This window comes from Hemibagrus wyckioides, linkage group LG04 (assembly GCF_019097595.1).
Source record: "Hemibagrus wyckioides isolate EC202008001 linkage group LG04, SWU_Hwy_1.0, whole genome shotgun sequence".
Taxonomy (NCBI): Eukaryota; Metazoa; Chordata; class Actinopteri; order Siluriformes; family Bagridae; genus Hemibagrus; species Hemibagrus wyckioides.
Genome location: NC_080713.1, coordinates 7775090 through 8017962, shown reverse-complemented (window position 1 = coordinate 8017962; position 242873 = coordinate 7775090). Strand labels below are relative to the sequence as shown.

The following is a 242873-nucleotide window of genomic DNA, read 5'->3' as shown; positions in this document are numbered from 1 at the left end:
TGACGAAGCTTCTCTGATATTATAACCGAAAACTCCTTGTTTGGGGAAGCTAGTTATTGTGTGCTTTAAAGAATAAAGGCTAAAGCTTCAGAAATGGTCATTAACTAGGGTTTTAAGCCTCAGGTTTTCTTATTAAGGAAATGATTCGTTATTTGACAATACAGCTCTATTTATGATATGCGATCAACTTTGTTCAGAATCTGGGAAACTATCGACCACTTATTTGCAAACTTTATGAAATTTTAAGAAGGACTTTTTTTAAAAAAAAAAAAAAAGATCAGCGTTATGGGCATATCACCTTGCTAGCTTAAGTTATTTACATGTCAGATTAAAACTCAACTTCATAATTGCTTCAATGATTCATTTCAATCTGGGCCTTTTAAATCAACGTATCAATCCAAATGATCTAGTAAGTAGTAATGTGACTATTTATAGGCACATTGTGACCCTAAGCCATTATCAAAGGCAATTTTTCTATAAAATACCTACTTAACATGTATGCGCTACAAGTGAAAGGTTTTTAAACACCCTGGATGTAAAAATGAGTGTAAGTTAAATACTGCAGAAATAGAAAATCTCTGTAAGAAACAGGTTTAAATGAAGTCATATATGTTTTGTGATTGTGTTTGTGTGTGTGTGTGTGTGTGTAGGTTGAGAGTAAGTATTAAGCTTTATAGTCCAAAAAATTACCTCTCCTTTAATAAAACGCTCATTTAGAGTTTAACTAGAAGCAGAGAGCAATGCAAGTCCTTTGTTAATTGACGGAAATAAAAATATTTAAATATTCAAAGAACCACTTCATTTATTTCCTTTTTAATTGTAATAAAAAATATAATAAACTATAATTAAACTACACAAAGCTTCCTAGTGCATTGATCCTTAAATGGTGTTTTCATTTTCTCATATTTGTTATCAATATAGGTTGAAATTAGAATTCTTCCATTTTTATCTCGGTGAGATTTGTTTAAATCATGCTTTTATAATTTATGAACGTTAAAGCCCTTCATCATCAAGGCTTTATTTCTTCTTGGAGTTGATTAGAGCTGGTGAACTAAACAGCCTTCCGGAAAAAAAAAAGCTATACAATGTAATGCTCTTTCAAGAAATACACGTTATATAAAATAATCTTTAATAATTAGTTGCTAGTGCAACACAGTTTTTTAATGACCAGGATCTAAATTAGGCATTCTGGGAAGTTTTTGTTTTTTTTTTGCTTCTGAGCAATTAGTGTAACGTGACAGGCTTGAAGAAAGTGTGTATACTCTTATTTCTTATTTGGGTGAATAGACTCATCATAATTAGAGACCATAACACGGGTGAAAATGCAGGCAGGCAAAGATAATAGGAATTAATAGGAATAAATCCTAATTAAGGTCAAAAAATATGACACAAAACTTGAAACAAGGCTTGAACTTGTCATTAATTGCAGGAGAAGCGTGAACAAGAATGTATGAAAAACTAATCAATCGCTAAGGGCTAAAGAACAGGTGAATACAATCAGGTAACAAACCAATGACCAGACAGAGGCCCAGTGACAGGATTAGAACATCGTTATCATGGGAGCAGGGATGCTGTGGAGGATACCATGGCAATCGTGAACCTTTAAAAAGCATTTTTTTTTTTTGTAAAAAAAAAAAACTGGATTTATTCTGAAGCTAAAAAGTTCCTAGAACTGCAGCCCTGAAAATGTTGCTGCACTGGGACTAACCTGTCCATCGATCAAGACAGGCTCTGTATAGTTGTTACTGAAACTACCGTAGCTACTTGTTTTGCATTTAATGTAAGATTTCCCTCTGCCTAAGTAAAAAGGTGAACAAATCCCTTTAACCTCTCTGTCAGCTGAAGAAGCAATGAAGCAGAGGGTGAGAAGAGGGAAGAGACGGTCCATATGGGCCTGTCATTGCACTATGCAGGAGAGGAGCAACTCTCTGACATTGTGTGTGTGTGTGTGTGAGAGAGAGAGAGAGAGAGAGAGAGAGAGACAGTGACTTACTATACTAAAGGTATAGTTCTCCCTTCTCCTTGAGTTACACCTTGTCCTTCTCTTCTTTCACTCCTCCTTTTTTCTCTTCTGTCTTCTCTCTTTCCTTTCTTCTCCTGTCTCTTTTTATCCTCCTGTCTTCACATCCTCGTATCTAGTATTTCTTCACTGTGCTCCACTTCCTTCTTTCTCCTCTTCTCTGTTATCTCTGTTCTCAATTACCTCCCATGTCACCTTGCCATTCATTCACCTCTCCTCCTCTCTCCTTGATCTATCCCCCTTTCCTCCTCAGTCATCACTTAACTATTGCTGTCTTACTCTTCTCCCTTGCTCATCCCCATGTCCCCCTCTCGTTTTGCCTTTGCTAAACTCCCTTCTGCCTATCGTCCTTCCCCTTCTTCTCAGCCTTTCGTTTCTGTTCTTCTCTCCAGTCTGCACCTCCTTAATCCATTTCAAACTTTCCTCATCCCATTGCTCTTTTCCTCTTCTCATCTCCTTCCCCTCCCTTTATCCTCTTCCCTTCTTTCACCTCCATCGACCCTCCTTTTCTGGTATCTATCCATCCTTCTTTCCTTCTCGTTCCTCTCCTCACTTTTTCTCATCCATCTTTCCTCCCCTTCTGTTCAGCTCCTCCCCTCTGTCTATCCTGTCCTCTTACACCACCTTGAGATCTTTAGTCATCCATCCTTTCCTCCTCTCCTCTCTGTCTCTCCTCCTTTACTCCTACATCTCCCCTTATCCTTAGTTCCTCTCCATCCATCTTTTCTCATCTGCCTTTTCCACCGTCCTTTTCTCTTCATCCCTTACTCCTCATCATGTTTGTGTGTTTTCCAGCAGCAGTCAGACTGCATTATTCTCAGTGGCACGTTCAGATGTCGGTCATTGCACCAAAACACTTTACGCTCCAGAAAACTCAGTCTTGCCCCTGAATGCTACAAAGGCCAGGTCAAATGCAGATGCCCTACACACACACACACACACACACACACACACAATCCCATCGTTTGTGAGCTGTGAAACGAGTCTATTTGTTGACAACTGTTTGCCATGCTGGAGTGTATCGATTATCTGTTTCAGGGCTGCACAGGACTGTCTTCTGTCTTCCTCTCCGCATTCTTCCCTTTCCTCTCATCTCTTGCCTGTCATTCTCTCGCTCGGTGAAGACACCCACCTCCTCTCGACGAGTTCTGAATTTTTCATGCATCCCCAGTGGCACTGCAAAAGACTGTTAACAGCCATCTTTAACACACGACCCTGAGATCAAAGACCTGTCACTCAAATCCAGACATGTAGTTCCAATAATGTACTAAACAACAATGCTAATGCTTACACACAAATGTGTGAACGCTGCAATTAGTGCATAATTAGTACAGGGCTGTAATAATACTCTGAATAATAACAATAACTTTTATCTTTGATTATTCTTTCATTTTTAGTTCTCAGATTGTCATGCATAACCATCAGCAGTGTTATTGTTGGAGTCTATACACACGCCTATTGATTAACCTGCTCGCCCTCGCGCTCCCCAGCCCCAACATGCATATTCATGACGCAGCGTCTCTGTAAAGACTCTATTTAAATTGGAAATGTCCCTTTCATGTGCACGTCAGACCGTCAGAAGGTGCTGTGTAAGCACACAGTTGGATGAGGACACAGCTGCTGTGTTCGTTGTCGAGAAGGTGTAATGTTGACTAAAACAGGAGATGGATAGTTTCAGATCCAAAAAGTTAAACAAGGGGCGGCCAAGTGTGTAACCAAATGTGACCATATCCTTCTTTTAGCAGTCAGTGCACCGATTTCAGATAGAGAGAGAGAGAGAGAGAGAGAGAGAGCAGTAGATATAGAGCACATGAGATAGAGGACACATGCTGTAGCTCCACTCTGACAAATGTGAATTGGTTAAACTTGGAACAGTGTGAAGATGCAGAAAACCAACACTGAGTCACCTAAAATATTCATGATGCCAGGCAAAATTTAGAAATTCTCTCTCTCTCTCTCTCTCTCTCTCTCTCTCTCTCTCTCGGGTTTTCTCTATCGCTGTCAAGATGTGTCCTAACCAAACAGGAATAATTAGACCACATGAAAAAGCAGACACACTCTAGCACTCAAGTATATAAATAATAAATTCATTTCAACTGTAATTAGTGACAACTTGCACATTTATAACTTTCACACGAATAAATTAGTACAAAATAATGCAAAGGTTAAGGCTGGAGTCAGGGATGGGGTTAGTGGCTTTTCCTCTTGCACTTGCACAATTTAATTTATATTAATTGCAAGCAGAACACCCACGCTCTTTTAAAGTCATTAAAAAAATTAAGATGTATGACGAATAAATGAAAAAAAAAAATTAGCAGATGAAGTTAAAATGTAGAGAAATTTGATTAATATAACTGGTAAGCAACAATATAGATTCAGTAATAATTACTGACAGTGTTGATGATCGATATTAAATGATCGTAATTATAAATGCATTTATTATTCATTCCAAGCTTGTAGAATTTCCTCTTCTTCTTCTTCTTCTTCTTCTTCTTGTTCTTCTTCTTCTTCTTCTTCTTCTTCTTGCAGCCCAAAATGTAACTTTGAAAACAAGTACACTGTGCCCAAATTTAGGTTCTGGGTTCAATGGTGTTGTTATAGTTCATAGGCTTCCATTTTGGTCTGTATCTCATGAATCATGAACTCTTCCATTCATTCTTTTTGTTCTCTCAAACAGAAAAGCCCCAAGAACCATTTAGCTCATCCACTTAGATTTGTGCTTCATTTGCAAAACATGTAGAACCTACTTTGCAAACTACTTTGTCCAAGTATTTTTAGTCTGGCTTCACAAATTTGATGTCAAACTACTCAGGAGATCACAAATCTTAACGTTGTTGTTGTTCTTTCTGTTCAGGGTCACCAAAGCAGATCATTTGGTCCACATGTTTTTATTCGGCACAGGTTTCACGCCGGATAACAAAACCCTACCATTTAATCCAGGCTTGGGACCGGCACTGAGAGTTAACTCTTTAGTGGCTGGGTTAGCTCCCTGTATGGGAATCGAACCCTGGCCACAACAGTGAGAGCACAGGATCCTGACAGAAGGCTAGATCACAAATCTTAATAATGATGGCTGCCACATGTCAATTAATTCTAATGAATCAGAAACTAATTTATTCATCTAATATATTAACATTAGTAAATCATAATCCCTTGCAAGGATTCATACAAAACATTATCGGCGCACACAAAACAACATTCTGTGAGTTTGGGGCATGGTCATACGTACATAGTGGAGCTATGAACAGGAACTGCAAGGCCAGTCAAGCTGAAATGTGGTATAATCTGTTAATGGAATTACCAGATTAAAAAAAAAACATTACAGAGAGTTAAGCTAGTAAAAACAATTACTAGTGAGCTACTATTAAGCTAGTATACCTAGCTTAATAGTAGCTCACTAGTAATTGTTTTTACTAGCTTAACTCTTTACCTCAAACTACAGCATTTAGCTTTACCCATTCAAATTGGTGAGAATTTGCATATGTGAAACCGACTTTTGCAAACTAATCCTAGAAATTGTTGCTATAATTTTCACAGTATTCCTTTCAAACTAGTTAGAAAAGTGTGAACCTTAATAATTATCAAAACATGTTGATGGCAAACAATGACTAATGAGGCAGAGCTGGTTTAGTTAATTCGTTGTAATTCATAATTAGGGACGTACAAGCTTGAAAGAGATATTCAGTATAAAGTTCTGAAGATTTCTGCAAAGGTTGGGGCCTGGACATTGACAGTGAATGAAGTTGGGTCCAAAAACGTCAGATATCTTGGTCAAAATTTCACTAAAATTTCATGTGAAAAGTTCATCCAGGCCTCCACACAAATATGAAAGCGTTCTTACTGGACAAAAGAAATCAGTGCCATTTACAGGCTCCTCCAAATGGATTGGAACAGCGTAGCGAATTCTTTTGTTTTTGCTACACACCTCATTTTTCAAGTGATCAGAAATATTGGAATGTGTAACTGACGGGTGTTTTTTGTTGTGTGCCCAGTTATATCAAATGCTAAACCAATTAATCGCTCTGAATGTATGTCTACTCTTTGTTTTCACACATTGTGTTAAAAAGGATAAACCAACACGAAGACCAGAGAGCTGTCTATAAGGAAAAGTAAGCAATTTTAAAGCTGGGATAAAATAGATATCAATCAAGACCTTTGCACAAACACTGCTCATTTGTCATAGCCAATACAACAATGTTGAATGCCTCAAAAAATAGAAAGTAACCACTGGGGTACTAAAAAACAATCGATAGCTGGTTGATGACAGAAGCATTGTAAGAACCGTGAATAAAAAACAGTGTTTCTGTCATCAACCAACAGTCGGTGACATCATCAACAACCTCCACAAGGCAAGCGTGAAGGTATCACAATTCAAAGACGACTTCAAGAACAGAAATATAGAGGCTATACCACGATATGCAAGCTACCCCTTAGCAGTAAGAATCAGAAGGCCAGATTTGAATTCACAAAGAAGTACAGAGAGGAACCAAAACAAATGTCGCTGGTCAAGCGCAGTGGAGGTAGTGTAATGGCTTGGGCTTGCATGGCTGCTTCTGGAACATTACTAATCTTTATTGGTGATAACTCATGATGGTAGCAGCACAATGAGCTCAGAAGTTTACAGAAACATTTTGTCTGCCAATTTAAAGGAGAAATACTTACGATCTAATTGGAAGGAACTTCATCATGCAGCAAGACGATGCACCAAAACACACTGCTGACTCCACAAATAACTTCATCAGGGGGGAAAGTGGAAGGATTGACCGAGTCAATCACCAGAATTAAACCAAACTGAGCCGCATTTTACCTCCTGATGAAAGGAAAGACTGAACTGAACTGAAACTGAACCTGAAAGAAGCTGCTCAACAACGGAGGGATCTATATACATGTGTTGAAAATGACAGATTCTGTTAGCCAGATAACTAGAACCTTATCATAGATCATTCATTTAAGAAAGTCATGCATGTGAACTTCACATAAGTTGGAAAATCCTGTGTTCCTTCATAGCTGATCCTTATAAGCGTTCATTGTCACAGATGAAAACACAGTTCTTCCATGAGGGAATAGCTTATTTTACTGGTAATGCTAAGATGACCTAGTCAGTATATGGCTTAAGTAACAGGATTTTCATATTTAATAGTATCTTTATTAACGCTAAGACTAAATAGCAATCAAATATAAGATGTCTAGTTCTGAGAAGATTTTCAGGGCATGTTCGTTAACTTTTGCAATCTTTACTGCAATGCTAGCTGTCTGGCTAACATGAGTTAAGGTGACAGGATTTCAGTAAGTCATGGTATCTTCACTGCTTGAAATCTTGTCTGCTAGCATTAGCATATCTGAGAAATGTTTACCTCTTTGAGTGCGATCATAAAACCACCTTTGAAGGCTGGGCACATACTCAGACATGTTTGAAGGTAATGAATCGTCTGTCTGAGTTCATATAAGGCTGCAAGTGTGGAAGATAAGGAAGAGGCAAGGGATGGAGACTGGTCAACGTTGAGAAAGGTCACAAGGAAAAGGAAGTGTCTACACGCATAAGAAGAGACAAGGGCAGGAGTTGTGTCTACGATGCGTATTTTGTGTCAGGCTATGTCAAATGAGCAGTGTGGTGTCATTTCCCAGGCAGGGGCAGAGATAAGAAAGAGGGCTTTGCATATGGGCAAAGGTAGGTTTGAGGGCACAACACCAAGCAAGGTTTGCAGTGGTCAGGACATCACACAGCTCAATTAGCATAGCCTGAGACTCTCTTGAAACTGACAGCACAGTATGTGGCCCAAGGACATCTAAAAAGTTGCACTCTCTTTCAACCTTTCAGCATGTTTGCATTTTAGTACAAAAAGGACAGAGCTCTGGCATTGTAGTCAGTCCCAGTGAAAACTTGTAGTGCATTTATAAACATAAGTGCCTAAATATATGTAACATACATATATTCTATTAGGACATACCAATAGTGTTGGTTTCAAACCAAAAGAATGCGTTTTATACTTGGCACTACCTTAGCTAGAACATTTTTGATAGATTAATATATAGATTTTAATCACGAGGACACCCAGAGTCTTGGCGGACAAGCAGTAATATAAGTTTGAGAGGTGGGTGTAAGTTTCTTGGCGTGCACCACCTGGGAGAGATGTTTTGGAGCGCTGCAGAGGGAGGCAGATGGCTATTCATATTCCTGAATCTCATTACCATCTCGCCAAGTTTCATATGATCACAATAAAAACCCCAAACAGATGTATGAGGCCATCAGTGTACAGTCCATTCAGACAGGCAAAGGCTTTTTACTGACCAAGAAGGACACTCTCTCACACACAGACATGTTCATTTAGCTACGCACATAGTACACTTATCTTTATCTATACAAACAAGGGGGTATTTAACATGCATACAGGTATGCACTAAGTACTAAACAGTTTAGTTCTGTTTTTATTCAGACACATTATACATGGATGGATGGATGGATGGATGGATTGATGGATATGTGTCTACAATATATGACTGAATGAATCTTGAATGAAAGAATGGATGGACAAACAAGTAACTTAAAGAATGGATGGATGGATGGATGGATAGATGGATGTGTGGACAAATAGATGTATATATGGTCAAATGAATATGTGATTAAAAAACCAGTTATTTGATGGATGGATGGGTGAGTGGGTGGATGAGTGGATGGATGGATGGATGGATAAATGGTTTGATAAATGGATAGATGGTTTGATGGAAGGATGGGTTAGGGTCTACAATATATGACTGAATGAATCTTGAATGAAAGAATGGATGGACAAACAAATAACTTGATGGATGGATGGATGGATGGATGGATGGATGGATGGATGGATAGATAGATAGATAGATAGATAGATAGATAGATAGATAGATAGATAGATAGATAGATAGATAGATAGATAGATAGATAGATAGATAAAATAATCCTTATTTTGACTGCAGCAAACTTGAGTCACTGAAATCCATATACCATTGCAATAAAAGACAAGAAATGCAATAAAAGAAAAGAAATGTAAAGAGTTATAATTAAAAAAAAAATAATTGAAGGGTCATTGCAATAAAATAAAAGCACAAATAAAATTTTATGAGAACTATATCAATAGGACTGACCACTAGAAATGGACATATAATTACCAGAGCAAAACAGCTTTCATTAAATACATAAATACATGTACACAGAAAGGGCTTCATTCCCTCAGGTCTGTGCTGGTAAACTATGCGTATTATAGTCTTAAAGGATAATTAAGGCCTTAATGTATTTATTTATTATGCCTTAACTATTTTTTTGCTATTGCAGATGGGATGACATGATTTTGGTTTCACTGCAGGCTACACGAAAGCTCTAATTTCCCAATGAGAGAGTCTGATATATGCAATTAATCAGTCTTTTAGAATAAACTGGTGACAGGTAAATCAATGCGTTCAGCTAAACAGTGACAGGTAAATTGCATAACTGCATAAGTGAAAACAGGCTACTGATGTCTGGTGCTAAAGGTCATAAAGGTTGTAATATTAGATAGAATCTAATATCTATAAATAGTTTGACTGTAAAAAAATATTAGTATAGAGTCTCAGTGATGGCTAGTGACGATAAGAATGTGGGGCAAACTATTACACACTCACACACACACACACACAGGTTTCATTGTGTGTTTCATCCAAATGCCACAAGGAAAACCCGAAAAGTCATTAACCCTTTGTCAGCTGTTGTGTCATTTTTCTTTGCCTGGAAAAAGTATGCATAGTCTATCTGCTTATAGATTATGCTACTGTATTTCAAATGTACTTTCTCAATCACTACTGGTGATGTGTTACAGATGAATCAGCAATACAGACTCAAATCTAACTCTGTGGAATAACCTGATATGACTGGCACTAATAGACTACCGTCTGACTGCAGGCTAGAAATGAATCAGCCCCAGACTCACATCTTCAGCCCATTTGTGACTCACTTCACCATGTGACCATGGGTGGTTCTACTTCCACAAATGTCCAAAATAATCCACTTTATGGCATTTGATAATAGAAAATCTGATATAGATGCCAAAAAATGAAACCTTCACAGCAATTTCACAAATCTATGGGTTGCATTTCATTTGAAGGTTATAACATTTCCATAATGCCAAAGAACACTTATAGAGAAGTGCACAAGATAGAAAAAACTTTATATAAAGTATTATGGACAATGTCATGAACAACAAGTGAGTATATGCTTATGATTTATTTTTATGTGATTCAAAACTTATGAGACAAGCACTTGTTATTCCATGCAAATACCTGTGTTATAAAGCATATATACAGTGTACCTGCTTTCTTCCAACACTACTGTGACATAAAAATCCATCTACTGCCTGCTCCATAACTATAAAAAACTATAGTGTACTAATATCAAAACAACAGGCATTAAACAATCCCTCCATTTTCCTCCTTGTTTTATAAAGCAGAGATTTAGAGGGCTGTTTTTGTGCTTGTGGCTATGAATGTACCTCAAGCTTCATTTGATGTGTGGAGGCCATTTTGTGTTTACCGCATTTATGATCTCGCCATTTTTGGAGCGCACTGGGGAAATAAAAATAATGCACTGTTTCTTTTTTACAAACTGTTAGGTTGCAGTCCTTTTTTTTCCCACAGGGTCATTATGTAGCATCTGGATTCAGCTTGGATTCAACTCTTTGCTCAAGAGTACTGAGGTGAAATCAGACCAAAGAGGATAACAGTGGGGTATGGGAAGCATAGCCAGGGGGGCTTTAATTTAGTTTATTTTTTTCTGTTAATTTTGTCACAGTTTTGGAAACAACAACCTAAAAAATAAAGCTGGTCTTAAGATTACAAGTCTATTTGATTGAGTATTTAAATGGAATATGTTTCATTTAGACCTCAGTGATGCAAAAGCAACTCGGACGTAATGAGTTCTGTCAGTGGAACTTTCCATATCTACGATATCTAGAATATTATTTTTCACATTTACTTAATAAACTTAATGCAAATAATGTACACATTTAGATCCAGAAGAAAATACTTCATCATTTTTCAGTCCACGCTAAAACTGGTTCTCCTTCCTCAATTCATCTTTTAGCTCTTCCCAAACAAATACTACAAATTAAAACAATAAAAATAAATAGAATCATATTGGCCACTGTTCAGAAATCAGAATCCCTTGCTGTACTCAAAACTCAATTCTTTTTATTATTTTCTCTCTAACCCAATTATAGTAAGACATTTCAGATGGTTAAGCCTAGAAACAGTTCACTTGCTGCCTTAAAAATGCCTCAGCCTGAAGAACCTTTCCTGAAGTACTCAAGATAATGGATTGCTTCATGTTTCATTATACTTAAATTCAATATCTAAAAAACCTGTCCTGATGATAGTAGTTAAAGAGAATTAATAAGATTGCATAAACTTAATGGGCTATCATGTTTTACATTGCATTTAAAGACTGAAAAACCTTTTCATGACTCATTATGCTCATCAGTTCAGTACCAGAATGTTTTTATGGGCAATCATTATGAAAAACATCATTTATAATCATTTTGGACACACCTTTAAGCAAACACAGATCAAACACAGAGGCCAGTCAAGAGACACGTTTTATCTCAAAGCCTCACATAAATTTGAGCTAGTTAGAAGTGTATTTAAGGGGAAAGAATGAGCATATGATAATAATCCTTTTCCAGTGTCACACAATGTGTTTGCACTTGTCACAAAGAGTCAGGTTAATGAGCTGTGCTCTGTTTTGCACCTCAAAAAATATTGCTCGAGTTTTTGTTTCTCTGTGCGTGTAACCATGAGATGCTAGCAGAAGAGTTATGACAACTTTGTGCTGTATTGTAATTATTATTACATCAACTTTGTCAGTCTTATTATTCAATTGTTCCTGCTTCTGAAAAATTTGCTCGTCCGAGCTAATTAATCCACCTACTAGTTTGTTATCTCCAAACTGTTGTCCTCCGGGTAACTATGAATAAAAACGAATAGCCTGGACTGAAAATCTGCTTGTGCTAGTCATTTGTCCACCCCTTTGGGAGCAGACACAGGAGCGGCTCACATTTACCAAATACCCACATGGCTCTAGCAGTTCGTCTTGATTAATTAACCCCAACCTTAAATAACCCTGTATACACATGACAAATTATCATATATAACAAACCCGTCAACTTTCCTCCCACCAGTCCGTGATCTGATTAACTGATGCAGCAAAGTGTCCAGTTGTTCTATTAATATAAGAACCCTACCGTTGTTCTAGCACTGCACTGGGACGCTGGATTGTAGAAGCTACATGTCAAGATCTCTTTCAACTTTATTTCACACCATTACGTCAAGTTGATAAAAGATTTCTTGAGATGGAACAAATTACCATTTGAAGAAATCAAGATTTGGAAAAATTAATTATGATTATTCAATCCACCCTTAAATTGGTTTTCCTCCCTTAATTCAACCTTTTAGCTCTTACAAAACAAATATTACAAATTAAAACAATAAAAATAAACAATCAAATTGGCCCCTGTTCAGAAATCAGAATCCCTTGCTGCACTCAAAACTCCAAATTTTTATTACTGTTTTCTTGCTAACCAATTACAGTACATTCAATTGTGGAAAAAAAAAACAATACAAATTTTTTACATGGTTAGACAAAGAGCAAATAATAACCCATGATTTGCTTTTGAAAGGCTTATTATTTATAGATTACTCTATTAAAACCCAATTGTGTTTCAAAAGCAACACTGACCACATGACTGACCGAAAGCTAATAAAATACTGAGCAGTAATCACTCACCTTCCATTCTGACTGCACTATGAAACAAGCCATAATATTTCGGCTAAGTAAAGAGAGACCAGTTTGTGGCATCTATTCAGTGTCATCTTGCTCACTCACAGCCTTCGAACCAGCTACAGGAGAAATATAACAAACGTCACCACTGTTCAATAACAGAAAGAAAGAAATATCTCATATCTCTTTCATTATAAACTATCACAGATATACAGCATTTACTCTTATTAAACCATGACAACAGTATATCTTTTCCAAATTGACAACATACTTATAAAGATTTATTGGCAAATCATGCCCAAAAATATATTCTCAGTGTCCTGTAAAACTAACACCAAATTAAAACCAAATAAGATTTTTATCTCACCATATATAAAATATATCACATGGGTTTGAACAGATCTAAACACTGCCAGGATTACATAGATGATTACTTTTATTTTCTATGGTCATGTTCATACAGCTATTCTTTCTGTTTGGAGGACTTGAGCAGGCGTTCTGAGATCCTCAGCACCAGCATCTTGCTCTGTCCCTTCATCTCAATATTCAGTGTATCATCTATCATCACTTCAAATACCTTGACAGCTCCGATCAGTCATACACACAGCACTAATAATAGTCAGAATGTCATATTAGTAAACTGGAAGTAGCTAAAATGCACTGGGTTAAAAGAAGAGTCAGCATTAGGAAAACTCACAGCAGCTATTAGATAGATAGATAGATAGATAGATAGATAGATAGATAGATAGATAGATAGATAGATAGATAGATAGATAGATAGATAGATAGATAGATAGATAGATAGATAGATAGAAACAAACAATATACTAATGATTGGGTTCCTTTGATTTTATCCTAATAATGAAGCAGTAGCTCAATGGTTAAGATCCCATAATGGCTGCGGTCTAGTTCAATTACATAAATATGAAGCATCACAGGGCTGATGTAATTCTTTTATTACATACCCTACATACCCTAATGCCTAAAGCCAAGGGCAATGGTAGCTTAGTAGTTAAGGTGTTGGACTAATGATCAGAAAGTTGTGGGATCCCAGGTCCTTAACCCTCAGTTGTATAATAGCCACTCTGGATAAGGGTGTCTGCCAAATGCCAGAAATGTAAATCTAAAAACAGTGACCTCAGAAATAATTTAATGCACTTAGGAACTTAGAAGCAACTAATATCCTTCCCTTGGTCTGTGTAACTAACCATAGTGGTCTCATTATTAAAAACTGGTTGAGAAGAATTCAATTTGTAATCATGGTAAAACTCAAGGGGATTTCAACAGTCTCAGAGAGATCATTATTGAGCAACACTCTAATGCAAGCGTTAGTAAAGTCTTTAGCCGTTTCTGTTCAATAATATGTAGGTGGAAAGCTCACAGAACCACAACATCTTCCTTGGATAAATCCGCCATGCACGATTTCACAATGTGCTCTCACACTGATGATAAGGAAGGTAAGAAAGTAGCCATCAGTCACAGGAAAAGAGTCACAGGAAGCAGCAGGAACAAAATACAGAGAATACGAAGCAAAGAACTGCACCACAATCTCCATGTTACCATTCCCATATTCCTACACACAAAACTTTTCTGCTAAAAAAGAAGCACAGAGACATACATCTAAAAATACTTTGACAAATCAGAACAATATGCTCTGGTTTCATGGCAATAATTCATCTCTTCATCAGCGTTTCTCTGCAAAGTATACTGGGGCAACATACATCATCAAAACATGAGTGAACCAATGTACCAGGACTTATTAGAGGAACAAGTAATTTCAACAGCCAAGAAACTGACTCTGGTTAGTTGACGGACGTTTCAAAACTTTAAAGTTTGAAGACACAAAGCCCAAGCTTACAGATGAAAATAACTCAAAAAGGCCTTGCAGGGCCTAGACAAAAAATTTTTTTGAAGGGTTTTGAGATTGCAGGTCTGTGAGATGGACCCTAGTAACCTTGGGGAATAGAAGAAGGGGGAATTTAAAAAAAGGCCCAAATTATGAAATAAATGTAAAAGTTAAAATACATGTGCAAATTTGAAGTGTTCCCATTATAAATAAATAAATAAATAAATTGAACATAATTCACAAGAACAACAACAATTATTATTATTATTATTATTATTATTATTATTATTATTATTATTATTATTATTATTATTATTATTATTATTATTATTATGTACAGTTTTCATAGCTGTGCTAGTTTGTTGTACTAACTCTTCTCCAACAGGGTTTTAAGCCTGAGAGTATTTTTATACCCTGACCTATTCGTACTAGCCTGAGATTATTTTGGAAAGAAACCATCTAGCACTTCGGTTAGTCACTCTGAATAATGCTATAAGTAATGTAAGGGATGTTGGCAGGCACTTTAATAAACCTTTAAATCTTTTGTGGCAAAGATATCAGGCCTTGCATTCATAGCACTCCTTCTCCAGTGTTCTACCGTGAGCCATCTGCATGATGGGAGCTCAGCGGGAGGCAGCGGCTCACAGCGAGCATGAGAGCAAGCTGCTCTGCGCATTTAAAGCAGAAAGCAGTAAGAGATTCCTGCTGTGAGAGGGAGAAAAAAGGAGACGCCCACCACAGGCATGCTGTACATTTCACTCATAATTGCACACTCATAGCCAAGCACTTGGGATTATAAATTAAAACACATAACGATTTGTACAGCAGAAAAAAAAAAATCTCTCCTTGTGTTCTCCTCTTAGCACCTATTTATTCGGATGTTTTAAGAGTCCGGAGAGTGTTTTAACATATCATGAAATTATCCAAATGCAAATAAATTGATCAAAGCACTTATATAATCTAATAATGGCGGAAAAACTTCTACACAAAACAATCAGTAAAATTATTTTTCTTCATTCTGCATCTGTACACTCACCCTGAACCCCACCAACAGGGCACTGTCCAAATAAAAGTGCACTTTTCTTTTTATTTAGCCTTTTAGTGCACACAATTCCATTAAGGAAACTTTCTCAATCATCTACGAGGACAATATTCGTTCCATAACAAAAATTCAACAAAACAGAGCATTCTGTTAAAGTAAAATAGTCCGAGAACGTTTTTTTTTTTTTTTATGATAACACTACAGCCTGAATTTTTTGTAATGAAGTAAACAATGATAGATCATGGATTTTCTCAATTCACAGTTATGGTAAACGCTGTGAAAGGGCCGCCCAACAAGTTATTAGACATTCATGTTATAGCAGCTATAAATAGTCATTCTCTCAACTGCCTGTCTCTTTCCTCTCTTGTGAAGTTAATAAGACAATAATATGTTGGAAAACTTTGTTTTCCCACTGGGCACCCTTGCTGGAGTCTGAATCCGAGTGCGATCGTTCCCTGTGCCCCCGCAGCATTGCTATGGTTTCATACTCACTTGATTCAATTGAACCCTGTCATCACAAATGCACATGGGGAACACAACATGACCATATATTTTGGATTTTTTATTATACGCAGTAAGGCAGCTCATCTCTTCTGTGTCTCACAACGTTCCCCTGCTACTCATGAAACACATGCGTTGTGAAAAACTAATGATGTCGTTATTGGCTAAAACAAACACTTCCATGGTTTCTTTGCGTCCTGAACATATGCAGACCCGAGTACGAGCCGCGTTCAAGTCCGCAGAAATCGTGGCACAGTTCCAGTGAATCTGAACTCACACCACCTCCTACAGGTAGTCTCAGGATCAATACCTTAGTGAGCTTTCTGGTCCAAATGACAGCTTTCACATTTCCAATTTATCGTGTGCTCTGTTTTAGACTAAATCGTCAGTGTGAAAGCCTCTTTAAAGTTACACCTGAACATATGCACACCTTACATATGTTGTTGCTGTTCTGTTGGCTGCTCCCTGTTCAGGATCACTACAGTGGATTATTTGGTCCACATTCTTTGACTTGGGTTAACTTTTCAGTGGTTGGGTTAGCTCCTTGCCTGGGAATCAAAACCTGGGCCACAGCAATGACCTGTCGCTGGACCATCAGGAGTCTGTCCAAAAAATGCTAAATTTAAATCTGTCTCGTCATAGAAAACTTCACTATATCAGTGATTTTTAATACGATTATATGGAGCATCTGCCATGGCAGTCCCCATGTAAGTCCTGGTGAAATGATGCATAAGATTGATCACATTAATATAACCCTGTGATCTGCCTTGCAGCCGTTACTGCTCTTAAACCTGCTGTGATTGAAAAATCGCCCAGATTCTCACTTTAAATCAGCTTAGTTAAACCCTGTGACATGCAATCAACCACTAATGAAACCTGTACCAATACTGAGGAATGTGAAACATTGCTATTTCCATGCTACAAATCTAGCCATTTGCCTAATCCTCCATCAACAGCAAGTCAAGAAGCAAATCCGGCATCGTTTCTTAATTCTATTTTAATGGCTGTAAATCAAAGCCAAATAACAGTCACACCACCACACGTGTTGGCAGGCAGTCTGTCTGTTAGGATTTTCTTGTTAACAGCGGTGGCACCTCTTCTGTTAGATGATTCCCTATTGTAATAAACTCACTGAAGTAGTTTCCAGGCAGAGATACATCCAGGATGGGAGAGCAGTACGCTGAAGAGCATCATCCACACACACATTACACACTCATTCACACCTAAGGGCAATTTAGAGTAGCCAATCTGCCTACCAGCAGGTGGGAAAAAAGCTGTACAAGCCATATGAGCACAAAAACACCACACAAACAATTACCCAGACTCAGGATTCAACTGGGGACCCTGGAACTTCACCCAAGAGGCTTTTCTTAAGTTCCTTAATAGGCAGAGCTCCTCATTACTTTTCCTGGGTTCTAAATGAAGAATACTTGTTTGCAGAGCCAGTTTAATTTCAAGTAAAAACTACTAGCTTTAAGTAAAACTACTAATGGGTTTTTTTTTAAATTCTAAATAAACTGATACCTGGGCATTAACCTTATTAGTCCAATGTGTCTCAGGAACATATTTGAACCTTTTTCAATTAAAAAAAAGGTTGTTTTCCACAGATCCCATTATGGCTGAGGTCTAGTTCAATTACATAAATATGAAGCATCACAGTTGTGATGTAATTCTTTTACCGCGTACCCTACATACCCTAGACCCCATACCCTAGGTCAGTGACTGCTCAGTGTTTAAGGAGTTGGCCTACTGATAAGAAGGTTGTGAGTTTAAATCCCAGGACCACCAATTTGTCACTGCTGGGCCCCTGTGCAATGCCCATAACCCTCAATTACTCAGGTATATAAAATGGATAAGAAAGTCTGACAAATGTTGTAAATGCAATACCTGTTGTAACTTATTAGGATCGAAAACCCTTTTTTAGCAACCAGTTTCAAGTAATAAATTGTATCCACAGTGGTCGTTAATGTCTCATATGAAAGTAGACACTCAGGGATTTAACTACTTGTAGTAAGTAGTTTATAAGTATTTCTGTTTTATCTAGCCTACTAGGGGCAATATATTTCTAAAGAAAACAAAAATGTTCCAAAGTAAATGATGATATCAAACTCATTTCTGCTCTCTGAGACGCCCCAAGTGCTTGTTCATAATCATCTAAAATGTAAAGCTGTTATCTTCAACTTCGAAAATTCTGTGTAAGGTGATCCAACAAAGGGGAAAAACAAACATCTCGCACTGAAAGCCAACATGAGTCCTGACTCATTTTTATATCAGACTTGCAGCCATAAAATAATTCTGCCCCGTAATTCGATTTCAGCCACTGTCCTGGTAAAATGGGTCAAGATCATTCTCATCATTGTGATTGAATCATTTCAAACCCACTAGATTGATGAAGTCAATTAGGCTCTATAAGAACTCTAATAACCCATAACTAAATAAACTCACTAGTTAACTAGCCTGTCATCACATCATAATAAAATAATCAACAAGCAGACAGAGGCACTTTTGCAGGATATTCCTGCTTTTATCTTTATCTTTATCTTTATTTGTCATTAAACTGGTATGACCTGTGCTGTCTTGTTCACCATTCTAACATTATTCATCTTTTAGATCTTTCTCACATATTTGGATTTTCTATAATTTTCTATAGCAGTTCGGACAGTAGATCCCACCTTTATTAATGTGCATGTTTATATTGATGCACTTACTCTAATACATTATTGTTTCTATAATAACAGCAGTGGCAGATGCTCCACATAAAAGAATAAAAAAAAAAAAAGGAAAATCAAAAAACTAAAAAATGTTTGAAGGAGTCTCCAATGTCAGCACTTTAACAGCAAAACAACAACAAAAAATACGTACAGTGATTATGCTGTCATGGTTGTGCTGACTAGGTCCTTGAACTATGGTACCCATCAGCCCTTGCACTTTTCCTCACTTGTGTCCTGTTTCACCCTGATGAGCTCCTCTTGTTCTTCTGTTGATTTTATGTGCTTGCTGCATTGCATTGCTCATCGTCCGTGTGTTTCGTTGTTTTGGTTCATACTCTCAGTTTTCATAATCTCATTAGCACCTTTAAAATACAAATCTGCACTTGTATCCACTGCCTCTGTGTTTCTATGACATATGCAAGTCATATGTGATTCCAAAATGATGCCCAGAAATTACACATAAACATATAACCATATATAAGATAGATAGATAGATAGATAGATAGATAGATAGATAGATAGATAGATAGATAGATAGATAGATAGATAGATAGATAGAGTACAGGTACATAGCAACAAAATGCTGTAAAGCATCTACCAGAAGTGCAAATAGTAGAAATTGTGTAAATGAACATGTGCCGAAAAATAATTAAAATAGGTACATCAACAAATAAGGCTATGTCAGGTAGTATGTGCATAGAAAAGTATATATATACATATATAATTATATATTCCTGCATAACTTTCACCTGTGAAGTTCATGTGACTTTTCCAGCACAGGAAGGCTTTCAGGACAGAAGTTTTTGTGCGATAATTAGAACAAATTTCTTTACTGGACATTAAATGGAACTATACATGGATAAAAACGTCAAAAAATGTTCTTTAAAAATTGCAAGTACAAAAATAGGAAAAAAGGAAATATCTGGTCAGTCAGATTTAAGAAAAAAATGTTCCATGGCTTAGTGGTTAGCACGTTCGTCTCCGGCGTCCTGGGTTCGAGTCTTGTTCCTGCTCACTGTGTGTGTTTAGTTTGCATGGTCTCCCCGTGCTTGGTGGGTTTCCTCCCACAGTCCAAAGCCATGCTACTAGGCTGACTGGAGTCTCTAAATTGCCTATGAGTGTGTGTGTGCCCTGCACTGGGTTGGCACTCCGTCCAGGGTGCATCCTGCCATGACGCCCGAGATAGGCACAGGCTCCCCGAGGATAGATTGGATAAGCGGTACAGACAACGAAAAAATGTTACGAATAATTTCCATAAAATTATTACGTCTCTCAGCAAAATGTAATTTGATTTGCATTTCTTTGCTTCTATACTAACGGTTTCGTGAAATCTCAGAAGGATTTTGTGAGCTAAAAGATCCATGGTAGTAAGGTGTAGTGGTAATGTGACTGTTGCAGAACACCAGAGAAGTGGCTCTGATTCTCAGCTCAGGTTGCGAGCTTGGTGTTTAATTTTATTCAGGGTTTGAAAACACACACACAAAAAGCTTTTTTTTTCCCAGTGTATCAGTGGAATAAACATGTTGTTATTGGAAAATAATTCAATTTCTAGTGGCAACAGTGACTCCACTGCATCAGGCTGCGTCACACCACTACACTAATTATTTTACTATTACAGCTTTTCCCATATATTCCAAATCAAATGATATTGTATTCTTTATTCTCATTCTTTCCTCTTTATTCTTTCTTTCTTTCTTTCTTTCTTTCTTTCTTTCTTTCTTTCTTTCTTTCTTTCTTTCTTTCTTTCTTTCTTCCTTCTGACCTTCTTTCTTTCTTTCCTCTCCCTCTAAAGTCCTCTGTGCCATCCTCATGCTTATAATTTCTTTCTTTCTTTCTTTCTTTCTTTCTTTCTTTCTTTCTTTCTTTCTTTCTTTCTTTCTTTCTTTCTTTCTTTCTTTCTTTCCTCTCCCTCTAAAGTCCTCTGTGCCATCCTCATGCTTATAATTTCTTTCTTTCTTTCTTTCTTTCTTTCTTTCTTTCTTTCTTTCTTTCTTTCTTTCTTTCCTCTCCCTCTAAAGTCCTCTGTGCCATCCTCATGCTTATAATTTCTTTCTTTCTTTCTTTCTTTCTTTCTTTCTTTCTTTCTTTCTTTCTTTCTTTCTTTCTTTCTTTCTTTCTTCCTTCTGACCTTCTTTCTTTCTTTTTGCTCTCCCTCTAAAGTCCTCTGTGCCATCCTCATGCTTATAATTTCTTTCTTTCTTTCTTTTTTTCTTTCTTTCTTTCTTTCTTTCTTTCTTTCTTTCTTTCTTTCTTTCTTTCTTTCTTTCTTTCTTTCTTTCTTTCTTTCTTCCTTCTGACCTTCTTTCTTTCATTCCTCTCCCTCTAAAGTCCTCTGTGCCATCCTCATGCTTATAATTTCTTTCTTTCTTTCTTTTTTTCTTTCTTTCTTTCTTTCTTTCTTTCTTTCTTTCTTTCTTTCTTTCTTTCTTTCTTCCTTCTGACCTTCTTTCTTTCATTCCTCTCCCTCTAAAGTCCTCTGTGCCATCCTCTTGCTTTCCTGTCTGTCTTGCGCTCTCTCTCTGTCTCTATGTCCCTCATTAATCTCTCTGAACGTCCCCTCGATCTTTTTGCCTGCAGATCCTCCGTTGTTGTTGTTATTCCCGGACCGGATTCACTCCACTGGTCCTGATCGTTCTAGAGAACATTTTCCTCTAAATGGAGAGGGATTACAGTCCTGCTAATCACGCTCCAGGAGTTCAGCCTGCATGACTGACAGAGAATTTGTTAATCTCCTCTTTTGCTTTTGTGCTCCTGGCCTTTCATGAAGAACCCAATTATATTTAGGAAGCTCAAACAAGTGGAAGCTTTTTTTTTTATCCGAAGCTTGGTAAAAAAAATATATAATCAATCAGCTTCATGAGCAGCCTGGTTAGCAAGCTGTGTGAAGCTGAAGGTGCTCATCAATTCCGGAGTCGAACCGAACACTGCTGTTAGTTTTAGAGACTGTATAAGTCTTTAGAGCACCAGATTATAAATTATAAATAAATAAATATAATAAATACAAAGGCAAACTCTCCACTCAAACCTAACCACATCTACGGGTGTAAGGCTGAATGCTGCCGGCGCATGCCAAATATTTCATTATTCATCTGCTGATCATGGTGATGCTCTTGATACATTAATTAACATGCAAATGGTAAAACCAAAACCCATAATTTTCTGCAAAGCATCTGATATCTGTGATTAGCAATGTTTTTCAACGAGCAGAATAAATTATCGTTCATTTAATTAGAAATATGTGATACTTTCTTTAATAAACTTTTTCTTGGTCGCTTTGATGCATCTAATATCTCATCTGGAATGATGAACAGGATATGGAGAGCTATCAAATCATAATGAGTTTAATCTTTAATTACTTTCCCTTTGTGCTAATAGAAGCCTTGACCTCTGCATGAGTGTGTGTGTGTGTGTGTGTGTGTGTGTATGCTTGTCAGACTAATGGCAAAACAGATGAACAACAATCTAAAGCAGTGTCTCTTTAAGCCCAGAAGAAAACTGCTGAGATTTCCAAAATACTGGATTATCAGTCCCATACACAGTACCACAATATCTCCATGTCAAAAATGAGGCTACAAATTCCCATGTCTTTAATGACTATGCTTAAAAAGCAACTGGAAGAGTAACTGGATGGTAAGCGAACATTTTCTCTCATGGTTATGGTTGTAATCATCTAAACGTAACACTGCAACCAGTCTAATCAATGCACATATCAATACAATTAAACCCACATATATACAACCAATTTCATGCTTCATAGCTTTCAAATGTAAAAGTCTATAGCTGTACAGAGAAAGCAGAGCTAAGCAGACCAACCGTAATACCTGTGTGTCCCAGACACTGATGTCTGTTCAATCAATCTTGCTGTAATAAGGAAAACAGGAAACGCTTGCACAGAGGAACTTCCAGTGCCCTCTATTTGTTTTCTTGTTTTATTTTTACATAATTTAGCCAAAATCAGCTTAAAAGTCAGGGGAAAAAATGAAAAGAAATCAAGTATGAAATGCATCAGTGGTATCTTCAAGGGAAGGATTTTTGTTAATGAGAGAACAGATAATTCAGACTCTGGAGCTCAATGGTTCTATGCGGATTTTGTGCCAAAACATTGTTAATATTATGAAGGTAGTTTACATGACATAGTATATACTTTAAAAAAAAAAAAGTTTAGACCACAAAAAGTAGATTTAATCGGTTAGAGTATGCATCCGTTTTTCCCTTTAAGCTATCATTAAAAATTCTTGTGGACAGGAGATTAGACAGATCAATGGATGGATGGATGGATGGGTTGATAGATAGGAAGCTAGATATGCAGAATGAAATAAATGTTAATGACACTGGAGATATAACAAAGTCATTATTTATAACAGACATTATTGTGCCTTACCTGTCCTTACCCAGCCTTTACTCTTTGCTTGTCTCTCTTTTTTTGTATATTTTCTTTACTGGTTTTCTCAACTTACTCCTCTCTGCTCTACTCCAAGCTGGTTGTTGATCGCTTAACCCGTACCTGTTGTTTTTGACCTTGGGTTCTTAATTATTTATTGATTTAAATCCTCTGCCTTTGTGTTAATAAAACTGCTTTACTGCAACCGCAGCTGCATGTGTCTGAGCCACTCGCTCGTGACTCTCTGTATCTTCAATTTTTCTAGTTAAAGTCCTACTGCTTTTACAGAAGCCGATCGTATTTGTGCAGTAAACGCCTATTAGTAAATATTATGTTTATTTTTAATGAAGCAACGTGATCTCATGAAAATGAATACGAATTCAAATAGTCGTATTATTGGTTTTGTTTATATTTTATAACCACTGTGCAGTTGAGAGCATCCTAACCAGCTGTATCTCAGTCTGGTACGGGCGAAAACCGCCTAACGCATTATTGGGACCCTACTTCCTGCTATTGAAGACGTTCAGAGTAAGCGGTGTTTGTGTCAAGGACACCTCCTGAGAAGAGGTTCAGGAGCCTGTGGTCCAAGACTAGCAGGCTAAGGAACAGCTTTTACCCCACAGCGGTCTCCTTACTGAACTCTTCAACCCACTAACCCCCCACTGATGGTAATATCCCCTCTTTCGCACTGATAAACCCCTCAAAACTGCAGTATATAACTGTATATATCCTCTGTGTATTCATATGCTAGTCGCATTTCGTTGCTTTGCACCCATGTGCAATGACAATAAAGGTCAATCAAATCTAATTTAATCTAATCTAATCTTATCTAATCAAATTTAATTACTTATGAACTTTAACACTGCACCTGACCTTTGTAACATTTCATATGATCTAAGTCATGCACATAATTAAAGCCATTTATGATTTAATGTGAAATATTTCTAGGCTTTGGGCAGTGGTAGCTCAGTGTTTAAGATGACCGGACGGTCATGAGCACTGCCAAGCTGCCACCGCTGGGCCCTTGATCAAGGCCTTTAACCCACAACTGCTCATTTATATAAAGGAGGTAAATGCAAGTCACTCTGGATAAAGGTGTAGCTTGTAGCTACTTGTAGTTACTTTATTTGAAACAATACCAGTTCTTTCACTTGTGTAGAATATGTCTTTAAGAAAATGACACATTCTTTGTCTGGCATAGTCACAGATTCTGTGAGATGATCTGCAGAAGGCTCTAATGAAATTTACAAAGCATCATCTTTATGCTGACTTGATGTCATCTTAGGATCAATTCATGCACAGCTGTGATTTTGAAGGCTTGTATTTGTCAAAGGAGGAATATTATGCTGCCTTATTGCCTCACCTCAGTTCTCAGTATTTCAAATGCACCAGTGACAATAATAAGACAATAATAAAACCAGTAAAAAGGCAATAATTCAGAAAGCAAACGTTACCTCACCAGCCTGTATACATAATTGAAAAGGACATTTTTAAACTGGAGAGAGTCATTTTTTCCATTTTCAATCATACTTGCAAATTTGGATGCCACTTTGGATGCTAAATTGCGCCGTATTTGTTTGAATCATTTGGTAAAACCTGAATTCAAATAGACTTACAAATGGTGATTTAAATACAAGGAGAGAGAGCTGAGCATTTAAGGGTTCAACAGTCCAGGGATTTGAACTCACAACCTTTACTTCTCAACACAGACCAATAACCACTGCAGCTCCCACTCCTGCACTGTACTGATAACATTGCGAATAGAACGATCCATCAGGTCAGGTTCAGTTCAGTACCAGCAAAAATATCTGGTATCATGTCTTTCGCTGCCTCTTCAATATTAACTCACATTAATCTTCCTACACCAGTCATAATATCTACTACACATGGTATCAAACTCATTGACATGCACCTTTATAAGGATCTGATACCACATGATACTGCTGTTTATATGACGTAGGTCTGGTATACATTGGAAATGACAGCATCTGGATATGTTCAGCAAACTGTGCGCTGTGAAAATATCTGGAGAAAATACTACAGCATCAATACAAGTAATCAGATAAAACCTCTTATAGTGAAAACAGTATCTTTACTATAGAGCGCAAAGGAAGTCCATTCGAATGCAGCGAAATATCAGTGATCCTGGATGTCATAAATGAGAGTGAGTGTCGTGAAGAATTGTGTGAAAATTCACATCTGCAAGCACTGAGTACTGACACTTCAGCGGATCTACAGTTTATTTCCAAACAAGGTTCAAGCCATTGCACCTTTTGTTTGTTTTAAGTGACGTCGATCGCTAATAATGTTCTATGCACTCATGTCAGCTGCCCTTGCTCTCTCTCTCTTTTTTATCAGTATCGATAACAGTATCAACAAGCACCATGTACTCGTCCATTTACTCGGTCTGAATTAAATGCCACTGATCCAACTCTAGTAATAAATCAGCCACATGTCATTTGACTCAAATATTATGTCCTTTTAGTAGTCTTAATGACAGTGGATGCCTGTCGGAGTAAGCCTTTCTGTAAATTTACGCCAGATATCGTAAAAGGTTTATGTAGATGTCATGCAGCCTGACATATACCACCCTTAAGTAAAGTGTCGTGCGAACATTCTGGGTGTTATCAGTGTCTTTGGTGCATTCTCCATGCCTCTCTGTCTGTCCTGAGGGTGAACTAGAATAGTCCTAACAGCTTTCATGTTTGTTATGTTTGTTTAATTACCTATGAGGAAGCACTATGGCAGATGCTGCTACCTCCAGCTCCAGTGTGACAGAGTTACACAGAAATCATTTCCGATAAAAGAAAGGCTGGTTAGCGAAGCAAAGCACTCAAAGCCCACAGGAACTGAAGTCTGGCACACAGATGAAGTAAAGCACTTGTGTAAATCACAGTGATTAGAAGTAGTTTCCGCTTCCTTTTAATCCTGAATTTGAGTTAATGGTTGTTTAGAAAGACCACAGATTTCATAGTGTCAGTGATTCAGCCAATTTGGCTCCAAATGTTGTACGTGGGATTAAGATGAAAGGTCCTCTGAGTGTCATTCATGATATGAAAAGGATACTTGAAATTCCTCTTTCTTGTTTTTTTTTTTCATATGATTGCTCCTGTGATAGTACAAATATCCTCCTGTCAGTTTTGTTAATTATACGGTTCTGTATAATTCATTACTTATGCTTAATCCAAAAAAAAAAAAAACCCAAGAACTGATGTTTACAAAGTTCAAGTTATGGTAAGTTCAGGGACTGCTGAAAGTTTAACTATCCCTTAATCCATTATCTCTTCAAGCTCCAAATTAATGCTGCACAACCTCTTTCAAAATGACTCCATTAAAGCAATGATAGGGTGTGTAGGTCTCGCCTGCGGGTGATCACTCGTCCGAATTTCTTGGCAGGTCATGTCTCACAGACCGCTCACTAATACTGAGCAGAGTGGAGTAACTTCTAAGATATCAACTTGCTCAATGCCTTAAACAGTTACACATCCACATAATTCCTGGCAATAGAGCCAGGATGCTTAGGATCTCATGAGTGATTACAGATCAAGGGGCTCAGCGTTCCTCCAGATACACTTTAGTACTTAGTAGTATTTATTTAGGCATAACATTATGAGCACTGAGAGGTGAAGTGAATAAGACTGATGATCTCCTCATCATGGCACCTGTTAGTGGGTGGGATATATTAGGCAGCAAGTGAACATTTCATCCACAAAGTTGATGTGTTAGAAGCAGGAAAAGTGGGAAGGCATAAGGATTTGAGCGAGTTTGATGAAGGGCCAAATTGTGATGGCTAGACGACTGGATCAGAGCATCTCCAAAACTGCAGCTCTTGTGGGGTGTTTCCAGTCTGCAGTGGTCAGTATCTATCAAAAGTGGTCCAAGGAAGGAACAGTGGTGAACCGGCGACAGGGTCATGGGCGGCCAAGGCTCACTGATGCACGTGGGAAGCGAAGGCTGGCCCGTGTGATCCGGTAATGCTGGTTCTGATAGAAATGTGTCAGAATACACCGTGCATGATGGGCTGTTTTGACAGCAAAAGGGGGACAGACACAATATAAGGCAGGTGGTCATAATGTTATGCCTGACCGGTGTATACTTTGTTGTTGTCCTTTATCTGCTCCCTGTTCGGGGTCACCACAATGGATCATCCAATCCATATATTTGATTTTGGCACAGGTTTTACACCGGACACCCTTGACATAACACTATCATTTTATTCGAGCTTGGGGCCGGCACTGGGAGTTAACCACTCACCAGCTGGGTTGGTTCGCTGCCTGTGGGATCCTGCCACTCGACTACCAGAAATAATTATTTATACTGGAATATTTATACACAAATTTTACATTATGGAAATTCTGAGACATTTAAAAAATGGGTTTTTTAAACATGTCAGGATTCAGCAGACAAGACAGATGCAACCAAACAAATCATACAAGGCAAAAACAAAGAACATGAGCAAGGCTGTGGCACACACAACCAACACAACAAGAAAAGACTGACAAAGAAATCTCACCTAAATATGAGAGCATTTTGGACATCTTATTCCAAAACCATAGGCTTTAACATGGATTTCCCCTCGCATTTGCTGAATTGTAGTGAACCATTGTTAGAGTTTTACTACAATTAATTGAGCCACTCAGCTCTAACAGGGTAAAATCCCAAGACTGGTGGTAAAGGTCTGTCAATTAACTGTCATAATAAAACAGACATATGTAAAATAAACAAAAATAAAAATAATAATAAATAAATAAATAAAACATTTTTAAAAAATCACTTGGGCAAACCTGTCAGATGCAAATGAATTCTAGCAAACAGCCAAAAATTAAATGTCAATTAAATATGTATTTTATGTCATTACCTATGTAATCTACCAGCACAGATATCTTTAGGAAAACTAGTTTATTGTATAAATATTTAGTCTACTTAAAGATATTTGGATTGCTTGTTAAGTTGATCAAGTTGTACCACTTCTTATGTATCACAGCGAAACTGACAGTTTTCCTAATTTGATTCAGTTTTGTAAAAAAATGTCTAAACACCAGCTGTGAATTTATCCATGATTTACCTGCGTCTTTGACTTGAGTCGTGGCTCGAGTGGTTAAGGCTCTGGGTTGTTGATTGGAGGATCTGGGTTCAAGATCCACGTTTGGGCAATTGAGCAAGGCCCTTAACCCTCTCTGCTCCAGGGGTGCTGTATCATAGCTGCCCCTGTGCTCTGACCCCAACTTCCTCAGCTGGGATATGGGAAGAAAAGAATTCCACTGTGCTGTAATGTATGTGTGGCAATAATAAAGGCTTCATGCTCTCACTGTAGAATGTTAATCACAGACAAAAGAAAGTCGCTAATTATTTCAGCACCACGTATGACCGAAAAGTGATCAGTCAAGTCAAGAGTGCTGATAAGGCTTTTGTTTATCTGAGTGACTTTTACCTCAGGAAATGAGAATGCAGAAACTCATGTAGCTAATACTTATGATCAGAGTGATTAATTGTTATCCACTATAAGTTTATAATCTTTGATAAAGTGACACTGTTTTTTTCCATAAAGAGAGTATGTTACAAATGTAGAGGTTGGCAGGAAAACTGAGATGACAACTAATTATTGTTAACCTCAAATTTAGGTTATTTTTGAAGACATGCATCCCTTTATATTCACTTCCTGGTAACTTCCTGGATTTAGAGTATATAAATGTTTTATCAAACGTGATGCCATTCAGGGCAGTGTTGGGTTAAACAGTTAAGGCTCTGCGCTCTTGATTGGAAGATTGAAGGTTCCATCCCCACCACATCCAAGCTGCCACTATTGGGCCCTTGAGCAGGGCCCTTAACACTAGCTGCTCTGGAGGCACTGTATCATAGTGCTTTGACCCCAACAACCTAAGCTGAGATGTGCTGTGAAGCATTTTTATTTGAGAAATAAAAGCCTCTTCTTCTTCATTCTCTTCATATGAGTAAGTTTGTTGTTTTTTTTTTGTTTTTTTTGTAATGATCTTATCATATGTAGAGAGAAATTTCCATTTGGATTTGATTTGATTATTCTAATTATGACATATCATGGTTTTGCCTACCTAAACATTCTGGATAATGTTATTACTGTTTTCTATAATCCAAAAAAATAGTGAATAATGAAGGTTTTAAAAATAAAGGATATTGACAGAATTATTCATGAATGGGCCATGGTTTCTGTAGAATAAGAACATTTAGAGTAATAATAAATAATATTAATATATTACTTTTATAGCCACGTTATTCACTGGGGAAGAAATGTGATAAAACCACCATATCACCTGGAAGATTAAACACATTTACTGATTGACTCAAAGAGACGTTTAATTGGCTCACAGCAGTGATTCAGTAAGTGCTGATAAGTGATGTGGAGAGGCCTGGCTCAGGTTTTCACACACGTTTGGAAAGTGTCTCCTTTTCATTTCCAGTGTCTTTCCCAATCTCTACTTGAAGTAATAGAATTATTGCGGTAGAATACTGTATACATGGAAGTAAATGGATTTGAGAAAAGTTATGTCATATGAATTGTGTGGATTTTTTAATAGATATTACAAGCAATCTTTGACAGTTGACTTGTGTATTCTTGTATTCATTGTGTTCTTGACTTTTTTAAAGAGTTTTAAAAGATTTATTTAGTGTTTAATTTAAAAATATATCTATACGAATCCTCATAAAAAAATTTATGTGATGTAATTTTTCATTATAAAACCTAATATAAATCTGGGGAAATTCCTCTGTAATATCCTTCTAATTAAAAACATATTACAGCCATAACTGGAGACAGGCTTTTCGTTCTGAGTTTGAGTTTTGAGAAGTTTTTTAAACAAAAATTGTAAAAGTCTAGTGTGTAAGGTTTCTGAAGTCTCAATAATTGTCTCAAATGTAATAATTAAAATAAACAAATCAAATCCAAATGGAAATCTCTACCTACATATGATAAGATTATTACAAAAAAAAAAAAACAACGAACTTACTCATATGAAGAGAATGAAGAAGAAATAAAAATGCTTCACAGCACATCTCAGCTTAGGTTGTTGGGGTCAAAGCACTATGATACAGTGCCTCCAGAGCAGCTAGTGTTAAGGGCCCTGCTCAAGGGCCCAATAGTGGCAGCTTGGATGTGGTGGGGATGGAACCTTTAACCTTCCAATCAAGAGCGCAGAGCCTTAACTGTTTAACCCAACACTGCCCTGAATGGCATCACGTTTGATAAAACATTTATATACTCTAAATCCAGGAAGTTACCAGAAAGTGAATATAAAGGGATGCATGTCTTCAAAAATAACCTAAATTTGAGGTTAACAATAATTAGTTGTCATCTCAGTTTTCCTGCCAACCTCTACATTTGTAACATACTCTCTTTATGGAAAAAAACAGTGTCACTTTATCAAAGATTATAAACTTATAGTGGATAACAATTAATCACTCTGATCATAAGTATTAGCTACATGAGTTTCTGCATTCTCATTTCCTGAGGTAAAAGTCACTCAGATAAACAAAAGCCTTATCAGCACTCTTGACTTGACTGATCACTTTTCAGTCATACGTGGTGCTGAAATAATTAGCGACTTTCTTTTGTCTGTGATTAACATTCTACAGTGAGGGCATGAAGCCTTTATTATTGCCACACATACATTACAGCACAGTGGAATTCTTTTCTTCACGTATCCCAGCTGAGGAAGTTGGGGTCAGAGCACAGGGGCAGCTATGATACAGCACCCCTGGAGCAGAGAGGGTTAAGGGCCTTGCTCAACTGCCCAAAATTGGAGCTTGAACCCAAGATCCTCTGATCAATAACCCAGAGCCTTAACCACTCGAGCCACGACTCAAGTCAAAGACGCAGGTAAATCATGGATAAATTCACAGCTGGTGTTTACAAACTGAATCAAATTAGGAAAACTGTCAGTTTCGCTGTGATACATAAGATGTGGTACAACTTGATCAACTTAACAAGCAATCCAAATATCTTTAAGTAGACTAAATATTTATACAATAAACTAGCTACTTGTTTTCCTAAAGAGATCTGTGCTGGTAGATTGGTAATGAGACATAAAATACACATTTAATTGACATTTAATTTTTGTCTGTTTGCTAGAATTCATTGACATCTGACAGGTTTGCCCAAGTGATTTTATTAAATGTTTTATTTATTTATTTTTTCATTTTACATATTCTGTTTTATTATGACAGTTAATTGACAGACCTTTACCACCAGTCTTGGGATTTTACCCTGTTAGAGCTGAGTGGCTCAATTAATTGTAGTAAAACTCTAACAATGGTTCACTACAATTCAGCAAATGCGAGGGGAAATCCATGTTAAAGCCTATGGTTTTGGAATAAGATGTCCAAAATGCTCTCATATTTAGGTGAGATTTCTTTGTCAGTCTTTTCTTGTTGTGTTGGTTGTGTGTGCCACAGCCTTGCTCATATTCTTTATTTTTGCCTTGTATGATTTGTTTGGTTGCATCTGTCTTGTCAGCTGAATCCTGACATGTTTAAAAAACCCATTTTTTAAATGTCTCAGAATTTCCATAATGTAAAATTTGTGTATAAATATTCTGGTATGAATGAATATTCCTGGTGCTCCTGTATAGTGGCAAGCCACTAAACAGCAAAAGCACAAAACTGTCAACTCCCATTAAAATAAATATTAATGACTAGGTTAATGATGCAGCAAAAATGTAAAGACTTCTTATGGATCAGTATAGTCTCAATGGAGAGTGAGTACCAACTTGTTTAACCTCTCATTGAATCCTTTAATGGTTTTTGAACAGTCCTGTTTGACGCCATCAGGCACTTCAAACACAGGACTGAATCGATATTTCTCTTTTATGACATACAAAGTGAAGAAACCGAGGCTGACTTGTCATTGTTATTTTGTGTTTCATCACATCTTTACATCTTTTATGTGACTCTGATTTCGATCTGTGGGGAAACGGGAGCTTTGCTCGGCGGGAGCCTTCAAACGGCGAGGCTGATTTTCACGCCTCAAACCAGCTTGATCTGTCTAGGTTTTGAACTGTTTATTAAAGTGATATTTCTTTTTCAGAACGATTTCAGACAATGCCGCTGTGGCAAACATCATCCGAAGGCGTCTGGTCATATTTCAGTTCAGCTGAGTTTAGGAATTCGCTCCCGCTCGTACCCTTCTTTCTTTTTAAAGAAAGAAACCAAAGTCAATATCCAGATGGCTAAAGGGAAGAGAAAAAGGCTTAGCTGAATGCAGACAGATACAGTAGAACTGGAGTAACCGGAGAAACTGCTGACTTTCTAATATAATAAAGAAAGTGAGCAATCCTTTACACTGCCTGTTGAAGTCTAATAATATCAGAGCCCTGGAGGAGAAGAGAAAGAGGATAGGGAATATTTTTAAACCAAATCTATGTCTCTGTCACTCCACTACTGATTTTAATGCAAGCAATCTACATATCAAATTCACCTTTCTTTAATTTTCAGCTTCCCTTAGTCATTTCGTTTGGTGTGTGTGTGTTGTTTGCGTCTTTAGTCTTGCACTTTAACTTGCGAAATGCATATGACGTCAAAAGATATAGTCCAAAAACCTGTAATGGTTTCACAGTGTGGCTGAAAAGTAATGTTCAATTTACCGTAGCTCATCGTGCAAACGGCGCCGAGTGACCACCTAATAAATCACACACCAGAGAAATGCAAAAAAAAGTTCAGGATTAAAGAGGAAATGCGAGTCCAGTAATAATAATGTGTTAGTAAATTAAGTTGCTCGTGTCAGAGCAAGTAAACAGTGTGGGCTGCATTAATTACACCAGATATTTAATGCACAGAAGTGGGCAATAAAAATATTACTTATTTTTTCTTGTAGTCGTTTGCAGATTCTATAACAGTTCTTGTTTAATGTGTTGAATTTGGTGTGTTAGGAAATGAATGCATGTGATCGGGACTACACCGCATCCATATGTGCTTGTTAAACTTGTTGACTTTAATATGGAGTTGATTCCCTCCTTGCTGCTGGAATATCCTACACTCTTCTGGAAAGGTTTTCGGATTGTGGCTGTGGGGATATGTGCTCATTTAGCCACAAGGGCACTAGTGAGGTCTGGCACTGAGGCCTAGGGTGTAGTCAGAATCTTATGTCATTACAAATATGGGGTTTGAGATCAGGGTTCTGTTCAGAAGATCTTCTACTCTAAACTTGACACACCATATCTTCGTTGATTTGTGCACAGGGGCATTGTCATGCTGGAACAGGTTCGGGATTCCTACTTCCAGCAAAATGCTTAAACAAAGGCAATTCTGTCTTTGTGGCATTAGGTTTGAGAAGGGTGTGATGGTCAGGTGTCCACATACCTTTGGTCATATAGCAGCTTCCAGCTTCCAGGACTGGTGGAAGGATTTAGTGCTAAGTCAGAAACGACACTGACCTATTAGCTCCTCAAGAGATCTGCTGTTGTAGAACGGACATTTACATCATATACTGTCCAGTGTCACCCAAATGAAGACGAGGTTTCCTTCTGAGCCTGGTTCCTCTCGAGGTTTCCTTCTCATATCATCTCAGGGAGTTTTTATGTTAGGGATAAATAGTAACTATAAACTTTTATTTATTTCTATACTTCTGTAAAGCTGTTTTGAGACAATGTCCATTGTTAAAAGTGCTATACAAAATGAATTGAATGGCATATAGTGTTGGGCAGCAAGGTGGTAGAGTGGGTAGCATTGCTGCCTCACAGCTCTGGGGTCCCTGGTTTGATCCTGTGCTTGAGTTAATGTCTATGCATGATTTCCTCATGTCTGCATGGGTTACAACATACATAGTAACACTACTGATCTGAGCATTTTAAAAGGGCATTACATTTAAAGTGTTTTAAGGAGTCTTTATCAATGAATACATGCTCATACTGGTCTATTATGACATGGACTAAAAATACTCTCAGTAACTCTGTTTGGAGGTAATAATAGAGGTATGTCTGGAAGAGATAGGTCTTTAGACATCGTTTGAAAATTACCAATGACTCAGACGTCTCACCTCCTCTGTGCCACAACAGAGAAAAGTCTTATTGCATACCATCCTTGTACCCTGAGAGATGGTGAGACCAGTCAAGCAGTAACCTCAAACAAAACATGTACTCCCATATCTCATATCCCATATCTTTTTCTTTTTTTTTGCATGATTCCCCCTTCAAATGCATACTGTATATATGATGTGGAGCAGCTCACTTTGTTTCACCTCATGCACAGTGCTTAAAGTTTGTATTTTGGCTCATCACCAGTTTCACACAGAGTTTTTTCATGCAGACTGCAGCCTTATTGTGCCTGAAAATAGGCGCAAGGAGCTTAATACATCACGTCTCGTGTGTGCTGTGAATTGAAACAATCCCGCCTTTAGTCATTTTGTCAGAATGCTAACAAATCATGGTGAATTTAAAAGCCATTTGCTTCCAGGATGTGTCAAATATGGCTGTCACTGTGGCTCTGAAAGAAAACACACACAGACTATTATGAAAGTATACCTTTGGAATTCTAGTTTTTTTTTTCCCCCCCTTTTATACAGAGGTGTGTATGGAAGTAAAGGAAGATGAATTATTGGAGTCCTTCTGCATTCGTTAAAAATTCGTAAGAATTTGTTTTCATAAAAAATGGACCATGCACAAAAAGTGCAATTTGTAGCCGTGATGGCGATATCACTGAAGCAAGCTCATTTCATTTTAATGGACTTTTTTTTTTTTCAGGGAAATTGTATAATCTGATATATTTTCAGACGTGCTTTTAGATCTGCCGCATCCATTCAGAAGCAAAAGGTTTTTCTCAGCGCATTAAAAAAGGGAAGAATAGAAAAGGGTTTGTGAAGTCTTTGAAATGTAAATGGAAAAAGATGGGGGGAAAAAAAAAACACTCTTGGTGATGTTAAGACTAAAACAATCGAGGAAAAAGACTGCAGGCTTATTATGTAATTCTGAAAACACTAGTTATTATCCAGGGAGGGAAAAGACGTTCAGATTAATTCATCATGGAGCACAGAGACTCTTTTTTTTTTTTTTTTATCTGTGCGTCTGCAGTGAACAGAACAGAGAGCGATGAGGCTCAGTGGTGAGGAAACTTTAATCAAGAAGGTACGTGTGATTGAGATGAGATATTGCTGCGCAAGGAAATTAAATTGAAACATGGCACTTTTCGAATTGGGTACAGTTTATAAAAAAGTCATATTGTAGTTAGTTTTAAAGTGAACTGTGGTTTGTACGCTTTTAGTGTTTCACACTGTTGCCGTTATGATTTAGAGTCGTTGGGCTCATGTCAACATGTACAAGGGGAAAGTTAAATATATACAGAGATGCATTATACGCCAGCATAGGTGAGTTTTCTGGGTTGCATATTTAGATCACATCTCCGAGAATACCAGATTATTTATGACTAGTGCCTTTTAAGACAGTTTAATTAAAATCTAATAATGTCTGGCCCACCAGCTCCAGCCAGAACAAAAAGGAATAGAAAATATAGACTGGGAAAGGAAATACTTTTTTCTGTGGGTTATGAAATGGAATATACACAATACAAAGTAAAAATCACTTTTCACAATTAAAAACCAAAAAGACTCATACAGTGGTGTCCAATCCCAGCCAGTAAGGGTCGGTGTGAGTGCAGATTATTATTCCGTCAAGCAGAAGCCACACCAGAGTCTACTGAAAACCAAAAAGTGGTCAACTGATTTAAAAAGGTGGAATCACGTGTGGCTCCTGCTTTATTGGAGTGAAAACCTGCACCCATGTCGGCTCAAGTCTAGACACCCTTGGACACCCTTAATATGATGCTGAACAAAATATACATCTAACAGGCATTGTGTTATGAGAGTTGCAGTTTACTGCTTTATGAATAGTCTTATAGCATTATATTATTCAGCATTTTCTTATTTTTTTTATCTCCTTTCAAAGGAACTGTGCCCAAGGTTTGATGGATAAGCTAGCTGAGCACTCTTCTACTACACTTGCAGCTCACTTAAAGTAAGTGTACTTAATAATTGTCCAGTCTGCTGATTCAGAGAACTCCAATTCCCAACATGCACCACAGCCTACAAACATGGCCACACTGGACTTCACTCACCAGAACACTCATACATTTACAACTTCTGATGAGAGAGAGAGAGAGAGAGAGAGAGAGTTTATAAGAACTCTTTCTCTGTCATTCAGTTCATTGTGATGTATATATCCTCAGTCACACTCTTCCACTGTGTTTGATTGTCCAGTTTGTTGACTTTGCCTAGTTCTCTGATTCCTGTGTTTGCCCAGCCTCACTGTTACTGTTTGCTAATCTTTCCTGACTTTTACCATTGCCTGACATTTTGAATTGTTTGCCATTTCTTCATTAAAATTGACTTACTTTCATTTGCATAGTTCAGCTTCTCATTTTCTGAATAAAATTATCCATGAAAATTCGCTCCTTGAGGTAAATAGTGACTCTGATTAACAAATTCCAATGTCCACAGTGCAACAAAACTTGATTTTAAAGGAATTATACTTATTTATGTATTAATATTGGGCACACGAGTAAATTTAAGTATATTTACAGCCATAAATATGAAATTCAGAATGACATCAAACTGTCAGACAGTGGTGCTAATACCCACGGTCAGAACTCATACATAATTTCTAAATCTCACTTAATCTTCTATTCGCTTAACCCATTTCTGAATGTGGCCCTATATTTGTAAATTTTTTCTTATACCAGCAGTTCCTTCTATCCATTCATACACAACACAATGGTCTTTACCAGGAAAAGATTATAAAGAAACTGTGTCAAAGTTTCTCAAAGGTGTCCTCTCTCTGCTCTTCACAGCCATCTAATGAAGCGCTTCATCTTGAGCCGATTCAACTTCAATAAAATGTGATTAGTTTCATTTCCAACCCATCTGGATGGGATCAACAGTCTCATAATTGCAAATTGCAAATAAATGGCATGTGATAACTCAAAGGAAAAGTACCACATGTTACATATAAGGTGAGGAGCAGAGATAGAGTGAAATGCCCCTTAGGTTTGATCTTCATTTGGGCTGATATTACTCAGTCAGCTTTAAGTGAGTTTTAGGAGAGTGTGTGTGAAATACAATCACCGGTAATAATAAACCTCGAATGAGGTGGACTATCTACTTCAGCATCCCTTTTCAACCAAAAATGTATTTGGAGCTGAAGCTAAAAATATTTGGATTAAGCAAACCTTGAAAGCACAAATTACACAAAAAGAGAGACAACAGGACTATTTTGCGGATTTTGTTGTTGTTTTGGGAGGTTTTATGTTTTTGTTGTTTTGTTTTTTGCTATAATTGGAAGGGTTACGACTTTTCTGTGTACAAGGTTTAATGGCCAGAGGAAATAAGACTCAACAAAGTGCTGAAGACTTGAATCTGTTTTGGAAAAAAAGGGTAAAATTGACAGTAAACAACTGTAAAAGATTTACAGCATTAGGCAGAAGCAGTTAGCCATAGCAGCTTACATTCATCTCTATTATACAGCTGAGCAGTTGAGGGTTAAGGGCCTTGCTCAAAAGCCTAACAGAGGCAGCTTGGTGGCCCTTGGACTTTTGTTTAGCAGCCCTTCATCTTAACCATTGAGGCTACCACAAACCATCATATATAGACATTTGTAAAAGTAAAGTAAATGATTATATTAACTCACATAGTAGAAAATAGCACAAAATCCAATACATTTTTCTGATGCTGAAAAACGCAGCTTACAATTGTTGCGGGATTACAAGGTTGGTTAAGCTGAAGGTTAAGAGTCTTGCTCAAGGACCCAAACATATTACACCACCAGTCATAATGAACAGGTGTTCCTAATAAAGTGGCTTGTGAAGGCCATTCCCGTTGTTAATCAGTAACATTTAAAGGTTTTTCATTTTAATGGCATTTTAATGACATTTTAATGAGGAAAAATCGAAATGACCCAAAACTCTGTAATGTCTCTTTGATATAAATGCGATTCTTCAGCCTCATTAATGAAACTCAACCATTTTCTTTTCTCATATTTTTCATATTGTTACACTTTTAGAAGAAACTCTAATTTGGTCGCGTTGACCGGAAAAGAACAGAAAGATTACAAAAGCCAGGCCCAGTCTCCTATTTGCTACATGTCAGATCTACACCACCTCATCATTACCCAAACCCTAGAAACCATGTGTGTGATGGTGCGTCATGAGCCACAAGGGGACCCATATGTTGAACAAATAAGTCTAAAGGTCAGCTCTGTCACTCCCGCAGACCACACAAAGCCGGAGTGCGCGCTGAGATGGAGAAGGAATAAAAAGCCATGGATTCGGCTCAGCTTGTCCAGCTGTGTGACTTCGATCCAAATCAGCGCCTTTTCCTTAGGCTGTGTTTCCGCTGCGATCGATTGAATAGAGAGCATTTTTCTCATTTCCCAAACGAAGAAGCTCCTGAATGTCAGAGAAACAATCCCATATTGCATCATACAGTCTGAATATCAGTAGGGGCATCCTGTGAAGCCACTCACATCTATCACCAGAACTCAATACTGCACAACAGAGCGAAGACCTGGAGCTGTTGTTCATCTGACTAACTAGATTCTGATAAAAATGGTCAGAAATGTTACCCTTATAAAAAAAAATCCACGATAATTTAATATGTTGTATGAAACCTTACAACTGTACTGTATATCCTGATCAGCTTCCAACAGCTTTCTAGAGTTTTCATGTCACGTCGACATGACACTGGAGAGAAGTGGCATGTTTGTGTTGACATAAGCTTGTGTTGTGACACTTTCCAGCATGACTTGTGTTTAAATGTCAGACCTACTTGACTTCCGGTATGTCAGGGTCAGATAAGAATAACAATGTGGAATTGCTTGACAGGGTGGCTTAGTGGTTAGCTCCTTTTCCTTGGGTTGGGAGATTTGCCTCATTTCCTTCTGACCTGTATGCATGCTCTTCCTATGCTTTTGGTGTTTTCTCTGGTTTCCATTCCCTTAGTTCAAAGACACGTGTCAGAGGTTGATTAGTGTCTCTAAATTGTCTGTAGTGTATGTATGAGGGTTTGAATGCATGTGGTGGGCCTTGTGCCTTGAGTCCCCTGGTATCAATCCCTGTGACTTTGAGAAGGACAATCAGTACAGAAAATGGATGGATGAATGGTATTGCTTGACATACAAGGTTATTTTAAATATAGACCAAAGGTGACCGCTTTCAAAGGATGCTCTGTTTTATGTCCTGAGCCAAGCATTTGGTTTTAACATTGGAATTAAACTCAGCACTATCAGCTTGGTTCTGATCTGAAACAGAGGTCAGTGAGGGACAGAATGTTTATAGCTGCTATAACATAAGTCATAACTCACAGGAATTTGTTTTGCAGATGTTCCACAACATTAAATGTAACTTTAAAAGGATAACAAGTATACGAAGAATTTAATAAACGAAGAATATCTGTGTAATTGAAATGAACCATAAAATCCAGATTGGATCAACTTCACACGAGTTAATGGACATGCCGCAGGGCAAATCCCAAATCACCTCCAATGGCCAAACAGTGTATTACATCCCCAAGAGAAGACATTATGTTTTGCCCTACGTAGTGCATGTTTCAGGGAGCATGGGTTTTGTGTTAATGGAGCTGAAGACTATAATTGGTTATGCTATATTGGTCTGATTTTAACAGAGATTTCAAAACGTGTGTTTGAAATGTCTTCTTTTTCACTGTTTTATGTTTATGTGTCTCTTGCTGTGTATGCAGGTAGAAACTGCCTGGGAGTTTTGCCAAGATGGCTGCCAACTGCACTGACTTTACTTAAAACGGACTTTGGGTATATCATGGTTTGCAAACAATTCCTCATTTAAGAAGTTGGATACAAACAGGATTTTTATAAATTGCTCACAGGAGAGTAAAATTTGATGTTCAAGAAAATCATATAAAATCTTGCTTCTATATTACTAGTTGTTTTGAATTTCTTCATAAGAACTGTAACTAATGTAACTCATCAGCTTTAAATCATATCAGTATTATAAATTACAGCACTTTTATAGACAAGTTTAAATCACTTATGTACTCCATTTACTACATGCTGAAGGTTCTGGGTTGTTGATCAGAAGGTTGCTGGTTCCACTGCCAAGCTGCCACTGTTGGGTTCTTAACCCTCTCTGCTCCAGTGGTGCTGTATCATGGCTGACCCTGTGCTCTGACCCCAACTTCGATACAACGAAGATTGGATATTCGAAGAAAATCATTTCACTGTGCTGTAATGTATATGTAAATAATAGATAAATGTTCCTTCTTCATTCATTAAAGACGAAATAAATGTCGCCATATAAAAGGATGATGTGCTGGTCTGTGGATAGTCCTAAACAGACCAGCATACCTCAGTTGATGGTAGATTTAGTGGACACTGCACCGTTATGTAGAAACTGGTGTGTTTTTGTGGCAGAGAAAGAAAACTGGCTTCTTCTATGAATGCAGCACTTTTGTACATAACAATTTTAGACCCTGCACTAAGTTGCCAGGCAAATGACTTGTGCCATTCCTCTGCATGTTTATCATGCTTTTATCTTGTTAAAGACACGTTCCAGAGAGAGTTAAGTGTCTGATTGCAGCGCAAGTGGCTGAAAATCATGTTAATGTGACAGACTTCACGCAGTATAAACATAGCAGTTTCCCTGTGTGATGTGTTTGTGTCTAAGATCACCTGGGTACAGTGGAGTTCCACCTTCGTCGTCATGTCAAACCATCTTCTTTTCAGCTCGCTTTTTCACTTCACACCTAATTCGGCTATTCTGTCATTTTTCCCCCCACAATTTTTGCAGTTTTCAGGTGCTGTTGCCACAATCTGTTTTGAGTTCAAGTCTCCGATATTGAACTTCAACTAGAAGGAATTCAGCAATTATGCTGATGCTCATACTCATAAATCTTTCAAACGCTCCTGGCTACAGAATTGTACTTGACTCTAGTGTACAGTTAAATAAGGTAAATTATTTTATAATCACACTGTCGTCCAGATGAGGATGGCTTACCTCTCAAGGTTTCTTCCTAAAATGGACTCAGGGAGTTTTTCCTCTCCACCATCACCTCTGGCTTGCTCATTAGTGCTAATGAAGTTAAATTTTTAATTTATATTTTGTATATTTATATTTCTTTCTGCCTCCTGGTGGTCCAGCGGCAGGGTCCCATGCTCTCATTGCCACGGCCCGGGTTCGATTCCCAGGCACGTCGACTTACCCAGCCACTGAAGAGCTAACTATCAGTGCCGGTCCCAAGCTCAGATAAAATGGGAGGGTTGTGTCAGGAAGGGCATCCGGTGCAAAACCTGTGCCAAGTCAAAACATGTGGACCAAATGATCTGTTGTGGCGACCCCGAACGGGGAGCAGCTGAAAGAACAACATATTTATATTCCTTTCAAGCTGCTATGCTGCTATGGCCTTTGTTAAAAGCATTATACAAATGACATTGAATTGAATTTTTATTCCTCTTTTTAATATTAATATTAATTTTTTAATATTTTATACAGATGTAGGCAGAAGTCAAAGTAACTTCTACTTTTGAATTTTCTTTCTCTGTTTCAAGTTTTCTGTCTTTCTGTTCACTTTCCTTTTTATGGGCATCACGTAACATAATGAGCTGTGACAGGAAGATGCTTTGCGCTTTATAGATGATTGGATTTCACATGAAGAAAATCAGCATTTCCAGATCTCTTGTTAGTTTAGTTTGTTTTGTCATACACAAACATTTACTGCATATGTAACGTTACTAAAAGCTCGATAAAAGAGGCTTGTGTTTGGGAAGAACATGTAAGCCACAGGTCAGGCTTGAACAGTTACAATGTAAAGCAAGTGAAAATATCAAATAAAGCTTTTTGTTTGTTTCTTGATTTTTTTCTGTTTCTTCCGCCAAGCTTGTAATAGTTTTGCTAAATTAGATCATGTTGAATTTTATGCATTTATATCTAGAAGTATAATGAGCTTGGAATGATAGATGATATTTTAAAACCAATCTGAATAATCTTTTATTTTATTTAAAATAATCTCATAATAAGAAATACTTTGCTCATTTTTGCTTACTCCACCACCATGCCAACTATAACCACTTATCTTTAGTCAACTTTTTATTGGCAACTCCGTGAGGTATATTTACTTTTTATCTTCTGTATTTGTAACCATCAGCAATCAGACCCACTGATGCATGCGTGCAATTTTGACAGTCTAAATCTCAGCATCTCCTTTAATCTTCTCAAACACTCTTCTCTCCAATGATTCATTTCTCTCCACGTTTCCTAATTAACCACTTTCTCTCTACAACCTTTTCAGCCCACTCCTAACTCTCGCAATAATCTGGAGTTACAGTTTATCTGGAGGTCTTGTGCCCTCAGGGACCTTTCCATTTTAAAGACCTTTATATAAAAGACTCTCATAAGCATGCTGTTTTCTTCCCCACTGTCCATTTCATTCAGCTGCATGCTGCCGGTAGAGTGGATTAAAATCATCGGACATACCCTTCACCTTCTTTAATCTGGTCTATACACACATGGCTAACAGGCAGTGAAGTGTTTTCTAGGGGGGTTTGGAATTAAGGAAGGGTCAGAGCGGTCAAGAGACACTCAAGCGAGTCCTAACACAGGAAGTAATACTCACTCAGTTAGAAAACGACACAGGGCTGTCATGGACGATTTTTACTACCTAAAGTGAATAATACAGCAATGCAGCATGATCAGGATGCAAAACATGCTCTGTAGAAGAAACATCTGTGGCCCCAAACACTCGATATATGTGATCGGGTTTGTTTTGTCTAATGATTATATGAACCACAAGAACAGCAGGTTAAGCACCCTCTCTTCATCAGAGAATCTTAATCATGTGACCTCTGACATCTGTTTGTTTTTGTCTGTGTGTTTCAGCTCTCCGAAAGTAACGTGGCAGGAATTAAAAGTGCAGTGTATGAAAATGAGGACATAATTATATATGGCTGATGTGGCATACCCAATGGCATTTTTGGTGTATTTAGAAGACCACAATAAGGAAAGAATGTGTTTTTAGGCACCACAAAGGTTACCAAGCTTTATAAAATGAGCAATTCTCTTGGAATTGTGTGTTGAGTTGGCCCCACATTGAAAAAGACCAGTATGTAATACAGGTCTTAACAACCCTAGCCATCCTTAAACTCCATCATGGCAGCATTGTGTAGTGGGTGGTATAATTAAACTGACATGTTGGTACCTCACAGTTCCTTGTATGGTGAGTAAAGAACCTAGCGTCAAAGCACAACTTGCAGCATTGTCTGCTTTTCCATATGTAATTAGAGCTGCATTTATGTTGCAATAGAAGCAATTAGTCAGAATTCCAAGCCCTGTATTGAGCAGATGGATGATGCTGCAAGGACACGGTCTCTCGTGCACACTCAAAATAGACTGGCCTGCTTAAAGGGTAACAGTGTTGTATGAATGCTTCAAGTGGGAGACTTCTCCAGGTGGGACACTGCTTCAGGTGAGAGATTACTCCAGGTGGGACACTGCTCCAGAAGGGACACTGTTTCAGATGGGATACTGCTTCAGGCGGAAGATTTCTCCAGGTCCACCAGGTTGGACACTGCTCCAGGTGGGAGATTACTCCAAGTGGGACACTGCACCGGGTGGCACACTGCTTCAGATGGAACACTGCCTCAAGAGAGAGACTGCTCCAGGTGGGACACTGCTTCAGGTGGGACACTGCTCCAGATGGGACACTGCTTCATGAGAGAGACTACTGCAAGTGGAACACTGCTCCAGATGGGACACTGCTTAAAGAGAGAGACTGCTCCAGGTGGGACACTGCTCCAGATGGGACACTGCTTCAAGAGAGAAACTAGTCCAAGTGGGACACTGTTCCAAATGGGACACTGCTTCAAGAGTGAGACTGCTCCAGGTGGGATACTGCTCCAGATGGGACACTGCTTCAAGAGGGAGACTGCTCCAGGTGGGACAGTGCTCCAGATGGGACACTGCTTCAAGAGGGACACTGCTCCAGGTGGGACAGTGCTTCAGGTGTGACACTGCTCCACGTGGGACACTGCTTCAGGTGTGACACTGCTCCATGTGGGACACTGCTTCAGGTGTGAGATTTATCCAGGGGACACTGCTCCAGATGGGACACTGCTTCAAGAGGGAGACTGCTCCAGGTGGGACAGTGCTTCAGGTGTGAGACTACTCCAGGTGGAACACTGCTTGAGGCAGGAGATTTCTCCAGGTGAGACATTGCTTCATTCAGGAGACATCTCCAGGTGGGACATTGCTACACCAAGCAGAAAAAGTCTGCCAGATTGTCAGAGCATGTGTTGTGCTCCACAACATGGCACAGAAGAATGAACTCCCTGGTCTTCTTCTCCCCTAACCAACAACCTCATTAACTGATTCACATCTCTACCCACCAGACGAGTGTAAGCTTCATGCTGTGGGTCTGTCTGAGGACATCATGCAGCGATTGCGAATAGCTAGGATTAGTGCAAAGGTCTATTTTTGCTAAGCTATTTTTTTAATGCCATTGATATTTCAAATACAGTGCCTTTTATTTCTTAACTTTTAAATAGAGGTAATTGTGTCCTATTGTCTCAAACTCTGGCACGATTTCCTGTTCGCATTCCCCACAGATCCTCTTTTTTTTAACTCAAAAAAATCTGTTCAATTTCTGTGACGCTAAATAGGCAAAACCTGCTTTTATAAACAAGATCAAACGCATATGCGACTGAATAACTGAAAGGCGCATAGTGAAACATGGCAAATGCAAATCAAATTTCCCCCATTACCAGATCCGTGCAATGGGATTTCATTTAGATGCTAATGTGATTATGTTCTAAAAAGCGTCTCATGCATCAATCACTGGCCTCAATCAAACCTATTCACGCTACTTCTGAAATATTAAAAAAATATGCAATATGTGTCTTAAGATTACAAAATGCAAATGTCAAGATTGCTTAGCTATTTCATTGCCTCTGCCTATAATGTAAGAAAATAGCCTAAAACTTATATAGTATACTAGATTGAGTACATATTTAAGTATATATACATCACATATAGTTTGAGTTTTCGCTTTGTAAACTCAGTCATGGCCCTCATCGACGCCTAAAGGTGTTGTCTTTGGTGCTAACAGGATATGTGTCGTGACAGCAAGGAATTCCCTGAGATGGGCTGAGGATCAGTCATGCACAGATATAAGTCGTGTGTATCTGTATCTGTACCATTATACACACTTGCATGATTTTTGCCACAGCACTAGATTCAACTTTCACGACTCAATTCTAAAATATATATTTCAGCAGCTTCTCAAATACAGCATATGTTATGAAAGGAATAAATCATGATGGATCATGCTGGGGTGGTGACGTGACCCAATGTGTTGTGTTAATGTTGTTGTCACCCTTATATTGTATTCATTTCCTGTAACAGCACACCATGAAGTCATTTATTCCTTTTATACTGTACCGTAGCATGTTATAACAGCTGTCCTAACCAACCTCTATTTTCTCTTCCTCTTGATATTGTTGAAAGCTTGTCCTGTACAGAGAAATCTTAAAGGTCTAGCATTACCTGATAAATGTGATGCTGGACCCTTCTTCCATTAACGATTCCTTCAAATCTTCTAAATTTGACCATATAAATGATTTTTTGGTTTCTTTGGTTTTTTAAATAAGAACATTTGCATCTACTGAGCACTTCATTAGAAACACTGATACACCTACTCATTCATGCAATCAGTCAGTCTGGTGTTTTTCTGTCCAGTTTTAGTCCTCTTGTGCTCACTGCAGCCTCAGCTTCCAGTCCGTGGCTGGAGGAGTGGAACTTGATGTGGTCTTCAGTTGTTATAGCCCATCCAATTCAAGATTTGATGTTTTGTTTGTTCCACAGTTGTAAAAAGTGATTATTTGTGTTACTATATCCTTCCTGTTGGATTGAATCAATCTGGTCATTTCCCTCTTTTTTGCTTTATGCACCATTCTGTATGAACTTTAGAGACTGTTGTGTATGAAAGTTCCAGGAGATCAGTAATTTGAGCATCACTGAGATCACGTTTTTCTCCGTCCTCATGTTTGATGTGAACATTTCATGAAGCTCTTGATCTGTATCGGCAAGACGCTATACATTGTGCTCCTGCCACATGATTGTCTGATTAGAGGGAGTAGGTGTATAGGCAGGAGTTCCTAATGAAGTGTTCAAAGAGGCTATAATTAGGCTGAGATTGTGTGGAGGATCAGCCAGATTAATCTGTTGCTGTAAAAGAACAAGCACATTGTCAGGACTGCTCTTATAGAAAATTAATCAACACCTTTATGACAATCAGATTAGAGAATTAAAGCTACTAGGTATACTTCATAGATGTTCTGGAAGAGATTTTTTGATTAAGTCATAGAAATGTAATCATAGCTTTTATCAGCTCAGTAACTGGGCATGTGTGAGGGTGTAGTGAAGGCAGAGAAAATGTGCTGGAAATCAGAGTGGGGAAAAAAAATCACGTGAGCTCACTTGTATGAAATGGACAAATTGGTAAAAGACCACTCCTAAACTGAAATGAACATATGTTTATTAATCTATAGTAAGTGATTACTCCTAGTCAGGAAAAGTCAGGGTTGCAATGGATCGCAGAAACACTTGGGGTGAGATGAGAATATGTCACATACTGTAATCACACTCTCATTCATACCTATTTAGCATAGCCAATTCACCTTCCGAATCCACTGGCAAAGAAGCAAAGAGAGGATCCTGGACCTTTGAATGTGTTTTACTGTAAATGAGCAAAAAATCTCATCTTGTACTGTTTTTGGTGCTTCAACTCATTGTAATAACTCAGTAACTTCAGAAACACTTAGGCCTCAGGAAATGAGAAAGGACATGAGACAAGAGACATAAGTGCAATGCAAGTGAAAATCTGAGGTGAGCTTAGTGGCTACGGACTGGGACGGTTGAGTAACTAGATAGCGTCCAGAAAGAACTGTAAAGGTGGCATGAGATTTTATCTTTTATCTTAAACTGTCACGTACAAGCATGAGGATATGTTTTTGACAGACTATAATGCACTGGATAAAGTCGTTCTGGATAAAGAGCCAAATCAAATAGTTTAATCATCAAATTAATTTATAAACCGATCTCTGAGGGGGAAAAAAAAGAACAAAACATTTCTTAAAAACACCGACAAGAACACTGTTTACACCATCAGCCATAAAGCACCTAACCTTCTACATTCAGTAATCACTGTGTACTTCTTGAACTTCTGAAGTTCTTACATTTACAGTGTAAAGTTTATACTGAATCATTTGAATCACTGAATTCCCATTAAGTGAGTCATCCAGTGAGCAACTATGAAAGACTCTTTTTCTGTCTTTATCGAGTATTGATGGAGTGTAGCTCCATTGTGAGCCAAAGCTTTCAAAGAGCTGAACATTTTGGAGCGCTTGATTAACACTGGGTGACACCGCTGTGCCATTTTGACTGACAAATTTTTTGACGTCTTCAGGACTAGCCCTAAAAACAAGGCACTTCTCATATTTAACCAAACACCATTTTGCTTATCACACTCACAGAAAGAAAATCCGTCTGTGCCGGTATTTCAGATCTCTATCATGATTATTTGTACTATTTTAGGATCAATTTTCTCTTTTACACTGAAAATGCAATAAACGTGTGTGTTACTCGACATATAAACCGTTTATGGCATAGACGAATCTAACACTATATAGTGCACTCTTGGCTGCCCTCTCCATCCTTGGGACCGAGTACACACAGTGTTCCCATGACAACCAGTGATAAAACAAGGCCAGTTTGTGTAAACAGCGATGTTTTAGAGAGGGGTAAGGCTTTATGGACAGGCACAGAGGAATCATTTCAGACCAGGCGCAAATATAACACGCTTTCCAGGAGCTTCCGAGCCATCTGTTTAGGAGGCTACTGTGAGGAATACTGTCATACAGACACACACATACACACATACACACACCCTGTACTACCCCCAAAAGCCAAGCCATTCTCCGCCTATAATTACTACATCAGATGGATAAAAGGATCATGTTTTGAAGAGAATAACACCAGGTTTTTGTTTCATCCTGTGAAGCCTTGGCTTTTCTCACTCTATCCATTTTGAGGTAAATATAGTAGCTTTCCAGATGTGTCTATGATGAGCTCAGAGTGACTGTGCAGTCTATAAATATATGTATGTATGTAGAGTAAGGGAAATAAAGTATGATTTTTTTATTTATTACACCTCCAGGACATATATCCACTTCAGTTTCCTGTGTAAAATGTTGTATCCATAAGCATAAGGAAAATAGATAGACAGTCAAACAGACAGACAGACAGACAGACAGACAGACAGACAGACAGACAGACAGACAGATAGATAGATAGATAGATAGATAGATAGATAGATAGATAGATAGATAGATAGATAGATAGATAGATAGACAGACAGATATGGGAAAAGGAAGCAGAGTGTTTATTTTTCTCTTAGGACTTTCTAAAAGTTTAGACGTTCACCTGGATGATTATTGTGTCGCTTTTTAGTGCTTGACTTTCATTACCTTAAGACTTCTGTCCAACATTTAGGTACCATTTTAATCCAAGATCAAATCTTAGTCAACTTAAGAAATACACTGAACAACCAATTAACAGAAAGGAAGTAATGAATTTTGACCTCTATTTCTCTGCGTAGTTATGTTTCCCTGTTGGACAATTTTCATAGCAGTTTTTCTTTTTTTTTAATGGAGATATCACACCAATCTAATTATGACCAAAGTGCAAAGTTTAAAAAAAAAATGATATGAATGAAATGAAAGTTTATATCATTTCCTGGAGACTTCAGGAGCACTATGTCGACCTCTAATATTGAAAAGTACACTGTTTTGTTCTGCATTCTGTGTTCATATCCATGTAAACAAACCCAAAAAAGGCTAGTCACAATCAATAATCAGTTAGCATGAGTGATTCATGTTCACAGTTCACAGTATTACACTAGCTAGCTAGCATATCAGTAGGTTGAGCATGTTTGGGCAGGTCGAACACTATTTAAAATATTTCACTAAATATTAAAAAATATCTTCTCAGGAAACTTTGTGGAACAAAAATGAAGCTCAAAGCCACAAACATATCAAATGTTATTCATCTGATTGTATTAGCAAAGGCAATGCTTGCACACACTCACGAAATACCATACTATAAAGTCAACAACAAGATTTAAAGGAATACTTTATTGATTTTCCACTGCCTCTGTAGAAATATCTGATTATCACTCATGAGCTTTTCACCACCATTTCCCACAGAAACTAAAAATCATTTTTATTCACTGAAGCTACAGTGAAAGTTGAAGGGCGCTTGGGAAAAAATTCATTAATTCTTTAGTCAAATATATTTGTAAAATGAGCTCTAAATCAGGAATTCATTTTCTATAAGGAAGGACATATAAACCCATAGTCTATATAGCATAGTCTACATAGCTCAGAGTAAACACTGCAGTTTTTTTTTCTTTGGGAAGTTTGATAAAATTCATAACGGTTTTGAATTAACATATTTTCTTCTCAGTAGAAGGAAATTCATGTGAGCAACAATCAGTACACTGCAGATACAGTACTAGAGATCAGATTGAAAAAAATGCCAAAGTGTTCCTTTAATAATAAGCAGTAGCTAGGCAGTAAAAGAGCTGTCTATAAACAGAGCTGAAGCAAATGGACCCTTTCTCATCTAGTCTGGTGTATATCATACTTTATTGGTAGCCCCAGATAGTCTAGACTGTTCTACACATTATATATCACATGGAGCCTGGGAAGCTTAAAACATGAGATCGTATTCTGTTGCAGTCCTCTTGTACAGTAATAAGAGCTTGTTTATTTTAGGGTCTAAGCTGGGGAACACTTTGGAGCAGTGTGTGAGACATGTAAGTGAGAAGAGAGGGATGTCCTGTGCTCTTCAGATCCAGGTTTCAGTGTGTCACATATTCAGCATTTATGTTGGTACAAGCAGTAATACTATTAGTAGAACTATGTTTCCTTGTAGTCAGTTATGGCACCTAGAGATAGCACAGATCTGACACAGAGTATTGGGCCAATGGAAAACAAATCAGATATCAGATCCTGCAACTAATGGCAAAGACTGGATTTGGATTTTTAAAAGAAATTGATTTTTGTAACTGAAATTATTTGCATATAAAGACACTTGACTGAGTTTTCTTTTGCTAAGATTGATTTTGCTTTAATCTTTATTCTTTTAATCAGATTGAACACATTGTAATAGTTATTATTATACTGCAAGTGGTTTTTGTATGAGAGTTTAATTGAAAAGATCTGTAGTCTTTTTCTTTTCAGTACTGTTGAGTTAGTTCAGTACTGATTATCTTACACAGGGTTACAGGAAGCTGGAGTCTATTCCAGGAGATTTGACGCACATAACAAGGGACTCCCCTGGACAAGGTGCCAACCCATTGCAGGGCACAATCACCCACAAACCCATACTCATTCATATGCTTCGGACAATTTAGTAAAGCCAGTCATCTTACAGCACATGCTATTAGACTGGGGAAGGAAACTGGAGTACCCAGAGGACACCCTCGAAGCACAGTAAAAAAGTTCTCACACGGAGGTGGCAGGAATGAAACCCCTTAACCTCTAACGAGGTGTGAGGCAAAGAAATAACAAAAAATTATATATATAGCAATTCTTGTTTTAAATACTTTTATTAAAAGATTTGGTTTCCGTAGCATATTTGTTCTGCAAATCTCTGTGAATTAGCTTCTACTCTATAAAATATTACAATGAGTACATTAATATTATTCTGTTATCTTCTTTACACTATTGTCAGAGATGCTGGTCAACACCTGACCAGCTCAGATTAGAGAATTCAACAGTGCTATGGTATAAACTATTTCATCAACCAAGTAGAGGTGTAGCATTGATACATGGTACACGGTTTAATTTCTCAAGCGTACACAATATATTTTAATCCATTAAGTTACAGTAAATACATTATACTGTCTAGGTTCGACATTACAAATGAAACTGAGCTCTTTAACTTTGACCTGAGGAACAAATAACCCGGTTTCTTAGTATGCAATGTGTTTAGGTGGCCTTTGATTATTCCGAATTATCTGTTTAATGTGAGCCACTCGTGTTTTCTCAGTAAAAAACATACACACACATTATGTATAATAATTAGATAAAGAACATTTATAACATTATGCCTGAGTAAAGTTGTTCTTTGAAGTGATGTTTTTCAGGGCTGATTTTAACTCCAGGTACAATTATTACTAATGGAGAATGGAAAGATGGTGAGCCTGCAGGAAAAACAGGCCACATAATTATCAGCTGTTTTTTTGTGATATAATTTTATTAGCAGAAGTCATGGAGGTAAAAGAAAAAAAATCAACGTGGTTAAGCTACTTTAAAATATAACGTGTCTGTAGCTTTAAAGCTCTTATGTCTGGGTTGCTTTTTTTTCCTAATTCATTATCATTTTTATTATAAAATTCTTAATATTTCTTAAAAAATATACACTTTACTGATGGTTTTAATATCTGTTCAGAGTTCATTTATACCCTACCATTCATCTAGAAGTCTGTAAGTGTTTTGAATTCATTTGGCGGTGTTTATGAAAAGCATTATTATCCTGGACCGTTAAAGGATCACAAGGGAACATAATATACACCTGGTCCTATAAAATGGCCTCATATTCCGTAGCTATTATACAGCCATGCAGAGCAAGCATTGAACCTAATGACTCCCACAAGGAGGCTGTCCATAGCATTATGAGTCCACCACTATGTTTAACAGCAAACCACGAAGTCTGTAGGTTAGAGGAGTCTTATTAACTTGTTCCGAATTGTACAGAATTTAAGCTCTTTACTCCAGTTTATGCATTTTTGGGATCTGCATAAGTGCACAAGGAAAAGCTGAGGAATTAAATATTAAATGAAATCATATTTAGTCGCTTTGTATGGTTTTTGGTAATCCTTTCTCCATCTTTTTTTTACCTTTTTAATGTAATTTGGCTGTGTGTGTGTGACCCTTTGATTGTTCTAATATTTACTTGTCTTTTTAACAATCTCCCTCTCTCTCTCTCTCTCTCTCTCTCTCTCTCTCTCTCTCTCGCTCTCTCTCTCTCTCTCTTAGCCCAAATTGTGATGGCTAGACAACTGGGACAGATCATCTCCAAAACAGCAGGTCTTGTTGGGATGTTCCCAGCATGCAGTGGTTAGTACCTACCACATACAGGACACAAGGAAGGACAATCGTCCAGCTGGAGACAGGATCATGTGCACCCAAGGTGCATGTGGGAAGCGTAGGCTAGCCTGTGTGGTAGCCTAGCTACTGTGGCAAAAAAGTGAATGCTAGCCATGATAGAAAGTGCTAGAACTCACAATACATCACACCATTCTATAAAAAACCCACAGTGCCTACACTGACCCCTGTCCACTGTCAAAAGCTTCTGAACTATGATCTGATTAATCATGTTTAATTACCAGGGCAAGAGATGGCACCAGGATGCACTGAGGGAAGAAGGCAAGCCAGCAGAGCCAGTGTGATGCTCTGGGCAATGTTCTGATGGGGAACCTTGGGTCCTGGCATTCATGTGAAATTACTTTCACAGCTACCTAAACATTGTTGCAGACTATGTTGCACTTCTTCATGTTAGCGGTATCCCTAAAATAAGTGGCCACTATCAGCAGGATAATGTATTCAGCCACAATGCAAAACTTGTTCAAGCACTGAGTGTTCACTTGCTGCTGAGTATATCCCAACCCTTGACAGGTCCCAGTGTAATGAGATAAGCAATGTTGTTCACTTCACCTGTCAGCAGTTTACATTTTATAGCTGATGTAGTTTGTTAGGGGTTTATTTAGTCTAATATCTGCCATTTTTAAAATAATCCTAGCAGTTTGTCTTATTCAGAGATGATTTTATTCTATACCCTGCTCTCTATGGCAGCTATGAGGAAGAATCATTTGCATAGTTGACAGCCATGTTAATAAGCTACCCAAATCTATCCAGATTCTATCCAAATTACCCAAAATACATCCAAGTATGCTCTAATTATTTGTATAACAAATTGAATTGTAGGAATGAGGAAACTTTTAAGTGTGTTTCTTTATATAGACAGCAATATCCTGCTGGGAAATGACACTCGCAGATGATTCTCGCCTTCTATGATTACAGCCATGGCCCTGAATACGGCTTAGAGCTGCGATTTGGCGCTGATTGCAGGCATGAAGGTGAAATGCGACGCAACAGGGAATTACAGCTCGGACCATTTTAAAAAAAACAATCCCCTTGCTGATAGTTTTGCAGATTAGTCAACATACAAACAATGCAATTAGGGCTTTGCGTTTCAGTGTGGAACGTTTTCCGTATGTCGCTAATGAAAAGCAGTACAGTTTGTGTATCGTATTCGACATAAATTGAATCTCACCTTAGTGCAGTGCAGTGGTGTGGATTGCTAAATGGTGGATAATATTGTAAATAATTTCTGACAGTGTTTCTTTGAATAAAATCCCCTGATGATTGCTATGTACTGGAAAAAAGACATAAGAGCAATGTAAGGAAGGTTTTCCTGTTCAGTGGGTCGCGTTGTGCCACAAATGAAAAGCAATAACAGTTGTGTATTCCATTTCATGTTTTCCTCCCACAGAAACCTCTCCTTATTTATGGTCTACTTATACCTCCAGCTAGTTATCCGGGACTGTTTCCTGCCATGTTTGAACACATGTAAATGTTTCTGAATTAGAATTTGCCTTCAGCAACTGATAATCTATCATGAGATTTCACACTCACACACACACACACTGAACCATGGTCCAAAGCAAGAGGTAGCTGATATCAGCTTTCCTCTTGTTCATTTATAATAATCCATGCTGCAATTACTATATTAAACTGCTACACAGCCCCAAACAAAACACACAGAGACACATACACACACTCTTCAAATGTGTGCAGAGTAAAATGTTAAATATCAGGAAAAATAACTTATAATATCTTCAGTTATGTTCATTTCAAGATCACCATCTTGCTTCAACCCAACCAAGTCACCTAAAGAGAAATGATATCAGTTATCAAACCAGTGTGCCAGTCTTTCATTTCAAGCATTTCATTCCTCTCATCTGTAAAAAAAGGCTTCATTAAATTTGATGAAATAAAAACAAAAATGCAATGCAAAAAAAAAAATACCCCAGTAACATCCAACAAAGACATCACTCTATCACTTTGAAGCTGGCATAAGGTCAAGCTCTGACTCACAAACAGCTCTCTCTCTCTGGATGTCCATTCACACCTGTTTACCTTGTGCGGAGGAGATCAAAAAATCTCACTTAACATGATTTTAGAGCGATTTATACAAATGTCGATAAGGGAGATAAACAGCGGCATGCTTTCCAACACAGCAAACACGGGGACGTTCACAAAGAGTGTGAAAGTTCACAGTGCATGAAAACAAATCGCTAGAGTACGACGTATAAGTCATAAAGCAAAATTATTCATTTCTGTGAAAAGGTCTTAGTGTGCCAGAGGGTAGAACCCATCTGTCTGTAAACCGTACCATCTCTGACCAACTCCAGTACCTCAGAGGAATCAGAGCAATATCTGTATCTTTAATGTACTGCTGAATTCTCAAACTGGTCAGAAGGTGTTGATTAATATTATATAAGATCAGCTCAGACAGTAGCGCTCACACAGGTTTATATTAATGCACTTGTTCTAATACATTAGCAACGGATACTTCACAGAGATTTGTATTGCAGATATTATTTAATAAGAAAAAAATATATCATTGCTGTGGTGAAGCTTTCTGTAAAGAAATGTATTTCTAGACTTCAGGACAGAGGAACTTGGTCTTTTGGGTTATCATACAGTGTGACGTGACTCTATCCTCTATGTTGACTCAGAACTTTCTTATGCATCCTATGTGATTCTGTTTCATCTACAATTTCTTGGAAAAAAAAAAGTTCCTCTAGGGTTCTTGTAAAGGTTAATGGTTCTAGCTTCCTAAAGAGTTTCACTTTATCCAAAAGAAAGCCTCTTTTGCAGGATTCTTTAATACGAAGCTTTAAGGATTCCCCCAAGAAGGACAACTGAAAAGTGTCTATGGCTTAGAGTTCCTTTTTTTCACTACTTTTAATTCAATGTTTTTTTGTTTAGGGATGTATTTTCTACATTCTAGAACAATACTGGAGATTTCAAAACTATGAAATAACACACATGGACTTAAGTAATCCATATGTAATGACAACAAACAACAGTCAGTTGTTATTTTAAGACACAAAGGTCAGGTGTTCTGGAATAGTTCTTGTGAGAACAGTATTGTCAAGTGCATTTGCAAAACCCATCAAGCAGCATGATGAAACTGGCTCACATGAAGACCATCCCAGGAAAGCAAGACCAAAACTGACCTCTGCTGCAGAGGAGAAGTTCATTTAGAGTTACCAGCCTCAGAAATCACCAATTAACAGCACCTCAGATTAGAGCCGTTATGAAGGCTTTACAGAGCATCAGTAGCAGACATATCTCAATATCAACTGTTCAAAGGACATTATTGTGTATTTCGGCCGCCTTCAGCATTGTTTTACAATGTAGAAAGAAATAAACATCAGGAAAGACCATGGAATTAGAAGATGTGTCCAAACTTTTGACTGGTAGTGTAACTTTTAATTCAGTGTATAATAAAGCAGTAAATATAATACATGCGTGTTTTTTAATTACAAATGAATTTCTCATTAATTATATATTTTTTAAAACATGCAGTTGTTTAGTCATACTAAAGTACTACTTTGGGCTACATGATTAAAGATAAAAATGACTAAAGCAATGCGTGCGAAATAATAAATCAGTGTATAAAGTGTTTACGATGCCGAAGTAGAGCTCAGAAGTCCATGAGTTTAAATCCCAAGCTGCCACTGCTGGGCCCTTGAGCAAGACCCTTCACCCTTTACTGCTCAGTTGTATGATGTGAAAAATTGAAGTCGCTCTGGATAAAGTCGTCTGGGAAATGTCATAAATGTGCATGCATCACGCAGATATGAAGCTTTGCAGGACAAAGGAAAAGCCAGTCAGCCAAACTGATTAACATGGGAGCTTGTTTAGACACGGTGCTGCATGTCACTTCAATTGGGATTCATTCATTTTATTTATTTAGGCCTTCTTCACACCTGGTTTTAACATGTCTCCTGGCTGCTTGTTAGTGGACACTACTGAATGTATCATCATGATCTGATCTCTCAAGTGACCTTTGGAGGTAGCCTAGGACATACATAACCGTATAACATTTGTAATGTGAACTCAAAAGAGTCCCAAGCAGCAATGAAGGTCCACCTGATCAACTGCGTCATTTCCCTAGCCGGAAAGTTCTTAATCTTTGTGAAATCATGTTGAACAGTAGAGTTTTCGCTAAGCTGCTACAGATTATATCCATGGCTGGGACACGGCTTAATCTTATCTCATAATCATTTAGGAGTTTTGTTAGCAGAGCATGTGATCAAACAGCCCATACAGCTATATCAGCTACAACAGAAGACTGATATGATAAATATGTGCAACACCCAGCAGAAAGTAATATATGAAATCACTTGTTCATTTTTACTAACTGCTTTATCTTAGTTGTTTATCTTTTTCACACTTTATGTGACAATATTGTGGTTGGTTACATGTGTTGTATCTATTAACATGATGTTATCATGTGCATCTACCACATACAATGTCTGAAGAAGGCTCACAAAGTTACAATTCATCTCAGTCACCCAGCACACAGCGTGTTTAACAAACTACCATCAGACAGGCAGTACCAGAGTATCCAATCCAACAGTTTCTACCTGCAGGCTATAAGAATCCTCAATGAACTGTAATACAGACTCACAACTGTAAAAGACTTTATACTTAACATATTGTTGCATTTCTTATTGTATTTCTTAACATACTGGGACTGCACAATTGATATTTGCACCTTAATTACACACGTCCATACCCCGATCAGCCATAACATTATACCCATTGACAGGTGAAATGAATAAGACTGATTATCTCATCATGGCACCTGTTAGTGGGTGGGATATATTAGGCAGCAAGTGAACATTTTGTCCTCAAAGTTGATGTGTTAGAAGCAGGAAGAATGGACAAGCGTAAGGATTTGAGCGAGTTTGACAAAGGAGCAAACTGTGATGGCTAGACGACTGGATCAGGGCATCTCCAAAACTGCAGCTCTTGTGGGGTGTTCCCGGTCTGCAGTGGTCAGTATCTATCAAAAGTGGTCCAAGGAAGGAACAGTGGTGAACCGGCGACAGGGTCATGGGCGGCTAAGTCTCATTGACGGACATGGGGAGTGAAGGCTGGCCCGTGTGATCCGATCCAACAGACGAGCTACTGTTGATCAAATTGCTGAAGAAGAAGAAGAAGTAAATGCTGGTTCTGATAGAAAGGTAACAGAATACAAAGTGCATAATGGGTTAGGGGTGTTTTGGCAGCAAACGGGCAACCAAGAAAATATTAGGCAGGTGGTCATAATGTTATGCCTGATCGGTATACTGTATATAATATTACAATTTTTTTAACTTTAGGTTTTGGCTTAAATTATTGCTGTAGTTTGCCTGAGCTTCACCTAAGCATTTCACTGTACAATGACAAATACATACATATGACAAATAATCTTGAAACTTGATATAAAAGGGATAGTTCTGCTAAAACACAAAAATCAAATAACAATAATACCTTTTCAGTTTGTCAGGAAGTATTTAACAAAGTACACTAAGCTGCTTTCTTTACTATTCTTTACTGTGTGATATTTCTACATCATCCTACCATGACCAGGGACTGTAGGTAAAACACAGGCAGCAGAAACCCACTGCGGATATATATGCCTGAGCTGAATGTGTGTAACAATATCTCATGGGTGAGCAATGCCTGTATGCACTTAAGGCTAAAGGAAAAAGGTACTATTTGGAAACATTCGCTTGACAGAGCTGTCTGTCATGTTTAACAAAGTGTGAAAGCCCACAATGTAGTTTGTCAATCAAACAGAATATTTCTGTATAGTGTAAATATATAAACCTTATGCTTTGGCGGAGATTCATATGTACGATGTACCTTGGCAATAAAAAAAAACTATTTCTTTTTTTAAACATTGTACACTGTGTAATGGTTGCTTGATTTGAATAAATTATTATATATAAATTAAATTATTATTAAATATTAATGAGCTCACGTTTGAGGATATAGTCTCAATATTGTCTCTTCAATATCCAGTGCTATTCACCTTCAGTCAATTTCCTTCCTTAGAAAAACACGACTGAATGCCGACAGCAATTATCTTAATGCTTTAGTCATTAGCTAATAGATTTAAATAGACTGATAAACATCAATTTGGAGTGATTGTTTTGTTTCACGCTGGTGCTTCAGGTAACCACAGACTCTAAATAGACTAAACATTTGTTTTTAATATTCTGAGAATAAATGCGTTTCTCTGCAAAAATTCTGTTCCCACCATCTGTTTTTTTGGGGTGTTGCCTATGAGGGTAAATGAAAATCTTAAAAATCTTTGAAAGTCTATTAAAACTTGATTATTGATAAAGTGGACAAACACAGATATGATGTGAATGATATCAGTGCATTTAATTGGCCACAAAGGGTCTGCTAAAAAGTTCTAAAAATGTAGTTCATGGGTGAAATATTAGAAGTTTCATCTGCTACAGTATGTTTTTTGAGCACCCAGTTAAAATCTGCTGAAATAGCCCACATTCAGACTGATTATCGACCCCTGGTCTAAACCAATGGATTTCAAATCCACTGTAGACATCACTGTTCCTGTGAACATTTCTAGTATTTTCCCCACTTATAAACCTGCATCTGCTCATACAGCATCTGGTTACTGATTACTGTGTAAAGTCTGTTGTGTTAGAGCAGAAAGTCTTAAAAGATGCATGGCTCAGTGAATAGAATCAGTCAATGCCACGATCCATCTCTTTATCTTCTGTTCATCATCATGACATTGTCAGATATTGCTGTCTCTTGAATCAGGACATGTCCTGGTTTATCTGTCTGTGTGAATTTGTTACGGATGACCTCACAAACTTCCAAAGTCATGAACGCAAAGCTAAAGTCTGCAATTTTGTGAAAACACAATTTAATGGGGCTGCTCCAATTGGTGATTTCTGTAGATTTTTTGTTCTGTATTCAAGTCACTCTTTGGAAGCAAGCAACTGTTTGAAAACCTACTTGATGTGATGCTTCTTCTCGTAGCAGGACAACAAGCAACACCAGTATATTTTAGGATATTTTCACAATTAAAAACATTATCCTGTCCTGTGTATGGGTGGTGTGTTTGGGTCACAGACTTCACACAAAAGCATCTTAGTGATTTGAAATGGGTGAAGTTTATATACTTAGTTTTTTTTAGAACAAAAGAATCAGTATTTAAATGTGACTAATAATATCATGTAAACATTTTACACTGTAACACATTTCCAGGTGGTTATTAGAAACAAAATTTCACCTGCTGCCTTAAGAACTTGAAGATAAGTTTTGCTTCAACTCACAAGAACAAGAAGTAATCAAGACAAGGGTTTAAGTTAAGTTTAATTTTTTTGGAAAACTTGAGTTTGATATCCAAAACTTTTTAATTGAGCTATTGTGTTTTACAGTGTAATAATGATCTGGAAAGAACCAAAAAATAAAAAAAAAATTTGATAAACTGTATAAATAGAAAATAACACACATTTGTAACACACATATAAAACTGCATAATTGTATACAACAAGACAATAAAAGTGGAGATGAAAAGCAATAAAATCAATTCAGTGATATTCAGTTTTGGTTATCCATATTATCACGGATGTCTTATGAAAAACATATATTTTTTTCAAATATAAAGACTTAGAAATAACAGGATATAGACATATTTAAGCTTAGGAACGAAGTAGATTTTATGAGGTCATGGGAGCACCCCAAAGTGCACTAAACTACATTTCCCATCATTCCCCAGCATGTCACGTTCCAAAACACTAGCACCTGTGGCTGGTTTCACTCTGATTTAGCCGCCCCCTTTAAGTTCTAGCCTGTCTAGCTTTTGTTGTGGTCTTGTTCATACACCGATCAGCCATAACATTATAACCACTGAGAGGTGACGTGAATAAGACTGATTATCTCCTCATCATGGCACCTGTTAGTGGGTGGGATATATTAGGCAGCAAGTGAACATTTTGTCCTCAAAGTTGATGTGTTAGAAGCAGGACAAATGGGCAAGCGTAAGGATTTGAGCAAATTTGACAAAGGACAAATCGTGATGGCTAGACGACTGGATCAGAGCGTCTCCAAAACTGCAGCTCTTGTGGGGTGTTCCCGGTTTGCAGTGGTCAGTATCTATCAAAAGTGGTCCAAGGAAGGAACAGTGGTCAGCCGGCAACAGGGTCATGGGCAGCCAAGTCTCATTGATGGACATGGGGAGCGAAGGCTGGTCAGTGTGGTCCAATCCAACAGACGAGCTAAAAGTGGTCCAAGGAAGGAACAGTGAATGCCGACATACTCATGGGCAGCTCACTGATGCACGTAGGGAGTGAAGGCTGGCCGGCGTGATCCGATCCAACAGACGAGCTACTGCTGCTGAAATTGCTGAAGAAGTTAATGCTGGTTCTGATAGAAAGGTGTCAGAATACACAGTGCAGGACGGGTCAGGGCTGTTTTGGCAGCAAAAGGGGGACCAACATGTTATAAGGCAGGTGGTCATAATGTTATGCCTGGACAGAGTATGTTATGAGTTGTTCTATTCTTGCTCATAACCTGCTTGTTCTGCCTCATGTCTCTGATTCAGGTTTCTGGTTCTTGTTTTCACTATTTTGTTCTTTATTTGCACCGTTCATCGATAAATCCACCATCACCACCGGCATCGACTACTCGTTCATGACAGACATCACCGGTGTACAAATTATACAGTAAATAGGCTTACATGGATTCTAAGCAAACAAACAAACCCCTCTTTATTTTAAAGAACATAAAACCAGCATCCAGGTATATTAAGGGGTCTAAAAAAGCAAACAGCTTAACTTTGCTTGATGGTTTGTGACCATCCATCTTCCTCTTGATGACATTCCAGAGGTTTTCAATAGGGTTCAAATCTGGAGATTGAGCAGTGGTCTCTTATATTTTTTTCCAGAGCTGTATGTCTTTTAATTCATTAAGCAATTAGTTTTTCTTTACAGAGAGAGCTGTACAAGCCTGAGCTGTGTGACTACACACAGTGAACAAAAAACACACAGCACATTAGCAATTAACTTCTCTGACAACCCGAGACACAGTTATGCAAACAAACCAGGGCTATATAAGATGACGACAAAAATGTACTCAAGTGAAAATAAAAGAAAAAGTTTAAATGTACTCGTGCGTTACAAAAGGAAAAAGCAAAAACACCAGATGATGAACTAGCACCATTCCTAATAGCACAGTTCCTGATAGATTGTTTATATTTTGATGAATTATGATAAATAAAAAAGGAACATAAAAAGTAGATAATTTTAATAAGTAATAAGTCATTGAGGAGATGAGAGAGGAAGAGACCATCAAGTACTTTGAAGGTCTAAATAAATATAAATCTAAATTTTTCAATAAAAATGTATTTTAAGAACAGCGTGCATCTGTAGATAAGTCTGCATCCAGTGGACATGCTTTAAAATATATATATATTATATATGCATATGTATTATATGTATATATATATGTATATACCTATAGGCAGAAGATGAGATGTAAAGAGGAGTGTTTATATAATATATGTAAATACTATAAATAAAGTTATATATAAAGTTTATATTTCAAATGGTGGAGATACAGAACATGCTTTCCATAAGTGCTAGGTCAATAACTGGTCAAGTTCACAATTACAAATTAAATACTAGAGCCAGAGTAACAATAAATCTATGCCAAAATCTATGCCATTATAATAAAAAACAAAATCCCACACGAACCAAGCTAGTCAAAATAGAAGGTTTAAGGAAGTGTTTAAATATTAATGAGTCACAATATGCCACAAAACTATTACATGCCTTAAGAAAATTGAATAAAATTCAATTATATCATTTCTAATCAAGCTAGAAAAGGCTAAATTACTTCTTGTGAATTTTAAATAGAAATAGTGTGGCTAGTAGTAGCAAGTGTGGCACATGACTGGAGACTGGGTCTTACCTCCCCGGGCAATGCAATAACTCTTCCCAAGTTCAACACATGTACTGACAATATAATGCAGAGGAAAAGATATAAATACCAAGCAGCTGCTTGCTGATTACTTATAGACTGATCATTTGCTGCCCCAAGAAAATCTGACCCTAGTATTGCAACCAAAGCACAGAGCTGTTACAGTGTGACTGCAGACAGACAGCACGGTCACTTTCTATAGATAGACGACGAGAGCGCAAATGAATCGTCTTATCTTCTTCATGGCATACAGTGTGTGCTGCAAGATCAGGAGAGATAAATATAGAAGGATGTGAATGCCTTTTATTTCTGGATGCCCTTTGTGAGCTACCCTGTTTGGCGTAAATAAAGTGTTAGCTCAGATTCCTCAACACAACAGCTGACATCTTTTTCTTTTAAATTTCCTTTAAAAAAATGCAAATGACGCCACTCTAAGAAAAAAGGGAACTAAAATCTAGGTACTAAATCGTAGTATACAATTTAGTCCTTGTCTCTGGCATGGTATCCTTGAGGGTACATCATTTCTACCTTTAGTAATTATCTATTCAATTTATTTGAATGCAGCATACATATTATAAGTTACTAATTGGACCGCTCATGTATCTTTAAATAGCTTATAGTGCAGGGATTCCCAAACGAAGGCTCATGACCCCATGCGCGGTCACTTTATTTACAAATAGGGTTGTGGGAAAAACTAAAACTCTCCTCATTTGTTATACAAATAAATATTAAGAATATAAAATGGGACTAGGAGTTACATTCAAGCAGCACTGATACACTGTAGTAATGTAGAAATAAAACCTTCATCCACCTACCTCCACTAGTTAGTTCAACTACACTGAGTGATTCGGAAGTCAAGAACACAACATAAAAAATGGCAAATCACTTACTGAATACGGATTTACGATTGTGATGATAAATAACAAGGAGAAACCAAAATGCCAAGGTTTAGGGGTCACAGAAAATCCATTATTTCCATTTGGGATTGTTTGCATAAAATGTTTGAGATTAGTTTTAAAGCGTTTTAAACCTACACTTCTGTACATATAGCTTTCCAGGTAAAAGATAAACACTATAGGGACCACCCCCATGACATGGAAAGGTACTCTTTTTCCTAGAGTGCATCTCCTCATTAATGATGAATGAAGAACCAATAAGCTGCTCATGCTAACGACAAACAGTCCTTATAAACCCACTACTTATCATTACGCAGTATACTTTTTCTCACTGGCAAATTCTACATTTCCAGCATTTGAAGAAACCAGCTCAAAATGCATTTCACACACTTACACATGCCATCAGTCGAAGACCTTGTAAGAGGATCCTGTAAAGTGGAGTCAGGCTAGAAGACATGTACGTATCCTCTCTGAAGAATTATAAACTCCAACTGCTTCAACTCAGTTCTCAGCAATCCATGTGATATAATCATGTCTTGTTGCTTATTTTGGATCCTTCCCAGAGTGACCAGTATAAGTGACTGGCCTTTGATGGGATTTGTGGCTGCTGTATTCATGGGTCTCTGGCTAGAGAAGGCTGAAAATAGATAGTGACCTGCCATGCTACAATTAGCCTACCATGGTTTCACATCCTTTAAATAATAACAAGGACTTTTACTACTGTGGACCTCGATCCCTCACAGACTCTTATAACACTAGTGTCAAGTTTCATGCAGTAAGATGATATACTGTACCTATCGGTATTTTAAGTCTGTGATATCATTTCCGTTCTGTGCATTTTAAAAGGAGAATGAAGACAATCAGGTTAGATTACGTAGTCCAGTCTCCCTTTCTTCACGCTGGCTCCAATCTTGGGCAATAAAAAGTAACCATGCCTTGAATATTTAACTGCAGTTTTCTCCTTTTTCAGCACATAAGCAGACAAGTGTTAGAATTTACCTGTGGTTGAGAGACGTGCAAAAGAGAAACAGTCTCTAATACACATATAGTAGAAAATGGCAATATTTCACCATGTGCATGGTTTTTCAAGGCTGCCAAATGTGCATTATCCATCCATCTGTCCATCCGTCCACCCATCCATCCATCCATCCATCCATTTATCCATCCATCCATCCATCATCCACCTGTCAGTCCATCTATCTGTCTATCCATCCATCCATCCATCAATATTCTCAGCTGCTTATCCTACACAGGGTCATGTGGAACCTGTGTTCTATCCCAGAAGGCAAATGATACAAGACAGGGGATACTCTGGACCGTGTGCCAACCCATCAGGGTACCAGGGCATAATCACACACACACACACACACACACACACACATACACACACACACATTCATTCACAACCACCAATCAACTTGCAGCTGATGTCTTTGGACTAGGGGAAGAAACTGGATGACCCAGAGAAAACCCTAAAGCACAGAGAAAACATGCAAACTTAAAATGTGCAGTGTAAAACAAAATAGAACTGAACAAAAAAAAACAAAAACAAAGGTTAAGTGCAGCCTGTTTTAGCCTCATGAACAGGTACTGAGGTGTGTTAAAGCATGAAAGCAGCAAGATATGCAACTAAGTTTAAATCAACACTTCTGTGACTAGAGAACTATGTGTTTAAGTAAAGGCATGGAAGCTTAAATAGCTTTTAATATATAGGAATGTAGATATAATGAAATCCTGCTTACAAAAGTTTCAATAACGGTGTGACTTCATCATGGCTGTGGGTTTCAGATTGTCCAAATAACGGATGATCTATGATCCCAGACTTACAGGGAATGTACTCTACTGCTGTTTCATTAATCACATATTCAACAAAATCACCATGTTTCCTATACACACACACACACACTCCTCTATACTCGTCCACACACATGCACATAAAGGCCCAAACTAAAACATACCCAGGAAGAAGATGAGATCAGTTGTTCAGAGCCCTCTGTGTGATTTAGGGTCTCTCACCAATCAGCACCCTCCATTTTCCACTTTCTCTGTTCTTCATCACCTTTCTATTCATCCTCCTGTGTATGGGGTTAGGGTTCCTTACCAATCATCTCTGTATATTCCTTCTTTCCTCTTCTTTCCTCTCCACTCAAATCATCATCCCTTTTCCCAACTCAAACTTGATTATATATCTACACTCACTGTCCACTTTAATAGGAACACCAGTACACCTGCTCATTTATGCAGTTTCCTAATCAGCCAATCAGGTGTTGCCAGCAATCATTCAAATACAGTTCAAGAATTACACTAAACATCAGAATGGTGATACAGTGTGATCTCTGTGACTGCGGCATGGTTCTTGGTACCAAATGGGCCGGTTTTCAGAAGCTGCTAGTTTCCACACACAGCAGAGTAAAATGTACAAATAATAGTGTAAAAAAACAAACACACCCTGTGTGCAGAGGTTCTGCAGACTGAAACCACTTGGTGATGAGAGAGATCAGGGGAGAATGACCAGACAGGAAATCTATAGTAACTTAAATAAGCACTCAATACAACCACAGTGAGCAGAAAAGCATCTCAGAATGCACAGCACATCAAACCTTGAAAAAGACTAGGCGATTTTTTCTCTCATATAGCTGTACAGTAGCTCATCCAATTCATATGTTTTGTGTTTTGTGCATGATGAGATGCTTTTTTGCTCATATTTGTTGTAAAGAGTGATTATGTTACCTATATATTGATATGTAACAATATCCTTCCTGGCAGCTCGTATATATATTTGGCAGACGCTCTTATTGAGCAACGTACAAGAGTCTCTATCAATGAATAAATTAACACTGGTTCAATAGGTCACAGACCTAAAAACATCAGCCCATCAGCCTAAAAACAAGTCACGGAGCTGCATTTCGGATCATTTGCAGAGGACAAATTGCATTCAGAGGTAGACCTACCAGCAGAGAGTTGCAGTAGTCCAGTCTTGAAATGACAAGAGATTGAACAAGCACCTGAGCATACTGTGTGGATAAAAATTCTTCTGATGTTGTACAGAAGAAACTGACATAAGAGTGTCACATTAGCAACATGGGAGGACAAGGACAGTTGATTGTCCATGGTTACCCTGAGGTTGCATGCTATGGACAAAGGGGAAATCAGAGAGTTGTTCAGGGATATCGCAAGATTTTAGACTTTTGTGCTGAACACTACAGAAAATGTCCCACGATCTGCGCTGACAGAATTTCATCCACTCACCCACCCACCCACAGACACTTTCTTGTATACTAAGGAAAACAATAAGAACCAGGAAGCACCAGCAGGGAACACTGACACACACACACATACTTTTGCAAGCATCCCTAAAGCACATACTCAATGCCACGTCATGACAGACATCATCAAGACTCAAAGAATCAAATGGGTCTTCATTTTGACCACCAGTGACACTAAGCGCTGAGTGTTCAAGCCCTGATTCTGATACAACCCACTGATTCTTGATTGCTGAGGGACAATTCGAGATCCTCGACAACAGAAACTTTCCACTTTTGCATTCTCTCCACATTTCAGACTGTTCTCAAGAGCTGGGATTGTCCTAGAGCCCTGGAGCTCAGCTTTCTTAAAACGCTCTCACATGTAATCCCCCACACAAGCAGTGTTTATGCATGACTGTGACAGATGAACAGATGGGACAGATTTGTTCAGAAACAAGCAGGCAGAAAGAAATCTGAACCACATACTGTACCTTGATACTTATATTCTTTGCTAAGAAAGTTTACACACTTATCATAGAGATAAACTGGAAGAGCTTCCTTATCCTAGTGCATCATTTATTCAGTATAGTATGGTTATTAATATAAATCCAGAACTATCAGCATCTTTGTTGAATACCTGTATCCGATTTCCATTTCCATTTAATAATGTATGGGCTTCCAGGTCTGAAAAAGTGTTTATAATTTGTCCTTGGGTTTGGACATATGTGCAAAAACTATATAACAGATTTCACTTATAAATCATCTTATCTCATCAATCACCTGTTCTCTGTGCATGCTAACATTGGTGAGGAAATGACTGCTGATTAATTCTGTCAGCTCTGTTATATTACCTAAGGTTTGTGTTCCTAATGGCGTTTTAATAGGTTTTAAGACTTTGTTTACTGTCACCTGTACAGAGTGTGTAAGTACTCTTCTCTGTTTTAAGCCTAAAGATATGTTTCTCAGTACAAAAGACAATTGATTAGGATTTCAGGATGACATCCATTTCAACATGTTGTTTACGTATCCAAAAAACTTTCATGAAAAAATATACACTAGCCTTAAGGTAGAAAAGTTTTAGATATATTTCAGCAAACTGCAAGTAGTTGCTTATTCTGGCTCTTTAAACTCCTCGTGATGTTTGCAAGCAGATGCCAAAGCAAGGTTATGAGGGAAGCCTTGGGGAACATTTGGGGAAAATATAGTTTAGATTTTACAGTATATATTTCATTTTTATAATGTAGAAATATCAAAGTATTTACTTCCAAACAAAATTTGGTCAGCAATTTTTGGTCTTTTTGATTTGTTCTAATTTTTCCTGGGCCATCACATATATATTTTTACAGTTTTCCTTGTGAATATATTTTGTGGCAGTGTCACAAAGATGGACGCACAGACAGACAGACAGACAGATAGATAGATAGATAGATAGATAGATAGATAGATAGATAGATAGATAGATAGATAGATAGATAGATAGATAGATAGATAGATGGACAGACGGAAGGATGGACGCACAGACAGACAGACAGACAGACAGATAGATAGATAAATAGATAGATAGATAGATAGATAGATAGATAGATAGATAGATAGATAGATAGATAGATAGATAGAGGGGCGGACGGACAGAGGGACGGATGGACAGACAGACAGACAGACAGACAGATAGATAGCATTTTATGGCTGTTTATATATGTTTATGTCAGGTGTCATGAAGGATATGTACTGTAGATATCATGTAGTATTATGAACTCCTTCTTTAGGCTAAGTATTAGCAAGTACAACAAAAAGGTAGTCATCATATTTTCATGATAGAAGTTTTAGAAGCAAAATAAAAATAAATAAATAAATGTATTCCCACTCTGACAATGTCTATCCTAGCCAACTTTTTTTACAGCTTAGATTAGAGAAAGTGTGATTTTAACAGTGGCAGCAAAGCTCCTTCTTAAATGCTACACCTGAGATCCATTTGCAGGTTTTAGAGCATTACACACATTCACTTTCCATCCAAGTGAAGGGCAGCATGGGATTTATGCCATTATTTCTGAGACCTGCTAAGCTTATTACATTTTAATTCTATATCTTTTACTTTTCAGCAGGTTGAGGACAGCCCTGGAGAGCAGCTCTGTGAAAATGAGGCTCTTCAGTGACCTTAGGTAACATCTTGAAGGATTATGCACCTGAAAGAAAAAGCACTGAGCGGGAAAGGTAGACATATTGTTAATGGGGTGGTGTAATTACTGGAGCGAGGCGACAGTGTGTGCGGATTTGATTGGATAGGGTTTGCTCATCAGGGGGAGGTTTTAAACCCATGGCCCAGGCAAGTGTGGCGGTGCTCTAAGGGTCAGAGAGAGACTCTATATCAAATCAATGGTGACAGCGTAATCTACTCATTAGGCTATAATGAGTACCAGTGGTATTTTAAGTGTTGTGGTGGCTTTATAGGAGATCTGACTCACTCTTTTTTTTTTACTCTCTCTTTTATTGGCATTGCTATTGTGCTATTGTCAAAGCCTGAGTTACAGAGTAAAGAATATTAAAATGTAAAATGAGCATTTTTAATAATTATTCTCTTGCATTCTCTTTCTTTTTTCAAGCTTTTTACTGTGAATAATAGGTACAGAGGCCACACCTCCATCATTGAGACTGACAAGCACAGAGGCCACCCCTCTTTCACTGAGAGTGACAGAAACAGAGGCCACACCTGCTTCACTGGTACAGAGGCCACACCTCCTTCACTGAGTATTACAGTCACAGAAGCCACACCTCCTTCACTGAGTATTACAGTCACAAAAGCCACGTCTCCTTCACTAAGTATGACAGGCACAGAGGCCACACCTCCTTCACTGTGAGTGACAGGTACAGAGGCCACACCTCCTTCACTGAGAATTACAGTCACAAAAGCCACGTCTCCTTCACTAAGTATGACAGGCACAGAGGACACATCTCCTTCACTAAGTATGACAGGTACAGAGGCCACACCTCCTTTACTAAGTATGGCAGACACAGAGGCCATACCGCCTTCACTAAATATGACAGACACAGAGGCCACACCTCCTTCACTAAATATGACAGACACAGAGGAAACACCAATTTCACTAAATATGACAGACACAGAGGAAACACCTTCTTCACTAAATATGACAGACACAGAGGCCACACCTCCTTTACTAAATATGACAGACACAGAAACCACACCTCCTTCACTGAGACTGACAGAGACAGAAAGCCACAACTTCACTAAGTATGACAGACACAGAGGACACACCTCCTACACTGCCCCTAAAACTCTTCCAGCTTTTGTTAAATATGTGATTGATGGTGCAGCCACATCAAACATTAAAACCAGATTATATTTCAACACCACAATATTGTAGAGTCAAAAGGAAGAAGCATGACCAGGACGCATTGTAAAACAACATACTTGATCTTTTATTGGCAAACACACACTTAAAGCACACAGTATGTTTGGCTGGAAAACACTCAGAACTGGCTAGGGAACAGGAGAAGACCAGCAGGGTTGAACAAAATCCACTAGCCTCCTGCTGGACTTCTGGACCGATATCTTGTGGTTGGTTATACTTACTGTCCAGAGGGAGTCTGGACAATCCATAAACACAATTCTCATAACAGCAAACACTTATTCTAATAAAAAAATTTAAAAAATATTACTACTTAAATAGCAGCATATGAGCACTTATAATAATACACACCACAGCACAGGTGAATTCTTGAATCTAGTCAGGGCATGCATTATTTTTTATTTTTCTTTAACAGCACAGTTTGGACAGTAAATCTGGCTTTTATAATCAAAACTAATGTGCTTGTCTTAATACATTAACCTTTCAAAACAACATTTTCTCAGCTCAAAGAGAGGGACTTAATTAATAATATTAATCAAATATTTTAATCAAATATGTGTTAACACAAAAAAAGAACTTTGATGTGGTAAAGCGTTTTTCTAGGAGAAATTTATTTAACATTTCTAGAAGGAGCCTCAGGTGTCAGTGCTTCGTAACAGTTTATAACAGTTCTGCTGCTTTGCAAAGATTCCCAGCACTGGAAAGTCTTTAGGACAGAGAAGGTTACACTTTCTCTTTTCAGGGGACAAAAAAATGACAAGCTGTGTTTTCTGAAAGAGAGAGAGAGAGAGAGAGAGAGAGAGAGAGAGAGAGAGAGAGATGGAGTCTATAATGTACATTGATCAGCCATAACATTATGACCACTGACAGGTGACAAGAATAAAACTGATTCTCCTCATCATGGCACCTGTTAGTGGGTGGGATATATTAGGCAGCAAGTGAACATTTTGTCCTCAAAGTTGATGTGTTAGAAGCAGAAAAAATGGGCAAGCGTAAGGATTTGAGCAAGTTTGATGAAGGGCCAAATTTTGATGGCTGCTGGATCAGAGCATCTCCAAAACTGCAGCTCTCGTGGGGTGTTCCCGGTCTGCAGTGCTCAATTCTGTAGCAATAAGGCAAGTTGGCAGAGGCAATGTCATGCTTTGGGCAATGTTTTGTCTATGTGTTGATGTGCAGGTGGTCATAATGTTATGGATGATCAGTGTAAGTGATAACAGGAACTTCTCACATTCCACAGTATAACTCTAACTATAAAATCTTAAAATGTGGGGCATGCCATTTCATTAATAAATTAACGGTTGTGGTCGTTGGCAAATAGCTGTGGTTTATGTGGAACAGCACACTCAAGACCATGCAGTTTTATGCAGTCATGGGGCCTTAGTTTTAGGCCCAAATGATCCATCTTGGTCTTGTTAATGTTACTATGTTTTTAGTAATCCATGTCCATTAGATAAACAGAAACAAAAGCGCCTTCAGAAAAGTTTTGTGTCAGAAAGTAAGAAAAACATTTTATTACTGTATCAATGTTGCTTATTTAAAATGAATCAAGGATGGTGTTGTCTTGATTTTATGGTATTACCATAAGTTGTTCAAAATTGAGCAAAAGTGATTCATAGTTTTATTCTGGATGTTAGAAATGATGAATAGTCATGTCAGTAACATTAAAGAGCAAGTATGGCTGTCTGTAGCGTCTACTTCTTTCCTGGAAGTGGCAGATTTTCTCATAACGGGTGCTCCTTAGCCGACACGGCCCTTCCACCTGTTCCTGCTGTGATGTTTACAGATTTCAGAACAGGAAGTGCGGCTATCCGAGCTGAAGTCTGCAGCACACGCCATCAATAAGCAACTGCTGGGTGCTTCTCGTTTCCCCTCCTGCCAGCTTTTCTGTTTCTCCTTATAAAAATGTCCCCCCTGAGAGGCTGGCCTGGATACGATTCATTTAGTTAACAAATCGGCGTGATTACGGACCCAGATTGGTGCTGAGCTAGGTCCTTCGTCATCAGAGACCACTCAGAGTGCAACGTGAGCGCTGCAAACAACCCACCCTCCATGCTTCTCTCTCTCTCACTCTCCCTCGCTCTCTCTTTCTCTCTCTTTCTTTCCCTGTTTTCTAAAGTCCAGCCTACAGTCTCCTGCTTTTAGCTGACAGCACATAACACTTTAATTAGTGTGCTGATTGAGAAATATCACCTCCTCCTCACTGCCCAGAAGGGAATTCCAGTCATTTCCCATATGGGGCAAAAAAAAACTAGACAAAAGAGCTGAACTGAGTTTTTCTGAGAATGATGGTCGTGAGATATATATATATATATATATATATATATATATATATATATATATATATATATATATATATATATATATATATATATATGTGTATCTACCTATCTTTCACTTACCTTCACTAGATGTTTTATCAGGTCACCTACGAATCACCGTACAGCACAGCACCTTTTTATGGGGTTCTTAAACACTCTGTATACTAAATGGCCAATTTATTCAACATACCCACCTTGTTAGTGTGGGGAAATACAGCTAACAAGGACACAGAATGTATTTATTGTTCATTGCCCTTAATCAGAGTCAGAACACAGAACTGCTATTAGCTGAGCAATGAGTCAGGGACTTGTATGACTCATGTTTTGCCCTTAAACTGGAATAAATGTTGAAAATGGAAAAAAAGTATAATTATCTATGATGTGGACATCTTTCCTACCTCTGTAGAATCTCCAATCTCAGGGTGTGATCCTGAGCCAAAAGACAAAACTAAAAAACTAATCTCATGGCTAATGGTTTAGCAAATATTTTAAAACCTAGTGCCCATATATGACAACAACATGGCTCTCATGGCTTTCTGCTTTGTATTGGCTATGCTTTCCACATTATATGGTATGTAAGGAATGGCATGTGACAGATTATTGTGGCGGCACGGTGGTTTAGTGGTTAGCACGTTCGCCTCACACCTCCTGCTCACTGTGTGTGTGGAGTTTGCATGTTCTTCCCATGCTTGGTGGGTTTCCTCCGGGTGCTCCGGTTTCCTTCCACAGTCCAAAGACATGCTTCTAGGCTGACTGGAGTCTCTAAATTGCCCGTAGTGACTGAATGACTGTGTGTGTGCCCTGCGATGGGTTGGCACTCCGTCTAGGGTGTATCCTACCTTGATGCCCGATGACGTCTGAGATAGGCACAGGCTCCCCGTGACCAGAGAATAGATCGGATAAGTGGTACAGACAATGGAAAAAAAAGATGCGTATTGTTCATATTGAGATATACAGTATGCTTGGGAGTGCATACATGCTTGGGAATCTTTCAAGTGCTATTTAACCTGTTATTTTTCTTATGCCACATTTATAACAACTGCAATGTATACTTTGTTAATGCATCAAACACTGTATATTATAACGGTTAACAGTTATAACACACAACGTATAGTATAGTATAGTATAGTATAGTATAGTATAGTATAGTATAGTATAGTATAGTATAGTATGTTATAGTTGCAGTAAACCTTCACCAACATTCCTTCACCATCTTCTCTGTTTTTTTCACTTTCTCTCTCTTTTTCTTTCACTCTCTCACCAAAAAATTCACCGGGAACTCCTCTGTGCCTGGAAGAGTGTCAAATAACACTTATGACCAAGACTCCTTCCATAAATGTTAATTAAAGGTCTAATTAAAAAAAATGTCAGCACATCAATCGAACTATCTACCATTATTAAGCACCATATTTTAAATCTGTTGATCATTAGTCTAAGATTATGTTGAGTGTCTAAGTCCCTGTGCATGATCTGTTGCTATAAAAACATAAAACGTATTAAAAGTGTAAGCGTATTCATATTAATATCTGATCTGTGCATACCTACTGACCAATAAGATTTGAGCTTTCACCTGCACTGTGCTATAGAGCTCTTTGTACCACAGAGATGTGGAATTCTCAGATCGAATTCTTCATTAAAAAAAACTATTTTCTAACAGAATCGGTTCAAGGAAATCAACCCAGAGGGGCGAGGCAAACGTGCTAACCACTGTGCCCCCCCTCCATCAGCACCCATCCTAATCGAATATATATTTCAGAGGTCCCAGTGGTCTCAGAGGCTTGAAGACAGCCTTACACAACATAACAAATTCATGAGAAAACCACACAAGCATTCATCATAACAGCCTATTAACCGCTAATGAACTGCTACACATTCAGTTGTACATCAACAAATTCCATGCCATTAGAGAAAACATGTCTAAGCATACAATGCTTGTAGTTGCAGAAACACAAGTGTTAACATGTTATGTAGTCATTCATAAGAGCCATATAACTCCAGATATCCAAACAGTGCCCAATACAGCATGCACACACACTATACTAACAATAATAAGGCAGAAAAAAAATGCTATTTTACATGACAACAACTGCAATTCAACAATTTCCATTGTCTACATCAAGCATTCATTTATTACATATATCTAGAACATACTGAAGCACTATAGAACATACATATCCATAATGGATAAGCTATATAACCACATCATCCCTGTTTATTAAAATGCTCATGAATTCACATGACCTTAAGTTTGCTAACAGGTTAGAATTAGAGTTTCAGGCAAGATAAAATAGTCAATATTTTATCAAGCTAGCTGGAAGAAGACATCCTGAGTTGAACAAACAGCCTGAAGAAAAGCTAAAACATTTCATGCATTCCACTAAGGAAACCTAAACTCTTAAAAATGTACACAGATTCTAAAAAGGTACTAAATTCTAAAAAAAAACGTACAATCGCTAATCTTATGTCAACATAATCTTACTCATGAATACAATATAATCTAGGACATAAGATTCACATTTGATATAAATCCTGAAAGGCAATTATTTTGATTAGTGTTTTTAGTGTCATATAAATGATTTTAAATCATTTATAGCATGGAGGCTAATTGGATTTTTTAAAAATCGAAATGCAAAGTGCAAATTATTGCAATAAAAAACATGCACATTAAAAAAAGACCCCACACACACACTAAAAATGACAGATATTTGCACTTTATGATAATAAAAATGATAAACAGAAACACCCCATTCCTCCCCATTCCTCCCCTCTCACATTATCACATAATCTCATCGATCTCTTCATTGTTTTCTCACTTTTTTGAGTTCATGAACATAAAATTAAAATGTATGAATGCATGATTGACTCGGGTGACTTTTTACAGATATGTAATTAACATCAGTCAACTGTATTTATTAAAATAGAATTATGAATTATGTTGAATATTAAAAAGAATTCAACATTTATGGCTTAAAATACTCAAATATGGCACTTTTTCAGGTAAAAAAGGCATTTTTAGATGTGACAGAGAGGGGAAAATATTTTAATAGTAAAATTTTTTGACCTGTATTTGCATGATTTTATACATTGCACTGCTGCCATCTGATTGACTAATTGGATAACTGCATGCATGTGCAGATGTACAGGTGTTCCTAATAAAGTGGACAATGAGTGAGTGAGTGTCATCTTTCGTCTCTCAATCCAATCCAAAGACATGCATTGTCTGTATTGTGTGTGTGTGTGTGTGTGTTGTGCCCTGCAATGGGTTGCCCACAATCCTGTGCAGATTAAGCAGTACAGAAAATGGATAGATGAATTACAAGCTGCACACTATTTCAACAAAAATGAAATAAAAAAATTAAGAGACAAGACAGGACCGATGTATGCATGCTCTATGAATAAAGGTGAATGTCAACATGCCTAGAGGTCTATAAATAATTTCCATTATTCTAAGCATTTGATGTATGTCTCAGTTTCAGTCCAATAAATCTTATGACAACTCTTGAGCTGTTCATCATTTCCAGAGACTCTACTGTACTTCCTTCTTCTTCTGAGATATTCTCAAATTGCATGCTATTAGTAAAGCCGTAAATGAGCAGGCCACCATTAAAACTAGACTAATACCATCATTTCACGCTTCACGATTAAGCCCCAGGCCATGGATGTTACTGGTAGATTCCTTGAGCATCTCTACAGGGAAACTAGTCTTACTGTTCACTCTACAGCATATAAACACCATCTGTTGAAGTATCGGGCTGCCCTTAATGCCGCCCGCTACTCCTACTTCTCTTCTGCTATTAGAATTAGAATCCAACTGCACGCCTAAAACACTCTTTGCAACCATAAATAAACTTCCCCAACCTCCAAGATGCGAATGTAGCTCCTGCATCTGATTAGTTACTACCTTTTTGTTACCAGCAATCCGAGCGTTTCTATCCTGTTTGCTCTACTCTTACCAACCCATCTTCTGTTATCTCATAAATAATCATGAGCTCCAACTCATCATTTTGTCAGCTGCATCCTGCACCCATCTCACTCCTAAAAAAAACTGCTGTCTGATATCTTTGGTCCTATTTCCCACCTCATTAAATGTTCAATTGCCTCTGCCACAGTTCTGTTGGACAGAAAGAAGGCAGTTGTTACTTCTATTCGTGAAAAGCTACACCAAGATCCCACCGTGTTCAACAGCTACAGCCCCTTATCTACACTCCCATTTGACATAGGTCATGGAAAGTGTTATTGCTTTCAAGCTGCTTGTCTACCTTGTCTCCAATCATCTCTGTGATCCTTTCGATCTGGTTTTCACCCATTCTGGTGCTCATATTGTTCTTATTTCCCTTGACTTGACAGCTTGACCTTTGACACAGGCTGTTCTGATATACCCCTCAGACGTCTCTCTGCTATTGGCACCACCGATTTGGTTCCCTCTTGGTTTAATTCTTACAGACGGAGAATATTTCATCTCATTGCAGAAACACATATCCTCCTCCAGTTCCCTCACTCACGGTGTACTCCAGGGATCTATTTGTGGCCCGCTTTACGAGCTTTATCACAATTACTTTATCCTGACATACAGCAGCTATATTGTGGTAATACTTTATATCTATACTGTGGGAATATTTATAATCAGTCACCAGCAATTTGCATCAAATATTGTGGAAAATATTGTATCAGAAATAATAAGCAAAAACCACAGGGTATTTTTTTTTAAAGAAAAAGAAAACTACATTATATTAAATATATCATAAAAACCATGAACAAAAACACTTCTGTAACGGCATATCTGTCCAAGACACAACGACAAACACAAAGACAAACCCAAAATCCAGTGACTGCCTTGGAAAACAAATGGAGTATTTACAGATGGAGTGATATTTCTAAGAAACAAATATATTGGATATATCAGCAAACAATGCAAGGTGTGGGAAAGCTAAACATAATCATAAATTCCAGCTTTGGAGTCAAATACCATGAAGTCAATCTCAAATATACTGTAAAAAGAATCCCTGTAAAAAAAATAATAAGTAATAATAAAAGTTCTGTAAACATACATGTACATGAGGAACAGACATGTACATGTCTGAGACATGATTGAAGCAGGATTCTGTATAAAAGGTGTTATAATTATAATGAAGGGCCTAGAGACTCTGAACATTATTATCTCTACAGAGATAAGTGTAAACAAATTTTAACCTTTATTTCTTTTATTTAGCAAAAAAGGAATCAATCTTGCTCGTTCGTTTGTGGGGGGGTTTTTTGGAAACACAAGAAGAGGTGCGGCACTCATATATGCATGTATCAAAGTCGCAGTTGCATTCCTGCATTTACAGAAATGTGCATTTGTCACGATTGTTACCATGTTAGAGCTCTCCTCTCAGCACCTCACCAAGCACCACAGGAGCACCAGACTCCAGTGTTAATCAGAATTAATCAACGTTAATCAGCCCTCCCGCCCACACGAGTGTAGAAAAAATCACAGATAAAAACGGACATTGTTCAGTCCTCTCTCACTCTCGCTGCTGCTGTTCATCATCTGACCATTTTCTCTCACCTATGTGCAATATGTTTTCATAATAATAATACGTTTTTATAATCATTTATAGTTTTGAAATATCTGTGAATTTGTAAGGAAAGGAAATTGTAAATATTTTATTATTATTATTATTATTATTATTATTATTATTATTATTATTATTATTATTATTATTAGTTAATTTGTATTATTTATCTTGTTTTTTTGTTGCTCATATTCATTTCACTTCAGGTTCATTTTTCTTCTTATATTTCTTCATTTTTTCTTCATTTTTCTTATATGGTCTTCTTATCCTGTTAAAGATTACTGTGTCCTCCTTCTATTTTCCCTGCATGCTGGAAGCCGTCTAAACTAAAGTGTTCAGCACCCTTGTTAGAGGTCACTGACTGAGAACTGTTGACTGTATGTCTTTCATCAGCCCGACACTGTAATCAAGGATAATTGAGGCAAGAGGAGGGTGAGAAAACTCTCACTAATTGCTTAGTCAAGTATACTTTGGTACAAGTTTTTCTTCTATTTATTCACTATGCAACACTTCTATCATTTTAATAAGTTGTTTGGCTGAGGGACATGCATACAGTGGGAATATTTGGTATTATGCTGTGGGAAGTACAGGGCACAGTTAATCATTTAGCAACATTCGCCTGAGCTGCTGTGCCAGGCAGAGCGAAGTCAGTGATATCTGACTAAGCAGTTATGAACTTATGCACATTTTCCACCTACACACATTTTCAGTGGGCTTTAAAACAGAGCAGCTTGTTAAAATTGTGCTGTTCACACAGCCCCCTGGCAATGCCTCTTTCTGTTATCTGCAGTCCAAAACAGATCGGCCTAATAGTGTTTAATGAACTTACAAACCAATGACTTCTGATGTAATTAGTGCACATTTGCTGTTGGATTGTATGCCTGCCCACAAAATGGCAACTTAATTGGCAGTAAATGTACAAACTCCAGCATACTAAAACTGTAATCATCACCGCATCACACACAATCCACAAAATAGAATCTATATCTGCTTCAACCTTTAATATTTCAGGCTTTTGTTTTAAATCGACCGTGTTAGCGGTGATGAATTCAGGTATCATAGGCATCAATGAATGCATGCAAGTAAATGCATTTTGTGTCTTGCTAATGATTCAAGCGACATAGTATATTGCGCTTTGCCACACCACCGTCTGTATTAAAAGCTTCGATCCTGTCTCATTAGGGTGAGCGAAAATGCTTGTCTCTGCATTTCCTACCAGCGCTGTCTCGGGTGAAGCATTATCAGGAGTCATAGGATGTAGTGCATGCAAATCTTGACACTGACTGATAAACACATCAGAAATTCCGATTCAAGAATGGCTTAAAGGGCTCCAATTAACCGGCGATTGCAAAAAAAAAGAGAAAAGAAACAACACTAGTCTGCACAGTGCAAAAAAGAGCGAGTGAGAGAAAGAGAGAATAGCATTAGGACATTAATGCAGTAAGCAGCAAAGGCCGAGGCAGACTGAAATGTTGTCAGGCTCTTTGGTAATGGCCCTTAATTGGAACTGGAGTCCTGCATTAGACAGACAACCTGAGAGCAGCAGGAAATAAATATATACACCATGCATCAGCACTCACATCCTGAGCACAGTCTGGCAAAGCATAGTGGTTTTTTTTTGACTATTCTAGACCTCTAGTGGAAAAAAACAATATGTATGCAAGACAAGACCAAGCAATGTTGGTCCTCTCTTCAGAATATAGCATTTGCACTGGTTAATATGTTTACAATGTCGTCATCAGTACATTTGTGAAGCAGGCATGTCCAAGTAACTGTCCAAAGCATTACAGATTATTGTTGCATCAATAACATGATATAACAATAATGGCAGAGCCATGGCGACTCATGTTCACGTAGTCATGAGTGCAAATAAAGCTCTGATCTGAAACAGTTGGTGTCTGTGCACTTTTCCCAACTAACTGCACTAGTGACAAAATTATCAAATCTTCAGGACAAGCCTTCACACATGTTTCATGTAATAATGTGTTTTATGTTTTGTTTTTTGTACAGGTCTGTGTGTATCACGTGAGAAGATACATTATTTCACGTTTTGTCCTAAAACTGCATATGCGTAAATTAAAGAAATCATGAAAAAATGTCTGAAAACCGTATATATGTAAAACATTCACATTCATTTTGTTAAGTAGCCATTATTTGTCACATATACATTTCTGCACAGTGAAATTCTTTCTTTGCATATCCCATCCTTGGAGGGTTGCGGTCAGAGCACAGGGGCCTTGCTCAAGGACCCAACGGTGGCATCTTGATGGTGCTGGGGCTTGAACTCTGATCTTCTGATCAACAACCCAGGGCATTAACAACTTCACCAACCATGTTTAATATGTCTATACAACAGATTTTATACAGACGTTTCTGTAAGGAAAGGTTACACACCAGAGATTATTTGCTCCTGAGATGCAGAGCTCATCAGCTAGTTCATGTTGAGAAGGTGAAAAAGGTCAGATTGCTGTTATGCAATAAAAAAAAAGTGATGTAAAAGCAAAATTGTCTATGTGGGAGGAATGGCATACTCTGTCTCCCCTGTCAATCAAACTGACAATAGCTAATCATGGGCATCTCTGAGCTCATGTATGTGGGACAGGGCTGACTAGTGTGGCACGCTAGTCTGTGATGCAGCATTAACAGCAGTTAATATGATATGGATATGTCTCTGAGAATGTATGTGTTTGTCCCGCCCTCCCCAGTTGAGTTAGGTAGCGTTTAGAAACTGATAAAATGACCAAACTGGAAAAGTAATAATGAATTACGCAAAATGTGAATACATTCAAGTATTTTTGTCACTTACGGTTGAATATTGGCTTCAGATGCTGGCGAAACGCCCACTTCAGATATTCCTCTTTATAAGAAACAAACACCTCTTCTATTCATCTGAGGCATGACCAGAGCTCAACACAAGGCAAGTCTGACTGCCTGTGTAAATACATTGGAGAGAAAAACTGATTTTCCCATTATTACGAGTGCGGCCCCTGAGACGGCTTCCCATTGATCTTTCACAGCTACTGTCACAATCACAACCACAACAGTTTGTTCCAGGCAAAATCCAACATACTCCAAAATCTGTTGTTCGATAAAGCATTAAGTCAGAGGGAATAAAACCTGGGTATGCCTCCCATCTGCTCTGGACAGCATTATTACCATTTCTGGTCCTCTATACTCCAAGCGTAATTGTTTGTGTGGGGTTTTGTGATGGGTGACTAGTTGCTGCGGTAGGCTCGTTTGTTTTAGAGGTAGTCCACTCCAGTCAGTTCATTAAGCATGTGTGTCTCTTCCGCTGATCTATTAGATCAGCCCTGAGATCAGTTTTGCACCCATCAAAGCAGTTGGACTTTATCATTGTGTTTTTAAAAACTTGCCGAATTAGTTGCCTTCTATGGACTATCAAAAGTACTGCAAAGGCCAAACAAATCATTACTGAAGTCATTTGTTCGTGTGCTGCTGTAGTACTAGACTTCAGTAGACTGGAGGTATATGAATTTGAAGCTTGTATGTCTTAATAATACTGGAAGGACTGTTCTGTGGGAAATTGGTCACTGGTTGTTAGTCTGTAATCTGTAGATTTTCATGAATTTATATAGAAAGTCAAAAGCGGGATCAAATGAACCAACCCACTGTATGTACATAGAGAAAGATCATCAAAACACACAAAGTAATAGCGTTTAAATGAATGGAAAAATCCAAAATGTGTTTTATTTTTCCCCCAGCTGCATCTCAAACAGATTGGACTGATCCTAAGATTAAGCTTATGCCCAGATTAGTGCTTTTTTGAGGTGCAATAAGTAAATGCTTTAGTACAAATATCAGCTGAGGAAAAAGGTAGATTAATGTTTAAGCAAGACTAGACTGCTTTTTTTGTCTTTACAGTGGTAGTCTTTTTATAGACATGCCCTAACACCCTTCATTCCATTTACAACTTTGTCTAGGATCTTGTTCTTCTCAAAAAATTTCAGTCTGAACTGCAATCAGAGTCTTCTCCGCCGGTTTATCAGATTAGGAAGTTGTGTGTGTGTGTGTGTGTGTGTGTATAAATGCATTAGAGCAGCATGTGAGTGCTGGAGCACTGACGGAAAGTAAGTCTCCAGTCCCTAACTCCCTGTGGTGGACATTAACGCTTCTATAATGCTATTTATGAATCGATTACTATTTGCTGGAATCTATACACTCATGCCCATCATTCTGTTTCAAGAAAGAGACAGAGAGACAGATGAAGTCAGAGCAAGGAAGAAGATAGAGGCAGTAAGGGTGGGGTGAGTGAGGGTAAATTTAACATGTCAGCACACTCTGCTGTCTCGTACCACTACACCGTCCCTCCCTCAGGATCACATGCCACTCCAGATATTATGCTTATAAACAGTTTAAAACACACACAGGCTTTACCTCACAGCAGCGTTTCAATTTCATTTAGAGGACCACACTTCTGATGAAAAGCAGACCAGCACATGGACTCCTGAGAATTTCAAGGTCAAACTGTAGTACTGTACCTTTAATAATAAGTAGATGATCAGATAGAATGCCAAAATGTCCAGCTAAAAAAATATATCCAACAATATTTTAACCAGCAAACAAAATCATAGCCAGCAGATGATCAAATGTTCCTCATTGCAAAGCTTATTCTTACTCCATCCTCACATGCAGCCTTTATTTGCTGCAGGTTTTTCTCCCCTTTTTTATCCTTTCATGTTTTAATCATGATTTATTTCATTATTTCCTACACTAATTACAGGGATGAGATGGGAAGGCTAAAATCTACTCTCTCTGAATAACTCTACAGAGAAACTAGGGTTGAGCAATGTATTGTATGACAAGGTCGATGACAATAAGAATGAAAAGAAAAAAACACACACACAGAGATGCAGTCATATTTTCTAATACTTTTAAAAGATTCATGTATATCATGTAGCTTTAGTTTGTCCTCTAAAGCCAAAAAAATATGATAAATTAAACGGTAAATTATCTACAAATAATAATAATAATAATAATTATAATAATAATAATTATTATTATTATTATTATTATTATTATTATTATCAATAATAATAATAATAATAATAATAATAATAATAATAATAATAATAATACCACCAACAAAAAAATATTTTTGTCTTTTATTTTTATTGTTACAACTACAAAATTTACATATGATCACACACTGTACACATAAACCTTCCATTTTTATCCTCACATCCGCCACCTCTCCAGTCCCCATGTAACAGAATAAGGGCTTTATCACTGAGTAATCATACACTTCAAACGCTCTCTACAGCCCTGAGATAGAGAAGGGTGGGGGCGAGTGTGTGGATTCATCAGCTCTGGGTTTCCTGGAAGTAATCCGTTTTTCTTCAGCCTCTCTGCATCCCTTCTTCTCTGAGCTCAAGCAATATTTTATAAGCTAACAATAGTTCTCTTTTTGTTCAGGGAGAGAAAAATAACAACGTACAGCATTCGCTCATTCCAGAAGAGCTCTGAGCCCGAAGGAGAACCAACCCTACATCTGTGGTGGCAGCTGAGCAGCTACGGTTCTGATCACAATTTTGTAAGTGCAAAGCCCAGGACTTAACCCTTAACCCTTTTAATTGCTCTTGGAAAATTTACACCTGTTAATTATGGTGATGAGTAGTGTTGCTGGCTAATGTTGTACTCATCGACAGGAGACAGAGTAATGCCATCCTTCCCTACAAAGAGCAGGACGAATTATGCTCTCCTGCAACATATGTTCATAAAATTCGGACTCGCAATCTCCCCAACAAAAGCTTTTCTCAGGAGCCCATCCCTTCTATATTAAATTTTACATTAGTTGCAAATCACATCAATCAAAGTATTGCCTGAATAAATAAACATAAATATTGTCAGTATGCTAGAAATTTATAGTCGAGACTGGGTCTTTTTTTTTTTTTTAATATAATGAACTGATGACTTATAAAGAGCTCTTGGTAGGAGACTCTGGGACCCGACTGTACATTAGTAGTCAGGCTGCATTAATGTTCAAGGACTAACAGAAGCAACGGAACAATAAATGTCAGAGTGCCATGTGCTCCGTCATATCCATACAACACCGTCACCTGTTATAAATGAAACAATATGACTCAATAACCCTCAATATCGATATCTGATAACCTTGATATGGAAGGAATGATAGCAGGAAATTTCATTTAAAGTCTGTGAAAAGCAACTCAATTAAAAGTTGGTCATATTCGCTCAGGATGTCTGCGCGAAGAAGGTGGAAAGATAAAGTAGGACGCGGGAAAGAAAAACGTCCTTGCATCATTTTATTACTTGTACGGTAATGACTACTGTAATTCATTGGCTTTTACAGTAAGTCAGGGAGTCCCTGTAAAAAAGAAAAGAATGAAATTTTTTATACACTATTAGAATTTACAGACATCCTTTTGACCAGAGCACTTATGTATTACTTTCATATTATGCAAATAATCACCGTTAGATTTTAAATTGGTTAATCACTTTTAAAGCACGTTGTAATTACAGTTAAAGTCAAGATATGGTCTTTAATATTTAAAAGACAAACCTCTGGACCACACTCTCAGAACCAGAACTCTTATTATTTACAACAACTATCTAACTATCTCTTACACACACACACACACACTCCAACACAATGATTCATTCCTCATGAGTTAAAACCAAAAATGAGTGTGAAGCTCCTAATTACTGCCTCTCCCAACCATTTCAATGCTTTTCCCTCAAGGGAAAAAACGATTATTGTCCCTATAACGATTTTCATTCCCACGAGGTTGCGGTATAAACACAATGAAAAGACAAATACAAAAAGCTTGCAGTACCTGAAATAAGAATTCACCAAAACACAGGGGGGAAAAATGTACATTTAAAAAGACTATAGAGAAAATATTCAGTGACAGCTGCTGCGAAAACTCTCCAGCACCATCACAGCACAAACGCTGGACATGTGACAGAATCGTTTTAGTACACACGTGGCACACTGCAGAGAGAAAATCACGGATAATGCTGCAGGTTTTTGACCTGGTAGGTTGAGGCAGCTGTCAGTGCTTTATTTTTTTTTTTCCTAAAGTAAATGCGTGTTTCGTTTTGTTCAGGTAAACAGCCGGTCAATGTACAAGAGGGCACAGAGTGGGCATCACAGATTGGGTTCCCACCAACAAAGCCATGTTGACATTCTCACACACATGTACACACATTGCCACCTCACAGCTTCACGGCCCCTGGTTTGATCCTGACCTTTCACTACATTCCACTTCCCAAGAACATGTTTATTGGCTATGCTAAATCACCCCTAGGTGTGAACGAGTGTGTGAATGTGTGACTTGTGACCAGTGATAGACTAGCGTCCCATTCAGGGTGTATTCCCACCCACGCTAAGTGTTCCTGGGACAGGCTAGAGATCCCGCCTGCTATTATCGAACAACAACAATAATAACAATAAGAAGAAGAAGGAGAAGAAGGAGAAGAAGAAGTGGGGGCACATTATCTTAGTGTTTAGTCTGTCTGCCTCACACCCCAAGGTTGGGGGTTTGTTTCATTCTCCCCATGCTTCAGGGTTTCCTCTGGGTACTCTGGTTTCCTCCCCAGTCCAAAGACATGCATTGTAGGCTGACTGGCATCTCAAAATTGCCTGTGGTGTGTGTGCATGATTGTGTCTAACATATTTATGTCCTTTTTTTGTACATTATTACAACAACAGTATTGCGAACTGCCCGGTGGTCCAGCAGCAGGATCCTGTGCTCTCATTGCCGTGGCCCGTGTTCGATTCCCGGGCAGGGCGCTAACCCAGCCACTGTAGAGCTAACTCTCAGTGCCGGTTCCAAGCCCGGATAATATGGGAGGGTTGTGTCAGGAAGGGTATCCAGTGTAAAACCTGTGCCAAATCAAAGCATGATCTGCTGTGGCGACCCCGAACAGGGAGCAGCCAAAAGTAGAAGAATTTTAGCTTTCTTTGCTTTTTTTCCAGCCTGGAAATAAGCTCCACCGCCAAAGCATGGTTCAGTTCCCTGACCCAGATTATACAGTCATACGGACAAGTTTGTTTAAAGAAAATGCTTGTAATATCTTTTTATGCGATCGCAATTCACCTCACAGGCAACAAAGAGCTCTAACAACGGCACACTGTTCCTTTATTACTACACTATACTGCCTTGAAAACAATGCTTATGTAACAAACCAGACTCAGGCAGATGGTTATAGAATCCATTCACTGTCCAAACACTGTCCAAAAAATGAGCAGGCAATTGTCTGGCATGACATGTCACAACCAGTAGTCTGGTATACACTCAAAGTGTCAAGCACATTCAACCCTGCACGGATAAACAACTTACACAACACGAAGATTGGCAAGACTTCATAATGAGTAGAAGTCCACTGTGGAATAAGGAACTGGAACTTGTCTGAGGTCCTGCTAGTCCTCGGGAGAACACAGCCTCTGTTGGCAGGGAAAGGTAATGCTATGGGGTTTTTTTGGTGCATAATACAAAGATTCAGTTTATACTAGTGTTTTAATCAGCTATGAGAAGTTAAAAACATTCCCAAGAAGCTCACAATTAAATTAAATTGAGTTGTACTGGTTTTATTCTACTTAACATCAACTAGGCAACAAAGGGAACAGTCTTTTATTGTATACAACTATTACTTTAAATTTCAGACTGACTACTTAGACTCACACACACACACACACAGCCGAAGTATGCAAATCCTTCTTACACATTTCTAAATGTCCATGAAAATGTGTCATTCAAAGAGCGATAAAGAGCATGTGAGTGGAAGTGGCATGGACGTGTGAACATGTGTGTATGTGTGTGCACACTTGATGTATGCAGCTGTGTTTGCATCGATGAAGAGCGCTTCAAATGCTAATCACTGTGTAGCACACAGAGCTCTCTGGAGAACGTAAACAGAGAGCACGAGTGAAGGAAGTGGAGAAACTGCCTCATATGGTTCAGCGTTAATTACTTCTAGGGCACATCATACACAGCTCTCTACACAGACGGAAATAGCTGCAACAAAAGCACACATGTACAGTACATAAATGTACACACACTGACACAGATCAAACACAAGAGCGTACACACGCAAAAGCGTCCACAAATGTACTAGTAATTAAACGAATCAGTGCTTTTATTACTTATTTCTTTTAGTACAAGCACACTCTGTAACACACACACACACCAGCATAAGGAACAAAGAGGTTTCTATAATCTGCATTAACACACATCTTCTAATGAATCCTATTATATCTGGCACTTTATTCACATCCAGTGAGTTAATTTTGCTCTTTAACAATATATATATATATATATATATATATATATATATATATATCACATTCTATGTTCCTATTCATATGCATTACTGCAACATACGCAGATCCAATCACTCGATTCAGATCCTATTTTTTACTTTATTACTTAATTCGGTACCTTAGTGTTAACTGGCTATTTTTATATCACAGGCAGTTGTAAAAAGCATTTCACTACACGTCATATTGTGTATGATTGAATGAACTTAGATTTGAATTTTTCATTATACTACATGTCGAATTCTCAAATCCGATTGATCAGAAGAGGCTGATCTGATAACGCTCCCACCTGCGAGGTTTATATTAATGCGCTTATTCTCACATGCTATCATTAGTTATCGTTATCTGTACTAACATCTCACACACACTATTTGTACGGTGGATGATCCACATAACCAGATGAAGAAATGAGTGTTATTGTAGAGATGTGGAAGGTTATATTGAGTTTATTTAGAGTCTCTAGTGTCGGGGTTTTATAACAGTTAGAGGTAAAGATGGAGCTAAGTTTTCTGACACTGAAAAGGCTTGGCTTTTGACAACCTGACAAAAATGTCATGCTTTTAGAAAGAGAATTTAAGCGAATAAAAGAAAAGCTTGCGAGGGAATAACTGTTTATAGCTGCTCTATCATCATAGATGATAGCAGGAACTAACTTTAAACATAACTATATAGGAAATAAATATGTTTCAATATATAAAATAGAGTCGTTAATTAATATAGAATTGATGAAAGTTCTGTGGAATAAGAGAAATAGAACACTTCAGGACATGCTGTTATAGGAAAATATTTAAGTACTTTTTCACATGCATCTTAATCGTTACTTGAAAACATTGTTTTTGTTGTTTTTCGTAACAAATTGTGCATACAAATTAGAAATATACAAATAAATTAGAGCAGCACAGCATCACAGCAACATGGAGAAAGGTTAAAAAGATTTTGATGTACGTCTATCTACAGTTCTGTTCGGTTTTACATAATTATTTTTAATTAATTTTATAAAGAATTAATTTATTATTATTATTATTATTATTATTATTATTATTATTATTCATTATTATTAATTAAATAATTAATAATCATTATTTATTTTCTATTTATTAACCTGAAGTTTTCCACTTAGTAACTTGTTTATTTTTGCCATGCCATAATAGGAAATAGGAAATAGAAAAATCTGTTATGTACTGGATTTATTTTGAAAGAATAACAACTATCCAGCAAACATTATGGACATTTGGACAACACTACAAAATGGCTGACACCAAAAAATTTGTTGTGTGGTAAATAGGAAATAATTTCAGACATGTTTATAAAAATATGTAATATGTTCATTTGATCATTTGTTTGTTTGTCTGTCTGTCTCTGTTTGTTTGTTTGTTTGTTTGTTTGTTTGAGCAGTGCAACAGAACAGGTTTCAGGAAATTCTACTTTAATGTTTAAGTGACTCGATCATGGCCTTGACTGGGTTTCTTAACCGCTGACAAATCCAAACATCCTTTTCTTTCTATCATATGAGTTTTATTTATTTTTTTTATCTCTGGTGACCTTTCACCTTCAGTCCACTGCTTGCTGAACACAAAGACAACATGAGGCTGCATAGTTTAGATCAAATCCTCCAGATGGTCTGATCGTACTGTGTGTGTGTGTGTGTGTTTCTTGGTTCATGACCGTACATCATATTAGATAGAAAAGGATTGTGACATAACCCCTACAGCTTACCCAGCATCCTCTGCTGCAGGGATCAGAGTCACTGAATGCTGGATGATGTTATACCAATCCTTACACGTTATAATAATCCTAAATGGGCAGCAGTGCAGCGCAGTTATCTCTGGTATTATTAAAATAATTCAACGAGAGACACTTGAGCACTGTAAATGTCCATTTAGTCCACCTGCGTCGTCAATTTGAGGTTAGTGAAAAAGAATACCCTAAAGAAATACATCAAGCAGTAAATAATAAAGATTAAAAAAATCAATCAATCTGAAAACACAAGAATCACCTTTTTTTAATGTACAGTTGTAGGCATGAGTTTATTTGTTGTTGTTGTTTATCTGCATGTTAAGTGTTACTGATGTACTGAATAGGTGGTTTTGAGTTTTGTAATTGAAGCTTTTATTGACCATTTGCTAGTGCGTGAATGCCCAATTTTCTGGTTTTAGCATGCAAACCTGGCAGCTCTGGACATTGCTGCAACAGCAAGAGCATTTTCCTAATTAAAATTTGAAGAGATTGCTTCAGTCAGTGGGACATCCAAAAACATGAGTGTTCATTTAAATAAAAAATATAATGTTATTTCCACAGTCACTCCTCAAGCAGACTAGAGGCTCTTACCCAAGGCCATTTGCAGAGATTAGTGCCACATAAACCTGAGTGCTTATTCCAAATGTTCCCTCCTGCCTGGAAATAAGCCTTAGCCAAGTGTTAATGATGCTGAGATGCTCCATTATAAAGGCCCAAAGTACTAATGACCTGACAACACTACAAGTTAGTCGAGTCTGCTTAAATGTAACACACCACACAGGATACTTAAAGACCTTCCTTTCATTGAAGGATGTTTATTTGATTCACTTTCATTTTTTTCTCTCTCCCTGTCCTCGTTTATTCCAGTGTCTCTTCAACACTTCAAGAGTCCTTACAGGAAAATAAAGGTGCTTGAGTACAAACACGAAGGAAAGGATAAACCCCTGAAGAAACTTTATTTGTTCTTCAAACTTTCTCCATCATTCATCACCATGTTGACAGCTGATTAAAGCGGGTTGGTCCCGTGTGTTTACCGAAGACATTGGGGTCCTTTGGATTGACTGCTGGGTGAAACACTCTCAGCATAGATGCTGATAGGCACTGGCACTGCCAAGGGCTGGCTGATGTTTTAATTCAACCAGGACAAGGATGTCTTAAGTGCTATGGAAGGCAATTAAAGCATTCGGGGAAAATCTGGTTGCTTAAATGAATGCTAAAGATAAGGAAAAAACTACTACATTTAATTAAAAGATGGAACAAGAATAACAAATGCCAGAAGTGCACAGGACCTAGCTTACTGCAGCACATGACTAGTAAAATGGTGCCATTTTTCCCCTTGGCAAGTAAACAGACACAAACAATAACAAAACTATAACATATTTATACAAATAAACAGTTATTAATAGCAACCTGAGTTTACTAATGCAAACTTTTCCATTTTTTAATGATATATGTCTGAACTTTGACAGGATTGTGGGCTAAGCAGGTTCTTTACTACACAACAATATGAAGTAGCAGAAATATCGTTTCACAAATATGTTTTGCGCCACCATTATGAAAATAATGAAGAAATAACGAAGATAATCCCATGATCTGAGCCAACACACACTAATACACTACCACACGAACAAACACACTAAAACCGGGCATTGTTTCACAAGCTGGACATGAATAAATATATTCATAAATTGTGCTTTTTATTTCTTTTATGAATGGTATTCATAAAGAGCCAATTAATTCTGAACTACAGTGTGTTTGAATACTAAAGGAGCTCCTGAGTTTCTGTATAAAAAGTCCCACTATTGTGAAACGTATTAAATAATTATTATTATTAATAAGTAGCTAAAGTCGCATAATTAAAATATAGTGACATTTATGTGAAATTGTTAGATCTTATTAATTACTTGAAAGAAAGAAAGCCAAAACAAATCCACAAATGAAGACTGAGTATGAGATTAGGACAAATGGCACCCTATAAGAAGTTGGTGCTGGTGTATGTCTATGATAGAAGACTCTTTGGAATTGATTTACTCGAAGGTTTAGGGCATGCACTCTTTTATTATTTCGTTTCATTCTTTCATTGACATTTTGTTTAGTTTTTATTTTTTTTTATAGATGTGGTATTATCATATCCAAGTACAGTATATTGTCTAAATCTGGTTGGACTTTTTTGTTCTGTTTGGCCAATGACATTTTAAATTACACATTAAACATACTAGCACAGCTTCCCAAATGAAAACGATATCAGTATAAGGTTTAATAAACTGTTGGCATACAAATAAGTTTATTTACTATTAACAAACATCTTCGGGCGAACATCACCACCAGTCACAGAGTCAAACAAGCCCTAGGTTTTAGCCTTATATTTTTCAGAGAGCTTTACTGACTCATTAACATGTCATCAGTAGCGATTAAAGAGAGGCATGTGAAATCCTAATTTTCTCCAAAATGCCTTTGGGGACAAGAGACTAAAATTAGATATAGTGAGCAAGTATGAATTACACAGACAGTGTTTTTTGTTGTTGTTTTTTTGTTTTTTACTTTTCTTGGTAACATGTTTAGTATCAGGGGAGAAGCCCAATTACACAACCTTACTTCTTTCAGCTTTTCCCTTCAGGGGTCGCCACAGCGAATCATCTCTCTCCACCTATCCCTATCTTCTGCATCCTCAACACTTACACCCACTAGCTTCATATCCTCATTTATTACATCCATATACCTCCTCTTTGCCTCCTGCCTGGCAGCTCCATGTCCAACATTCTCCTACCAATATACTCACTCTCCCTCCTCTGGACATGTCCAAACCATCTTAACCTGTCCTCCCTAACTTCGTCCCCCAAACGTCCAACACGAGCCGTCCCTCTGATGTACTCGTTCCTAATCCTGTCCAACCGTGTCCCTCCCAAAGAGAACCTCAACATCTTCAGCTCTGCTACGTCCAGCTCTGACTCCTGTCTCTTCCTCAGTGACACTGTCTCTAAACCATACAGCATGGCCGGTCTCACCACTGTCTTGTACACAAGACACAACCTTACTCAAAGAGCAAAAAAGTGAAAATCAATGCTCGCATTCTCACTAAAGACAAAAAACATACTTATAAAAGACAAACCACTAATGATTTTACATAAATGTTCTAATTTCATGCTCACATCAATAATAGTAACTATATATAATAACACAGGCTCGCATACACAAACCTGCGGCAACCGTTTTAAAGGCATGACATCGACAGCTGGTTTTAATTTCTAGTCTAAATGTTTGTGTGGAAACATACCAGCTTTCTCTGCATTTCACTTCATAAAATCTAATAAAGTTCTATAAGATTTTTTAATCATTTAGGAATTCATAAGGTGACTTGTTTGCAAGACGGATTAATTTGTTTATTAATTGATGGAGAACAACAACAGATTGGTGAATGATTGTAATCAGCTGATTTTCTGTGTAATAGGCACACACACAGACACACACACACACACACAAATGAAACTGGTAACAGAATTCTGATCTAATCTGAATATGTGTCTTTGGTTATCTTTATTTTGTGTTGATCTAGCCAATTTGTGACATGTCATGACAGCTAGGTATTAGCATTATTGGCATATTGAAAACACACCCACCACACACACACACGCTCAAATTAAACAAGCTCATTTATCTAAGTGACCTAATGTTAATAGACTTGCTAGATCCTTGGTGTGTGCAGCATACAGTGATTTTTCCAGAACACTGTCTTTCAATACTGTTTTACTTTTTTTGTATTAATTTATTAAACAGCAGTCTGTGTTCCTCCACAGGAAGTCTAATTCCTTCTCATTAGATTTATTCTGACGCCAATTCTGAACCGTTCGTATTGTATTGTGACTTTGGATTCTACAGTTCTGGTTACTGCTGTTAAACATTTCCTGGATTGGGTTTTTATCTGCTTTGCATTGATGACTAAACCACTACAAATAGATCTTCAACCACTTGTGGAGTTCACCTGAATACACACTTCCAGTAACCCCAGCCTAAACGAGTGCTGGTTCTGATTCACGTCTATATTCAACAATATAAATGTTTTCAGGCAGATAAGTTACACTAGTATGACAACAAGCTTTAACTATTTCCCAAAACAGTATATTACAGTAACATGGAAACAGTAGTAATCTCTGCCATCATGGCTGTATGAATTATGAGAGATTTAAGATTTGAGAGGATAGAGATATGTTAAGTCGCGTTTATGTGTCACATATAAATTACTGCACAGTAAAATTCTTTCTTTGTATATCCCATCCTTGGGGGTTGGGGTCAGAGCGCAGGGTCAGCCATGATGCAGCTCCCCTGGAGTAGGGTGAGTTAGGGGTTCTTGCTCAAGGGGGTCCAATGGTGGCAGCTTGATGGTGCTAGGGCTTGAACCCCAATCTTCCAATCAACAACCACTCGAGCTACCACCCCCCCTCCATATGTTGTGGTTTATAGAAGTAACAAATCCAAAATGTTTTCCAGACTAAAAAGTGGTGACTGGTATTAAACATACTTTCAAAATTAAAATGATATCAGTATAAGGGTTAATAAATTCTTGCCTTGACTTTTTTGTTCTGTTTGGCCAATGACAACATTTTAAATTACACATTAAAACATACTAGCACAGTTTTCAAAATGAAAACGATATCAGTATAAGGTTTAATAAACTGTTGGCATACAAATAAGTTTATTTACTATTAACAAACTTCTTCAGGCCAACATCACCACCAGTCACAGATTGAATCAACCCCTAGGTTTTAGCCTATTTTTCAGAGAGCTTTACTGACTCATTAACATGTCATCAGTAGCGATAAAAGAGAAGCATGTGAAATCCTAATTTTCCCCATAATGCCATTGGGGACAAGAAACTAAAATTAGATATAGTGAGCAAATTACACAGACAAATTACACTTTTCTTTTTTACTTTTCTTGGTAACATGTTTAGTACAGAGGTACTGAGAGGTACAGTCGCTTAAAGTTTTGCACATTTGCCTCGCACATCCAGGGTTGAGGGTTTGATTCCTGTCTGATCTGCCCTGTGTCTCTGGTGTTTGCATGTTCTCTTCGTGCTTTGGGGGTTCCCTGTGCCTACTCAGGGTTCCTCCCACACTCCAAATATATGTGCTATAAGCTGATTGTTATCTCTACATGGTCCATAGTGTCTGACTAACTGTGTGTGAGTCGGCACTACATCCAGGGTGTCCCCTGCCTCATGCCCCAAGTCCCCTAGGATAGTCTCCAGGTTCACTGTGACCATATAGAAATGGTTGGATGGATGTTTGGTATTCTGTAAATCCTTAATATGAATCGGGAACAAGAAGCTGTCTCAGAGAGCGATTCGTTCATTGTGTATTGACCGCGACATACTATAGGTTCTGTACAGGAAACATGATTACTTCATCTTCCGAGTTGCTTGTTCGTTCATCGTGGGCTTTGGCGATGCAGTGATGATTAGTTCATCTCCTGACTCTTTGGGTCAGAGTCATTCATTCGTTCATCACGTGATCACTTCCTGGATCGATTTTACAGTCAATAATACTAATGTAATGTTGTGTAATATTTAGGAAACATTAAAAAAAAACATGTGCAATGAACATTTTCTGAAAAATAAAAAAGTGTTGATCTTCTTCCTGTCAGTCTCATTTCGGCCTTGATTTATAGTTTTGTCTTATTGTAAATGTGATCAACGTTTGAGTAAGTAGATGTGTCGAGGTAATTGGCTATTAACACGTAAGACTGTAATTATATTCTGCTGAACTGAACGAAATGACTAGGAAAAAAAAAAGATTAGTTCATATTGCTGACCGAGATTCAAAGATCCGAGTCAGTAAAATGATCTGAACTTCCCATCACTAGTATTCTGAGGGATTAGGCCATTATGCCATTATTGCGCTGCACACTAGAAACAAAATGTAACAACACAAATGCTACTGCCTATCCTATTTAATGCATCATTTAAAATCTCATTGCACTGATGATACTTTGTGATAAAATGCCTCCTTCAACCCTTATAGTGTCATTGTTACAAGCTACTGACAGATGTTAGATTTTATTATTAGATTTAATTTATTATAATATTTCTCATCTAATGTCATGACCAGCTGTCACTGAAAATAGATGAGGAGAAGATATAGAGGGCAAAGGTTAAGCAAGAAGATTGCGCATTCTCCAAGAAGCAGCAATGTTGTTGACCTCCTGTCAAGAAGGACAACAAACTGGAGCAATCAAACAGGCCCAAAAGTGCAGCAATTTAGTCCGATCCATTTGTTAGGGTCAAGGAAACTCCCATGAGCAAGACTAATCCTAGTCAATCCACATGGGAAGCCAATATTAGGGCACTAGCAGGGGAACAGGAACAAATCAATTCCTCTTCTCATTAATACCTTTCAGAAACTGGTGTAAGACGAGTCAGGTGGAAAAGAAGAAAAGGGAAGCAGCGGCACCAAACATCAAAACAGTCAGGAAAGGAGCCAATTTCAGGTAATTTCACCAAATGAGATGAGAGAGAAAGGAGGAGATTTGGTCTGACACATGCAGACATGTTGAACAGAGCAGATGGAGGTTAATATGGGGGTGGTTAATAAAAGGCAGACAAGGACGAGGAAGAGGACAAAACAATTTGTAGATTGTCAGTCCTGTTAGACTGAAATGCACAGGGTTTTTTTTCTGTCTATATCCTGAAAAAACTACAGCCTGGTTTGCAAGACTGATAAATTAGAGAAGAGGCTGTTTCTAAAATGTCACAGTCCATATAGGACTTCTTGCTCATTTGCTTAGACTTGAAGGAAAATATTAAAAGTTTGACTGTCTAGATTAACACGCACAAGGTCAATCCGTTTCACCGTTCACAGAGCATTAGAGAAGAATAAGACTGAAATTCCTGCAGGCATAATAAGTGTCCTTACATGTAAGCATCAAGCCAGGAACACTGAAGTATTTGAGGTATGATTGCCATAGTTGGAACATTCGCTTTGACTGTATCCTAAATCTGTTCAATCTTCAACCCACTTGCCCTCACCATTTTTCCCCTTTGGAAGACTCCCCCTTGCCCAATTAGGCTGCTTTTTTACTTGGCATTTATCCCTCAACTGTCAGCACACATCTTACATGTATTCCTATGAGAAGGAGGGCAGAATGCAGATGTTTTTAAAAACAGATAATGGCCTTTTTGATCATTGCAAAGCACTTCCTAGTGAAGGTCAAGGAATCAGGAAGGAGCCTGGGCACTAGTGAGAAAAATGAAGAAGAAACAGGACAGCAATAAAAATTGTCTTGTCAGTGATTTCAAAATTGCAACGTTTTATTCTACACCATGATACCAGGACAATTCGTGAATTATGTCCAATTAAATGTTGTCATATTTTTTCTATGTAAAAAAATAAACCATGATACACTCATTGACTCATCCAGTCAAAAGAAAGCCAATTGTCCTGTGTGCATTTATCTTTGCACCTTTTAAAATGTTATATATTTCATACAATCATACTGTAGTCCATTCATAGCCACTGCACCGACTCATCCTGTATTTGCTTTTCTTAATGTTGTCACTACGCTGGACGTCTAGTCACTATCATTTGCTATCGCTCATGTTGGCAGAATTTGGCAGATCCCATTGAAATGAATGCTTTCTGCTCGTTTTGCAGCTGCGAGTCACTGTATGTGTGAACAGAGCATTAGACAATATATTTATATATTTTACAATCACACCTGTGTAACCATGCTAGGTATTCCAAAACAACAGCAGATGATTTCAATGTAAAATTTAAAACAAACGAACGGAACAACAGAAGGAGGGTTAACCAAAAAATTACCCCCGATTTGTCTGTCCATCACCATAATAATCTGTTGAGGATTTCCCCTTCAGTGGATGATGATGTGATGATATTCAGCTGCATCTGTGCAAATTGTCGTAGCACACAATCTGTCTTTTCCTCAGTTGAGTGGCTCAGCATCAGCACTAACGAGGCGTCGGTGTCTCAGGTTTTCTTCCTTGCATCTCAAACTCGCAAGATAGAAAGCCCAAAATAGCGTATAAATAGTGTGGCTAGCAGCACATTTAGGGTTAACATTCCATGGGTCTTACCATTGTCCCACGACTTTTTCTGCACTCTAACATCTGGAGGATCTGGAGGAGTCTTTTCTGCTAATGAGGTATTCAGACACTAATTGGGATCCTGCAGGATGGCTAGACAGGAGAGTGAGAAACTGAAAATTCTGTACAGTGATGTCTGGGATTTGATACTAATCAAGAATTTGGTCACATTTTTGCAACCAAATGTTTCATTTCAATCTGTTCTATCAATTTTCTAGTTTTCTTCTTGTCCTTGTTTTTACTTCTCGTGATTATACATTTGTAAGATTCCATTAGGAATGAACAAAAAAGAATTAAGGTTAAGATGAAGGGTTTTTGTACAATGTACTGTATGGAATATTCTGTAATATATTTTGATCATATTCCACAGTCTTATAGGAAATCCAGATTAATCCATCTCTGGGATTTGGGATTATGGGCAAGTGTCTTCCTAGTCTCTGTTTAATTTCTTTCCTTTGTGCAGAGATTCTGCTTATTTTAGCCTGCCACACCCTCTCCTTGTTTCACTGTCAGGAGTCAAAATATTTTGCACTTCATCGATTTGCCCTCTATTCCCTAAGCGGGTTCTTTGCTGAGGGCCAAGTGCTGAGGGGAATTCCCTATGCTTGCCTAGAGGCAGCTGACAGATGGGAGGCACTAAATTTGACAGAGCAGACTCGAGGCAGAGCATTGGATTGGGCTCGAGTCCTCTGGGTTCCTTCCAGATGCCGCTGAAGAATTCCGAGTATTAGATTTTCAGACGTCGCCTCAGAGACATGCAGCTTGACTCTGCCTGCAGCTCTTTTTCTTATCTCTTGCAAAGGCACGGTCAAAGCCAAGAAACTGCGATCAAAGACATTTCAGTGGCTTGTCCAGGATGTTGTAGCTGAATCCCAGTTATGTATTTCATCAGAAAGCCACTAGGATATTTCACAATTCCTGAGTATTTACAACCCAGTGCCTGGGCTGAGCTTTATAGCTTCTGTAATACACTCATACTGATTCATGAACACACAGGCCATAAGAGGCGTATTACCCAATTACAGCAGCAGCATTCTCATCGATCTCTGCTCTCTTCTGGGTGAATTAGAAAAAGAGAGCAGCTTTGGTATTTTATGTGACAAAGCAGGGTGACACCAGCCAGGATTGCTCTGAACCCAAAGATTGTTCAGGACTTGTAAGCCAGTGTATATGATACGGTTTTACACAGTAATGGTGTCATTTTATTTTTTTAAAAAAAACCCTACTTTTTCATTAAATTAGAGGTTACTATAAAGTACAACATTACTATGTAGATTAAAGTATAACGGCAGCCTTCATATACTGTACAGTGCTTCGTACTTCCTATAGTGGAGCACAAAATCAGGCAATTACACTGAGCCGTTTTAAATATTTAATCGTAAGCCTAGTCAGATTTGATTGTAAATGTCTAACTTAATATTTTTATATTCTTGATGTATTATTTCTGCCTTTAATGGACCTGCCTCCAATGTCAGGTTGATGGAGGGCAGAGAACATAATTACAGAGATTGTCTTGCCTTGATGTGACAGGTTAAAAACGGAATAAAATGAATTTACTTTAAAAAAAAAAAAAAAAGTAAGGGCAAAATTAAACATAAAAGCCAAACTGGAGGACGAGTAAACAAAACGGAATATTTTATGTAGTTTATATAGATTAATTAAAAGTAGTAACAGCGAAAAAATACAGGATAATAGGACTCAAAAAATTCATTAGTGTCAAGCGCAATTATTTTTGCTTCTTCTAGGTGTTAGTACTGAGAGGTGACCTTGATTGTAGGTTCCTCCTACAGTTCCTCTTGTTATAGATCTTCCAGTAGCTAATGTGCACAATGCGACATTCAAGGTGATTTTTAAGATTTAAAATACACCAAGTTGGCACAGTGGTGCAGCAGGAAGTGTTGTTGCTTTACAGCTCCACAAATTTGAGGTTGCAGACTAGAGGTCCTGAATAGACATGGTCGTAAGAAACCTGCTTCTTTTTCTTAGATATTTCTTTAAACCAGTGTTTAAATCGTATATTTATTAGATGCGTCACGTGAATTCAATAGAATTAATTCAAAAACAAATAAGTCTATGAATAATGCCAGCTTGGAATTATTGTATTGTGTCACTGGAAAATTCAGGAATAAAAAGCTCCAAAAAAAAAAAAAAAAGGGCAGAATTTTATTGTACACTTGTGTAACACCAGACAACTTACTTTAATAAACATTTAATTTAATGACCCTATTAACTTTATGGCTATTTACAGTGGCTTCAGGAAATATTCAGACCCCATCAGATTTTACACATTTTATTGTATTGTAGATTTAATTTCAAATAAATGGAGTTTTTTTTGGTCATCAACCTACATACAATAAGCCATAATGCTGAAGCAAAAAATGAGTTTTTCCCTATTATAACAACTTCAAAACAAAAAATCTGCTAGACTCCATCGCTCTAGGCCTGGAGTTGAGGATCCGAGGCTTCGAAGATTGTTTCTTGTTTCCCAGTTGCACAGATTGACAATGTCTATTTATGATATGAACCCTGCTAAGGCCCTTTACTATGATTTATGGATAAGCCATTATTATAGAGCTCTAGAGGTTATGCACTTGAATCCCACTGCTTCTGGCTCCCAATTGTTTTAGAAATGTTCCGATTTTTCTTTTAACTGGACACCTTTCTTAAAGGTTGTGCTTTTGTTTTATTTTGTAAAAATCCATTTCTATTAATGACATATACCTACTATAGCAAAAAAAAATACGTTGTTCCACCAATGTTGTGATGGGTACTTGGATGTGAAGACACCTTATATGTGTAAATTAATGCAGCCAAGTTTGGAAGTTTGGAGACGTAAATAAATTTGTATAGGTTTGTATAGGTAGAAAGATAGATGAGTATTTTGCTTCATGTATACTGCAAAATATAGAAGGAGAGATATGTGCTGCTTTGACCATCAGCAGCTTCTACAGTGGGCTCATTTGAGTCATTTCTCTTGCCATTACAGAAATCAAAGCTGTGCTCCGAACTTTGATATGAGCACAATAGCCTGTAATAGCACTTTTGTTTACCAGAGAGATAAGACAGCATCTGACCAATTTCCTGATGATTCTCTTGGCCTCAGAAATCGAAGAGGAAAGCAGCACTATGTTTGAAGGAACAGCAACAAGACGATTTCCTGTCACATACAGAAGCTTCGAAGACTGAGACAGCAGGATCCGATCTGGAAAAAGAGGCAAGTGAGCACCTGAAGACTTTTGCAAAAGTGCAGTCCTCAGGGGAGCGTATTGTTTACTTGCTTGTGCCAACGTGATGGAACTGGAGTTTAGTTTTGATCGAAAGAATACTGTCACCTTATCTTCCACCAAACAGTCCAAAAATAATTGACAATGAAGCTGGCATGAAGGTGAACCAGAAGACAGATTCCAATCCCCCAAGAAGAGAATTCTAATATAGCAGCTAAATAAAAATGCTTCACACGTAAGCTACTCCAGCAATGCGTATCCCCATCAATCCTTTTTTCAACATGTCACTGAGTGTATGCATAAAACACACACCTTCATCTGCTGTTCCTTTGCATACTGTTCCTCTTCTGATTACCTCTCTTGGAGAAAGGCTCTGAGAAAATTGGCTGTGCTAATACCTTAATCTCCCTCAGTGCACAGAACATGGGAAAGTGAGAGTGGTTTATCCTGAACACCAGAACATTTAAATGGACATTAATCCATTTACCATTTAGACAGCTTGTGGACTAGAGAGGGGTCACTGAGTGTAGGAAAGAAAAGATGGTTCAGGATTTCTTTCATTCAAAGAGAGATGGAATAAGCTTCCTGTTCGCTTGGTACCCAGGCTTACAGAGTAAAACTCGGTATGTTAACAAGCTACAGCAATATGGTGAGTTTCAGGTTGCTATCCCTGCAGCTAACCATATCCTTATCTATATGGAACATTAACAATAGCCCACTAATAACACCTTTATCTGACTGAAAAATTAATCTAGCTGTATCTCAAACTAGATGAGACCATGGAAACACTAAACATGGTGTATGAATATGATGGCAGGATTCATGTATATAATCACACGCACACACTTTCACCAATAGGAGCACACAACAAATGAATATGGTTGCTCCAAAAGTTGAAATTAAACTTTTAAAAAGCTAACAATGACCTTTTAGCCAACAATACCAACTCCATTGTCCTGACAAGATGATCTCTGATGACCCTGACATGTTCTAAAAACCAACATATTTGGCCTGGAATATAGAATATGCTTACGATATCCTTTCCCACAAGTTTGTGTGAATTGTTAGAATTGTGTGCCCTCATCATAAAAAGTTGCCTTGTCATTTGGAAACTACTCTTCATTGTTTCATCCCTCATAAACTGCCAGCCTCGTCAGCACCATTCTCTTGCTTAGTGTTACTCACAGTGTTACTCATTTCACAGTTTTTATACAGACACTAAACAATCCAAGTATGCAGCAGAGGCATCCTGGGATTTGAACGTATAGCCTCTAACCTTCTATGATTGAACCTTAAGCACCACAGATTGAGGAACATATTACAAAAAGCACTGTAGGTAAAAGTGGTTACAGTAAAATAGTAGCCAAGCACTTCTCTCTTTTTCCGGTTACAGCACACATGCCAGCTCTCATCTAGAGCAGTTAATTATCCAAAGAGTAATAATGTTATCAAGCATGTGTGAGTGCTACTCGTCAAGGTGATTTATATACCCTACCTTTCTCTCTCTCTCTCTCTCTCTCTCGCTCGTTCTCTTTTAAAAGCTACACACAATTCCTTTCACGAAGTAGCTTTTACAGACCCTGCCCTGCCAGACACATAAATTCATCAAATGGTTGGCTTTTTTGTTCAGAGACTGTTCATCTTCCCAACACTGCGGTTATTCTGAAGTATCAGGAGATGAGATTGCTGAGTGTATCACAGTGCAGCTAAATTCTCTGCATTAATGCACATCATATAACATGGCTGTAATTCTGAACAAATTAGATTCGGACTTTAGCGTTTTGTAAACCTAATGTCCAAATCATCATAAAATCATGTAAAAATAGCTGAAAGGTCACTGTTTTGGTGTCACCGTGGGTTAAAGGAGGTGTGAAAATGTCTGACAGAAGTGTTAAAAGTAAAGACAGGTAATGTGGTCCAAATTTTGCATCTGTCCTGGGCGGTAAGTTATATTAGGGGCAAGGGGGAAATTGTTAAATGACCAGTTTATTCTCTTAAATAGTGTCAAAGCAGTTTCCACCATCAACCTTTACAATATTAGGGTAAATAAGCAGACTATTTGACAGTTAGTCTGCTTATTACACAATAAACTGTATGCACACACACACACACACACATATCTATATCTATATTTGTATATTGTGACATATTTAGCAGCGATAGCCGTCAAGTGTTTGCATTCATGTGGTGCCTCTGCTAAAAATATTTCCTTGTTTCTCATCATCTCATAGCACCCCACTGACTAGGAGTTGTTCACAATAAAAAGGAAAGTGAATCACTTTCTGCAGTCCGTGCTTTTTATAGTAACCAGAAACTCTTACCCTTTAATTTGTGGGCAGCCAGGGCACACCCATTGGCTCTGCATGTTGTCTATGTGACTGTGTAGGTTTACTCCATGTTCAAATCCCTTCCCACCTCCAAAAAACTTGCCAGGACCTGAAATGGCTGTGTACTGGGTTGCTCCTGTGTCTGAATGTGTGTAGGTGGTTGGGGATGGGGACTGGATCCAGTTCTGCAATGGACTGGAATCCCATCCAGAGTGTATTCCTATATTTTGTCCAGAGACACTTAACTCTATATCACTAACCAGGATAAAATATTGCTGCTGAAGGAGTATGTATGAAGAGTTTATTCAGCTATGCTTGTTCGACTTTGCTGTGTGTCAGACGCTTTATCAGTCTCAGAACAAAACAACGGAGAAAAGTTTTTTAAACTTACTTTTTTTAAATGGACAGTATCCATGTAAATCCACCTAATTCTATCCTGCATGTATTCCTTGGTGTTTTTCATTTTAGCTTTTGATATACTTCACCCCACTACAGGATATTCGCTTCTGAGAATTTCTCAAATATCATACAGTGCAATGAGTTTTCCACTCAATTTTACATCATTTCTGATTTGCATTAAAAACTGTTCATGTTTAATGATCCTGAGGCACAACATTCAATAATTATAGATGTCTCTGACTTTCTGAGATTTGGCTTTCTTTTGAAGGATTCTGGTTTGGTTTTGTCCATGTTTCCTGTCAGGAACCAGTTCTGCCAGTATATACGGCTCGAATTTGTGGTGATTAGCAATCATCAGGTCCGTACTCAGACATTTTAAGTTGGATCACATTTAAACGATCTGAATGATACTTAGCTAGTTAGAAAGTTGTTTTGTGAGTAGATTAGTTGTACAAAACAAAGTAAACATTAAATTATTATTAGCCTAGCCTAATCATCTGATGCCTTATCATCTGGCCTAATCAAATGTGCATGCATGGCAGGGTTATAGCACCAGAAGTGACACCCAAGAGCAATAAAGAGGATTCAATCGCATCTTGCAAAACAAACCTCGGACAGCTGGAGGCAAGAACCCGGGATCATAACTGCACTCAAGGCACATATTCTTGCTCTTTGAACTAGAGAGCATGTAAAATTATTACACATGCCAGCCGAGAGGGCTCAACAGTCTGAGGCCAAAATTGCAAGCAAGGACTCATATCCGTATACATACCTAACAATAAGTATTTAACCTTAATAGATAAAATCAGTCTTATTTCAGCTGTGTTATTTCTTTAAGAAAATATATATAGATATTTTTTTCAAATCCAATCATGAATGAAATCATTATTCATGATCCTAAAATAATAAACATCAATCAAAAACCATAGGCAGAATGAAAAACACAATACAGATTATACAGAGACCATTAATGTCACATCATCACACATCACTGACTTGCCACCTTGGGCTCACACTCTCAGCAACCACCTGCTCTCCCACACTCCCAGTCACCATTATTCTAATTGTGTTCACCAAAGTTTTATGTATGTCCTTATGGTTTATTGTTTAAATCACCTTAGTTTCAGTAGATTAGATTCTTTGTGCTTGCTCCATGCTGAAATCCCCTCCCACCTCCAAAAAGCATGCCAGGAGGTGAAATGGCTATACACTGCTTCTGTATCTGAATGTATATGTGTCTGTAGGGGTTTGGGGGGGTGTCTGTATCCAGTGTATTGTCCAGAGATACTCATCTCCATGGCACTTATGTTGCCACTGAAGGTGAATGTATGAAGAGTTTATCCTGCTATGCTTGTTTGCTGTATGTTAAGTGTCAGTATCAGAACAAGCCGACAGAGAAAAAAATGGGTTTCTTTGTTCTTGACAATGATTACATCTATCCTTTTCAAAACCTTAGTACATCCAGATCGACCTGTGCCTCTTTTGGACCCTGTTGTTTGCTTAATGTTTATTGGTCTGTTTGCTAGTTTTGTAGTGATACTTATTCCTTATATTCTGAGCAATTTTCTCATTTTCCTGTTTTTGTGATGCTCAAAGAGTTTGTGTTTGTGACAATTTAATTTAAGTAACTGGCCATAATTTTACAATGCACTAGGATGGACCTGAAAGCCCTAATATTAAAGAAAACTTATGCCGGCAAATTTTTTAAATAAAGGGATGGACTTCATCTGCTACTTTTCCGATCTTTACCTGTTCAGTTTCAATGAGTCTGAGCCCACTGTAGCCTCATATTCCTGTTCTTGGCTGACAGGAGTGGAACCTAATATGGTCTACTGCTGTTGTAGCTTATTCACCTCAAGGTTTGATGATTTTCTTCTTATCATGATTTTAAAGAGGGCATGTTTGACTTATTGTAGCCTTCCTGTCACCTCAAACCAGTCTGGCTCTTTTCTGTCAATTGCTGGATGGTGTTTTGTTTTTTACACCATTTTGTGAAAACTTTGCAGCATATTGGCCGGTCATAGCTTAAGTGGTTAAGGCTCTAGGTTGTTGATCAGAAGACCGGTTCAAGCCTCATCAATGGCCCTCAAAACCATATCCACCCCCCCTCCAGGGGTGCTGTATAATGGCTAACCCTAGTATGTGAAGAAAGAATTTCACTGCACTATAATGTATATGTGACAAATACTTACTCAAACCAGCACATCTGGCACCAACAACCACACCATGGTCACTGAGATCATATTTTTCCCCATTCTGATGTTTTAATGTGAACATTACCTGAAGCTCTTGACCTGTATCTACATAATTTCCTGCCACATCATGCAGTTATCCGATCAGTCATGCTAATTTGATAATTGCATGAATGAGCAGGTTCCTTAAAAACCTTAAAAGGCAGTCAGTGAATGTATTTATTCCATTTACTATTTAATTACATGTCCTAGGGTCATATAAATTACCACCTTTCCAACCTTCTATAATTTGAAATAATAGTCTTATGAGCAGAGGCAGCGGGTAGCATTGGCACCTCATGGTTTGAGCGTCCATGTTTGAAGCAGTCTGTCTGGAGTTTCTTAGTACATCTTTCACATGGGCTATGTTTGAATTGTGTGGTTTCCTCCTAAAACATGCTCATAGGTGGATTGTCTACTCTTAATTGCCTTTAGGTGTGGATGTGTGTGTGTGTGTGTGTGTGTGTGTGCAAGGTGCCAAGTGATGGACTGGCATTCCATCCAGGGTGTAATCTCAAGACCAGTGTTCCTGGAATACACTCTGGAGTAATACTTAAACATTGTGACACTTCGTTTTATTAATTAATTCATTCATTTAATCATTTATTCATCTTCCGTAAGCATTTTATTCTGGTCAGGGATTAGAGCTTTATGTAAGTATTTATTAATATGCTATTCATTATTCTACTCTGAAAAATTAAAAGTTAAATTAGAGCAAAAAAAAATCCTGTTGGTTTCAATTACCTTCATATCTTTATAAACCTCTCTATTACCGGAATGGTCTTCTCTCCCTCTTCCTGGCTCAATCTGTCCTACCTGCCACAGCAGCGTAATGACTACTCAACTAATCAGACAGGTCCCACATGGACCCTTCTGCCTCCATCTGAACGAGAACACGGCCTGAAGGGAGGTGTGTGTCAGAGCCTTGCGGCCTCCAGCCCATCTCACTGCACCTCAGCCCAGGTGTTTGTGTTGGCTAACTTTCATTACGCCGAGATTGGCCAGGTGTACGTTTCCACGGGAGATTTCATTACCATGAGATTGCTTTCTCAGCCGCACGTCACACACACCCAGGGACAGGGAATGTGCAGCTGGCGCCGTCCTCTCCATCCGACGTGCTTTTCCATCTCCATTTCCACCGAGAAAGAGATCTGCATAAGGCATCGGCGTGCGAGTGCCGAGAATGCCGAGACGGAGGGCTGAGAAATTTCACTAGGTCAAAATGAAGAAGTGTGAAATATAGTCTTGATTTAGCTCTCTCTTCTTTCTTGCAAAATGCAAGTATTTACGGCAGCCTGTAGGAAAGGTTGTAGCCTCTGGAGTATGTATTTCACGTGTTAATTAAATAACAGATGCTAACTGATTGGCATATCATTTAGATTAAATCAACACAGAGCCTGGATTTCTGCATTTCCCTCAGCTCTTTTCTAAAAGCACCGTAATGAAAAACCTTCAGCTTACTTTCTTACATCCATCTGTTTATGTTTACATAGATGCTTTCCTGTCAAAGTGCTGTTTAGGTTATCATTGACTGCCTTGTAATATTATTATTATTAGTAGTAGTAGTAGTAGTAGTAGTAGTAGTAGTAGTAGTAGTAGAATCCAAAATAAATTCAAGCGATAGGATTCCGCACTCTCACTGCCATGGCCTGGGTTTGATTCCCTGGCAGGAAACCAACCCAGCCGCTGAGGGGATAACTCTCGGTGCCGGACCCAAGCCCAGATAAGATAGAAGGGCTGTGTCAGGTTTAAATCCTGTGCCAAAATAAAAAATATGTGTGAGTGCTAATGTAGGAATATATTAGCTAACAAGCAAGGGGAACTCATTCTTCATTTAACGTAACATCACACTATATCAATGTTATTGTCTCTGTGCTTCATTAACAAGATTTTTTAATAACAGTACAACACCAGTAAAGAATTATTTACTGTATATTGTAAATATTACTGCTCTAATAAACCTGACTACATGTGAAACATTTTCATCAAGCAGCAGTGCAGCAGATCCTCCCAGCATTGACACGATGCTAGCTAGCTAGCCAGAAGTGGGAAGCTTATCTCAGACGCAAGCAGTGCTAACATTAGCAAATATTTGCAAGTTAGCTGAAATTGAGTTGCACTTCCTATGACAAATATGTTGAATCATGTGACTGAAATTCTAGGATGAGAAAGTCTTTGATAGAAAATAATATGAAGCCATTTAGCATAGATTTATGTGCAAACCGAATGTCTAAATCATCACACACTCTTATCTTATCTAATCTTATCAGCCTTACGTTGTTCGTTATTTCAAACAAATTTGTATAGGTAGTTTTTGACCTCCTGTGAATAAAGGTATGACACACTGCCGTCTATAAAATTAACCAATAGGTGTGTCAAATGGTACAATTGTGCATTAATTAGGTAATATAATTACAGTTGTTCGTTAGTTGTTTTCTGCTATTTTATGATTGTGTTATTGGTTAATTATGGTTTTAGTTACCCAAGTTTTAGCAGCTGGTAACTAGTTAGAAAGGGCTGGATTTTATTTTCATCAAGGCTTCTTGTGAGGAGAGAGAGATATTCTATAAATTTCATTCTTGTTGAACCTGTTCCTTTAATAGATTTGTTCTTGGATTTGATTCTGCTTCACTTTGGATAAAAGCGTCTCCCAAATGAATAAATGTAAATGTAAAAGTGTCAGCTGCGTGGAGGTGGAGGTCTGAAAAAGTTTTTTAATAATATTAAAGGAAAGGGAAGTTTGCAAGATATCAAGCGAAACTTTCTTGAATATGCAATATTTCTCATTCTGAACATATTATTAAGTAATATTACTACTACTATTATTATTAATATTATTACGTCTCTTTCTAGACATCTTCGTTTCCTTAATGAAGCAAAATTATCTGAGAACAGAACTCAAGATTTCTTGAAAAACAAATGTGGTCCGGAGGATTTTGTATAGAAATGAATAACATAATATTCATGTGGTTTTTGGCTATGATGGAAGAGAAAAGTTATGATGCACCTCTGTATTTTCTCTCAACCCTAAACTCTCTATCCAGAGACACATACTATAATTACAAATGATCAAAATGACATGTTTTTAATTATTAACTGTGGACAGTGATTAATTATTTACAGTGGAGGAGTAAACGTCAGGATTCCTACCAATCAGAAGCCTCCCCAGTGCTTTGAGTGCTGTGTAAAGGAGAGTTTCATCTGTCAGTGCATTACTGGACATTTCTAGTGCAGTACTGTGACATCTGATGTTCACATACAGACAGAAAGGACGTTTGGGCTTCAAGCCTGTCCTGGAGCAAACTGGTAGACAACGACAGCCACAGTCTAAAAAAAATAAAAAAGAAGACTTCACTGGAACTTGATTTAGATTTATACTTTAATGGATGTATTATTAACAAGGCACAGTATTTATTGTAGCTTATACTAAAATGTTCTCTATTCTGCTTGATGAGTAAATTTTGATTAATTTTCTGAAACAGAAAGACTCAGACAGTAGTTGTGGCTGGAATGCAAGTCAAAGGTTTCAATTCATTTGCTTGTTGTAATAGATTTATAAGCAGTGCATGGCATACTGACTAAAACTGCGTCTAATTGTTGAGGTTTTCCTTGAGGAGGAGGTTTATTTAACATTTGTGGAATGAGTCTCTAGTGTCAGCGTTTTGGAGCATCCAGTGGTAATGCTATAACTAAGTTTTTCAATGAAAACAAGAAAGTACGAGGTAAAGAAGCGAGTGCAGGCAGGTTGGAATGGGTGGAGAAAGGTGTCGGGAGTTCTGTGTGATATCGGCGAGAATCAAGGGGAAGGTGTACAAGACGGTGGTGAGACCGGCCATGCTGTATGGTTTAGAGACAGTGTCACTGAGGAAGAGACAGGAGTCAGAGCTGGAGGGAGCAGAGCTGAAGATGTTGAGGTTCTCTTTGGGAGTGACACGGTTGGACAGGATTAGGAACGAGTACATCAGAGGGACGGCTCGTGTTGGACATTCGGGGGACGAAGATTAAGATGGTTTGGACATGTACAGAGGAGGGAGAGTGAGTATATTGGTAGGAGAATGTTGGACATGGAGATGCCAGGCAGGAGGCAAAGAGGAAGGCCAAAGAGGAGGTATATGGGTGTAATAAATGAGGAAATGAAGCTAGTGGGTGTAAGTGTTGAGGATGCAGAAGATAGGGATAGGTGGAGAGAGATGATTCGCTGTGGAGACCCCTGAAGGGAAAAGCCAAAAGAAGAAGAATGAAAACAAGAAAGTCTTCAGGATAGAGGGATTTGCTGTTTCTCAACAACATAACAAGTAAATGAATGCTTAAAGCTATTATAATGTGGCTTAACTGACAAAATGTATGACATGGCCGTTCCTGAATAAATATTTCTGTGGTATAAGATGACAACACTTTGAGAGGTTCTGCAGAAGGACAATAATCATCAACTTTGTGTTTTTATTTATGAGTTTTTATATTTGGCTCTAACAGTATGATAAGATCTATTCTGTTTTTCCCCCTTATTTAATATACACACAATATACATCTCTGGGCCTGCATATATTACTTGTTACACTAGCACTGATCGAATATTCTGTGGTATGATGATTTTTCTAAGTATCAGCCCTGGTGTATTGTGTATGCATGAAGATTTTGAGCCAATTCACACTTCACAATGACACCCCACCCCTGACATAGTGCTGATTTTGAATTACTATTACAGGACTTCTCAGGGTGACTCACAGCAACTCAGTAAATCACATTATACAGTATTTTTTGTTCCCTAGCTCAATAATCATGTTTTTATTCATTTTTAACAAAGAATCTGATGCACTGTAGCTTTTTAAATGAGATTATGGCACTTACGATGTTATATAAATTGTTATATAAAGATTTGGGCTTGTGTTATGGTAATAACTGTGAGATAGACACTCATTTCTCTTACTGTAACTCCAGTACAAAATTAAAGACGCGAATGTTGGTCAGCAAACATGCATTTAAGGAAACGGGAATATTGTGCAAATGTATTCTTCTTTTTTAAATCATTGCTTTAATCTAATGTTTGTTTATTTCTTTTGCAGGTGCTTTTATCTGAACTAGCTTACAAGATGAATGCATTTGGCCCACAGGCACTAGAGGATTGTCTGAAAGAAGTGTCCTCAAGAGAAGAGAAGAGAAGAGAAGAGAAGAGAAGAGAAGAGAAGAGAAGAGAAGAGAAGAGAAGAGAAGAGAAGAGAAGAGAAGAGAAGAGAAGAGAAGAGAAGAGAAGACAGAGGTTACATTCAGGAGTGCATAAACTTAACTTCCTTCCCATCCTAATGATCACTTGCAGCTGATGGATGACAGGAAATGCAATGCTCTTGAGACACAGTTGTCATCAAACTGCTCTATTAGATCATAAGTGTCATCCCTCACTTTAAAATCTGCAGACTTGAGGCAGGCTGCAGCTTTGTCAGGGGAAGGCCTGGTCTTACAGCTCCAAGGGTTTAAATTGACAAAATGAGATTTCTGACCGCTCTAATCTCCTCTACTGGGATAATGCTTAGTCTATACTTATACTCCATCCTCAACTGGTTTTAATATTCTCAGGAAAAGCTCTGGTTAAAATGGAGGCTATTTTGCCAGTTGACTCTTATATTTCACTATGTTTCAAAAGACTACCTTTAATTCTCGAGTCATTATAGTTTTCTATGCTTTCTAAGCTTTCCCCAAACTGGAAGAGGTCAGTCTGTGTAAATACTAGATGAGATGAGTTCTATAATCCATTTTTTATTACACTAAGTACTTTTTTGTATAATCATTCCCAGCAGTATGACATGCTTATATTGATAATATTTAAGCCCATTTCATGTCTTTAGACCATTTCAGATTAATGTTGTAATGATGCAGTGTTCATCACTGTGGGTGAGTGCTGGTTGCTAAGCAGATTTATAGGTCACTAAGCGGACACGCACAAAGTGCCAGACTAAAAAATAACCACTTGCCCAGGTTACTGTGGCTTCGTGACAAATGCATAGGCTCACCCTTGATGTTGTTTTTTAATATAAAAATGTTGCAGGCAACAAAAATAATGACTATGTGAGAAAACACTCCTGTAAAAAACAATCCTGCTCTCTCTTATTGATGATGCCACAACCATCCATGTGAGAGGGATGGCATATATGATAAGGATAGTTGTATGATAGGCAAGACTTAGCTGATAACATAAAATAAGCATTCAGTTTAGGTCACACCCTCTTCATATTTCAATCCAAATATAAATTCATACTTTTATGAACGCTAAACACACTTCAGATAAATAGACTCACTAAACAGACACAGAGAGTGACACTGTGTTTCACCCCTTTTATTATTATTATTATTATGTGTGCTGCATAGAAAATGGCTGCTCAGATCCTTTAAGTTTGAAGTATAAAATCCACAGGCTCAAATATCATCAATATAAATTACAATAATATTCTCAAACTGAATTCAATATTCAGTTTGAGTTCACTGTCATCTTAAACACAGCAGAGAACATTATGATATTAAGACCAATGGTTTTATTTTCTTGACAAAACTGAAATGCAGATTTCCTGTAAATGCGTCATCAGCATGAACATTCATCACATGGCCTGGACATGTCCTCAAGGTTAGGTTACTACTGTAACCTCTGGTGCTCATTAGCTTTTACATTAAATATTAAAGTGGGCTTATCAGGAGGAAGCAGAAACTGATTTGCGTCTAAAGCGCAACAAATCCATGAATTGGTCAAGCAGGACCGGCAGGAAAGCGCCGACTGCTGTATTCTGGCAGATATAAAAACTCACAGCCACAGCAACTTGTTTTTAAACCTAGAGAAATCAATTCTGGGACAAACATCCACAGTTTGCCTAATCCCAGTCTCAGCTATCCCACTGACAAGCAGATTTCAAAAGAATGAACCTGCTGTTTGGGGGTAAAGTGGCCGTCATAACATACTATTCAATGAATTTAGGCTACATAGCCAAGTTAGATATAATAAAACACCCTTCCTGAAACAGAGATTATTTTGATATTATCTTGACATTAAGTTTTCCAAAGTTTCCTATTTTTACATTTACGGCATATGACAGACATCTCATTTTCTCATTTCTCAGACATCTATCTCATTTTAAACAACTGAGAAATTGAGGGTTAAGGGCCTTGCTCAGGGGTCCATCAGTGACAGCTGGGTGGACCTGGGATTCAAACTTACTAGTCCAACACCTTAACCACTAAGCTACCACATCCAAAGCAGTGTGTAAATTATTGTACTCTTCAAAGAAGCCAAAGAAGCTTTATTGTCACTTCAACCATATATAGCTGATGCAGTACACAGTGAAATGAAACAACATTCCTCCTAGACCAAAGGTGCTACACACAACAAAAACAGGTAATGCAGACAAACATAGATCGAAAACATAGAGACAGTAAACACTGTAAGTGCTAAATTCATATTTTATATGGTGCTCCAATATAAAGGAAATATTTAAGGCCATTATAACATGAATCTCTTGATTATGTCTCACAAATCCCTCTTGAAAAGATAATGGATATAAGCATGTAAACTCATGATAGCTAGTCTCCTTTTAACCTGCTTTACTTTGGGTTGTTGATCAGAAGATCAGGGTTCAAGCCCCAGCACCGTTAAGCTGCCACTGTTGGGCCCTTGAGCAAGGCCCCTAACCCACCCTGCTCCAGGGGTGCCGTATCATGGCTGACCCTGTGCTCTGACCCCAACCCCCAAGGATGGGATATGCGAAGAAAGAATTTCACTGTGCAGTAATGTATATGTGACAAATAAAGTCTACTTACTTTCCTTGTATAGGAAAGCACACCCCTCCGTTAAGCGCGCTCAGAGTGCGCGGTGCCTTTAAATTCCTCTCCGCCTTCAACAGGACGTTGTCACGCTGTTGCCGGAAGCGCATTGCATCGCGGAAGTGTCATTCACGTTCCGTTGCGCGTTTTGATTAATGAGCTTTCATGGGATGTTGCGCTAATTAGCTTTGCCCAAATGTCTCGACCTTATTTAGAGCAAATTGCACACCTTTTTCAGCGCTACCGGGATTACGTCACCCGGAACCCGGGTGTTACGGCGCAGCTGGAGAGCGCAGTGCGGACTCTGTCTTATCTAATAGCAGGTCAGAGGCTTCGAGGAAGTGAAAGTACCAGAGAATTAATGTGTAGTGAAAGCCGAGTTGCCATGCTTCAATGCAGGAAGTTATTTCTAAATACTGCATTTGTTCTAGGTAGCTGCCCAGGATCCAATTATGCAAACTGCAAACTATGCCATAATTACACCGACCAGGCATAACATTATGACCACCTGCCTACTATCGTGTTGGTCCCCCTTTTGCTGCCAAAACAGCCCTGATCCATCATGCACTGTGTATTCTGACGCCTTTCTATCAGAACCAGCATTAACTTCTTCAGCAATTTGAGCAACAGTAGGTCGTCTGTTGGATCACCACGTGCATCAATGAGCCATGACCCTGTCGCCGGTTCACCACTGTTCCTTCCTTGGACCACTTTTGATAGATGCTGACCACTGCAGACCGGAAACACTCCACAAGAGCTGCAGATTTGGAGATGCTCTGATCTAGTGGTCTAGCCATCACAGTTTGGCCCTTCGTCAAACTCTTGCCCATTTTTCCTGCTTCTAACACATCAACTTTGAGGACAAAATGTTCACTTGCTGCCTAATATATCCCACCCTCTAACAGGTGCCATGATGAGGAGATCATCAGTCTTATTCACGTCACCACTCACTGCTCATAATGTTATCCCTGATCGGTGTATGTCCCAGTATACTCTCAAAACTGAGCTTCATCAGTGTGTGTGACTTAACATGTTACAGACAGTAATCTACAGTTTGGGGCGCGTATTTTGTTTCTAAGCATGATGACAAAATAAAAAAAATCTTTTAAGCATGATTACAAAAAAACTGTTTTTCTGTTACAGGCCGCTTTTCAGACTCCCATGAACTTTCAGAGCTGGGTAAGAGTCACTTACAAACATAATAGTATTGGTTTCCACTGTCTTTTCTGTTTTCTCCTTATGTAATTCTACTCATTGTGTAGTATAACTAGCATTATTAATAGTAATATTATAAGTTACAAATAGTACAATTAATTCATTTTTGTAAAGAAGAAAAGTTACATATTAATATTTTCTTTGTTAAATTGGACTTTGTCAGATTCTTTTGCAAATGAAAATATGCTTTTGAGCCAGACTAGAGTTTCTGGTTTTTATTTTATTATTTGTTCATGAACATATATTTTTAACAATCTATTATCCATGTGTATTAATTGACAAAATAACATTTTAATCAGATTAAATTAAATGGAAATGGCTATTTGGCATTTGTGTTTGTTAATTGTTTTTCCCTCATAATATAATTTAAAACAAAATGATAAGGAACAACTTAACATGTTTTTACATGTAGACTTTTTGTTTTTTACTTTTTATCCCTGTTTGTTCCCTGAACTTTCTCTACATGTCTGTCTAAATTGGCTTAATTCACCTAGACCTCATTTACCTTCTCATTAATCTGTGCAAGCTAAAATAGTCTGAATTTAACCGCCCTCAGTAATATATGAAGTTACTGCACATGTCTCTTTACCACATTGTGTGTGAAGTGCAATACAAGGCTTTAATATCAGATACATGGCACACAAACAGGTTTGCTTTCAGGTGATTTTATTTTAATATGCTTCTGCATTATCGGTGTGTTGGCCTGGTTGATAACAAACACTGATAACACATTGATTTTTTATTTTTCTATATTTTTTTGAACTAAACAATTGTCTACAATTTTTTGCATGCCTACATGTTATTTCCATCACTGCACCAATGTCTTGTTTGTTTGTTTGTTTTATCAAAGCAATGTGTATCAGCTGCTATCTGACACTGTTATTAATCCGGTTGGCTCTATCTTTTGTTGCCAAGTTGAGCAAAACATGTCAGAAATGGAGGCATATGTCATTAACTATTTCATCAGTTCAAGTCAGTCTCGGCCGTTTTAGATATGTGTATCAATAATTGCTTATTTATCATATTTAAGAAAGAAATATAATTACAATACATTTTTTTTGTCCTTATCCTTTCTGTCCTTCTGCTTTGAGCAGAAAGAGCAGATTTCCGGTATAGTCGTGATACATAGTATGCAGGAAGAACTAATGCGTGCTGTATTCTATAGACTTGACTTAACATTAGAGCTGATACAACATTATATTCTATAACAAACTATTTTTTTCTAATGCATTACAGTGGCATTGAATCCATTAAATTATTTGTGTAAAACTGAAGAAACACTAACAAATTGGAAAGAGTTGTCAGTGCTTCATTTTGTCCTGACTTCTTTGCCTGTTTTGTTTTGCAGTGTATTCAGCATCAAATCTGCTGGTGTTGCTGAATGATGACATTCTCAGGAAGGCTCTCTCCAGGACTCTGCCTGTGGTAATTTCCTGTAGATGTTCCTTTCTCAGTCTCATCCCACTTTCTGTCTGACTTTCTCCATTTCTTTCTCTCCAAGCTTTTTTTTCCTGGCAGCCAGTCCACTTATATAAGGCACCGATAGAAAGCAGTGGGCCTGTGTGTTGTTGGCATAGTAACGCACATAAAGTTGTTTGGAGATGAGTTGAATTGTGAGAGTTGAAAGGGAACAGCGTGTCCTCGGCTCAAGAAAGCAGAACAGTAGGACAATCAATGGAGCAAGTTGTTGACTAAATGTGCACTGTGACAGTATATGATGGGGCAACTTTAATGATGCCAAAGAAGTCAAAGAGGTGCCTGTGAAAGAGGTGTGGCCTAAGTGTTTGTCTTGTTGTTGAAGGTGTGGCCTAAGTGCCTATGAGTCTCAGTGTAGGAAGTATGGTCTATGTTAGACTTAGTGAATGAAGCAGGCATGACCTTCATGCATGCAAGTCCAGTAAAATAGGCGGGGCTTCTGTGCCTGTCAGTCTTATGGTAGGAGGCGTGGCCTCTACCTTTCAGCTTCAGTAATGGAGGTGTGGCTTCTGATAAAGCGGTCCTTGTGAAGGTGACATGGCCTCAGCAAACCAATGAGAGGGCATGGCCTCAGCAATCCCATGTAAGGGGTGTGGCTTCTTGTTAATATTCCAACATGAGGTGTGGCCTTTGTGCCTGTTGTTCTTTATTATCTTCTGCTATAAAATAAATAATAATAATCATGAATCCAAATAAAATATTACTGTAGCTATTAAATAGTATAGAGGCCGATTATATTTTAGCTTCCTTATGCATAGTCTCTTTGTATTTTTTTTCATTTTCTCTCTCGTATGTGTGTTGCATTCATTTCTGACATCAACTGATCAGAAAATACTAGAATTAAAAGCAACCCAATTATATTGTTTTGCAATGACATTGCAATGTATCGCACTACACCGAAAGAGCTCTAAAATGCATCATATTGTATTGCCGCTTGTATTTATCCATCTTTGGCTTAACTTCCAGTCCCTGTACTGCTGTATTTCCTTACACCGATTGAGTCTAATCCTGAAAAATGTGTGTTGGAGCCCAGTATCCTGAGACCTCTTTATTTCTTAATTTGTGCTAGAGCGACATATTTATCATTGAGTTTTCCAACCTCAGTGTTCAGAAATAAACACATTTACAGACTGAGGCACTTTCAGTGGTGCAATAAATGCAACACTCAGCCTGGGGCGCAGGGGAAACGAGATGGAATTCATGACCTTCGGCTTCTTTCACACTGGCCTTAATGGAGCTCCGTAGAGAAAGCTTGAACTTATATTGAGTTTATGGTGGCATTTGAAAATACTCTGTATCAGCACTTTTGACCTGCACAAAAGCAGCTCATAGTGAACTCTGTGTGTGTGTGTGTGTGTGTGTGTGTGTTGCAACAGTCTCTCTCCCAGCAGAAGCTGCTAACTTGGCTTTCTGTCCTGGAGTATGTGGAAGTCTTCACTGAGATGGCAGCCGCTAAGCTGTGGAGAGAACCCGGGCGCTGGCTGGTCGTCGTCCTCATCCAGATAGCGAAGTAAAAGTCTTAAGCGTGGCACTCTAGATTGTAAGGTTGATAACACCATCGCTGAAAATGCCATTATCCTCTTCCTTCATATCCGCAGAGCCATCCTGCGCATCCTCTTGCTCTTCTGGTACAAATCAGGCATCCAGACGTCACCTCCCATAATCCCTCTGGACAGAGACATACAGCTGTATAACAGAGGTAAGAGTGCATGCAAGAGCCTTTCCTTTAGAACAAAGGACTATTTTGTTTCTTTCTTCTACTGTTGTTGTGTGTTAGTGATTTTTTTTAATACCTTTGTTGTTTGGGTGTTTTATATGAGTTTCCCATGTAGAACATTATAGATGCATCGAGTGATTGCCTCAAGCAGTTGCTCCCCTCTGATTGGGTAACACTTTAATGACAATAAAGAACACAACCTTCACTTCCTGCTTTGTTAGTTGACAAAGCTATTGAGCTGAGGGACCACACTAGTCTTTGATCGTGTCTTTATTTGTTCTTTCCAGTTCCTTCAGTAAACAGTAAAAAGGGAATAACGTGATTTCAAAAGTCTCATGCTTTGATCCGATAGCAATAGAAAGAGTCATACTTGCAGTTTATCATCATTTCTCATCATAATTCTTCAGAGCTGCCTTACATTATTAGAGCATGTATAGTCTTGCAGGCTACAAAATTTAAAGCATGTTGGCATATTGGGTTTCCTCCAGGTTCTCTGCTTTCTCCACACCCCTTGCCAGTGGATGAATTGGCTTCTCTGAATTGCTCCTAGGGGTGTGTGTATGTGTGTGTATGGAGCACCGTGATAGATCGTATACTATAGAGGCTGTACTCATGCCTACTTCTCCCAGGATAGCCTCCGGATTTCCCATGAAAAAGCATTTGGTGAAGACAAGTGAATGATATTTGATTCCTGTAGAAAAGTGTGGTGTCTTACATACAACTCTCACCTTCTAGATCAGGGCAGCGCCGAGGAAGACATCACATTCATCGGACAGCGCTCAGGGAGAGTGGTGAGACCTTTGAGAAGTGGTAAGACTTCGTAATATTTCTGTCAGAGCACTTTAGTGTAATGTATTTTAAATTGTACAGGAAGCTAAAGCTTATACAGGAGGTATTGTGCATAAGCCTCTAATCTGCTTAACTACCAGATATATGGCACCAAATCAGGCAGGGGACACAGTTCAGGTATTACTCATAGTGCCTGGGTGTGCCTGTATGCTTTACACTTTATACACTGATCAGGCATAACATTATGCCAAATATTGTGTTGGTCCCCTTTTTGCTGCCGAAACAGCCCTGACCCATCAAGGCATGGACATCCCACAGATGCTCGATTGGATTGAGGTCTGGGTCACGTTTGATAGATACTGACCACTGTAGACTGGGAACACTCCACAAGAGCTGCAGTTTTGAAGATGCTCTGATCCAGTTGTCTAGCCATCACAATTTGGCCCTTGACAAACTTGCTGCCTAATATATCTCACCCACTATCAGGTGCCATCATGAGGAGATAATCAGTGTCATTCACTTGACCTGTCAGTGCTCATAACGTTATGACTGAATGAATGTTTTGATTGGTGTATATACATGATGATCAACCTTTATGGAAATGTAAACAAATAACATACAAGTGCACATAAGAGGGGAAAAATGCAATTTAAGGATAAAATTATTATTCCAAATCTAATGCTTTAACTGTAATCTTTCCACGTTTACATAAATGCAGTATGTTGTCATGCACAGTACAAATCAGGCAGCATTTGATATGCCGCAGATTGGGTTGGGACACTGAACAGTTCTTCTCTCTTATCTGCATCCATATCTGTGTATTTTAGTGCACTGAAATGACAAGAGAACCCCTATTGTTTTACCTTCAGCATCATCACTGCAGAGTCGGCTATGGGGTGACCCTCACAGAGAGAGGAAGAGGAGGGAGCAGGAGGAGGACCTACAGGCAAGCCCCACCCCTCTGGGCCTGCAGGAGACTATTGCAGAATCACTGTACATCGCTCGACCCATAGTGCACTGTATCCTAATGCGAGCCAAGTGAGCAACAATGAAAATATTGTTTGGTTACCCAGGGACTTGTATGGGTGTTCCTTTGAGTTTGCTGATACAGGAAAGTCTTCAGGATGAGAAAGAAAATGATGAAGAGTATGATGCATCACTCTTTAATAAGTAAGAAATTGTTTGCTACGGTATTAGAGGATTAAACCATTTCAGGACTTGCTGTTATAGGAAAACAGCAGCAATCACAACACCCCAACATTAATTGTTTTCCTATAACAGAACACCTCAAGTGTATTCCTTACATAATGTTGTAGAAGCAGTGCAGGTATTAAATTTGTTAAATGAAATTAATTTCTTTTCATTAAATATTTGTCAGAATATGGTCTTTAATCAAAATCCTTTGCATTAATCTTGATGTTTTGTATATACTGAGATGCTTTTCTGCTCACCACAATTGTACAGCGTGGTTATCTGAGTTACTGCAGCATTTCTGTCAGCTTGAACCAGTCTGGCCATGACCTCTCTCACTAGCAAATTGGTTCAGTCTGCAGATTTCTTTATTGCACCATTCTGAGTAAACTCCAGCAAGTGTTGTAGAAGAAAATCCCAGATCAGCAGATCTAGAAATACTCGAATCTAGACACAGCTTACATGCCATGTTAAAAATATATATATATATATATATATATATATATATATATATATATATATATATATATATATATATATATATATATATATATATATATATACACACACACATATATATATATATATATATATATATATATATATATATATATATATATATATATATATATATATATATATATATATATGTATATATATATATATATATACACACACACACATATATATATATATATATATATATATATATATATATATATATATATATATATATATATATATATATATATATATATAATGTGTGTGTGTGTATATATATATATATATATATATATATATATATATATATATATATATATATATATATATATATATATATATATATATATATATATATATATATATATTTTTTTTTTTTTTTTTCCCCTTCATTTCTTCATTCTGGTGGTTGATGTGAACGTTACTTGAAGCTGTCAGTCCGTATCTGCGTGATTTTATGCCTTGCACTAATGCCTCATGAGCAGCTGATTAGATAATCGCATGATTGTGTAGGTATACAGGTGTGACTGTATATCACACCACTCCTATTAATAAGGATTTACACTATAACAATGTATGCATGTGAAGGTGTGTTTACCTTAACGCCGTACACTCTCAGTGACCGCTCTAGGAATTTGCGGCAGGCGTTCCTGGAAGCCGTGGCTCATCTCCGGCATCCTGGAGATAACGAGGTAAAGGAAGCATTCGTTCTCTTTCTGTCTGTCTGTTAGAACAAACATGTCAGTTCCTAAGTCATTAACATTTTGTTTACGGACAGTTTCAGTTTGTTGTCTGACATGATGAAGACCCTGAACCGCAAAGAGAGGGCCGAGATGAGGAGACGAGCCTTCCTCCTGCTTTACTACCTGCTCCGCTCACCTTTCTATGACCGATACTCTGAGTAAGTGTTTGACTCGTGTATAATCTAAACATGGAACAGGGTTAAGAACCATACAGTGGTGTTCTGGAAATCTCGGCAAACTTGAAATGTTCTAATCGCTGGCACTGAAAAGAAAACATTAAATACACAAATGGTATCATCATAATACACACATTTTGATCAGTGACACCATTACTTCTGCATCACTAGATCTGTTTAATGAACTAAAACAAGTGTGTGTAATGTACAGCAATTAAAAACATTAGCATATTTATGTGAATTATCCAGTAGGTGGCGATATGATTGCCATGCATAGTCAAACAATAGACTGTAATGTAAGAGCTTCCTTTTAGCAACAAACAAACGCCTCCTGCTTTATGTCTGTCTGTATGTAGTTTCGTTATCTGAACACTTTTATCATGCTTAAGTAGTAATTCAGTAAATCTTGATTATAGACTCAGCAATTAATGCAGTATGAATAGATTTAATAAATATAACGAGCCTGTTAGGAATCGTAATCAGCGTTCCTTTATATGGACGTTAATACCTCCTGGAAAAGAACACTTTCAGGCATTTTTCTGATTGTTGTCATGCCCCTGAGTGCGGCTTCCAGCTGCACTCGGACGATGATTGCATTTCAGTGTGGCAGGACTTCAATCTACTTAAAGTTAGGGATTAAGCTCCATGACATTGACAATCCATCTGTTGATAAGAAAAGTAAATAGAAAGAAGTGAAAAAGGAGAACCGAGTCCCTTAACATGGGGGAAATAAACAGTGTTGAGTAGAATTTTTGAACTTTGTTGTCTGCACTTTTTGTCTGTTTTACTGGTAAGCTGTAATTAGCTAGTCTCTAGAATAAGAGCTGCTTAAAAACTAACTTTTATTTACTGACAATTTAACAGTAGGCCTAAATGTCTGCCATGCTATAAAGCACATGAAACCATGAGACTCTATTGTATATTCACTTTCACTCTAACAATCAGCTATGCTTCTTTTTTTTTCAATTTGTTTGTTCATTTCATTTTACTGGAAATCAAAAGCTTGATTGTGTTTTCTGTTAGGCAGCTAGCTGAAATGCTTGGGATAATTACACTGATCAGGCATAACATGACAGGTGAAGTGAAATAACACTGATTATCTCCTCATCATGGCACCTGTTAGTGGGTGGGATATATTAGACACCAAGTGAACATTTTGTCCTCAAAGTTGATGTGTTAGAAGCAGGAAAAATGGACAAGAGTAAGGATTTGAGCGAGTTTGATGAAGGGCCAAGTTGTGATGGCTAGACGACTGGATCAGAGCATCTCTAAAACTGCAGCTCTTGTGGGGTGTTCCCGGGCTGCAGTGGTCAGTATCTATCAAAAGTGGTCCAAGAAAGGAACAGTGTTGAACCGGTGACAGGGTCATGGGCGGCCAAGGCTCACTGATGCACGTAGGGAGCGAAGGCTGGCCCGTCTGATCCGATCCAACAGACAAGCTACTGTTGCTCAAATTACTGAAGAAGTTAATGCTGGTTCTGATAGAAAGGTGTCAGAATACACAGTGCAGGACGGGTCAGGGCTGTTTTGGCAGCAAAAGGGGGGACTAACACAATATTAAGCAGGTGGTCATAATGTTATGCCTGGTCGGTGTACATGTGTTGTGTAGTAACTGATTGAGCTTTTTATTAGAATTAGTAGAATTATTAACATAAATTATTGTAAATTATTGGCAGTAGTTAACATACATTATGGCTTCATAAGAATTCACCCTTTTTTTAAGGGTTTTTCAAATTTGCCACTGAATAAGCTAAGAGTAACTTTCAGCATGATGCTACCATAATCATGCGTCACTGTGGAGGTGGTGTTCTCAGGATTGGTGCCTTTCCACCAAATATAATGCTTTAGGCCAAAACATTCAATTCTGATCTCATCAAACCAGAGAACTGTTTACCACACGTCTTCAGTCCAGAATCTGAATTAAGCCATGGTTTAATCCTATTTCTCCACAACCACAGAGCAAAGATCCTCTTCCTTCTCCGGTTCTTGGCCGATTACATTCCTGGAGTTGGCTTAGTTGCACGTAAGTGAGACATATTTTCATATTCTGCTTGGTCAAGAATATCATGTGTACTCTCTTCTCTGCAACAGCTTAATTATGTCTGCTTCCTGTCTGCTCAGGTCCATTGATGGAATACTTACCCGTTTGGCAGAAGATCTACTTTTACAACTGGGGCTGAGGCTGTACCTGCTGAAAAGGTCATGCAGACCTGTCTGGAGAAAAGACTCAGAAAATGCTTACGTCTGCTGCAAAGACCACATGGGATGGAAACACACATACACACATCTATGAGAACATCCTGTGACAATCTGAGTTGTAGATGAAGTAGAGGTTCTGTGACTCAGCACATTATTTCAGTTTGTTTAGCTAGCTTTCATAAAACAGACAGTTAATAATCCAGTTTAGAAAATCATTCTTCTCTTTCTTTTGTTTCAGTTTTCATGAATCTTTTTTTTTTTTTTTTTTTTATAATTATGTATAGCACAATAAATTGAATCTCTCAGTGCCACATTTTACACCAATTCTTTGTTCATGTAATGATTTATTATGAGAACACATCTTTTCTGTTCAGGGCGTTTTTTTTTGTTTGTTTTTTTTTGAAGGTAATGCAGGACAGTGATTCACCCTGACTTGCTGAGCTCAAGTCATTATTATTGCTGTTGAGATATTTTTCCATGAGATCATCGGGTTGAGTAGAACTGATAAAAGCTATATGGCCTTTTTCAGAGGACATCCTGTCTTTCTGGATCCCCTTTTACTTCAAACCAGCATTATAAGCATCAGTGAACTGATGAACGTCCTCTATTTTTCACTGTGAACTAACTAACAGCTCATTTTGGTAACTGAGTAAAACTGACTTGTGCAATGGCTGAAAATGCTCTGTGATTATGAATATTCATGATTTTATTAAAGGCATCCGAAGAAAAAAAGAAAAAAGAAAGAAAGACCAGAAATCCAGTGTTAGAAATAGATGATGGATTTTCTACACACCTTTATGCATTTAATAAATCAGCCAGTGATGGGAAAAGCAATTTACTCCTTCTGCTTTTTTTCCTTTCAAAACATATGGAGATCAGAAGGTTCATTTCATCATAATGGCATATTAAACCACAACGAGGAAGGATCCCACAAGTGCATGCTTAAAAACAGTGCATACGTAACTCACTCTGATTTAAAACGACTGGCTTCTCAATACAGAAAATAAGACGTCTGGCGTCACGAATTAACATAACCTCTCCTTCTCTCACTGACAAGAAGAATTTTTATTCAGTAAAATCAATGACATTGGACAGCCAGGATTGGTGTCTGTCTATAAAAAGAAAATGTTCGAGATTTGTAATGTGTATAATCGTTATTGTGGTGACGTTTTCTGTAAGGGTTTTCCAGTTTCGGATTGTAACGGCCAGATAATAGGACCTAGCTTATTTTGTGGCTCGTTCCATGTGCCATAAGTAAGAAGACAAGACCCCAGAATGAAAATTAGAATAATGTACCAGTTAAGTCACATGTAAGGCTGTACGAAACCCACTAGTGACACTGAATTTAACGTTTATATACACGGATCAAGCATAACATTATGACTACTGACAGCCCATGCCTCGAAAGGTCAGGACTGTTTTGGCAGCAAAAGGGGGACCAACACAATATTAGACAGGTGGTGACTGATCTGTGTATTTTTGCCACCATAAATTTGCTGTTCATATAATTCTTAACTGATTATAATGGCTTAATTGATACAGGACAGATTATACATTCTAGTAGCAAAATTAAAGCCAAACTTTAAGTCATTCTCCACAGCAACACTGAATCTTTTCTTTTTTAACCACCAAGTTTTCAAAAATCTTCCATTATTTCATCATAACAGAGTATTAAAACATAATGAGGAAGGATCCCACTAATGCACGCTCAACATCAGTCCATAGCTCAAAGTCTAATTTAAAATGGCTGTCTTTGCACTAAACATAATAAGATGTCTGTTTCACATGAGTAAACATGAACCCACACTCTCTCTTCTAACAAATAATTATCATTTATTATTCATGCAGGAAAATCACTGCTGCTAAATGAGTAGGTTACTGGGGACTGAAAAGGAACAACAAGACAAGGGAAGAAACAAATCACCATATTTTTTGTCACTCAGGATTTGTTTTCTGTCTATAAAGTTTTTTTTTTTTTTACAGCAGTACAGATTTTTACCATTTGTATTCTGAAATAAATATTAAATGAAAATGCTAAGGATATGTACAGCAACTGGGTGCCATAGTAGTCTCTTTGATAAGTTATCTTTCAAGACATGATCTTATCTCTTATGATAAAGATGTTCATTCTAAAATAATGAAAGTATGCTAAGCTAATAAGAACATTAAATTACACTGTCTTCTTCTCTGAACTATGGTAAGTTTTTATTAAACATACTCTATATTGCAAAGCGTTTTGGGACACCTTTCCAAATTATTGAATTCAGGGGTTGGGCTTGGCCCCTTAGTTTCAGTGAAAGGAGCTGTTAATACTTCACCATACCAAGACATTTTGGACAATTTCATGCATGAATTAGAGCGGAGACTGCGAGCCAGGCCTTCTCGTCCAACCTCATTGCCTGACCTCACAAATGCGCTTCTAGTGGTATGGTCAAAAATTCCCATAAACACACTCCTAAACCTTGTGGAAAGCCTTCCCAGAAGAGCTGAAGCTGTTATAGCTGCAAAGGGCGGGCCAACTCCATATTACATTCATGTGCATGTCCCAGTTTTGGCTATTTTGTCTCCACTCTAATTCATCCCAAAGGTGTTCTATCAGGTTGCAATCAGGACTCTGTGCAGGACAGTCAAGTTCCTCCACACCAAACCTACTCATCCATGTCGTTATGGACCTTGCTTTGTGCACTGGTGTGCAGTCATGCTGAAACAGGAAGGGGTCATCCCCAATCTGACCGAATGTAATTGTCCAAAATGTCTTGGTATGCTGAAGCATTAAGGGTTCCTTTCACTGGAACTAAGGGACCAAGCCCAACCCCTGAAAAACAACACCTGAATTCAATGATTTGGAGGGGTGTCCCAAAACTTTTGGCAATATAGTGTATGTTACCAGGTTGGTCTCAGATCTAATTCTCCATCTCAGCTGAGAACTGGTTAATGTGTTAGCTACCCTTATAAACCTGACAAAAAAATTAATGACAGTTATCAGAACCTTCAGGTAATTTAATAAATTAGTCAGCTAATGTATTGCCTATGTCAATAAAACTCGGCTAACAATGGCTAAATAGCTTGTTTAAGTCCGCTGTGAATGTATTTATACCACAGTGCTTCTGATTAATGCTGTTTCATTTTCTATAATAGCAGCTCTGACAATCATGCTAGCTCTAAGGTTTATAGAAATTCTAATCCATTTATGCATTAACACCTTACACAGGGCCTGGTGTATTGTGTTGACATGCCACATGACCCAATTTTTTTTTTTAAATGTTTGTTATGGTGAGGTTTTTAATGTGAGAAGACTTTGGTATGGATTATCCAGCATCAGTGCTTTCAGAGTTAAGTCTTTAGGACTGAGGACTTTTGCTGTAACAAGGCTGGTTAAACTATATTATAACTGTTATTATGTAAAAGATAAAGGAGACTAATTTGTTGTGTGCATGTTCCACATCATTAAACACAACTGTAAATTAATTAAAAGTGTAGCATGAACACTTGAAATGTACTTGGGAAAATAATTAACAGCAGGATGGAGTGATACCGCGTGACAGCATGGAATAGATCATTTCATGGGTCATGAGTGAAATGTTCATCTTCGGAAATGATGTTCAGAAGGAAAAATGAAAAGGGGAAGACACCAATAGTGCAGCAAGGTATTTCAACTGACACTGAATATTTATATTCTTTTCTCTTAAAAAGCAATTTTTTATTCTTAACTGACCGTAATGGTATATTTGGGCCAGAACAGAAAACACTGTAGTTGTCCAGTTCCTATTTCTTACTGCCTAAAAGTCTTTCTCCACAGCTACACTGCATCATGTTTAGCATTAAGCACAATGTTTTAATATTTTCAGTTATTTTCTGTCACAATTACTATACAAATGCTGTATAAAAATTGTACAAATCATAATTCTGAGTTAATTGCGCCTACAAGTCCATTTAACTGAGAGGTATATTATATTATATACCTTATACACTGATCAGGCATAACATTATGAGCAGTGAGAGGTGAAGTGAATAAGACTGATGATCTCATCATGGCACCTGTTAGTGGGTGGGATATATGAGGCAGCAAGTGAACATTTTGTCCTCAAAGTCGATGTGTTAGAAGCAGGAAAAATGGGCAAGAGTAAGGATTTGAGTGAGTTTGAGAAGGGCCAAATTGTGATGGCTAGATGACAAGATCAGAGCATCTCCAAAACTGCAGCTCTTGTGGGGTGTTCCCGGTCTGCAGTGGTCAGCATCTATCAAAAGTGGTCCAAGGAAGGAACAGTGTTGAACCGGTGACAGGGTCATGGGCGGCCAAGGCTCATTGATGCATGTGGGAAATCGATGTGGGCTGGCCAGTGTGGTCTGATCCAACAGACGAGCTACTGTTTCTCAAACAGCTGAAGAAGTTAATGCTGGTTCTGATAGAAAGGTGTCAGAATACACAGTGCAGGATGGGTCAGGGGTGTTTTGGGGAGCAAAATAGGAACCAACACAATATTAGGCAGGTGGTCATAATGTTATGCCTGATCAGTGTTGTATAATTATTCAGGCACGTGACTGCAATTGTAATTCTCACATACTCCATGCTACACATTTCGATCGCATCTATAAATTACTTTTGCACAAAAATAACTACTTAAATAACCGCTAGTCTAAAGACTGCACACGCCACACTTCAGCCATCTTTTAGCTTGAAACAAAGGGGCGGAGACAATGATTTAAGAAACTCTGCTGGGTTCAGTCCTAAACGCCTCTCTATTCACTATATAGGTGCACTACAGTAGGATATGAAGTACTGGTATTCTGCAGACTACGTAGTGCACTACATGTTCAATAAAACGAGTCAGGCTTTGGTAAAGAAAACTGTTCGCTCAATGCGTAAACATCGCAAGGGTAGGTGTTTCGTTTATCCATCAAAACGAGCCTAATTGTTATTTTTATTTGATTATATATATATATATATATATATATATATATATATATATATATATTCAAGGTGTGTATCATATAAGATATTAAACTGCCATGACCATAAAAGGGCATTTTGAAGTAACGATGCTTCTGCATGCGCAAGAACTTTTCTCCAGTCTCGTGCTGTTTGGGATGTGAGCTCGTGCACTCTGTAATAGTAGAAGTAATGAAAATATATTTGTGTTTAAACTTTTTATTATGATATAACTTTGTTGCCGATATAAAGTCAGAGAGATTCTCAGATGCAATAACCTAAACACACCTGGATTTTACATGAATAATGCTACTATATTATTATTATTATTATTATTATTATTATTATTATTATTATTATTATTATACTGATAATTATCATTTGCACCTCTGGAGTCATTTACCTCTCTCTCTCTCTCTCTCTCTCTTTCTGTGTGTGTGTGCGTGTTGTGCGTGTTTGTGTATCTCTTCCTGCTGTTAGTATTTGTCTGAGCACTTCCCTTTCTATGTGGGACAAAAGGTTGAGTAGTTAAAAATGACTATATCTCAAGTAATATTGTATATAATATTCCAAGGGTGCACAAACTTTTTCACATGTAGCCCAAAATCAGCCATAAACCCGTTTACAGATATTGTTGCTGTATTTGTAGCTCTGGTAATTTGTCATTCTTTCCAATATGTTTCATTAAATGAACAAGAAAAGTTAGACGGATACCAAACACTGTATTGTGCAAAAATATTCACATTTTTTATATATTTTTTGTTTACACCAGGATTCACATGATCTGAACATAATATAATATAATATAATATAATATAATATAATATAATATAATATAATATAATATAATACAATATAATATAATATAATATAATATAATATAATACAATATAATATAATATAATATAATTTTTTATTGTGCCACGATGGTTCATTAACCAGAAAAAAACCCAGACACTTCAATGACCTGTCCATGTTTATGTATTTTCTGTAGGAGTAACATAAATCAGACTACAAGATATCACTCACAAATATATCTAATAAAAATAGCAAATAAGTTCAATCACATTCATATCTGAAATGACTGACAATTATGTAAAAGTGTTGAGCTCTCTCCTGTTACCTGGAGCAGAAGCTTGCCTTATCACACATCACTCATTTTTGTACAGTCCTCTAATCTTCAACTCCATTTTTTTTTTACAGCATGCTATAAAGATAAATGGAGATTGGGATTTGAATAAGAGAAAAAGAAAAGATTAAATGTGTTTACGAAAACACTAAGACTTGTTTGTTACGTTTGCTCTCGGCGCCAGTCATGTCCGGACAGTTTGAGTAACATCACCACAGTAAAAATGTCAGTTATGTTGTTTACGAGTGACTTTAGACAAGCCGTTTGTAAAAGTGTTATGTTGGGGGGTTTTTTTTGCTGCATTTTACAACCTGACTATTTCCTACATGTTTTCTGAGTCTCTGACACACCTTTTGATAAACTCCAAATGGGATTTTATATTTCTTTTTAATTCTTATATCCCCCAAATTATGGCTTTTGTCTCACCACTTGTCCATACAACCCAGCTTTCTGGAGTGTCCAGTCTAATGGTTGTCCTTTGATCCCCTATCTGAGCTGTGGATCACTCTGGCATTCTCAAAATTACTCTTGGCCTATTGATAGCTTGTGTAACTAACATCACTTCCTGGTCACTAGATTTTGGTGGACAGCCTCCTCTAGGCAGAGTTGTGCCATAATCTTTTCTTTTTTTTAAATCATGCATTTAATGGTGCTTCACAAACTATTCACAGTACCATACCTGATTTTTTTTCCATAACTCCATGTCCCAGACTTGTTTAGACATGTCCTCTCTGTTCATAAACCTGTTTCTTTAATTTGGCTTGTCTTTCTTAGACAAGACACTGTAATTTATATGTTTCCTGAAATGCTTGATGCATTGAGAATGTTGGTGGTGTCATGTTCTCTGACTCTTTACTACTGACTAATAACTCCAACTTACACTATATTGCCAAAAGTGTTAGGAGGTCAGCTTTTACATGCACATGAATGTAATATGGAGTTGGCCCGCCCTTTGCAGCTATAACAGCTTCAACTCTTCTGGGAAGGATTTCCACAAGGTTTAGGAGTGTGTCTATGGGAATTTTTGACCATTCCTCTAGAAGCGCATTTGTAAGGTCAGGCACTGATGTTGGACGAGAAGGCCTGGCTCTCAGTCTCCGCTCTAATTCATCCCAAAGGTGTTCTATCAGGTTGAGGTCACCGACCAAACTCATCCATGTCTTTATGGACCTTGCTTTGTGCACTGGTGTGCAGTCATGTTGGAACAGGAAGGGGCCATCCCCAGACTGTTGGGAGCATCTTTGTGGCACCCACAAAGTTGGGAGCATGAAATTGTCCAAAATGTCGTGGTATGCTGAAGCATTAAATTTTCCTTTCATTGGAACTAAGGGGCCAAATCCAACCCCTGAAAAACAACACCTGAATTCAATGATTTGTTACAAACCTTTTGGCAATATAGTGTATTTGCATTCATTCATTTGAATGACTCTTATCCAAAACAAATTAGTAGTGAACAGGAAAAGCCACATCTTAACACCAGTGTTTGTTAGGTGTCTTTTTTGTATTCAGAAACATTATGTAGACTAGTCATGAAATAGTTAAAGTATGAATAGTAAAGTCATAATCTTGCAATTTGCATTAATAATAGTGAATAGTAGAATATGAGCAATTTGCTAATGGCATATTAAACCTGGCATGTTCGTTTTATTATTTATTGTAAGGTCATGTCAAATTTTAGTAACCCAATTGAATCCACATGACGTGACATTGATGTACTGTATATACCTGTGTGGCTTAGAGAGATGAATGAGGACGCGTTTGAGGTCCCTGAAAGGAACGAGTATCGCTACCTCGTTCAGGATGAGGCTGAGGAGGAGGTCCAATATGTCCGCCGCTACTACGTCAGCCCGTTCCTGCAAGTGTCCCGCAGGTGTATGTTTTTGATTGGCTGTGGCATTCTCGCCCTTCTCACTCTCGCCGGATACCTGGCTTACGTGGCCCAGACTCCACCCCATAGTTACGCTCAGGTGCTTACAGACTGTGGATGGCTGCATGGACGATGGGAAGACAGTGCCTATTCCTTTAAAGGTATCCCATATGCCGTGCCACCTGTCGGCGAACACCGCTGGCGACCTCCGACAGACCTCAAAGCAAATGCAAAGTGCTGGGATGGTGTTTACGATGCCACACATTTTCGCAGCATTTGTGCCCAGGTGCAACCTCTCAGGAAAGATGGGCGTGTGATGGGTCAAGAGGACTGCCTGTACTTGAACATCTGGACACCCAGCCTGCTGCCTACTGCTGGCTTGCCTGTCATGGTGTGGCTCCATGGTGGACATTTGCACATGCTGAGTGGACAGGAGAAAGGCTACTCACCCACTGAGGAGCTGGCGAGAAGAACACAAACTGTGTTTGTCAGTCTGAACTACAGGCTTAATGCGTTCGGCTTCATGGCTCTGGAGCTACTGAGAAAAAGTTCTCCCACCAATACCTCAGGTGAGTCTTTTCATCTTTTCAAAGCAGCTGTTGGATTAGATCTATGTTCATATTTATCCAAACTGTTCAAACCTTCTTGGAGGACTAGTTACAGTAGTTATAGACAGATGTTCTTTAATAGATTGAAAGTGTGTGTTTCTTGTTATATAACCTGGGAGATCTGGTACAGAATTACTAAAGTGGATCATTTTTTGAACACAGGGAACTACGGCTTCATGGACCAGATTCAGGCTCTTCACTGGGTTCAGAAAAACATCCATGTGTTTGGTGGAGACCCAAAGAAAGTCACCATATTTGGTCAGAAGTTTTCTTTAATACCAGCTCCTCTATAGTTTTCTGTAAACAAGTGCTGTATATACAGTGCACTTTGTAAGGAACCATGTTGCATTTAAAAGAAATAATAACTAATGTGGAATTATTTATTTATTTATTTTGGTTGTCCATATTAGTCCACATACAGTATAGCGTCCATATTAAATGGATTGTGTAGAAGACGCTGTGGTGTGGTGCATTACCAGTCTAATGCTGATTATTTTCCTCTAACAGCACATACTATAGTGTTTTATTCCTCTACGAGCACAGTGATTATCCAGCGATTATCTGATTTTATATTTATTAACAAAAGACACTTATTTATAGTTACATTAAATGTTCTGAAGAAACATTAGTTCCTGTTATTCCTGCATGCTATAAACAATAGCAATAAGCAGGCATTTCCTCACCAATCCACCCCCACTTCTCTCTCTCTCTCTCTCTCTCTCTCTCTCTCAAGCCCACAACTCCTCAGTTCCTCTGTCCTGAAGATTTTCCTGAGCTGGGAAACTTTCACTCTAAATTGCTAACAACCAAGAATTCTTCCATAAATTTTAAACATCCGTTCCCTAAAACATACATATGTAAATGATGATACACTTTCCATTGTTTAACAGCACGTTTTTTAAACATATGTTTATTATTAAGTCTTAGATTATGTGGACAGTCTGCTGTACACATTCCCGCTGTTACTATAGAAACAGTAACACAATAGAACCAGCATATTAATATTAACCTCTTTCGTGTTCCAGCCAGAGCCGTGATGTTATGTAATAATAATAATAATAATAATAATAATAATAATAATAATAATAATAATAATAATAATGCACACCTCCTGTCCAATCACAAGCATTCAACTGTGCTGTGGTATAATTTCAATAGAAAAGAATACAAAACTTCTGTCCAATCAGAGTTGAGAATTTAACCATGCTGTCCACTACACAGTTTACAGTGTAAGCTATAAATGTGTTTATATCATAGCATGGTTAAATTCTCAACTCTGAGCTGTTTCAGTTAGTTTTTATCTAAGTGTTTTTTATCTAACTGGATGGGTGAATGTGATTTCTCAAAATAGCACATGTTTTTAGATCACTTTGCCTTTTCATTCCTGGGGAAAAAAAAAAACATTTTTAATAAGCAATCTCTGCCATGTGATGGATGTGTGGTCTCCTGCTTCACTCACTACTCAGAGCCACATAAAAAGCCCTGCAGACAAAGATGTTGTGCAACCCTGCATTACATTTCACAATCTTCACAAAGGAGATGTTTATCTAAGAACGCTTCTTACAGAAATGTGTCCTAACAAATCAAAGTTCACCATATAGGGCATTTCTGTGTTGCATGCATTCTTCAGCTGACTAATATGCTCCCATTTCCAATTCTCTTCAAAGGAGAAACATCAGTATTGGCTCTGATGAATTCACCTCAAGCTAAGGGTCTGTTTCATCGTGCGATTGGAATGAGCTCCTCGTTCGTGTCTAACAGCACGCTGGACTCAGCCGAAAGAGACAACCTTGTGTTCTTGAAGAGAACAGGCTGCCAAGATGTCACTTGCCTTCGAAAGCTCAACATAACTCAGATCCTCCAGGTGAGATGCACTCAGCCAACCCCTGGATCCTCGTCCAACCCATTCCCATCGTTCGTCTTCTGTTTCAGTTTCCAAAACACCTGAAACTAGTAATCAATTGCAGGACTATCACAATTTCAACACGTTTCAAGTATACAGACTGAATAGAAACTCTTCCAGTCAAGATTTTGTGCACTTTAAATCCAGTCTCAGTTTTGTACTAAGTTTTTGATTCTGATCCAGTCCATATTTCTCTTTGGTTCTATCTCCTCAAACAACACAGATCATTAATCAAGCTAGTGCAGCTATTAATTACCTAGTTTGCGCTTGATTCAAGCAGGAACAGAGCTTGTATTTGGATAATGATTGTGTTGTGTGTAATGTGTAAAGAATTGAAAGAAAACTCTTTCTTGTTTTGTCTGCCCAGGCCATTCCATGGGAGGAATACCCATCCTGGGCAAAAGATGGACAAGCAGACATCCCTGTTAATGGAAGTTCATATGGTCCAGTTGCAGTTTTAGATGGTCATGTTCTCATCACGCATTCATTTAAAGCTTGGGAGAAAGGTGGATTTTATAATGATGTTCCATTCGTGGTAGGAACAACAGAGCAAGAAACTGACTTCAGGTAAACATTTGTTAGCTTTATTTTCTTTTGCCAACACAAAATTAAGGCTATAATATCTGTCTTCTCAACTGTTCTCAGTCCACCGATGAAGAACATCTCTACCTGGACATGGGGCGACTACCATTGGTTTCTATCAGGTATCCATTCTAGTCAGTGCTATTACTGTGTAATACCTAAAGCAGGATCTCAAAAAGACTTTTACATCCCCTCTCTTTCTCTGTTCCTGTTTGTAGAGAATCTGAGGCCATTTGGTGATGATGTGCTATCCCAGGCCCTGAAGCTGTACAACAGTTCCACTCTATGTCCAATCAATGACCGCTGTCCTGAAAGACTCTATACTACTTTAGTGTCAGATATGCGAGCCAGCTGCCCCAGCAACCGACTCGCCACCCGAGCTGCAGGTCCACAAAAACACATCAGCCTTAGAACCTTAAAATCTCTCCTTTTCTGATTTGGTTATTCTCTCACTATGTGATACGTATTTCAGACATCATCTAATAATAGTAACTAAATTGTGTTTGTGTAAACTTATTGAGACTTGTTAAATGCTGAGACTGTTCTGGTTAGGGTTCAGCCCACATCCTGACAAAACACACCCAAAAAGAAGCAAGTTCCCCATGGTGTACAAACATTTCTGATTTGCAGTTTTCGCTTTCCTAACTGCAGCTCTATCTCAAGCTAATGTCTGAGCCAGAAATATGTTAACAGAACCCTGGCATAAATAAACTAGCCAGATCAATTAAATGAAAACCTCAGTCTATTTTTTTTAAGCAGCTTTGAATTTACACTATATTGCCAAAAGTTTTGGGACACCCCTCCAAATCATCGAATTCAGGTGTTGTTTTTCAGGGGTTGGGCTTGGCCCCTTAGTTCCAGTGAATGGAACTCTTAATGCTTCAGCATACCAAGACATTTTGGACAATTTCATGCTCCCATTGTCTCCGCTCTAATTCATCTCAAAGGTGTTCTATCAGGTTGAGGTCAGGACTCTGTGCAGGCCAGTCAAGTTCCTCCACACCAAACTCGCTCATCCATGTCTTTATGGACCTTGCTTTGTGCACTGGTGCGCAGTCATGTTGGAACAGGAAGGGGTCATTCCCAAACTGTTCCCACAAAGTTGGGAGCATTAAATCATCCAAAAATGTCTCGGTACGCTGAAGCATTAAGAGTTCCTTTCACTGGAACTAAGGGGCCAAGCCCAACCCCTGAAGAACAACACCTGAATTCAATAAATTGAAGGGGTGTCCCAAAACATTTGAGTATATGTATACACAAATAACAATATAGTGTATATGTTTTATATAAACACTTCTTAAATAGTACAAACTGCACCTTTAAGGTTCATTCTCATTAATATAAGCTCATGTAACGTTAGATGACACTCATTGATCTGATGTGGCTTCACCTTTAAAACAAAAATTGGCAGACCACGCAATTCTAGCAGTTGAATACTACAGTTCATCTACCTCTAAAGTTGAAATCAGCATTGATGCTCAAATATAGGCTGAGACAAAATATGGTCAGGTACTAAAACACCTGATTGATGTCACATCTGCCAGGTCTGGGCAGCTTAGTAGTAAAGTCTTGAGTTTAAATGTTATATTTTATCTCATAAATGTTTTGGTTATTTCCAGAGGCCTTGAAGAGCCCTGTGTACCGCTACCTGGCGACCTACACACCATCCAAAGCAGCTGATTCATCCACCTGGCTCCCTTATCCAAGCCGCTTCTCCTTCCACACGATTGACAGCTTGGCATTCTTCGGTGGCCTCGAGATGGCACTCGGCACGATGACCTCTAAAGACAAAGCGTTTCAGCAAACGCTCACCAAATACTTCATCCAGTTCGCAAAAGAAGGTGAGCGTCTTTTGTCGTCTTATAAACATACCTCAAATGCTTTTATTGAGTATCCTTGCTTTTCAACGGGTGCAAAAAATTTTTACATCTCACAGGTAAAATGCCAGAGGATTGGCCAGAGTTCCCATCCCAGACTGTGATGCTGAATGAGACGCTTTCTGTGGCACAGAATTTAGCAGAGCGATGCGCTCTGTGGGAAAAGAGCTTTTATTCATATGCCTGGATCAACTAATGTGGACACTCACAATGTAAAGATATGCACCAACCGTAAGCAGCTACGGGAAGTCATCCGGCTGTTTCGTATCGCATTTTTAACTCTATTGAGTTGGCCAAAAACTACAGGGAGGAAGTATTTTATCTGCACTGAAAGTCAAGCACATTTTTGTTTAATTAATCATTTAAAAAGCAATGAGGGAAAATACATGGTGTTGAAGAAGAGGTAAACTTGCTTGACTCTGCAAAACACATTAACAAATCCTTTCTTAGGCGCTGCACAATAAAGTCAAAAATCCTAAATGAGGATCATTTACCACATTTGGCTAGAGTTTCAGTGTAACCGGTTTCCCTTGCACTTTTATTGTTACATTCTAAGCTTATATTCCTGTCTTTACACCGAAAGGACACCATACACATCATTTAACAAGCGAACTGATTTATTCCTAAATGAAATGAAATTTAGTATTCATGGAAATCCTGTAATTTCAGAAAATTTCATTAATTCTTTTCCTTGATCATCAGTGCAAATGATGAATTAGAGCCGTTTTCCTCCATCCAGGTGTTATAAATGCACCTTCTCTTCGTCTTGAAAGGGTGTCTTGCTTTTGTTATCTATGATCAGAGGGTTCCTGACCCTTCCAGGATGGAGACTGTGATTAGAGAATCATTCTGTAGGCCTGGGCTGTGCGCTTACACGTTACTCCTCATTCTGTCACAGTGATTGGACAGGTTGACTTGTTCGATATGTGCGAGATGACTAGATGAAAGGCTCTCATTGAAGGAGGGCGCATGAAAGTACCGACATGTGTAGACCCACATCAAAGCCCTGATTCTTTCATTTTGTGCAGCAGCTTCGTAGGGGTCAGAAGCTACACCAAAAAATTTTTTTCCCCTTTTTCTCCTGGGACTTGTTAAATGTTGTGCTTTCACATTGTTGATTACTTTTCATATATATAGTTTTATATACAATGATGTCAAATGATTGCATTTTGGAGGTCAGCTTTTATTTACATAAAACTTTATTTTTTCCACTGATCTACAATAAACACCTTTTTTTCAGGTGAAGTCGAATTAACGTCCTTTATTTTATTTTATTTTTTTTAATTCCACACAAAAGGGACAGGCAGACAAATTTCAAGAACGGACGTTGAGTGTTTTCTCAAGAGCGCACACAGATAGCTCTTTTGTATTCAATCCGAAAGGAAAAAAAAAAACAAACAAAAATCACCTTTTGTACTGCATCTAGCAGGAAGGATCACACAAGAATTTGTCAAAAGTCCCATTTAAGCGGCTGCAGAAACCTCGTCATGTCTGTGAATCCGATTCCTGCATCTGCCACGTTTACTCTGCTCCGTCTGCAGCTTGTTAAATGTATATAAAGACTCTCGGTTTGTTTTGAGGGTTGTTGGGTTTTTTTTTTGTTGTAACGATCACGGGCCTAAACGAGCATGCTTGGAGAAATATCACAAAAAAAAAAAAAACCACGACGCTTTTTCAAAATGGTTTTCAGACAACGGAATCTGATGTGTCCGTCTTCACAGACGAGGGCGACGTATTGCACACCAGCTCATTCTTTGTCTAATTAAACATTCGAAACATTTCATATTGGAAGATTGTGAACATCTAAAACTACCTCGCTCATCCAGATAAGGGCAATATCCTTTTTTTTTTTTCAGTCACAGGACCTCACACACTTCCAAATGAACTTAAAATATAACCATCTTAATTCCCTTTCTGTGGGAGGTGAATGTACTAGTCATGAATGCACACGCCCATGAAGAATATAATACCACTTAAATACAAAAAAAAAAAAAAAAGCTATGAAAACATTTAAGAGCTAAGGATAGGTTTGGTTATACATATTTCATAGAGAATACTTAAATCAATTCTATGAAATCTCAGACCAGTAATATGGCATAAAAAAAAATAAAAATAAAAAAAAAACCCAGCACGGTTAGTTCCAACAGAAAGCACTGTGGTTCTGAAAAACACACTTTCTACATCTTTGAGGACTTACTGGAAATATTAAAAAAAACAAAATCCAAAAAGAAAGAAAGAAATACTGTCAGTCAGAGTGTGTGTGTGTGTGTGAGAGAGAGAGAGAATCTACAAAGGCCTGTAGGCAGACTGGGAGAAGGGATAAGGAGGTCCTGCGTTGTGCCGTCCTTTTTGTTTCTGTATTTTCTCCTTCTGTGCTTCAGGTACAATGCATTAGAGGAAAAAAAACAAAAAAACAAAAAAAAACAAAACCAGATCCAGTCAGCAGTGTGGTATGTCCTGTTTGATGTCATTTCCTTTCCTGTTCAAGTCATGCAGTCCTGTCAGTAAGAGCCATAACGGTCCTAAAAAAAGAGAGAGAGAGAATGAGAGGAAGTTAGGAGGATACTGAACATGACTGGGAGTGGAACAGTAGAAAATTTTCTCTGATGGTGCAATAACTACAATCTAGACTAGCGTCTAATATATAGTTAATAATGCATAAGAGTAACTGTATTATTTAAATCCTATAATAATAAAAAGGGTCATAAGAAATAATTGCTGCAATTATATAGTAAAAGCAACTTCTAAATTCTCCTTTACTCCTGTCCAGAGATCAGCCTTGCTACAGGTTATGACTCAGGTCTTTTGCATCAGCGTCACAGACTTTGGGAAACTCATTCATTTTTAACACAAATTTCTGCTTCCATTTGCATTCTGCATTGCATTCACATGAGTGGCATCACACTGTGACGTTACATCTGAATGGTATCTAATCTAAATCCTGATGATGCCATGGCCAGACATTGATGGAAGCCAAGACATGGCATTAGTCTCTATCAGTCACACCACTAACCAATCATGAGTATCTGAGGTCACGTATGCAGAAGAGGGCAAATAGTTCTGTTCTCTAAATAGTTTGTGAGCTTTATGTGTTTCTGAGAAAATGTGTTAGTCTTCACCCTCCCCGTCTGGTAGCTGTTCTGTGATTCAGTCTCAATCTCCTCCTAATGTAACTTCCTCCTAAATTAGTGTAATCATATCGCAAAACCAGGATCGCTGCGCATATTTCAATCACTTTTAGCTAGTCACAGCTCCAGCTCTTAAACATCCATTTCTCTAGTACCCATGACAATCGTGATGTGTGTCTCTTGCATCAGATGCTACAGTATGATGTCAGGAAAACACTAAAATGTGCAGTATATTTGACAGCCCCCATATGTCACAATTCAGTCAAGCTTAATCATTCCTCTCACCTGAATGGTGTTCATAACACCGTTTGCCAACACGGCCATCTTTCCAGCCACAGTCTTTACGCCTTGCTTAAACTGGGCCATGTCTGGTCCAGAGGGAAGCACACTCTCGAATCCTGCTCCGCCTACAGAACAAACAACTATCAGTATAAGCACATGTGCTCCATCTTTCAGTTAAACAATATTCTGTTGCTCACCCGATGAGCGGTTGCTTCCGTCCCCGAACAGATCAGCAGAGCTAATAGATGTGCTGCTGGACATGGTCTCCAAACGAGCCTTGGCCTCATACTGAAACACAGATCAAAGAGGTCTGAGGGATGCTTAGTTTAACCAAACAAAAAGACTGACACGAGTGATTCATTATCAGGCAGAAAATCCTTTTTATTTCCCAGGAGTGAACAGTTGAACAGGTATGCGTAACAGTGAACAGATATGTGTGTAAGCAGCTTTCCTGCTGTTGATACCTCAGCATTGCTCTCACGGCCGAAGAACATGTCAGACGAGATCGCTTTAGCATTAGCGAACTTCTGCCTTGCCTCGCTGGACTCTGCGACGGGCATGGAAGCTTCCGGCTTCCTTCTGCTGGGCAACCTGATAGACAATACCATAAACCTCTCAACCACACTTTCAGCTACTTGACATCCATTCTACACTGCTGAAATTTTTCTAGAAATATCAGGTAATATGTAAATGTGCATGCTTGTGCTCTAACAAACCTTTCCCCAATTGGCTGGATGCTGGAGATGGTGACTTCAGTCTCTTTGGGCTCCTCCTTTTCTAGAGCCCAGGCAGAGGAGAAGGAGGCGGAGCTTGAATCAGTATCCCACCGTGAGCCAAAGCTGTCTCCTGTACTGAAAGGGTTGTCTTTGTACCTGCCATGGCACATCACACAGGCACACAAAACTTTGAGGATATTTATTTACTGCACATTCAAAAATAAGAACAGGAGCAGAATATAGGTTTGGTGCATCTTGACGTTTTTTTTTCTATGTGCACGACAGACACGTGTCACACGGTAAGCAAACAGCAATTACTGCTGCACCTGTCAGTGTGTTTGTTTAACTAAGATGTAGTCAGCTCACATCAGATGTAACCCTTGAGATGTTGGGGAAAATAACAGGCAGATGTGAACACACACCCACTATCACTTAAGTGTGCTCACTGACGACGCAGCCCCAGTCACTTACTTTGGTGGTCCAGAGGTAAACCCGGGCTCATCAAACATGTCCAGTCTGGAGCGAGAGGAGGACTTTGAGTTCACGGGGGTCTCCTGCTCAATCACCTGCATTTCTGACATCACAGAGTGTGACACAACACTGGAGAAGGAAGAAATAAAAAAGAAGAAAGGGGGTGGGGCATGAGATCACGCTCTTTAATGACCAACTCATAGTAGCATAACAATCTGCAAAAATTACATCAATATCAGTGTTTAAACTGTCCAGTACACGTTCTGCACTTTTACTTTCCTGTAACTCAGTCGATTCAATAAAAAGCCCCGATATTCTGGCTGGACATTAGCTTTGTATTGCAACTATATGGAAGTTTCTCTCGCATTAATATTAAGCATACTAATATACTGGATTTAAATAACATTAAGTTCAATATTACAAACTGATCTTGATTATGCAAACATGCAGATTATGCTACTAAATTAGTGCTGCAATTTTTATAATTAATTCTAATGGATGTTTTAGCTAGCCAGGGATGAGTGATGAATATTTTTCCCCCTTCTTTTCCCTTTTTCCTCATTGTGCAAAGACAGTATCAGCACCATCTTTAGCAAAGAGTGCAAGCAATAAATCTTAGCTTTAGCAAATAGTATAAACAATTTCGTTTTTTTTTAACCCAACCTTTATGAAAAAATCCTTAATATAAAAGAATAATTGTTGGCATTATTTATTATAGATGGTGCATCTACATTTTTTATAATTGCACTATTTAATTATCATAAATGTATTGATTTCATTTTTTAGCATCATTGCCCAGCCCTATGCTAATAGCATATTGGCTACACTACCTTAACATAGCACCGGTTATGTTATCTAAAGAAGCAAACATGTCAGACACCAAGGATGTCTAAGCTGAGGGAAAAAAATTTCAGTGTAACAAAGGACATAAAATTACCTCCTGGTTCCTAAGCCCATACCGAGCCTCTCAGCCTGCTCCCTCTTCTTCCCCTCCAGGTTCTGCAGCCTCTTCTCTTCCATCTTCCTGTCAATCTCCAGCTCTTTGTAGGCCAGGCGCATTGAGGCCACGCTGAACCAACAAAACACAACAGGGTGTGAGAATAAAGAACATTCATATTCAATAAGCTGCCAAAGTAGGAATCCACTTAGGTCCAAAAATATGAACTCCACCAAAACTTTGTTTCACTCATGATCATATAGTAATATTACATTTCTCGGTTGATATGAATTATTTAAAAAAAAAAAGCAATATTTAAAACGGGGACAATTTTTTCCTGCTGTTTGACAACCACTCACATATCCTTGCGCATACTGTCTTTCATCTTGACTCCATCTAGTCCTGCATCATGCTTCCTCATGCCTATTACTTGCAGGCAGTAGGAACACACTTACATTGCTAAAGGGTCTGTTCAGTGATCTGCAAGGAGCACTTCAGTGTCTCAGTTGATAAAACTGGATGTCTTGACATTTTTAAAGATGGAGTACTGCAGATAAGTAAGAACAACTTCTAACTATTTGGATTCATTTAATCTTAAGGGTACCAGTTCTAAGCATTTCTGTAAAGTACAAATTTCACTCGCTTGGCTTATCACTAGGGCTGTTACTGTTGAATCAGAGGCTGATTATTTGTTGCTAGCCATCAATCAATCAAGGAAATTCCTTAGATTACGCACTAGACTTTAAAATCCTGCTTTCCATCACATGTGATCATCTTTTTCCCTTCCATTCCATCCACACCCGAAGGCCATCTATGCACGGCCTACACGCTATTCCTCCATCAAAACCCGGCTTCTCTAGGGTCTCACCCAAACAGTTAACTTTCCATGTTCAAGTTGCTTCCAATGACCTGGTTGACGCAAAAGCTTCACCGAAACCTCGGTTTTCTCAGTGCTACTCACATTGACTCGTCAGCCTGTTTCTTCGCCTCTGCAGCCTGCTCCTCTCGCAGCTTCTCGGCCACTTGTGCCTGCTTCTCCACCTCGTTGAAGCTCTTGCTGCTCACTTTCTGGGCCCCGAGACCCTTCTTAGCCCCGAGCTGACGACAAAGCAGGACAAAGACTTTCCTCAGCAAAAGTGCTTCATTTGCATTAACTATTACAAAAAGTGATTCGGATGCAGAGCTACAGCTTCTCTGACTTTACTTATTTAGGAAGGCCAAACGTCAGCTTAATCAATGGAAACAGAACAGGCACGTCATTGCGCGTCAATAAACTGCGAATGTGGTATTGTTTAAAAAAATTATCATAAAAACTTACAACGACATCTACCAAATGCCATGACAGGATTAGTCACCAACAGGATTATACAATAGTGCAATAATAACGAGGTTTTCTTTTAAATCAGTGGTCCTGTCGATGCCGAGTTTGAGCAGTAAAGTTGATGCTAGCCTGACACCTGCTGGTGGAAGGAGAGCTGCGTCAACAAACCAGACTTGGATGGATCAAAATCATGACACACCCCTTTCTTTGCAGCAACCGGCTTCTTCTTTCCGATAATAGAAGGTCTCACATCTAAATAGGAAAAAAAAAGCATGTGTTGTTAACAAGTTAACACGTCTTCCTGTTTATCAGTTACATGATCGCACTATTAGTTTGAGCTTTATGAAAACCCAAGCCAGCAAAAAGAGCAAGGCTGCAGTTCTCTTGATATAATACACCACCGTATTCGTATCGATGGTGCTAATGACGCTCGTATCAAGGCGTAGCCAACTTTACACAATCGGGCTAAATGAAGCCTGAGCCTTTTGAGACCCACTAAACGGAACAAATGGAGAAGTTGGGCCTGATTAACCACGCAGGCAAATATGCACTCCATATACTGAACGAGAAAGAAAGCATGCCTAATCTCATTATTCCAGTGCATTAATTCTCTGCGGACTTCAGTGTGCATCGGCTGTATTCAGAAAGACTTTTAAGATAACAAGCTTGCGGTCCAGAGAGGTTCCACCTCGTAGCAAAAGCACTTTTGATGACATCACTGCTAGGACTAATGCACTGGATGTGTGCACTTTAGAGTTTGGCTACTGTAACTGATGGGACAGGCTTTCAGATTAAATTCAAAAGTCCTAACCAAAGGTTAAAAAGTTGGCTTATTTGCAATAGCTTTTCCTTTAGTACTTGACTTGAATTAAATTACCCAAGCATAATAAGCAAAGAAAGCAAAAAAAAAAAAGCTGCTTATGAATTGAAACGTAATGGCATGTTAGAATTTGAGAGCCACTTCAGAGCTCATCACCTTGCAAAAGGGTTAGCAGCGAACGCGTTACAACTTCACTGGCAAGACGTTAGGGTCGCCATTCGGATATTAATAAGAGACAGGAGGCTGCAAGTGTAATGATGTGTAGTTGAAGAAGGGTGAGAGCAAGCAGGTGGGTTACAATTGAACTAAGCATGACTCATGCAAAGAAACATGCTGCTGATATGCAGCCAGCCAGGAGGCCAATTCCAAACCACTCAAATCACCTTTAAGAGGCTGTGGCTCATCAGACGCCAATCTCATCGAGTCATCTACATTAACAGAGCAGACATGACTGTTACTCGAGACAATCGAATTATACAAGACTGCTACTGGTCCATAATTTGCTCTCATTCTTGGAAATTCTCTTGGAATTTATGTTCCCATATATTCACAACCATACAGTGTTGTGTTGTGATGTCTCCATACATTACAGGGTCCTCCTCTCAAGTGATGTAATAAATGTAATGTAGGTGAGTGTGAATGAATTATATTTTTGTTACAAGGAAGGGTCAAGATTAAGGATTAAGATGTACAGTAGGAGAGTCATGCAAAGGACACAGATTGCTTCCAGACAAGCAGAAGAGACTGCTTGCACAAATTCAACCACGAAGCCATTATTACAATGGGAGATGGGTTGGAACAAGGTCAAACCATACAGGCTGACCGAAGCAAAATCTAAGCAAATCCTGAATGCAAATAATTGGTGAAAATGCATCATGAATATATAGAGTTGAATTGGATATGAAGTTTTAAAATGGTTCTAAAGCAGGTTTGTGGTTGTGATGGCCCTTTTGTTTGTCTGTTAGGTACAGTGGAATTATCTGTGTTGATGGTTCAATGGAAAATGGCATGCACTGGAACGCAGGTGTCTCCAATTTAGGCTGCTTTTCAGATATGGATAAGAAGCAAAACATTTGTACACTCACTCACTCTTCTCTCACTCTTCCCTAACTTACTTACTCTCTCTCTCTCTCACTCTTCCCCTCGCTCACTTCCCTGGAGGTCCTGTGCAAATTACACCTCATTTGTCTAAGCAGGTACTGCATGTTGTCTTGTTTCCTTCACGCCTATGATTTTTAGTAGTTTGTAATAAATAAACAATACTTCTGGGAAACATTCCTTGGTTATGATAGTATCGAGGAAACAAAGCTGCAGGCAAATAATCATTTTAAGCAGTAAGCTTTTTTAATTTCATGCATTCTAATGCTGAGCCCAGTTCTTGCATCATAACCTAGGACTTTTGGAAAGTTTTAATGAGGGACAGACAGATACCTTCTCCAAAGACTCTTTTGATAAACAATAATTTTAACAACTAAACATGAAATTCCATTGCAAGTGTCTAGTGCATCTAAAACTGCCCGTGATGTGCCTGCTACATGACTCCCATCCATCACCTTTTAGACTTAAAAGATGGCACAATAGCACTATATTAGGCTGAGCTGACCAGGTTATGTCTGCATTATGACAGACATTCACCTACAAACACAACCCCCAGGGTCTGGCTCCAGAGTTGGATCCTGATATCTTTAATTCTAATCAAGCCCTGAGGTTTAGAGATGTAAATAAGCCAAAGTGGCAGGGACTCAGCAATGGTCACAAGCTGAGTATAGTGACTGACTAATAAGGAAAGAATCAGGTCATTAGCACATGCAGCAGAAATTAGGTTCCTCTGCACGTTGTTGGGCTTGCTCTCCATCATAGGGTGAGGAGCTTGATAAACTGGTAATGTTCCTGGCTCCTCTGAATCAAATGGCCCCAGCTAAAGGAAGTTTGCGCCTCTTACAAGGAAGCCCCCTGGTCTGCTAGTGCACTTTCAGGTCACATCAAACTGGACAGAAACTCCAGAGCAGACTCAGAATGTGCTAGAAGGATCATATCTCACAGTTGGCTTGGGAATGTCTGGGGATCCTCCAGGAGGAGTTGGAATGCCTGGAAGGAGATAGTGATGTCTGGAGTGACCTTTTTTAGCCTGTTGCCTCTGTGAACCCCAGCAGGAACAGCAGAAGGAAAATGAATGAATGAATAAATAATAAAATGTAGTTGGCTTTGAAGTAACATGATCAACCATACCATTTCGTATCATTTTAATGAAGGAAAGCTAATACGTTGTGTGTGTATTAACTAGCGAATTACGTTGATCTGTTATAATTACATTATGTTCATATACTGCTCTTAGAGGTTTAAACAGGTTCTAAAGTGGGAAAGGGCATGTTTGAATCCAAGAGTGATAACTGGGTCATGTGCAAATCTAAACATGTTTGAAAGGCTTGACCTGCTTATGGGATTTATTTCTTATGAGTGAACACAGGGCTTTTCTTAGATTCCTACACGCACAAACAGTTTACCTAGATGACCATAAGCAGTGTCTTTCACTCTCTAAATTAAATCACATAAAAAAGGAAGTGCTCAAACAAATACCAATCACGAGCAGGAAGAGAAACACACACACACACACACACACACACACAGAACAAAGTCTTACCCATAGTGGCTTTTGCTTCTGTGTTCAGTCCTTCAATGCTGGGACCCTCGTCCAGTTCTGTGAGATACAGAAAAGGATATGTGGTGTTATACTTGTAACCGCTCTACAATGTATAAAGCTGACTGTGTTACTTCCTGTTGGTGCCAATTTTACCCAAAACCCATTGCCCACTGTACAGAATCACTACCTAGTTGAAAAAGTACAGTTCTGGTTTTCTGGTTTAAAAACAATATGCCTCTAGAAGACAATCAAGCTCAAAAATGCTGTCTTGCCTTCTAATAGCCTTGTTAAAAAACACAAAACAGACTGTATTCCAAATGGTCAGAGAAATCATGGCTTTCTGAAGTGTCCATGGCAACACTGTGTGTTAAATATAGCTGTGTATCATATCATTGATTTTTGGCACATGCCTAGACACTGAAGATGAAGAACGTAACGAAAGCACACTCACGGGTGGGGACGGACTCTGACGCTTTAGGGCCGTCCTGTTCCAGCTGAGGAGTAACTGTGACCGTTCCATTCTGCTCAGACAGTGAAGGAGAGGCCATGTCCCAACTGTTGCCAGCCTGCCAAACATTTGCAGTTCAGAAGTGAGACTGTGGTTTAGTTTTATACATAATATAGGCACCAAGACACACTCTGTGACAGCTTACCTGAGTGTGCTCGTCAAAGAAGTCTGCTTCTTTCTTCTCTGGCGCTGGGGTCGGAGGATTTCCTGAATTATCGATCCACAGCTGGTGGGTGAAAATCACACTCCCATTACCAACAATGCAAATGCACACATAACATTAGCATATCATGTTCCAGCGAAGTAATCTAAACGACGAGTATTAGATAAAAACATAACAACCCGTCAGTCTTGACTACATAAAGCTGACGTAAGGTGGAGTTTGAACCAGAGAGACTGTGACTCTTGGTCAAAGTCTCACTGACGTTGTGAATGTGGAAACCAGAGCTGGAAAAACATCAAAAAAAAACAAAACAAAAAAAAAAACACGTGTGTAGCGCCTTGAATATACAATACCTTTGCTCATTATGTCAGAATCACTGTAGAGATTAAATATTTATCCCACATTATGGATAAGAAGAAAAATACCTACAGAATGACATGCACCAGAATTAGATTTCTCACTCGTGTAACTAACTACTATATTTCCTATTCCTTAGTTTCTGAAAGGTCCTGAATGAAATGCTTTGAGATTAATACTACGTTCAAGGTACAACAGAAAAACCTGCCAAGCCTGTTCAGTCTGCCCTATTCACACAGCTCAGATTCAATTGTACAGTGCTTTAAACTATAGACATTGCAACAAAGCGGCTTTACGTAAATACGGATGTGGGTTAAATTGCCTAATGAGCAACGGCAGTGAGGAAAAAAGTCGCCGAGTCGACACAGGGAAGAAACCTTGAGAGAAAATGGATCCCAAACTCTACTGGATAGCGAGATTATAAATCATTACAGCATACAGGAGTAGAAGAGTAAAGTCAACCAGTACTAAATGTGTTCTAAGTAGGAGCACATAGTGGGTCTTTATGATTACGGCATTATGTATGTGTAGTAAGACGCATATTTGGACTTCTTTCCTAAATATGTCTTACATCAGTGCCATGTTTAGAGAGTGCGGCATTGGCTAGCTGTCTGATCTTCTCCCGGTACATCTGCGCTGCGCGGCTGTTGTATTTCGCGTTGGTGTCGTTGGTAGTGCAGCCATGCTGACGGAAAAAAGCCATCTTCATCCAGATGCCGTTGTGAGGAAAGAGCAAAAAAAAAGAACAAAGATTAAAATTACATTCATGCATACTGTGCATGAGGGGGTAGGTGAATTAATGAAGTGATGAATTAAGGAACTTACCGCATTGGCGTTTCCTCCAACCTGCATACATCTCAGCTGAAACCAGCTCCAGTTGGAGTCCAACTCTGTGGATCTGGAAATAATACAAAGTCACAGGAGTCAAGCTGGTGTTTTCTGTGCAGTGGTCAGGAGCTCAAGTAGTCAGTGTGTGTAAAAAAAATATATATATATGTATATATTTAAAGCGATATTCTAAAATTTTGTTTACTTTGCACCATATTAGAATAGTAAATATTTAATATCTATTTCACTTAATATGTAAACATGCAAACATCTTTGAGACAACAGTCTAATGGAACAGTCTGTGACGTGATCAGGTTTACGGAAAATGCACATCCTGTTTATAATCCATATAATCATATACGTTTACTGTATTTATTTATATATATATATATATATATATATATATATATATATATATATATATATATATATATATATATATATATATATATATATATACACACACAGCCCTTCTTTAGATCTGTATGGTCCAGTAACTCACTGCTACTTTTATAATATATGCATAACAACGCACATCCATTAATCAATGCTGAACAGAACATTGAGAAATTACATTTCTGTTTGGCAAAAAAAAAAAATTGTGAAAGCAAAACACAGTAAAGCCCGAAATTTATTGAGTCCATCACTGAAATACACCGATTACACGACAATAACAATGTAGTACAGCAAATACTATTGTGCCTTTCTACAGCTTGTCTAAGTGAGAGTCACTTATTTACAATAATTACTGTGCTGCACAACAAATCGAGAAGAAATAGTCACGAATCATGGCCTTTGTCTTTTAATAATGATTCAAATATGATGACGCAGCAATTTGGTTGTTCTAATAAATGAAATAAGCTCAAATAAATTTGATTAAGCAGTTGTGATAACTGCCCTGTGAGAGAGAGAGAGAGAGAGAGAGAGAGAGAGAGAGAGAGAGAGAGAGAGAGAAAGAGAGAGAGAGAGGTAGAGAGAGAGAGGTAGAGAGAGAAAGAGAAACAGACAGAGAGAAAGAGAGAGAGAGAAAGAGAGACACAGGAAGAGAGAGGGGGAGAGAGAGAGAGAGAGAGAGAGAGAGAAGTCTTCAGGAAACTTCTTGTGGATATAAATACACTGAGCCAATTTCTTCTCAGATCATTTGAACAGGCTTCATACACACAGGATATACACCGATCAGGCATAACATTATGACCACCTGTTTAACATTGTGTTGATCCCCCTTTTGCTGCCAAAACAGCCTTGATCCATCAAGGCATGGACTCCACTAGATCCCTGAAGGTGTGCTGTGGTATCCGGCACCAAGATGTTAGCCGCAGCCTCTATGAGCCACTAACAGGCAAAAATCATTGGTATTTACGGCACCTGTCGGTGGTCATAATGTTACGCCTCATCGGTGTATATAAAGGTCTGCCAGGTTGATTCACGCTCAATTCCCTGTCCAAACTACACCATCATCTAAACCCAGTCTAACAGACAGATACGAACCTGATGAAGCTCAGATGGACGCCCAGAGAACGATGGATCCCTGAGCAGTCGATGCAAAGGAAAACCCCGTGAGAAATACTGGCCCAGCTCGGGTTCTTAGCAGCGCAGTCAAAGCAGGCCTGTGGGGAAAAAGACGCCTGAAATTAAAAGATGAGCAGGACACACAGGAATTCACTACCCATGTATGTGTACTTGAGCAAACACAATAAGCAAACATTGCATTCACTGTAACATGTAACTCCATGTCTTTCTCCATAAGCTACTGACATTTCGCTAAAACTTTATATATAATATTATAATCTATTAATCCAAAGAGAATAGATAAGTTTATGATACTCATATTATCATCTTTTGGCCATATCACCTAGCCACCTGAAACTCACCTGAAATAACAATTCTCTAAAAAGCCTTTTAAACGTTTGTCTATATTTTATGTCTCCTTCTTACAAACTTGGCCAATAATTGTTTTTAATCTGGATATGGGTGTGAGATGATAGAAAAGTGTGTATCAGTCTGTCAAAAAAAAAAAAAGCTCAAAAACATTTCCTATAGAATATAAAAGGTTATTTACTGACATGTTGATTTAGACTGGATATAGAAGATGACCTTATGAGGTTATTTCTGCTGGTTAAATTAAAGAAAATACACCATAAACTTTCCAGATATGTGCAGTCTATAGAAATGACTGACAAGACATACACTTATATTGCCAAAAGTTTTGGGACACCCCTCCAAATCATTGAATTCAGGTGTTGGGTTCAGCCCCTTAGTTCCAGTGAAAGGAACTCTTAATGCTTCAGCATACCAAGACATTTTGGACAGTTTCATGCTTAGAACTTTGTGGGAACAGTTTGGGGATGACCCCTTCCTGTTCCAACATGACTGCACACCAGTGCACAAAGCGAGGTCCATAAAGACATGGATGAGCGAGTTTGGTGTGGAGGAACTTGACCATCTTGACCACAACCTGATAGAACACCTTTAGGATGAATTAGAGCAGAGACTGTGAGCCAGGCCAAAACTGGGACGTCCGCCTTTACATGCACATGAATGTAATATGGAGTTGGCCCGCCCTGGTAAGGCTTTCCACAAGGTTTAGGAGTGTGTTTATGGGAATTTTTGACCATTCCTCTAGAAGCGCAGGCTGAGGTCAGGCACTGACGTTGGACGAGAAGTCCGCTCCGCTCTAATTCATCCCATCAGGTTGAGGCTTTGTGCACTGGTGTGCAGTCATGTTGGAACAGGAAGGGGTCATCCCCAAACTGTTCCCACAAAGTTGGGAGCATGAAATTGTCCAAAATGTCTCGGTATGCTGAGTTCCTTTCACTGGAACTAAAGGGGCCCCTGAAAAACAACACCTGAATTCAATGATTTGGAGAGATGTCCCAAAACATTTGGCAATACAGTGTATAGATAGACATTATACCACACAACTAATCCAAACCAAACTGACCTTAAATATGGCAAAATTTTAGATGCTGTAAAAATCATGTGCTTGGACTAAATCTTGGTTTAAAGACTAATTAAGAATAAATTAAAAGGACACGAGACATATCAAACACTCTAGGAGTCTTTATTATTGAGTATTTATAAACCATTAAGGCTTCAGCTATCCTTTTAACAGCTAACACGAACGTTAAACGTGTATCTCGTGAGATCCTAAAATGCTAACGTTAGCAAACAAGCGGTAGTAATATTTCCCTCCTATCAAGCTTGCTTTCTTTATTATAATTTATATTAAAGTCGTTTATCTTCTGTCAGCTCGGGTATTTCAGTAGGTTTTTTGCTCTGTGTGATGAATCCGACGTGGCTAATGGAAAACTTGACTCAAGCTCGAGGCGAGCAGGCTAACCGGATAACTAGCTAAACATGATAACTAGCTGTACCGGATAAACACAGAATATTAGAGCTGGTTTAGGAAAGGAAATTGGAGATATCCGTGAAGCCACACGTACAGTTATAAAGACTACACAGCCTGAAGCCGAAAGAGAAGCTGTCCGGTTATAGCGCCGTTATAACGCTAACTCAGCTGTATCCGAGTTAAAGGCCCGAGTCAAACACCGGCTTAGCAGAAACCAGGCGGAAAAAATGACACGTAATCACACCGCTTCAAAAAAGGTCAGCATTCAGACAACACGGATGAACACCACGACACTCGAGCTGTGACCGCGTGGACATCGCGTCTGTCCGTGTTTACCTTGTTAGTGGGAATCGAGCGAAGTCTTTTAAAAACTGTAAGAATTTCAGTCTTGTTCGGTTCCGACGCCATCTTGCCAGCTTAGCAGTGTGAAGCGAGACACTGAGAGTCACCACGTCCTCTTCTCTGGAAGGCTTTTGTCTACCAAAATAAAAGCATAAGATCGTGCATTTATAATTTTCGTGATTTATTATTATTATTATTATTATTATAGTAGTAGTAGTAGTAAATAATACTAATTATAATACTATAAATAATACTATTTTTTTGTTTTTTTGCACATTACTTAGCTCATATACCTTTACATTTTTTGTTATATTTATTTTATTATAGGTTATTTGTTATATATTGTTTGTTATATTTTGTTATATTTTGTTATTTGTTATATTTCTTTGTATATATTGTACCCTTAAATTCGGGTATTTAGTACTTTTTTTGTTATATTCCTGTCTTATTTTATTTATTACCTGTGCTTGGGATGAATAAAGTATCTATCTATCTATCTATCTATCTATCTATCTATCTATCTATCTGTCTGTCTGTCTGTCTGTCTGTCTGTCTGTCTGTCGCTATAAATTAATTACTAATTGTTTTACTACGTAGTATTTTCACTTTTTTATCTACAGTTTTGTTAATATTAATGCACTGCTACTACTACTACTACTGCTACTACTACTACTACTACTACTACTACTAATAATAATAATAATAATAATAATATAACAATAACAACAATAACGACGACGACAACTTCTTGAATAATTATTTTATTGTTTATTGTTTATTTATTCCTGCTTTTTTTTACCGTTATTTTCTTACAATTTTGTCAATGTTAACTGACTCACTAATAATAATAATAATAATAATAATAATAATAATAGTTTTTACAAAGCACCCTTTGTTATTTTTAGCAAACACATAGTAGCTTTCCGAAAATTTAAAAATTAAAAGTCCAGTCCTTCGTTGTCCACTGCCAAGGTGAAGTCCAGCTTGTTGACTCTCTAATCCCTTCGAAGCCGCACTTGACATACCATATTCCACAATAACATCAGCGCCCTACCTAGTGGACTAGGTAGTCTAATAGGGGATGTTTAGTACTTAACCCTTGTTTTCGTTGTCAAGGAAGCGCGTCTGTGGTTGTCAACCATACAAAAACTATTAGTTGCGCGCGTTTATGAGTGCTTTAAGCGATAATTTAGCTGAGGAATTAATAATAATATACGTATTTAAGATGTTCGAATTGATAGAAGGTATGATTCTTTGCGGAATACGTATATTTATGCTTCCAAAAAGAAACTGCGGTGTTTAGAAATTCAGAGCGCTGACATAACATCGTCTAGAGTCAGCTAGCTAGGCACTTTAACAGGAGGTTAACAGAATGATCCTTCATCATCTTCATCATCATCGTCATCATCATCATGCCGCTTTTTCCTGGCCAGCCAGAAATCCAGAGCAGTTCTGAAAAAGCTCTTCTTCAGGATGCCAACGACGAAGGACACTCTTTTTTATTCGTATCCTTTCCCCCCTGTGTGCTCTAATAGGACAACATGCAATGTAACATTCATTTACAGCTCCTTGTTTAAGGAGGAACCTTTTATAACCTTGGTGAATTTAATCTCTGGTGATTGCTGAGAAATTAGGAAGTGTAGTGATAGAACTCAAGGTTAAATCCTGAACTCAGGTTAATTCAGTTCAATTTATTTGTATAGTGCTTTAACAATGGACATTGTCTCAAAGCAGCTTTACAGAAGTACACCGGTCAGGCATAACATTATGAGCACTGAGAGGTGAATTGAATAACACTGATCATCTCCTCATCATGGCACCTGTTAGTGGGTGGGATATATTAGACAGAAAGTGAGCATTTTGTCCTTGTTGATGTGTTAGAAACAGTAAAAATGGGCAAGCGTAAGGATTTGAGCGAGTTTGATGAAGGGCCAAATTGTGATGGCTAGACGACTGGATCAGAGCATCTCCAAAACTGCAGCTCTTGTGGGGTGTTCCCGGTCTGCAGTGGTCAGTATCTATCAAAAGTGGTCCAGGGAAGGAACAGTGGTGAACCAGTGACAGGGTCATGGGCGACCAAGTCTCATTGATGTATGTGGGGAGTGAAGGCTGACCCGTGGTCTGATCCAAAAGATGAGCTACTGTTGCTCAAATTGCTGAAGAGGTTAATGCTGGTTCTGATAGAAAGGTGTCAGAATACACAGTGCATGATGGGTCAGGGCTGTTTTGGCAACAGAATGGGGACCAACACAATATTAGGCTGGTGGTCATAATGTTATGCCTGATCGGTGTATATAAACATAGAAATAAATTATAAAGTTAAGTTACTATTTATCCCTAATAATTAGTTTCCTTTCACACATTGTTTCTATGTGCATGTGGGTTTCTTCTGGGTTTTCTGGTTTCATCCTACATTTCAAAAAACAGCCAGTAGGTGGACTGGTTACAAAAAATTGCCCATAGTTGTGACTCTGTGTCAGACTAGCATCCCAATTTAGGGTTTATTCCAGGCTGGCTCACAGTGTTCCAGGAGAGGCTCCAGATAAAGTACTTCAGTGTAACCAGGGCTTCATGTTTAACAAGGGCCATCATTTTTAGTCTGCCTGTTGTATATTCCAAACAATTGATTGTTTCACACTTCTTTAACTCACCACTTCAGAAATATTAGAGCAGGTCTGGATGGAGAGGCTGACGATGATAGACAGCTTCTGGTCCAGGAACAAAAGGCTTATCGAGCTCGAGCCCGTCAGTACTGCCTGGAAACCAACCGGCGTAGAAGGTGAGATTTTCTATCATTCTGCAGCTCATAATCATTTCTTACAGCCACCTTTTCTGTTAAACTTTCATGGACTAATGTAACAAAAACATGAATTGTAGTGTAGTGTTTCCATACAGGCATATATATATATATTTTTTAATTAAATATTCCCACACTGTTAAAACACATCTTATCTCCTCCTATAACACACTCCTCATCTGTTGTAAACATCTGTGCCATGATGACGCTGTCTGTGTTCTCTGTAAAGCAATCCCTGGCTTTGAAAAAGCACTATATGTATTATTAAAATGTTATTATTCTCTATAGCGTAATTCTTATTCAAAACAAACCATAGTCTCAACTGTATACACTATATTTATATTCATTACATGAACTTAAAATAAAGCATTGCATGTAAACACAGCACACAGGCAGAGGAATCTGTAAGCATGTCAGTGTATCAACTTCAGTTTCTGACCTGGGGTAGGCTCGTGTAAGAGAAGCACACATACATGTCATAGACACCGTTATTCAACACTGTAGTTTTCGACTAGGATTTGCTCTCCTGAAATAGATCATGTAATCAGTAACAGTAAAGTCACTTAGATTAGACATCAGTAATTGGACTACTCACTAAGTTAGGTCTGCGACAACAATTACTTAGGAGTGTGTGTGTGTGTGTGTGTGTGTGTGCTGGGTTAAAATAATCGACAACATGGTGCTGTGATGTGGCACAGTGTGAGCTAGAGTTACAGTTTCCATCCTTAATTTAATTATTTTCAATTACTTTCCAGCAGCAGTTTCTCAGTGATTAACACCAAATAATTTATTTAGAGTTGCATTTTTGTTAAATTTAATGTTGTGGAATGTCTGTGAAAGGAGTTAGGTCCTGCTATCATGGCATATCATGTATCATATCAACTAACAGTAATTTCTTGACATGCTTGTTATTCTTTGTATTTTTACTATTTTGTCAATATTATTCATTTACAATTATGACTACTACTAATACTACAAATAATAATAATAGTAATACCATTATTATTAGTAGTAGTAGTAGTAGTAGGATTCGTTTTTATAAAACATCCTTTGACATATTACGCAAACAAATGGTAGTGTAACGTCTGGGACCCCCGCCCTATGCGGGGCTCGACCCCAGACGCCCGTGGTGCGTGTGCGCACGCCAGCACACGGTGTAATGAGACCCATGCGCAGGATTCAGCGAAGCACTGCTTTTATTACATTTAAGACGCGACATAGGGAAACAAACGTAACACTAGACATGGCGTGGTTAACTAAACTAAACAAAACAAAACCTAGAACTTAGCTTGGACATGGAACCTAGCAAACAAAACCCCAACAGAAACCACGGTACAGATAACAATCATGGACCAGGACACAAACACAAGGATCCCTATTTATAGGGGTAGACGTTAGGGCTAATGGGATACAGGTGACACAATCAGGATAGGAACGATAGGAAGGGCGTAACAAAAGACACACTTTTTTAAAATTTGTAACATAAAGGCTTGTAAACTGTAACTGTTAAAGGTAGATAAAGTACATATACCTAATTATATATGATAATAAAAATATAGCCTACTTTTTAACTATTTCTATTAATTAAAAGAATAGTGGTTTAGATTGGATGCTCAAATACATGTACCGATACGATCCAATTTTCTCAGTTTAGTCACTCGCATTTATTGTTTAAAAACAATAAATAAAATACAATACATAGTAAATAAAGTACATAAACACACACCCATAACCTCCTTTATGATCAGCTGGCATTAACATCAGTTAAAAGACCTTTTTTACAGTTAATTTATTGTTGTTACATTTACATTCACGGCATTTTGGCAGACGCCCTTATCCAGAGCGACTCACATCTATCTCATTTTATACAACTGAGTAATTGAAGGTTTAGGGCCAGGGAACAGTGGCAGCTTGGTGGACCTGGGATTTGAACTCACAATCTTCCAATCAGTAGTCCAACACTTGGTAATGTAATTAATGTATTAATGAAATCTATTCTAGATTTATAAAGATGTTACAGCCGGAAAGTTGTGCTATGATATGAATAAAATACATATAATTATATTGTCTGCCCGAACGCTGTGGTATAATATTCCATTTTTAAAAAATAGAATAAGGTTTCTAGTTTCTCTTGCCTATATTGACATAGCAGGAATAGTAAGATGGATATTTCTGCCAGTGGAATTATATATGCTCTTTCATTAGATATTTACATGTCTGTCTCTTCTTCATCCATACCTCTCAGGGCGTTAGAGGACAGGAGGAGGCAGCGGGACATTCAGGAGCAGAGGCTGAGGGAGAACATCCTCCAGCAGCGTAAGCAGAGACTGCAGGAAGCTACAGAGCGTTTTCAGAGAGCTCACCTCCCTCCGTCTCAGAGGAGAAGACCAGGTTAGCTTTCTGTCCTCATTCATCCAAAATCCGTGTCTGCTCTCTGTTCATTAAGGGAAATTCCATTCGAGTGTCAAGTGTTCTGTGGACATAAAACATTACCTATGTACATTTCATTTTTAGCATCCTGGAAAAGAGAGATAATTTTTCTATTATTAGCACCAAATCCACTGGATCATCAGGGTTCTTAGAGAGAAGTTGGATGATTAAAATAAATCCAATAACACTCTTTCTCTGATTTAAGCCATTAGAGTATACTGATTACATGATTAGCTTAAAAGCTTGCATTTAAAATGCACTTTTGTCACAAATATTTCTGAAAATAAATGATTTCTAGTATTTTAATACTGTAACTTGTAATATTTTATTGCAAACCAATAAAGCTCCTTTATGAATAACATTTTTAGATCAATGCTCTTCTGAGTTATGAGTGTGCTTCCCTAATAGTGACATGATTGTATTGTTTCTTCTTCTTCTTCTTCTTCTTCTTCTTCTTCTTCTTCTTCTTGTTTTTGTGCTCTAGTCTCAACTACAAGAGTACCTAACTTGGATGAAGCACTCAGTCATATTCAGGGAGGTCATCAGTCTTCATTCTTTTCTGCCACTTCCACCATCAGTAGGTAGGGTGTAGGGTACAAATGCTTGTCCCTTATGTGGTCACCTCAAGAGTATTCCATTTATACCTTGTTGTTCCCTGTAGGAAATTATTACTAGAACAATACAATTTTTCCAACTATTTAAACTCCTTCAAAGCACATCTTGTCAAAGCTTTGGTTAGTCCATTGTTTTCTTGTTCATTATTCTGCTATTTTCAAGCACTTTTTTAATAACACCAGTACAACAAAACCAGGTACTCAGCACTATTCTATTTTTGTATAGGAGCTGCAGTCCCTCACCTAAACCCCCAGGGGGCTCCAGCGGTCCTCGGAGCCTGCGCACAGTTTCAGCAGCTCAGGCCTACACCAAGCTCATGCAGGAGAGAAGCCTGGGTGACTTTAAAACCAGCCAACTTCTTTTCATCAACCAGCTGCAGGAGAATCTAGTGAAGGCTCAAGAACAATTAGAACAACTTCAAACACAGGTATGTCTGCATTTCAGGGGGGTTTGAATAAACACTCTCCTCCTTCTGTTTTTGCTATTCACTGAAGATATTTGGGTTTGAGGACAAAAGATTACTATGAGATCACTATTTCAGCATCAGTTCCTGACCTTTCGTGGCAGACCACCCAATCTTTAGGTGAGGAAAAGTGTAGGAACAGACAGTTTTTATTCAATTAAAGTGAAAAACGCTTAATAAATGGTTGCATATCTTTTGCTTGCAATATCTACATGGCCTACCAAACTGTTGTATTTTTCTCTTGTGATGCTTTACCAGGCTTGTGCCACTGATTCTTGTAATTGTTGTTTGTTCAGGGGTGGTTTCTCCCTTCAGTCTTATCTTTCGGAGAAGAAATGCTGATCATTTGGGTAAAGGTCTGTTGATTGACTTGGTCAGTCTCGAACCTTCCAATTTGTTCCTCTGTTGATGTCCTTTGTTCCGTTGGCAGTGTATTTTGGTTCATTGTCTATGTAATCTCCCCCGGGATCCTACTCGCACCCGCTATGAGCGGGTATCAAACCCAGGTCTCCGGCATGGGAGGCGGGCGCACTAACAAGGAGGCTAAAGACTGCAGCCACTAGCTTCAGTCACTAGAGCACGTTTTTGAGATCAGGGAAGTGAGGTTTACCTGCACAGCACCTACCGCTGGCCTCCGTTACACTCACCCCCCAAACCTCACTCCCATCCGGGTCACGGTACCAATGTAACCCCCCCCGGTTCCCACTCGCACCCGCTCCTCCGTTACGTGTACATGATGAAGTTCCTCACGATTAGATTGGATTGCATTTTCCTGAAAATTGGAAGACATGGTTTTTCTGTAGACTTCTGAATTCATTCTGTTGCTATATCATCATGGAAGCACAAATCCTGACACTACCACCACCATGTTTCACAGACAAGCTTGTACGTTTGGAAAATAAGCAGATCCTTTCTTTCTTCACAGTTTGACCTTTCCATCATTTTGGTTGAGATAAATCTTGGATCCAGAACTTTTGCAAATTCCAGTCTGGTGTTCCAGTTCCAGTTGCTCATGAGAGTTTTGCATCATATGGTATGGCCTCTATACTTGCTGCTCTTGAAGTCATCTTTAAACAGTGGATTCTGATGCCTATCAACCCTGCTCTGTAGAAGTTGTTGGTGATCTCACTGAGTGTTGGTTTAGGGTTTTTCATCACAGATCTCACAATGTTTCTGTCACAAACTGCTGTTGTTCTCCTTGGACACCCTGTTTACTGTCTGCTTGTTAGTACACCAGTTGGTTTCTCCGGTACATTCCATATTGTAGTATTGGCCAGTATGACCAGTGTTTGTGCAATATCTTGATCAATATTTTGCTTTTCTCCCATAGACACCTCTCTGGTCTTCATGTTGGTTTATCCTTTTTAAGAACAATTGCACAACAAAATCACAGTACTCAAACCAAGAGTAGACATACAGAGCTATTAATTGTTTAAACAATCAATCTCACAGGACACACCTGTTCAACAAGAAACACCAGTCACACTTTCAAATATTTTTTGATTGCTTGAAATGTGATGAATGGGTTCAAACAAAACATGCTATGTTCTAAGTTGTTTAACACGTCTAGATATAAATATCGGGAAATGAAAACAGATCTATCATCTCATAGTTATAATTTAATCTGAAACACAAAAGGTCTTCACTGTATAGCACAACAAAGCGATCTGACTTTGCTTTTCTAACTGTTGTATTTTAGCAATATGCTCTGACATCAAGAGTTAATAATCTATAACAGTAAACCCTGAACAAATATCAGTTATATGTAATACTGATGTGGGTGTGTGTGTGTGTGTGTGTGTTGAAGAGAGTGTGTGGGTGTCTGAATAGAAAAACCTGTGGGTGTGTGCTGAGGGGTGTGGATTTTTCTTAACAACTGGTTAAAAAGATGACACTTCCATTCTAGCCTTGAGCTCCACCTGCAACAGCGAGCTGGAACATCGTCTGAACAAGCACAAGAGCCCCATAAACAACCTTCCAAAACACACACACACGCACACGCACACACACACATATGGTGGAATGTTACCTGTGCTGGGTAGAAGCCAGCACATAATCCCATAATTCAAACCAGGACCAAACAGCAATAATCGTGTTTGGATGAAAGGAGTGTTTTTGCTTTAAGGAAAATAATTTTGTGGACATTTTGAAAATTCAGTTCATTATATATTAAAGTCTGACCTAACTCCTCCAAACGTGGCATTTATTATCAACTGTCTGTAAATATTATTCCTTTGAAAACCAACTCCTGGGATTTCCAGAAAGTTTCATGAACTCTGACTTACCTGTTATTTTATCATGTTGTATATAATTACTAGTCACGCCAGAAGCTCTTTATCTTTGTCTCTCCTAGCACATTTCTGGATTTCATAATATTAGGCACAGAGTTACTGAATGTAAAAATAATCAGCTTCCAATTCTAGTTCCAGTGTAACATTTTAATTCAGAATCTCACATACAGAAAATATGAATGTATTTCTTTCTGCCTTGTGGAATTATAGTTGATTATTAGCAGTAGCTCCTAATGATTTGTGGTAGAACACGTTTTATATTATATTTTGTCATTCAGCAGCACTGAATGTTTGAAATTACAGTTAAGCAGAAATATTTACCTACACTCATGGTTAGGAAGACAAAGATATTTAACTAATAACAAAAAATTTAGTGTGTTCAAAATGACAAATAGTCAAATAATAAATGTTAAGATATTAACAATAAAACTAGGAACATTATATCAGTTTAAAAGTAAACACCCTTTCTGAATGTAATATAAATATTCCCTAATAGTCTGTATGCGATGCTTATGCATTTATAATCATAGATCCTGTCAGTTGTAACATTGCCTCATCATTATTCCTGGAGCATTTCTTATAACTCGCTTATTGGTCAACTATTGCCTATTTTTACTGGCGTATCTCGTAGAATTCTGCCAGATGTCATCACTGCATCATCCATATAAGGGCTGGAAACTAAGAGGGTCATGGTAAACCATTAACGTCTGTCTTTTAGGTTTTTTTTCAGACTCTATGATTTTGTTTAATGGTTTTTGGAGTATACACACACATTTAACTTATAAAAATAAATGTTTTATAGGTCAATTTTAAACTAAAGGACATTTTTCTGTTATCAATCGTACACTACAAGGGATACAAATTTTAATGATATTTAATATAAACATAGTTGTATGGGTGATATACACTTCCATGAGACTGAGTACACTGATATCCTGCTGTATTGATTTTAGGATCACAGTGACACTCAAATTAGCCATGCAGAAAGCCTGTCTAGCCTGGACAGTCTGGAGAATGAGGTTCCCCAGCACAGTCCTGGCAGTAAACCTGAGAGTCTGGATCCCCCAGAAGTCCATGACACCAGAATGCCATCGTCGTTGCAGCAAAACTGGCAGCAAACCTGTGCAAGTCCACCATCTAACCACTGTCCACCAAAGAGCTTCCTGGAGAAGGTAATAAGTCAGCAGGGTCTGTCTAGTTCTTCCAGTTCCTCATCACCTTCACCTGTTGAAGATGAGACAGCAGATGAGGTGCAGAGTGTCCAGAATTTCTTAAAAGCAGTAGACCAGTGCAGTATAACAGGCCAGTTCCAGATGTCCAACATCCAATCTACACCTCCCTGTCATAAGCAGGTGTTTGTAACTAATTCTGGACATACAGCCTACCAGTATGGAACAACCACTCAGGAAAACATATTGTGTGACAAAAGCACAGTAGCAGGCCACTGCAAAATGCAGACAACCTTAGATACCATACCTCTGGAATACTCAAGAATGGCTCAAAAGTCCAACTCTGGTGCTGATGAGTTCTCGAAATACACTAAGCATCTGTCAGAGATGCAGGCTGCCCAGAAAGCCAGCAGATGTATATACAGCGATGCTTCTGATCTGAACAAAGTCTCTCCCAATTTGGAGAACTCAGTCTTACAGCCAGTTGAAGCAGAGACATATTTACAGTCTTATATTAAGAAATACAAGACAGCAGAACATCTAAATTTAGCAGATGAAGACAGTGACAGCAGACTCACAAAGGGCATTTTGCCTAATTCTTCCAAACTGACAGAGGAGCCAGATAAAACATTTGTGGACACTTTGACCAACCATATTGACCTCAAAAGTCACAATGTCCGATTTATGAAAGGAATCCTTAAGAAAAAGTTCAAATGTATAGCGGATGGAGATGCCAAATTCAGTTACACCCCAGGCCATTTTGCTTTCAGCAAACAAGTGGCCATAGCTGTTAGGGATAGTTTGGAGCTCAGTAGGTCTAAAGGCAGGGACAAAGAGAGCAACAAATGCATTAAGAAGAAACTTCGCTGGTTAGATGAGGTGCATATCGAAACTCAAAGCAGATTAACTCAACCAGCTCAGCAGCCTTCAGTGGACCAGCAGCAGGGATCGTTCCATTCAAGGCATATTAACAGACCCACAGACATACCAAACAACAACATGACTTCCTCTGGCCTAGGTGACCCCAACTCAACCAAACAAGCTTGGGCAGATGTTGGTCCCCAGAAAGAAAAGCAGCAGGAACCCACAGCAGAATCCAGAGTGGAAAAAGCAGCTTCCTGCACTACTGGACTGGTTCCCCGACGGACACACTCAGCCAAAACTGGCACAGGTACCATTTCATCACAGTCCCGGAGGGGTACTATGATCAGACCACAATCTTCCAGTCAGATTCAACATGTGATCAGAACCCAAGGGAAGGTCCTGATGCCTCGACCTCCTCCAAGACCTGAGGTACCCACCAAAACAAGCAACAATGATGAATGTTCCCAAGATCAAGCACGGCCAGCAGTGGAGCAGGTTCTATATAACGACTATCCAGAAGGTCACCCTGTACCTCAGAGCAACTTTCTTAAAACAGATGAGGGCCCTATATTGGCCCCAGTTTCTCCCTCCTATGCCTGCTTGTATGAGACCGTGTCTAAAGGTATCTACACCCTGTGCCAATCAGATGGCCAGGTAGGCAGCAGCAGTAAACGGAAAGGATACTTGGACCGTACACCAACTGATGATGAGATCTCCATGCTGTGGCATGGAGTGCGTAGTGCCTTAGCCAGCAAAGACGGTAAGACCTGCATCACCTTAGCAACAAATTTCATTTATAATTCTTTAGTCAGGCAACAACTTTTCATTTAATTTAATTCAGAAAAGTTTGGGAGCACTTGTAGTAGCATTGACTCAGGAAGTGTTGCACATTTTTCAGTTTACTGGCTTAAAAATGGGTATCTTATCCTTTTTATAGATATGCCACATTCCAGCAACATAATACAATACTCACAGGCTACCAGACTGCTGGATGTCCATGAGTTTCCATTGCACCTTGTCATATAGTCAGACAGGAGTCTGTTGAAAGAACTGAGCTCTCTTTGTGTGTTGGCAAGTTCAGCAGCTTTGCTCGAGATTCTTTGGGGGTATTTTTCTAGAGTTTTTGCAAAGGGCTTTTTTGTGGAGTTGTATCAGTAGTGTCTGTTTGCTTTGGCTCTCTGTAAAACACTGCACCACTTATGGGATTACTGCTTTGCTGAAATGAATCCACATGATGATGGAACTGTTATTTCTGCTGGGTCTTTTATTCTGTTATATTACATATAATAAGTTATGCATGAAAACTTATAGGAGAGTAGTTTTTTGAGACTTTTCCCTTGAGTTATTTGCAATCTCTTTCTTTTTCTTCTCCCTGCCTTCACTCACTGTCCACTTAGGTGACTCTCAAAGCTTGCAGACTCACAATGCACCATTGTCCGCTTTGCCTCAAGCTCCTGCCAATTTGTCCCATGTTACCATTAAGGGTGATGGCCTGTTCAGTGGTGTCAAGGCAGTTGCAAGAATGGGTGGCTTTTTCCTGTCATCTTCCAATGGTAAGCAAACGAGATGTTAATTATTTTGCCAAAGCTGTCCTTTCAGAAGGCTGTTATGATTCGCAGTGCTGTCTTTGGTGATTTATTGGGCAATGTCTAGCATTTAGTATCTCACTGACAAGCTTTATATTCCCTGGCTGAAGTACGTCATAAGTTGCTCATTTGTGATATTAGTTTTGGAATGTTGGGAGCTATTTTGGGGATTTAACTCGTTGCTCCTCAGAGGTGAAGGAATCTTTTCCGGACATGTCTTAATTATGTGATGAAAAGAGACCATTTTACTTTGTATATTCATTTTTGTCTTGCGGCAATCAGTGAGGAGTCCAGTGCGAAGACCTACTCTGGAGAATAACATGGTGAAAAACAGAACTCCAGCATTAGGTTACAGGAAACCCCCTGTTCGTTATCAGGTACATCAATATAGTTATGTATATATATGCACACATCCATCCTCATTGGCTAGACCGGTGCTTTTTAAGTTACATATCAGGTGTGTTCTACCGTGTGTAATCCTATAATTGGAGAACCTTGTCTAGCAGTGATAATAGACATATCATACTAGGATAGACCAAAAATAGGGTTTGGTTCAGGGTTCACTAAGGACAAGGAATCCCTGTTGATCTGGATTATAAGTGACAATTGATTTTAACCGTCTGTGTTTAGTCTGGACTAAAGCACAATCGTTATGTCTACTAAGTCACACTGTTTGTGAATCTTTCATATATATTTTGGTTGTAGGCTACAGTGCCAATAACTGCAAGCAAAACTGACCAGATGGTGCATGATCAAGGTATTGCACAAGATTCTGTTCTATCTCAACAATCCAGATTATCAACAATACTGTACACTGTAAATAGTAGAGCTTCAACTTTCTCACTGTCTTGCCTGTTAGGTTCTGAGGTGATAGACGGCGATGAGCAGGTCGCTGTAGACTCTGCTCATTTCCAAAGAGCTGCTGAGCTCCTGCAATCACAACGAGGCCTCAGTGCTCTCTCCCTGGAGGAACAGAAACTTCTACATTCACTCGATAGACTCAACCACCGCCTGCAGTGTAAGCTTCATCTTTTAAGTTCAGAGCTTGTCAGAACAGGAATCACTTATAAATACATCTTACATGCCGTACTCAGTTATATTCAGAGTAGTGCAGCCAAACTAATTATCAGATGATAACATGAAAAGCCCAACTGACAGCTCTATAATGATCATATTGACAGTCGGGACACAGGTTACTACATAGCGGGCATTATTAGAATAGTTTTTTTTTTTTTTTACCATAGGAACCTTTTCAGAGCATTGGGCATGTGTCCACTATGGGTATTTTTTTTGTTGTTCTATTCTACTTCCTAGTTCCAGTAACCATTATAGTTCCTGCTTCTACTAGGAAGTTTGCTAAAATGCTGGTTGGTCAAACATAAGTACGTTAATATGTGCACTAAAATAACTTTGGGATGCATTTTGCAAAATGCTTACATTTCCTGTAGTCTATAGTTACTGTGATGGGAACACACAAGAAAACCTCATCATAAGGCTTATTTATCAGCATACCTTTTTTCTTTAGTTCCTAGAAATGTTCCTAAAAGTCAGCGTAATCATACCTGTTACCATGAACATATATTTCATGTCAGACTAGAAAGTACGATAATTATGTGCTTCCAGATGCATGTTTACATCAATCCGGTTGTGAGCTTAGCAATTTCTGTAAACTCTGATTGACAGTGTTTGACATCACGGTATAAACAAAAACATATTTCAAAGTTTCAGAGTATAATGAGAGGATTTGAAATGATGTGTCGGTCAAATATTTTCTCTTAGTAACTAGCAAAATTTAGCTTCAATTTAGCTATTTGAAAAACAAACATTGTGCGTTTCTATAGAAACATCTACACCTATCAGGCATAACATTATGAGCACTGAGAGGTGAAGTGAATAAGACTGATTATCTCCTCATCATGGCACTTGTTAGAGGGAGCATGTGAACATTTTTTCCTCAATGTTGATGTGTTAGAAGCAGGAAAAATGGGCAAGCGTAAGGATTTGAGTGAGTTTGACGAAGGCAAAATTTTGATGGCCAGACGACTGGATCAGAGCATGTCCAAAACTGCAGATCTTGTGGGGTGTTCCCGGTCTGCAGGTGGTCCAAGTAAGGAACAGTTGTGAACCAGCGACAGGGTCATGGGTGGCCAAAGCTCATTTATGCCTGTGTGATCCGATCTAACAGACGAGCTACTGTTGCTCAAATTGCTGAAGACGTTAATGCTGGTTCTGATAGAAAGGTGTCAGTATACACAGTGCATCACAGTTTGTTGCGTATGGGGCTGCAAAGCCGCAGACCTGTCAGGGTGCCCATGCTGACCCCTGTGCACCACCGAAGGCGCCAACAATGGGCACATGAGCATTAGAACGTCGCTTACCAGAGGAACACATGGCACCAGGATGCACTATGGGAAGAAGGCAAGCCGGTGGAGGCAGTGTCACGCTTTGGGCAATGTTCTGCTGTGGAAACCTTTAGTCCTGCCATCCATGTGGAGATTACTTTGAGACATACCACCTATCTAAGCTGTGGTCTCTTTCAGCAGGACAATGCATTGTGCCACAAGGCGAAAATGGTTTGATGAACACAACAACAAGTTTGGGGTGTTGACTTGGCCTTCAAATTCCCCAGATCTCAATCCAATCGAGCGTCTGTAGGATGTGCTGGACAAACAAGTCCGATCCATGGAGTCCCCACCTCGCAACTTGCATCACTGAAAGGATCTGCTGCTAACATCTTGGTGCCAGATACCACAGCACACCTTCAGGGATCTAGTGGAGTCCATGCCTCGATGGGTCAGGGCTATTTTGGCAGCAAAAGGGGAACCAACACAATATTAGGCAAATGGTCATAATGTTATGGCTGATCGGTGTAGTTTTCTGAGCCATAGCAAAACACAGCTCATTGTAGAATCCCCAAGTTGAATGTCATAATTACTCTGTGAATCACACAGATATGTACAGTATTTTCCAATTTGCGCATTTGGTAGCTGACAGCATGACCTATAGAAAATTTTCAATGAGGATCTATATTAAAATATGATATAAGTGTGGTATGCTTTTAATCAGTTAATTGTACCTATAAAGTAAAAAGTACCTATAAATTCAAGTATTTAGCTCTCAGTTTACAGACTGTTTTTTGTAATGAGCAGATGTGCAAGATGTGGCTGCAAGAAACACAGCACTGACAGGCATCATTGCATTGGACCCTGCATATGTAAGTATTACAACCTTTTTTCAGCTGCCAAGGTGCCAAGCTTGTTCCTCATCTCAAACCGTTCCACGCTTTTCCACTGCGAAAGAACCGGTCCTCAGCTGGAAAGCGCTACTAAAATGTTGCAGGTCTAGAATCAAGAACCAGTGAAGTAATATTTTTGGTATGACAACAGCTTATTAATTTATTTACAGTACATTCATTAATCTTACAACAATGAGTCAACGGTCTCCATGAGAAATAATAAACACTGTAATTATCTGTGTATGATTTTCAGCAGGTGTTAACAGAAAGATGACGTTTATTAGTAATAAATAGAGGTGTAACCAAATGCAGTGCATCAAGTGAAAGATATGTAAATACAGAAATGAACAGGAGGCACACTAATGTTTTTTAAAAGGTGTTTTTTGATTGTGTTTAGACAGTCAGGACAGGGTCCATGATACAGCAAAAAAAGGAGTGTAAGAGGGAGGTTTTAGCTAGCATATGAGGTTTGATGGACAACAAAAAGTGCTTTAAATGACACTAATATTTTGAGAAATACAACGAGCAATTTTAACAAACTGTAGAGACCAGTTATGAACTATGATGTAGCAGAGTTGGAGAAACCAAAATTAGGAGACAGAATTCATACACTATATTGCCAAAAGTTTTGGGGCATCTGCCTTTACATGCACATGAATGTAATATGGAGTTGGCCCGCCCTTTGCAGCTATAACCGCTTCAACTCTTCTGGGAAGGCTTTCCACAAGGTTTAGGAGTGTGTTTATGGGAATTTTTGACCATTCCTCTAGAAACACATTTGTGAGGTCAGGCACTGATGTTGGACGAGAAGGTCTGGCTCGCAGTCTCCGCACTAATTCATCCCAAAGGTGTTCTATCAGGTTTAGGTCAGGACTCTGTGCAGGCCAGTCAAGTTCCTCCACACCAAACTCACTCATCCATGTCTTTATGGACCTTGCTTTGTGCACTGGTGTGCAGTCATGTTGGAACAGGAAGGGGTCATCCCCAAACTGTTTCCCACAAATTTGGGAGCATGAAATAGTCCAAAATGTCTTGGTATGCTGAAGCATTAAGAGTTCCTTTCACTGGAACTAAGGGGCCAAGCCCAAGCCCTGAAGAACAACACCTGAATTCAATGAATTGGAGGGGTGTCCCAAAACATTTGGTGATATAGTGTATATTATAGTGAAACCCGTGGCATTACAAGGTCTGGATTTGTTTTTACTGCTTCTGGGGGAGCGTCGTGTTTAATTCAAAACCAGTTCCATTTTAAGTTAGGGTTTAAAGCAGCTAAGGACACAAATATGTGGAGCACTAAACGGATCATCGTGTTAGATAACTACATGACCTTTATGTGCAAAATGAGAGTATTGTATGTAATGGTTTGGGGGAAAAAAAGGTTAATGAAAGAAGTGTATTATTGTATTTCCTGCTTGTTATGGTGTGATGAAGCCTTCCATCTTGTCTCTTATTTTTATCTCCCTTTCCTTCTCTCTCTCTCTCTCTCTCTCTCTCTCTCCCCTTCACTCCTGTAGAACCAGTCTCCCCAGCCTGGCGAGCGTTCACGTGCCACCCTGCGCACCTACCATAGCGGCTCAGCTGACAGCCGTACCCGCCCACACAGACGCTACTGACTTCAGCTCCGTAACAGACGCCCTTCTATCCCAGCGTGTCCCTTTAATCCTTACTGACAAGCACTTTATCACTCTTCCTCTCACTTGACACCAGCAGGTAGTCAGTATTACACCACAGACCACAACTGTACTGTTTATATTTTGAAATATTTTACAGTTATACAATGACACACTTGTATTAATGATCAGAAAATTACTAATTGGAAAAACGATTTAAGAACTACTAAGTCATCCTCATTTAACAATATAATGGTTAGTGCTGATTTAATCAGAACAGGTTTTGTGGGAGTGGATGCACTTGTGAGTAAATGACCGTTAAGGAGGAATTATTCTTTGCGAACCGACTCCACTGGCTCTACAAGGAGAGGGAGTGAAACCCAGCAGTGAACTCACTGTTCCAGCCTGATACACCACCCGTTCCCTCCCTCTTCAGTTTACAGAACAGCAGAATCGCCCCATCCCACACACACACGTACACACACTCCTATTAACTGTCTTCCTGCTGAATTTCCAATGAAACATTTAATGCAGTGGTTTAATATTGTTGTACCTGCACCTAAACCTAATCCCAGTGATAAAGGAAAATCATCTTTTTATGGTTCAAATGCAAACAAATTTCAACATGTCCTCACAGCATCCAAATATTCATGTTTACTTTGTCATTATGGGTATGTTTAGTTTCCATCAATAAAGTAAAACAGGATTCTAAGCATATTGTGTGTGTGAGTGTGTGAGTGAGTGTGTGGGTGGATGGATGGACAGACGGGTGTTTAGTGTTTATGCAGCAAGTGCTATATGGGCTATGGAAAAACTCTAATTTGGATGTAAATATTGATTTGTTATGTGAGGAACAATATACAGAATCACAATTTCAATGTTTTGTCTAAACAAATAGAGGCTAATTCTAAAGATAATGTCATATTTAAGACCAAATTGAGGATGCTTTTGTCAGAGAAACAGGTTTGTTGTTTTGATGATTAAATTCATGAAATAATTTCATTTATGTAATTTGATGAAATATCTACCCTCATACACTTTGAGGGTAAAGGTGCATTTCTTGGTTTCTGTTTTCTAATTCCGTTTGGATCACATGCTATTTAGACGTCATTATTGAGAGATGTTCATGCGATTCAATATTTAACTAGCACAGCAGCTAGTAAGTGCATGGTCAGCCATGCAAAAAGGACAACAAACTCCAGACAAGAAGACCTCAAATCCACCTTGCCTTAAGTAAAGGAAAGTTAAAGTTTTGCCTGCATGTGCAGTTCTGCTAATCTGTCACGTCTTTCCTGTATGCGTATGAGCCTTGCCTCCGGTCAGCTTGCCTTGACTTGTTACAGCAGGACAAGGAAAGCCACGCAGTGCGGAACAATCTGGCAGCAACTTGCCTTCTTAGAAAGGTGATGAAACTTGTGGTGTGTTGCAGGAACACACCTGCTGAACAGGTTTCAGCGCTTTGTGCCTTAATCTTACTAGATGTTGGGGGTTGTTTCTCACACATATTATCCTGTCTGTTTGGGCAAGGAGAGATTTTACAAGATTTCCTCTTGTGATGTTTAAAATCCCAGGGATTTCAGCATGCACATGTTTCAACAGGATCTTTCCATGTTTGTTTTTATTAGTTAAATCTAGTAGTTTAAAAAAAAAAAAAAAGCAGAGACTTTTTGGATCCTTATGGAAAGATCACATCGATTTCAAATGTGATTATGTCCGAAATATATATTTACATGTAAATAAAATAAATGCGAAAGCAAATTTCAAAATGTAGTGTCCGTCAAGTTGCATGTGTAATTTATTTAAATAAGAGATAAGTAAAACCAAATGAATGTGGAAACAAATGAATCACAATAAGAATAAAATTATAAAGTTACAAACATGATCTCGTGAAGAAAATGTGATAAGAAATGAATCACATTTTTAAAATAAATGAAAAAAAAAGTGATTTTTTATGTGCAAATTAATTAACCATTTGTAAAAATAAAATTAATTAATTAAATTAAATAAATAAATAAATAATACTGCATCTGAAAAATGATCATGTTTTTAAAAAGTGGAATGCGGAAATAAACGTTTAAATTTTCGCATGAATATATGAAATATGAAATCACACATGAAAATAAATTAATTTTAAAAATCATGTGAAAAAAAAGAAAGAAGAAAAGAAATAAGAAATTAAAAAATAAATAAAAAAATAATAAAATTAAATAAAAAAACGAAATTAATTAACAAAATTAATTTAAAAATGTGAGAACCATGTGTAAACAACACCCGTGAATCAAGTGATTGTCGTTTCTGTAAAAGAAAGGGAGTCATGGTAAAAACCCAACTGTTAAATTTTACCTTATTTTTTATTATGTATAATTGTGATTATTCCTGCTTCTTGTATTTCTGTTAACTGTAGCTTGACTGGCAGCTTCATGACAAGTATATAAAGGACTTATTAATGAATGAATCATCCCGTTTCAGTGACTGTAGAGAAACCTTGCGTATCGGTGGATACTGCTGTTAATATTTGCATTAGAATGGGGATAAAATTGGGTCTGAAATGGACTATGGCATTTAAGTGCTAGCCAGAACAACCAAACTCATGTCCTAGGATTTTAATGCAGTCTCTAAAGTTTACCCAGAAAGGTGCAAAAAACACTTTAATGATGAAAGAAGTCAGAGGAGAATTACCTGTCTGGATCGAGCTGACAAAAAGTTTATGATTACTAACTACCCATTACAACCATGGTGAGTAGAAAAGCATCTCAGAAAGCACAACATGTTGAACCTTGAGGTATAAGAGCTACAACAGCAGAAGGTCACATCAGTGCCTCTCTTGTCAATCAAGAAAGAGGAAGCTGAGGCTACAGTGAACATAACTGGAGATCATGGAGAAATGTCATGTTTAGTCTTTAACTGTCCAGATTGTTGTATTTTGCTGTATATTCCCTACAGCATGTTCTTCCTTTAGCACTGTCATTATGCAGATTGCCAGAGCCACAAGTCTGAGAAAAAAGGAATTTATGTCAGTTAATGAGCATCAAGCTAAACAATCTGAGTGGCAGCTCCAGAATACACAGTGTCCAGACAGGAAAAAAAGTCCCTCAGGTGGGATTGGCTCAGGAAGACTAGAATTAGATATCTGAGACGACCTGCCTGAGGCTAACACCTGGCCTTTTTCAGCAAGCTGCCATTCAGCGCTGACCAGAACGCACAATTAAACACTCTTACACTAATGTAGCAAACACAAATGTTAAAAGTCAAGTAGGATTCATGTGCAAGGAAGAGCAGACGTGTTAAAGACTTCCGTGAAAGAAGACTCTGGAAAATAATTTTCTCTCCGGTGACGTAAACGTGAAGTAGAATTCAATCCGAGTACAGGTAGTGTTAAAGGAAAGTACAAAAGGAAAATAACCATTAATTTTCCTAGACGAGAACATAACGTTCCTATAACACCAAATCCTAATTTTGCAAAAGCAATGAATGATTCTAACAACTTATTATTTCTTACAGAATATCATATTTTTGTCAGTGTATTGTTGTAGAACATGCACGAGAGAAGTTCATTCCTAATATCACTTATGTTATAACAGCTACAGTACAGTCATTCACCAATCTCTTTTTTCTGTTTTGAAGCTATATTGCCAAAAGTTTTGGGATGCCCCTCCAAATCATTGAATTCAGGGGTTTGGGCTTGGCCCCTTAGTTCCAGTGAAAGGAACTCTTAATGCTTCAGCATACCAAGACATTTTGGACTATTTCATGCTCCCAACTTTGTGGGAACAGTTTGGGGATGACCCCTTCCTGTTCCAACATGACTGCACACCAGTGCACAAAACAAGGTCCATAAAGACGTAGATGAACGAGTTTGGTGTGGAGGAACTTGACTGGCCTTGCTCAGAGTCCAGACCTCAACCTGGTAGGACACATTTGGGATGAATTAGGGCAGAGACTGTGAGCCAGGCCTTCTCGTCCAACATCAGTGCCTGACCTCACCAATGCACTTCTAGAGGAATGGTCAAAAATTCCTATAAACACACTCCTAAACCTTGTGGAAAGCCTTCCCAGAAGCTGTTACATCTGCAAAGCATGGGCCAACTCCATATTACATTCATGTGCATGTAAAGGCAGACATCCCAGTTTTGGTCTGGCTCACAGTCTCCGCTCTAATTCATAACAAAGGTGTTCCATCAGGTTGAGGTCAGGACACACCAAACTCGCTCATCCATGTCTTTATGGACCTTGCTTTGCGCACTGGTGCACAGTCATGTTGGAACAGGAAGGGGTCATCCCCAAACTGTTCCCACAAAGTTGGAATTGGTCTTGTCTTGGTTGAAGCATTAAGACTTTATTCCATTGGAACTAAGGGGCCAAGCCAAACCACTGAAAAACAACACCTGAATTGAATTCAATGATTTGGAGGTGTGTCCCAAAACTTTTGGCAATATAGTGTAATCACCAGCTTTTTTATGGTACTGAGAAACTGTAAAGCACAAAATTCTGGACACTGGAGACTCCTTCCATATGTGTTAAATAAACATCTACTTACAAAAAGCTAACAATTAATGATTTAATTAATCAAATAACAGCAATTTTTCATGAAATTATTATCATTCATAGATTTTATCTGTCTTTCAAGTGAATTAGTTGATACTATACAAACTATATTAACCAGAACGACTGCTGGAGCTGCTGTTACAGAAAACGCCTACTAACCGATCTGATTCTGTGCTGTGAAGTAATAGATTTTAAATCACATATAAACATTTTAAAAATATCGCAGTTGTTATTATTATAAATCTTCAGTGCCTATTAAGATATTATTATTCATTTTTTAATGAAAGCTTTAACAACTGAGACCTGAGACATGTCCACTGACCTGTAGAGGGCACACATGCACAGATGCCACTGCTTCTCCTGGAATTGTAATACCATGAGATGAGCAATTAAACCAAATTAAATGCCAATGTCTGCTTTTATTGCACAAAACTAACCTAGTGTATCTGTTTTACTTCAACAGATTTTAGCTTAACTTTCAAACCTTCTGTATGAATTATTTGGAATTTAATAAAAAAAACAACAAGAAAAATATCAGCCCCCAAATCATTGACGGTTTTAAATAAATACTCGGGATATTTAACATATTTTTTAACATAACAGTACTCAACATGCCAACATAGAACTGTAATATTGTACATAAAAACTGAGCTCATAATTGGTGGGTTTTTTAGGGTGTGATTAATGCTGGGTGAAAGTAGAGTCCTCTGAAAGGGCAGAAACGATCAATTCAATGCCGTATTGACCAACTGATGGTGTTCCCCCTCTCCTTGGGACAGCATGGTGGGTGGTCCAGCAGGGATCAGAGAGACTACAGGCCTGCATGGACACTCTAGCACAATTACAGCACTTTAATGAGCTTAAAAACGTGGAAACTAACATCCAATCATAAAAGCATGAATCCTTGGTCATTGGTCAAATCGTAGCAAATTATGTAGAAATTGTGTATTGTCTGAAAGAAAGAAAGAAAGAAAGAAAGAAAGAAAGAAAGAAAGAAAGAAAGAAAGAAAGAAAGAAAGAAAGAAAGAAAGAACAGATTAAGGAGAAGGAAGTATGAGAAACCACTCGCTGCTAATGATGGCTCTGCATGGACAGCATAAAGATACATGAGATTACTGTGGATGGTAGCACTTAGAAACCATGAAGATCGCTTTGCACTGCAATTGATACTAACATCTTAATTACAATGGGTTTGGACTACAGCTGCTATGATAGCTTTAAGAACAATCTTCATCAGTGAACAGTTGACAACTTCAACTAATTGGACTTCATGTTTAAACTAGAATGAATTTCCTGGTCACACAATTGCACTCTTTGATTATATAGTCCCATTATAAAAGGGAAATGATGAGGATGGCTTCCTTTTTGAGTCTGATTCCTATCAAGCTTTCTTCCTCATATCGTCTCTGGGAGTTTATCCTCGCCACCCTCACCTCTGGCTTACTCTTTAGAGATAAATTGATATATTTTTTATGTATTTTTGTATGAAGCTGACTTGTGACAATACCCATTGTTAAAAGTGTTTTAAAAATAAAACTGAATTAAACCAACAAATAAAAATGTACAGTAGACTGTAGCATTATAATTATATATGTGCAGAACACATTCCCAAATCCTTATCTTTGAGTTAAATTGATAAAGTTTAACCTACATTCAATATTCTAATCAGGGTCCAGATCCACTAAAACCCTGACCAGGATAAAGCATTAACTGAAGATAAATGAATGAACAAATGAAAGAACGAATGATCAAACGAACAAATGAGTAGATGAATGAATGAATCAATCAATCAATCAATAAATCAATCAATGAATTCATTCGTTAATGAATCAGTCCTACTTCTTATCTGTTTTGAAGCAACTTTTAAAGTTTTGGAACATCTACGAAACAAGTTAGTCCTTGTTCCCACTTATCTTATAGAAGAAAAAAACTTCTTTAACTTTTTGTCTGAACTAAGCCCTATCTAACAAGGTTTTAGTTTGATAGTAATCTTAAACCCCAACCTATTTGTACTAGCATGAGAAAATGTTTTCGATGGAGACTCAGAGGGATAAGGATGCCTGCCAAATGCTGTAAATGTAAAATTATACAATAATTATATAATTATGCAATTAAAAACACACAAAAGGCATTGAAGCGATGTTTTCGAGAGTGTATTATTATTATTATTATTATTATTTTAGCTTGACTGAACAAAAAGCGTAAAAGGTCAACATCATTATTCACTAAGATGCTTCATGCTCATGATCCATCCCGATGTGGACTAAATGATTTCTCAGTGGAAAGCAACAGGGTGATTTGCATAAGAATTATGGGAACCGCACGAGCACTGTTCAGAAAAGGAAAAACTTTATTTCTTCTTCTTTTTTAGATTTTAGATTTAACTGATTTGTTTTGAGATCACAATAATTAGGAATATAAGAGAATTATATTTCTTTTATAAAATACATTTAGAATGAAGTTGTTTATGTAATCAAAACCTATATATAAAACCCACTTTAGAAATTTTCTTAGATGTTTTTTTTGGGGGGGAGGCGGTTTATTTATTTATTTTTATTTATTTTTTATTTATTTTTCTATTGACTACAAATTCTAGCTAGCTTTTAAATGTTTAAATATGGGTTTATTATCACACATGTAATGAAGTTCATGGAACTGTCATAGAACATGTCTCTTTTATATTTTTTATATACTTACTTACAGACAATCGCTGGTAGTATTGTGAGATTTCACCTGTCCATGATGTCCTTCAGCATTCAGGAGCCGATTCTAAAAAGAAAAAAGAAAAAAAGAATCGATTCTCTGATTACAGCCATCGCTAATGAAGAGTCGACTCTAGAGCAGTAAAATTGATTCGGCTGAAAACAAATCAAAATAAAGAAATTATTAGATTAATTTTTTTTTTATTAATACTGCACATTTGCACCATGTGCGTTCTTGTCCTGTGTCTAAGTTTGGAGAATCAAGAAATTACTAATATCACTGTGTGAAATAAATAAAATGATGAGCTCAGAATCGACACCAGGACACTGGGATTCGACTCCAAAGCTTCTAAAAACAAACTGGTGTCCTCTCGCTCCCGGGACTCCACCCTCTGTGACTCAGTGATCACGTGATCCCCCCCCCCTCAAAAAAAAAAGTTTGATGTCCTGCCCCAAAAGTTACCGAAGAACTTCAGAGAAAAAAAAAGTTTGGTCAGTGAATGCGCAGTGATTTTTCAGTGCGAAGAAATCGCTTTGCAAATGTCTCTGAAATCGGTTCTCCTCTTATTGGAAAAGGTGTCCAGCTTTCAGCTTTAAACTTCTTTTGAAACTTTTTTGATTCCTGGAAGTTTTTTTTTTTTTTTTGCTATTTGGGAAAGTTTGGGAAGATATGCGCGTTTCCACACTGGTCAGTGTGTCCTGGCCAAGCGGAAAAATAAACCGTCGCCTTTTATTTCTTTTCACCAGGCTTGGATAGCGAGTTTACTCCAGTATTCGGATGCGTAGTGAGTTCTGCGGATGAGTTTAGACGCGTTCAGATTCATGCATTTCGGAGTTTCTGCGCGCAGTTGACGCGTCTTTGAGCGCTTCGGTCAGATAAGAGGTTAACTGTTTATTATAGACTTTTCTTTGAGTCTTTGCTTCTTGGTTTGAAATCATGGACCCGAGCCAGCATAACCCCCCAGCAGGACACCAGGTGGTCCATGTCCGCGGAGACTCGGAGACCGACCTGGAGGCGCTCTTTAACGCCGTGATGAACCCCAAAGGCGCCGCTGTTCCCCCATCCGTGCCAATGAGGATGAGGAAGCTGCCAGACTCCTTCTTCAAACCACCCGAGCCTAAATCCCACTCCAGACAGGTAACACATACGAAGAGCACACTTTTACACAAGTAATGTGTTGCCCTTGAAGGTATCATGCTTCTTACAGTAGAAATGTCTGTTCTCACCCCCTCAGACAGCATTCAACATTTACTTGGAAAGCTTTTTATTCTAAATTTCATTTCTAGGACTTTGCTTTCATAAGAAAGTCTATAAAGTAGTATTATTAAGACTTCACACATATCATACGTTTCATGCCATAACATCAGAATTAATCTGGTATCTTAATGGAATCATAGATTTGAGAGGAATCTATGTTATATTTGTCTGTCAGAAGTTTTTCTTTCTTTCTTTCTTTCTTTCTTTCTTTCTTTCTTTCTTTCTTTCTTTCTTTCTTTCTTTCTTTCTTTCTCCCCGCAGAGCTACACAAACTCCTTCACTTAGCGCGCATGCGCAGTCGCTCTTCTCCGCTCCTTTAATCAGTGTGCTTCAATCCCAAGTGGCTCCCAAACTTCCTACACAAACTGCACACACTAAATACAGACACAGGATATGAAATATAGCACTCTTAAACACAAGCGCGCTAAAAAGAAATAACATTGCCCTTGAAGGCACCCTAGTTCTCAATATTTAAAAAAAAATAAATTAGTGTTAAATTTGTTGTCGCGGTTTTGGTCACATTGTGTCTTGAAGATTTTATTACACTTGCAAAGCGTTTTATACTAAAGTATTTTTCCCTAAACCCGTGTGCTGAATCATATTTTTAAACACATTGCGAGAAATCTATGTTATATTTAGGTATCAAAAAGTAATTTTTTTCTCCTTTACTCAGCGCGCATGCGCAGCAGCTCTTCTCCGCTCCATAATCACAGTGGTTCAATCCCAAATAAGTCCCTACTTCCTACCTTAAGTGCGCTCGCTAAGTACAGGCACAGGATATAAAATTACGCCTTTTACACCCTATCTAGTGCACTTGATATTCAATCAGGGGCTGTTTCAGGGATTCGGCCACAGAGTTCTTTGAGCTTTCCCAAACCAGGCCTCTGGTGTTTCCTGTCCTACTCCAGCCAGACTAGGCCAAATTAAGGGGGGCTTAAACTTTTAGATTTACCCCTGTTCTCTATCTCAAATGTTAAATATGACTTTCTCTCTCTCTCTCTCTCTCTCTCTCTCTCTCTCTATATATATATATATATATGTATGTTGTCAAACTGATATAAACCTCTAGTTTTGTGCACATTTGGCATGCATCTGATTCAGCCTTACAGCTCATTGCACCAGATCCTGCCTAGTCCTATTGACTGCCCACTGATCTTGTACACATCCGTTCTTTCTCATCTTAATCTCTTTCAATAGCAGCGTGACTCATGGTGTCTTGTGAGTCACATCACTTCCACTCACCCTTGGTTTTTTTTTTTTCCTTTACAAAAAGTTTGGCCCACTGCCTGCCTGTGTCATTATTCCCCATATCTCTGTGGTAGGTAATGACTTCAGGTCATGTTGCTTGTGTTTTCTTCTTCAAGGCGAGCACAGATGCAGGCACGGCCGGCACGCTCACTCCACAGCATGTCAGAGCACACTCCTCGCCTGCTTCCCTGCAGCTGGGTGCCGTCACTTCCGGCACGATGAGCACCCTGACCCCTCCAGGCACCTCCCCCCAGCACCTGCGCCAGCCCTCATACGAGATCCCAGATGACGTGCCCCTGCCTCCAGGCTGGGAGATGGCCAAGACCCCGTCTGGTCAGAGATACTTCCTTAAGTGAGTGGTTTACAGCGGTGCTTTTTTTTATCTGATTTTGCAGGCTTTGTGCTCACTTCCTGACGAGTATTTAATTGTTTACTTGTTGTTAGGGCTGGGCAGTATGGTGATATTATAAGATTATTGTGATGAATTCAGTAACTTTTTTTTTTCCCCACCATATTTTTCTGAACCTGTTTTGGTAGTTTTTCCATCTACTAAACAAAACTCTCAGAAATAGGCATTTAATTTTTTTTAGCAAACCTAAATGCGTTGATATTTATAAATATATATATTATGTATCGGTTGTGTTCAAGTTCACAATAATATCAAAGTTCTTTATTAAACTATAGCCATATTGCCCAACTATGCTTACTAGTAGAATTGAGTAGGTTGAGCTTGCAGATTTTGCAGAGCTTGTTTTTTCCACTTTCACACACTGAACCAAAGCTCATTTAATACAAAAACTCTCTAAAAATAATATATACAATTCAGTCCAAAATTACTCAGACGTAAGGTAAACTTCGGTTCGAACACTAGTTAAAATGCTTGTTTAGAGGCTTAAGAGTGACTCTTTGGCTTAATTCAGTGATTCAGAGTGGGTTGGGCTGTCAGGTGTGTGTGAGAGTGTGAGTGTAAAGCCCAAGCTGACCTCTTGCTGACATTTCCAGTGATTCAGCTTCTCTGATTTTTTTTAGTTCCATGCTCACTCATAGGCCGTATTACAGTAACTGCAGAATTAAGATGATCGATTCTTTCTTTGGAAGAACAGCTTTTCTGTTCAAATCCTGAGCGAATTGAAAACTGCTTTTTCCAGGAAGTACACCCCCCCCACACACACACGTTTAACTATGTACATAATAAGCAACACTGGAAGACGGTGGACTTTACGCTGCCTAGTGAACGGGATAAAACTTTTCCTCGAGAGTATGAAACTGCTTAACCAGAAGAGCCCAATAGATAAAACCACCTTCTATGACTTTGCTTGTTGTCCATCTTGGAATAAGTCAGCTTGACACCACCTCGTTTGTAACAAGCAATCACAGGCTGGTTGTATTGTCCACAGAGTTTGCCCGGGTTCCATACGGCAAGTGAAGACTCCACATAGCGTCCGTTATGTCACATGATTCATTTAATAGAACCGATTGTCACCTCCTCATGAAGTATTTCGATGTCTTTGACAGACCAGAGTTTTGTTTTTGTCCATTTCAGAAGTGCTGGTTAAGATTTCTTTTTCATTGGCATGACTCAAGGGTAATCTTTTTTAATTGGGCTGATGCAGCAGTCTGTAGCCATGTCTGGGGGTCACGGTGTACGCTCAGGCAGTTACCTCATTCTTGTCCTTTTTGGAAATACTGATTAAAGTGCTTACCCCTTGTTACTGTTTTTTTTTGTTTTGTTTTGCTTTCTTAAACCTCTACCACGCTCCTTACTCCAGTGGGTTTTTCCATCCATTTTGTTTTTGGCTGTGACGCCCCAAAGATTTTGCAGCGACCTTGCTCTGGTCTTCCGCATAATCAACCTCCATTTCTCAGCCCAGGTGATGCAGAACAGGCTGAAAACTCTTTGTATGATGTACTACTCTTGTAAACACTTTATATCGCTACCTCAGCTCCCATGTCTATATCTTGTACCATAAACTACAGCAAAAGCAAAGCAACATGGTATTACTGACTAGAAAAGTAAATGACATTACTTTCTATTTTGCCGCAAGCTCAATTGTTTACATATTTATTTATTTGGCTCTGCATGCCCCTTTTCCTCGTAGCCATACTCTCTTAAACTACGATGTGGGAGCAATTGTGGTAGGTTAGTGGTTAAGGTGCTGGACTACTGATTGAAAGCTTGTGAGTTTGAGTCCCAGGGCCACCAAGCTGCCTCTGCTGGGCCCCTTAACCCTCAGTTGTATAAAATGAGATAAATTGTAAGTCGTCCTGGATAAGGGCGTCTGCCAAATGCCAGAAATGTAAAAGTGATATCTATCTATCTGACAGTGTGAAAGAAAAATGGTGGGATTCTCTCTTATAGTTTTTGTTCAGGTAACAGTAGGTCTAGAATCCTTTTGTACATTTTTTTTTCCTTTTCATTTTTAAATAGCTGATTAATACAAAGATTTTCTTTCTTTCTTTCCAACCCTAAAACACCTAATCACATGATATATTAATACTATTATTATTGTAAGTAATGTTACTAGCTATAAGTAATAACGTCTATAACATTGTTTCACCAATTAGAGAATTATTACATCATACACGTTCTAGCACAGTGAATAATCGTGTTTCATTGAGGAAAATCCGTTCAGTGCAGCAGTGACTGAGTGTATCGCTACATGTGGTAATCCGAACTGCCAGGAAAATTGTTAACGGGAATACACAGTACTTCGAAAGAGCTTTCTAGATGTCTGTAAACACACAGCTGCATTGCGATAGGTCAGAACTTTTCTGCTAGCCTCAGTACTCTGGCTTCCTGTGTGTGTGTGTGTGTGTGTGTGTGTGTGGGGGATCATGTTTCAGATGGGAACAAAGGACCAGTGTAGCCACAAGAGTGAGTGCAGGATAGAGAGGCCTGCTAAACTCATCTGGGCATGAGGTCGCAGCAGGAAATCTTATCTGTTTTTGTTTTGTTGTTTTTTCTTTCTTTTTTTACTCATGAACACTACTTATTGCATTTTTATTTTTATTTTTTAAACATCAAGGCTTGGTTACGGTTCCTGCTTTCATATCTGAGCGTAGTTTGTTTTAAGGTGCCTTGTATAATATATATTTATTTACCCGCCCAAAGACTTCACCCGCCGCGCAGGACATCACCGCGGGACGTCCGATCTTATTTATATTTTTTTGCACGTAAAGTTAATCGTGGGCTTGAAAATTTGGCGAGCCATCTGACCAGCCGGTTCGGGCCGAACGTGATTACTCTCAGATTTACTGGGATACAAAGGAGAGCTTTTGAAGCCCAGATGTTTTGGAGGAGAAACATCTGGAGGACATCTGCTTCATTTGGAGTAGTTCCTTTAAAAGGGGAAGGGGGGGGTAAAAGGCAGGGGGTGGGGGTAAAAAACACGATTCGGCTCATGATAGCAAAACTAACGCATCAGACAGTGATGAGGGTTCTGCACAATCTGCTCGAAAATGGTGTGTGCGAGGAAAAACGTGAGGTCCACGGCAACCATTTTTAAAAGGGTCTCTCGAGTACACACTCGGGGAGTCCCCTGTCTGTGTGTGGGCATTGTTTGATCTCTATACAGTGTCTCTTTGGGTGTCTGAATGCACAAGTGAGCGTCACAGAGCTGAGCCAGCCCCCCATGTGTGCACCCCCCCCTTCCTCCGCTCCCCTCCTTTTGTTTGGGGATCTAGAGAGACGGGAGCTACGTTTGCTTCATCTCTCTGTTTGGCGTTGACCTCGGCTCTGTTTGTGCTTCACTTTCCCACAGGGCACCGATTTGGTTTGTCAACAGCTTTGTCGTTTTTCCCTCCACGTCTGCACCCATGTGACCTCCCAGAAACTGGAAAGGGGAGAAAAGTCAAAATTTTTTGTTTGTTTGTTTGTTTTCTGGGCCTCATGTATGTGGAAGAGGGTTGAGAGCACTTTTCTCCAAATGCATTAAATTGCCAGGTGATGCAGCATGAGCAGCAGTTTGCAAAGAGCTTGGCATTATGAAGGAAGCACATGTTTGGCCTAACCGTTCCTAGTTGTTAATTTCGGGAATTTTTTGGGGGGTGATATTATTTATAATATCAATATTGAGGTGATGTTATTATTAATATTAATATTAAACAAAATATAATTTTTGTAAACATAAATTTTTGATAAATATATCAATTTATTTATTTAATTTTTTTTTTTGGTACATTGCTTTGTTAGCAAGTGAATATTTTAGATTTTAAATATCTAATTTTTTATTATGAAAATTAGGAAACATATCCTGAGACATTTTCAGACTTCTGACATTTACAGTAATAATGACGTCTGTATTAATGAAGCACTAGTGATATTTTGTGTTAAACTCCCGATGCTTAGTGACTTACTGTTACCATTACGAGTTTCTTATGACACAGCAATTTGTCAGTTATTACAATTTATTACGTACAACTACATGACATGATATCTAACTGTTAATAGTTTATTTAAGGTTGTGCTCCTGTTATCTTTCTTTTTCAGATTTCACCTCTAATAAAATATTGGTTAAAAAAAATTGAATACTACTGTAAAGTTACTACTGTAGTTAATACTACTGGACATGGCAGTAAAGTGTGTGTGTGTGGGTGGGTGTTTGTGTGTGTGTGTGTTTGTGACTGCACGCTGCTCTTTGATGTCTTAACACCATTCAGGAGGAGCTCTATTTGTGGCTCGGCCGCGTGTGAGTCACGCAGCTTTAGTGACTCGGATCAGGACTGCCAGCTTTCCGTTTCAGCATGAATGGAAGTGCGGTTTGTGACGCAGCGTTGACGCAGGCTTAACGGAGTACGAGCGATTCAGAGAACAGAAACAGAAAGATAGTGAAGAAAAAAAAGGCCTGGGTCTTTTATTCTTATTTAGTGTAGCTGTGGAGGTCATTCTCTTCAAAGCAGCAGTAGCCGATGAGCTAACGTCTGCGTCTGCTTCAGCTGAAGGAGTGGATAGCAATGGTGTCTCAGAGCTTCATGGTACACGGTTTGACCCAGAGTCCAGCTTATGTTCTCATGTATCTGTTTGGATTTCTTCTGGGTTCTCTAGTTTCCTCCTGTTTCTTAAAATCCACCAGTAGGTGGATTGTGACTCTGAATTGCCCGTGTGTGTGTGTGTGTGTGTGTACCCTGTGATCATCCGGCATCCCATTCCTGGTTTGTACTGAAGATATAAAACAACAAATTCTGTTGTTTTTCTTCCTCCTAGGATTCCCTTGTTTACACATTTAGATTTCAGCATAGGTCAAAGGTCAAACCTTCCTCAATTTTAATGCTAGTGCTGGTGTTAATTCTCCCTGCGATTGAGATTAGACACCCGTCAGATACTCTGGACCTTTGGATGTCGAGATTAAAGCACCTGTATAACGTAATAATCAGCCACAGGTTTCTGTTTGCCCGAAAGAGATAAGGGGAAGTGGATTATCAGCTTCCTTTCTTCCCTCCCCCCCCCTTCTCCCCCGCTTGTCTGCCAGCTTCAATTATAAACCCCATTGAAGAGAAGGGTGGGAAAAGGTCAACATGCCGTGTTGACCTGTCCCTGTTTTCCCCCTCTTTTTCCCCAAGCAGTTTGCTGTAAGCTTTGATTTATCCCAGGGGGTGGGGGTGGGGGGTTGCCTTGTTTAGTTCTCGCCTGCCTGTTTAGAGATTGTTTTGGGTGGGTAGAGATGGACCCCCACTCTCCCCAACTCAAAAAACAGAGGGGAAAAAGGGCAAAAGTGCTCAGGCCGGGGTCATAAACTAATGAAGGCCCCTAATTTAGAGACTGTGGCCAAGTAGACAGGCTAATCAGGGCATCGGTGGTCATATTAAAACCAGAGCAGGCCGTTTCTGATGGGAATCACGCCTGCCCTCAACACCCCCCACCTCAAAACTGTTCTGCTGTTAATCAGTCCACAAAGGTGTGCCTTGTACAAGCTTGTTCCTTGAAGCGATGGGCTAAATGGAGCCAAAACATGGCGTAATAGTTTCTAGCCTTGGTGTTGCCATATGAAAGGGATAAAAGCGTCAAATAATTGTTAATGAGCTCCTGGGCCAAGATCCAAGCAAGCAAGCTGAAGCTTTTAAAATCCCTTGCTGGAAGAATCTGCCATCTTGTAAGGTGTCTCCCATGTGAGCCTCCTAACTGAAAGCTGGAGTCCTCTGTCAAGTAGGTGAGGATGACGTGGCAGTAGAGGGTAAACTGTGAGAGGAGTGTTTTAATTAGCATGACTTGGTGATCTCTTACCCATTAGGCCACCAACACTGTGGCCACAAAAGCCATAAAAGCAAAATGGCCCCCTTATTTCCTCCCAAAGTCGTTAACATTTGGACTTTTGCTCAGTGAGGAAATGCTAAACCTGCAAATTGGGAAAAGGTTAAAATGTTGCTCGGAGGAGTCCCCACTGGTTCGGCGTGCAAGCTCGTTCCTCAACGTCAGTCCATGTTATTTAGAGCAAATGGTTTGCCTCGAGCTGTAAACACAGACACACATACAGAGGTGAAGTAAAGTTTGCAATGCTGCCAGAGGCACTGAGACAGATTTCGAAGTAAAGTTGCTATCCCCGGCACTCACCCAAATTCAGCATTAATAACAGTTAATAACCATGCACTCGTATTCGTCAAAGTCCACTGAAACATCACCTGATCCCCCCCCCCCAAATCTTTAGCTATTTAGTTTCAGTTTCACATCCTTACAGATATACATTCTCGCTTGACGAGTTGAACCCGACATGGTCTTCTGCAGTTGTAAGCTTTATGTCTCAAGGTTTGTTGTGTTTCATGTTCTGGGATTCATTTCTGCTCATCACACATGTAACGAGAGATTATTTGAGTTATCATAGTCAGCTTAAACGTCTCAGATCATTCTCCTCTGAAACCTCTTCTAGCTCTCTCATCTGCTGCTCACTGGATGTTTATTTTTCTCGCCATCCTGCTTAAAGCCTCTTTTTGAGTCTGTTGTGTATGGATAACCCCAAGAGATCAGCAGTTTTTCAATATTAAAGTAAATATTTTTCCTGCAGATTTTAATGCACATGTATCTGCATTATTTTATTGGCTGATTGGATTATTGCAACAAATTGAGGCCACGTGTTCTTATTAACGTGACCGGCGAGTGTATATTTCTTACATTTGTGGCAAATTGATTCGCTTTAATAGATTCTATTGATAACACAATCAAAAAAATTTCACAAAACTATACAATAAGGTAAAAAGCCTCAGTTATGGTACATGGGCACCATTCAGGAGAGTAATCACTAAAAGCTGTGTGCTGTGTGGTCGGTCACTGAGTGTTAAACCATCTGCAGATCTTTCCCCCGGCTCCATTTGGAGCTTGTTTGTGTGGCCACTTAAACGAGAAAGTGTGAGGTTGTTAATGCAAATGGGACCAGAGTAAGCAGAATCTCAGCCCAACCACCAGCTCGACTAACCACAAAACCCTATAACAACTTGAACTCCATGCCTCTGATCGAAAAAGGAGTTCCCTAAAAGGACTGCTCTTTCTGGAGACTGGATATAGCCTTAGTATCCTGATCATGAGGCAATTTCTTGAGCATGATGCATCTACAGAATGGTATGATGACTGTATCTTCAGGCACCGCTAGATTATAAACCCTGACTTGTTAAACTAGTAGTTTATCAGATGCTGGCAAATTATGCAGCTGTCATTTTTCTGCTTGATATTAAAAGTTTGCTTTTGGTTATTGAAACTGGTGCAGCACAAATCGCTGGGAGCTTGAAAGTCTAGAAGATGTCACAGCCATCTTTGACCAGGAATCAGGATTTCATGGACTCTATGATTTCAGGATTGTTCGTCTTCCTCCTTGTCAATCAGAGTAATACTAACCAATCAGAGAGCTCATGTATGTGGAAGAAGGTGGTTCGCATGTTCCGTCAGGTGTTCACGTGCCCTGTAAGATAGCGTGACCATCAATTTGAAAAATTACCCTGGCTGGCTTCATGTTGTTGAAAAAGCACATGCTAGTGTCTTCAAACTCTGTGGTGGAAATTGGGGAATTGGCAAATTGGCCAAATTAGGAGGAAAATGCTATAACAGTTTGGTTCACTGAGCTTCAGTACAGACGTTAATTTGACACTGGATTGCGTTAACATCTGCAAAAGACACTTTTATCCTAGACGTCAATATACTCTGCGGTACTGGCACATCTGTTATTATGTAGGAAAGGCAGCGTTTTCCATTACAAATGCTTTCTCTCTCTGCCAAGTTTGGCAATCCTTTCTCTTGTGTCATCCTGCTTTATATAAGAGCGTGCTCACTCTCTTATCAGTGCAGAGTCCATTTCCCACTCCTTCATCTCTCCCACCTTTAAGACTCACTCAGTGGATGATGTGAGCCCGCCTTCAAAGAGAAGCCTAATTTGGGTAAGGGGTCAGCGGGTCATGTGGTAATCTCTGCTGATGATGTCCTGCTGATGGAAACCCTCGGATTCTCAGTGCTTCGCTTGCCCGGGGTGTTAGGAAAAGGAAAAGGAAAGCCTTGTTCCTCAAAGAGCTTTTGTAGGTAGTGTGGAGGCTTCTCAGAAGTCGGAGAGAAATCGGAGGCTTCGTCTGTCCTCAGTGGCTATTGCATGCTCTGTTATTTTCTTCTGATTCACAGCGAACACAGAGGTCAGAATAGTTGAGGGCTGGTTTAGATCATGGTGAGTCAGTATCAGATGAGAATAGTTCTTAATTAAAAGTGAGTGATCTGCTCAGGCTCTAGATGGATCGAGTCAGCAATGCTCATGATCTACTTTAATTAAAGGGTATTTTGTAGTATTTAAAAAAAATAAAAATCTAAATTGAAAGTTATTTCTAGCAGTCTGGGAATCCGCCCCCTCCCTCCCCCTCAATAACACCCCCATTACCCCACCCATTCTGCCCCTTTCTGTTATAAATAACAGCAGCACAATAAACAGGATCCTGATAATTGGGCCATCAATCAGAGCTGTGTTTAGTGCCTGGGTGGGTCCAGTCCCAATCCTGTGAGCTCACTACCCCCCACAATCCCCAAGAGCTCCCTCAGCTTACTGATTTCCTTAGCAAAGGCCATGGTGATGACATCTGGAGAGAAGACCTAAAAAAGACCCCCCCCCCTTCCACTTCTTCCCTCTTTTCCACTGCCTTCCACAGCCCCACCACCACTGCTCTAGGGTTTGATCTCTCACTCAATCTCCATTTGAGACAGTTGTGGGGTCAAGGCTCTCCTTCAGTCTCCCACTTGCTCTTTTCGAGGCCTGTGAAAAGAGAAACAGACCACACATCTTTGAGATGTTGACACGGCGCTGTCATCGTGCAGCTAAAGAAACAATCATGAAACTTCTACGCTACCTGGCATTACGAAATTCAACCAGATGTAGTATACACACAAAAAAAATTCAATCAAAAACAAATAGAACTGGAGTAGAAGTTCCTTGGATGGATGTTGGTCCTATTTGAAAGAATCCCCTACCTTAAATATTTCCCCTAGAATGAAAAAACCAAAGGACTGTTCAGTTCTGACGGAGAAATGTCAAAGATCCCTTGCAGTTTTCAAAATAACCAGTGCGTTGAACCCGACTGCTGCTCAGAGTCGTAAATTTTGGAGTAAAACATTTTGGGTGGACATTTTAGACTTTAAAATTACTAGTTGTTCCTGTCACCGTATGTCCGTGGCATGATGTAGCATCTGATAATTTGCCATTCTGTTCAGTTTTGAGACTACACCGTCTTGTGCATGGTGTATTGTCTAAGATTATAGTGCACGCACTATATACAAGTCGTTCTAAATGTGTCTTTATTGTGTACTTGGATAAACTCGGACACGCTAAATATGGAGATGCATGTTCCGTACTTTAATCCGTCTCCCGTCTACAAACTGGACAAGCATCCTCTGCAGTTCTTCATCCATTAGGCTGTCATTACCAATGCCCTTGTGCAACTGCAGAGACGGTTTAATAGGAATCTGTGGCATAACTGAGCCTCTAATGTCAAGTGAGCTGTTTGGTTAATAACCAGGCCTAAGAATGGCCTGCTTTTAACGAAAAAAGCAATTAACCTGACATGGCAGACTACCAAACACAGAAGTTTGATTGAGTTTTTGGGGGGTTATATTACCAAAAAACATTCATTTAAAAAAAATATTTCTTCACATATGCATATCAAATATAAGCTTTGACTTTGGAACATCTAAATAAACAGCAAGCAGGGTTTATTTTCCCCCCAAATGTGCAGTTAAATGTGGAAAGGAAATTATTTTCTGCTGCAAGTCCCACTTAGCCTGCTTGGCAACTGTGTATAAAAAGATAATTGGACACATCATGGACTCGTATGGGGTCCCTAAAATAGCGAATTATTCAACGTTGATAGTGAAGTTAAACGATACAAATCAATGCTGTTAGATGGACATAAATATCTATGGTATTGTGTAGAAAAAATTAAAACTATTGGGTTGTTTAAAAAAATCACTGCTGCTACTTAAAAGAATAAAATCAAACCTGCAGGATAGAAAAAAGGTAAAAATAAATAATAATAATAATAATAATAATAATAACAATAATCATAAAATTATTGGATCCAATTAGCTTTGTTTAATATCTTGTGGTATTAAGTGACACTGTGTAACAAAGCATACTTTTTAATATAGACCAATTAATCTGCAATGAAATTTATAGCCATCTGTTTTTATTGACTTTTGTCGATTAGTTAACAAAATGCCTCGATAACTTTTACAGACGTGATTTTGCAGGATTTTAAATTATTATTAATGCAAAAAGCTTGTAGTATTTAAAAGATTATATGAAAAACACGCACAGAAATGCAGAGAGCCAATCAGATTGCAGTGTTCAGAAGCACATGAACAAAAAAGTAAGCGACTGAGAGTATTAACTGTTACACGTGTTTTTTTCCCCCTTTCAGACAGCACTGTATGTTGTTGCCATAGGTGTTAGTTTGCAGTATGTGAACAGACAGACTGTCTGCCCTAACCCCACTAAAGAATGACTAGAACTGGTTGCTCATTGACCAGCAGTCCAAATGAGCCTCTGCTGCTTCTCACAGAGGTTTAAAACAGATTAGCTTTTGGCTATCTTATTACCGTGACATAAATTCACAAGTGCAAGCAACACGCAAACAATGTACCACAAGACGAGTTTAAAAATAACCGTAGTTGTCTAGGAAAGAGCAGGGTGCCCCAATTCCAGAAGCTTAGAAAGCAGGATAAGCACTTCTATACGTCCACGTGTCTCCATTGTTTCTGTTGGACGGGATCCAGTTTGCCTCCCATTTCCCGGTACTTTCCCAAACTCTGCTTGCTCTGGGAAAGAGTCTTGTCGAGCTTCAGAACTGCTTAAAGTCTGCTGGAGAAACTGCATGAACTTGCAGGCCAGGATAGTGAGACAGCGATAAAGGTTTTGGCCTGGACCCCTGTATTTGCGAGTACAATAACACATTGTGTTGTGTAACGTGTGTGCATGTGTAGGACTTTTTTCCTTTTCGTTGTTTGTTTTTTAGCCTGTTATTAGTTAGATTCAGGGGTTTGGCTTGAAACGCTACACTGTGTTTCAGTGAAGAAAAAAAAAAGCAAATTTGAGCATTATGTAATTTTGGGAAGCCAGAATTAGATGGTTGGCTGAGTTCAGGGACTCGAGTGTCTCGTACTTTGCAGTCCCTGTGAGGGCCTCAGTCTGGGCTGTTTGGCGCTTGAGAGACAGCGGTTTACACATCTAATATGGAGCTATGTCTCTGTATGTGCAAGTGTGTGTGTGTGTGTGTGTATATACTCCTAGGACTAATAAAGCCCACCTGTGCGAGTTTGCCTGCTTCTAGGTTAACCCTGAAACCCTAGAGAGGAGATCTCAACACACAACATCCTGTGCACCAATTAAAACTAACACACACACACAAACTCTCTTCACCCATCCTCCCTCCTTCCCTCTGTCCCTCTCACCCTTCCTCCCTTTCTGCCTGTCCGTCATAGTTTCCAGCAGCCGGGGAAGGGGGAGGGTCGGGGTGACACAGAGTGTAACAGGACCACAGCGATCCATTCAGCCAGAGGAGTTCTGAGGGATTGCTTCCGCGCTTGTTGTTTTCTTCTTTTCTTTTTCTTCCCTGACGGTCATCCCTCCCCCATGACCCTCCTCGAGAGGCCCCCCGGTCGCCTTCATCTGCTGCGGGCTGGGCCGTTTTCCTGGCTCCGTGTGGATGTGTGTGGTGGTTGGGGGTAGGTTGGTGTGCCAGTAGGGGGATTAGATTAGGGGGAGTTTCTGGCAGTGCCTTTGATCAGCAAAGCATAAACAAGAAGGGCTTGAAAATGGGTGGTGTAGTGGAGGAGGGGGAGGAGGGGGGAGGAGGGTGGGTGAAGTGCTGAGTCAGACACTCTTTCTGACGTACTTTATTTTCGTTTCTTTACACATTCACTCTCTTTGTCTCGCCATCTCTTTATGGGACACTAGAGGTTTATCTTTAAGCCAAGCTGTTGCTCGCTCTTTACGTACTGTGACTGCAATGACCAGATCAAAACAACACAATAAACATGATTAGATAAACAAAAGCAGCTTTCTCAAAGCTTTTTTCAGTTAATCCTATACGGTTTTTATGACCAGACTTCATGTTGACCAGGTACAGGATAGCGACGTGATGCTAGACTCGTGAGAGTGAACTAGCACTAGTGTTACAGCTTTCTCTGGTCAGCTTAATTTAATTTGAACATTCGTGATAACTGCCAAATTAGCAACCTAGCATAATTGTAACATTTAGCGCTAATGTTTGATAAAATCATTAATAATTAGTTGACTAAACATGTACCCGACTCTCCGGTTAGCTTCAAAGTGTTAGCTTCTTTGTTTGTTTTTTATAATATTTATTTGTTTATTTTTGTTTATTTGTGTATTATTATTTCTATAACTTTGACAGACTATTTACCTTTACCTATGCCATTTAGCATACAGCAACAGTGGAATTTTGAGGTGAATCTTTGGAGTCGTGTCTCGATTCTGTAATCGACTATCCTTGTGACTAGCTAGCAGTCCTGTTGGTCATGATCTAGGGCTTGGATCACATATTGCCGGAACTTTATCGCTAATTTTGCTAACCATACAATGTGACACAAAGGTGCTTTAAAGCGGCATGGGTAGTAGAACGCGGTGAACGAAAACGAAGAGTCTTTTACTACAGTGTGAAGTACAGTAGAGTGCAGTGCTGTCAGAGCTGAGAAAACACCGCAGGTCGAGGTCATTTTAATGAAACGTATATACAGTGATATACGTACTAGCGGCAAGATCAGCACCAATTTTTGTCCATGGACGTGCATGAAAAAGCTAGAATAACTACAATCCCACCATAACGTCACTATTTTTCAATGTCAAAGCTCCACAATCGGGGCCCGAGAGGCGAGCACTGGAAGCGGAGGTGAAAGCAGGGGATCGTTGTGAATAGCGTTGGGCCTTTCGGGGTCGTAGCTCTGTCTGAGCCTTTGTCTGTCAGGTAAAAGCTTTGGAAAAGTGGCGCCAGATCGTTCAATGGGCTGACACTTCAGTGTTGCGAAGCAGGCAGCGGGAGAAAGAACTGGCTGGGAAGAGCCCTGGGCATGACCCTGCCTGAATGAGACAGGCCCGGCCTGCCAGGGAGCCCTTTTCCTCGATTAGCCTTCCATCTTAATCGAGCAGCAAGTCCCAACAAAGCAATAATTAGAAATGCCTCCCTGCCACACAGGCAGAGTAAAGTGTTCTCTGTAGAGAAAAAGATCTCACGCCAAGAAAAGAAAACCAGTGTGCCATTATTTTGTCCTAAATGTTTTTGAAAAAGGCTGATTTTTGAAAAGGTCAAAATAAATATCAAGTTGAAAAGGTTCTTATTTCACCACTGGTGATTAACACATTGCTTAACCTTTAAGTGTGTCAAACTGCAAGGCACCACGCAAAGCCGGCAGGACCAAAAGGCACAGACCCTCTGCTGCTCTATACTGGCTTTGTTTAGGCATTGAATAAACACAAGTGCGTGCGTGTGTGTCAGCACCGGAGTGTGTTTCAGAGATGGTTTTTCCTTGAAAGGTGCTCGGTTCTTTGTGTTACACTCGAGCGATCCTGCAGCCTGCTACTCATGAGCAGATCACATGTAATCTGGGCCAAAGTTGACTTTGCTCTGCTGCTCGCTCCTCCTCCTCTTCTCTACCTCTCAGTGCTGCTCTACCAGACTGCAAACTCGGGTTTGTGAAATGAGCTCCCAAAACATGACTATTTTTAGTCTCGGCAGACAAATGGACTCAAGTCGCCAGCACACTGTCAGCCGAGTTCAACTTGCTTCAGCTTGCACAGGCGGAAGGCTGTAAATGTGTCAGTTTTAACTGGTTACGAAGGTCTCAAGACCCAAAGCGTGCTCCGAGTATGGTACAGAACTGTTTAGAGAGTTATTTCCTTTTTTCTTTCCGTTTCCTTTCAATTAAACGAAGCGATTACGACCACTGAATGCACACAACAGCAAAAGTTCTGATTCTATCCAGACTGTGACGTAATTTCCAAGAAAATGTCAAGTGTTTTTCCACCAACTACTGTTTTAAAGTGAAATAGAATGATGTCATCTTCAAGGCCCCAGCCAAACAAATAGTCATTTCGAGACTGGACCAGATGCAGGCTGCTTTTTTTTTTTGTTTTGTTTTTCCATCCCAAAGAAATCTGTTTTCATTCCTCTTCATGACATCCCCCAGTGCTTCTCTAGCAGTCCTGGCTTTTGAACTCTTCTAGTTAGATGTGCTGAGAACTTACTCCCAGCATACTATAATGCCTGATACATTTTACCTCCAAGTGCTTTCTAGTGTTAAAAGTATGAAGTAAAAGTATGAAAATGCATCTGAAATGTAATTACTATCAAGGTTTAGTATTTGAATGCATTGAAATTGTCTTTCGTTTTACAAACATTAGCAGCAACCTAAGAAATATCCTTAAAATTTGAATTACAAGGCAGCATTTACTTTCCTAATATTTTTCACTTCTCTTCATGTAGAAAATGATCAAAAATCGGCTCTTTATGCTACAACTTTGGGGTGTAGAGGGCCACTTAGTACACCTTATTTCCAAGGACACCTTTTGTTCATCAACTAGCATCTCCTGTTTTATCTTTCTCGAAATGTTTGTCGTCAAACAAGAGGAAAAAAACACAGCTTGTCATCTAACCGAGAACCGACCTGCACCAAAGCAGTAAATGATCATATGTCATTTATTAAATGGTATTTTTCTTCTCTTTCTACAGCCACATTGACCAGTCAACCACCTGGCAGGACCCTCGCAAGGCCATGCTCCAGATGAACCAGACAAACTCAGCCAGTCCTGTCCCCGTCCAGCAGCAAAACCTCCTGAACCCAGCCTCAGGTCTGCACCTCCCTTCACAAAAACAGACAAACTTCGTTCCTATTTCCCAAAGCCTATGATGCACCTGATCTGAAGCAGCGCACACACATGTATATGTAAACGGAAGCTAGAAGTACAGAGTTGTAAGGCTTGTGTCTGCAGCACATGCTGAGCTGATGTTTATCAGAAAGCCTGGAGGAGATCTGGAAGTCGTAAAACATGACCAGTCCTGCCCCACGTCAGCACACTGCTCCTTTCTCCGCCTTTCCTACCGCTCACAAGTCCTTTGTAGTCTCCACCCTGTGTTTCAGAGGTCACTTAATGATTCTGCATGCCTCAGCCCTTTAATTTTGACATGTGTGTATGTGGGGCTTGGCAGTATGATGATATGATACTGATACCGTGATATAAATACCATAATAGAGTTTAACATTTTCTTGAGATACTACTAGAATCATGATAAATAGTTTTATAAGAATACACATCACAATATTTACATTTGCTGACATTGTTTTTAAGTGTTGCAATTATACATTTTTGCAACAACACCCATTCTCCATCCTGTTACGTAACAGTGCTGTGTAGGGATCGTCTTCTTTTATCCCTTATTTATCACTGTGTTTTCAGTAACTTCCCAGTTCTGCTTCTTTAGTCTGCTATTGCTGCTCAAACATATTTAAAATTTATATTATATTTCATAAAAGCGGGGTTAACCTTACTCTAGCTTCCTCCTCCAGTTCAAAGACATGTGTTGTAGGCTGACTGGCATCTCTAAATGGTCTGTAGTGTGTGAATGGGTGTGTGTATGCGAGTATGCCCTTCAATGGGTCGCCACCCCGGTCAGGGTGTCCCCCCTTCTTGTGTTTTGAGTCTTCTGGGATAGACTCCATACTCCATGTGGCCCTATGTCGGATAAATGCTACAGAAAATGAATAAATTTATGGATAAGTTAATCAGAATCTCTAACCTAGCTGTTCTCTCTCAGGTCCTCTTCCTGATGGCTGGGAGCAGGCCATCACAGCAGAGGGAGAGATCTATTACATCAACCACAAGAATAAAACAACGTCTTGGCTGGACCCACGACTGGACCCACGCTTTGGTGAGCTCTACGAATGCTTTATGCATCTGCACATTCATAAAAGGAAACACTACACAATCACACACGACTTATAAATATCGTGCTTAATCATGGTCCAGTATTTCCTTTATTTCATGTAATCATCAGTGGGGTGTATGCTAATCAGTTTAGCTTCACAGCTGGAGGTTGCTGTGTCAGGGCCTGTGTCAATGTTTTCCTACATTCTTATTTACTTTTAAAGTTGTCATCCGTGACGTTTGTACGATTTTATAATATTTCCCGCAAAATTCCTTGTAGTGTGTTCAGTAAAAAATCTGCTAAGAGAAACCAGATCTCAGTGGTAGTCCAGACTCTGTAAACAGGAGGAAGAACTCATTTTGTGGACCTCCAACCAATCTCAACAAGGAGGCATCTCAATCACGTTGCCAGATCATTTATAAATCTCCTTTCTATGCAGTGGAATTTAGTTGCTATGCATGGCTTAGGAAGAGAAGGACAGCATTTATTTGTATTGTAAAAAAATATGTACAGTTACCTTCCAACCAAAATCATGGACTGATCATGAGATGGCTTTAATAAATAATCATTCTTTTCGTGCAGTTTTTTTTCCACAACATGCTTGATTTGTGCTTCATTGCCACACTATAGTTGAACAAAAAAGCAGGAAAAGCTAAACATTTTCTTTCAAGCAGCGCTCAAGCCTGCAGTTTAGAATGACAACATAGAATGACTTGTGTTTTTAAAGTTAATGGATGGCCTTTAGTAGATTGAAGACTCACTGAGATTGTATCTGGTGTGTGTGTGTGTGTGTGTGAAAGAGACAGTTTTCTGAAAATATTCCCACTTCCCGTGACTCATATTGAGGTTAGCCAAAACCGCTCCTAACTCAGGACTCAGCTATGTGTGTGTGTGTTTGTGTGTGTGTGTCATTACTACATGCACACATACTGTTTAATGCTTCTGAGTTACGTAGATAGAAACTTTATTCTTCTCTGTTACAATAGTTAAATATTAGTTTCCCTACCTGCTAATGAAACCAGACCAGACATTTTTTTCAGTTTTAGGTCCGTAAACTGTTGGTACATTGGACATCATTGGTGGTCTTAAAAAGAACTGTCCTCCCCCCCCCCTCCCTGCCCTCACACTCCCTCTCTCGCTCCCACTCTCTATAATCCTCTCCATCCGTATGGCTCACAAAGAGATGAAGGCTTTTGCTTATGTCACTTTGAGTTACTCACGCTTGGAAGTGCTTTCCCTTCATCCTAAAAACATTCCCTTATTTTTTTTTCCTCCCTCTCTCTCTCTCTCTCTCTCTCTCTCTCTCTCTCTATCTCTCTCTGTTTCTTAAACATGTGGAACATTAGCCAATTTCTGTGTAAAAAGTCTGTGTTGATGTTACGGAGATGGTTTTCATAGAGGTGGTTTCATGGGAAAAGTGGAAAACGGTGTGTGTGCCTGCCACGTCCTCTGAGAGACCGAAACGCCGCTCTGAAACTTTTAGCTCTTTGAATATTTATAAGTTTTGAATGTATGTGTCTGGTGGGCCCCAGAATTAGTTGTAATGTGAAGGGTAGACAGTAAAGTGAGAGTGGGAAAGCATGAGAGCACAGAGAAAAGGGGGGCATAAGTTCTTTAAGAACTGGATACCATTTTCTTAGATGAAGAAGCATGTGTAGTGTGGTGCTGGTTTTCCTGCTAACTTCACCACACCAGCCTCTAGGACTAGCAAAGGATCCAAAAACGAAATTTGGAAATGCATATAAAGTGTATTTGTTAAAGTTTGTTATTTTTCAGGCTTATAGATTTTAAAAAAAGGCATTTACATGTAAGCTGTGTTTCAAATAAGCCATACTGTGGCCAAAAAAAATATTAATAGTTAGTAATAATATCCAAAACTTAGCTTTTAACATAAAATTTGCTGTATAGGTTTTTATCAATGGCTAACACTGAGTTTAGCTGGTGAGTTACCTCAGAATGTTTGTAGCTAGCTACACAGAGTTAGCTACTGTTGTTAGCCAGCTAGCTAGTGTCTGGATTTCTTAAAACTTTGTTTTTCTGTCCAAGCGTTTACATTCCTGTTTTTAAGTTTACTTTCTAATTTTCTTAACTTGGGTATATGAGGTTAATTTTGAACTGTGTCATGAATGCAAGTCTGAGAGGAAGTATAGTCTGAAGAGTCATTATTTTATTATTTTCCAGTTTTCTCTTAGAACTTAAGCCTTAAGAAAGATAATACGAAATGAAAGATATGAAAGACTGTTTGTCTGGGAGGTTGGGTGTTTCATTAATGACGTATGTATAGTGGCTTCTGTGAATCCATTACGACATTGTCTGACTCTATCTAGCTAGTTTGCTAGGATGCTGAGGTAAATCTAAAGCAAAAATTATACCATATGTACAAATATGTCATGAATTTCTATTTGTTGTTGTCGTTATTATTATTATTTCTCAAATTTTATTTCTAGTGACTGGTGGAGGCATAGTTTGTGTCTTAGTTAAGTCTGAAATATGTGTTATATTGACGCTAACTACCCAGGTTGAAAGCTAGCAGGCAGAGGAGAACTAGTTAGTGGCTAGGAACTAGATAGAGCAACATAATAAAACATGAGGTCGAAAGAAAAAAGAAATATTGTTAGAGACGTCATGGTCGAAGGATCTACTGTCCTCCTTTTCTTTTTGTGATGTTTCCTTTCTCTCTCTCTCTCTCTCTCTCTTGTTCATCTCTGTTTATCTTTTTCCCTCCTTTCTGCCTCTTGCCCTTCTCTCACTTTCTTTCTGTTTCTATTCCTCCTCCTCTCTCTCTCTCTCTTCTCTCTCTCTCTCTCTCTCTCTCACCCTCCCCTGCCAACCCCCCGAATGAGGCCCAGAGCAGGCAGGACGCTTTTCTGCTGCACATGCAGACAGACTTGAGTCTGAGCCAGATCTCTTTATACTGCAGCACTGCACCTAATCTCTTCCAGGCCTTTTCACTCAGAGAGACACAGAGAACGAGGGAGCGAGCGAGGGAGGGAGGAGTACAAAGGGGGGCTGACTGAGGCAGGCCCACAGAGAGGGGGAAGGGAACAGAGAGAGAGAGAGAGAGAGAAAGGAAGAGAAGAAAAGTTAGAAGGCCGACATGCGTCTACAGGAATCTCCAGAGTGGCTGGGAGCGGTGGAGGCGGAGCCTCACAAATTGGCCTGGACTTAGTGTTCCCAAATGGAGCCTACATGTTTTTCACACTCGGTCTGCAAAGAGCACAAACACAGAGTGAAGCCACGGATGAAGCGGCAAGCAGACACGCACGCAAAGTCGTTCTGCTATGTTTTTCCTGTGCCGCTAGAAGGCTATCGGGTTATCGGCTGTTATTTTTTCCGCCTGCACTTCAGTGTAGGACTTGGCACCTTGTCGCCTGGTGCTGAGTGATGTCACTCTCTTATGGGGCTCTCATCTTTTCCAGAGCTCTGCTATGAGCTAATCCTGACTCACTCACACAGGCTGCACGCTTGCCACAGGCCAACAGTTCAGATACACATGTGTGAATGGTTAACATTTGTGACTTCAGCATGATGCATGCACTATGTGCACGCGAAAAGATCTGAAACATCTGAGTCATCTTTTCTTTTTTTTTCAGGACTGCAGTAATATAATGTTTATGGACCATATAGCAGCCATCTTGATCTTGTTTTCCATACTGAAAGTGGGAGAGAGAGTGAGCGTGAAGCTTCTCTTTCTCCGAGTCTTTTCTCCCACTGTTAAAACTTTTATCAGCCTGGACGCTTGAAAGAACAAACGTGTTAACTGGACAGCAGGCAAATATTTGCAGAGGCTTCAAAGGGGCCATGCCCTGTTGTGCTCTTTCAGAACATTTCCGATAGTTTCCCGGCTTGCTCAGGGTCTTGCCTGCATGTAGATGATCCTATTGGTGTTGGTGAAGGATGGAGGTCTGATAAGAGCTCCTGCAACGTGTTCCACATGAGCGTGAAAAAAGACAAAACGGCAGATAGGATTAGCCCTTATCTGTCTCTCTCTCTCTCTGTCTCTCTTTCTCTCTCTCTTAGCTTTATCTGTCTGATTTATGGAGTCTTTGTCTAGATCAGTGTTTTCCACCCTTTTTTTGTAGAAATAATCCCACAGCCCACCACTAACACAAACCACAAATATGCTTCCATATTTCCTATATATTGATGCCTTAAATCTCATTTGCTCACTCATTCAAAATAATGATCAGTGTTTATTGCTTTTTTCTGTTTGCTCACTCCTAAAGTTTGGCTGTATGAGAAATGCAGTTAGATTATTTTAGGATGTCAGATGTTAGGTGGTGATAGAAAGTGCTGTAGCCCTATTATTTTTATCTAGTTTAATGCAGTTCATACACAAAATGCTAATTCAGATCTTATGGAAGACATTTGGATCAAATTTCATTTTTAAAAACAGAGTGTCATGGTACTTCTGAATAAAGTTTAGTGTGCGCTATGTGCTATGAGTTTTGTAAATTTATGAAATTGGCTCAAGCTATAAATCTATGTCCTTAGCCACTGAACCCATGTCCTAAGCTAGCCAGCTAGTTAATTCTGATTGTAAATATATGTTGTAGTACTTTAGCTGAATTAAATTTTGGTAAAAGTTAATAATCTAAATAAAAAATGTAACATTGCTCTTTCAGAATTAACAGTATTTATAGAGATATGTTCAAGCAGACGGTCCCAAATCTCCAGCCAGACTTAGGCATTGTGTATTTTTGTGTATATTTTGTCTACAAGTTCCTTCTTTAAAAAATGACAAGTCACACAATGTACCCGTTCCGGGGGGCAAGAAGCAACAGGTTTGAGATTAACAGCTCATTAGCTGTGTTCCCTCCTGCTCTGGGAATAACATACTCTGTAGTGCACACGGTTCTGCTTCAATAGACCCATATCTGTGCGAGATAAGGGTATGAAAGGACACACACACACAATTTATCACCCCTGCAAGCACACCCACACTCTGGCTGTACCACTCACAACATTCCCACACAGTAATACAGCCTGTGGCAAGGTGGGGGAGGGTTCGAGGTGTGTGTGTGTGTGTGTGTGTGGCAAGGCTCCGATCTGATTCCCATGGAGAGAGGAGACTCATTCAAGCCCAAGCAAGTAAACACACACTGATTGAATGGTGACGAGGCTGGTCGGCGAGGGGGGGAGGGCAGGGCTCCCCTGCATGACAACGCCAGCATCATCACTTCTTTGTTTTTATTGGTGGCTTGGGCGCATAAGTAAACAGGGATCCTCTCCGGTTTGATTACAGTAACACCTCCCACAATCAGCACCATTTGTTTTCAGCTATTCGAGGTCTCCTGCAATACACATGACCTCATTCACATGTATTAAATCGGTTCCCGGTGTTTACATCCAGACCAGTCGTTAAGGGGCACCTGCACACACCCAGTCCTGCAGACACCCAGTCCTGCAGACACCCTGACTGCGCATGCTTACCACATGATCTTAGATAAATCTGAGGCCAAAAAATAACAGCCACATCAACACCAGCTATATTAAGCGAAATATCTCTGTGTGGATTTTGTGGTTTAAAACCAGAGAACATTTGGGTCAAAGAAAAGACGTGTCTATCCGAAGGCTGTTCAGTTTACAGAAAATTATTATTATTATTATATAATGTAATATTTTTAATATTCCAATATAATTACACTCTTTTCTATTACCATAATGATCTCGACATGGATAAAAATATCACATTTTTTGAACTTGTCAGGACATTTTTCCCCAAATAAAAACTGAAAGTAAAAATTTTTCCTTAGGGTTTCTGAGGTTAAGGGTTTGGTTTAGGTGTGGCTACAGGAATAATTACATCAATGGAAGGATAATAAGACAAGATTTAGGTTTGGGTGTATCATTATTAAAGGTTTAAAAAGTTTAAAAGTGAAAATCTTTTCTCCTCTTTTTTTGTAGCTCTGAACCAGCAGCGAATTACTCAGAGTGCTCCGGTAAAACAGGGCACCCAGCTACCCTCCAGCCCCCAGAACCCGGCCGTCATGGGAGGGAACAACCAGATGAGACTGCAGCAGCTGGAGAAAGAGAGACTGAGACTTAAACACCAGGAGCTGCTCCGCCCTAGACCACAGGTTCGTCTCTCACTCTCTCCCTCACACACACACACACCTTCAGCACCAGACCGAACACGACCCGAGAGTTCATCAAAACCGCACCTGCTGCCACTGATTTAGAAGAATTAGAGCACGCACTAATGCATTTCACAGCAAATTAAGCTTCATCATCATTAGTTCAACGTTGCACAAAACCTACTCTGATGCATCATGCTTCAGCCAATAGAAGACGTCTGGGCGGAGCTTCGGTCCATTGAAGTCACAGTAAGGTTAAGCAAGACGGAGGAGAGCCTAATCACGGTTGTCAGCTCACATCCAAAGCCGTACAATCCCACACATATGTACATTTTACCATAAGGAGGCAGAATAAGAATATCCATCCCTTCACATATATATACGGATATTTTTAAAACTTGTTCTCAGCGTTATCGTCTCACATTCACGTTTTCGAAATGACCCTCAAAGCTTGCTCAATTTTAATTCCGCGTGCGTTTAAAAACAGCATCAGCGTACCTCAGGATGTTAGCAAACTAGAGCAATTTGATAATGTCTGCAAATTTAATTTGGCCTAATTTTATTTTGCCTGAATGTTATACTACACACTGCTCCTGAACAGAGATTTATTATTTAACCATTTCTATTCAAGTGCAGCTTGGAAGTTTGAAGCGGTCACTCCGCCGCATCTTCAGACCACATCAGTTCCTGCATTTGTGACCTTAACCTTGAAACTGGCCTAAAAAAAATGAATTCCAGTCAACTGTGACTTACATAATACACTGAAATGTGTTCAGTTGAAGCTTTGTCCTGATCTGATGGTTTATGAGAATAGGTCATTACACCTATCTTCGGCTCTTGGTCTGGGATTTGTGTGTGTTCTGTATACTCTTGTGTGGTGTAACGTGTGTTGGGGGTGACTGAGAGGGGTCAGGGATCGGAAGAAAAGGAGGAGACTTGGTAGTGTAGGGGGCCAGACGGGGACGAGGAGCTCGGAGCCGGGAGAGTTGAAGGGGGGCAGCTTTGGAATGTAAACAGAGTGTTGACTTAGCTCTGCGAACCACACACACACAAACTAAACAAACCGATCTCTTCAGCCCAAAGCAGATCCCTAACGAAGTGGGACCGAGCCCGATGCTGTCAAAAACGTCACGAGATGTCGCGCTCCATTAAACACATGACTTCAAGACGTTCTTGTAAAACGAGTCAAACTGACGAAATTCTCATCATTTCCTGCATTTCTCTGATTTATTATTCAACCCGTTTGTCATTCCCATTCACGTTTCTTCATTCATAGGAAGTGTGCAATAAAAAAAAAAAAAGAAAGAATGAAGGATGTGACCCTGTGCCCTACCCTACGCTTAATGACACGCAATAAACCCACACCTTAGCAGCGTGCAGTTAACCACCCAGTTGGGCCGAGGCCATAAAATCACAGAGGACGCTTACAGAAAGTGACTTTCACAATCTCTTGACAAATGAGAACCAGATCTGTAGCTTGTGACACGTCGCCTGGGATGGGCATCATAATATCATTCAACAAGGTAATAGAGGAAACCGCTGGAGGAAAAACTTGTGGGTGAAGCTTTTTTTTTTTTTAACACCATTCTGTGTCTACATACCTGCTACGGTAAAACCAGTATTGTTTGTTCGCTAACAAAACAAAGGGGAATCTTCTTTTTTCTTCTCGTAGGTTTGATTTAGTAACAAGTTTGAATCAGCAACGGTTCGACCGGCTTTAAAAAAAAAAACAGAAACTATCCTTTAAATTAATCTTGTATACAATATTCAATGTCAAAAAAATATTTTTTTTGTTGATGAAGCCCTCATTTTCTTCGCTCACAAAGTGCACATTTAACAAGACTGCTATGAAACAGCATTATTTGGTCTTATCTTAATCATGGTGTGTGTGTTTGTGTATAGGAGCTGGCTTTGAGGAACCAGCTGCCCACCAGCATGGAGCAGGACAGCGGCACTCAGAACCCGGTGTCATCCCCTGGCATGGGACAGGACGGCCGCAGCATGACCACCAACAGCTCAGACCCCTTCCTTAACAGGTGAGAACGAAAGCTCGTCTTAATAGCTGCTCGTCATTAGTGTCAGCCAAGCATCTGAATAACAGACTTTTCTATTCTCTCTCAGTCCTTGTGATCAGGTAGAAACAATCACAAAGGCTCTGTATCTGTTATTGATCATTCTCTGGCACAGGTAGAGCTGTAGAGTTCACAAAATGAGTCGGTTCCCGCGTGACGAGGCAGAATATCGCCACAAATAACAGGAGTGCACCATCCAGTGGTCGTTAAGAGAAAACTCTCCTGATGTCAGAATAAGGATCGAATAATGATGGCAATGCTGAAAGAGTAAAAAAAGTGGTGTAAACAAAAATGGAGCTTTTTAAAGAGCTGAAAATGTTGTTTATGGTTGAGGGGAACCATGTAGATCAATATATACTGTCCATTTTTAGCTTTTATTATGTAATAATCTTAATCATTTTGAATAATTATGAAAAGACTTTGTAATGGCATTGCTTGGCTGTGTGTGTGTGTGTCTGTCTACATTTCCTTTGTGTCTGTTTGTGTGTTTCTATATCTGTTTGTGTCTGTGTATCTGTTTCTGTATGAGTGTGTCATGTGTCTATGTCTGTGTGTGTGTGTGTGTGTGAGAGAGAGAGAGAAAGCTTGTGAACAGGCGCTGCTGCCCGTGAGAACATGTGGTCTCAGCTTTAGACAGGCCATCTCCCCCTCACACACACACACACACACATCACAAAGACCCCATTCATCACTCCACACTCATCCACTACACACACACACACACACACACGTACACACACCTCTCACTCTCTTCATTAGTGTAAGCCTGCTGTATTTGCTCTCACACTGTACCCCCGCACACTGGCCTCTGTTTATGGAGAGGTGTAATTCCAAAGCTCGCTCCAAACACCACTTTTACAGCTTTACTTGCAGTGAACTGTTGCAGATCACTGCTGCATTTTTTCCTTATTCTTCTCTTGCTTTCAGAACTTGTATTTATGCTGCTGCTTTGATAGAAATGATAACTTCTTATTAATATTACCATTATATTTTCTAAGGGTAATAAAAACTCGATATTTGTTCAAAGCTATAATAATACAGAAATGGGATTTTTTTTAATGTTTGAATATTTATTTATTTGTGTATATATGTATAGTGTTACTTCTCTGTGCCCTACATATAATGGAAGTGCTATTACATCATACATATTATATTAATTATATAGTAAATGAATCAGTTATATAGCAATCAGGCATAACATTATGAGCACTGAGAGGTGAAGTGAATAACACTGATTTATCTCCTCATCATGGCACCTGTTAGTGGGTGGGATATATTAGGCAGCAAGTGAACATTTTGTCCTCAAAGTTGATGTGTTTGAAGCAGGAAAAATGGGCAAGCGTAAGGATTTGAGCGAGTTTGACGTAGGGCCAAATTGTGATGGCTAGACGTCTGGATCAGTGCATCGGTGTACATTATATGTTATTACAATTATACTTTTTTAATCAGGGTGATATGGTGAGCTAATGGTTGCTTCTCTCTCTCTCTCTCTTTCTCTCTCTCTCTCTCTGCACCTCTCCTACCCCCGCTCAGTGGGACGTATCACTCCAGAGATGAGAGCACAGACAGTGGCCTGAGCATGAGCAGCTACAGTGTCCCTCGCACCCCAGACGACTTCCTGAACAGTGTAGATGAGATGGAAACAAGTATGATGCTTTTAATATCTTCTCACACCCCAAACCCCTAAATTATGAACGCATAATACACAGTTTAAGATTCATCGTTGGAGTCTTATCTAAACGTTTTCCGTCATTTTATTAAAAACGACACAAATCACATGATCTGGTGGTGGTTGTTGTTGCTGCTCTTCCCAGTTCGTGAATATTCATTTATCAGTCAATACTAAGTGTAATTCTTTTCATTCATACTCAGTCTTTTATCACTCGTTTCTGCATCTGTTGTGTGTAATATTTCACTTACTGAGCTTTAATGCGTTCAAAACATTACAGTGAATTTTATTCTATGTTCTATAAAAGGACCAGTAAAAATAACCCAAAGAAATATATCCTTTCAGACTTGACCTAAAATTATTTAGAGGATTTGCACATTTTCTAGTATGAAGTGATTGCTGTTTTCATTCATCTGCCTCTGAAACTAATATTAATTGCATTAATAAATTCACACTAACACACACTCATCTCTGGAACTTATAAAGAGCTCGTTTATCTCGTGCAAATCGCTCATAATTACTAGAGATGTCCTCCAGCTGCATTACTTAACAGACAGTTGTGGTGATTAACCTCTTGAACAGCAGGTTTTTTGGGGTCACCTTTCTGACACTAGGTCTAAACACCACCTAGAAGACTATCTTACAATCTGGTAGACGTGGTAGATTGAGCGAGACCTTTAAAATATGACCATTTCTCAACCCTGCCTTTTTCCTCTTCCACCCTCAGGCGACTCCCTCGGACCCCCGTCCTTGGCAACCCAGCCGAGCCGCTTCCCAAACTACCTGGATGAAATCCCAGGCACCGATGTGGACTTGGGCACCCTGGAGGGCGAGAGCATGGCGGTGGAGGGCGAGGAGCTGATGCCGAGCCTGCAGGAGGCACTGAGCTCCGACATCCTGAACGACATGGAGTCTGTGCTGGCTGCGACCAAGATCGACAAAGAGAGCTTCCTGACCTGGCTATAGATCAGCTTTAACACACACTCCGCCTCCGCTCTCTTCACACTGAACTGCTGCCTAGGCCAATCTGTGAAGGATGTGTAGATGCTTCGAGGTTTTTTGTTTTTGTTTTTTTTTGGTGTGGTGTTTTCTTTTTTTCTTTCAAGAGACATTTCACTCTCTCAGACTTTTTTTTCCCCCACTCACTTTAACATTAATCACGGCTGGACTGGTTTCCTCTGGGGCTTTTGCCTCGTAATATATAAACCACACATGGCCGGATTGGTTTTAAGAGCAGATTTAATCCCCCCCCCCCTTCCTTTTTTTTTCATGTCTGCATCCTCAAGGCTGGCCCATGAACAGACAGTTATTCACCCTCTCATCTTATACACTTGTATATGGTATTGACAAAGTGTTGAACCCTCATCCCTCTCGTATACGACCTCATCCTCTGCCTCACGCACAGCCTTGAACTGCAGTTTTCCCCTCTTTCTTTCGTTCACTACAAGCTTGGCAAACCAAAAAACACTCCCGAAGGCTGCTTGCATGCGTGTGGATGGTAATGAGATGTCCGTGAGCTTGAGGTTGAGATCTTGAGGGCTGAACCTGTTGCTTTAGGAAGGCGGATCATCCCTGCTCGGCTGTGCCAGCATTTTGAACTGTAATCTGTACAAGTGCCTTCAGTTTGATCTCTTAGCGCAGCAGTTCAAAACACTACTTTTTAACACTATATATATTTTTCGAACAATTCTGACCGTGCTTTTTTTTTTTTGTCTATTTACAGTTTTCATTAATCGAAAATGTCTTTTAAAGTTTATATATCTATATATATATATATATATATATATATATATATATATATATATAAAAATGCATTTTGTTGGAATTTTATCAGCCTCAGTCTTATTTAAGACTGATTTTGTTTTCCTCTCCATGTATGATAGATCGATTTCTTGTCTCGTAGTAACCGGTTTATTATCTAACACGGTTGCCTTCCAGCATGTTGCCGTTGTTTAATCATCACAGGATAGATCGAACTGATTATCGCTGTTACCTAGTGCTCAGCAGAAACCATCAGATTCCGAGAGCTGTTTTCGTATGTCGATATGTAGGTTTTTCAATCATTATTCATGTATTTTTGCATATTCAGCGACAGTATCGTTCAAAAGCAAGGAGCAGAATGTCAGGAAATTTTATTGATGAGGATGAGAATGAAGATGAGGATAGACGCCCGTTCGGCGTAGAAGCGATGGAAGAGATGGATTTGCTATGTTTCAAGCAGGATAAATTAAGCACGTCTTGAGGGTTTGCGGTTTAAAGCGGCGGTAAGCTGGTACTTGGTTCGGTAATCACGATTAGATTTTAATGGAAACAATCAGCGGTAGAACTTGTCAGGATTTTTTTTATTTTGCTTTCGACGAAGCTTCCAAAGAGTGTAATGAGTCTTTATTTTTTTTCTCTCTCTCTCTCTCTCTCTCTCTTTTTTTTTTTTTTTTTTTTAAAGAAAAACAAAGTAATTTATCCTATTCTTTGTGTGTATACATGTAGCATAAGCTAATGAGAGAATGTCCAGCTGATGATTAGTCAGTGGATACGTGATGTGTTTCGGTCACAAATCTCCCATACTTAGACACTCATCGAACAAGTTAACAAGAGCAATCTGTTGGTCAGTCGTTTACATTGTTGCAGAGCGATAGAACACTACACACTATAGACGCTTTATATAGAGACACAATGTGTATCTTTTAAGATGTTTACAAGATTATTACCCCTCTCTACACACACTACTCAGATGATGATGATGAATCTACACTTTTAAATGTGATTTTATGTTTTAAAAGTAAATGTTTGTTAATGAACTATCGAGGTTACTTCGTGAGTCAACATGAACAAGGCACGTGCTGATAACGGCTCATGCTATATTTTTATAGCTATTAGCTAGTCGACACTACAAAAAAAGAAAGGCGTTCACTTCCCTTGCATTCCATTTTTCGAGGCAGCTGCCAAAGTGGGTGAAGTTTTTTGGGGGTTTTTTTGGTCTGTTGGTACTCCTGAGTATTTCGTTCAGAATTTCTAATTTAATAAAGCTCTCATAATGTCAGATGATAAAATGCAAGAATATATATATATATATATATATATATATATATATATATATATATATATATATGTATATGTAATTGAATATCAGCACCTGCCTTATGTGAACAAAGATCAAAACCTGTGAGCGAACTATGCCGCTGTGACCTGAGCAAATAGTGGACAAAAGACCCAAGTAGAATGTTTAGAATAGTATCTATTTTTACAGAAGTATGGTGTTGGACACTAGATGGATTAAGCAGTGTTTGATATAGCAATGCAACAACAAACAAACAAACAAACAAAAAAAAAGAGATCACTTTTATAAATTGTTGGTACAGTGCTTGTATTGCATGTTTTTAACAGGACATTGCTTAAAATGTGTGTCACTTAAACATGATTTTATGTGTAGTTAGTGTGCGACTCGAAATATATAATAACTTTTTTTTTTTTTGTAGCGGTAGTACTAATCACTCAAGTTAAAGGATTGGTATTTAGATATCTCTAAATGCACACAGAATGAATTTATATCCATTTATTATGATCTGTTTTGTTTGTTTTTTTTCCTTTCTTTTTTTATTTTTAAATAGATTTATGTGCATGTATCTTAGAACCTTATGTTCTGTTACATTCTATCCCTTTGCATAACGGATATAAATGGATGGGACTGTAATAAAAAAATATATACTTTGTTGTACTGGTTGTTTGGGAAATCATTATTTAAGTTAGAAAGAAAGAAAGAAAGAAAGAAAGAAAGAAAGAAAGAAAACCTGATATCCATAAATTCACTCAGTGGCCACTTTATTAGATACACCTGCAGATTTTATGCAATTATCTACTTAACCAAACATCTTGCAGCAACGCAATTCAATAAAATCTTGCAGGAACAGGTTGTTAATGTCCATGTAATATGTTTTTGTTGGTGGAAAGGCCTTGTTGTTGAGAGGTGTCCGAGAAGAACAGCCATGGTCTGGCAGAAAGCTACAGTATCTCAAATAAGCACTCTACAATTGCACTGAGCAGAGAAATGTCTCAGAGCATTCCAAAAATTTTGGGACACCCCTCCAAATCATTGAATTCAGGTGTTGTTTTTCAGGAGTTGGGCTTGGCCCCTTCGTTCCAGTGAAAGGAACTCAACTTTGTGGGAACCATTTAGGGATGGCCCGGAGAGTGGATTCTCCGCTGTAATTCATCCCAAAGGTGTTCTATTGGATTAAGGTCAGGACTCTGCAGCCCAGTCAAGTTCCTCCACACCAAACTCGCTCATCCATGTCTTCATGGACCTTGATTTGTGCACTGGTGTGCAGTCATGTTGGAACAGGAAGGGGTCATCCCCAAACTGTTCCCACAAAGTTGGGAGCATGAAATTGTCCAAGAGTTCCTTTCACTGGAACTAAGGGGCCGAACCCAATCCCTGAAAATCAAAACCTGAGTTCAATGATTTGGAGTGGTGTCCCAAAACTTTTGCCTATATAGTGTACAACACAATGAAACTTGAGGCAGATGGACAAGAAACAGCAGAAGACCACATCAGAGTTTGGGCACAATGGACACAGACTCACCCTGGATAGATAAATATTATCTGTTTTTTTTTTCTTTCAATCTTCAACTGTATAGTTCTGTTGTCGTCTGTATGGAGTGCTCTTCTCTGTTTTGATGACATTTCTATTCAGAAACCACTAAACTGTTTCTGTATTTTCTGTAAACACTATCAGTATCAAACAGCAAAAGGCACCTCTAAATGGCATAACAGTACAGCAGGACATTTCCAATCACAAACCAGCTTTTTGATCAGACACCCCAGTGTCTCCAGTGTTTTTGATCAGACACTCCACTGTTATATGATGGCATCATGTTGTTCTCTAAAATAAAAAAAGAGAACTAATTACACTATTGGAAGCCATGTTTTTAATCATGTGCCAGTAAACTGTCCTCATGATAATGTTCTAATCAGGATTGAAATTATATTTAAACAACACACTCTTCTTCATGTCCAGCTACATCACACCAGCTCAGCACTGTTTTTCTCCTATAACAGCATGATCTGTGGTGTTTTAGTACTTACTTTTCACTTATGTTTTATATTGCCAAAGGTTTTGGGACTGAATTCAAGTGTTGTTTTTCAGGCAAGGCCCCTTAATTCCAGTGAAAGACATTTTGAACAAATTCATGCTCCCAACTTTGTGGGAACAGTTTGGGGATGACCCCTTCCTGTTCCAACATGACTGCTCACCAGTGCACAAAGCAAGGTCCATAAAGACATGGATGAGTGAGTTTGGTGTGGAGGAACTTGAGTCCTGACCTCAACCCGATAGAACATCTTTGGGATGAATTAAAGTGGAGACTGTGAGCCAGGCCAAAACTGTGACATCTGCCTTTACATGCACATGAATGTAATATGGAGTTGACCGGCCCTTTGCAGCTATAACAGCTTCAACTCTTCTGGGAAGGCTTTCCACAAGGTTTAGGAGTGTGTCTATGGGAATTTTTGACCATTCCTCTAGAAGCGCATTTGTGAGGTCAGACACTGATGCTGGACGAGAAGGCCTGGCTCACAGTCTCCGCTCTAATTCATCCCAAAGGTGTTCTATCGGGTTGAGGTGCAGGCCAGTCAAGTTCCTCCACACCAAACCTGCTCATCCATGTCTTTATATGCCTTGCTTTGTGCACTGAAAAACAACACCTGAATTCAATGATTTGGAGGGGTGTCCCAAAACCTTTGCCAAAATCGTGTATGTTTCAATAGATACGCTAGCCACTTTTACAAAATATAAATTCCTCCACCAAAACACATCATACCCACCATTACACTAAAGTCTCATTCTTCTCAGAGAAAGCTTAGCCACAGCAATGAATTTGATGTTCTATATTAAATAGCATAAATGTATGTTCATTTTTAATCTTACATAATACACTGCCCGTCCAAAAAAAAGTCACCACCTGGATTTAACTAAGCAAATAGGTAAGAGCCTCCCATTGGATAATTACTGCATGGATGATTATGTTTCAGCTGGCAACAAGGTATTTAACCCTAACTGATGCAAGGAGTAGCGTCTCATTTCTTAAACAATCATGTACCATGCTTTGGTAGTGGAAAAGATGTTAATCTGTTTGAAAAGGCTCAAATTACTGGCATGCATCAAGCAAAGAAAACATCTAAGGAGATTGCTGAAACTACTAAAATTGGGTTAAGAACTGTCCAACGCATTATTAAAAACTGGAAGGATAGTGAGGAACCATCATCTTCGTGGAAGAAATGTGGTCAGAAAAAAATCTTGAATGATCGTGATCGGCGATCACTTGAACATTTGGTGAAATCAAATAGTAAAAGAAACAACAGTAGAACTCAGGGCTATGTTTAATAGTGAAAGTAAGAGCATTTCCACACACACAATGTGAAGGGAACTCAAGGGATTGGGACTAAACAGCTGTGTAGCCTTAAGAAAACCACTTATCAGTGAGGCTAATCGGGAAAAAAAGGCTTCCATTTGCTAGGGAGCATAAAGATTGGACTCTGGAGCAAGAAGGTCATGTGGTCTGATGAGTCCAGATTTACCCTGTTCCAGAGTGATGGGTGCATCATGGTAAGAAGAGAGGCGGATGAGGTGATGCACCCTTCATGCGTACATCCTACCGTACAAGCCTGTGGGGGCAGTGCTATGATCTGGGGTTGCTGCAGTTGGTCAGGTCCAGGTTCAGCAACGTTATGTGCCCAAAGAATGAGGTCAGCTGACTACTTGAATATACTGAATGACCAGGTTATTCCATCAATGGATTTTTCTTCCGTGATGGCACGGGCATAGTCCAAGATGACAATGCCAGGATTCATCGGGCTCAAATTGTGAAAGAGTGGTTCAGGGAGCATGAGACATCACTTTCACACATGGATTGTCCCATTGAGAATCTTTGGGATGTGCTGGAGAAGACTTTGCACAGCGATCCGACTCCACCATCATCAATACAAGATGTTGGGGGAAAATTAATGCAACTCTGGGACGGGAATAAATGTTGTGACATTGCAGAAGCTTATCGAAACGATGCCACGGCGAATGCATGCCGTAATCAAAGCTAAAGGCGGTCCAACGAAATATTAGAGTGTGTGACTTTTTTTTGGACAGGCAGTGTATTAAGCTTCCTCCCTAATTCCTTGTAAATTGAGGTTAGAAAGAAAGAAAATGAATCACTGAATGGTGGGACCAGTCGAAAGCAAGAACTCAGCGACACTGTGGCATGAAATATTACCGATTTCTAAGCAGTCTCACTAATAAGACTACAAACTGCAAATCTAAGCTGGTGTGTTAGGGCTTGGCTGTTAGTAAACAGGAAAAGTCATGATACTCACAGAGCTTGATAACGTCCCCGCTGGTGAGAGCAGATTAGCCTGTAGCCCAGACACACAGCCAGTGTTATGATTAAGCCCAGTGTCATCCCACCCAGGAAATTGCCCACATGGCCCTGGGAACATGGAGCTGAGCAGATTGGGGCAAGAGCTGCTTCGGTTAAAAGAACAACTGAAGTGATGTTTAAAAATTTACTGAAAACACACACAAACCTTCTATTGATTTTTTTCCCCAAATATGCTGCTTTGATTCTTGCAGAATAAAGGAAACCTATGTTATGTTTAATGTTATTTCTCCCCGTGCTTGGTGGGTTTCGTCCCACAGTCCAAAGACATGCTACTAGGCTGATTGGAGTCTCTAAATTGCCTGTAGTGTGTGAATGAGTGTGTGTGTGCCCTGCGATGGGTTGGCACTCCGTCCAGGGTGTATCCTGCCTTGATGCCTGTTGATGCCTGAGATAGGCACAGGCTCCCCGTGACCCGAGGATAGATCGGATAAGTGGTACAGACAATGAAATGAAATGAAAAATAATTAACTATATTAAATGTCCTCATTAAACTCAGTGTCATTTGTTAGGCTCCTAATATTTACATGTAAAGTTCATCATCCTCATGATGACAACATATTAAAAATTTGCCCCAGCTGTTCTATTAAGGAAAACTAATACTGACCAACTGGTCAGAATCAAGAATTCAACAGCGCTGTGGTGTAAATATGGATAAATACCTGATGTAGGAAGTGGAGAGTTATGGCTCCATGTTGTAGTTGGAAATGGAGTTCTTGTCAACGGTGTAGTGTGTGTGATAGATTCATGGCTTGAAGCTGTGAGAGTCACTTGTCCTTCCCAAGCAGTAACATTTACCCCAGTTGCTGTAATATGTGTCTTGCTCTCATTTCTTGAATTTTGAGAGGCTGATAAATCTGAAAAAAAAAAAAAACAGCACACACACACACACACATAAGTCATTATTTTATAAGCCAGTTTTAAATCAGCTCAGGCTTGACAATATAAAACTACAAAAAAATCCTGAATATACACTATCTTGCCAAAAGTATTCGCTCACCCATCCAAATAATCAGAATCAGGTGTTCCAATCACTTCCATGGCCACAGGTGTATAAAATCAAGCACCTAGGCATGCAGACTGTTTTTACAAACATTTGTGAAAGAATGGGTCGCTCTCAGGAGCTCAGTGAATTCCAGCGTGGAACTGTGATAGGATGCCACCTGTGCAACAAATCCAGTCGTGAAATTTCCTCGCTCCTAAATATTCCACAGTCAACTGTCAGCTGTATTATAAGAACGTGGAAGTGTTTGGGAACGACAGCAACTCAGCCACGAAGTGGTAGGCCACGTAAACTGACGGAGCGGGGTCAGCGGATGCTGAGGCGCATAGTGTGAAGAGGTCGCCAACTTTCTGCAGAGTCAATCGCTACAGACCTCCAAACTTCATGTGGCCTTCAGATTAGCTCAAGAACAGTGCGCAGAGAGCTTCATGGAATGGGTTTCTATGGCCGAGCAGCTGCATCCAGGCCATACATCACCAAGTGCAATGCAAAGCGTCGGATGCAGTGGTGTAAAGCACGCCGCCACTGGACTCTAGAGCAGTGGAGACGCGTTCTCTGGAGTGACGAATCGCGCTTCTCCATCTGGCAATCTGATGGACGAGTCTGGGTTTGGCGGTTGCCAGGAGAACGGTACTTGTCTGACTGCATTGTGCCAAGTGTAAAGTTTGGTGGAGGGGGGATTATGGTGTGGGGTTGTTTTTCAGGAGCTGGGCTTGGCCCCTTAGTTCCAGTGAAAGGAACTCTGAATGCTTCAGCATACCAAGACATTTTGGACAATTCCATGCTCCCAACTTTGTGGGAACAGTTTGGAGCTGGCCCCTTCCTCTTCCAACATGACTGTGCACCAGTGCACAAAGCAAGGTCCATAAAGACATGGATGACAGAGTCTGGTGTGGATGAACTTGACTGGCCTGCACATAGTCCTGACCTCAACCCGATAGAACACCTTTGGGATGAATTAGAGCGGAGACTGAGAGCCAGGCCTTCTCGTCCAACATCAGTGTGTGACCTCACAAATGCGCTTCTGGAAGAATGGTCAAAAATTCCCATAAACACACTCCTAAACCTTGTGGACAGCCTTCCCAGAAGAGTTGAAGCTGTTATAGCTGCAAAGGGTGGACTGACGTCATATTGAACCCTATGGATTAGGAATGGGATGTCACTTAAGTTCATATGCTAGTCAAGGCAGGTGAGCGAATACTTTTGGCAATATAGTGTATGTATAACCTCATGTATTTCTCCATCTACCACAATAGACCATATGTCAAAATATTTTATTTTGAATGCAATTTGATTCAGTTTCTGTGCCTACATTAAAATCATTCAGAATTTTTAATGAAAACTCATTATTATTTTTTGGAAAATGTTGATAATTTAATCACTATGCTTACTTGTAGCACTATCTTATTGTTTATTTCTTTTCAGCAGTATTACGCTTCAAGTTGTGGCTAGAATATGTTTACGCATTTAAAATAACTTAATAGAAAAAAAAGGTGCTTATTCATCTCATAATTACGTATTACACTGATCAGCCCTAACATCATGAGCACTGAGAGGAGAAGTGAATAACACTGACAGCATAGCCGCAGACCAGTCAGGGTGCCCATGCTGACCCCTGTGCACTGCCAAAAGCACCAACAATGTGCATGTGAGCATCAGTACTGGACCACGGAGCAATGGAAGAAAGTGTCCTGGTCTGATAAATCACATTTTCACGTGGATGGCCGGGTGCGTGTGCATCGCTTACCTGGGGAACACATGACACCAGGATGCACTATGGGAAGAAGGCAAGCCGGCAGAGGCAGTGTCATGCTTTTGGTAATGTTCTGCTGGGAATCCTTGGGTCCTGCCATCCATGTGGATGTTACTTTGACACGTACCACCTACCTAAGCATTGTTGCAGACCATTAATCTAGATATCAATCCAATCGAGCATCTGTGGGATGTGCTGGACGAACAAGTCCGATCCATGGAGTCCCCACCTCGCAACTTACATGACTTAAAGGATCTGCTGCTAACATCTTGCTACCAGATACCACAGCACACCTTCAGGGATCTAGTGGAGTCCATGCCTCGACGGGTCAGGACTATTTTGGCAGCAAAAAAAGGGAGCAACACAATATTAGACAGGTGGTGATAATGTTATGCCTGATCGGTGTATGAACCAATAGAACGGGAGTTTTGTAGCTGATAGCATAGTGCTGCACTGCCACCTAGCGGCCTGAGAGATTTGGGGATTTAGCAAAAGGCAAATAAACTTCTAAACACCATATATTGTAAATCTTTATTATGTATTTCTAGTTTACTGACAGATTAGCTACTTCTGCTAACTTCCTAAACAACTATAGGGAACTATCTAGAACACCCTTTAATGCTAATGTCCACAGTAAAGAAATTAAGCAATTAACACAAATAACTAAAGCTAAATTCGGTTAAAATACTATTTTTACACGAATATAAATTAGGAATAAACGAATGTAATTTTTTTTTTAAACAGAGAAAAGATAATGAAAGAATATACAAGGTTGTCAATTTTATTCGGACACCAAAGATCATTAAACCAACGGGGGGGAAAAAATCAACGTTCTGTATAAATGTGAGCTTAAACGGCTCGTGCGTCGTAAAGAAAACCTAGTTTATTTTATTTATATCGAATTAAAAGCAGTGAAATGTTATAACTGTAGCTTAATTATTCATTGTTGGTTCATAATACAAGGTAACGTTGACGTTTACTGTCATTTATACGCTCTTATACACCAATAAACTCGAGACGCTCGAGACAAAAGTAGTGCTCGAGACCAGTACTGGTGAGGAAAACAGACTTACCCCAGATATGAAAGACAGTGAGGTAGAAAATCGCGAAATAGCCACTGCTTTTCATTCCTGTCACAAATGAAAGCTTTTAGGATGAGCCCAAAGCCACGAATAAAAGTGCACTCGTGTGATTTATCTGCAAAAACCCAGGTAGAATGCAACACTGCATACTAGCCTACTAAACAGTATGTGGAAACAGTGTGCCACGTAAAGAAACTGTGGTACAGACACACTACTGAGTACAGAGGAGTTGTACAATGGATATAAAAAAGTCTACACATCCCTGACAAAATGGCAGATTTTGTGACGTAATAAATAAAAACGTCAGAATTGTTCCCGCTCTAAATGTGAAATTACAACTTTTTTTTTACAATAACCTGATTGCATAACTGTACAAAGTATTTATCTTATACACCTATCAGCCACAACATTATGACCACCTACCTAATAGTGTCCCCCTTTTTCTCCCCAAAACAGCCCTGACCCGTCCTGCACTGTGTATACTGACACCTTTCTATCAGAACCAGCATTAACTTCTTCAGAAATTTGAGCAACAGTAGCTCATCTGTTGGATCAGATCACACGGGCCAGCCTTCACTCCCCATGTGCATCAGTGAGACTTGGCCACCCATGACCCTGTCACCGGTTCACCACTGTTCCTTCCTTGGACCACTTTTGATAGATACTGACCACTGCAGACCGGGAACACCCCACAAGAGCTGCAGTTTTGGAGATGCTCTGATCCAGTCATCTAGCCATCACATCTGGCCCTTCATCAAACTCGCTCAAATCCTTATGCTTGTCCATTTTTCCTGCTATATCAACTTTGAGGACAAAATGTTCACTTGGTGCCTAATATATCCCACCCACTAACAGGTGCCATGATGAGGAGATAATCAGTCTTATTCACTTCATCTCTCAGTGCTCATAATGTTATGCCTGATCGGTGTCTTCTTCTTATTATTAGTCCTGTTTAACTACTTAAATAATTGGAGAGTTTTTCCATTCTTCCATTTCTTATCATTGTTTTTGTCTGTGTTATTGTGATAGAAGACTGCAGAGAGCAAGCCTCAAATTCTTCAGGATTAAAGCTAAATGCGTCACGGCCTGGCAGTCAGTACAGTTCACTTGTGGGCGATTATAAGAGGTCTGATATTCACAGATTCTGAGAAATTGCACATCATGGATCTGACACCACTTGGAAGGATAAAAATCTACAAGCGTAGCAAGTTTCATGACAGTTTCAGCATTTTTATGCAATCTGTATTTATTCTAGCAGAAGCTATGATCACATACAAAACATGAACACATTAGAAATAAGAGAAAGATTTACAGAAAATAAACAAAAATTACAATTACACACCATCTCAGTAAACTTCATACAATAGGACTGAGACTCCAACACAGTTCAGTCATTTATCTGCTTTACTCAACAAAGTCAACTATTTGCCAGTTCATAACAGTGTTTATTGAATGTTTTAGTTCAGAAACAAAAGTAAATTGTGCTGGATGCAGAAGAAGAATGTGAGCCAAGAATTGCTGTCATAAGTACATAATCATATTCATCACATCATCAAGACGTAAACATGAATGCTGGATCTTAATTGACATCCTGTGACTTTGCATTGTGGATAAGTCACTGAAGTATTCATTATTTATCAGTAGACCATGTTGGAGTGTTACTGTATGTGCAGTATACACTGCAACCTGATATGGAGATCCAGAGGTCAATGGTTCCCTAATCCAGTCCAAGACATAGGGGAGGCTGATGTGGCATGATGAGGGCAGGCCAAAAAGACGTCCTATATGTGAATGTGTATGTAGTACAATATGATGAACTGGCATCCTATCTAGGATGTATTCCTGCACCACAGTGAGTGTTCCTGGGACAAGATAAAGCAATTACTGGAAATGAATGTATGATGAAACAGCATGCTCATTCAGACTCAGCGTATTTATAAGTATGACGGAATACAGGCTTATAATGTGCATTGAAAAATGATAAAGTGCAATAAATCTCCTAGTTAAGCTTCTCCAGGTTAACATTTTAAGTGCTAACTAAAAGAAACACTACTTATTTAACTGAATCTTTTAAAAGTAACTTGCATTTGGTCAGTATTATAAAACTACTGCTGAAGCACACAATACACACCAAACTATAATGATCTGGTCTCTTGGACTGGAATTGAGAACCACCGCAAACATAGGATATTCCCAATCCATGCTAATGTTAAATATGCTTCATGCATAAGTTTAATGTAAAAAGTAAATGTTTGTGCATGTTGTATAAATGAAATCAAAGGGTAAGATTTTGACAGATAATATCCTTGTAGTTGTTCAGACTCATGCTTGGTAATGTTATTTATATAAAAAGCCAACCAGTGATTTACTCAGAAATCACAGCATAAAGATGCATTGTAAGTCAAAAAAATGAGGAATAAGGCTATTAGTTTATACATATATATATATATATACATATATATATATATATATATATATATATATATATATATATATATATATATATATATATATATATATAAATAAATTAGTGAAAATAAAACAGTTCAACAACCCAAATGATTGGTATGCTATCTCTTGTGCACATTTTGCCATTCATTAAACACCTATGAAAAGATGGAGAAAGAGACGTTGTAGTTCTGTGAGAAAACGAGACGTGAAATATTCACAATTAAATCAAAGCAAAATGCCTAGCAAACAACACAATCTGTTTCAGCTGACACGTCAGACAGCTAATTTGGCATCTACTGCTGTCCGCACATTATGAGCTAAATAAATTTCCACTAAGAGTGTTGTGTAAAGGCCACCTTTCAGATCTCTTTAGGACAAGCATGAAACTAAAATATGATTAGCTATAACAGGAAAACCCCTTGCAATCAAGGGCTATGACAGTGGACTGACGAGAGTCCTGCATTGGCCTTCCAGATGGATGTTTTTCAGCCCGCTTGATACCTTGTGGTACCATGCCAGGTGGAGCCTACATCTCATCAAGACCGTAGTCCTCCTCTGGAAAATCTCCCACAGTCACAGACAGAGGCTTCACAAACACACCATACTTTGGCTCACACTCAAAGTACCGCTTGCCATCCACACTGAAACAAGATTAAGACATAGCAGCAATCAACATTACCTGTACAGAATCACATTTAATATAACAATATGCAGTTGTAGTTCATCATGATGTTCGAATATATGCAAAATCAGAAGACCTGGCAACAAAAATCATTCAAGTCGAGCCCAATGCCTTTCGATTCAAGTCCTTTCTAGAATATTGAAATAAAATTATAGTGACACTGACCTGCCATCATTTTTCCCAAGGGGCTCATCATATTTCACACCCACCCAGTAGCCTGGTTTGAAGTCTGTCGTACCTAAAAGACAGAGAAATGTAAACTACAAACAGCCTTAGCAGTAAACAAGAAGTAGAAGCATGACCTATGGAAAACTACGACCACCTACCCACAAACATAACTGTGCCGATCTTTGTTGGCTGACCAACCACTTGAACCTGACACCGCTTGCCAACTGTAATCGAGGCTACTGCAGCTTTCTCCTCTTCTTCTTTCTGTGAGAGGGCCTCTTTTTGCTTAGCCATGTTCTCTTCATTGAAGCGCCCCATCTTCATGTTCTTTTTAAAGTTTCGCAATGAGTCTAAGAAAAAAAAAAAGTCAGATGAGTTTCAAAGCTCCAAACACTGGAATATTAAACTTAACCATTAACCATATATATGTATGTGTGTGTGTGTGTGTGTGTGTGTGTGTGTGTGTGTGTGTGTGTGTGTGTGTGTGTATGTGTTTGAATAAATCTAAATACATTGCTTTCTAGTAGCACTTTTTGAAGGTTAAGACCTTTTCCATACAGTCAATAGCATGTGATGCATAAAATCAATAATGAAGCATTAATTACCTGATCTCTTCTCATATGCTTCTTGAGAAATCTCATATTTCTCCACCTTGGACAAATCACTGAACGCTCCAGTCAGAGAACCACTGCGATCAATCACCTGGAGTTATAACACAACATCATCATTCATCTCTCAACTCTATTTTTCCTTTACTGTCTGACACAAAACTCATCATTTTCATAAACCAGCATTAGGTGTGCTGGGTTTATGGTCAACAGGAAGAGCAAATATTTGTCCCCGACTCACATGTATTCTGCAGTTGTCATCTACAGGGTAGGAACCTAACAGAGCCTCGTTATCATCAAGGTTCTGCAAGAACTTGTCTGAAGTGCTGAACAACTGAAGGTCCATAGAGGCTGCGGGGCAGCCGATGACAAGCTCCAGCTTGCTCTAAGAAAAAAAAAATCACACACAGCAGAGGGGCATGAGGTACAAGAACAACATACCATAGCATCATCAATCCAAAAAGAATTCAGGTTCCTGCTTTAGATTTAATAGTGGTACATATAAATGCAACAATATATGCAACGTCATAAACTGCAATTAGGAAACACTGATATAGATAATTTGCCACAGAGATACTTTATTGTAGATTCATCTTCAGCAAATTCTTTATTATGGTCAGAATCATGTGGGTTTAAATATGTAACTTCCTTATATTTTGAACCACCTAAATTCATCTGAAAATATTACAGCAAACAATAACAGCAGCAGGAGCAAACAGGATTGGTCAAACTTCCTGAAAGAGCAGATGGAATTGTTAAATCCTCCTAAAGGAGTGGAAGAGATTGCCCAAAATATCTCTAGGACCAGGTGGGATTAGTCAATTTTCCTGCAGAAGCAGATGGGATTCATCATTATTTCTGTAGGAAAGGGTGTGACAGGGCAAGCTTCCTGCAAGAGAGGGATAGACCGGTCAGTTCTCCTGCAGGAGAAGGAGGGATTGGTCAAGCTTCCTGCAGGATCTAGAGAGACTGGTCAAAATTCCTGCAGGATCTGGAAAGACTGGTCAAAATTCCTACAAAAGAGAGTGGTCAAAATTACTGCAGAAGCAGGAGAGATTGGTCAAAATTCCTGCAGGAGAAACTGGTCAAAAATCCTGCAGGCGCAGGAGAGGCTGGTCCAAATTCCTGCAGGAGCAGGAGAGACTGGTCAAAAATCCTGCAGGAGCAGGAGAAACTGGTCACAAATCCTGCAGGAGAGACTGGTCACAAATCCTGCAGGAGAGACTGGTCACAAATCCTGCAGGAGAGACTGGTCACAAATCCTGCAGGAGAGACTGGTCACAAATCCTGCAGGAGAGGCTGGTCACAAATCCAGCTGGAGAGGCTGGTCACAAATCCAGCTGGAGAGACTGGTCAAAAATCCAGCTGGAGAGACTGGTCAAAAATCCAGCTGGAGAGACTGGTCAAAAATCCAGCTGGAGAGACTGGTCAAAAATCCAGCTGGAGAGACTGGTCAAAAATCCAGCTGGAGAGACTGGTCAAAAATCCAGCTGGAGAGACTGGTCAAAATTTTTGATGGAGCAGGGGACACTGGTCAAAAATCCTGCAGGAGTGACTGGTCAAAATTACAGCAGGAGCAGGAGAGACTGGTCAAACTTTCTGCCGGTGCAGGAGAGACTGCTGAATATTCCTGCAGGAGCAGGAAAGACTGATCTTGAATGCATTCAATGTTATATAACGTCCATAAAGTTTAAAGAAGTGACTATATCTCTAATATCTCTGCGTTCTCACTGACAGCTCACACCTTCACACAGCTAACCATCTTTTTTTCTTTGTTTCTCGCTTGTTTTTTTGTTTGAAAGCCACAGGGGCTGAGATGAAGAAGCACCTTGAACTCTGCGATGGTGATCCCTCGGTTAAATCTCCGGTTGACTTCGAAGGAGCTGAGGGTGCTGGTCATACGCACAGACACCGTGGGGTTACTGATCACTGCAACATTCCCGTCCATTTTTCCCAACCTTGTGTTCTTTCTGCGAAGACAAACATGAACAAAACAGCATTTTAACACATTTAAAACTCAAACATGCCAATTCCTCATTTCTGACTTGTCATTCATCACAATGTAAACTTCATCTGGAGCTAAACCATCACTGTTCATAATTACTACATAACATAGGATTATAAAATGATGGCTAACGTTACTACACCCTACGTAGGTCTGGTCACTACTCGATCCGTACCGGAAACACGAGTTGTACCGCGCATGTGCGGGAGCTCAGGTTTTGTTCTGCGCATGCGCGAAAACACACTATAACGTTAATTAAATTATTATTAGTAGTATTATAACAACAGTATTATAAATACCTAGGCGCGTTTCCGCACATGCGCAGTACAAATCGTGTTTCCGGCATAGTGACAGGTCTAATGAGAAGCCATGCAATATACATTAAAAAAGCATAACAACTGCATTAAAGTAGCCGTGGTTAGCACCGTGGTGCTTTTACGGCCATGTGTATAATTTCTATATCCATGTTTATGTTTGCTTTTAGCAAAAATATTAATCCTTCGTGATCACGAGCCTACCTTTATTGTTAAGCAGCACCTAGCCAAGCTAGCCTACTTGCTAACTAGCGTAACTCATGGGCTTAGCTAGCCTTCCCGCCCTTCCAAGATTTTCCTGAACACTTCAGTGCAGACCAAAATGATTTTATCAATAATGAATATCTTCAAATAAGGATCTTTAAATTAAATCCCGTGAGTATTTCTGGTTAGTTATACCGCTTTGAATAAAACACACAGACCTTCACGCAGTTTCCACGCCGCCCAGTTCGCTTCTGGAAGTTTCGCCCGCCCACTTGTCATGGGCTGTGTCCCAAATGGCGCTTTGCTCCCTGACTATGTGCCATAACTAGGTTCTATTGTAGAAGGTTCCGTAGTGTTCAACGTGCACTGCATTGTAACAGGGAACTGATTCTGAATGTAGAAGAAGGAATAGGAGGAGTTGGTATTATTATTGGGGGAAGTTTGAGGGAAATTGTTTTACAAAAGAAAGAAAAAACTAACTAAATAAAATAAAATAAAATAAATTAAAATAAAATAAAATAAAATAAAATAAAATAAATTAAATTAAATTAAATTAAATTAAATTAAAAATTACATCAAATGAAATCAAATGTAAACATTTAATTAAATTAAAAAAATTAAAATGAAATACAATTGCTTAAATTAAATTATATTACAATTACAATTTAATTTAACAAAATTAAATAAAATAAAGAATTAAATTAAATAAAAAGAATAAAATTAAATACAATTACATTAAATTAAATAAAATTAAAAAAAATTAAAGTATAATTGCATAAATTAAATTAAATTACAATTGAATTTAATAAAATAATGAGTAAAGCAGCTTAACTTTTATTATCCCTATGTCCACTTTTATTAAAGTCCTATTTTTATTATTATTATTATTAGTAGTAGTAGTAGTAGTAGTAAGTGTTACATATGTGCATTTCATTTCTTTGCTTGTTTAGCTAAACTTTTATCTTTTCCAATGTGTCCACTTTTATTAAATATATTTATTTTAAATTATTAATTAATTGATCAATTAATTGGTTTATCATTTTTCTTGCCCTAGTTTGATTTTCTTTTCTTTTTTTTACAAAACAAAACAGTTACCAACACAACATTAGTAAGAAATAGTAAGAGATATAGATACATTCTATATAAGATAAAGAAAAAAAGAAAAGAAATAAAAAGAAATCCCTGTCAACTCACATTCAAGTGTATCTGAAATAGATAAATAAACAACCAGCCAATCTGAGAAAGTCATGTTAGTGCAAGGAGGGTGAAAAATCTATCCTGTTAGTCAGCTGGAAAAAAATGGGCTCCATATTTTCCCAAATGCATTCGGAGAACCCCTTAATGAAAGTCTAATCTTTTACAATTTGACAAAAAGTACATCTCTAATCCATTGAGAATGAGAGGGAGGATTCTGTGATTTCTAATTCATCAATATTAATGTTCTAGCAAGTAGAATAGCAAAGGCCAGGCCGTCCTTTTTGTGTGTGATCGTAGAAAGGGTAGACGATGTGGGAAATACCCCAAACAACACATTTATGTCTATAGACTCCCATCCAAAAGTTGTATAATGATGGACAAAGCCAAAAAATGTGCAGGAGACTGTTGACACCTATTACACTCTGGGGAAACATTGCTGTACTTATCTTAGATAGCATCTTAGATTTTATTTTAACATTTTATTTAATATTTAGATTTGAGATTATATATGCTTGTTAGAAAAATACTGTGCTTTAGATGAGAAAATAAACAAATTCCCATACGGAAGACATCATGTGAAACAGATAGATAGATAGATAGATAGATAGATAGATAGATAGATAGATAGATAGATAGATAGATAGATAGATAGATAGATAGATAGATAGATAGATAAAAAAAAACCCCATAGTTATTTGCTCCATAATCCACTGCATAAAACCCTGGCTGCAATACCATCATGTACCACAAGATGTCGCTTAAGTAATACATCAAGTGATTATAAGTAACCGTTTGGACATGTAAATAATACTTAAACTCACTCCTGACTTTTACATTTTCTTTTTATGTGTTATACTACTAAAATTTGTAATCTGGCACATTGTAAACACATTACAAACAACTCATGTTGTTCAAAGTGCTGCACACTGAAGAAAATTGCACAATCAATAACATAGCATGATAAAAAAAATACAATAAAATAACACATAAAACAGCCAGGTACCAAATACAATAGCAAAACAAAAACAAAAATACAACAAATACACCTATCATCCCTGCACAAATGCCAGCATGGTTTTAATAGTTTAATAGTGTAATGTAAAGGCAACAAAACATTTCACGAATTAAACTTTATCCACATATTCATGAGCTTCCTGTTTGATATGAAATGTGCTTCCAATGTGACCAGTGACTAAAATCATTCACGTTTCCTGAGTTAATCCCTTTAGGCTGCGGTGTATTTCACAGCATTTGGTGTGCCTAGGAGGGCAAGTGTGCACAGGCATAAAACCATAGATGAAAGTCTGACACTTCAGAGGTGGAGATAAATGGGGGCAGGATTGGGTAGGGGTGGTGTATAGCACACTCTCAACTTCTTACTACCCTACATCCCCCCTTCCTCTGTGGAAGTGGAGTTTACATTCCTTCACAGGGATGCCATGGCGGTGCAAAAGCTGTGCTTCATTTCCCTCAGCCCTCCAGGTGTGGACGTGTGCCTGTGAATTATGCTAACGTCTGCTCTCATCCTGCCTATCCAGCATGCAAAGTTGAATCTCACACACAAATGCACTAAAACGCACACACGCAAACCTATTACTTAATTCACGTGTTTGTCCAAATAGTACAGGTCCAAAACAAATGACTCCGGCACTCTACATGACAATACAACTGAGACTAAGTGTATAGTGTTGAACATTAACGAAAAATGAATATCAGCAAACATTTCAGAGCATGCCTGAGTGTATTGGCTTTTTTCAAATCATGCAAATTTGAGGAAAGTATGCTCTCCCCCAGGTGCAATCTGCATGTCACCTAGGGAAATAGGTGGAACAAGTGACCAAACTGAAAACAACTGAGAATTGTCCAATGCAAGCAACATATCAAGACCATTATTGTCAAGACAAAAATCACTGTAGGGTGCTGCAAATACTCTGCATGAACACCAATCCAATGCCTGAAGTCAGAAATTCCCACTAATAGAGATGTTCACATGCAAAGAAAAAAGTTTGCAAACCCTTTGGAATGACCTAGATTTCGATCCTGATTACTCATCACTCAAATATGGTCTGATCTTAATCAAAGTCACTATATAGATAAACACAATCCGAATAAATTAATAACACAAACATTTGCACTTCTCATGTCTTCGTTGAACATACTGAGTAAACATTCACAGTTCAGGCTGGATGTGAACCCTTGAATTTACTAACACATAGAACCTCCTTTAGCCACAATAACCTTCACCAAATGTCTCCCTGTAGCTGCTTATAAGACTTGCACAACAATAAGGAGGAATTTTGAAACGTTGCTCCCTGCAAAAAAAGTTTCATTCTGACTTAGTCTGCCAAACACAAATGTTGTTGATTTACTCAAGTGTTTTGGCTCTCTTAAGCCTCACACACACACACACACACATACAGTATATACAATAACCAGGCATAACATTATGACCACCTGCCTTATATTGTGTCTGTCCCCCTTTTGCTGTCAAAACAGCCTTGACCCTTCATGCACTGTGTATTCTGACACCTTTCTGTCAGAACCAGCATTAACTTCTTCAGCAATTTGAGTAACAGTAGCTCATCTGTTAGAACGGGTCACACAGGCCAGCCTTCGCTCCCCATGTATATCAATAAGCCTTGGCCGCCCATGACCCTGTCACCGGTTCAACACTGTTCCTTCCTTGGACCACTTTTGATAGATACTGACCACTGCAGACCGGGAACACCCCACAAGAGCTTCAGTTTTGGAGATGCTCTGATCAGTTGTCTAGCCATCACAATCTGGCCCTTGTCAAACTCGCTCAAATCCTTACGCTTGTCCATTATTCCTGCTTCTAACACATCAACTTTGAGGACAAAATGTTCACTTGCTGCCTAATATATCCCACCCACTAACAGGTGCCATGATGAGGAGATAATCAGTGTTATTCACTTCACCTCTCACTGCTCATAATGTTATGTCTGATATATATATATATATATGTTTGTGTGTGTGTGTGTGTGTATGTGTGTGAGTATCCGTGTGTGAATGCGTGTGTACACGGTTTGCAGATTTCAAACATACATTCTTAAGCATGAGATTTAGTTTGGTATTTGTGTCTTCTTCAATTCAATCTCAATTCAAAATGAATTAATTCCATAACTGTACTACTAAAACTTTTTGTGTTTCTAACATAAATAACAAAAGGATTACTTTCACTTTGGATTTTAAAGGTAGATTGTATCAATATATATAAATCAGAATTTGGAGAGCTAAGAAAATATAAAATTAAAAAATTGTGCTTTGGTAGTGGTGGTTCAAATGGTTAAGGCTCTGGGTTGTTGATCGAAGGCTCAGGGTTCAAGCCCCAGCACCACTAAGCTCCACTGTTGGGCAATTGTGCAAGGCCCTTAAACCTCCCTGCTCCAGGGGTGCTATAGCATAGGTGCCCCTGAGCTCTGACCTCAGCTGGGATAGGTGAAGAAAAGAATTTTACTGTGCTGTAATGTATGTGTGGTGATAATATAGGGTTCTTCTTATTATCATTTACCTTTAACACCCTGCCTAAACAAGACAGGTAGAGTTGCATAAAGTTCATTCTTGCAAAACTGCATATCACATAGCATAACATGCTTTGGTATTGGACAAATACACTATATTGCCAAAAGTTTTGGGACACCTCTCCAAATCATTGAATTCAGTTGTTGTTTTTCAGGGGTTGGGCTCGGCCCCAGTGAAAGGAACTCTTAATGCTTCAGCATACCAAGACCTTTTGGACAATTTCATGCTCCCAACTTTGTGGGAACAGTTTGGGGATGACCCCTTCCTGTTCCAACATGACTGCACACCAGTGCACAAAGCAAGGTCCATAAAGACATGGATGAACGAATTTGGTGTGGAGGAACTTGACTGGCCTGCACTCTGGGAAGGGTTTCCACAAGGTTTAGGAGTGTGTTTATGGGAATTTTTGACCATTCCTCTAGAAGCGCATTTGTGAGGTCAGGCAATGATGTTGGACGAGAAGGTCTGGCTCGCAGTCTCCGCACTAATTCATCCCAAAGGTGTTCTATCAGGTTGAGGTCAGGAGTCTGTGCAGGCCAGTCAAGTTCCTCCACACCAAACTCATTCATCCATGTCTTTATGGACCTTGCTTTGTGCACTAGTGAGCAGTCATGTTGGAACAGGAAGTGGCCATCCCCAAACTATTCAACTGTTCAAGTCCCAAACCCTGTTCAAGAGACCAAGCCCAACCCCTGAATTCAATGATTTGGAGGGGTGTCCCAAAACCTTTGGCAACATAGTGTAGCTAGTCAGTTAATGTAACCTTTCTTTAAATACAGTTAAGCTTCAGCACACAACACTTTACCAGTCTTGGTTAGTTGGTTAACTTGTTTAGTTAACATAAAAACAGAAGTGTAGACATAGGGAAAAAATATTTTTTGTTCACTTTTGCATTTACTCAAGTGAATTACTACCTGATTTACTTGAGTCAGTATGGTCTTCCAGCACCTGATATTCACCATCAATTCTGATGTATTATTATACAAAGATGATATTTTACTATTTAATATTCTAGTCCAGTTTTTAGCAGTGGTGTTTCAGAGTACATTTTAGTTTATGTACATCCAGTTTTAAAAGCTGAATAATATAACTAAGATTTGAACTTCTCCCGCTTTTGGACTTATATGAAGATTTTTTGTCAATTTATTTATTAATATGAAGATGGATGGATTGTTGAGTAGTCTTTGACGAAACGTGAGGGGCGTGGCGCCTCAATCCACACACACACACACATTTACAACTCGCTTCAGTGATTCGATTCGCAGGAACAAACCTGCTTCAAGGAATCAAATGAACATGTTGATTCACTTGATTCATCGCCAATAGAAAAATATCAAGTAGGCGAATATACTTTTGCCATTACTTATATTCATTGGTTAATATTTAAACCTATTTTTGATGACTGTGAAATTGGCAACCTAGCTCTGCAATACAATTAGACAGCATCTATGTAGAAGTAGCATGTATAAAGCATTGTGTTGACAGATATCCCTGGCAAAGTAAGTGAAATGAAACATAACCGATGCTTTAATGCAAAGTTGTTGCCTAAAACCTCAGGGTTTTATTATAAGATAGATAGGATGAGATCACAATTTTAATATAAAAACTTGCTAGATTAGAGATTAGTCCTGAGTACGTGTCACTTTAATTTCACTTAAATAATAAGATAACTTTGCAAACCCGTAATAGACTCGCTTTTCAACAAACGATTCGTTCAAAAAAAAAAAAAAAAGGAGTCGACTCTTTCCCGAATCGTCCATCAGAGTATACCCGGAGAATGGGCTGAGGGAACGACGAGGAGGGAGGAGGAACCGAAAGAGAAAAAAAAAAGTTCAACTAAAAATGGCTTCCTTGTCTTTGGAGTCTCCAGAACAAACGGAGAATGGAAGCGCCGAGGAATCTGGACAATCAGAAGCCCGAGTCAAAGAGGAAAAGGACTCGGAGGAAGTTTCTGAGCGGCTGTTTGAGACCTTCCCAAAGTCCGCGCTCGGCTTTTCCAGTGAGCAGGTCGCCTGCGTATGCGAGGCTCTCCTGCAGGCGGGCAACGTGGATCGCCTGTGGAGCTTCCTGGCTACCATCCCTCCTTCGTCCGACGTGCTACGTGGCAACGAGACCCTGCTTAAGGCCCAGGCCCTGGTCGCCTTCCACCGCGAGGACTTTACAGAGTTGTACGCCATCTTAGAGAGCCGCGACTTCCACCCGAGCAACCACGGGTTCCTGCAGGACCTCTACCTGAGAGCGCGCTACAAGGAGGCGGAGAGGTCGCGGGGTCGCAGCCTGGGCGCAGTGGACAAGTACCGGCTGCGCAAAAAGTTTCCCCTTCCGAAGACCATCTGGGACGGAGAGGAGACAGTGTATTGTTTCAAGGAAAAGTCGCGCAACGCCCTGAAAGAGTGTTACAAAGTTAACCGGTACCCAACTCCGGACGAGAAGAAAAATCTGGCCAAACTTACCGGACTTTCTTTGACCCAAGTGAGCAACTGGTTCAAGAATCGGCGACAGAGGGACCGAACTCCATCCGGTACTAACAGCAAAAGGTAACTACCAATACACTGAGATATGAAGGTTTGGGTTTGATGGAGTTATTTATTATTTATTTATTTATTGCATATTTGTGGTTTGTGCTCGGTATTGGAGCTAGGTACCTTTCAGCTCACTCTCTCCGAGCCAAAACAAACCTCTTTTTTTTTTTGTTTTTAGTAGATCGGCGCACAATCAACTAATAGACATCAACACTGACAGTCATTTTTGCAACCCTCCTTTTTGTACTAAATACAACAGGGACAATTTGGCTTAGGATACATTTTTATTTATGCATTTCCTCTACCTCAGCAAAGCTAAACGCAGCAGTTACTGTGTAGCAGTAGGAACGCATCTGGACATTGTAGATTAATTATACTGCAGAAATAATAATGTCGCAAAAAGTAACCCTACAGTTTTGTTTGTGGTCTCGGTCTCAATAACGCGGCCTAGACTGGGAACGATGACGTTTGTGCTTTTCATTTTTTATTCATCCCGAGTTGGAAAGAAAAGTTGGTGCTCGGGTTTGATTATGCAGTGTGAGAGACACTTGGCTGAAATCAGGTCCGACTGACTGCAAGCGTGTTGCTTTGTTGTGAAATGTGAGCTCTCAGCACCCTGAAGTGTCTCAGGTTTCCAGCATGGCGACATCTCCCTGCGGTACACACTGCACAGGAATGTCAAAGCAGGGAATTTCAAGGAAAAGAAACATGCCAGCTGAAAACACCTTTACAAAACTGATTTCTAGGCAAGTCACTACACGATTAAACCAATAAACTGTGTTTAAGGCTGACCGGAGTTCATGAAGTTTTACACTTCCCATTCCTGAAGGATATTACAGAGGAATCGCCTAAAATGTTCATTAATCAATTTAATTGCTTTTCTTTTTAAGCTGAATAGTCCAGTAATAAACAACTTATTTTTTTAGTAGTATTTACATACTTATTTATACTTATACACTGACCAGGCATAACATTATGACCACCTGCCTAAGATTGTGTTGGTCCCCCCTTTTGATGCCAAACTGAGATAGACACCTTTCTATCAGAACCAGCATTAACTTCTTCAGCAATTTGAGCAACAGTAGCTCGTCTGTTGGATCGGAGGACATGGGCCTTGGCTCCCCATGTGAATCAGTGAGCCTTGACCACCCATGACCCTGTCGCCGGTTTACCACTGTTCCTTATTTTGGACCACTTTAGATAGATACTGACCACTGTAGACCGGGAACACCCCACATGAGCTGCAGTTTTGGAGATGCTCTGAGCCATCACAGTTCATCCCTTGTCAAACTCGCTCAAATCCTTATGCTTGGCCATTTCTCCTGCTTCTAACACATCAACTTTGAGGACAAAATGTTCACTTGCTGCCTAATATATCCCACCCACTAACAGGTGCCATGATGAGGAGATCATCAGTCTTATTCACTTCACTCTTGCCTTGTTTATTATTTCATTTGTAAAACGGATGTATAGTTTGCACCACATTCACCTAAGAAATTCCACAGCAAGGACTGCTCTAATTTCACTGTACTCAGTATTGTGACAAAAGAATCTTGAATGTCCAGATGATGTTTATTATATTTTTCTAACATCACCTATGACGCAAGTGCAGGCTGTAAATCAAATCAAAGGTTTAAACACTTTATGGCGAAAAGTTTGTAGACTGTTTGTGTTTGATTATCACACCTACATGTGCTAGCTGAACACACTGTTCTAGATTTTTCCCCCTTTTCTTTTATACAGTCCTCTACTATTCTCAGAAGGCTTTCCATTAGATTTTGTAGATTTAAAGTTATTTTGTGAAGAAAAACATTGGGAATTTTTCCTGTAAGTAGACATTTATTTAATGCTCCTTATTTAAGGAGTCACCTGTGTCAGGATGGATGTCTTTGCATTTTCTGTTATTTTTCAGTAACATGACAAGCTGCATTTTTCCCTCCTCTGTCTTATTAACTTCTGTTTGTCTTATTAAAATGACTGTTTATAGCTGCTTTAACATATATAATAACAGGAACTTGTATCAAGGACATTAACTGTATCTAAAAGGTTAAAAGTACAAGATTAATTAATAAATTAAGCATTGTGCAATAGTTGACCAGTTGCGGTGGTATAAAAGGAGTAAAGCACTACGGAATGTTCTGTTATGATGAGAGTAGCTGTGAATTACCAGTAAAAGTAAATATAGATTTTTCAGCAGTCAGATGGCAAAGGTCTATTGTTTGTTAAACAAAATTGCCATATTCACCTTCAATGTCATGCTTTTAAAAATGGAAAAAATATAAAAGAAAAGTCTTATGATAACTTAAATACCATCCCAGATTACTAAGACGATGAGATTTCTTTATATCCTTTAAAACCTTAAATAATTCATTGTAGGCTTGCACCTGGGATGGTCCAGCAAGGCTAAACTAGTGCCTTTGATTTTCTCTAAATTAGCCTTCCTTTAACCGTTGAATTTAGTTGTTCTTGAAGTAAAACAGCCATGTGGTTTTTTTCCCCCCATGCCTCTTATCACAAGTGTTTGTGGTTAGGCAATAATACTGTGATCACCACAGCTGCTCATAATCACTGCTGTCACTATAATGCAACTTTTAATCTAGTATTCAGGTTAGAAGGAGAACGTGGGTGTAGCTGCTGGAGGGCCAAATTGGTGCAATTTTTTCTCTCTACTTCAGTTTTATCCTTATCCATAGATGCTGATTTTTTGGATGTGTTCGGGACGAGGCTGATTGCAAGTCAAGCTAATTAGTTAGGAAGTCAGTGTTGCCACTTGTTGGTGCATAGCTGTGCCTTTCTATCGATCTGTAGCAAGATGAAACAAATCGCAATTATTTTACTTTACATTTTGCATCGCATGGACAATACGCAAAAAAAGTAAAGGACGCACCAAAGCAAGAAGGGTATTTATTGTTGCAGTGGAGGAGACTGCAGTGGAGGAGTAGAGGCTGGCCTAATGGCTTCAGCTTCAAAAAAAAAAAAGTGAGGAAGGTTTTAATAATTCATTCAGTCAGCATTTCATCCTGGCCAGGGCCACAGCAGATCCCGGAAACGCAAGGAGTGATGTGAAAATTTGGACTGGAAGTGCAACACACGCAAACACACACACACATTCACATTTGCATTCACACTTAGGGCAATTTAGCACAGACAATCCACTTATCACCTACATGTTTTTGGGAGGTGGGAGAAAACCAGAGAACCTTGAGGAAATGTGTGAAACTCTACACAGATGGTAAGGATCAGACCGGGAACCTTGGAGCTGTGAGGCATCAATAATGCCTGCTGTGTGGGTTTTTATTAATTATTCCCAATTAGTTGCAATTTTATGTATAGGGAAAAGAAGCAGTGGTATTATTTTGTGCCTGTACTTGTTAGTGTGTTGTACTATAAACAAAGGTATATTACATTTTATATATCTGTTTGCTGTTCAAGTTCACTTGTTTTGGCTGAATCCCATAAAATCAGCATCGGCGCAAATACAGAATGGAAAAGGCAAATATACTACCTCCTTTTATTTTGCGTTGCAAAACACAGTCAGAAACGCGCATCTCACCATGCACTCAAACAGCTCAGATGTTTACAAGAGGTTTTCATGGTAGCATTTCTGTTAAAATACACCGAAAGAGTCATGGTATAGCATCCATCTGCAAAAAAAAAACACATCACTATTCGAAATATGAACAGGAGTTCTGAGTAAACCAGTAACTACTGGTATATCTGGTGAAAGCTCTTATACCATCAGCTTAAGTGGCGTTTGAGGTATGAGTAAATTGAGGTTGCTGAGGTAGTAACATGGCAGATTTTATATTAATGCTTAGGTGTTCATTTTTTGTAAAGTTTGTGTATACAGGCCCTTTACAGTGTAAAATATATCTGTGTGTTTTTTAAATGCTGGGCAAATGTCAGGTCAGGTAAAATACAGCTGATCTTCAGAAGCTTTTTATTTATTTATTTATTTTTGGATCTTACAGCTTGCGTAAGTCCGAAGTAAGTGAATTCCAGTCATTGCAAATTATACAGAAAAAGAACAATTTGCTCTTTCTAGTTATGTAGTATTAACATTTTCTTTTAGGTCGTACTTCCTACAGCATCCTTTCTGTGTTGAGGTAAAGCGGTAGGTTTGGGACTTGTTTTGAAATCAGGAATTCAAGCCATTTAAATGTATGCAAAGCAGTACAAAGTAAACTAGGTCACAATGAGTAGGTATATATTTAAAAACAAAAACTGCCATGTTTTGTTGGTTCATTAGGCTTGTATTTATCAATTTGTAGTAGTAACTAAGTAGTAAGTTTTAGCATAAATCATGGAATAATCTGGGATTTGCCATACACACAAAATAAGCAGTATTTGTTTTCATCTTTTTCTTCTCTCTCTTTTCTCTCTCTCTCTTAGTGAATCTGATGGAAACCACAGCACAGAGGATGAGGCTAGTAAGGCTGATCTGGAAGACATTACTGACAAACCCACGACTCAAGAGGCTGGTGGCTCAACTGCTTCGCTTATATCCCTCTCTAGTGCCCCCTGTAGTACTGGAGGTCAACTCATTCTCAATAACACAGGGGGATTCCTTACAAGTCCTCATCCCCTGTTACTCAACGGGAGCCCATTACTATCAGGGACTGGAACCGGTGTCATTATTAATGGATTGACTCTGAGTGATGGTCATGCAGTTACCCTGAGTCCTGTGACTACCAACACTCCACTTTTACTCAATGGGGCTCAGGTTATATCTAAGGGTAGTGGGAACAATGGTGTCCCAGAAAACTGCATTATCAAAATGGAAACGCAGCCCAACCTTACTAGCACAGTCCCTGTCTCGTTGACCGAGGAAACGAAAGCAACCAACCATAATGTCTCTCCGCTGGACTTCATCACTGTTCCAGAGGCTATAAAGGCTGAAGATAGTACCCAAATGGTGTCTCCCTCCTCCATATCTACATCCACAATCTCCTCCACAGTGATGACTCACACCTCCCTTACTTCATTAGCATTGACTCAAAATGGCATCCTTTCTTCTGCAGTCACTCCATCTGGTGTAGTTAATTCCAACCCAGTGATGCAATCCACTCAACAGCCTGAGCTTGTGGTAGTAGCAACAGCAGGTTCCCAAATAAATCCTACTTCTTCTGTTTCACAAATAGCACCATCTTCCACTGTCTCTAGCTCTCAGGTTCTTTCTTTGCCCCAGGTGGTACCATCCATCCAGGGCATTCCAGTATCTCAGTTAGTACAGCACCCAGCAGGGACTCCAGTGTCTTGCCCTCAGCTGGTTCCAGTGTCTCCCATTACCACTCAACTGTCCCAAAGTTCCATTCCTCATTTTCAAAACCCCAATCTGCAAATTGGGCCCAGGCCTATTCAAGCTCAAAATGGATCCTCTGCGCTTGGGGAGAACACTGTTGTATCTGTTCCCCGGGTGCCTAATGGCCAGGCTCCACTGACACTTCAGTTAACAGACCAGTCAAATTTAGCCACCACCCCACAGATACAGACGCTGGGTACACAAGGCATTCCCATCTCCTCACCAACTCAAGTAGTTCCTGTTTCACAGTCCAAGGACACAGGGCAGCCTCAGCTCGTACCTTTGCCTCAACTCATGCCTGTATCCCCCATTGCTGGAGCATCTACAGGGACCATATCCTTCCCTCAGGTGGTCCCAGCAGCACCCTCATTCTCCATCCCATCTCCTGGAGGTGCTTTCCAAATCTTAACATCTGGCTCTGGAGGAGGAGTTGCTGTGCCTCAGGGGGCTATTAGGATAAGCCCCATAGGACCTCCTCAGAGTGTGCCTACAGCTGGTGCAATTCCTGGTGTCCAGCTTCTAAATTCAGGAGTTATTCAACTTCCCTCTGCTTCTCCAGGTAAGATACTGGACAGTATTGTTGAACCATATTAGATTTACCAAACATTTCAAAGTTCTTTGAAACCAAACATTAATGTTTACTGTTGGTTAGTACGTCAGCTACATTTACAAAAATAGATTTTTTCCCCACCACCAAATCAGAGAGCTTGATTGCATTATTCTGCTCTTGTTTTAAGGTAATTTCCTCTTGGCAGGTGGCAGTCCCTACCTGAGTGTTCAGAATGGCAAACTCATCCTCACCATCCCAGCTGGTTTCCAGTTTACCAGCATGCCTGTCAAATCCATCCCAGAAAATCCAGGCCCAAGCGCAAGCAGCAGCAGCAGTGGACTAGAACAAACCTCAACAGGAACATCACTACAAAATCAACCAGTCTCCCTATCCTCTGTCCAAACCTCTAGTCCATTTCAGTCATCTCCTTTAATTGGCTCATCTGCGCTTTACTGTAGTCCTGAGACTGGAGCCCTGGCTAATCCTACGCCAGGAGCCTCTCCAAACGCCTCAGACTCTCCGACTCCAACCCCTACTAGTGTTCTGCCATCCCAACAGACCCTCAGCCCTGAGAGCATGCTGTCATTCAGTCCCCTCTGCAGTGGGGTAGCCAGTGGTCCTCATCTCATTCAGCCTGCTTGGAGTCCTGTGCCCCTGTCATCTTCATCTGGACTCACACTGTTTGATGTACGTGGGAAAGGGGATCTACCCGAGGACCCGGCTTTATTGGGCTTACCAGGTGGGGAGTCCCTGCTATTGGGTACCCCTCCTCCAAGCGATGACATACATAGGGAATCTCATCTGGACGATGTGGAGATGGATGGAGACTCAAAGATTCTTACTCAACTGCAGTCAGTCCCTGTGGATGATGATTTGGGTTTGTAACTGTACTTCTCTTGGGCTGCCTTTTAGAAGCCCTCAGACAATCTTGATGCTCCACAGTACTCTGAATTTTGTATGAGTCACTGTATGGCATTAGAGGTAGGAATCAAGGTAAATCATACCTGATTTGATCTTTATAGATTCTTTAAAAAAAACAAAAACAGAACAACAGGTCAACCCACTTCTAGGCTTCTTGACTGTGTTGGATCCAACTTCATCTTCGTTTTGGGATTCACAAGAAGCGGTCATAGGCTGTGGAGGTTTTTCCCCCTCACAGAAAGACATGGGGATTAATGTCATGGAACATTTACCTTTTGGGCATTTACCCAACAGCTGGGCTATTTCTTTTTACAATATAAATCATGCATTGTAGCTTGAATTTACTATACAAGCGGTTTTTGTTTTATTAATTTATGAAGCTCCAAAGTTAATGTTTGTAATAAATCAAACATTCTAGTCAATCACTTTAAATGTAGCGCATTCAGAGGAGGCACTGCTGACTGGTTTATCCGAATGCTAGCTTTCAAGCTAGCTGTTAGCTTCCAACTCACACCAAGTTGGATAGGTTGGATCAAGTTGGATCAGATGTGGCACCTATCTAGAAGACAGTTTCTGTGTATTGTGAATTTTAGCCACATCTACAAAACTAAACTTGTTTATTGGAATTTAAGGCACATTTTAATGGGTACTTTAAGGGAATAATAAGTAATTTTTTTTTTTTTTTTGGTCACATACTGTCTCACTTCTGGGGCCTGTCTCAAAAAGTAGGATTTAGTTTGTTTAGCTAGCTGTCTTTGAGGTTATTTCGATCTTATCTCCAGACTATTATTTGCTTTTTACGCAATTAAATTGCTGTAGTGACTCATATTATGTGTTAGTTAACTTTTGTGGAAAGTTCTGGATTACAGAACTGGTATAGTGCTTCATCTGTGAGAAAATCTTCATTCAAAAATCAATTATTCCTTAGACAAGGCTGCTAAACTTTGACTGTGGAAACAGATTTAGCATTGCTTTAAAACTTTTAGAGGCATTTAGACAAGTCCCTTGGATTTACCTGATTATTTTTAAATAAGATATACAGTGGAAACTCTGCATAGGAATGCCCTCCCTAAAGAATTTGCAAGACGTCGGGATACGAAGCATTTTCGGCGTATGAACGAAACAAAATGAATGCCGGCTAAGTTTTGTGTACATCCAGGAGCTGAAGCCAAGCAAAGCTAACCGAAGCGAGTTTATGACTTTTACGATTTACTTTTTCAGTCACTGAAAGCTGTTTCGAAAGAGTCAACCCATGATACCGACATTTCCTTCGGCATGCGTTCAAAAGCTTGGTGGCACGACTTCCTGTGAGAAGCCTTGAGGAATGCTTGGCTTGGCTCAGTTCTTTGTAAGCAGCCATACAGTTTACATACGCTTCCTATTGGTAATATTGGTCATATTTTTGGGTGACTGGAACGGATTTACATTATTTCTTATGGGAAAATTTGTTTTGCAATACACCTTATGAACTCGCCTCCAGAACGAATTAAATCCGTATACCGAGGTTCCACTGTACATCTAATTTCCTTTTGGAATAACACAAATTTCACTCGCAGCCTCTGCTCTCACTGTTCTAGTATATTTATTTGCCAGCCTCAGCAAACATACTGCTTTGCTAAGTTGATTACAAGGTGGTCGTTTTACCATTTACCCAATAGGGCCATAAAGGGGGACTCGTACAGAAGTGCACTGAGCAAACAGAACAGTAATTTTCCTTAATCACAGCTATCATTAAAGGATCATCATAGTAAAATCTAATATCGCACAAGATTTTACAGGCATCATCCTGTGCATTGTGAGAAGTAATCTTAAAAGACGCCCTAGTGCATAACAAGCTTTAATGACGAACCCAGGACTTTTTTCAAAACCTCCTTTATGAGCCAGACACCTGGATAGGAGTGTGTGTTGACCTCGGAACATGAAGTAGCCTAACCTATACATCTTACGATCATTTCATTTTTCATGACGATTACATTTTACATGACGCTGTAATAGACTATGCTTATCGCTTTCTATAGGATTGCTTTAAAAGTTTTTTTGAAATTACGCCTGGATTTTCCAGACAGAGAGCTTGAGTTCCCTTTGTGTAGGATATTGAGCTGAAGTTATGAATCTTTAACCTTGTTCTATCCTTAATTGGAGGAGAGGCATGTTTTTATACAGTATACAACTGATTAAATACATTATAAGGTATTTCATCAGTCTTAGATACTTTTATCGTCCTTTCTCTCTCCTTTGCATTGTAATCATCTGCAGTGTGTATATACATTTTATTCTCTCATGTGCATCCAAAGACTGAACTAAAGCATTATTAGATTTCCTATGTAATGTTAGCCCATGTTATCTAATCTTTTTCCACACATGTACATTTGTTGTTGTTTTTTTTTTACTATTTAAATTATGCACCATAACTGTACAAAGAGTCTATTGCTAGACTCTAGACGCTTTTCATAGTTAGTGTCTGATTTAACAAACACTTCCATCCATCACTACAATGTAGCATATGCTGAGAAGGTACTGTTAGCCAAGTTAGTCGAAAGAAAAAGGGCTTATTCCTGTTAGATTTTATCGTTTTTATCTATGCAATGACTTTAAGTTGAAATCGGTGCTGCCAAGTTGGTATAAGTGTTTTGGTTTTTTTTTCCTAGACGTCTCCAGTTACTATAAAGATAAATCCTGCGAATCTGACATACCATTCAATGCGACTCACACTACACGTTCGTCAATCTGCAAATGTTTTCTATTTTAGGTAAGGCCAGCAATTTTTCGATGCTGTGTTGTCATATTTCATGAGTTACTTTATGTGTATGGAATACCATACACGTCAGTGGAATTGGCTGACTCATCATTTCTGGGTGCGCGCAAGGCTAAACGCTGTTCAATGAAATTGGACTCCGTGGCAGATTATGGTGCTTATTTTCCAGTAGGCCAACGTGTCATAATATTTTGCACAATTTTTTTTGCCATGAACTGTCATTTACTCTCCTTTCGGTAATATCATTGGTCCTACTGAAGCCATCGAGGGAACTTTCACAACACTATTGACCTATAACATTGTGACACTATTACAATCTTTATGTACTGTTATGTTGTGTTCATTCCATGTGCCTTTTTTTTTCGTTTTCTTGTACGTTTTCCTTGTCAGTGTATATTTAAAGCCGTATCGGGGTGGACAAATCACTAGTCTTGAGTGCCTGAAGCATGTAGGTTCAATGTTCAACAGGGTATTAATATACCTGGGTCTAGATACCATTTTTCAGAATCAGGAATATGAAGGGAAATAGTGACTAAGCTGAGCCAAGTACATTCGAGTGCAGCACAAAAACCTAATGTTAGCCAAAGACTTCCTGCTTTTTTTTTTTTTTTTGGTCTAAGGTGCAAATATGATTCAGATGATTCTGTAAAGGCTATAAAAAAGTATAAAACCACCCTTCCAGGGATTCAACCCCTATTTGAAGTGGCAATTAACATAATGTGCTTGCTGTACTTGAATCCAATCGTATTATTCACCACACTTTAGTCTATTTAAACAGATTTTCAGACAAACAAAACATGTTGGGAAGCTTTGACCGTTGGCCTGATGAATAAATTGATGATTTGTCCACCCCTGATTAATTAGTAATGAACCAGCATTGTGCTGTTGGTGAATCTGCAGAAGTTTATCAGAAACTCTTCATTTTCTATATATTTTCTGGAAATAGTTTGTATTTTAGAAATGTATTCACAAATAGGACATGTAGCATTTATATGCCAAAGGCTTGTATTACTATTTTTTTTTCCTGTTTTATTTCTTCCATGCACCTGAACAATGTGTTTTTCCCAGTATGTAAGAAACAAAGGGAATTTGTGTGCGTGTGTGTGTGCATGCATTGGCGTAAATGAGCAACAACTTTCCTGTTGCTGTTATTGAATGTTATTATTTTGTTTTTTGTGGCTGATTTTCACATACTTGTTACAGTACTATCAGCTCCACAAAGCCACAATCATCTCCATCCCAAGGAAAATATACATACAGCTGATCAAACCAAAGAATTTTGCAAAATGTACCTTAAATTTAATAAAGGGATTTTTGATTTCTTTTTCTTTTTCCTTGATCCCAGCATGATAAACATGGCGTATCTCTTTTAAAGAGTTGTTTTGTATTTGTTATAGTTATTCTATTTTTTTATATTCAACCTAAAAAAAAATTTTTTTGGCATTGTGTTAAATATACTTTGCAATGCAAGCTGTTTGGTCTCATTTTGTGGTTTCGCTGAATGCTTTCACATTTTATATTTACATTCACATTTGCATTTATTCATTTGTCAGATGCCTTTATCCAAAGCGACCATCTAGAGAGGCAGAACACGATTCAAACACAGAGCTGAACTCCTTTCACAAAATGAAGTCAGTCATCCAAGACCTGTTGGCTCCTTTTAGTTTTGCATTGGAATTACATGTCTCATGTCTACTGCTAGGCAAATGTCTTTTGAACTCTTGCAGTTTTCTCGTGTTTCTACAGTTTACTCAGTATTATTGCCCCAGGCCAAACAAATCGATTCAGAATAATAATCAAGTAAACCAAAACTTTGTGGAAATGATTAACTCCGCTCTCAGATCCTAGTGGGACTCTAGGAGTGTTTTAGTTAAGGCTGGGGCACATGAGGTAAAACCATCAAGTCTGTAGTTAAAAGATGATAGACAGTGCTGAAATTAACTGTACAGAATAAATATTTAGTGCGATGCAACTCTGTGACACCAGAGCGCTGATGAATTCTCTAATCGGTTTGGTCAGAGGTTGTGTCTATCAAAAGGAAAAGTGTGGGGGTTTTTTCCAAACAAAAGATATGCAAGGAGTCTCCAGTGCTAGTACATAGTACCACATAGTAGCATTTCAGAGTGTCCTTTAAGTAAAGCTTTAGGACAGAGGATGTGTTTTGCAGTTTCTCTGTTTTTTATATATATATATATATATAAATATAAATAATTACTGACCAGGCATAACATTATGACCACCTGCCTCATATTGTGTTGATCCTCCTTTTTGCTGCCAAAACAGCCCTGACCCATCATGCACTGTGTATTCTGACACCTTTCTATCAGAACCTGCATTAACTTCTTCAGCAATTTGAGCAACAGTAGCTCGTCTGTTGGATCGAATCGCACGGGCCAGCCTTCACTCCCCATGTGCAGCAATGAGGTTTGGCCATCCATGACCATGTCACCGGTTCACCAGTATCTTCCTTGAACCACTTTTGATAGATACTGACCACTGCAGACCGGGAACACCCCACAAGAGCTGTAGTTTTGGAGATGCTCTGATCCAGTCGTCTAGCCATCACAATTTGGCCCTTCATCAAACTCGCTCAGATCCTTACGCTTGCTCATTTTTCCTGCTTCTAACACATCAACCTTGAGGACAAAATGTTCACTTGCTGCCTAATATATCCCACCCACTAACAGGTGCCATGATGAGGAGATAATCACTGTTATTTATTACAGTGGCCATAATATTACGCCTGAACGGTGTATATAATAGCTGCTATAATGTAAGGATTATATGAACTAACTAGTACTCCACAGTAGTTCTTGATTTTTTATTTTTTATATTTCAATATTCAATATTAAAATATTGTTTCTATTGCACATAGATTTTAAGAGGACTATGTCAAACCTGCTTTCTTGGTGCACAGACTGCATTATTCAGGTGCGCTTTTGGAGGCAAATGACGTCCATCCCTCTGGCCTTCATTACATGTATGCCATGCAGGAGTCATCGCTAACCAAATCGGCTTAAACGTTGGTACCCTAATTTGAGTTGGAAATGGGAATGCTTTCAAATGTAAATGTGTTTATTTTCGATATGCCCCTCACTATTTAAGACAATCGGCAAGGCTCCTGGTTAACAGGTTTGTTTTGTTTTGTGGGTGCATGACTCAATGCAAAGTGTGTGTTAGTGCTTGTCAGTGTTTTCTTAACCCCCATGGGCTCCGGTTACCTGTGTGTACTTCATCGTGGGCGGATCTGCGGCTCAGGAAAGAACAGGTATAAGTCTGTGAAACCTCGTATGCTTGGACACACTCTCGGTTTCTCTGCTTGGCAGCACACAAAGGATTACAATGCAACTGGAACCTTCTTCTTGAAACCTTGAGGCCAATCTGAGAGAAGGTACATTTACGAAACCGTGTAGAAATGTGCACTGCGATTATATTTCGTGGCTTGAACTTTGAAATGGTACAATTGAGGCTTGAATTACTAATTCTAGAAATAATACTGTAATATCCTCTCTAACTATAACTATTGACATGGATTAATGTCCAATATTGAGTAAGCTACAGAAATTAAATTCCAGTTATTTACTTTTTCTGATCTGCCTAACCACATGAAATCAAATCTCTCCTCCAGATTTCTCACCATGGCAATGGGTTTTACCCAGGACCAGGTGGCGTGTGTGTGTGAGGTTCTGCTTCAAAGTGGGTATATCGACCGCTT

The 242873-nt window shown here is 38.9% G+C and overlaps 8 protein-coding genes and 1 long non-coding RNA gene across 16 annotated transcripts in view; 6 read left to right on the top strand and 3 right to left on the bottom strand.

The window, feature by feature from the left end:
- The first annotated feature begins 112979 nt into the window (after window positions 1-112979).
- On the top strand, window positions 112980-123731 carry pex16 (peroxisomal biogenesis factor 16). The gene is made up of 11 exons (XM_058388573.1): window positions 112980-113213; window positions 114034-114069; window positions 115454-115530; window positions 116958-117091; window positions 117180-117280; window positions 118034-118108; window positions 118957-119106; window positions 120399-120471; window positions 120558-120680; window positions 122657-122721; window positions 122820-123731. The coding sequence occupies exons 1-11, from the start codon at window positions 113087-113089 to the stop codon at window positions 122876-122878; spliced, it is 1020 nt and encodes a 339-aa protein (XP_058244556.1). The 5' UTR covers window positions 112980-113086; the 3' UTR covers window positions 122879-123731.
- A 3931-nt stretch (window positions 123732-127662) lies between these two features.
- si:ch211-71n6.4 (para-nitrobenzyl esterase) lies at window positions 127663-136004 on the top strand. 2 transcript variants are annotated; one of them, XM_058387458.1, is made up of 10 exons: window positions 127738-127775; window positions 128308-128346; window positions 130695-131392; window positions 131594-131689; window positions 133099-133295; window positions 133702-133901; window positions 133980-134038; window positions 134135-134302; window positions 135536-135757; window positions 135853-136004. In XM_058387458.1, the coding sequence occupies exons 2-10, from the start codon at window positions 128333-128335 to the stop codon at window positions 135987-135989; spliced, it is 1791 nt and encodes a 596-aa protein (XP_058243441.1). In that variant the 5' UTR covers window positions 127738-127775; window positions 128308-128332; the 3' UTR covers window positions 135990-136004. The 2 variants fall into 2 exon arrangements, with proteins under 2 accessions (XP_058243442.1, XP_058243441.1); XM_058387459.1 differs by lacking the exon at window positions 128308-128346 and having other exon boundaries at window positions 127663-127775.
- A 1942-nt stretch (window positions 136005-137946) lies between these two features.
- Window positions 137947-151790, bottom strand: arfgap2 (ADP-ribosylation factor GTPase activating protein 2). 2 transcript variants are annotated; one of them, XM_058387460.1, is made up of 17 exons: window positions 151651-151790; window positions 149454-149572; window positions 147963-148035; window positions 147709-147840; window positions 146763-146843; window positions 146561-146675; window positions 146110-146166; window positions 143852-143896; window positions 142848-142900; window positions 142289-142425; window positions 141328-141459; window positions 140391-140519; window positions 139920-140075; window positions 139668-139794; window positions 139401-139491; window positions 139207-139328; window positions 137947-138315 (listed from the first exon to the last, which is right to left on the bottom strand). In XM_058387460.1, exons 1-17 carry the CDS (start codon window positions 151720-151722, stop codon window positions 138295-138297), a joined length of 1662 nt encoding a protein of 553 aa, XP_058243443.1. In that variant the 5' UTR covers window positions 151723-151790; the 3' UTR covers window positions 137947-138294. The 2 variants fall into 2 exon arrangements, with proteins under 2 accessions (XP_058243443.1, XP_058243444.1); XM_058387461.1 differs by lacking the exon at window positions 143852-143896.
- An 896-nt stretch (window positions 151791-152686) lies between these two features.
- cep126 (centrosomal protein 126) lies at window positions 152687-170576 on the top strand. The gene is made up of 12 exons (XM_058387036.1): window positions 152687-153161; window positions 154316-154435; window positions 156699-156844; window positions 157368-157464; window positions 157724-157925; window positions 161206-163045; window positions 163683-163838; window positions 164154-164248; window positions 164577-164628; window positions 164731-164889; window positions 167021-167085; window positions 168621-170576. Exons 1-12 carry the CDS (start codon window positions 153130-153132, stop codon window positions 168717-168719), a joined length of 3063 nt encoding a protein of 1020 aa, XP_058243019.1. The 5' UTR covers window positions 152687-153129; the 3' UTR covers window positions 168720-170576.
- A 5858-nt stretch (window positions 170577-176434) lies between these two features.
- On the top strand, window positions 176435-208391 carry yap1 (Yes1 associated transcriptional regulator). The gene is made up of 8 exons (XM_058387626.1): window positions 176435-177101; window positions 178586-178821; window positions 193665-193783; window positions 194748-194861; window positions 200766-200938; window positions 202838-202971; window positions 204541-204653; window positions 205404-208391. The coding sequence occupies exons 1-8, from the start codon at window positions 176901-176903 to the stop codon at window positions 205640-205642; spliced, it is 1329 nt and encodes a 442-aa protein (XP_058243609.1). The 5' UTR covers window positions 176435-176900; the 3' UTR covers window positions 205643-208391.
- Window positions 208392-208470: 79 nt separating this feature from the next.
- On the bottom strand, window positions 208471-216269 carry LOC131351907 (uncharacterized). Of its 2 annotated transcripts, XR_009204449.1 has the most exons (5): window positions 215928-216269; window positions 214849-215188; window positions 212761-212955; window positions 212037-212163; window positions 208471-209556 (listed from the first exon to the last, which is right to left on the bottom strand). It is a non-coding gene; the product is annotated as an uncharacterized LOC131351907 (long non-coding RNA). The 2 variants fall into 2 exon arrangements; XR_009204448.1 differs by lacking the exon at window positions 214849-215188 and having other exon boundaries at window positions 208494-209556; window positions 215928-216232.
- An 887-nt stretch (window positions 216270-217156) lies between these two features.
- On the bottom strand, window positions 217157-222744 carry tbcb (tubulin folding cofactor B). 2 transcript variants are annotated; one of them, XM_058388320.1, is made up of 7 exons: window positions 222587-222744; window positions 221674-221815; window positions 220087-220230; window positions 219843-219939; window positions 219396-219587; window positions 219235-219307; window positions 217157-219028 (listed from the first exon to the last, which is right to left on the bottom strand). In XM_058388320.1, exons 2-7 carry the CDS (start codon window positions 221791-221793, stop codon window positions 218914-218916), a joined length of 741 nt encoding a protein of 246 aa, XP_058244303.1. In that variant the 5' UTR covers window positions 221794-221815; window positions 222587-222744; the 3' UTR covers window positions 217157-218913. The 2 variants fall into 2 exon arrangements, with proteins under 2 accessions (XP_058244303.1, XP_058244304.1); XM_058388321.1 differs by lacking the exon at window positions 222587-222744 and adding an exon at window positions 222369-222561.
- A 6124-nt stretch (window positions 222745-228868) lies between these two features.
- On the top strand, window positions 228869-238870 carry six5 (SIX homeobox 5). Of its 2 annotated transcripts, none has more exons than XM_058387537.1 (3): window positions 228869-229645; window positions 234023-235491; window positions 235688-238870. In XM_058387537.1, exons 1-3 carry the CDS (start codon window positions 228951-228953, stop codon window positions 236365-236367), a joined length of 2844 nt encoding a protein of 947 aa, XP_058243520.1. In that variant the 5' UTR covers window positions 228869-228950; the 3' UTR covers window positions 236368-238870. The 2 variants fall into 2 exon arrangements, with proteins under 2 accessions (XP_058243520.1, XP_058243519.1); XM_058387536.1 differs by having other exon boundaries at window positions 228870-229645; window positions 235670-238870.
- A 3107-nt stretch (window positions 238871-241977) lies between these two features.
- six9 (SIX homeobox 9) overlaps window positions 241978-242873 on the top strand; it is a 4031-nt gene continuing 3135 nt past the window's right edge. Inside the window, exons 1-2 of one of the 3 annotated variants that reach the window (XM_058387540.1) lie at window positions 241978-242549; window positions 242787-242873. The exon at window positions 242787-242873 is cut by the window's right edge and continues 334 nt beyond it. In XM_058387540.1, coding sequence (XP_058243523.1) covers window positions 242797-242873 — 77 coding nt within the window. In that variant the 5' untranslated portion in view covers window positions 241978-242549; window positions 242787-242796. Of the gene's footprint in view, window positions 242550-242786 lie in introns of those variants that run through there. The other 2 variants (XM_058387539.1, XM_058387541.1) reach the window with 2 other exon arrangements.

Coding starts and splice junctions, on each gene's coding strand:
- yap1 (XM_058387626.1), top strand. CDS start 176,901: ATGGACCCGAGCCAGCATAACCCCCCAGCAGGACACCAGGTGGTCCAT. Junction 200,939..202,837: donor TGCTCCGCCCTAGACCACAG/GTTCGTCTCTCA, acceptor GTTTGTGTATAG/GAGCTGGCTTTGAGGAACCA. Junction 202,972..204,540: donor TCAGACCCCTTCCTTAACAG/GTGAGAACGAAA, acceptor ACCCCCGCTCAG/TGGGACGTATCACTCCAGAG.
- six5 (XM_058387536.1), top strand. CDS start 228,951: ATGGCTTCCTTGTCTTTGGAGTCTCCAGAACAAACGGAGAATGGAAGC. Junction 229,646..234,022: donor TCCGGTACTAACAGCAAAAG/GTAACTACCAAT, acceptor TCTCTCTCTTAG/TGAATCTGATGGAAACCACA. Junction 235,492..235,669: donor ACTTCCCTCTGCTTCTCCAG/GTAAGATACTGG, acceptor TCTTGTTTTAAG/GTAATTTCCTCTTGGCAGGT.
- arfgap2 (XM_058387460.1), bottom strand. CDS start 151,722: ATGGCGTCGGAACCGAACAAGACTGAAATTCTTACAGTTTTTAAAAGA. Junction 142,901..143,851: donor TGAGCCACAGCCTCTTAAAG/GTGATTTGAGTG, acceptor TTTCCTATTTAG/ATGTGAGACCTTCTATTATC. Junction 139,329..139,400: donor CGGAAGCAACCGCTCATCGG/GTGAGCAACAGA, acceptor TTTGTTCTGTAG/GCGGAGCAGGATTCGAGAGT.
- si:ch211-71n6.4 (XM_058387458.1), top strand. Junction 131,393..131,593: donor TTCTCCCACCAATACCTCAG/GTGAGTCTTTTC, acceptor TTTTGAACACAG/GGAACTACGGCTTCATGGAC. Junction 131,690..133,098: donor AAAGAAAGTCACCATATTTG/GTCAGAAGTTTT, acceptor TTCTCTTCAAAG/GAGAAACATCAGTATTGGCT.
- cep126 (XM_058387036.1), top strand. CDS start 153,130: ATGCCAACGACGAAGGACACTCTTTTTTATTC. Junction 154,436..156,698: donor GAAACCAACCGGCGTAGAAG/GTGAGATTTTCT, acceptor CATACCTCTCAG/GGCGTTAGAGGACAGGAGGA. Junction 163,839..164,153: donor TTTCCTGTCATCTTCCAATG/GTAAGCAAACGA, acceptor TGCGGCAATCAG/TGAGGAGTCCAGTGCGAAGA.
- tbcb (XM_058388320.1), bottom strand. CDS start 221,793: ATGGACGGGAATGTTGCAGTGATCAGTAACCCCACGGTGTCTGTGCGT. Junction 219,588..219,842: donor AGCATATGAGAAGAGATCAG/GTAATTAATGCT, acceptor TTTTTTTCTTAG/ACTCATTGCGAAACTTTAAA. Junction 219,308..219,395: donor CGGCACAGTTATGTTTGTGG/GTAGGTGGTCGT, acceptor TCTGTCTTTTAG/GTACGACAGACTTCAAACCA.
- pex16 (XM_058388573.1), top strand. CDS start 113,087: ATGTCTCGACCTTATTTAGAGCAAATTGCACACCTTTTTCAGCGCTAC. Junction 113,214..114,033: donor TCTGTCTTATCTAATAGCAG/GTCAGAGGCTTC, acceptor TTTCTGTTACAG/GCCGCTTTTCAGACTCCCAT. Junction 117,281..118,033: donor CATACAGCTGTATAACAGAG/GTAAGAGTGCAT, acceptor CTCACCTTCTAG/ATCAGGGCAGCGCCGAGGAA.